Source organism: Canis lupus, chromosome 3, assembly GCF_011100685.1.
Source record: "Canis lupus familiaris isolate Mischka breed German Shepherd chromosome 3, alternate assembly UU_Cfam_GSD_1.0, whole genome shotgun sequence".
NCBI lineage: Eukaryota > Metazoa > Chordata > Mammalia > Carnivora > Canidae > Canis > Canis lupus.
In genome coordinates, this window is record NC_049224.1 from 62,451,705 (window position 1) to 62,678,952 (window position 227,248).

The 227,248-nt window shown below is 46.7% G+C and overlaps 5 protein-coding genes across 13 annotated transcripts; 3 read left to right on the top strand and 2 right to left on the bottom strand.

Moving 5' to 3' along the window:
* Positions 1 to 7,790: 7,790 nt before the first annotated feature.
* Positions 7,791 to 21,854, top strand: MXD4 (MAX dimerization protein 4). Of its 4 annotated transcripts, none has more exons than XM_038533258.1 (7): positions 7,791 to 7,951; positions 8,046 to 8,145; positions 11,504 to 11,533; positions 16,501 to 16,713; positions 16,979 to 17,093; positions 18,087 to 18,249; positions 18,556 to 21,854. In XM_038533258.1, the coding sequence occupies exons 1-7, from the start codon at positions 7,888 to 7,890 to the stop codon at positions 18,711 to 18,713; spliced, it is 843 nt and encodes a 280-aa protein (XP_038389186.1). In that variant the 5' UTR covers positions 7,791 to 7,887; the 3' UTR covers positions 18,714 to 21,854. The 4 variants fall into 4 exon arrangements, with proteins under 4 accessions (XP_038389186.1, XP_038389187.1, XP_038389189.1 ...); XM_038533259.1 differs by having other exon boundaries at positions 16,501 to 16,665; XM_038533260.1 differs by lacking the exon at positions 16,501 to 16,713 and having other exon boundaries at positions 7,792 to 7,951.
* Positions 21,855 to 26,377: 4,523 nt separating this feature from the next.
* Positions 26,378 to 41,697, top strand: HAUS3 (HAUS augmin like complex subunit 3). Its single transcript, XM_038533257.1, has 6 exons — positions 26,378 to 26,445; positions 27,335 to 27,409; positions 27,778 to 28,819; positions 29,627 to 30,066; positions 31,823 to 32,051; positions 40,241 to 41,697. The coding sequence occupies exons 3-6, from the start codon at positions 27,911 to 27,913 to the stop codon at positions 40,472 to 40,474; spliced, it is 1,812 nt and encodes a 603-aa protein (XP_038389185.1). The 5' UTR covers positions 26,378 to 26,445; positions 27,335 to 27,409; positions 27,778 to 27,910; the 3' UTR covers positions 40,475 to 41,697.
* Positions 26,382 to 182,615, top strand: POLN (DNA polymerase nu). 6 transcript variants are annotated; one of them, XM_038533251.1, is made up of 26 exons: positions 26,382 to 26,445; positions 27,335 to 27,409; positions 42,331 to 42,474; positions 52,278 to 52,357; positions 54,375 to 54,875; positions 57,277 to 57,470; positions 61,587 to 61,693; positions 67,006 to 67,163; positions 69,617 to 69,685; positions 71,597 to 71,657; positions 72,359 to 72,423; positions 84,533 to 84,616; positions 84,988 to 85,083; positions 91,757 to 91,813; positions 92,770 to 92,823; positions 93,453 to 93,518; positions 121,505 to 121,562; positions 122,734 to 122,811; positions 123,716 to 123,830; positions 161,831 to 161,913; positions 167,781 to 167,912; positions 172,514 to 172,624; positions 175,372 to 175,450; positions 179,802 to 179,869; positions 181,470 to 181,531; positions 182,227 to 182,615. In XM_038533251.1, exons 3-26 carry the CDS (start codon positions 42,336 to 42,338, stop codon positions 182,413 to 182,415), a joined length of 2,706 nt encoding a protein of 901 aa, XP_038389179.1. In that variant the 5' UTR covers positions 26,382 to 26,445; positions 27,335 to 27,409; positions 42,331 to 42,335; the 3' UTR covers positions 182,416 to 182,615. The 6 variants fall into 6 exon arrangements, with proteins under 6 accessions (XP_038389179.1, XP_038389182.1, XP_038389183.1 ...); XM_038533254.1 differs by having other exon boundaries at positions 91,772 to 91,813; XM_038533253.1 differs by lacking the exon at positions 26,382 to 26,445 and adding an exon at positions 26,846 to 26,968 and having other exon boundaries at positions 27,246 to 27,409.
* A 4,594-nt stretch (positions 182,616 to 187,209) lies between these two features.
* NAT8L (N-acetyltransferase 8 like) lies at positions 187,210 to 193,923 on the bottom strand. Its single transcript, XM_038533262.1, has 3 exons — positions 193,513 to 193,923; positions 192,000 to 192,164; positions 187,210 to 189,521 (listed from the first exon to the last, which is right to left on the bottom strand). Exons 1-3 carry the CDS (start codon positions 193,886 to 193,888, stop codon positions 189,154 to 189,156), a joined length of 909 nt encoding a protein of 302 aa, XP_038389190.1. The 5' UTR covers positions 193,889 to 193,923; the 3' UTR covers positions 187,210 to 189,153.
* Positions 193,924 to 199,728: 5,805 nt separating this feature from the next.
* On the bottom strand, positions 199,729 to 202,007 carry C3H4orf48 (chromosome 3 C4orf48 homolog). The gene is made up of 4 exons (XM_038533263.1): positions 201,908 to 202,007; positions 201,212 to 201,366; positions 200,952 to 201,040; positions 199,729 to 199,842 (listed from the first exon to the last, which is right to left on the bottom strand). Exons 1-4 carry the CDS (start codon positions 201,979 to 201,981, stop codon positions 199,777 to 199,779), a joined length of 384 nt encoding a protein of 127 aa, XP_038389191.1. The 5' UTR covers positions 201,982 to 202,007; the 3' UTR covers positions 199,729 to 199,776.
* Positions 202,008 to 227,248: the final 25,241 nt, after the last annotated feature.

Below are 227,248 nucleotides of genomic sequence, written 5' to 3' on the forward strand. Positions count from 1 at the left end.
TGTGTGTGTTGAGGGCTGTGCTCTTGGACCCCCCACCTTGGAGTACCCCCCACCCTGATCCAGGGCTGGGCCACCCACCTACCTAGGGGCTGCCTTCTGGAGTGCCCTGGGGAGAAGGCAGGCAGGCTGGCTGCACCCTGGGGTTGCCATGGCAATGGCCCCTTCCTCTGCTCTTGGAGGCTAGTCTCCTGGGAATTGGGTGCCCAGTCCCTTGGAGGTGAACACTGGGCCCCCAGAGGATAGGGAATGGCTGGGAGAAACCCCAGAAGGCACCAGGCCCACTTTCTTCCTGAGAGGTGGAAGTGTTTAGAATTTGGGGGCTCCCTAGGAGCCATCCTGAGTCTAGGAGCAGAAGAGAAGGAGTGTCTCCAGCTGTGCACCTGGACAGAGCCCCTCCCACCTCTGGGGGTGGCTGCAGCTGGTGTCTCACTAGTTGGACAGCGGTGCCTTCTGGAAGGTCATGTGGTGGGTAGAGGCAGCCCCTGCTGCCAACTGACCAGGAAGTTAGCTCCTATGGAGAGATGCTGTGGGGTCCCCCTTCCTCTCCACAACAGACACCCCCAGTTGTCAACTTCCAGACTGAAGATGTGATGAGCCATTCTCATCCTCCTGATCACGCTGGGAGGAGCGGAGACCCAGGGAAGAGGGTCTGCCTGCCCTGGCATAGACAGGCCCCCCTCCAGCAGGAGAGCTCTGGGTGTGGCCTGGAGCCAGGAGGCCCTCCACGTGGACTTGGCTGCCTATGCATCCCCACCCTGGGCTGCCCCTCGGGAAGATCTCAGGCCACGGGAGTCCTCAGCAAGGGTGATTAGCAGTACCATTTGTTCCTGACTCCAGAGACTTTCCATGCTAAGCTAGGGATGTGTGGTCACTCTGCCCTCCTGCAGGGCTCTCCACACCCCAAGGGCAGAGCCAAGACCTGGTGGGAGGGGATTAGTCCAACACAGAGTCTCTTCCTTGGGAAGGTTCTAGAAGGAATGGCCTGCTGCCCAGCACAGTAGGGGCTCAGGACCAGGAAACCTTGGGGTAGGGACCGGAAGAAAGCCCAGGGATCAGCCCTTGCAAGCTGGCCTCAGGCCTTGAGGAGACAAGCCTTCCCCGAGCCTCCAGTTCCCCTTGTCACTGCCATTATGGCCTTCTGAGTGCTGTCCCCTCCACTCCCCTTGACAGTCCCCTGAGGAGGCAGGACCTCAGTGTCATAGGTGGAGAAACAGGCTCACAGAAGCTAGTAGGTGTTGTTGGCCTTTAGGATGGTCCCAGGCAAGGCAGGAGCAGCACACACCAACCAGCCTCGCTGGCTGTGCCTAGAGAGCCACTTCTGAAGGCAACTCTGCAGACTGGAGCCCCAACAGCATCAGAGAACCTGTAGCACCCCCTGCCTGGCATCAGGTGGAAGGGGGGGCTCCCAGGAGCTGGGAACACCTGGGTTTGTCTTGCCCACCTTGCCGCTCTCCTGAGCTGTGCACAGGCCCTGGGAGAAGGCCTTCTGTGATCCCCAACACCACCACCCCAAGCTTCTGGCAGCAGCAGGGGGCCCAAGGCCTGACTGGGTCCCACAGGGGCTCAGGACCTGGATGCAGCCTGCAGGATATGGAGTTAGAGGATAGAGGGTCTGGGCAGGGAGCACCCACAGCTCTCTATATCCAGGGAGGCCCTCAGGCATCCCTGGGGCAGAGAGAGCCTCTATACTCAGCCCTCGGGTGGGTAGATGGGGTAGGGGAGGAGGGGGTGCCCATCCAGTGCCACCCTCCCCTGCAGGTTCCGGCCAGAGCCCTCCCCCCCAGCTTCTAGAGGTGCCCCTGCTACCTGCCGCCCATCATGGCTCACCCGTCCCCACTGACAGGTACGGTCACCCTGCCCTCAGCCTGGACATGCAGGCAGGCAGCCACTGGCACCAGCTGTGTGGCCCTGGGTGGGGCAGGAGCACACAAGACAAGGACTGTTTCATGTCCTGGCTGCTGATGAAGGTGATGGGATGATATCACCCCAGGAGACCACTGGGGGAGCAGGCCTGGAGGGGTGCTCCCCTTCTTCTGGGGCCCAGGACAGGCCCCTTCCAGGGTCTCCAACCCCTCCAGGGTCCCCCACCCGCTCCAGCATCCCCTCCCCTTTCAGGGTCCACCCCCCTTCTCCTTCCACGGTCCTTCGCCCCCTCCAGGGTACCCGCTACAGCCCCTGATGGCCACCAGGGGGCGCCATCCTGCAGTCTGCTCTCCAAGCGAGGCCTGGCTGCCAGGGCAATGGGGGCCCGCTGAGAAGGCCCTGGAGGCGGGCCAGAGGGCCCCCACTCAGCAAGCACTACACACCGGGCAGACCACATCTGTGATCTGTCTGAGGGTGGGGAGGAGGGGTCCTGCTTGGAGCTGGATACCTGAAACCACCAGGGCTGGGGCTGAGGGCTAATAGCACCAGGGAGGCAGGTGGTTTCTCTGCCACTTCCAGCTCCTGTGGTTCCCTGGACTCTGTAGTGGGAGCTGGGGAAAGGTGAACAGTACTCAAAGTGCCTGCCTGTGCCAACCCCATGACCCAGAGTCCTGAAGGCACTTATCTCTTCAGAGGCCTACCCAAAGCCACCTCCTCTAGGCAGCCTTCCCAGACAGCATCGACCCAACCCCCACCCTCACACACATTCTCAGAGCACAGCCTGGGGTCAGCAAAGCTCTCAGAGCCTCTCCTGCCTCTGAGACTAGTGAGGGGCAGATTCTAGCACCGAGCAGTTGCTCAAAGTTAATGTCACTCCAAAGACAAAAATGCAAGCAAGTCTCTAGATTCTGCTGGTATTGCTCACTGCAACTGAGCTGGGCAAAGATGGACACGCAGACACTGCAGACCTGCCCTGCTCTTGGGGGTCTGCAGGTCTGGGCGGAGGTGGGTGAGCTGGCTGGGTGAGCTGGGCCCTGGGGGATAAGCAGGATATCCGTGGAGAATAGGATGCCAGGGCCACAGAAGCACAGAACAGCCCTGAGAGTTTGAGCAATGGTGGCAGTCCTGGCAAGGATAGGGTACAGATAGGGATCACGGCTGGGTCACCCCAGGCACCAAATTCAGACTTTGTTCTGAGGGCACTGGGGGGTCATGAAAGAGTTCTGAGCAAGAGAAGGCATGGTCAGATCTGTGGTTTGGACACCTCACAGCGAGATGGGTGGGTGGGACAGAGCCTAGGGTCCCATCAGAGGCAGTAATGTGGCTTTAGCCATAGAAGCTGCTGGATGACCAGGTGCCCAGGTGTGGGGAGCTGGGGGTGGGTTTCAGGGCCTCCAGCTTAAGACTGGAAGGTCTCTGCCCTAAGACCACATGTAGCAGGCAGGTACAGCCTGGAAGGCCCAGAAGGCTTCCTGGAAGAGGTGGAGGAACAGGCCAGAAAAGCCTAGGCCAGAGAACCCCAGAAGGCAGTAGTGGGAAAGGAGCTTTTGGGTTGGGCCTGGAGGCCCCTATTGTCTGTGGGAGGGAGACCTGCCCACCTAGCCCTGGCTACCCTCAGAGAGGAGTGGGCCCACAGCCATCAGTGGCCTTGGAGCAGCAACAAGGCTAACCCCGGTCCCCGGTCACACCCCACATGGGCCTGGAAGCCAACTAGGTCCCTGGCCCTGAGCTGTCAGAGCTTCTGGCCCTCTGGATATCTTGGCCACGCACACACACACACACACACACACACACAAATTCATTTAATTTACAATTGTTTTAGTTGTCCCCGGGGTCATCGAGTACAGTGGGAAAACTTGTAAAGTGAGAAAAAAATCTACTCTCAAAATTGTTCACAAATATAATAAAATATTTTCTTAATTTTAAAAATAACATTGACATCATGTTAGCTAAGCAGACATTTAATTATGTCTTCATGCATCTTGATAACATTGCTGCCCCCTTACGTATTCTGGAGACCCTTTTCTCCTGAATGTTAAGCTTTGTTGAAGACCCCCAAATGCTCAGAGGCCCAGCCTGGTGCTTGTGGCTGGATGGCTGGGCCAGCGGCCACTCCAACCGAGCCAGGTTCAACGGTGACTGATGCTGACTGACTGTGACTGGGCAGACCCTGCCCCATATCTCTGTGTGTGAGGCCAACGGTTAGAAGCATTTGCTGATTTGGGGCTGATGTTAATATTACCACCACATTCTGGGCACTGCTTTGTGTCCTGCCCACTGCTGCCTGGGACTTTCCATGGATCCTTCTTTTTACCCCAAAGCCACCCCAAAAGGCAGGTACTGTCAACTGTTTTATAGCTGTGACACATGCTGAGAGAGGTTAAAGCAACCTGGCCAAGGTGTTGTGGCCAGACTAGAATCCAGGGACACTTTAGGGGGACCCAGCAACAGAAGCCCCCTGGGACTCTCCTCTGGTGCTGGCACATACCAGACATCTCAGGGCAAGGGAGCCATGGCTTCGGGAAGGCTGGCTGTCTTGCTGGGCTAGGCATGGTTCTGAAGTGCCTGATGACCCCAGGCCAGGCTCCTTGCCACCCCTGCCCCACCCCCAGTCCCAGAATTTGCCTGCTGGGAGCTAACCAAACCTGCACAGCTCTCCCATCCCCACATCCACAGTAGGCAGGGCAGCCCTTTGCTCTCAGCCTCCTGCCTGAAATGCTGGGGCTGGGGACCCAGGGGGACTAGGGAGTCCACCCCAGTGACTGAGGAGGCAAGGGAGGAGGTGGAGCCAGGGCTGGGTCATCCTAGAAGCAGGAGGAGGAGGCTTTGGAGGAAGAAGGGCCTTGCAGACCTTCACAGCCTGGATGGGGTAGGGTGCTTCCTGGTGCTGCTGAGGGCCATGGACATGTTTCCAAGTCAGGGCTGTGAATTCAGAAAGGGAGCCAGGACCCAGGAGGCTTGGGGAGCTAGGAAGCAATTTCCTAGAGGTTTCTTTCCCTCAGATCTCCTCAGAGCCCTGAATACCCTCATAGGATCCTGGAGGGGGGCCTGCCTTTCCCGAGCTCCAATGCCAGCAAGCCTTCTGTCATCCTCCAAACGCCAGAGGAGGTGAACACCGAGGCCAGGGTGGAGGTGGAGGATGAAACCAGGAAAGCCCGGGCAGAGGGCGCCTGCCAGTCAAATCAAGAAGTCCTTTCTGGATCCAGGCCCCACTCCTTCTCCTACAGCCCAGGCTGGGAGCTCTGGGGTGGGCTGGGCTCCCCCAAAGGACAGGGAGGGAGTGTGGGCTGGTGCAGGACGGGGCATGGTGCAGGGTGCCTGGGGGATGATCAGGAGTGGTGGGCAGGAGAGTTCTGTGGCCCCTCTCCGGCTCTAGATGGAGGTGAGGGAGGGGGCCTGAGAGGTCTGCATCCTTCCTCAGGGGCATGGACTCTGGAGAAGGGGTGGGAAGGGCTGGGCAGGCATGGGTGAAGGGGAAGTAAGGAGGCAGCCAGCCTAGCCCAGGCTCAGGGAAGCCTCCCTGGAAGAGGTGACACAATCATTAGACACTTGCCCTACACACCAAGGGGTGGCACAGGGCCTGCGCTTTGGAGCCTGGCCCAGCCAGCTGCACCTATGCCACACCCCACCCCCAACATACCTGGAGAGGGCACACTGAGGCTCGTGGGTGTGGACACTTGGTTGGCCCCACGTGAGACAAGCACTGCCCCAACCCTGTTCATCCTCCCTTGCAGTTTAGTATCCTCCCTGGGGGCTCTATCTGGTCCACAAGGCTCCTCCCTGGTTGCCTCCCCACGCCTGGGGCCCTGATGCCTTCACCCATGCCAATCCCTGGCTCTCCTGTCCAGCCCCTAGTTCACAGACCACTTTTCCCTTCCCTCCCACACACAGCTTGTGTTCTGGAGTCATCCACTCTCACAGGCAGCGTAGAGCCATTGGGGAGTGCTTGGGAAAGGGGTCCTGGAAACAGCCAGGCTGCAGATGGAGGCAAGCTGGGGTGCAGAGTGCACATGGTTCCCATGGTCATGCCTGGGTGCTTGCTCCCCTGGCTGTGATACAGAGCATGCCTCACACCCCACTGCAGTTAGTAGGGTGGGCATCCAGCAGGTGCACTCACCTGGACAAGGTGCCAGCTTTAAGACTGGGGCCAGCAACCCACCCTTCCCATACGCAGGGATGAAATGACTCTGCAAAATGCTGACCCTTAGGTGGTGAACCTACACCCCCAAACTCTGAATGTATCTGCCCCTCCCCAGAGTGGGGCACCTCCTTTATCCTGTGTGGCTTTAGGGCCTCTGCCCTGGTTCTGGGTTGACTGTGGGGCAGGAGCAGGAAGGGCTGGGGTTACCATCCAGGGGCTGTCTTAATGTCCATGCAGGGCTGTCTAATGGCAGTATCCAAGTTCCCCATTGGGTCTCACTGAGCTCTGTTGGGAGGGCTGGGGAGTGGGCAACACATCCCTAGCCCCATTTCTCAGGTCACACAACTGGTTCTCACGCCCTGGCAAGTAGTGTTGGGGCAAGAGGTGGCCTGTTCTCTATGCTCCTGGGTCACCAGCCCTGAGTCACCTTATGGGAGCTCTAATGTACATGCTACTGGGATTGCAAGGAGATTCTGACCAAACCCTAAGCCTCAGGATTTCCAGTTTCCTTATCTGTAAATTGGGGATTCAGATATACATGAGGGAATGTATATGAAACATTCAATAGCTCCTAGGACAGAAAGTGCTGAGGTTTTTAGTTTCTGTTCTGTTTTGTTGGTGGCAGCAGTGCCCCACTTAGAACTTTGGGCAGGGAGGGTGGGGGTCCAACCACCTTATCCCCACCCTCTCAACCTGCTGGCCCCGTCCTCAGCAGCTCCCAGGCAAGACGTCTCAACAATGGGTGAGAAGGGTGAGAAGGAAGCCGGAAGGGACCCGAGGCCAGTGTGGGGCTACCCTCCAGGCTGCTGCTCCTACGGTGCCGGCCGGCGTGGCCACGAGGACCTCTCTCCCAGCAGCCAGAGCTTGAGGAGGGCTTGATCTCCTCCCGCGGAGGGCAACTTTCTTTCCGAGAACGCGCTTCCCTGGCTCCTTGGCCAGAGGGGACCAGCACCAAGAACGTCTTGGGATGTCCCCGCTCTTCAGATATGAGCATGCCACCCTCACTGTCGGGGCCCCTCCGCTCGGGCCTGGGGTCCAGCGGGCAGCTCAAAGCGCCCTCCCTCTCTGGGTCATTGTCGCTGAGATGATCCGGCTCTTGGGCTCTGACCTCCTCCACCCCTCCTCCGGGCTCCGGCCCCCGGCCCCCGGCCCTCGCTGCGGTCACTGTGTCCGGCGGGAAAGGGTATCGTTTTGCAGCCCACCCCAGGTCCCCTGTCCCCGCGGAGCTGTCCCGGAGTGGCCGGGGCTTGCACAGTGCGCGCACCCCATGGCCCGCGTACCCTGACGCGCCCCGGGGCACCGGCCCCGGGGCGTGCAGTTCCCCGGCACTCCGCTTCCTCTCGGCAACCCGTCCGGCCGCGGCGCCCTCATTGGCCGCGCGCCCCGCAGCCGCCATTGGTCCGCGGGGCCTGTTTTACATAGAACGCCCCGGGCCAATCGGCGCGCAGAGCCTACTTAACATGCACAGCAGCCACCAGTCAGCGAGCGCGGGGGCCGGGCCACCACGTGCTGTTGCTAAGCTTGGGCTTCTAAATTGTTACTAGCGCGGCCGGCCTATAGGAACCGAGCATCGCATCTGTCAACATTCTCGGCCCGGCCCGAGGCGTTCGGACGGCTCCCATTGGCCCCGGCCCGACCCAGCACCCGCCCCCAGAGCCGCAGCGCCGGCCCCCATTGGCTACGCCGGCCGCCGCTCGCCCTTATGTGTCAATTTGAGGGCCCGAGGCGGAGGGTGGCGGCCGAGCGCACTGGGAGTCCGCGGGAGTCGGGGAAGTAGGGTCGCCGGGCGCGCGGGGCGGGCGGCGAGCGGAGCCGGCCGGAGAGGGCCGGGCAGCGGCCGCCGCCGTCCCGGAGAGCGCGGGCGGGCGCGGGCGGGTGGCACGATGAAGCTGAATTCCCTGCTGATCCTGCTGGAGGCGGCCGAGTACCTGGAGCGCAGGGACCGAGGTAGCGCCCGCGCCCCTTTGTGCGCCGGGACGCGGGGGGCGGGCGGCAGGGCCGGGGCCGGGCGGGGTCCGCTGACCGCGCCGTCTGTCCGCAGAGGCCGAGCACGGCTACGCCTCGGTGCTGCCCTTCGACGGGGACTTCGCCAGGAAGAAGACAAAGGCGGCTGGCCTGGTGCGCAAGGCCCCGAACAACAGGTACCGCCCCCCACCCCGCCCGGCCAGGCGCCGGGGGTCGTCCCCCCCCTCCCGCCCCGGAGCGCCCTCCCCCGGCCCCGACCCCCCGGCTGCAGCCCAGCAGCGGCCGCGCGCCCCGGCGGCCAGCCTGGAGGAGGAGGAGCACCCGGGCCGCGGCCGCAGCCCCGCCCGGCCGGCCCCGCCCGCGCCGTCGCCATCTTCCCGCGGGCCGCGCCTCCTCGGCCTCTCGCGTAAACAGTGCCACGCGTACAGCGCCCGCCGCCCGGGGTCTCCTCCCGCAGCCGCTCCCCGCTAGCAACTTGTTCTGGACTTTTCCGGGCAGGAAGAAAAGTTGTCGGTGGGCGCTGGCCGGGGCCCCGTGCGTCCGGGGACACTGAGGGTCGGTGCGCACTGCGTGGGACTGCCCGCCGCGGGGGGTGGCCGCGTCTGCCCCGCTGCTGCGCCGAGCGCCCCCACCCGCAGGGCCTGGACAAAGAGGGCGTAAGCAGGCCGTGCCCGGGGGCCCCCCTGCCCATCGTCCTGACATACGTGAAGCTGCGGCGACAAGTGTCGGGTCCCCTTCTTTGGACAGGAGGCCCTCCCGAAGGGTAGCCGGAAGAGGTGCTGGCCGCCTGCAGCAGCCCTCCTGGTGCCAGCACTCCCCCACCCCCTACTCTGGCCTCCTTCCCAGGCTGTAGAAGAAAGCTGGGGTGCACATCCTTGCAGGAGGGACCCTGAGCTAGGGCTCCCGTGGGGCTCCCCCTGCGAGGGCCAAGAGGGCCACAGCACACCAGGCACGGCCTTGGCCTCTCCGGCTCTGGACCCTGTTGCCAGGCAGGGAGCCTTGCAGGGGGCTTGGGGGCCCCTTGGCAGAGGGTGCGGCTCATTCCTGTGGCCTGCTCGTTCTTGGGAAACAGAATGGCTGGCACAAGGACCTATCTCCTGTGACGTTCTGGCGCCCTGGGCCTGGCAGGGGATTGCTTGAGTCTCCATCTGCCCTGGCCGGACGTGCCTCTGAGTCCCAGCTCCTGGTCCCCTGCTGAGGACGGTTTGGGAAAGGATTGTGAGAGGACACCCCCTCTCTGGTGTCCTCGAGGAGCTAGCTGGCTCTCACTGCCCCACACGCCCTGGCGCCTGTGGAAACTCTGGAACGTGACCTTAGAGTCCCATGAGGTACCCAGAGTTGATAGCCAGAGTCATAATTAAGACTCTGGGGTTCCTGGTGTGCTGAGGGCTTCTCGTACTTTTCCTCCAACCCAGGATAGATGCATCATAGGCTGAGAAAGCAGGTGTTGAGAAATTGAATTACATGCCTGGGGCCAGCCTCCCATCCTCGGAACCCCGATTCTGAGGTGGGCTCCTGGCCTTCTATGTGCTGCCACCTTGAGGGCCCTGGGGAGGGCTGAGGGGGTTTCCTGGGCTGCAGTGTGCCTCCGTGCCCCTCCTCTGGGCAGAGCCACTGGACCCCCCAGTGAGAGGGCCACGAAGGCTGTCCCTACCCAGCTGGGCCCAGTCGGCCCAGATCAGGGGTGAGGGCAGAGCAGGGCTCAGAGGGTCCTGGGCCTCTGACTTGACAAGGATGTCCCACCATGCAAGGTATCTGTGTCTCACCAAAGTGAGGGGAAAGGGTGGGCCCCGGGTGAGGGGTGAGCAGTGGGGCAGGAGAGCAATGTGTGTGCAGGAGGTCCCATTATTGCCAGGGCTCTAGGAAGGGCTTTTGGGGACAGTGGTTCAGTAAGAGGGAACTGGAGCCAGCCTGCTGGGGCTCAGGTCCTCCGAGAACATGGGTACAGGAGTTCCTACCTGGAGGGCCCAAAGTGAACGAAGTGATGCCAAGAATGTTCTTAGCAGAGCTCCAGCCCGGGGGCCCCTCTTCCCAGGTGTAGGACAGGGTGTTCCTGGGACCCACGTTACAAACCTGCCACAGGCCATTGCAGATGTCTGGGCCTGGGAGGAGCCCCAGGAGGGGCTCTGGGCCCCTCTCATCCCCAGCTAGCCAAGGAGTGACCCTCGCCCTCCAGGAGGAGTGTAACCCAGACAGTGAGGGGGTGGCCAAGCCCTCTACGTCAAAGGACACTCACTAACCCTCACATCCTTCACACGGGAGCAGACCTCTAGACCCGCACTGAGGAGCTGTGGTCCTGGCTGAGAGGAACCTGACAGCTCTGCTCCCTCCTGGTCCTGGCCAGCCCAGCAGAGGTTCTTTGGCTCCCTGCCCAGCTCCTGTGACCAGCAGGCCCTCAAGATCCCCCAGGACCCAGGTCTGGAGGCTCTCTCAAAGCTTCACAGGGAGGCCCAGGTGGCCCTGGTGAGCAGAGAGGAGGCCTTGGACCCCATTTGGCTTTGGTAGGGCCATGAACCATGGTAGGTGGCAGAGGCAAGAAGGATGGGTAGGCACTCTGGCTGGTTGGATGGGGACGAGAGACACCTAGCCCAGAGTTCCTGGGAGCAGGAGAGTGTGGGCAGGCAGGCAGAGGTCAGCAGAAGCTCCAGGAAAGATTGAGGGATAGGGGGACACAGCACTCAATCTGGGTGTCCCCTGAGGTAGTCTGGGCCCTCTGCTCACATGTGAGGCAGCCTGGCAGGCCTAGGAGCCCTGGCAGTCCATGGGCTCCCCCCCTGAACTGGGAAAAAACTCTGGAACTGGGAAATTGATCTTGAATTATTGTCCTACAAGGCAACTACCGCGGAACTGCCTACCAGGGTCCTCAGGATTCTGTACCCTTGTCTGGATGGGCCAGGTGGGTAGGGCTGGAGCAGCAGATAGGGCTACTGCTGGACCCAGAGAGGCCAGGACCATGGCCCCAGAGGGAAGCAGGAGGGCCAGCCTCAGTCTCCCTCCTGGGCCGGGTTGGCTCTGTCCCTGGGTATCCCCACTGGTGCAATGAACTGTGATCATGTAGGTGGGAGAGCCCAACCGCAGGGGAGTGGCACTCTGGGAATGTCAGGAGGACCACTCCATGTCCTCACCTGCAGTTGGCCCTCTAGGCCGACTCCTGGGGCCCCAAAGACACTGCTGGCCTCCAGGAGTGTGGAACGGGCAAGGCTGGTGGCTCAGTGCCCAGGAAGCCTTGGGAGCACAGGGTGGATCAGTCCTACTGCCTTCTGGAAGGCATCTTGCCTCCAGAGCCCCCAAATGCCTCACTGAGTAAGCCAGGTGGCCCTAGGCATCCCTAGATGCAGCTGCACCTCTGTCTCCTGTCCTGGTCACTTGGTGCAAGGTTCCCCCACCCTGCCTTTAGTCACAGCTGCTCACTGCCCCAGCCCTCCTCATCCTGCCACCATCTGCAGGTTCCTAGGCCCCTGAGTAGAGCTGTCATTCTTTTGTATTGGTGATTAGGCAGCAGAGTGAGCTCTGTCTTTCTATCTCTCTAAACAGGTCTTCACACAATGAACTAGAAAAGCACAGGTAAGTGATGCCCTGTCCCCCACCCCCCAGTCACCCATATGAGCTGCCTAATCCCCCTCCCTGTGTGTCCTGGGTATGGCTGACCATGCTACCAGGCGCACCCTTGCTTGCGGAGGGTCAGTTGTAAAGGAGGAGTCAGGCTTTGCCCTCAGGAGGCAGACACGGGACCCAGGACCTTGGAAGTTGAGGGCACGGGTGAGGGTCTTGGAGCATGCCTGCTCTCTGGAGCAGGAGATCCATCTAACATGGGGCATCTGAGCCCCTTTGGGAGCAGCTCTCGAGAGAGCTCTTGGGATGCTGGCCTCCAACCAGGAGGGTTTGGGCCTCTTGGTCTGGGGTCCACTGCACCCTGGGGCCTGCCTTCCAGGGAGCTCCCACTGATCACACGTGGGGCAGTGGGAAGAGCAGCTGGTCTTTGGCTACATGGGCTGCGGGGAAGGTCTGGCCAGGGGCAGGATCCTCTGGAACCCTTCATGCCCACCTTCTGGCTGCAGGGCCGGGTCTACTCTGGGTCCTTTGAGGACCGAGAGGGCAGGGAAGGGGAGCACTGTCGCCCGAGGTACGCCCTGGCGTGCCTCCCCAGCTGATCCCAGCTTGGGTGCTATGGGCCTGGCTCTGCCCCCAGCGGCTCCAGAAGCCTGGGCCCACTCTGAAGTAGGGACAAGATGCAGGCAGGTTCAGCCCTGCACACAGGGACCCTCATAGTGAATCTCAGTGGGGTGGTGGGAGCTATGGGTGGGCACAGAGACCCCAAAGGCAGGAGCCTTGGTGCCGGGACCAAGGGCTGCCACACAGTAGCTTCTTCCTGACCTCTGTTGCCACCTGTGAAATGGGCCAGTGTGGGAGGGGGGCTTCTGCATACAAGTTGAACTCTCCCAGCTTGCTCTGGGAAGGTTTGGACCTTAGCCAGTTCTCTGTGTCTTCCCCCCGCACCGCCCCCCCCGACGCCCACGGCAGCGCCAGCTTCCGCTCCCCTGGGATTCGGCCCTCAGCTGGGCGGGCGCTGGGCAGGGACAGGACACTGTGTTCTCTGGAGGAACCGTACTTCCTGGACTGCTCCTGTGTGTTTGAGGGGTTCCTGAGAGGCCGTGGAGGTGGGGCAGGTGCGGGGGCCTAGAAAGCCAGACAGACCCTGGGTCACTCCTAGGCTGGAGGAGATGGCTAGCCTTCAGTGGGACCCAGGGGCCTGGACAGGCATGTGGAAGTGTTCTGGAGAAGGCATCCTGGGGTAGTGCCTGGGAAACCAGCCTCTCCGTGCAGAAGGGGGATGATACTGTGGGAGATCGGGTGCCAAGAGCATGGCAGCTCTCAGAGCAGGACAGATTGCTGGCCTTCGACCCCTACAACTGCCCCTTGACTCTGGCCTTGGCCTCAGTGACCTTCTCCTGAAGCTTGCCCTTAGGCTGGGTCTTGGAGGGTCCTTTTGAAACATAGAAGCAGGGTAGATGGGTTGCTTGAGGTCTCTATCCATTCCCCCATCCCCATGCAGGGTCCTGTGCCTTCCTGGCCAACAGATAGATGCAGAGAGCCCCTGGTAGGGACCTGGGTCAAGGCTGTACCTGTGGCTACCCAGTGCTGATGCAAGATACTCCTGGCTGCTGGCCACAGGAAGGAAGAAGCACTGGCTGGGTCACCCGGCCAGCCCCAGGGAGCAGGCCCTGGAGGTCGCCCTCCCTAGAGGTGTGCCAGGTCAGCCCCACGGGGCTTTCCCCTGCCTGTTCTGTGAGGCAGCCTGGTCAGCCTGGCTGGTCCTCCTCCCAGGCCTCCCCATCCTCCCTCATAGAAAGCAGCTCCAGTGGTTCTGCTAGGGCCAGTGCTCTACTACTGACCCCGGGCCCGGGGGCCAGGCAGATTGGGTATTCCTTGGCAGGATGAGCCTCCTGCCCCAGCTCCAGACCTTTTGTGTGTGGATTAGGGGCTCCCTGTAGGCCAACCCCACCTGCCTGGTGCAGCACAGGGTCTCTGTAAACCTCACAGCTAGAGGATACAGGTGAGCAGAAGAGGCCAACAGGGGCCTCGTTCCCCGGGTAGCCACAGGGCAAGGCAGCTCCTCCTTTTCTGACCTCTTTCTTCCCTGGCGGCCGGACCTGGGGTGGCTCAGAGTGTGGCTGTACAGACGCTGGGACCTCCTTTTCAGAGCAGGGGCTTGTGGTGAGAAGCTAAGAAGGACTTGTGTCCAGAGCTGGGCTGTGGCCAGTGGCCAGAGACCAAGCTGCTATTAACACTAATGCGGTGATTCCCAGAGGCAGGTTTTGCCTCCCGAATCTACACAGGGTTCCTTCAGGAAGTGATGAATTTTCAAAGCTCCCAGGAATGTTGGGGACAGCCACGGGGCGCTGGCAGAGGGCCTGCGGCACCGTGGCCGCTCCAGCTTGGGGCGGCTCCAGCTCAGGGCTCCCCCGGGCCTCGGCACCTCCTCCGCTCCCCCCAGGGGCTGTATGTGGGACACAGGAGGGTGGGGACCTGCCTGGAGCCCCCACAGCCAGTGCCTAGCAGAGCTGGGTCTGGCCCCACTGAGACTGCAGTCCTGGCTGAGTGCTCTCTGGGACTTGGGCAGGTGTGTGGTCTGGTGCTAAGCCTTGCAGGGGGATTGTCTGGCGGGCTCTCTGTGTCCTTTGAGAAGCCTGTGATTTAGGATATCTAAAGCAGCCCGTCCACGTCCATCACAGACGCTCAGGGGTCCTCCCCTGCACCCCACCCCAGAGAGAGCCATCCTAGGCGCCTGGGAGGCCACACCTGCATCCTCTTCCACGCGGATACTAACTCACATGGATAAAAGTGGGACTGTGTTATCCACGGTTTCATAACTCGACCTTTCCCCTGACACCGCATGAGCACTGTCCTCCCGTGTCTGAGCCTTTTCCTCCCCCTGGCCCCCGTGTACACACAGACAGTGTCCTTAGCCATGGTGCTCTGCTCAGTCCCATGGTGGAGCTGGCCTTGTGGAAAGCTGCACACCTGGGGGATAGTGCAGGTGCCACTCAAGGGTTCAAGTCCTGCCGCGGCCCTTGTTTGCTCCCCGCAAGTGACGCGTGGCTGGGCGCCCGGGCCAGCCCCAGAGCCAGCTAGTCTAGGCTGTCCCGCCCAGGTGCCCGCCTCCCCTGCCGGGTGCTCATTTCCTAGCCGGCTGTGCGGCCTAGTCGCTTTTGTGTTTAGCTTAGCTGTCTGTGTTCTGCAACTTGGCTGTGTGTGTCCTCTGCCCATGTCCACATTAAGATATTCCTCTTTTTATTTTTGATGTGTATGAGCTCAAAATGTCACGAATACTAACCGTTTGTCTTTTATGTGTATTACAGATATTTTTCCACTGTTATTTGTCTTTTTAGCTGTGTTTTTTCTTTCTTGTACAAATTCTCTTTCTGATTGTAAAAGTAATGTGTGGTTTTTTTTTTTTAGCATAGAAAACCTGAAAATACAAAAACAAAAAAACAAAACAAAACCGTAAAGCCAAAGAAATAAACGTTGCCAACCGCATCACCTGGAGACGCATGCCTCCTGCTCGTCATTGTGTCCTGTTGAGTCTCTTGTGTGCGTCTGCTGTTTTTTTTAAACGATATTGGGTCCCTTGTCACATAGATGGTTCCGTACGCCTATTTTTTCACTGAACATTCATGATGTGAGAATGTGGAATACACTAAAATGATGGTGGTGGGATTTGGGGTACTTTATTTTTTATCTTGTTTTGCAGTTTGATTTTACACAAAGATCACATACTGCTTATGTAACCACGCAGTAGGTTGTCAGCATTGCCATTTGCTATAGAGCATACGGACAAGGGGACCCCACGTGTGAGCTTGGTGAGGGTGGCAGGACAGGAGGGCCCGCTGTGGGAGGGTGGCTCTCTGCCTGGCAAGCCCCTCCTGGAGCACAGAGCACAGTTTGCAGCTGGTGCCAAGTGTTCCTGGCCCCATTTGCAGCGGTGCAGCAGGGGTACTCCAGCCCCTTGGAGGTGGGGGAGCGGAGGTTCCCGGACTCCGGGTGGTCATGCTGGCATGCCCTCTTCCCCGGTCTTGTATTTGTGTGGAGGTGGGAGCTCCTCTCTGAAGGTCCTTCAGCCCCCAGGCAGAGCATGGGGCTGCTCTACACGCAGGTCCCCAGTGCCCAGGCTGTCAGGTCCTGAGGCAGAGCACAGCCGGAGTCGTGTCCTGGAGGTTCTTCCTCACTCAGGCACATGTCTAGGTCCTGGGGGTTCTGTGGGCTGGAGTCCTAGGTGGGGAGGTGCCCTGTCAGTGGGAAGGAGCCATGTGGGCCTGGGTAACAGATGTAGGGCCATGGGATCTAAGTGCCACCAGCTTCCTTCTACAGGGTGGGACTGTTACTGCCGCTCTGCAGACGGGCTCTTGCCCCACACTCAGCTGCCCCTGTTCCCAGGCCTTGGGTGCCCCCTCAGTCCAGAAGAAGTAGCCATCCCTGCCCACTTTCCTCCCAGGCTCTAAGGCTACAAGAGGCCGTGGATGTGCTGGGGCTTTTGCATGTCGGGGACAGAGGAGAAAAGCTGGGACAGCAGAGGTTGGCACTTAATGAGGGAAGGAGCATGCCCTGGCCATGGTGCTGGCAGGGCAGCTGGGCAGCAGGTTGTCAAGACCTCACAAAAACACCTGCGCCCTGTCCTCCAGGGTCTTCTCTCAGAGTACAGCCTAAGCAGAGCAGTGCAGCCAGGCCTTCCTGCCAGGATGGTCCATCACGTGGATATGGCAGGGTCTCCCGGGCCATCGTGGTGGCCAGGGTGTGCTTCAGGGTGAGCTGTGGCCACCCTGGTGGTCTCTGCCAGCTTGTCCTTCTCAGAAGAGATGAGCCAGGAAGGGCAGGGTTTCTGCATGGGCAGGATACAGGCCAAAGCCCCTCACCCAAGGCCAAGGCTGCTATGTGAACAATGCCACTGGGTCTTATGAGGACAGTTTTGTGAAAACCTGCATTCATCCGCACAGACACAGGGACAAAATCTACAATAAAGCTGTTTCCTCTAGGAGATACGAAATTGGGGTGGGAGGGGCTGGTCCTTGGCCCTCCCTGACCCCAACGGACCTGTGTTTCTGTGGTGACATGACCAGAGACCACTCTGAACGTGACAAAGTGGAATGCCAATCCTGCCTGGGGCCCCCTGGACATCTAGGAGCAGCCTGCCGCTGCAGGTTGTGCCCTGGCCTCCTGGACCTACTGTGGACGGTGGGGACAGTGGGGTGAGCACGGGCTCCGAGGCCCTGAGGGCTGTGCAGGGCTGGCTGGCTATACAGGCCCTGGCCGTGGGCTCTCCCATGTTAGGGAATCTGGAAGGCGGGTACCAGGCTGCTCTGGGGAAACTGTCAGCCAGGCTGGGAGGGGAGCCCCAGAGAGGGACCCTCAGCAGGTCCATGCAGGACTCTGACTGGCCGCCTCTTGTGCCACCGCTGTTGTCCCCACGGGCGGTGCCACCCTGGCCTGATGGTTCCGTGTCTCCTCTTTCAGACGAGCCAAACTCAGGCTCTATCTGGAGCAGCTCAAGCAGCTGGTACCCCTGGGCCCTGACAGCACCCGCCACACCACGCTGAGCCTCCTGAAGCGCGCCAAGATGCACATCAAGGTGAGTGGGATGGTGCCTGTACCACGGCCATTGGCTGACTGTCCTATACACCCAGGGGGAGTGGCCAGAGGGCCTGAGGGGAACCACCTAGCAGGTATACATTGAGAGCCTCTGGGGGGCTCTGGCGCTAGGTGGGGGTGTGCAGCCACAGGGGATGCTGAGGGCTAAGGGGGTCACAGGCACATGCAGGGTTTCGTTGAGAGGGGGTGGGGTGGTGGTGGACGGTTAGCCATGCCAGGCTTGGGGAGGGAAAGGTGGGCTGCAGATGGCCCCTGGGGCCCTGGGCCATGAAGGGGCAGCAACTAGGAGAGATGGGGCCAGGAGGGGTGGGATGGGAAATAGGCAGCCCAGGTGTATTGGGAGCTTCTGGGTGGAGGGTAGGGTTGGTCTCCTGGGGCTGGCAGAAGGGTAGATGGAGTGAGCCATTGTTGAGGGCAGGCCCCCAAGGCCTGAAGACAGACTTGCTGGTTTGGGGGGGGTTCTTAGGACACTTGGGCCAAGGGTGGGTCTCCAGGAAGGACCCTCAAAGCCTCTGAGCTGGCAAGCAGGGGCAGCCCCAGGCAGAGTGGCTGGATCTTGGAGAGAGTCACAGTCAGTGCCCTGGAGTCTCACAGAGCAGGGAAGGATGAAGAAGCAAGGGGGCAGAGTGCTGCCCTTGGGGCAAGTAGGGGGTGAGGGGACATCAGGGGTGAGGGAACACCACCAAGGCAGGATGTCTTCCTGGAGGCAGTGCCAGCCCAGGGCCCATGTGGCTTGGCTTGGCCAAGCTGGCAGTGGCTGTGGGTCTCCTGGAGGTGGTCAGCAGATGCAGGGCATGGGCCTAGGAGGGGACGGGTGATGTCACCACCCAGTAGGGTGAGGAGGGGGCTCATTGGACCTTAGGGGCCCCCTGGGGACTAGGTACCCTGCGGCCCCGGGGCCCTGGTTCTTCTGGTAGGGGGGACGGCTTCCCTACCTCCCATGGCTCACAGACCCCTACCCCTCCACCCCCAGAAACTGGAGGAGCAGGACCGCCGGGCACTGAGCATCAAGGAGCAGCTGCAACGAGAACACCGCTTCCTGAAGCGGCGCCTGGAACAGCTGTCCATGCAGAGCCTGGAACGTGTACGCACGGACAGCACGGGCTCCGCTGTCTCCACTGACGACTCAGAGCAAGGTAGGTCATGAGAGCGGCCAGGAGGAAGGGAAAGCCAGGAGGGCAGGGTGGCCGCGTGTGCCCGGCAGTGTGCAAGCACTCCCCAGTGTGGAGCAAAAGTCAATGGGATGAGGAGGGTGTGGCATGGAGGGCAGATGGCCATCGTGTTCCTCACCAGGCTGCAGACGGGGAGCCCCGTCCTGCCCCCACCCTCCAACCCCCACCCCCAGAGCCTCTGCCTCCTCCATGAAGGCCAGAGAACGGCCTTGACTTTGAAGGAACCCCTGTTGGCACCTCAGATTCTGACCCCCTCCCCGTTCTCCCCAGAAGTGGACGTAGAGGGTATGGAGTTTGGCCCTGGTGAGCTGGACAGTGTTGGCAGCAGCAGTGACGTGGACGACCACTACAGCTTGCAGAGCGGTGGCTGCAGCGACGGGGGCTATGGGCCCCCCTGCCGGCGGCCTGGCCGCCCTGGCCTCTCGTAGGCCTAGAGCCCTCAGCTCCTTGGCCCGCCTGCCTACCCGGCCAAGCGTGCCAGCCCTCCAGTCCTTGAAAGCCTCTCCGCGGGCCCGCTGCTGTGCCATTCTGGAAGCTCCAGCTGCCGCCCAGGCTGCCCGCCTCCGCCCGCCTGCCGGTCAGGGCCCGCTGTGCCGCCCACCCCTCCCAGCTGGGCAGGGACCCCTGCAGAGAGGCGGGGCCCAGCTCTCACATCCTGGAGCCCAGCGTAGCCGCCTGTTCTCAGATTCCTAATCATTCCAGAAGTATTAAATATCATTGCTGCAAATCTCGGCGGGCACCGTGTGAGGGGCTTAATGACCACTGCAGGGAGCTCACACCCCAACCCTGGATCCCAGGAGAAAGGAGTGGACCGAGGAAGGAAGGAAGGCGTGGCTCTCCGTCCATCTGTCCATCTGTCTGTCAGTCCACGTAGTCTCCTGAGGCCTGGACAGAGGGACCCATGAAGGGCGGGACTCGGGTGAGCACCCTGGGGCAAGTGGGCGGAGAGGGGCTTTTGCACCCCCACAGGTGTCAGGAGCTAGGGCTGGGCTCCTAGGGACAGGCCAAGCCACCCCATCCCAAGCTGGGCAGCTTCTGCTCTGTTAGGTCCCTCAGATGGACACACGCACACGCCTAGGCACACATGCCCCCATGCATATACATGCACACATGCAGACACACGTGGTCACTTGACCCCAAGAGGGTATGTGTCTTGGGGAGTAGGCCCTCCAGGGTCCTTTGGGCACATGCGGGCCCCTGGCCTATGCTGGCTCCTCCTCCCACCCTGGCTCACCTGCCTACCTGTGGGGAAGGGGGCTTTTCCTCCCAGCAGGGGCTTAGTTGTGCTGGGGGTGGCAGCGGGAAGCCAGAGTTCTCAGGAGGCTTTCTCATCTACCTTTAAAAACAAAAAAAAAAAAAGGCAAAAAAAAAAAAAAAAATGCTGCCCTGCCTAGTAGCCCAGAACAGGGCTCCCAGAAGAGAGGCTTTTTCCCTAAAACAAAAGAGAAACATTTTTAAAAGAGAAAAAAGCTCTAAAGACTCCCCACCAAGCAACATCAGCATGTGCTGCCTCGACTTCCTGTACGAGATTTTTGTACTCTATTTTCCTAGCCACCGTTGTGTCCTTGTTTGCTGAGGGTGGGAGCGACCCAGCGTCTCAGGGACTCGTCTTGTCTGTCACCGTTGTCCAAGTGTGCCTTGTGTCCCACATCTGGCCCTGCCCCGCCCACCACCACCAGCATCTCCCCTGTGGCTCCAGGGCACCCTGGCCCGCCCAGCAGGTGACCTCCTAGCTTCCTCCCCACACGTGCCAGCCACTGGTGGCAGTCACAGCTTTCTGGGCGTGAGAGCCTGAGAGCCAATAGGGCCAGGTCAGGGGCTGTGCGGGCAGCTCTCTGCTACCTGGCCTCCCAGTGACCCAGCACTCTTGCACCCCGTTTCACCCTCTCCAGGGGTTGGTCAGAGCCCGCTGGGCAGCCTGGCCTCCTGGTCAGGAGCCTGCTAACCAGAGAAATAGGTTCTTACCTGTACCCAGCTTGACCCTTCCCTGCTCCCTGGCCTGGGGTGAGGCCTGCAGATTTCAGACATTGGCAGCTGCTGAACACAGCCCACACCTGGGGTAGCCAGGCGTGGACATTAGGAGGCCTCTCCTGGCCTTTCCTGAAGGTTTCTGAAGTCCTTGTCCACACAGCAATATTTGGGTGGTTTGCTGTGGGGCTGGCCTGCAGTAGGGTCAGCCTCCCTTTCTGGTGCATTGTAACCAATTTCCAGATTGTGGGGGAAGGTTCATGTTTATATTTGGTCATGCCGACAGACACCCCAGGGTGGGTGGAAGAACGGGTCCCTGGAAACATCTCTGGCACAGACTCTGCCCTGCAGGGGCTCAGGATGACAAGTGGAAAGCAGGTTGGTGGGAGACAGGGCATGAATTGGGGAGACCGTGCAAACATCTTGCTATTGGTTTTAAGGAAAATGATTCTGTCAGCATCTCCTTCCAGCTTCCCGGGGTGAGGAGGGTGTCTGGAGTGCCCAGAGTGGCTTCTCCTGTCTGCCTGAGCATGTCCACAGAATGAGTGTTCCTGGTGAGCATCCAGCCCTCTCTGGGCAGCATAGGAGTACCTGAGTTGAAGACCCACTACAGGAGCCACAAGTCCAGGCCCTGGGTTGGTCTTTGCTCTGAATTCTTAAAGCACCAGCTCCCCCATTAGCTGGGGGCTCTGCTCCCTCCCTAGCCAGCAAAGTCCTCCCTGGGTGACCAGTGGTGGTCCTCAGCTGACCTTCCTGGCAGCTCAGCCCATGGTATTTCAGGCCATGGTTGCCACGGGCTGGGAAGCTGACCTCCCTGCCACCAGCAGACAGGTGAGGGGTGGTCCTCAGGGCCAGGATCTGGTGCTAGAAGTTACACATCCATTCTCCCGTCCTCTGGCTCCCTGCCTTTTGCACGGATTAGCTGTTGCTATTGGCCACAGAGACCCAGAGGGGGCCTGGCTGAGGCTATGTTGGATAACTGAGCATTGTTGAACCTGTAGAAAGCAGATGGGGGCAGAACAGGGCTGTAGGGGTACCTGTGACCTCTGTTTGTATGCCCCCCACATACACCTAGTGGGTCACTGTGGCCCTCAGTGGCCGGGATCCTGGAGCTCCAGGCTCAGGTCTGGGCCCACATCCTCCCTGGGAAGTGGCCCCCATACAGCAGGCCCAGCTGGCAAGGGAGATTGTGAGAAGGCTTCTCCTCCTCAGAGCCCTGGCCACCTCTGCGGTTTGAGTCCTGAGCCCAGTGCCCAGACCTGCTCTCCTGGCTGATGGAGCCGTGTGCCCAACTATAGCCCCGAGGGCCCCAGACAATCCCCATCTGCTGAGTGAGGCAGGCTTCCCCCACTCTCCCACCCCCTGCCTCTCTCTGGGCTGGCTAACCTGGGGCCCCCTCCCCAGAACTCTGACCCTGGGCCACATTTAGGGCAGGTTCTGTGCCAGAGTCTGGGGCTGCCCAGGGGGCCTGGTGCTGGCCAGGTCAGCGAATCACAAGGTCTTCGCCGGAGAGAATTGGGCCACCCACCTGCCTGTTCACCGGGAGGGACTGTGCTGTACCATTCTGTCTTTGTAATATAAATACAGATTTTTATACCTCACCCCTCTCGCTTCCAGTTCTTTCCATCACCACATTTGGCTCCTCTCTCCTCAGCCTCCATAGGGAGCCTGAGCCCACTGGTGACTGTGTCAGCCTTCACTGCCCTGCCCACAGCTTCTGCTTTCAGGGAACCCCACAGACTGTGGTCCTTCCCCACTGCCAGCTGGCTACCACCATCATGGCTGCCTCCCTGGACAGACACAGCTGGAGCTGAATGAAAGTGGAGGCCCACCACACCCCCACCACTTGCCAACCAGGTGCTCTTGCTGTTGGCATTCAGACTTTGCTCCTGGCCCTGGGGCTGGAGCAGGGTCTCATGAGGACAACTAGGTCCTTGGGGTGGTCAGGCTCAGAGTGGGTACTGGGTGTTCTCAGCCAGGTGCCCTGTCCACACAGCTGCTGTTGACTGTCAGGGATGCACCTTGAGAAACTTTCCTTGGACCTGTCCTTGGCATGGCCTCTGTCTGCTGCCCTCAGGACCTGCTGTGCAGGGCAGGGGTGTGAAATGGTATGGCCCTGGGTGCAAGTCATCTAGGAGACAAAATGCTCAGGTAGTGGGGAGTCGGGTAGCAGAAAAGGACTTTTCTGGGGGACCCCAGGGCATCACAGCACACTGGAGATGGCTCAGTGATTCCCTCTAGCAGGCTTTGGGCTGTTAGGGCACTCTGGGGAGGACTTGGGGTTCCTCTTCCTTCCCCCAGCAGGCAGCAGCACTTACCTCTGGAACCTGGGTGAGTCCCCCTGGGAGCATCTCTGAAAAAACGGAATTCCTAATGACAAGGCAGCTGGGGCTTGGGGTGTGAATGTAAATGAGGGACTTCTGAATTCCAAATATTGCTGTGACTTAAGACCACACAGGGGCTCCAGCTGTGCTAAGCAGAAATCAGAGCCTGCTGTCCTCATACTGGGCCTATCTCAAAGACAGAAAACAGGCTCAGACAAGGCACACACCTGCCCCAGGTCACCCACTGAGCGCGGTGGGCTTGGGATCCGACCCTGGTCCTCAGGGAAAACCCTTCCTGCCACCAGATGCCATCTCCAGATTCAGCCTGGATTACAAGCAGCGCCCCTAAGGAGGACCCTGCCTCCACATCAGCCCTCCCTTCCAAGCTCTTTTTGGCAGGCAGAAGGACCTCAGGTGGTCCTGTTCCCCCCACAGCCTTAATCTCAGAGCCTGCTTTCTCCCCATGGGCTGCTGCACCTTCAGTGCTTGCTTCCCACTCCCACTTTAGATTCCCTCTGTCCCTATGTACTCACCACTCCCAGCTCCCAGCTCAGCTCTGTGACCTGCTCCTATGCCCCTTCCCATCACACTTCTGCCAGGAATATGGCCCCCAAATTTGGGTGTTGGTCTAATCTGAGTTAATCCGGTGGCAAGACTATTTTCATGCTATTTCCTCTGTTCCCCGGCCCAAGCCAGGCCAGGACCTCAGTGCATGCTAGCTGCAGGCAGATCTTTCCAGAACATAAACGGGATTATGCCATTTGCCTGTTGAGTTTGAGGTGGCTCTCAACTGCCTCCTTGGCCTGTCTTGAGGCTCTGATGAGACCCCGAGCCCCCTATCAGGCCCCTCACTGCTGCCTTCCTCTGAGCCCTCTCACCCCCAAACTCTTCTCACCCCTAACTGAACCATCTTGGTGAGCTCCTGACCTCAACCTGCTCCTGAGGGTGAGCACTGAGTTTTTCCTTTGGTACATGAATATCAGCATGATGGAAGACAAAACCACTTTCTTCCCATCCTCTTCCTCGATAGCCTCTGTTTTCTTATGACTAGGAAGGACTAATGGGAAGAATAGAAGTGCACCTTCTTGTCAGCTGGAAACAGAGTCATCCAGTCTCTGGCCGGCCCTCTGGGTCCAGAGTTGTACCCTCAAGGCGGCTCCCTGACCCTCAGGGAACCAGCTTTGCTCCTCCTCTCCCCAAGGCACCTCCCTGTATCTGTCTCTTGCCACCTTTTGTCACATTTGTTACTGCAGAATAAAGCTTCTCCCATGTCTGAGACCTTCACTCCTCATTGCTTCAAGAATGGAGTCCCATCAGTCCCGAAGACTGCATCTAGGAACAAATGATCTTTAACATCACACTTCATTTAGCCATATCTAAAAACATATTGTCCAGAACCTAAAATAGTTTTTAGTAGCAGCAGGAGAAAAAAAGATTCCTAAAGGAAGGAGAAAAAGCTGTCGACGAACCCATGTGCGCTCACAGCTGTGCGTGGAGGCCTGCTGAGCCCACTGTGTGCCTCCTCACTGCTTCCTCAGAGAGGGCTCGTCGTGGGTTCCCTTCATCTTTAGAATCTATAAGGACCCCACTAAAACTCCAAATGATTTTGGTTGGAGGAAAGAAAACTTGTCCTGGAAATACATGTAACATACTTGCTTTCTTAAATCCAAAACACAACTTTAAGTGCAGAAATGCCCTAATAAGTCAAGTTTGCAAAGAAAGCTTCCTGGGTCTGTGTGATGAAACCTGTTGTGCGTTGTTTGTACTCTGAGAGCTAATAATGTTCTGATTTTGACTTTATATTTGTATGGCTTTCTTTCTTTTTTTTTTTTTTTTTTTACCCCACAAACATCTTTCAAACAAATCACCATGGTCAGCAATTCAAAAATCAGACAGAGAATTGCAGGCCCAGGAAACGACCCAGAGGTTACAAGGAAAAGTGGGCACTATAGGACACCTTCATGTGCCTCATCCTCTGGGCCATGGAGATCTTCCAAAAAAAGCAGCCCCTTTCTTTCTTCTCCTCTTTTCTGAGTTCCTCTTCACAGTCTATAAACATCCCCAAGTTCCTCTCAACTTAAATCCAAACCCTCCCCCCCATGCCACATTCCCACCCCCTCATCTCGTGTCATTCTGCTTCTCTCCCTCCCTCAATCTCTGCCTCCTCAGCAAAATGTCCTGGAGGCGCTGTCTGCACTTCCTCCCTCCCAGCCAGCCCAGCTCCTGTCCCTCGGGGCACTGAGTCCCATTCTGCCCCCAGGATTGGTGGCCAAGGGAGTCCTCCTGGTCCATGGGCTCTGACCTTTTCTCCCAGCTCACCAGCAGGATGGTTTCCTCCAGATAGGGGACCAATCTGAAATTTTTCCCCTGTAAAGTTTGCTTTTCAGATCATTTGAGGCTTTGTTATCTTTTAGAAGAGGAAAATAGACAAGTAAAACAAATGAAGAATTAATAAGTATCTTCCACTCAATATTGATCCATACCTGCCTTAGACCATTCTCTTTTTCTCCCCATTAAGATATTGAGAAAAATTATCCAGAAAGACTTCTGCCCTTCCGAGGTCACAGGAGACGAGGATGTCTCTAATAAGCCACCTTCGGGTCATTTGATGCTGGAGGTGGAGGGATACTGACTATGGAGTAACGACAGGACCCAACCTTTGCACATTTAGTCATTCATCCGTAGAAGCCTGGTGAGAGAGAAATGAGCTTGTCGGGTAGGGATTCCAGCAACTGCTGCTGATACCCAGGGTAACCTGAAGGTCAGCTTGCTCGGCCATGGGGCATCAGCCAGGTGTGCACAGAACCTCGCACTTTGAGCGCAGCTATCTCTGGCTCACACACTGGTGCCCCATGTCCTGGGTCTGGCACCCTCCTTGGAAACAGAGTTTCGTCTCTATGAAATGTACCACACATATCCATTTATGTTCCTGTATTTTCAACTTTTTAAAAGTTATATATTTGAGGGGCGACTGGGTGGCTCAGTCAGTGAAGCGTCTGCCTTCGACTCAGGTCATGCATGATCCTGGGGTCCTGGGGTCCTGCAGTCCTGAGGTCCAGTCCCATGTGGACCGAGGGCTCCCTGCTCAGCGGGGAGTCTGCTTCTCCCTCTCCCTCTGCTGCTCCCCCTGCTTGTGCTCTTGTGCTCTCTCTCTCAAATAAATGAATAAAATCTTTTTTAAGTTATATTTTGAAAATGGGAATGTGGAGGAAGTCTGTTTTTGCTTAGTGGTCAGGGGAGGGCTTGGGGATGGCGTGCTTTGCAAAATAAAGTTCAACGCAAAAGCTGGTAAAGCGAGGACCGACAGCAGCTGAGCCTAGAGACGCCGAGCCCCAGAGCTCGTGCGGTTCCAGGACTCGGGGAGGGGACGCGCTCTCTGAAACCGGTCCCGGCGGTGCACAGCCCACCGGTCGGGTGCCCCCAGCCGCGGCCAGGCTTTCTCTGAAAACGGCCTCGTTAGAGGGGGACCTAGGGAACCCGAGGGCAGGACCGAGGGCCGCCGGAGCCAAGGAGCCGGGCCAGGGTAGGCGCACGGCCTGAGGATACACCGCGCACAAACCCGACCCGCACCCACGCCCCCATCCGGCCCGGCGCACCCAGGCCCCGCCTCCCCAGGCATGGAGCCAATCCGCTTGCCTCCGCTGGGAAACGTCAGGCCAGAGGGCGGGACGGCGCCCTGCTCAGCTCCGCCCCAAAGTCCCTCCTCGCCAGGCCCGCCTCTTCCGACGCCACGCCTGCGCAGACGGTCACGCCACGGCCCGGCCTCTACCGTGTGCGCGCGCGCGGGGTGGCAGCGCTCCCGTGAGGCAGTGCGAGGCGTGAAGCGCGGCGGCGGGCTTCTGAGGGGGCGCGAGCCGAGTTTTCGGAGGTGAATGGCGCCGGTCTCGCCCTTCCAGGGAGTCGCGGGGCGTGGGGCTGTGGGAACGGCGCCGATCCCGCAGCTGCTGCTTCTTTCCAGGCGTCCCTGGGGACTCCTTTCAGGCGCGCGATTAGTCCGCGCGGCGCAGCCGGGGTCCTCAGGACTTGGAGCGGGGGCGAAGGCGAGGGGTGAGGGCGGGGAGCGCGAGGAGCGCGAGTAGAAGCGAGAGGTGGCCGTGGGCGGGGAGCGCGGGGCCGGTGAGAGACTGAGGGGGCGTCCGTTGGGAGGCGGGGCGGGGCCTGCCCTGGTCCTCCGCGCGGTGGAGACGCGGGTGGGGGCGGGGCCTCCCGGGCAGGGGGGCGGGGTCGCTGCTGGTCCTCGGGGCGGCTGAGACCCGGGCGGGGCCGCTGCTAGTCTTCCGGGACCGCTGAGACGCGGGCGGGGGCGGTCGCGCCCAAACTCCACCGAGCGGGGCGCGCGGGTCTGGGATCAGTGCAGTTTGTCTTTAACGCCAGTTCTTCGGCTTTCCTGGGTGTGTGTTTTATTTACGCGGGTCCATGTGGCCCGCGTGTGTGCGCGGCGGGCCGCCGCCCCTCGGGTCCCCTTGGAGCGTGGGTGGTAGTTCCGCAAGTGCCAGAAGTGCCCTTACCTTCTGCAGCTTTGGTCCTTGTGAAGTTACGGGGGCTTGGTTTGGGTTGGGTTTTTTTTTTTTTTTTTTTTTGCTTCATTTGGGTTTGGGGATACAGTCGGGGTGCAGCGTTGTGAGCTGGCGAGCTGGTTGCCACGTTGTCTTCCTGCCGGCTGTCCAGAGCACGCGACGTTTCCCTTCTCTGACGGGAGCGTGAGGTTCGGCCTGACCGTGGATCTTAAATTTGAAGCCGGCTGTCGTCTGCCCTAGGTCGGCGGTGTGGACACGGACTGCTGTGTGAACGGACTGCTGTGTGAACGGCGGATGCTGCCCCGGGTCGTGGAGGTAATACTCAATTGACTCTTCCTCAAGAACTTTCCCAACTGAGGAAGGGTGGGGAGGAGAGGCCGCCTTGCCCGGCTGGCTCAGGCTTGTCTATATACGTTTGTGTTGACTTAGGCCGAGTGATGAACTGACCTGCTGTGTCAGATAACGGTGTATTTTAGGTGCCGATCTTTGGGAAGGTTTTCATCATTTTTGCAGTGTACTGAATGGGACCCTGATGGTGTAGTTTGTCTTCATCAGACACCTCAGCCGTAACTACCTCTGCGTTAGATGGTTCCCAGATACTCTGATATTTATCTGTACTGCCTTTCACAAATACGGTTGCTATATTTGTGGTCTAATACTTGTTTTTTACTCCCGCCCCCTAGGAGAAGTCAGATTCTAAAAGTATTTTTCCCTTCTCTATGGACTTAACATAAAATTAGTCTGTGTTTGGGTCTGTTTTCTAAATACCAACACCATAAGCTCAAATCCCCTACAAAGACACTGGGTTCTTCAGCCATGATTTGTGGGAAAGACTTTGTGGAAACGTTAAAAAAAATCAATTATCCCAAAGCTGATATTCTTAATGGGGAAGATTTTGACTGGTTGTTTGAGACTGTTGAAGATGAATCATTTCTGAAGTGGTTCTGTGGAAGTGTGAATGGACAGAATGTATTGTCTGAGGAAGAATTGGAAGCTTTTAGCATTCTTCAAAAATCAGGCAAGCCCATCCTAGAAGGAGCAGCATTGGATGAAGTTCTTAAAACCTGTAAAACTTCTGATTTGAAAACATCTACCCTGGATGACAAAGAGCTAGAGAAGTTAGAGGTTGAGGTTCAAACTCTGCAGAAATTAAAGAACCTAAAAATTCAACGACGTAATAAATGCCAGGTGATGGCTTCAGAAACAAGCCACAAATCTCTGAGGTTAAATGCTAAAGAAGCAGCAGCCACTAAAAGGCTGAAGCAGAGTCAAGGAATTCTAAATGCCATGAGTACTAAAATAAGTAATGAACTTAAAGCTCTTACTGATGGAGTTGCTAAACTGATGATTTTCTTCAAACATTCTAATTTGGATCAAGGGGCAAATCCACTGGTGTTTTTATCTCAGTTTTCCTTGGAAAAATATCTAAGCCAGGAAGAGCAAAGCACAGGAGCATTAACTTTATATACCAAGAAACAATTTTTTCAGGGTATACATGAAGTAGTCGAAAGTTCAAATGAAGAAAATTTTCAACTTTTAGATATACGGGCACCATCTATTTGTGATAATCGAGAAATCCTTGAGGAGAGAAGGCTGGAGATGGCTAGGCTGCAGCTAGCCTACATTTGTGCTCAACATGAGTTAATTCACTTGAAAGCAAGTAATTTGAACATGAAGTCAAGTATACAATGGGCAGAGGAGAATCTTCATAGCCTCACTAGAAAGGTAAACATGAGACTGGATCCATACTGTAATTGTTCGTAATAGAAGATATGTTAATAGTAAAGTACTTTTAGAAAGGAGGATGAAACAAGTAAATTTCTGAATTTGAAATTTGTGTTGGTTTAGACTCAGAGGATACTGAAATTCCCTCTTTTATGACATCTAGGTAAAGAGCCATGTTGCTTTGTCATAGGTATTCCACTTTATTTGCTCCTTGTTGGGTGCTATTGAAGTCAGGGATCCAGTTTGTTGGACCGAAACCCTGATTTTTTTGTTGAGAATGTACAGATAAGTGCACATACCCATCTGCAGTCCTGGAAAGATTACTTTCTTAGTAACATAACCACTACATAACTGAGTGAAAATCCAACTGAAACTGAATACTAGCACCAAGTTAGTTCCTATAACTGACATAAACTTTGAAATAGTGTATGAAGTTTTGTCATTCTTTGCAAGCTAGGAGAATAGCTACTGGTATTATTTTAGTTTTAAGAAAACTTAAATAGTATACATTTGCATTCAGTGAGTAGTGTGCTAATGATTTTTATTAAGACAAGCATGACAAGATTTGTAGCCATTCATAGCCATTCGTATATATGTGGTAGTAATAGCATTAAAATTTAGCAGTTTACCTTTGGCTTAGTCTATGTTTTTCCTTTTTTATACTGTAATTTTGGCTTTTGTTAATAATACGAACTTAGTTTTTATTAGCACGATATCTGATGACCCCAAATGTAAAGTAAAAATGATTTTAAAAGTATTTCAACTTTATACTTACTGCTTTAACATTTAATTGCTTTTTCTGTGTAGGATCTTGACAAAGATAATTTGGATGCTAAAATTTCTACCTTGAACAGTGAGATTCTGAAACTTGAAGAACAAATCTCTCATATGAAAGATAAAAGTTTGCCTGCTGTGATAAAAGAGAATGCCCAGTTATTGAATATGCCAGTCGTAAAGGGAGATTTTGATCTACAGATTGCTAAGCAAGACTATTATACAGCAAGACAAGAGTTAGTTTTAAATCAGTTAATAAAGCAAAAAGCATCTTTTGAACTTCTACAGTTATCATATGAAATCGAATTGAGAAAGCATTGGGACATACATCGTCAACTTGAAAATTTGGTTCAAGAACTTAGTCAAAGTAATACGATGCTCCACCAGCGATTAGAAATGCTAGCAGACCCATCAGTAACTCAGCAGATAAATTCAAGGAATACCATTGATACCAAGGACTTCTCTACTAATAGGTATGCTTCTTTGTTTCTTTATTGGTTTTGTTTCTATAAAATACTGTATAGAGTGTGAACTAAGATTGTGGAAGTTTAAAACATAATTTGCATTCTATGTTTGGCTCTCTGTTCTCTTCTTTCATTTTTCTTGTATATGACTCTTTCCTTTTGAATATTTTGCTCCCAGTTTCCATTCATATGAAAGCCAGAAGTAGCTGCATCAGAGCTGAGGTGGATAGGTTGGAGGAGTGAATGTATATACAAGGTCTTATTCATCTTTAGGCACTATTATTTAGATGTCTTATTTGAGATTGGGGCATGAGTTTTAACTACAGAGAGTTTGAATACTGCACGGTGTGTACTCAGTATTGCTAGGCAGAGAACTGATTGCATTCAGAGAGGGTGTCAGCTGAAAAAGGAGAAGACTGACTTTGTTTCTTCTCAGGTGAGTCTATGAGAATGAATGCTACCTCCCAGTCTCTTTTTATCTAGAGTTTAGCAGTTGATGGTAGAGGGATACTAAATTTGGAGTACTAAAGTAGTCAAAGGACTCAAAAATCTGAAACCTACTCCTGATGTTTCTCTAGTATTAGAGGAAAATCAACTAATCCTATATATATAGAATATATTCTATATATATAAAATATTTATTTGAGAGAGAGGGAGACAGCAAGTGAGCATGAGCAGGGGAAGGGGCAAAGGGAGAAGGAGAGGGAGAAACAGATTCTCTGCTGAGCAGGGAGCCTGATGCACGCCTGGATCCCAGGACCCTGGGATCAATACCTGAGCTGAAGACAGATGCTTAACCAACTGAGCCACCCAGGCATCTCTCCTTTTTTTTTTTTTTTTTCTTATTAATGAGATGAGGGGCATGGAAAGGGTGGCATTCACATCATGACTAAGAATGGTGTCCCCCCCCCTCCCCACCACCAAATTGTGTAGTCGCATCCCTGGGGAACAAAATTGGCAACCTTGGACTTGAACCACTTTTGTGAAATCTATTGCAATTTATTAAAATAATTAAAATTAAAAAATAGATTTTTTTTTAATTCAGAGGAAAAGGAGAAACCCTTTTTGTCAGAAATGTGCAGATAATACTGCCTCACATTTTTCTATTTGTTCCAAAGGATTTTCTGCCATTAATATTTGAAGTGTTAAAGTAGCCTAATGGTTCATTAGGAATTGAATTTTACAATTAAATATGGATAAGACTGGTATAGCAAATTCACTATTTCTGTAGTCTCTGTTTACTTTTTTTTTTTTTACATTTTATATTGTTTTCATTTTTTGTCTCTTACATCTACTGCCATTCTTTAGCAATAGATATATGATGTGAACAATTTAGTCTGTGGTTGACTTGACCTAGGTATCAAAAGGCAGAACTCAGACCTACATCTTCTATTTCAGGTTCATTGCTATTTCTACTATATCATACCTGTATTCTGTGACAGAAATGTTTTCTTGAGAGCTGTCTTTGAAACATGCTTTGTTTGAAGTAAGCTAATGGCAGTTACAAGTCAAAAAGTATATTTAAAACTTGGGAGATGAGAAAGTGGAAAGCAGATACAGTAGTTACAATACGTATTTCTGTAATGAGATGGTATTTTAGATGGAATATTTTGGTTGCTTGATTTAGCAGCAGATTAATTTTTTTCCAGGTTAATATTTTTAATCTGTTATATATCTCCAGATCTGCCCAATACAGTGGATTATAATTTTGAGAATTGTATGGACTTGAGAATTTTTTCCTACATTTTTTATTTTCACCTTTTAGGCTTTATCAACTTTTAGAAGGAGAGAATAAGAAAAAAGAATTGTTCATAACCCATGGAAACCTGGAGGAAGTGGCTGAGAAATTAAAAAAGGATGTTTCTTTAGTACAAGATCAATTGGCAGTATCTACTCAAGAACACTCTTTTTTTCTGTCCAAACTGAATATTGATGTAGACATGCTTTGTGATACTTTGTATCAAGGAGGAAATCAGCTATTGCTTAGTGATCAGGTGGGTGCTTGCCATAGTAACTGAAAATGCTGTAAAAAATGTTTTATTTTTTATTTATTTTTTAAAAGATATTTATTTATTCATGAAAGACACGCAGAGGGAGAAGCAGGCTCCACGCAGGGAGCCCGACGTGGGTCTCGATCCTAGGACTCCAGGATCACACCCTGGGCCAAAGGCAGGTGCTAAACCACTGAGCCACCCAGTTATCCCCTGAAAAATATTTTAATATAGTTCTGTCTTATACAGTTAGTATTCCATTTTATGAAATTCCACAATTTAATTATCTGTTATGTTGACAGACATTTAAGTTATTTTCAGTTTTTGCTATTGTAGATCATACTGCTGCAGATGACGGTCTTACTGTGTGTCTCACAGCTGTGCGTGTGTACACATAGGGACACTCCATCACTGAAGAGTGGAATTGCATATCACAGGTTTAGTTTTCAGGTTACATCAAATTGTTTTCCAAAGTGGTTGTACCATATTACTTCAGCAGTGTCAGAGATGTTATGTATCCTACTTATCACATAATCTTATCTGATTTATATAATTTCTCTCAAACTGTGGATATAGAATAGCATCCAATACAAATTGTAGTTTGTATTTCCCTGATTATTAAACAGGTGGAGGCCCCTGTCAGCTGATTATTGAGATTGAGGCCTCTTTCAGTTGTTTACTGTGCATTCATCATTTTCTGAGAATTCCTTGTTCATCTCCTGTGCCCATTTTTTTGTTTTTTTTTTTTCTAAGATTTATCTATCTATTTGAGAGAGGGAGCCCAAGTGGTGCCGAGGGAGGGTAGGTACATGGGGAGGGGGAGAGGAGAGAGTGTCTTGAGTAGATTCTATGCTAAGTACAGAACCCTCATAACCCTGAGATCAGGACCTGATAGAAACCAGGAGTCAGTGGCCTGGTCTCAGGGTTGTGAGATTGAGCACCCCCCACCCCTCCCAGGCTCTGTGCTCACTGCAGAGTGTGCTTGAGATTTTCTCTCCTCCTGCCCCTGCCCCCACTCGCATGTACCTGTGCTTGCTCTCTCTCTAAAATAAATAAATCGTCAAAAAAATTCATTTGTAGGAGTTTATGTATTTCAAGTGCTGATCCTTTGTCAGTCATGTGTGTTATATATATTCATTCTCTATTTGTAGCTAGTCTTTTTTACTTTCTTTGTTTTTGGCTTTTTTTTAGCACTTTAATTTTTATCTTGTTTATTACTCTGTGGTTTGCCATTTTTTATATCTCATTTTTCATATTTTGTTAAGGTTTGTTCTTAACAGCATAATGGTAGTCCTTTTTACTTTATCTGAAAGTTATGCTGTTCACTTTTAGTTCTTTAGTCTACCAGGAGTTTATTTTTATGTGTGATAGGAGGTAGAGTTCTAACTTTAATTGTTTTTAATTTTTTCTCCCTATAAACAAATTGTCCCATCACCACTGATTGAGGCATACAATAAAAATAAAATCCCTCTCTTTCTGGTGAAGGGAGCCTCTTATTATGAAATAAATGATCCTTGAGTGCCTTTTTCTTTCATATCTCTTTGTTAGATACTATGGGCAGGACCAGTTCTAAACCTTAAACTGAGTTAAGTCTAAGAGTCTGTAGGACCCAAGTGATTCCTGCCTGGCCTGCAATTCTATCCAGGGGCTCTTCCACTTCAGACCATTCTGATCCTGAGATTGTTGGTATCCTGTGAGTCCTTGGCTTATTATGAAGAGGGTCTCCCATCTGGCTTCCCATTTTCTGTGGACTTTGGGCTTTGATTTTCTTCCCACTCATCTTGTGAGTCTCAAGAATCCTAGGTTCTAATTTTCCAAGATTGGTGGTTGCCCTAGAGTAAAGCTGCTCCTGGATTGCCTTACCAATCTGGGATGTTTTATAGACTTGTAGTTCCTTGATGCCTTGTTATCTCTTCATTGCTTTCAGAAAGCTTTTGTTTTGCTTGATTTTTAAAAAAACTTCATTTAGCCTTTTACATTTTTTTCTTATGGAAGGATTGATTTGGATAACTAACCTACCTTTTCTTGGAATGGGAATGCTTATGACTAGTTTTTTTAAATAATATTTTTATTGTGGTAAAATATAAAATAGTTCTAACCATTTTTAAGTGTACAATTCAGGGAAATTAAGTACAAAAGTACATTCATATATTGTGCAACCATGATCACTATATATTTTCCCAGAGCTTAATCATCCCAAAAAGAAACATTAAATAATAAATAGTAACTTTTCACTCCTTCCTCCCAGTCCCTGATAACTTCTATTCCACTTCCTGTCTCAATGAATTTGCCTGCTCTAGGCACCTAATAGAAGTGAAATCCTACATTTATATGATTTAAGTTTTATCCATGTTGTAGCATGTGTGAGAATTTTATGCCTTTTTATGGCCAAATAATACTTCGTTGTATATATGTAGTACATTTTGTTTGTCTTTTGATGGTCATTTGGGTTGTTTCCACCTTTTGGCTTCTGTGAACATTGGTGTACAGGTATCTGAGTCTCTGTTTTTGTTTCTTTGGGGTATATGCCTAGGAGTGGAATTGCTGAATCATGTGGTAGTTCTGTTTAACTTTTTGAGTAAGTGCCTAACTTGCGCAGCAACTGCACCATTTTATATTCTCACCCACTGTGCACAGGGTTCCAGTTTCTCCATATGCTTGTCTACACTTGTTATTTTCCTTTTTAAAAAAATATATACTAGCTATCCTAATAGCCTGAAGTGATTAACTGTGATTTTTTTATAATCTATTACTGATTTTGTCTTCTAAATTTATTAATTTTATAAAAACTTCCCATGATGGTAGATTTGAAAATTTATTGTTTTGACTCTTTCAATTTTTCCTTTATATTTGAGTCTATTTTATTTTTTATTTTTTTAAAAGATTTTATTTATTCATGAGAGACATCGGCAGAGGGAGAAACAGGCTCCTGTGGCGAGTCCAGTGTGGGACTTGATCCCAGGATCCTGAGATAACAAGCTAAGCCAAAGGCAGAAGGTCAACCACTGAGCCACCCAAGCGTCCCTAAGTTTATTTTATAAAATAAAGATACAGTTGGTCCTTGAAGAACATGAGGTTGAAACATGGGTCCACTTGTATGCAAATTTTCCTCAAAAAATAAATGCAGGGATCCCTGGGTGGCGCAGCGGTTTGGCGCCTGCCTTTGGCCCAGGGCATGATCCTGGAGACCCGGGATCGAATCCCACGTCGGGCTCCCGGTGCATGGAGCCTGCTTCTCCTCTGCCTGTGCCTCTGCCTCTCTCTCTCTGTGTGACTATCATAAAAAAAAAAAAAAAAAAAAAAAATTAAATGCAGTGCAGTACTATAAATGTATTTTCTTATAATTAACATTTTCTTTTTTGTAACTTACTTTATTATAAGATTATAGTATATAATACACATAACATATATATAGATATGTATTAGTTAACTGTACATCAACAGTAGGCTACCTACCAGTAGTTAAGTTTTGGGGAAGTCAGAATTTCTACACAAATTTTCAACTACACAGAGTCAATGCTCTAACATCCCCCCCCCCCCCCGCACCATATTGTTTAAGGGTCAGCTGCATATCTAATTTTAAAATTGTGGTGAATTATTATCCTGGTGGCTTGAAATACAGTGAATTGAACCATTTAGTATTACATAATGATCTTCTGTATTTTAACTGTGCTTTTTGTCTTAATATTTTTTTGTCTGATTAATAGTCCTATATACCATCTTTCTTTCGGTTAGTATTTGAAGGTATGTATTTTTCACTTTTACTTATACATCTCTCTTATTCTTTCCTTTTTACTTAGCATTATGAAATCATTTTTACTCTGAATGATTTTAATTTTTATGTTACAGTAATTTCTGTAACCAATGTACCATTGAATATTTTGCTAGTCTTTTTGTTTGCTTTTGAACAGCAACATGTATATCTTGTGTATATAGCTTTTTGTTGTTGGATACTTTCATTTGGATGAATTCTTGGAAGTAGAATTGTTGGGTTTCTTGGGTATGTACATTTTTCTTTTGGCCTTTGATGCTGTCATACTGCTTTTCTGAAGAGTCACACCTATTTTCATTCCACCAGCACTATTTAAATATCTACTGGATACCATCAATTATATGGTATGCTGTCATTTTATGAATTGCTAAAAAAGAAAAAACTTTCAATTAAACTGGCACAGTACTATCTTATTAGAATTTTTATTGAATACTTACTAGAAGGTATCTTTTAGGTTCAGACAGACATAGATTTTTATCATATTACTCTTAAATATACACATTAAAAGAAATATACACAATTAAAGTGGTTAGGGTATTTCAAAGCTTCACACTTAACATGCAGTTCTATGTTGTTTTTTGACTCAAAATTGTTGTCTTTATTTTTCTACACTATACATTGAGAGTGTTGGTGATATCAAAAAAACTAATAACCCAATTAAAAAATGGACCAAAGATTTGAATAGAGCTTTTTCCACAGAAGACATACAAATAGCCAATAGTATATATGAATAGTTGCTCAGTGTCACTCATTGTCAGGGAAATGCACATCAAAACCACAATGAGATGTCACCTTACACCTGTTAGAGTGGTTAGTAGCAAAAAAGCAAAATCAGGGGCACCTGGGTGGCTCAGTCAGTTAAGCATCTGACTCTTGGCTTTGGTTCAGGTCATGATCTCATGGGTCCTGGGATCAAGCCCTGTGTGGGGCTCTGCCCTCATTGAGGAGTCTGCTTAAGGATTCTCACCCTTTGCCCCTCCCCCCACTCATGTGCTTATGCATGTGCATGCACTTTCTCTCTCTCAAATCTTTTTTAAAAAAGCAAAAAGTATTTACAAGGATGTGGAGAAATTGGAACCCTTGTACACTGTTGGAGGGAGTGCAAAATGGTGTAGCCACTGTGGAAAATAGTATGGAGTTTTCTTAAAAAAGTAATGATCCATATGATCCAGTAATTCCACTTCTGAGTGTTTAAAACAAAAGAATTGAAATCGGGATCTTGAAGAATTATTAGCACTCCTACATCCATTATAGCACTATTTATAGTAGTCACATTATAGAAATAACTTAAATGTCTGTCAATGAAGGAATAGGTAAAGAAGATGTGATATATACACACAAAGTCTTATTTAGCCTTAATAAAAAGAAATGCTGTAATATGGGACAACATGGATGAACCTTGAGGAAATTATGCTGAGTGAAATAAACCAGTCACAAGGACAAATAATGTATGATTTCACTTACAGACATATCTAAAATAGTCAAACTCACAGAGGCAGAGGGTAGAATGGTGGTTAGCAGGGATTGGAGAGGGGCAAATGGTGGTATTTGTTTTTTAAATATTTTATTTATTTATTCATGAGAGACAGAGGGAGAGAGGGAAAAGCAGGCTCCATGCAGGGAGCCTGAAGTGGGACTCGATTCCGGGTCTTCCGGATCAGGCCTTGGGCTGAAGGCGGCACTAAACCGCTGAGCCACACGGGCTGCCCGGAAATGGGTTGTTAATCAAGAAATGTAAAGTTTCAATTATGTAGGGTACATAAGTTTTAGAGATATGCTGTACAATGTTTTGCCTGTAGTTAACAATACTGTGTTGTACTCTTAAAAATCTATTAAAGGGGAAATCTCATGTTAAGTGTTCTTAACCCAATAAAAAAAATTTTTTTAATGTTGGTAATAAAGCATTTCTTATGAGTGGCTAATAATAATTACATGATGCTCTTGATTATAAAATGGTATGGATTTCAGATATTTTAAAATGTGAAAGATTGCATCCTAGAATCATAAAGTATGATGATTTCACTATAATCTTACTGGGTGTCATTATTTAATGTTTTTCCCTAACCCAGTGAAATATAAAAATGCCATCTGTATACATTTTAATTTGCATTTTTGTTGTTAATGAAGGCTGTTTTTCAGTATCTGTAGGAATATTATCTTAGCAACTATTAAGATCTTTAGTACTGAAATTGAGGGTGAGATTGTAGTTTCTCATTCATGTTTACCAAGTTTTTCTTCAAGGGGAAACTAATGTAGATATTATTTGATTTTGTTAAAGTGTAATTGAAGAAGTACTGCTCTCTAGAACTGGCATTTATGACAGGTGTAAAGCAGTCATTCTTGAACTTGTTTATTAGAATCACCAGGGAGCCTGTTGGGAGTTTGAGTAATTTAGTACGGAGTGAGGTGCAGGAATATCTATTCATACCAAGCACCCCAGGTGATTACCATGTTCATGGACCATACTGAGGACTTGCAGAAGGCTGAGATAGAGCTACAGATTTTCTCTTTGGTGATACTAGCTGGAAATTTATAGAAGTAGAATACTTAATTAGAAAGCCGTAGAATCTTGTTAATAAACAAGTTTTATATTATGAAGTGAGGCATCTCAGTATATTTAAATGTGAAGAGTCTGGCATATCTAGGTTTGGTTTTTTTTTTTTTTTTTTTTTTTTAAATAAGATTTAATGTATTTGGGAAGCCTTGGTGGCTCAGTGGTTCAGCATCTGTGTTCAGCTCAGGGTGTGATCCTGGGGTCAGGAATCAGGTGCCGCATCCACCTCCTTGTGAAGAGCCTTCTCCATCTATGTCTCTGCCTCTCTCTCTCTCATGAATAAAGAAGTAAAATCTTAAAAAAAAAAAAAAAAGATTTTACTTGTTTAAGAAACAGTGAACAAGCACAAGCGGGAGGTGGAGAGAGAAGCAGTGACATGTCTAGGTTCTTGAGCAGAGTCTACGGCCATACCACCCTGAACATGCCCGATCTCGTCTGATCTCGGAAGCTAAGCAGGGTCGGGCCTGGTTAGTACTTGGATGGGAGGTTCTTGAGCAGAATTACATGGCAAATCAGAATTGTTGAATGTTTCATGTAATTCTATTTTCTGTAACACTGTGAAAAAAGAAAAATGAATATTTTTGTTGAAATACTACTTTTTATTGGTAATTGCTTCATTTCAAGGCTTTCTCCGTACCACTTTTATCTAGAGTAGACCGAGATTAGGCTAAAACAAGATTCAATCAATAAAGTGGAGTAATTCTCCATTAAGGAGATGATGTTCATTCTTCTATCTCTAGTCTCTAAGACTGTGCTGGTCATATGGTAGACATTTAGTAATATTTGTTAAATGTATGAATATGCATAACAGTTTACATATCAAGTACTCTTCAGGGAGTAACAGTTTGCTTTGAATCTCTTAAAATTGTCTATTGAATACTGTTATAATTGCTCTCAACATAGAATTTATATTAAACCTACTGTGGGGGGCACCTTGGTGGCTCAGCGGTTGAGCATCTGCCTTCGGCCCAGGGCGTGATCCCAGTCTGGGGATCAAGTCCTGCATCAGTTCCCTGCAAGAAGCCTGCTTTTCCCTCTGTCTATGTCTCTGCCTCTCTGTATCTCTCATGAATAAATTAATAAAGTCTTAAAAAAAATTAAAAAATAAATCGATTGTGGATTTTTAATTGAGGTTCATTTATCATTGAAATCATGGGAATAGGGAACCCTGGGTGGCGCAGCGGTTTAGCGCCTGCCTTTGGCCCGGGGCGCGATCCTGGAGACCCGGGATCGAATCCCACGTCGGGCTCCCGGTGCATGGAGCCTGCTTCTCCCTCTGCCTGTGTCTCTGCCTCTCTCTCTCTCTCTCTGTGTGACTATCATAAATAAATAAAAATCTAAAAAAATTTTAAAAATGAAATCATGGGAATAATTATTCTACCATTTGGATTTTTTTTTTTTAAAGATTTTATTTATTTATTCATGATAGTCACACAGAGAGAGACAGAGAGGCAGAGACACAGGCAGAGGGAGAAGCAGGCTCCATGCAGGGAGCCCGACATGGGATTCGATCCCGGGTCTCCAGGATTGCGCCCCGGGCCAGAGGCAGGCGCCAAACCGCTGCGCCACCCAGGGATCCCTGGATTTTTTTTTTTTTTAAGATTTTATTTATTAGAGAGAGAGAGGGAGCATGAGCCAGGGAGAGAGGAAGAGGGAGAAGCAGACTCCAAGCTGAGCAGGGAACCTGACTCAGGCATGATCCGAGGTCCCCAGTATCATGACCTGAGCTGAAGGCAGACCTGAACTGGCTAAGGCACCCAGGCACCCCTATCATTTGGATTCTTTGCATGTAAATTATATTTTAAATTTATAATTGCTATTACAAAGAGAGATTTTGTAGTAAAAGCATTTTTATTTTCCTTTTAGGAGTTAACAGAGCAATTTCATCAAGTTGAATCCCAACTGAATAAACTAAATCATCTTCTTACTGATATTCTTGCTGATGTGAAGACAAAAAGAAAAATTTTGGCATCTAATAAACTGCATCAAATGGAAAGAGAATTATATGTATATTTTTTAAAAGATGAAGATTATCTGAAAGATCTTGTGGAGAATTTAGAAAACCAATCAAAGATTAAGGCTGTTGGTTTTGAAGTGTGAAAATTATTAAAAACTGAATCTTTACTACAGAGCTATGCTATGTTTTAATGTTTTATATATTAGGAGGAAAATGTAGCTAATAAACCCTACTAAAATTTTAAATTTGATGCCAGTGGAACATTTCATTTAATTTATTTAAGTTTTACATTGGTTGTTTTTTTTTTCCTTATATAATGCGTTCAAAGTACCAGTGCTTTCTATGAGTTGAAAATTTGCTTGATGGCACTTAGTACTGGTAACTTTACTTACAAGGAAAAAGCATTGTTATATAATGCAAATATTTTTTAATAGGATTAGTTCTGTCTCTCCTTTACTGTTTTTCTTCGAAATAGAAATTTTTTATTGTTAAATATTTTAAACCTTTGTAGAACTTAGAGTTAGCATTGTTCAACCTGTGAACCTTAATATATGGAACAGCCAAGTTCCCTCATATTTAGCTATAAAGTAAAACCATACCACTCAAACTGTAATTCCCATAATTCCCTGCTGTAGACTTTGAAAATCTTTGTACCTATTTGCTCTTCAAAAAGTATCAGATGTCCTTTGACCATTGTTCATTTTAGCAACTGGGTCCTGGGAAATCAAAATTTCTGCAGGACAAATCGTACTGGTGCTTGGACTTCTGCTTTGGTGGTGCTTTGACTTACACATTACGAATGACTCTTAAATGAAATTTGAAAATACCATAGAAGTGGTTGTTTAGAGGATACATAATGCTGTTTTAATCAGTTTCTTTGGAGTGAAAATACTTAAATGTTAGATTGTATTAATTGGGATACACACAAGTGTATTATTTGGACAATTAGAAATTATTTTGAGTGGTATGAAGTCATTTGGAGTAGCTTATTAGGATATCAAATGGTTCTTGAGTGCTTGATTTATATGTGGCCTGTGGTATATAACATGTAAGCTTTATAGAGGAACAAGAAGATGGAGTTAATACTTTCAAGAAGATTTCTGCTTCAGAATATATTGTCTTTTTAAAAAGAGATGCCCATCTAAAGTGCATTTTAGGTGGTCTTTTTGAAATTCTTTAGCTATTACCATCAGAACATGGATATGCTTAGGAGACATATAAGTCCTGATAATTTTTATAATCTGTTGAACAAAAATATTTTGCCAGCTATTGTATTTGTACATTATTTAAAAATTTACATTTACTAAATAGATCTAAATATGCATGAAAATTTGTAATTTGTAATAAATTTTGTCTAAGATTTTGGTATTAGCTCCTCATGGATGGCTTTTTGTTCCTTTTTAAATTTTTTTCCTATTCCACAGTGGAATAGAGAATTCATTTAAAATTTTTCTTCTCTCTAGTAATGTGGAAAAATATGTCAGCTGGTTTCCTGGCTCTTGGAATAGCAAATTGTGTTTATATTTATGCCAGATATGATAGATGTATGACTAGCTACTCAATGTTTTAGCTACTCAAACCTTTACCCACTCAACCCAGTAGAGCTGAGCGGTATACGTGAAATGATGTTGTATGTCTATCGTAATTACCCAAGTCCATTAAAAATAATTTTTCTGTTACTAGGTTTGCATATTTGAAGGTTAATTATAACATCCATTTGTTTCAGATCTCAGGAGATCTATGAATAGATTGCTTGCTTCAAAATTGGTTAACTAGAAAATATATTCTTTGTTCCCTGTTTACCAGAATATTCCGGTTGAGCCTGTAACTGTTTTTGCTCCCTTCTTAGTGTTGTAATTATGGAGGCAACGCTACCTATTTTCCGTGATCATTAATAGGCTAGTTTGTAGGAATGCCTCTGGATGTAATGTTTTTCAAGTAACATGTTCCTTATTTTGAGGTCTCAAAATTAATATGTGGATATTTATCTTACATTTAGGATTTATGAAAATGGAAAATTATGAGGCATTTGTAGGCTTTGATCTCTGTAAAATACCGCTCTCCAGTGTTGCACAGAAGATTATGTCTGCTATGCATTCAGGTGATTTAGTGGAGTCTAAGAATTGGAGAGAGAGTGAAAAGAGTAAGTAATTTTTATAAACATCTTTCTGTCTTGTGACCTTGAATGTTAATTATTTCTTAAGTTAAGGATCGAAAATGAAACAACAGAATTATTGTCAGGAACCGTGTATTGCGTAGGGAGGTTCTTGCTACAGACATGGAGCCCAGCTCCCTTTGGCTTATTCTCATTCAGTGATGACTGAGCTTCTGCTCACTGGATTTCACATTCTCTCAGCCTTTACTGCTTTAAAATGTAACACTCTCTTCATTGTTCCAGGCATTTCTGTCAGAGATTTCCTGAGAATCTGCATCGTTTAACCTTGGAAAAGCTGGGCTCTTTCACAGTGCCTCTCAGTTTGTTCAGCCTTAGCTCTTGGGTCATTGGATGCACATGGACATAGTACTTGCTGTGTGTGACAAACGGGAGATGTGTGTTAGTGTGTGTCTTAATGCTGCCTGAGGACTGTAACCTTTTAGGTGTGTGTACTTAGGATAGGATGTCACATAGCAGCGGTGGCATGGGCACAAAGTGTGACATTTGGATCACCAGTTTGTTTTACCAGCAAAGCAGCTTGTTGTTCTTGTTTGTGTCTTAATATTTAAGTCTGGGCCAATAATGTGTTGTTTCTTTTCTACAGAGTAAGTTATATGTGAGATATAATTGATAATTGTGATTAAGTAATTGAGAGCATTGACAAATAGTGCAAAAGCTATATAAGTGCAGTTTCTTGATTAAAATATAGTAGCACTTAACATTTCAGTCTGTTCATATTCAGACATCTGTTGCTCATGAGCCTCATTGTAGTAAAAGTCACTGATAAATGAACTGCTAGGAAGTTTTGGGTATGGACCACATACCTAACAGTTGGTAATGTTTTTGGGGAATGGTGTAGGGGAGATAGTAAAGAAAATAAATACTCAGATGTCAAAGGGCTTTCTCCTTTATTCTGTATACTTTCTAAAATAAAAGAGCAGTGGGCACTTGACAGAAGTGGAAATGTACTTCCCTTTAAAAACTGAAAAGAATTTAAAAAAATACTGATAGGAACAGTGCAGTGCCTCTGGAAGTTTCAATGTGAGTCTCTGTGAAGAAAGATTTTTGGCGATCAGTCCATCTTGTGAACTCTATTGTCATACTCTTCAAATACCCTATAAAATTCTAGTTTTCATAAATTTATTGAGAGGTAATGGGAAAAGATAAGGTATTATTTTTCTGTCAAGTGTTAAAGGATTTGGAAAGAGTGGACTTTTCACAAAGATTCCGTATCGGCTGTTGCTGTACAACACTGTTACTACAAATACTTAGCGACTTAAAACAATGCACATTTGTTTTCTCCCAGTTTCTGTGGGTCAGGAGACTAGGCACAACTTAGCTTCATCCTTTGCTGGGCTACAGCGTGGATGTGTCAGAGGGTTTGGGTCTCATCTGAGGCCTGAACAGGGAAGCATTTGCTTCCAGTTCACAGGGTTGTTGGCAAATTCAGTTCCTTGTAGGCTTTTGGGCCGAAGGCCTCTGTTTCTTCCAAGTTGTTGGCTGTAAAACACCCTCAGTTCTTTTCCACATGGTTCTTCTGAGGTGCAGCTTTTTCCCTGGCAAGACTGACATCCCAGTCTTCTGCAGCATGTTTGGGAGCATCCTGTCACTGTTGCTGTACCCTGTGGGTTAAGAGTGAGTAGGGACCACCTTGGAGTTCATCTGCTTCAGAGTTTCATCAGTTTTAGTTCTTATTTCATATGGATTTGATTAAGTTGGGTTGCTGGTGGGTTTTTTTAAATATTTTTTTATTATTACTTATTTATGAGAGAGACACACAGAGAGAGAGAGAGAGAGAAGCAGAGACACAGGCAGAGGGAGAAGCAGGCTCCATGCAGGGAGCCCGATGTGGGACTCGATCCCAGGTTCCCAGGATCACGCCCTGGGCTGAAGGCGGCGCTAAACCACTGGGCCACACGGGCTTCCCCTGCTGGTGGGTTATTGATGAATGATGCTGGACCTAAGATCTAGTTGATTCCTGGACTCTTGTCACATGCTGGGGTGACTGTGTCAGATCTTCATCTCTTACAAGGAAAATACTGCAAATCAGCGTTTCATTTCTAAAGCACATTTTGTACCAAAGAAATATAAAAACCGAATCCATAAATTGTTGAGAATAACTACAAATATTTGTTACTACAAACAGGTAAAACCAAACAACATTAGTGTTCTATGTCACTTTGGGGTCTCTGTCTTATGTGCTGTCCTGAAGGTGTGAAGACACACACCCAATAAGGGTTGGACTGTGTAGGTCTTCTTGCTATGAGATTGATCTTTATTTAAAAGCCCTCCGCTGGGAAAAAAAAAAATCAAAATATGCAAAAACTTCAATTTATCTGTAACCAATGAATATAAAGAGGACATCCACATCGTCACATTGCCAGAACCTCGAAATTTCATTCTCAGTTAAAACTCTCTCCCTGCTGGAGGTAGCCATCATCCTGACTTGCAGCAGTCGCTTACACTTCCTTACCATGGGCGTTTTGCGTTGCTCCAGAGGCCTTTTTTTGGCCATCTTTCCCTTCTGACTACATGGCTGTCTCCTTGCAGTCAGGGGTGACCTGGGATCCTGTCAGCAGGATGTGCCCTCAGGTATTGTGGGCCATTTCTGGGGTAGGCCTCTTTCCTTCCCTCTAGTAGGAACCTTCCTTTCAAACTCTGCAAATGATAACACTGTCCTAGAGGATTATACAACGTGTTGGAAGGACCCCAGTCCTGGAGAGACCACATGAAACATTTACAGCCAGCTGAGAACACTCAACCTCAGAACATGAAAGAAAAATAAACTTTGTTATTTAAACCACTGTCTTGTTGGGTCTTTTGTGACTGTAGCTTAGTTTTGTACCTTAATCCATACACCTTTATAAACGAGATTGAAACGTGGGTCCATCTGACTTAAATTTTCATTGTCATTTGATGGTTCAGTAATGCTCCTAAAAGTCTTTGGTAAATACTGGGGGAGGAGGAGTTTGCAGGTCCGCTTCAGGGTTGCCAGCTGACCTGCTGCTTTGTATAGGGTTATGCGTAGGATTCAGCATATGTTTATTAAAAGAGATCTCTGTTTTGTCTGAGTGGCTGTAGAAATCAAATAATGTTTCCTAGTACACATTTGTCCAAATTGTTTTTCATTTTAACAGCTTAGATGTGAATTTGGTTTTCTAGTTTAAAAGAAATGTATACATATATATTTGCAGACATTACAAATTAATACAATTTGAAATCCCAAAGGTAAATATTTGTGAAAATCGAGTCCGTTAATATGAAGTGTGTCTTTATTCCACCATCCAGTAGAAATCTGCGATTTCAAGGACAGATAACATAAAACTAAGTGACCAAACAGATCTGTCTTGATTATGTTCATTCTAGTAAAGAGTATAATGGATAAACATACTATATTTTTATTTCTTTTTTTTTTAAAGATTGATTTATTTATTCACGAGAGGCACAGAGAGAGAGGCAGAGACCTAGGTAGAGGAAGAAGCAGGCTCCTAGTAGAGCCCGATGTGGGACTTGATCCCGGATCCCAGGATCACACCCTGAGCCGAAAGCAGACACTCAACCACTGAGCCACCCAGGCATCCCCCTATTTTTATTTCTATTAAGTAAACATAAAATCCTTGTATCGTATCCAGTTATTTGACAAGCCTGCCAGGTGTTGGATTTCAATCCCCATTGCCCTCATACATGCCTGCATTCCTCCTCACTAGGATGTTGGCAGTGGCTTCCTTAATTGTTCTTTACCTTCATTATTGCCCCTTTGTCTTGCCCTCAGGCCTTTGCTAGAACTAGCTCAGCTTTTATCCTTGACCTGTGCATAATACACTTCTGGAAACATCCCAGGTGCTTTGAGGGATCCCTGCCTGCCCTGTTCAGTCATTTGCCCCACTACTTGTCCCTCTACACCTCATGCAGATTTGACTGCGACTTCCAAACACATGGTATTTTCCGGTATCCTCCTCTACTTAGCCTTTTCTTCTTCTCCACTCAACTGAGTGAGGAAAGCATTTTACAAGGTCATGCTCAAAATACTTTTCCTTTAAGATTTACTTATTAGAGCATGAGTGGGGGGAGGGGCAGAGGAGAAGGAAGGAGATACCCCGCTGAGCAGGGAGCCCAACACTGGCCCCATCTCAGGACCCTGAGAACATGACCTGAGCCAAAACCAAGAATCAGTTGCCCAACTGATTGAGTCCCCCCAGGTGCCCTTTGCTCAAGTTTGCCTTATTGGAAGTAACCTGTCCTGGATTCATTTGCAGCTCGGTTGAGAGGACTCACCATAAGGTACCTCTGGTTGTATGATGCTCTGGCTCTTTGTGTGCTTTGAGATCCTTGAGGCAGGGCAGGGTTCTCACCTCTGAGTGCTGCCACACGTACACTCACCTGTGGCTTCCTCTCACTGACTTGAAAGAGCTTTCTATACACAATACATGTATGTGAATGAGTTCTAAATATGTTGTAAATATTTTGGGGAGATTTTTTTTTAAATACTTAGGAAATTGTTCTTAAAGCCAAAAGCATAAAGCCCATAATTCATATTTAAAAATCTTTCCTTACATCCTTATACACACAGGCATATAGTGAAAGGGTTCATCTGCACTTTTTTTTTTTTAAGATTTTATTTATTTATTCATGAGAGACTGAGAGAGGCTGAAACATAGGCAGAGGGAGAAGCAGGCTCCTTGCAGGGAGCCCGATGTGGGACTCAATCCTGGACCCAGGGATCACACCCTGAGCCAAAGGCAGAAGCTCAACCACTGAGCCACCCAGGTGTCCCTCCACATTGTTTCCTTTTCTTTTTTTTTTTTTTAAGATTTATTTATTTATTTATTTATTTATGATAGAGAGAGAGGCAGAGACACAGGAGGAGGGAGAAGCAGGATCCACGCCGGGAACCCGATGTGGGACCCGATCCTGGGACTCCAGGATTGCGCCCTGGGCCAAAGGCAGGTGCTAAACCACTGAGCCACCCAGGGATCCCCTCCACATTGTTTTAATTCAGGCTTTTGCTTTGTTGAGCCCTCTCCCCATGGAGAGGTTGCTAACCCATGCTAATAATGTACTTGCTATATCCCTTTTACACTTTTCTCCATTTCTTCCCATGATTGTAATTGTAGCTCGCATGTGTGGCTGCACTATGCCATCCAGCCCCCTCCCCCCTTCCAGTGGGATTAGCTGAGACCTTCCTTACAACTGTACCACACTGGAGCTTCCTCTTCACTCAGTCCCTTTCTCCCGCCAGAAGCTTTCTGTGGCCAAAGCTTAGTCTGATTCCCAGGAACCCAATCTGCTATAGTTGGTGCCAGGAGTGGTCCGAGAAAGCACACGTGGCATTTTGGAGTAGGCAGACTGGCACTGATGGCTTCCTCACAGGTTGTAGTGGAATAGGAATGGTAGCAGTGCAGTTTAGCCTTGGACTACAGGTGGATTGTATGGCATACCAGTGGAAGCCACTGCCCAGGCTGCTGGGATTTACTGTGTATTTGAAAAGTACAAGGCAGCGGCAGACAATGGAATTTGTGGCTGTGGCTAGTAATAATAGATCCTTTGGAAAAAGACAAGGGCTGAGGGTGATTAATAAGCAGTTACAGGCTAAATGTAACCAGAGAACTTCCTAAAAAGAGACCACTTAGGACCCTAAGACCAGTACTTAGTCCTGCGACTTGTAGGACTCTAGAGAAGGCTTGGATTCTCAGCCCAGGCAGGTGTGCTACTTCAAGGTCAGAGCCTTGATCAGGAAGAAGGATGAGACCCTGAGATTTGCCATGGACACCTGGATTGGCACATTCAAATTCTGAATCCCAGATTGCTCTGGGACCTGCACATGTGGCTACTTCTCTGTTAAAGAAGGAGCGTCCCCCGTCCTATTGTAGCTGAAGGCCATGCAGGTTGCTTCTCGATAAACACCTCCTCCCTCAGGAATTTCTGTCTCCTTCCCTCCTGGCCATTAAGCCAACAACCTAGCTAAAAGTTATTGGGCCTGTTGGGGAAGCCTGAGACGTGCGCCAGTCAGGTGAACCAAACCATATGGTAATTTGAACAGGGAAAGAAGATTTTAACTAGTAATGGGATTAGCTACCTAGGAGTAAAGAAATAAACACAGCAAAGGCAGACACGGAACAGCTCCCCAAGGTAGAAGTTGAAGGAGTAAACAATGGGAATGACTTGGCCAGCTAATATGCACTAGCCTGTCACCTGCTGTCCCAGTACAAGCACCTGGGGGCTCTTCAGTGGAATGGTCATGGGCCAGGGTGGAGGTCACACATAGACCCAACCACATGCACTCCCACTCACCAGGGCTGATCTAATAATACCTCTGCTGAATGTCCAGCCTTCCAACAACAGACCAAACACCTAGTCCCCAGTACTACCATCCTTTGAGGGAACAGTCACTTGGCGGCAAGTTGACAACACTGAATCTTTTGTGCCCCTAAAGGTGTGGAGGTGTATCTTGACCGGAATTGACATGATCCAGGCATGGCTTTCCCTTTCCTGTTTGCAGGGCCTCAGTGAGCTCTAATATCCAAGGCTCAGAGTGTTTGATTCACTGACAGTTACACAAGCATTGCATTGGACATGGGGACCCACTATACAGCAAGGGAGCTGCAGTGGGCACGTGATGTGGACCCAAGGGTTCCCCCAGCGACATACCCAGGAGCACCACCCTGTTGGAGAGAGGAATGGCCTGTAGTAGGTGTAGCTTCCAGCAGCATGGAGGAGCAACCTCCAGGGTGTGGTAAACACTGTCCATCAGTAGCCACTACTGGGTGTAGTGTCCCCAAGATGTATAATTAAGAAGGATGTGGGAGTGGTCCTGCTTACCATCATTTCCAGTGCTGTAAATTTGTCTCTCCCCCAACACCTCTGGGTTCTGCAGATTAAGTCTTGACTGCCAGAGGGGAAACTCACCTGGAACATGCGAAAAATGCCATTTAATTTGAAGCTGCAGTTGCTGCCCTATCCTTTCAATAGCTAAGAGACTGGCAGACAAGGAACATAAGCAGTTGCTTGTGTACGCTTGAGCAGTCTCAAGCAGTTGCCTGAGATGCCTCCTGATCACCCGAAGTCAGGGCTGCTGTTACATGATGGTGCAAGGAAGCATACATTTGGTACCCAGCTGATAAGACTAGTCACCTCTGTCCTCTGTCCGAATCTGACGGCAAATGCACTGACCATGGCCTGAGAAAGGCATGGTGACCAGGGGCTTATACTTCTCAGAGATGAGGGGTTTGGGTAGTTCTATCGATCAGATGAGCTATGTAGACCAGCAGAAGTGCTAAGCCAGGGTGAGGGGACTCTAGAGTGTGCATTAGAGGGACACAAATATCATTTGTAGCTTTTGAGACCAGCTTCAGTGACCAGGTGATTCAGTTCATCTCATTAACCTTCCTTTTAAAAGTATCTTCCAGGAAGAGGCCCACCAGCATCCTGAAGGAGCTACTTTCAGAATGTATCTGCAGCAAGTGGCTGGGAGCAGTGCAGTGTAGTGCCCAGTAGCAAAGGACTGTAGTGAGTCCTGTGGATGCCCAGATTCCACCATTCATCACCCCACCTGCTGGGAGTGTTGCTGAAGGATGAAGCCTTCCTTCAACATTCACAAGAGTGAAGCCACCTCTCCTGGTGGCTGCCTCAGCTGCACACTCCTTTCCCAGGGGCAACTGATCCAATGACTGGTCAGTGCTGGCATATAAAGGCCTGCTTCCGTGATCCATTGGGGGATAACTCTATAGGCCATCCAGGTCCCAAGCAGGCCTTTGTAGTGACTGCATCTTGGCCCGGTCCTCCTTCCCTCATGTTCCTGTAAACATTGATCCTGAGAGCACTCCCCACTAACCTTTCCAAATGCAAACCATCTCAGAGTCAGCCTCCTGGGGACAAGGCTTATGCCAGTGAATGTGTATAACATACTTATATACATAAGCAGGGAGATTTGGTCACTAGTTGCAAAAATGAGATCATATTTTCACAGATTTCTGTGTCTTCAAGGCAATTAATAAAACTCTAAGTCATTCTTTTCAGTGGTCATGTGCTTCATGGTGTAGATGTTATATAATTTATTCATCAACTACCCTTTTGATTGGTATCTGCTTTGTTTTTCAGTCCTTTGCCATAAAGCAACACTGCCATAGATGTTTTGGTTTAAAGCTACTTATCATTGCATATGTTTCTATGAAACAGCCAATAGTGAGTTTGGTTAGATGATTTATACATTTTATATCTCTGCTTTTATTGAGGTTACACACAGATTCTGCACACAAAACACGTGTATTCTGAGTTTATAACTCAACATTTCACAAACTGAACACTCCTGTAACTCATGCAGATTAAGAAACAGGACATCAGTAGCACCCTGGAAGCCCATCTTTGTTCCTTTAGGACAGTCCTCTTCCCAACTCAGGAGTGATGGATGTTTTAATTTCAATAGGTGTTGACAATTTCCTTTCCAAGAAGATTCTAGCTATTCACATTTTTACCAGCAATGCCTGAAACTACCTCTTCCTTCTACCTCTGGTTGCATTAAGTTTGCATTTCCCTGACCACTAGAGAGTTTGAGTATTATATTGTGTTTATTTGCTTTTGGGATCTGCTTATTTGTATACTGCTTCTTTCTATCTTGTACTCATTTTAAAAATCAAACTGTCTTTTTTTTGCCTGCGTTTAAGTGCTTGTTGTATAACACGGATATTAGCCCTTTATCCTTTTTGTTCCAAATGATTTTCCCAGTATGTTCTTTTCTTTCAGAAGCAGTACTGCTATCCCTATTTATTAACCTGTTGTATTCTACTGAATTGAGATACTATCTTTGTTCTATAGTAGAGTCTCATAAAGCCATGGGTCAGTTACTGGATTGTCTGTTCTGTTTTAGAAATCTTTTGACTCCTCCTGTCCAAATACAACATGAATTTGATTGTGGTCGCTGAATAGTATGTTCTGATAGTCAAGCAAGGCGAGCCTTATTGTTTTTTAACTTACTTTCGTGTCTGTTTTCAGATATCTGGTATTTCATATGGCCTTTGACATTTTTTTCAATTAAAAGAGCCCTTGTAGGGTCTCTAAATGGAATTGCATTAAATTTATTTTTGGAAGAATTGAACGTTTGTGCGTATCTGGATGATGTGTCCTTCCATTTGTATAATCCATTTGTATAGTTTCAATGCCATTTTATGAGATTTTAAGTTGTCATCATTGAGTATCTCATGCTTTTTGTTAAATTTATCCTAAGTTCTTTTTACTGTAAAGATTTCCCCTGTTTTCATGTCTTGTTTGTTATTATTGCTGTGGAGGGAACATAAATCACAGTGGTTATGAAAACAAACACCTGAGTCATGCTGCCTGGGGTTGAATGTGGTTCCATCACTTACTGCTCAGTCCAGGCTTATTAAAACAAAATTTAAAACAGAAGTTTGTATTAATGATGTTTTACTGAACCTCTTATTGTTCCATTGAAATATTATTCATTATAAGAATCTCCTCAAACCTTTAATACTTTCAAGATTTCTGTAAAACGTCAAACTTGGGTTTTCAGATTCCGGTATATAATGGAAATGCCAAGTAATAATTTCTAATAAACATTTTATGATTACCTGGATCTGTCTCCAGTTAATTTGAAGATATGTTACATAAATGTTTATTGTAACACTAGTATATGTTTTGGGTATGAATGTTACTATGTTGTTTTATATAATGAGTAAGTAGCATGCTTATAGAGGCCACTTTCAATGTTTAGCTAATTACATGACTTAGATTTCAATGTTTCTTTAATGCCTTGTGTTCCCTTTTTGTGTTTTTAAAAGCTTCAGAAGTGGTAAACAATTCCTGTATTAAGTATTCAGTACTTCTTGAAGATGGGAAGAATCAATCACTGGAAAAAAGGGTAAATCATTGCAAATATTATTAATTCTAAATAGATAACTTTCACTTATTCAACACATACTTAATTGTCTAGTGTATGCTGGGCACTGTGGCTACCATGCTGCAGAAAATAAGGAACGGAGTTCTTCTCTAGGAGTTCATGGCTGAACTTGCTTCATAGGGGAGGGGAAGACAGAGCAGTGCTGTGACCCTACAGGACGGTGCATTGAGTGCCATGGTAGGAGTCAGCTCACTGGAACAGAGACTACTAACCCAGCTTTTGTGCTGTCTCATTTTGTTTTTTTCTGGGTGGTGGGGAAAGTAGTCTGGGAGCCTTTTTGAAGTCTGAAAATTATGCATGAGTGGTCACCTACAGGATGATCAGGAGCCCCAACCATTAGAGAAGAGGGGGAGGACTTGGTAGAAATGTTCAGGTTAGGGAGAAAGCTGGGGCTCTGGGATGGCTGAAATACAGAGAAGTCCCAGGAGGGAGGGGGCACAACTGCTCAGCAGATGAGCCATGTGGGGTGGGCAGGAGGGGAGGGAAAGAGGAGGTCATCTCACTAAAGACAGTGGCCGAGAGAATAGACTCTGGGACAGGGGTGTTCAAAGCCCAGCCTCACTCAATGTAACTGAAACTCCCTGTAGTAAAATGGGGATGGCAGGACAGCCCTTGCCATAACAAGATGGTGGTTTGCCCTCAAGTGGAGGGAGAGGGGATTCGACAACTGGAAGGTGCCCCTTTGTGAGTGAGCCCAGATTTTCTCTCTGGGCTGTTCCAGCAGTGGTAGAGAGCCAGCTTACCCAGGTTTTGTTCATTGCTTTCAAAAGAATTTTGAAAAGCTCATGACATATTTTTAAGTTGAAATTTAAAATATTCATAACAAGTTTAAAATGTTTCATAGGACACAATTTCTGGTGTATTGACAATATTGACTTTTAAAAACAGATTTTATTTATTTGAGAGAGAGAGAGGAAGAGAGAGCATGAACAGGGTGAGGAGCAGAGGGAGAAGCAGGCAGGTGGCTTGATCCCAGGAACTCTTGGGATCATGACCTGAGCCAAAGGCAGATGCTCAACCAACTGACCCACTCAGGCACTCTGGCAATATTGACATTTTAAAAATGATTACATCATTGTTTAAAATATAGCCACTTAAAAAAATACTCTGGTAACCTAATACCCACAAGCATACTTTTAAAAAAGACATGAGCAAGATATTCTTCAGCAATCGAAATTTTTTTATTTCCCTTTTGCTCCTCAAACTTCTTTTCTTGTATCCTCTCTTGCAGAATTATTAATGTAATATAATTTTATGCCTACAAGTCTTTTGTTGAAGCCATATATTTCTCTGTAATAAAAATGTGAGCATAAACTTAAGTTTTCTGTGACCCTATGCCAAATATTGAAACATTTTCCTTCAAAAGTATTTTAAAAGTACTATTAATTTATATTTGTTCAAAACACCATAAATATATCACAAAATCTGAAAAATAAACATTAAAAATACATTTTATCCTAAATGAATCCAGTAATGAGATGAGTAGAATTCTTTTTTTACCCTCAATTTGTGAATTTATGAATGAATATTGTACAGTATAAGATCAATACAGTAAGAGGATTGCTGCAAATCTGTACTTTGAAAAATTTTTAGTAGATGGATTAACATTATTGAATAGTTGTGGTGATCTCACTTTCTCTGTAAATGACTTTTACCTGGAAGTTGTAAATCATAAATCTGCAGCATTAGGTGCATCTGTAAAATACTCTCATCCATGGCATCTTCCTTACAGACACAGGGTATGGTTGGAGACTTTTTGAACTTCTGCCTATTCCATCCCCTGATTCAGATATGTACTCCTAACTGGGTTGAAAAAAGTTACTGCTCTAGAAGATACTATATAGTTTCATTAGAAAGTCTGATCATAGATCATGAGAAGCTGTCCCCCCACTTTAGACAAGTTTTACCAGAAATTAGTTTGGTTTATAGATCTCTCTTAGGAATCCATATTCCTAAAACAGTTCATGTTTTCCTGCAGAATCTGAAATCTTTTACAAGCCAGACATCAAGAACGTCCATCAAGCTCCGTCTTCAGCCCTCCAGTATCAGACACACAGATCAGCTGTCCACTTACCAAAAGCAGAAGAACATCAGCTCATTGGCTCCTCCCAGTTGTTTCGTTCCACAGTGTAACCAGGAGGCTTCAGTCCTACAGAAAATGGAGTGTAAAAGAAAGTATTTCCTAAAGGAAAATAAAAATAATGAAAAAAAAGAAATGCCCATGATTTTTAAAAGAAAACGTAGTACACATAATTTTTCAGGGAAAACAAGTGAACATGTGGCATTGGAAGAAGATGCTGATGAGGTTGAAGCCTACCTAAATTGTGGGAACTCAAGAGCCTGCAAAAACCATTTTTGTGATGCTAGGTATTTGGATGACATGGAGAAAAGCCAGCTGATTGAAATGCTCAAACAGGCAGTAACCGTGGTGGTAACACTGATATATGAGGATGGTTCCACCCAGCTAAAAGCTGAGCAGGTTAGTGAACAGTGTTGGGTTTTGTTTGTTTCTTTTCTTTGGCACTGTAAAAGAACTGACCCCATTTTTTTTAGTGTCTGATTTTGATGGGAGAGCTAAGAATAAGATTTGAAGCCTGCCCCTCCCCGCCGTGCTGAATGACTGATAATGCATAGCTCTCTTCAGATTTTTAAGAAACTGCCCAAACGTTTTCCAGAGTGGGTATGCCTTTTTTGTATTTGTGAGGGCTCCAAATCCTTAACCTCCTTGCCAATACTTGTGGTCTGTCTGGTTTTGACCATTCTGGTGGGTGTGAAGGGGCATTTCCGTGATAACTAATTAGATAGAGCATCTTCTCATGTGCTTAGTGCCATTTGTGTATCTTCTGTGGTGAAATGTCTGTTCAGATTGTTTGTTCATTTTAAAATTGGGTTATTTGTGTTTTATTTTGGATCTGTAAGCTTTTTTCTATATTTTAATATAAGTCCCTTGTCAGATCTATGATTTGTATGTAGTTCTCCCAATCTGTGGCTTATTTTTTTTTCCAGTTTCTTACTGGTGTCTTTTAAAGCACAAAGTTTTTAAAATCTGATGAATTCCAATTTATCAAATTTTTGTATGCCCTTACTTTTGTTGTTATATTTAAGAATGCTTTCCCTATGCAGTTCTTTAAAATATTCTCTTGTGTTTTCTTCTAAGAATTATGGGTTTTGCTCTTATATTTAAATCTGTGGCTCACTTTGAGTTCATTTTTGTATATATTGTGAGATAAGGGGCACAAACCTGCCTCTTGTGTGCTGATATCCAGCTTTCCCAAGCTGTTGAAGGGACTCCTTTTTCCCCATTGAATCTTCTTGGCACTTTTCTCAAAACTCAATTGGCTGTAAATATAAGGCTTTATTTCTGGACACTTAGTTCTTTCCATTGATCTATGTGTCTGTCCTGAAGCCTGTATCACAGGGTCTTGGTTACTTTAGGTTTGTTGTGAATTTTGAAATCAGGAAGTAGGAGTCTTTTAACTTTGTCTTTTTGAAGATTTTTTGGGGGTATTCTGATTACTTTGCATTTCCATATAAATTTTAGGATCAACTTTTCAATTCCTTCAGGCACTCAGCTGGGATTCTGATACAGATTGTGTTGAGTCTGTAGATGAATTTTGGGAATTTTGCCATCTTGACAGTATTGAGTTTTCAGGCCCGTGAATTGGGGAGTATCCTTTCATTTACTTAAACCTTCAGTTTCTTTTAGCAGTGTTTTGTAGTTTTCTGTATAGTATACAAATGCTTTTTACCTATCATTTTTGAAAGACATTCTTGCTCATAAAAAAGTTATAAGCCAATAGTTTTTTCTTTCAGCAGTTGGAAGAGCTTCCTCCGCTATCTTCTAGCTTGCTTTGTTTCCCGCTAGAGATCTGCTGTCTCACTTCTCTTTATCTCTGTCTGGGTAATGCTCCTGACCCATCTCTCTGGCCCCCACCCCCTTCTTTTAAGGCTTTCTCTTTATTATTGGTTTTAAGCAATTTGATCATAATATTACTTCGTATGGTGTTCTTTGTGTTCCTTATACTTGGGGTTTATTGATCTAGGTTCTACAGATTAAGTCTTAGGAGTTTTGTGGTCCTCATGCGTGGTGTGTCTCTCTGCTAGTTTGGTCTTCTTTGACTTCTTTCATTAGTATTTGCAGTTTTCAGGGTAAAGAGCCTGTACATGTCTTGTTGATTTCTATTTAAGTATTTCATTTTTTTGGAATGGTTATTATAAATGGTAGTACATCATTTTATTTCTTTTTTTTTAGAGAGGGAAAGAGAAAGAGAGGGAGGGGGGATGACAGAGGGAGAGGGGGAGAGAAAATCCTAAGCAGGCTCCACACCCAGCATGGAGCCCCATGTGGGGCTCAATCTCATGACCCTGAGACCATTCCCTGAGCCGAAATCAAGTCAGATTCTTAACCAACTGAGCTAACCAGGCGCCCCAGGTAATATAGTTTTTTGAAAAAAGATCATTTTTATATGTTCATTGAGAGTATATAGAAGTACGGTTGATTCTGTATTTTAATCTTATATCCTACAACCTTGCTAAATTCACATATTGGTTCCAGGAGGTTTTTTGTAAATTCTTTTGGTTTTTTTTCTGCAGACATTTGTGTCATCTGTAAATAAGGACAGTATAGTTCTTTGTTTCTGATTTATATGCCTTTTATTTCTTTTGCCAGTCATACTACACTTGCTAAGACTCCTGTTGTGATGTTGAATAAAGAGGACACCAGATTTGGAGAGTAAAATCTTGGGTTTAGTTTTTGGCCTTGATTGTCATTAAAAGAGCTATTTATTTACAAATTTAATTGTAGGCCTTTTCTCTCTGTTTAATTATAAAACACACATTTCTTGAATAAATGCATTGTTTGTGTTTAATTTTGAACCCAGGCTCTGGTTCCCTCTGTTGAGGGAGTTGCAATGTTACTGCCGAGCCATGTAGACAGCCATGGTCCTCTGGATGTCTCAACCTCTGATGGTGTCCTGGAGGAAGGCTTCACGCTCCGTGATCAGTATATCTACCTCAAAACACAGCACTCTTCTACTGGGGACCACGAGCAAGAGGCATATAATCAATTTGCCAGGTCAGAAATCTCCTACTGCCTTAAATCCTGCTTACATGCCTGATTTTTCAGTCCAATTTAAAGTCTCCCAAACTCCAACTTTAAACTTTCAGTTTTATATGGGCACATGACAATAAAGTGGGTCTAAATGACGGAAAGTTCTGCACACACTAGCCCGCTTTCCCCCAAAGAGCTTCTGGAATGGAGGTTCCATTCCTTCATGGGAGCCCCTCCAGGATTTGAATCAACATCTCAGTGAGAAGTTGGTGAGAAAAGCTGTGTCCACAGGCCTGAAGATCCACTGTCATGGCCACAGTCCCAGATGATTTTCCTCATCTCTCTCACAGAGAAAATTAATTTATCACTGCATTCGAAAAGTAAATTGTCTTCAATACCACCTAATTTGATGCTAATTTCAAAATTTCATTCTGTGGAAATAATTTAGGACATGCCTCGCTTGGACCTGCCCCTTTAGAATCTTACAATTTTAGAACAAGCAAGGATGCTTGTGCTGCCCTATCTCAACCTGCTGTGGGTTTCAGCTTCTGCCCTTGTCACCAGTTCTCTGAATGTATTGTCAGCCTGACTCCAGTTTCTGCCTTGGGTGGGGACATCCACTTCTGCCCACCCAGCTCTCTAAGTCCCAGCGCCTTGACTGCCTGGCGGTAACTCCTTGAAGCTGCTGTCCTGAAGAGTTCACAGAGGCTGGGGTTAAGAAGGCCCTGGGCCTGGCCCTGGCCCTTTTGACCTCCTACAGTCTCACTGGACCATGAGGGACTTGTAGGCAATTGCTGCGTCTGTCTTGTCTCAGTGAGGAATGCCAGGGGCCAGTGTTGTGGCTGGACCAACCCAAAGAGTTCTTATGATCACAGGACCCAATTCAACAAAAACCGTCAGGGAACTTTGAGGAACAAGATTCATTACTCACAGGTCCTGGAGGGTACACAGCACACCAGGGGCTACACAGCAAAGTCGTAGCTGGAGAAAGAGGGTGCAGGCTCTGCCTTTATTAGGGTCTGAGAATGGGAGGCTGGGGGTTTCAAGGTTTTACTCTTTATTGGCTAATATAAGTCATAAAAGTGGGAATTAGAGTGCAGGAAGGGAAAAGCAGGGTCACTCACATAGGTTAGGTGTCTAGATGCCCCTGGCCTGTCTGAAAGGGGACCTTCACGGGTAGGGGTGTCCAAGTGTTTTGCTAAAGGTTGTCATACAGCTTGCAATATGGATATCTTTTGAAATGGATGGCAATCAAAGGCTTAACAGGAGGCACTTACACTGCAATAATTTTTGGTGAGAATGGGACATTTGTCAAATAGAGCAGCCTATTCACAAGAAATCCATAGCCTTATTTTTATATAATTTTCTTCTGAAAGAACAATTAGGCAGGTATGTTCTATAGAAGATCTCTGTGAGAACAGAGCCCTAATATTTGAACGGCCTTTTCTAAAATCTGGATTTATATATCCTACTCAATGCTCTTTACTTGGACATCTGGTAGTCACTTCAGTCTTAACATGTGCAAAACTGAGTTCCTGTCTTCCTGAAGCCTGCCTCTGACAGCCTTTTTGTCAAGGTTAATGTCAGCATTTGTTCTCCATGAGCCCAGGCCAACAGTCTTGGCGTTATCTTTAACTTCTCTCCTTTTCATCCGATCTCTTAGTAAATCCCATTGGCTCTGCCTTCAAAATACAGCTAGAAGCTGACCTTGTGTCTTTCCCTCTGCTCCTGCCATTTGCTGCAGGCTTTCCCCTCCCAACTGAACTGGGCTGGGTCTTCCTGAGGGCCTCCTGCCTCAACTCACCCCTCAGCCTGTTTCCTGCACACATATGAATCAGGTCACAACACTCCCTGCTCAGAGCCCCAACAGTTCCCTACAATGCCTGCAGGTCTGTACGTGGCACCTCACCAGGCCTGGGAGCTCATCCTCTTTCCCAGCCTCCTTGCTACAAGGGTCTTCCTTGTAGCACTCTTCCTCCCCTGCGGTGTGCTCCCAGGTTCCTGCTTGATTTGCTACTGCATTCCTGTAGACCAAAAAAAAAAAAAAAAAAAAAAGGCAAATTATGAAAACATGAAAGTAGAGAGTAGTGTAATGAGCCCTACACACACACACACACACCCCCCAAATAGTTACCAAAGGGTTTTCCATGCTTCCTTCATCTGTCCCTTTTCGAGGAGAGGGGTAGGGAACTGGGATTAGGGAAAATCCCAGGCATGTCATTTTAGCTTACAGGATGCAGTTTTAAAATACCTGGGCGTTTCTTCATTTAGCCAGTGCAATTCTCAAAGTTAAAAATTTTAATACACAGTCCAAATTTAAAACTACCTGATTGTTTTAAAAATGTCCTTCTTCACATGATCCCCTGGGATCAGGACCAGGTCATGTGTGACATTTCTTGTCTCTCCCACCTCTTTTAATAAGAGCATCCTCTGACCCCGACCCCAGTTTGCAGAAGGTTTTGTGATTGTGGGGTTCTTTAACTTTTACCCCTTTCCTCCATTATTTCTGTAACCTGGAGCTTAGTCCTACAAGTCCATTATTCAGCTCCAGCTTTTTTCATGAGAGCACTTCCCTGGGTGGTGCTGTCTGCTTCATACTCCATCTGTGATACAGTTGGATGGTCAGATTTAGCAAACAAAAACTCAGGATGCTAAATTTGAATTCTAGATAAACAATTTTTTAGTGTGACTATGTCCCAAGTACTGTAAGAGACATTCTTGCATTACAGACATACATCTCTAAAAAAACATTTATATTTTTTTCAGATAAAAATTAGTCACTGCTTTTCTGAATTTCAAGTTTAGCTGGGTATGCTGCACTCTGGTTACCTTTTGGGTATGCTGCAGTTATGCTGTCCTTATGTCCATGATGTTCAGATGGACCTGTGGCTCAAGTAATGCCAGCATGATCCCTCCATAGTGAACATCCCCACCAAACGTTGCCTCGGTGATTTCGTCTGTCAGGAGGGTCATTGAAATCACTTTCTAATTATGTCTGGAAGATAGTGATTTTTCTGTGTCTATCATTTCTTTCACTGTATTGAGTAAAATTTTCTGTAGAGGACTTTCCTTCTTCAAGTAGGCTTTTTGTTCACCAGGGAAGCCCAGGTGAAACCACACAAGAAAATGCAAATGCCTGTGAAACAAGCTGAGCAAAGTCTAACTCTGCTGACTTAGTGTGCAGAGCTGAGTGGACTCCGGCTTTTTCTCTCCCTCAGCCTCTTGCAAAACCCTCAGCGTATGAATAAACAGTTACTATGAAGGAAGATTTATAGTGCAGGGCCCAGACAGCAGCAAGATAGGGTCTCAGACCTTTGCTGTGCCTCTTACTAGTTGGGTAATGCTGGGAAAATTGTTTAGCCACTCTGAACCTCAGTTTTCTTATCTGTAAAGTGGATCAATGCCTGCCAAACAAGGTTGTGGTGAGATTTCATTGTAACAGTCCTTTGAAGTGTTTAACATAGTGTCATCATGGCAAGTGTTCACTAAATGATGACTCCTATGAATCGCATATCCAAGGAGTTCATGGTGAAATGGGGCGAGCCTATTTTCAAGGTAAATTACAGTACAGATGTGGTCCTGGCTACAGCCGGTACATGGACAGGAGCACAGAAGGAACATAGGGGGGCGACTCCCCACCTCAGGAGGCTGACCTTCCTGCAAACAGCACGTGGGTAGTCTGCAGAAATTGTGGGAGGAGAATTGTAAGCAAGAAGGCAGCATGTGAGGTGGCCCCTAAGTGTGAGAGCACATGGCACCATGTGGTGGTGGAGGTAAGACAGTTCAGTGTGAGCAGAGGGTAGAGTGTTTGGAGTGAGTGCTGGGGAGCCTGTAAGGAGTCCAAGGGGTGTGTGCCCCATTCAGGAATGTAAGTCTTAGCAGGTAATGTGGCTTTACCCAGGGACAGGCTCTGAGCGGCTGTGGGACCTTGGGTTCATTATTATGTAGGCTTTCTCAGCTTCATCCTCTGTGACATCTTCCTCATAGTATTCATGTTCATCTATGTAAGGCTCCTCGAAGAACACCGTCTACAATGTAGTACTATGCAAATGATACCTGTCAGAGCAATAAAAATATTTTTTCCAAAGTCAGGAGTTCTAAATTAACATCTAAATCAGTGAATTTCTTTTCATCTTTCAGGAAAGTTCTCTTTCAAACTCTGAAATGTCCTGTTATTTGTTTTAATGCTAAGGACTTTGTGCGAACAGTGCTGCAGATTTTTGGTAATGAAGGCAGCTGGAAGCATGGTAAGTTTTAGTTTCTCCAATCTCTTAAATTTAATTCTCCAGCAGTGATTCCTCCTGAGAATGGGAGGGTGGCTCAACTCTGGGGGCCTGGTCATGTGGCTCTAAAGCACCAGCTGTGTGGCCTTGGGCCCCAAGGGTGAGGGGGCACTTTCCCTCTGTGCTTTATTTATTTAACAGAGAGAGAGCACATGCAGGGGGAGCAGTAGAGGGGAAAAGGAGAATAAGACTCCCTGCTAAGCAGGGAGCCAGAATGGGGCTTAATTCCAGGGCCCCAAGATCATGACTCAAGCCAAAGGCAGATGCTTAACCAACTGAGCCACCCAGGTGCCCCTCCCTCTGTGTTTTATTTTATTTTTTAAAATATTTTATTTATTTATTCATGAGAGACACACAGAGAGAGAGAGGCAGAGACACAGGCAGAGGGAGAAGCAGGCTCCATGCAGGGAGCCTGACGTGGGACTCGATCCTGGGTCTCCAGGATCACGCCCTGGGCCAAAGGCAGGCGTTAAACCACTGAGCCACCTAGGGATCCCTGTGTTTTAGATTGTTTGATTTTTTGAAAGAATATATTACTTTTGTAATTTAAAATAAGAAGTGACTTATACAGTGTGGTCACATAGGATGTGTGTTACTGCAAATAGTTTATAAACTCCCTAAGAATTAGACTAAAGTCCAGACACATGAAAAAGATGCTCAGCATCCCTTATCATCAGGGAAATGCAAATCAAAACCACAATGAGATACCACCTCACATGAGTCAGAATGGCTAAAATCAACAACACAAGAAACAACAGGTGCTGGTGAGGACGTAGAGAAAGGAGAACCCTTGTGTAGTGTTGATGGGAATCAAACTGATAAGCCCTGTGGAAAACAGTATGGAGGTTCCTCAGAAAATTAAAAATAGAGCTACCCTATGACCCAGCAATTGCATTACTGGGTATTTATGCAAAGTAAAGCAGTTGCATTACTGGGTATTTATGCAAAGAATACAAAATACTAATTCAAAGGAATGTATGTCCCCTGAGCTTATAGTTATCATTATTTACAACAGCCAAGATATGGAAGCAGCCCCTGTACCATCCATAGGTGAATGGATAAAGAAGATGTGGTATATGTATATTACTCAGCCATGAAAAAGAATGAAATCTTGCCATTTGCAATAATGCTACAACATGGATGGATCTAGAGGGTACTATGCTAAGTGAGATAAGTCAGTCAGAGAAAGATACCATATGATCACTCACATGTGGAATTGAAGAAGCAAAACAAATGAGCAAAAGGAATAAAGAGAGACAAACCAAGAAACAGACTCTTAACTCTAGAGAACACACTGCTGGTCTCGGAGAGGGTGTTGGAGGGAAACAGGTGATGGGGATTAAGAAGTGCACTGGCTGTGATGAGCACCGGGTGATGTATGGAAGTGCTGAGTCACTATGTTGTACACCTGAAACTAATATAACTATGTTAACTATACTGAAATTTAAATAAAATAATAATAAAGTCCAGAGTAATTAGCATCAAAACAATATAGAACACATTTTTATTTTTCATTTAAAAATAAGAATTTTAAATAACTTTTCTTACTAGATGGTCAGATATGTAATGAAGCAAATATAGCAGAAATGCTCATTGTAGAATCTAGATAGTAGATATATGAATGTTGACTGGACAGTTCTTTTTAAATTGTGTACATGTTTGAAAATAAGATATTGGAAGAAATCATTTGATTGTGCAAAATTTACAACCTGTACAAGAGTACCTGTGATACAATAAGAAATATGTATTTAGTCTTTGTCCCTGCTTCCTGGCACATAGTTCCTAAGACACTTGCAATCCCCAGAGTGCTAAGAGTGTCTTTTGTGTGCTGATGAGAGGACTGGGAGCTGGGCCCCGAACCAGGGTCAGGGCAGGACAGTGGACGGAAGGACCACACCAGGCTTAGTGGGTTGGACTAGCTCTCCAGGGGAAGGAGAGCAGAAGGAGATGCAGTCCATCTCCATGGCCAGTGGTCTCATCAGTTGCACTGTGCAGTGGAATCTCCATAAAATCCCTGCACAGGGCGTTGGGGGATCTGGAGGTGGGTGAGCATGTCTGGGCGCTGGGCACAGGTGCTCCCGGAGAGGCTTGGGGACTGCACCTCCTGCCCTGTACCTTGGCCTGTGCGTCTCTTCCCTTTGGATGATCCTGAGTTGTGTCCTTCATGATAAATGGGTACTTAGTAAGATGCTTTCTAGAATTCCGTGAGCTGTTCTAGCCAAGTGTGGAACCTGAGAAGGGGGTTGTGAGAACCCCAGTTTGTAGTCGGCTGGTGGGAGATACAAGAGGCATCTGAAACAGGGGTAGTCTTATGAGGTTGAGCTCTTACCCACAGGTCTTTACTCCCTGCAGCTCATGTCAGAATGGTGCCAAACTGTCAGACCCCTGCCAGCATCTGCAGAGAGCCTGGGACCTGGGGGTGCAAGAGCCACATGTGGGGCACCAGAGGTGGTGTTGAAAAACAACATAGTACCCATCACCCAGTTTCAACAATTACCAACTTAGGTCTAGTCTTCCTTTGTAATGCCTCACCTTTCCAAATCCCTGCCTCTTGGATTATTTTGTAGCAAATTCCAAGCATCATATGATTCATCTGTAAATATTTCAATTATATGAAACTTGAGGGTTTCATTTTTAAGATGATGCCATCATCCTTGCCCCCCAAATTGTAGCAATTGTTCAGTGTTATTTGATATCCAGTCAGTATGTACGCTGCCCAGTTGTCTTTAAATATTGTTTTTGTTTTTTATGGTTCTTTTGACTTAGAATCCAAACAAGAATCAGAGTTAGGTTATCCCAAAGCTGGGATAGGTGTGATATATTTCTTAAGTTTCTTTTCTTCTCATCTATATATCCTCTCTCCCTGTTTTAAATTCCTGTAATTATTTTATCCTTATGGCTGAAACCAAAATTGTTTGTTGTGTAGGATTTCCCAGAGTCTGGATTTTCAGAATATATCTCCTTCTTGCTGTCTAACAGTTTCTTCTTGCTCTTCTATTTCTTGTAAATTGGCAATGATATCCAGAGACTTGATCAGATTTCAGGCCTGATTTTGGAAAGGCAAGACTAAGTCATGACCCCGACCCTAACCCTAGGTAATGGCGTGTCCTTCTGTCAGGAGGTACGTGATGTTTGGTTGTCTATCTTTTTTGTGATGTTTGAACTCTTATTTTGTATGTTGAATCTACTTCTCTGGTCTTTCACATTTATCACTTTATCTAGAATCTATTTCCGATCTTTTTTTTAATTCCTCTTTTCCATTATTTTTTTTTGTAGGGCATTATCTATTGCATTGATTGGCTTTTGTTTATTGCCAGTTTAGTTTTTATTTATGAAATTTTTTTTTGGTTTTATTTCCTGAACCCTTTTATTTCTTTGTTCAGTTTTTCTTTTTTTTTCTTTTTCTAAGTCACCTAATTTCTAAGTGTTTCTAATTCTGATTTATTAATTTTTCATAAGTTTTATAATTTTCTTGATTTTTCTTAGCTCATTTTAAATCTGTTTTGTTGGTATTTCTCTGTCAACTACTGCCACTTTCTCCCCAGTGTGGGGCCTTGTCTTGGGGGGGGGGGGGGTTAGTGTGTGAGATGGAGGAATTTACAGGAACCAGCCTCCAGGTTCTTCCAGCACCATCAGACCTTCCCCAAGAGTTTTCAAGAATATATGTTGGCAGAACCTTAATTTTGGAACATTAGAGCTTTGAAAAGGCAAGTAGAGTGAACGAGTCCACCTGGGTGAGTTAGCACTGCCAGACGGTGTGGGCAGTGTCATGCACAGCCGTGGGTGCAGGCCCAGAGTGCCTGCTAATATTCCCCCAGCCAAGGTTCCAAATCTGCCAACATACAGGGACTTCCCAGACATCAGACAAAAAAGCCATGGTACTGGATGCCTTGGCAAATATAAATCTCTTAGACTGGCATAATTTAAAGATGCCAAAAATTATAGTATTTAGTGTGTTGTGGTCTAAGAGCACATTTGTTTAAAAGAAAACTCCTTTATTTTTGTGTAGTGTTATTCAAAATGTTAAAGTAACTTGGGGCACCCGGGTAGCCCAGGCGGTTGAGCATCTGACTCTTGTTTCGGCTCAGGTCAGATCTCAGGGTCCTGAGATGGAGCCCTGGGTTGGGCTCTGTGCTCAGTGCAGAGTCTGCTTGGAATTGTCTCTCTCTCTCTCTCTCCCTCTCCCCCACTCATGCTCTCTCTTAAAATAAGTAAATAAATCTTTTTTAAAATGTTAAAACAGCTTGAAAAACCAATCACTTAGAATTCAGACTTATCTCTCAGTTTATCAGCCCCCCATCCTTTTATTTTTTCTTTTTTTTTAATTTTTATTTATTTATTTATGATAGTCACAGAGAGAGAGAGAGAGAGGCAGGAAAAAAAAGAGAGAGAGAGAGAGAGGCAGAGACACAGGCAGAGGGAGAAGCAGGCTCCATGCACCGGGAGCCCGACGTGGGACTCGATCCCAGGTCTCCAGGATCGCGCCCTGGGCCAAAGGCAGGCGCTAAATCGCTGCGCCACCCAGGGATCCCCCCCCCATCCTTTTATAGCTCCCCTGTCCATGTCTAAAATACCCTCGTACTAAAACTTACTTGGCAGATGTCATTTTTATTTTTCAGAAAGCAACTTCCCATATGTCTCGCACACACGTACAGTAAGCTCTTCCCTGAGTTTTCAGTTGAGAAAACTAGTTTTTATGGGCAGTGCTGCCAAGGTCCAGAGGTGGCCTTGTGCCTCATTCTTTCTACACATCCCAATGCAGCAGAGATCTGGGGGTCTCTCAGGGTTTTCCTCACATCAAGTGCCAGGTGTCTCCGCCCTCACACACACACACACCACCCACCCTCCCCAGAACTGAGTGATGAGGATGCTTATGCTTTTCCTTCTCCTCACAAGACTTGGTTCCTGGACACCTTGAAGAGGGGTGGTGGTGCCTAGGAAGGCAGCTCAGTGAGAAGCATGGCCAGAAAGCTGGGGAGCAGTGGCAGGAGGCAGGTGGGGAGGAGGGTTCTCACATTAGTTCAGTCTCCCTCTTTGGCTGTCTAGGGTCAGTCCCCCACGGAGACTGCCTCTGTGGGAACTGGGTCATGGGGGCTGCTCTCACCAAAGGCTCTGAGTTCCTCAGGAATGGTGGCATGTCCCTGTGGCACGTACCTCCATCACTGGAGGGGATGGCAGTGCTATTATTATTACTTTGAACCTTGAGAACCTTGTAGGAGTAGGGAAGAGGACAGTTTTCCAGTTTTCCTGGAGTGATTAAATGGCCTTCTCTGCAGTTGTTCATTTTGTGGGGCTGGATCCCAGAATTGCTGCATGGCTTATCGATCCTGGGGAGGCTGCAACCTCGTTTGAAGACTTAGTGGCAAAATTCCTTGAAAGCTCCATCTCCGTGAAAGTGAACAGCACATATGGAAACTCCTCAAGAAATGTCGTGGTGAGTTGTGTTGTCTTTATCAATGGTAATACAACCCGGATTTTTTCCTAGAAGTGTTTTCCATTTCATAAACAGTCCAATAGTAAAAAAAAAAAGAACATCAGTGACATTCATTATTACTTACTCTGCACAAATGCTTTTTACTCTGACATTTCTGGTAGAGGATATTGACTTAAGTAAGGTGACTTCTGTTCCTTCGTGAATTTGTTCCTGGGAAGTCCATTCACATTGTGATTATCTTCTAAACAGACCCTCTGGTGTCAGAGTCACGTGATCTGTGACCTGAGAGCTGCCTGTAGTGCTGATGCCCTGACCTCTGTGGCAGGGGTTCTGGCCACACCTTGGTCCATGTGCCCAGGCATGTCTTTCCAAGCCCTGTCCTAGAGATGCATCTAGTTGTTAGGAACCACATGTGCAGAAGCCACGATGCTCACAGCTCTGGAGCCCAGCCTGGAGCCTCACAAGCCAGAGACATCACACGGCCCCACAACAGGTCCCAAGGAGCTGTCCCCAGGGAGAGCAACGTGGGCCACAGTTGGGCCACCATGTTCAGGCTTCCTGCCTGTAAATCAACAGCAATATGCTAAAAGCACAGCCGGAAGAGCCTTACAGGGTGCTCGGGGAGCACAAGGATAGGCTGTGGTGGGGAGCCCTTGGGACAGAGTGACTGGTGATGTGTGGGCCCTGAGGCCTGGGGAGGTTTGCTTCTGCTCTTCATCCCCTGCTGTCTGGAAGGGAGGGTCTGAGACATATAGGGACTGGGGGGTAAAAATGCAGGAACTCACTCCCCCTTGATTTAGAAAGACTTGTGTCAGAGGAATATGGGAGATCTCACAGACCCAGGGAAGGCAGTACCGGGCCTTGGGAAGACGAGAGCCCTCAGACCCAGGACCAGCAGTGAGCCAGGACCTTGCATCCATATGTCACTTTTGTCAAAGACTCACATTTTCAGCACTGAGATGCTGCATTTCTCTCACTGTACCACACATGTGCCCCTTGGCAGGAGGGCAGGGCGTGGAGGTGAGTTCTACCAATCGATCATGTGATGTTGGGGAGGAACGTCCTCAAATAGAAGCTGGGACACTGCTACTGAAACAGGGATGTGCCTGCCTCAGTAGTACCTGTCAGTTTCTAGATGAGAAGACCAAGGTGCAGAAAGGTCAGTGTGCATGCACCTTGCTTAGGTCAGGTTGAGACTATGGGTTTCTGACTCTAAAGTCCAGTTTCTTTCTAGTGTATATCTGGGGATGGGAGTGGCTACCGGGAACAAAGCCCCAACTGCAGAGATGTGTTTTCTCCCCATCAACAAGCCGGTGCCTGGCACCCAGACTGGGCAGCTGTTCATCATGCTGTGGGCTCTGGCAGTCCCCCAGCGACCCGTGTGCCATCGCCTCACAGCCCACAGCAGCTTCACCCCCAGGCCCTCATCACACTCCAGGAAGAAGAGGAGCAGCCTCCATGAACTTGGGCTTGAATCCTGTTGGCTAGAAATGTGTCCACTGTGGAGGCATGCAGTGCAGGAGGGGCGGGAGGAGAAAGCCAGGGTCACATGATGCCATGCTGGAGAAGTGATGGGGATTGTCTGGGAGAACCTCAGGGAGTCTGGGCAGAAGGAGCAGCATGGGAGCAGGAGAGAACTGCGAAAATAGGAAGGAAGGTGTGGGGTGGAAAAGGAGCTGTGTCAGGGGCTCTGTCACAAAGGTGCTGGTCCCATGCTGGAGCTCAGTCTCATCCCGGGAAGCCCCAGCTGGAGAACCATTCCAAGTGGGAGCCGTATGGTCAGCTCTGTCCTGTAGAAAACTCAGTCTGCTCATGGAGCCCCCAGAACAGTCATCCAGGAGACACAAGGCTGGGGATGATCAGAGAGCAAATGCTAGGCTATGTCAGGCCACTGTTGACTCCTCATACTGAGGTTTCTCTGGCTTGGGGCCTTGAGGCCAAAAGCAGAATGTGGAGAGTCATTTAACAGAGTGAGGTGTTCAAGGAAGGAGAGTCAGATAGTGCTGGAGGCTACGGCTCATACCCTGCCCTGTTTGTTCACTCTCAGGGCCTCTGGAGGCGTCATCCAGGTGAGGATGGGTGGTGAGGGTGGCCACTTGGCTCCTTAGCTTGCTGAGCTGTGTGGAGGGTGCACATCTGTCTCTACCTCTGTGCGATCTTTGCACCTTGGACACAGCTCCTTTACAGTTCCTGTAAAGTGAGGGAAAAACTGGGTCAGGGAGAAAGTGTGAGGCTCCAGGTAGCTTGCATTTGCCCAATAAGAAGGATATTCAGTAGCCTGGGGGCTCATCTGCTTGAGGTATTTTGTAATGCCACTAGCTGTGTCATGTCTGCCATGGAAAGACTCCTGCCACCCAGCTGGTGCCCATTTGTGTGGCTTGTGTCACTTTCTACATTGTGATGAACATTGTTGCCAAGTTTGCCTAATCTTTCATTCTTTCGATCTTTTAAAGAATCAGAATGTACGTGTGAACCTGAAAATACTCTACAGACTTACAATGGGCCTTTGTTCCCAGTTGAAGGCAAGGCATTTTATTATAACTTGGGGTTAGCAAGCACTCTCGCTCACTGTTCCCCAAGAGCATCTCTCACTCCTATCCACACTCCCAGCATCTTTGAGTATGCAGGAAATGGAAGATAGAATTCTAAGGCCAAGTTAACTTGTGCATTACTCAGAACGATAGTCCATGTGATAAGACCTCAAGTTTTAAAAATGTTTTCTGTAGGTTAACAATTGTAGCATTTTTAAAAGCCACCAATTCAGTTGGAACTTTCTTTTTTTTTTTTAAGATTTATTTATTTATTTATTACAGAAAGATGGAGAGCATGAGTAGGGGTAGCAACAGAGGGAGAGAAAATCTCCAGCAGATGCCCCACTGAGTGTAGAGTCTAATATGGGGCTCAATCTCACAACCCTGAGATCAGGACCTGAGCTAAAGTCAGATGCTTAACCCACTGAGCCACCCAAGCACTCCTCAATTGAAATGTTTCTAATGCTGCAGTTAACATAAAAGCTGAGTGTATATTTTAGTTTAAAAGTGGGATGGGAAAATAAAAAAATAAAAAAAAAAAATAAAAGTGGGATGGAGGGGATCCCTGGGTGGCGCAGCGGTTTGGCGCCTGCCTTTGGCCCAGGGCGCGATCCTGGAGACCCGGGATCGAATCCCACGTCAGGCTCCCGGTGCATGGAGCCTGCTTCTCCCTCTGCCTATGTCTCTGCCTCTCTCTCTCTCTCTGTGTGACTATCATAAATAAATAAAAAATTTAAAAAAGTGGGATGGACCCAGCTCTACTCAGAGTCTCATTAGGAAGCAGAGGGCATTGAGGGAACAGTCAAGAAAAGTTGAAGGAAGGGACAATATATGGAGGTGAGGCCAGGTATGAGGGGGCCAGCAGGGGATGGAGAAGCCACCGGGGACAGGCACTGGCAGGAATCTCCTCTACCTCTGGGCTTGGAGGGTAAGCTGTCACCAGAACATGGGGAGAGCAGTGGCCCTACAGGGGCTGCCGAGGAGTCAGGAGGCCAGACACCAGGAGCTGTGGCTGTGGGCCAAGAACTGTGGACTTGCGGGGTAGGGTCCAGCCGGAGAGAGGAAACCCACTTCTCTCCCCTGCTGCCCGTCAACCCTTCCTTGAGGGCAAAGTGCAGGGCACTGGGTGTGGAGGAGCAGGTCAAGAGTGAAAGGGCACAGCACAGGGGCAGGTGAGGCCAAGGACTTTCACACAGCAGCAGGAAGGAATGCACATGACAGAAGCTCTGAGAAGAGGCATGAGACAGTGTGAATAAACGCAGAGATGTTTTGTATTATTGGAGAAGGTGACCTAATAGATTTCACCTCTCCCCACGCTAATCTACAAAGCCAATGCAAAAACCAATGAAAATCCTAGTTATACTTTTAGGAATTCAGTAAACCTATTCTGAAGTTAAAATGGAAGACTAAAAGTCTAAAAATACCTACATCACACTTTAAAATGAAAAAGATTAGGGTGCCTGGGTGGCTCAGTCAGTGAAGTGTCTACCTCCAGCTCAGGTCATGATCTCAGAGTCCCAGGATTAAGGCCCAATGAGCTCACTGCTCAGTGAGAAGTCTGCTTCTCCCTCTTCCTTTGCCCTTCCCCTCTGCTCATGCACTCCCTCTCTCAAATAAATAAAATCTTAAAAAATTTTTTGAAATGAGAAAGATTAAAGAAAATTGAGAGTGGGGCTTGGCCTACCTGATATTTCTAAATATCTGTATGAGATCTTGATAATGAAATAGGATACTTAAAGGAAATAGGAGCTTTATTAGGAAGGAGGACAGTGGAAAGCTGCTGTTGGATAGGTGCCACCACTCACTTAGGAGTTGCCCAAATTGTACAGTCAGGTAGGCTATTAGCTATGTGCAGGTAGAAATAATTTAAAAGTAACATAGGTATTCTTTTCTACAAAATAGGTTTATGGTTTATGGCAACTATTTTGTACTTTGGAGCTTCCTCTGATACCAATTTTGGCAGGTAAGGTACCATAAAGATGATGGACAGTCCTCTTTCTAGGGAATTCTCAACATTGTTTGAGAGCAACTGTTTATCTCTTATTTAGACATAGGCAGTGTGTTATGTAGGCACTGAGAGGTAGCCAGCTCTCTGTTTGCCTTCTCTGTAATAAGAGGAGTTGGACCGCATCACCTGTTGATCTAGAAGGACCAGAGTTTCTGACCTCTCAGTCACATGGGATCCCTTTGTACTGTGTGGTTCTGCTGGGTGCCTGGGCCAAGGGGCAGCCCTATGCTCCTGAGAGCCGCAGAGCAGGAGTGCAGGAGGAGCCTGTGGCGTGTTCTGCATGTCAGTTCATCCTAGTGTGTGCTGTTGTTCAGCCCTGCCCCCTCAGGACAGCCCTTAGGACAAGGGTTGAGGGCTCTCTTCTGTCTTTGCCTCTTAGCCCCCACTCTGCCCAGGTCCTGTTGGGCACTCTGCGGCTCACCTGGCCCGAGGCAAGTCCATCCCTGGCAGCTGGCCAGAGTCCATCCCCATGCCAACCACCACCACATGGAGCTTGAGCACTGACCCGAGTGGATGGTTAGTCGAGGTTGGACACAGCAGGCGCTGTCATTATTGTCCTCATCAGGGAGCAAGGCTAGCTGCTAGTCCTTGAGCCTTTGGCAGAAATGACTCATTGAGAGAGTACAAGTTTTATCTCTTTGGTGTTTGAATCACAGTGATGGAAAGCCACAGCATTCGGGTGAACAGAGAAGAAATGGAAAGGACTTCAGCACTTCTTGGGGTGCGTTCTTATTGTAGAGCTGTGGTGCCTATAAGTCTTTCCTACCCCCTGCTCCCTTCCTTGCATGCACCAAACAACGCCGATGCCTCCTGTGTCTGATGCGTGCAGGTGAGTACCAGGCGGGCAGCTGGGCGCTTGCCCCATGCCATGTGCGGGGTGTCACGGATCCTCCAGCTTCTCAAAGGTCAGGCTCTCTCACAAGGAATCCTACTATTGTTTGGTGAGGGGAATTCACTGCTTTCTTGGGTTCTTTGAAAAAGCAATAACAGAACTTTCTGTCAAAAATAAGAAATGCAGAGGGATGCATAGAGATGCATGAAAAAGGCATTAAAATGTGTCACGTAAGTTATTTTAAAGGAAACTCTAGCTTAACCATCACTAGACCAAAGCATAGAATTTCTAGAAGCCCTGTGTGCCTTTTCCCTATCTCAACCCTTCCTGCTATCGAAAGTCATCCCTGCCCTGGCTCGTGGAGTCACTACCTTGTTGCTTTCCTTTGCTGTGTTCCACCTCAGCACCTGAACAGTGTTGGGCTCTCCTTTGGGACTGTGGGTCAGTGGTCAGCTGACCACTCTCCCTCTGCCTCCAAGTCTCAGCCTCACCATGTCCTGTGTCACTTGGTGCTGGTCTGCTGTCACACCCCTCACCCTATACCCCTATGGATAGCATCTGCGTTGTGGCCAGCTGGCGGCCCTTACAAACCATGCTGTTCCCTTGAACATGTCTCCTGGGCCCACCAGCACCCGCTTCCCTGGGGCCCAGGATGGTCTCCTCAGCTTTAGTAAGGAACACTGAATTGCTTTTCCAAAGTCACACCCGCCAGAAGCACACTCAGGTCCTGCCATGCATGGGGACACCAGGTTTGCAGGAACACCTACTCTGGTGGGAATGTAATGGTATCTCCTTAAGATTTTGGTTTCTGTTTTCCTGACTACTAATGAGATGGGATAGCTTTTCGTATCATCATTGTCTACTAGGAGTTTCTCTTTGGTAAAACAGCTTTTCAGGTTTCTTACCCATTTTTACGTGGAGGGCTCTGTCTTTCCCTTATAGTACAACTTGATAAAATCCAGTTACAAACCTGTTATATATACCTTCTCCCTCTCTCTGTTTCCTTTGTACTTTCCTAATGGTGTCTTTTGACAAATAGAAGTTCTAAATTTTTAATATGGTGTAATTTACCAATCTTTGTCTTTATGATTACTGCTTTCACTATGCTGTTTAAGAAAGCTTTCTTATGTCAAGCTCATGAACTATTCTCAGGTGTTGTGTTTAAAATCTATTTTCATTAGCCTTTGCATTTAGGTTTATAATACACCTGATTTTTCCTTTTTATGTACTTTTTTAATTGAGAAAGAAATTGCATACAGTGAATAATGCAACTATTTTTAATTGTGATAAAATACATTTAACATAAAACTTACCATCTTAACCATTCCTAATTAGACAGTACAGTGATATTCAGTACACTGACATGATTGTATAGTCGTCATCACCATCCATCCCCAGAACTGCAAAGCTGAAACTCTGTGCCCCTTCAGTCCTGCCCACCCTCCCCTCACTCTAGCTCCCACCAGCCACCACTATGCTTTCTTTCTGTGACAAGACTGCTCTAAGCACTTCACGTAAGCCAGATCATACAGAACTTATCTTTTTTCCCTGGCTCATTTCACTTAGCATAATGTCTTCAACATTCATCCTTGTTATAGCATGTTGCTACATGAATTATCTTCCTCTTTGAGGTTGAATACTACTCCATTGTACATATATACCACATTTTGCTTACTATTCATCTGCCAGTGGATGTAAGCAACTTGAGCTGCTTCCATGTTTTAACCATTGTAAGTAATGCTGCTATAAAAATGGGTGTACAAATATCTCTTTAAGACTCTGCTTTCATTTCTTTTGAGTGTATATCCCAAAGTGAATTGCTAGATCTTATGGTAATTTTTCATTTTTTGAGGGACCATTATACTTTTTCCACAGTGGCTGTACCATTTTGCACTCCCACTAACATGCATAAGTGCACTTTCTACACATCCTCACCAATACCTGTCGTTTTCTGAGCTTCTTTTGTTTTGTTTTAATAATAGCCATCCCAATGAGTGTGAGGTGGTATCTCACACTGTAGTTTTGATTCCATTCCCCTAATGATTAGTAATGTTCATCATCTTTTCATGTGCTTACTGGCCATCTGTGAATCTTCTTTGGTAAAATGTCTATTCAGGTCCTTTGCCCATTTTTGAATTGGGTTGTTAATGTTTTCTTTTTGTTGAGTTTTAGATGTTCTCTATATATTCTGGATAGTAATCCTTTATCAGATATATGATTTATAAATATTTTCTCCCATTTTATGGGTTGCCTTTTTTGCTCTTTGATAGTGACTTTTGATGCACAAAAATTTAAAATTTTCATAGTCCAATTAAAAAATTTTTCTCTTGTCCCTCTGCCTTTGTTATCATATTCAAGAAATCACCTTCAAATCCAATATAGTGCAGCTTTTGTCCTGTGTCTCTTTCTAAGAGTTTTACTGTTGTAGGTCTTAAATTTAGGTCCTTGATAATTATGAGTTAATTTTTGTATATGGTGTGAGATAAGAGTCCACCTTCATTTTTCTTCATGTGAATGTACAGTTTTCCCAACACCATTTGTTGAAAAGACTGTACTTTTTCCATTGAATGTTCTTGGCACACTTGTCAAAAATCATTTGACCCTACATGCAAAAATTTATTGCTGGACTCACTATTGTATTCTTTCTCTGTCTGTCCTTATACCAGTACACACTGTTTTGGTTAGTGTAGATTTGTAGTCAGTTTTGAAATCAGAAAGTATGGATCCTCTACATTTGTTCTTTTTCAAGATTTGGCTATTTGGAATCTCTTGAGATTTCATATGAATTTTAGGATGCATTTTTCTAGTTCTGAAAAAAAGTCTTTGGGATTTTAATAGAAATTACATTGAATCTGTAGATCACTTTGAGTAGTTTTCATATTTTAATATATTAAGTTTTCCAGTCCATGAACATGAGATGTTTCCATTCATTTATTTTAAAATTTATTTCAGCAGTGTTTTATAATTTTCATTGTATGAGTCCTTCACCTCCTTTGCTAATTCCTAAGTATTTTATTCTTTTTGATGCTGCTATGAATGAAATTGTTTTTGTAATTTCCCTTTCAGATTGTTCATGTGTAGAAATGCAACTGACTTTTATGTGTTGATGTATCCTGCTACTTTGCTGAGTTCCAAAGTTCTAACAGTTTCTTGTTTTTTTGGTTTTGCTTCTTTTTTTTTGGTATGGGCTCTAGAGTTTTCTATGCATAAAATCATATCACCTGCAGAGGTAATTTTACTTTTTACTTTTTCTGTCCCAGTTTGGATGCCTTTTATTTATTTTTCTTGTCTAATTGCTCTGACCAGAACTTCCAGTACCATGTTGAATTGAATAGAAGTGGTGAAAGCAAGCAACCTTTCCGTGTTTCTCATCTTAGAAGAAATGCTTTTAGTCTTTCACCATTGAGTATGATGTTTCCTGTCAGTGTTTTTTATATGGTTTTTATTATGTAGAGATAGTTCCCTTCTGTTTTAAGTTTGTTAAGTATTTTTATCATGAAAGAGTGTTAAATATTGTCAGATGATTTTTGTGCATCAGTCGACATGATCCTGTACTCTTATAACCCCTCCATTCTGCTGATGGGGCGTTTTACATTGATCAGTTTTCATGAATTGACCCATACTTGTATTCTATGAATAATTCCCACTTAGTCCTGGTATTTTTTTTTGAGGATTTTTGCGTCAATGTTCATAAATGTTGTTAGTCTATAATTTTCTTGTATCTCTGGCTTTGGTATCAGGGTAATGCTGGCCTCATAGAATGAATTAAGAAATGGTCTTCCCTCCTCTCCATTTTTTGGGAAAAGTTTGGGAAGGATTGATATTGGTTCTTCTTTAAATGTTTGGTAGAATTCACCTGTGAAGCTAATGATCTGGGGCTCTTCTTTGTTGGGAGATGGATTATTGATTTAATCTCCTTACTAGTTATAAGGACTATTATAGGACTATTCAGATTTTCTATTTCTTGGTGATTTAGTCTTGATAGGTTTTGTGGTTTTAGAAATTTATCCATTTCATCTAGGTTATCCAATTTGTTGGTGTACAGTCATTCTTAGTACTCTTATAATTCTTTTTATTTTTGTAGAATAATGTCCCCAATTTCATTTCTGATTTTAATAATTTGAGTTTTCTCTTTTTAATTAGTCTATCTACTGAAAATTTGTCAATTTTTAAAATCCTTTTGAAGAACTAACTTTTGGTCTCATTGATTTTCTCCATTGTTAACCTATTTATTTCATTTATCTCTGCTCTGATGTTTCTTATCTTCTTCCTTTTGCTACCTTTGAGTTTAATCTGTTCTTTTTTTTAGTTCCTTAAGTTGTAAAGTTAAGTTATTGATTTCAGATTTCTTGTTTCTTAATATCTATAATATTTATAGCATTTATAGCTATAAATTTCCCCTTTGTTACTGATTTACTGCATTCCATAAGTTTTAGTATATTGTATTTTCATTTTCATTAATCTCTAAGTAATTTCTAAACTCTATTTGATCTTTTGGTTGTTTAAAAATAATTTTAGTTTCCAGTTTTGTGAATTTTCCAGTTTTCCTTTTGTTATTGATTTCTAACTTCATCCTGTTGTAGTCAAAGAAGATGCTTTGTAGTCAGGGAAGATGCTTTCAAAAAATAACTATTTTTTGAAGTCTCTTGAGTCTTAATTTGTGGCCTAACATATGGTCCTGGAAAATGTCTCATGTGCACATGAGGAATCTGTGTGTGGTAGTTGCTGAGTGGTGCTCTGTGTGTCTGTTGGATCTGGTTGGTTTACTGTACTGCTTAAGTCCTCTGTTTCCTTATTTTCTGTATGGTGGTTTTCTACCTGTTATTGTGAGTGGAGTAATCAAGTCTCCTAACGACTATTGTAGAATTGTCTATTTCTCTCTTTAATTCTGACAGTTGTTTCTTGATATATTTTGATGGTCTGTCATTGGGTGTGTAAATGTTTATAATTGTTTTATCTTCTTGCTGTATTGAATACATGTCATCCTTTGTCTCTTGTAACCATTTTTTATTTGTGTTACTATTTGTGTGTCTCTTTCTATCCTTGTACATTCAACGTGTCTGTATCTTTGAATTTAAAGTTTGTCTCTTATGGACAGCATGTAGTTGGATCATGTGTTTTTATCTATTCTTCCAGTCTCTGTCTTTTGATTGGAGAGTTTAACCCATTTACATGTAAGTAATTACTGATTAGAAGGGAATTACTTCTGTCATTAAACTGTTTTATATATGTATTATAGATTTTTTTGTCTGTCATTTCCTACATTACTGTCTTCTTTGTGTTTAGTTGATTTTTCGTAGCGAATCATTTAAATTCCTTTCTCATTTTCTTTTGTGTATATTCTCTAGCTATTTTCTTTGTGGTTACCATGGGAATGACATTTAACATCCTAACATTATAGCACTCTAATTTGAGTTTATAACAGCTTAACTTGAATAACACACAAAAACACTGTTCCTTTACAGCTCTGTCCCCACCCTTTTCAGTTGTTGTTGCCACAAAATTATATCTTTATACATGTGTGCCCCAAACATAAGCTGAAAAAATTTTAAAGTGCATTAGTCTCTTAAATTATATAGGAAACAAGATTTGGAGTTACAAACTGAAGTTACAGTAATATTAGCTTTTATACTCATAATTTTTGAAGGATGGAGAAAACAAAAAGTACAGTGGCAAATTGTTACTATATTGCTAACTTATATAACTGTCTATATATTCACCTTTCTTGAGCTCCTTATTTCTCCATATCGCTTTGAGTTACTACCTAGTGTCCTTTCATTTCACTCTGGAGAAACTTGAGCATTTCTTCCAGGGCAGGTTAGTGATCACATCTCCCTCAGTTTTTCTTTACCTGAGAATGTCTCAATCTCTCCCTTGCCCTTGAAGGACAGTTTTGCCAGATGCAGGATGCTTGGTTGACAGTTTTTTCCTTTTAGCACTTTGAAAATATTGGCCCACATTTTTCTGGCCTCTGAAGTTTCTAATGAGATATCTGCTTACTGACCCTACTGAGGATCCCTTATATATGATGACACTTCTCTCTTGCTAATTTCAAGATTATCTGTTCATCTTTGTCTTTTGAAACTTTGATTATAATGTGCCTTTGGTGTTGATCTCTTTTACTTTCTCTTACTTTTTTTTTTTTTTTAATTTTTTTATTTATTCATGATAGGCACACAGTGAGAGAGAGAGAGGCAGAGACACAGGCAGAGGGAGAAGCAGGCTCCATGCACCGGGAGCCTGACGTGGGATTTGATCCCGGATCTCCAGGATCGCGCCCTGGGCCAAAGGCAGGCGCCAAACCGCTGCGCCACCCAGGGATCCCTACTTCCTCTTACTTGAAGTTCATGGAGCTTCTTGGATGTTTATATTCATGTATTTCATCAAATTTGAGAAGTTTTCAGCCATTATTTCTTCAAATATTTTTGCTGCCCCTTGCTCTCTCTCCCTATGGGACACCCACAATACATATGCTCGTCTGTTTGGTGGTGTCCCACAGGTCCTTTAGGCTCTATTCACTTTAATTTGTTTTCCATCTGTTCCTCAGCCTCTGTAAGGCCCATTGTCCTATCTTCAGATTCACTGATTCTTTCTTCTGCCTGCTCAAATCTGCAATTAAATCCCCCTCATTTGCTCACACATTGTTTTCTTGACTTTTATCACATCCTCCTTCAGTTCTTGGAGCATCTTTAAAATAGTTGTTTTAACATCTTTGTCTAAATATCAGAAAGGGAAACAGAACATAAAGACTCCTAACTCTGGGAAACAAACTAGGGGTGGTGGAAGGGGAGGAGGGCGGGGGGTGGGGGTGAATGGGTGACGGGCACTGAGGGGGGCACTTGACGGCATGAGCACTGGGTGTTATTCTGTATGTTGGTAAATTGAACACCAATAAAAAATAAATTTATTATAAAAAAAAATCTTTGTCTGGTAGATCTGCCATTAGGTCTTTTCCAGGAACAATTTCTGTTGATGGGTTTTTTTCCCCCTCTGAATGGGATGCTTTTCTTCATATGCCTTGAAATTTTTCATTGAACACTGAACATTTGAATCTGATAATGTGGTAGCTCTGGAAATCATATTCTCCCCCTATCACAGGGTTTGCTGTTTTGTGAGTTGTTTTGTTTTGCTTTTTGGTTGCTATAGGCTATCTGCTATGTGGTGCCAAAGATTAGCCTGAGGGGTAAGCTTCAGATCTTCTCATGTTTTTTTCCAAGATTTTTTTTGGACATACACAGTCTGTTTCTAATATTTCCTACATAAGCAATAGTTGTCTAACAACCTTGTCTTTAATTTCTGGCTCCCCAAAAGAGGAAAAGTGAAAAATGAAGGGGGATATATAAGGGTGCTGGCCCTTTAAATCCCTGGAAGTTGTTCAGCTGGCAGGAGAGGGTCTTACAACAATGTGGGGAGGGGCGACAACAATGGCTGCCTGCCTATTTGTCTGCACCTATGTTATTAGAATCAATAATCAGAGCCCAGATCCCTCCTATTTGGAGGACAGAGTCTTTTTGCCCACCCTGGCTCCTGCATACTATTCTAGAAACAAGTGGATGATTGCCTGCCGTGTGGCTGGGAGTGGAAGATGGGGATGGGTGGCTGCTATTGTGCTAAGAGCTGAAACTGTTCAAAAATAGTTTGCAATTTACCTTACAAGCCTGAAAGGCCCAAACCTTCAATAGACTCCTAAGTCCAAAATTATTGTTGCATCAGTGTCTGCCCCTGCAAATCAGTGTCTGCCCCTGCAACTGTCATCCAGGTCAAGAGGCAGTTTCTCATTTACAGGTGCTTCCTACTCTGCATCTTCCCAGAATCTCCTTGGTGTAAATTGCCAGCGTACAGCTTGATGTATTTTTACACATGTACACAAACACATGACTCCACCCAGAACAGATCTAGATATTTCCAGAACCCAGAAGGCTCCTCCTTCCTGCCTCTCCTATTCTATTACGCCCAGGGAGAGCCATTAATCTGACTCTGTTCAGTGATTCCGAACTTCATGTAAATGGAACCATGCAGTGTGGGTTCTTTGGTTCTGTTTGTTTTTTTTTTTTTTTTTTTTTTTTTTTTGCTATGGGATTCACTTTTTTGTTAATTTAGCAGATGTGGGTTCCAATAAAACTTGTAGTATCACACCCATTTAAGAACATGTCTTAGCTTTTTTATATCCTTTCCCATTGGTAGGCACTATGATCACAGTGGCTGTGAATATTCATATGTATTAACTGTGCTCCTGTCTCTTGGTTTTACATCTAGAAGTGGAATTGCTGGATAACCGGGTATGTGTAGGTGGTAGAAGGTACTTCCAAAGACCTCTTGAAATTGGTCATGACCTTTGCTACATCCTCACCAGCACATACTGCCTGCCAGTATTTCTCACTTTAGCTATTCTCCTGGGTCTGTCATTGTATATCTTTGTGGATTTAGTTTGCATTTCCCTGAGGATTAGTCATATTAAGGACCTTTCCATATGCTTGATGGTATTTTGGATGTACTCTTTTGTGATCCAATTTTGCAAAGACCACCCATTTTAAAATTTATGTTAACTGACTTTTTCATATTGATTTGTTCTTTATATATTCTGTATGTGAGTCCTTTGTAATAAATTCCTTATCTGAATCTTTTGTAATATATTGAAAATTCTTTCTCCCAGTCCATAGTTTGGCAAATAATATAGTCTATGGGCCAAATCCATCCTATGGCCTATTTTATAAGTCCTACAAGTTAAGAGCAGTTGTTATAATTTTCAAAAGACAAACACATAAACAAAGATAAAGAAGAATATGTGACAGAGGCCATATGTGGCTCATAGAACCTAAAATACATTCTAGCCAAGTCTGTGTCTACGGCTTGTCTTTACAATATCTTAATATTGTGATATTTTGGGTAACAGAATTTCTTTATTTTAATGAAGTCCAGTGAACCATTTTTTTAAATGTTTAAGGATTTTTTTAAATGTTCCCTTTCCTCAGCTCTTTTTTTTTATTAAAGATTTTTATTTATTTATTCATGATAGTCACAGAGAGAGAGAGAGAGAGGCAGAGACACAGGCAGAGGGAGAAGCAGGCTCCATGCACCGGGAGCCCGATGTGGGATTCGATCCCGGGTCTCCAGGATCGCGCCCTGGGCCAAAGGCAGGTGCCAAACCGCTGCGCCACCCAGGGATCCCATGTTTAAGGATTTTTATGTGCTAATACCTTTTGTCTGCCTTCTGGTCAAGATATTCTTCTATGTTTTCTTCTATAAGCTGTATTATTTTAAGTCTACCTTCCATTTCATGTTAATTTTTCCATATGGTATTAGGTATGGTTAAGATTTTTTCCCAGGTTGATTGCTATTTATTTCAGTATCATTTATTAAAAGTACCATCGTTTCCCTGCTGAATTACAGTAACATATGCGTAGCAAGTCAGACTGCTGCTGTCAGAAGTTCAGAGAAAAACAAGTAAAACCAGTGGAGCACTGAAGTAGTAATTAGCAAAAGTTTATTGTGCACACACCAAAATGACAGTTTACAAACCAGGATACTCAAATCAAGACATGGAACAAAGCTCGAAGGTATATTGTCATAATGCAGCTTGTGTGGTGTGGAGGCAGGATCTGGTTATTCTTCACAGCAATGGACTACAACATTAGAATGGGGGGGCACAATTTGAGATTCACTTATGATTTTCAGAGGTACAAGCAAGAAGTGACCCAGGTCAAGTTAGCCTTGCTTATCTTGCCAAATAGACTAGATGAAGCTTTGCTTGTAGGACTACATTGGTTTCATCTGCTCTGGGAATTTTCAAGGCTGGTCTCCATGTGTGTTTGATTTTAACACCATGCAATGTGGATCTTTTTCTGGACTCTGTTCTGTTTCATGTTTTGTTTTGTTTTGTTTTTGTCTATCCTGTGCTTATCCCCTGCCTTAGTTATGATAGCTTTTTAATACGTCTTGATGCCCTGTGGTATGTCTTCCATCTTTGTGTTGTTTCTTCTATATGGTATTGTCTGTTCTTAGGCTCTTTGCACTGCCATAAAAATTCTTTGATCTACTTTTTTTAAAACCCTGCTGGTATTTTGATTGTGTTTTTACGTATATGACAAAGGACTCATATGCAGACTATAACAGAGAAATCCTATCAATAAGAAAACACCAGTTAACATATTTTTTTAAAAATGTTATTTATTTATTCATGAGAATACACAGAGAGGAGAGAGAGAGAGGGGCAGAGACACAGGCAGAGGGAGAAGCAGATTCCATGCAGGGAGCCCGACACAGGACTCGATCCCAGGTCTCCAGGATCACGCCCTGGGCTGTAGGCGGCGCTAAACTGCTGAGCCACCGGGGCTGCCCTGGTTAACATAATTTTTAAATGGGCTACAATTTGAAATGAATCTAATGAAAGATGTACACACCCCTACTCATGGGGCCACACCCCTAGCACCAGCACCTAGCTGAGTCCTACCCAAGTTGCTGATCCACAGAAGTGGGGACAAAGCAGCATTTGCTTTGGACTGGTTTGTTGCATGACAGCAGGTAACTGATATACACTGGCCCAGCTTCCTCTCAGTCCCTGCTTTGTGGCATGATGTCGTGGTATGATGGGGCATCCAGCCTGGCTGCAGGGCCCAGAGCCCAGCTGGGCTTAGGCCTCAGTTCTGCCTGCTGCTTTGTAGTTTGTATCTTTTCCTCCTCTGAAGAGCTGTTTCTGTCTTATTGTGTTTCTTTTAAGAAATTGTCTTTTTTGGGGGGACGCCTGGGTGGCTCAGTGGTTCAGCATCTGCCTTTGGCTCAGGGCGTGATCCTGGAGTCCCAGGATTGAGTCCTACATTAGGCTCCCTGCATGGAACCTGCCTCTCCTTCTGCCTGTGTTTCTGCTTCTCTCTCTGTGTCTCTCATGAATAAATAAAATCTTTAGAAAAAAAAGAAATTGTCTTTTTGTTTTGCTCTTTTTGTATTTATCCATTTCTTCTTATGCCTAAACACAGGGAGTACATTAATGTGCAAGTTTACTGTACCGTTTCAACTGGAAGCTCCAAAAGTTTGTCACCAGAGTTTCTGTTCCTGAGGTATGGCTTACGCCTGAAGGGGTCCATTGTCTGTCCTTTGATGCTCTGTTCCTTGGCTTTCTTTTTCTCATTTATTTCTTTGACTGTGGAGTTTGGGCATACTTTAACTGATACTTTGCCTAGATACTCTTTACTTGTATCATACTTGTCCTGCTCCTAACTTCTCTGGACCCTCTTTGTTACGTCTTTCAGAATTTCAGCCTCAAGGCCATTCTTGTCTGATGAAGAATAGAATGCAGGTGATTTTTCAGCAGGGTTGCTTGGTTTGTCTCTGCTCTCTGTTTTCTTTTATAATTACTTTTTAAAAGTCCTGGCTGCCTTCTCCTTTTCTTCTGACGGAAGTGGCAAAGGGGTGAGGGATTGGTAAATTCGGCATGGTTTTCTCCTCTTTTCTGCTCCATTCTGTGTCAGACATTTCATGGGACATGGTTAGATTCTTTTTACTTGGACCACCCAGACCTTTCACCCTTGAAGCCAGGCTGTATCCCATGAGGTTGGGTGTGGTTGTTCAGAGCATTGTCCCTGGTGTCCCCTGTGGCTGCTCTCTCTGCTGGGTGGGAGGGAACTATGGGGTCATCACTATGGTTACCATGAAGTTTGGTCCTGCCTCTTTTACCTTGGGATACTTTGGATGTTTTGAAGTTTATGATATGATTCTAGGTCCCTTTTCTAGTAGTAATATTCCTGGAGAATTCATTCTTTCCTTTATTTCGGTGTGTTATTTCCTATTTTGCTTCTTTCACTTTGCTTCCTGAGGTTTGGGAGAGAATGATTCTATGAGCCTGAGTTTTCCATTGAGTCAAAATATGTACTTTTAATTTCCATTTTGATAAATTGTAGGCTGTTAATCCTTATAAGAGCTTTTCTTGGGAATTGTTTGATGAGCAAATTAAATAATCTTACATTGTGAAATCCTTTAGTGAGATTTCGTGTCACACTCACAGTCTCGTCTCAAGGAATTGGAGCAAGAAGCTCATTTTGTTGCAGGAGAGCAGTTTCTTATAACAAGTAATAATCAGCTTCAAGAGGTAAGGCTAAATTTTGTTTTGTTTTGTTTTATAAAATATACTTCTTAGGAATTAAAGAGAGATCTATTCTGAATTTATAAATAGTATTTTATGTTGATTTTCTGGAAAGTATGTAAGTTGTCTGTTTCTCACAATGAGATCTATCCCTTCAAAGCCTGAGCACTGGGTGTTATTCTGTATGTTGGTAAATTGAACACCAATAAAAAAATAAATTTATTTAAAAAAAAGAATAATCCAAGAAAAATATGAGATCAGAATCTGAGTGCTTGTAGCATTTAATTGGGTGGGCTGCTATGGCTGGGGTAGTGGTGTGGTGTTCAAGGTTTCTCTCAAATCTGAGATCCGCCCAAGTGACACTGCTTTTGTTGAAGATCCTCTTCGGCAAGCTAAAGCTGCACCTGATGAGTCCCATGGAGACTCTTCCCAGAACGGGGCTGCAGAGACTCCCGTCCACATCAGAAGCTGTGGTAAGTTCAAAAATTGTCCCTTTCTTTTTGAGACAGTAGCATGTCTACACCACATGTGAGTCACCTGCAGACCTGCCTGTGCCCCCTGCAGTGGGCTGTGTGGCAGTGACTCCTACAAGGTGCTCCTGGCAAGGCTACTCTCCTGGTATGAACCACAGAGAAAGATGCAGGCAGTAGTTTTCCAGAAGCAATCCATTGACTTCATTTTCTGCCAAGGACAATGAGGTGGAATTTTGTTCTGAAAACAAATTGTTGGCAATCCAGTCACAGCCTCTTTATTTCACAACTCTGTTAGAAACTAGAAATGGGGAAGGTCATCAGTCTTCTCCTTTCCTAGATTTATTTTAGAAAGTTTAAGCTACCTTTCCCCTAAGAGGAGCTTGTGTTTTAAAGGACAGGGAGGAGTGAGAGTCTGCTCTATCAGAATGGCAGAGTATAGGGACGCCTGGGTGGCTCAGTGGGTTGAATGTCTGCCTCTTGATTTTGGCCCCAGGGTTGTAGCCTCAGGGTCATGGGATTGAGTTCTGAGTCACACTCTGTGCTCGAGGCAGGGGAAGTCTACTTGGGATTCTTTGCCTCTCCCTCTTCTGTTTGCTGTCTAAAATAAACGAATAAATCTTTAAAACATACATATTTAAAAACAGAATGACAGAGTATAAATAGATGTTCAGAATCCATAAGATTCATGAAAGCATGCAGAGTGGGGATCAGTAAGTAAGTGGATTTGGGGGCCCCAGCATGGGTTCTCGGGGTTGTGTCCAGCACTGGACTTAGCAGCAGCTTCCCTCCCTCCCTGCACACGTGGCCAACAGCACCACATGCTCTGCTCATCTTGGCCTTGCCAGAGTCCCCTGCCTTCTGACTACCCTCATGTGCAGCCCTCAGTGGGCTCAGGTGGTAGTTCTTGAGTGAATCAGGGACACATATAGAGTGATGTGTCAGGAAACGGGTTTGAATCCACCCCTTCTCCACCTCAGTGGACGTCCGTCATCCTCCTGAGTCCTTGGGAACCCACAGTGAGTGGAGTTAGGGCAGTGGAGTCAGCTAGCACAACTCCCTGCACAGCTTGAGCATGTACTTGACTATTCTGTGCCTGAGTTTCCTGATCTATAAAAGAAGGATAATAACAGTCCTTTCCCTATAGCAATCTTGTAAGTATTTAACAAGTGTATATGTGTGCCTGTGTGTAAAACACTGTTTGGGACCATGCCTGACATATGAGCTCTCAAAAACCAACAAGTACTTGCTATGATTATTAGCTAGCTACTTCCTCCAGAAACCTACAAGCTGTGTTGGATTTTCTTCCAGCCTTACCCTGCAGCCAGCCTTACAGTCTCTACCTGCAAATATAGGTCTTGAGTGTGCCTGTTCCCTCCCTCCTCACTGTCACCAGCTCAGTCACCTCCCACTCACAGTCCTGCAAAGCCCCCTAAGCAGTGTCCCAGCTGCTCTTACTTTGCTGGTTATGCATCACATCCAGGCAGAGTGATCTTTTACACCATTAGAAACATCATGTCATTCACCTGACATACGTTCCAGGGGCTTCCTGTGACACTTAGATTAGTGTGTCCCCAGGTCCCAGGTCTGGCCCTGTCCCTTCTCCAGCTCCCCTCACACCCAGTGTCCCATGAGCACACTTGCTCTTCACAGGTTCTGCACGAGCTCTTTCCTGGTCTGGACACTCTTCTGGAGTTTGCGCAGTGGCTTCTGATTGTTGGCTTAAGTATTGCTTTCAGACAGACCTCCCCTGGCCACAGAGACAACAGTAATGCCTCCAGGCATTTGTTTCCTGCACCTAAAGTTACCTTAGTTACTGGCTTGCTTATTGCTCTAGGATGTAAACTGTGCAGATCAAAGCTTTCGTTTGACTTGTTCAGTACAACTTCAGAGCCAAACAGCCAGAACCAGCACCTAGTGGGGCTGAGCCAGATGTCTCTCTGATCACTGAGATCTGGGGCAGCAGGGAGCAGGAGCCATCCTCCCAGAGAAACCGGCATGGATTTGACACCTGCATGGAAGAGAGGGCCACCATGCCCGATAGCCGGAGCAGCAGTGGAACCTGGCAAAGCCACATATTCCCCTCAGGTGGCCCTGAGCAGAGGGTCTCTGGCCAACTTATTCTCTGTCCTGGCACCAGCTGGCAGTGTTGCCCTTCCCTCTGCTGCTCCTTAGCTCTTCCAGACAACCAGCAACTACAAAAGGAAACCTAACTCTTTTGGTGTCAATGTGCTTTCGTATAGACAGAATTATCACAACAGCCTTCATTATTTTTCACAGAGATATGATTGATGTAAATCATATTAACCTCTCCTTTTAACTGATCAAATTATACTATTTTGTGCATTTAAAAAAGATGAACTTTTACTAGGGAACACATGTACATGGATCTAAATTCAAAATTAAGACTGCTGTCTTTCCTTAACCCTTCCTGTTCCATGGGGGAGGGATGTGGACTTCAGTAAAATGGAAAGCCAGGGACAGTTCAAGTGAGGGCGCAACTATGATCTTAGATATGGTTTTATCAGGCTTTTATTTTGATTAGATTTTAAATTTTATTTCACAACAATATTGAGTGGAAAGTACAAAGAAGTATCATATCCTGCCTTCCTCCCACCTATGACACCCTCTCTCACGCTGTCTCCCTTACTATCAGGATCCCCACCAGTGGGACCAGTGGGACCATTGGTTACACTTGATGAACCTCCACTGACATGTCATCATCACCCAAAGTCCATAGTTCACCTCAGGAGTCAATGCTTCTATTGCATTCTCTAGGTTTAGATAAATATGTAAGGACAGGTGCCCACCCTATGGTATCACACAGAGTAGTTCACAGCCATAAACACTCTCATGCTCCACCCACACGCCGTCTCCACCCTCCCCTGCCCCGATATTTTCACTGTCCCCATAGCTTCACCTTTTCCAGAATGTCCTGTAGGTGGAATCCTACAAGCATGCAGCCTTTTCAGATTGGCTTCTTTCCCCTTCGTAACGTGCATTTAAATTTCCTCCATGTCTTTTTCTGACTTGATAGCTTGTTTCTTTTTTTTTTTTTTAAGATTTTATTTATTTATTCATGAGAGACACAGAGAGAGGCAGAGACATAGGCAGAGGGAAAAGCATGCTTCCTGTGGGCAGCCCAATGCAAGACTCGATCCCAAGACCCCAGGATCACGACCTGAGCCAGAGGCAGACGCTGAACCACTGAGCCACTCAGATGCCCCATATATATTGTTTCTTTTTAATGATGAATAATAGTCCATTGTCTGAATGGACCACAGTTTATTACTCATTCACCTTCTGAAGGACATCTTGGTTGCTTCTAAGTTTTGGCAGTGAGGAAGAAAGCTGCTATAAACATCTGTGTGTAGGTTTTGTGTGGACATAAGTTTTCAGCTCCTCTGCTTGAATACCACGGAGCATGATTGCTGGATCGTATGGTGAGAGTATATTGAGTTTTGCAAGGAATTGACAAACTATCCCCAAAGTGGCTGTACCATTCTGCATTCCTGCCATCCGTGAGCAGGAGCTCCTGTGGCTCTGCATCCTTGCCATTGCATGGTGTGGTCAGTGGATCCTGCCCATCCTAACAGATATTTACTATGTCCTAAAAAGTCCACTCATATAGCTGGTTGAAGAAAGGAGGAATCTCATTAATAGGCTATCACTGTGGGGTGGGGACTGAAGGTTCAGCAGTCCAAGTGACAGTTGTGACAGTGAAGCAACAGACAACAGACAAATTTTCAGAGCAGAAAGAAACTCTGTGCATGTGAGTTCATGTGAGTCCACAGAGGACTGTGGGGGTAGCTCTTGGTTTTCTCAGTTGTGCAACTGAGCAGATAGAAAAGGCCACCAGTCAGGAAAAACAGAGAGGAGCAGTTTGCAGGGAGAGTGAATGAATGAATGTGTGACACATTCATTCTCAGACATATTACGACAGAGATGTCACAGGAGCTGTCTGGACAGTGAGAGGTCTTGTGCTGGAGATGCATACTTGAAAGTAGTCAGATTTTAGTAAAGTTGCCCTGGGATGGTGGTCCCTTATCCTGACCGGAGCTTTGGAAAAACACCCATGCCCAGGGTGGCAACTGATCTACAGAATCGTGTCTGTGGGCTAGACTGCCCAGGCCCAGGCATGTCTTTGAAGCTCCCGGCTGTTTCTCATAAGCCAGTTAGCATTGATAACCACAGAACGGAACGCTGAGAAACTGACACTTAGAGGTCAGGAAAGAGGAGGTGCCAACAAGAGGCTACGGAGTGGCCACGGAGAGAAGGGAGCTGAGAAGAATGCATGGTCAGGAGCCAGCATGGAGTGTGTGATAAAGCTTGCAGGGCGGTAGGCGGTTGCGGCACTGCCTCTGATCATGAACCAATGCTGGTAAGGCTTTGTCCAAAATTTCATGAGATCAAATACTTAAATCTTTTCAAGTGTTCTTGGATGGCTCAAGTAGAGAGATACAAGGAGCCTGTGGTTAGAAAGTTACTTTGTGAGTAAGGTATCAGGATAAGGAGAGTTAACCGATCTTAAGCAGTTTTCTTGGCTAAGTGTTTTCATGTACTCTCAACCCTCTGGGGATAGCTTTTCTAAGGAAACGGCAATTCTGGGTTGCACTGAGGTAGGATGCCTCCCCCTTAGCAGTGCCTACTCCCACGACACCGTGTCGGCTCTCTGGTTTATGATTCTGTGGCTAGCCACAACCCTAGGGTCCTCAGTCTTTATTCAAACAGACAGAGACACAATTCCATGCCTTACAGTGTTACGTAAGAGTTATAGCATCAGTTACTCAAAGTGATTTATATAGATTCAAAACAATCTTAATTAAAACCCTAGCAGCAGTTTTTTGTAGAAGCTGACAAGCTGATTACCAAATTGACACAGAAGTGTAAAAATTTAAGAGCCAGTGTGATCTTGGGAAACACTACTGGAGGACTTAGTCTGTTGGACATCAAGACTAATCCTAAATCAATAGGGATTGCTAGGAACTAAGTGGACAGTGTAGTGTCAATTCAAGTGTAAACAAATAGACCAGTGGACACAGGATGAGGAGTCCACATGCGAGTATGAAAGGCATGATCTCTGAGACGGCGGCTCTATAAAGCAGTGAGTAAAGAGGGCTTCCTCCATAAATGACCCCTTATTTCATGCCATACGCAAAAATAGACTCCAGGCAAATTTTACATCTAAATGTAAAAAGCAAAACAACGAAGATTATAGAAAATACCATAAGGATAAATCCTCAAGATCCTGAGGTGGGTAAATGTTCCTGAACAGGACACAAAATACATCACACTTATAGGAAAAGATTGATAAATTGGATGATAGTAGAATTAAGAATCTCTGTTTTTGAAGAGATGCCATTAAACAAGTAAATAAGCGAGTCACAGAGGGCAAAGAGATTTCCAGTAAATATAACCAACTGAAAAAAAACCCTGTCAAGAATTACAAATTCCTATAAATCAAGGGGGAATAAAAGACACACAAACCAATTTTTTAGATGAGCAAAAGACATTAACAGGGGTTTAATGAGGGAAGATATCTATTGAGTCAATGAGTATGTGAACATTGTCCAACTGCATTAGTTGTTGGGGAAATACATATGAAACTATGATGCAATATCACCTCACATTTACCAGGATGGCTCTCATTAAGGCCTGGGACAATGTGTGTTAGCAAAGATGTGGAGCAACTGGAATGTTCACGTGGTGCTGATGGGGCACAAACTGGTGCCTTTACATGGGAGAACTGCCTGCTGTTGCCTCTGCTGCAGTTGGCCTTGTAATCCCACTCCTCTCTGTGTTTCTGCTCAACACAGCTGCAGACAGAAGTTAACCAAAATCCAGACTCCCAGTGTTCACAGCAGCACTATTCATCATAGCCCATAAACCACCCACTAGTATCCAGCAAGGATAAAATATAGTTGTCCTGCATTCACACAGTTGAAAACAGGACATGCTGCTTCATACAACACAGATGAGCCCTGAAACCATCATGTTAGGCAAAAGCCACACACAGAGTACCTGTGATAGGATAGGAAGTTTGATAGGAAGGAAGGTAGCTAGGGAAGGTGGCCTTAACAGTGGAGGTCAGGGTGGTGGTTACCTGCAGGGGAGGGCAGGGACCCACAGGGGACCTGTAATGCGCCGTGTGCATGGCTGTACTAAGCGTATTCACTGTGTTGGCAATCGAGCAAACCATGTTCTTATGATCTTATGTTGTCCCGTTATGTAATGTTTTGACCTTTTAAAATGAGTTTTAAAATCTATCATCCTATTCTGGTGTCACCCCCCAGACTTCATACTAGGATAACTGTGATTGAAATGTTGGGTGTTCCTAAAGTCTTGAGTTACACATTTGTAGCCATTTTCTTAGTTCATTCTCCTACGTGGTATTTTACATGCCCTGGATTTAGATTTCATGAATTTAAATCTCAGGAGGAATCTTGTTTCCAAGCTTGTGTGAAGTGTCTTTAGCTCCCATATGGACAGGAATGATTTTGCAAGGGATTTAGATTAAGACACTTGATAAGCTGAGTTTATTATGAATCTTCACTTTGGAAAATACGGTCAATACAGACCATTTATTATTAGGATTTTCTCCAACTGAAAGTAAGTCTTCAAAATGTCAAAATTAAATGAAGGAATTATATTGGTGACATTTATTCTCATTTTTCAGTTAAATGCTTTGCAGGACCTTCATCCATTACCCAAGATAATTCTGGAATATAGGCGGGTAAGTTCCCTTGTGTGTGAGTGAGTGAGTGGGTGAGGGAGGGGAGCCATATGGCACCGCCTCTGATAAGACCAATCCGTCATCACAAAAGTAGCCCTGGCAGTGTTCTGAAGGGAACAGCACCTGTTCAAGACAGCCTGGTACCAGTGCTGCTCTGGTGCAGCCCGCTCAGCTCCATTCCAGCCACAGTCAGCCCACTCAGCAGTGGGTCATAGGGTCCCACATGGATGAAGACAAGTGAAGACAGGAAGGGGATGTGTGTACTGTCATGGGGCAGCTTTGCTGTGGGCTCAATTCTACCACCATGGAGTTCAGAAGCCTCTTTCTCGGGCCTTGTCCTACTCCCCCGCCCTGGGCCTGGTGAGGTTACCCGCAGCCTCCTGAGCATGTTCGCTGACACACTCCCTTTTGTCACTAACATGGCCCCCTCATGTCGCTGTCAGGCCCCCTTCTTCCTCAGCTGCCCACGCTTCCTCTGTTCACGTGCCTGCCATGTATCCCCTGATGTTCGTGAACCACATCCATAACTTTGGCCACCACTTGTACCATCAGTCTGTCATTCCCTAACCTGTGTCCTGCTGCTCTCCTGAGGTGTGGCAGCTGACAGGACTTGGTCATGGCACCATTCCTTCTCCTTGAACGGATGAAATGATTGGAAGAGAACTAAAGGCACCCTAGGGCACAGGGGAGGATGGAGATTCAGGACCTTCCATTTATCTCTGCAATGTTTCTGTGAAAAGAATTATCCCACAAAAGGAGGTAGGGTGCTGTCTTTCTCTGTGGGCCATTGTTATTTAATTCTGGGTGCCACACCAGGCTGTTTCAGGGCCCCCTGGAGTAATTGGAGCTGACCCATGAGCTGCACATGCCCAACACTCTGTGAAACACTGCTTTGATGTGAGTTCCTGTTCCAATGCTTAAACAAGAAAATGATTACTTCTGTCCATGTGACCTAGGTTCACAAGACCAAGTCAGCCTTTGTGGATGGATTACTAGCTTTTGTGAGAAAGGTAACTGCACTTAAACGAGGTACTGTGCTTGGGGATGTGGTTTCCATGTGGCTTCAGATACACATACAATTTACTAGAGTTTTAGTTAATGATGAAATCAAATATTCTTGAGCCGTGAGACACAATTTTGTTATTTCTCAGGTCTCTGTATAGCTTGAGTTGCCATCATGCCTTCACACCTGGAGCTGCATTTTAGGAAGCTTGTGGGGCAGCCCAGGCACTCTTAAATCTGTCCCTCCCCTCTTCTTTTGCTCACTTCAGGGAGATGCTGTTCTAGTTCACACGTGAAGAGCCTGCAGTCAGGTGTGCTGTGACTGGCCCTGTCTGGGTAGCACAGCCCCCGTGGCATGTGATCCTCCTCTCCCTACACACAGTGGTTTGAAGGAACACAAAGACCTACATGTCCTGTTGCCATTTCTGCACGGTTAGGGGGAACCTCCTTGTTCGTCAGCAGGTTGCTGACACCCAGGGGCCTTTCAGGTTTCAGGGCGTAGGGCCAGCAGCTGGTGGACTTAAGCAGGAAAGCAGTGAGTGTTGAGTGCTATGTGCAGGGAGACTGAAGGGTCAGGATGTTCTTGACTTCATGTGGCATTGCCAGAGCTGAAACTGATTCTTTTTAACTGATAAAGGGCTCCATTTCCTCTATGTGGAATCAGACTGGAACTGTGACCGGAAGACTTTCAGCCAGGCATCCGGTAAGTCAGCTCTCCCTGTTAGACACCAAGTCTCTGAGTTGGTGTTTCCGTGCCTCTGAGTTGAATTTTTGCCTGTACGTGTGTTTGCCTGCACACTTTTCCATTTCTAAGAGGGGCCCCATTGCTGATAGATGTGTTTCACTCTGCTTCTCTGCTTGACTGATACTTACTTAGCACCTGCCATGTTCTGGGAATAAGACACATGCCCTCTACTGTCACAAAGCATGAGTTAGTGAGGGGTCCTTTCCATCCAGAGAGTCAAAAGTGCTGGGGATGAGGGCAAAAGCAACACCCTGTTCCCACTCCCCCTTCCTTGTCTGTAGATTTGTGCTGGACAGGAGGCTTCTGATGTCCAGAAATGTGTTGGACTGTCTGATGCTCCAATGACCTCCTCTTTTCCCTTGTTGTTGCTTCAGACTGTCTCTGATGAAAAAAACTATAAATACTCTTGAATTTATGATGCAGCTTTAATAACACTCAAAGCAATTAGCTTTTTAAATGGCGTTATAGGGCACTTAGGTGGCTCAGTCATTTAGGCATCTGCCTTTGGCTCAGGTCGTGATCCCAGGGTCCTGGGATCAAGTCCTGAGTCAAGTTCCCTGCTCCATGGGGAGTCTACTTCTCCCTCTCCCTCTGCTCCTCCCGCAACTTGTGCTCTCTTACTCTCTCTTTCAAATAAGTAAATCAAATATTTTTAAAAAATAAAAACTAAGTGGCTTCATATTTTTGAATTAAAGATGATTCACTACTAATTTTTCATTGCAGAACAGTACGTTAATACAGAAATGTAAAAAAGCAAAAACAAAAGAACCTAATAAAAATCACCTGTTATTCCACCATGCAGAATTAACTGTAGCTAACATTTTGGTGTCTATCTGTATTGACTTTTTGCTAAGTACACGTATTTATAAAATACTGTTTTTCTACCAAAATAAAACCACACTTTTATTTTATATTTTTCAATTTTATTTATGATGTCTTGATATCATACATTAATATTGACCTGAATCTATATTTAGATTTAAACATTTGAATTATTTTAAATATGCAAATTAAATATATTAATTGTTTAAATATGCACTATAAAATATAATTATACATATGAGTATACATTCATGATAAAGAAATTCAAATAGCATGGACATGTGTAAAAACAATTTGGTGTCCTTTTCCCTTAGTGACACGTCTGTCTACCCCATGGGTCCTGTCACCAGTGTGGACTGCATCCCACCAGCCTTTTTCTGGCCTTTACGTGTATGGGTACCCTGTGCATGTGGCAGGTGGTGGTATGGGGCTGGGCAGACTCATGCCCTGCAGGAGCTGCGGACTTGCTCAGGGCCCTACACATTCTAGACTTTGCACCCACCTTAGGGAGGTCTTTCTTTGGATGCCCTACTTTAGAGAGCTCTTCTGTGGTCTTTACGTGGCTCACCATGAGCAGTACTAACACTAGTTCCTCCTCTGAAAGGTGTCTGATGCACCTGTTCTCTTAGCTGCTGCTTCTCATCAAAGAGTGATTTAGAAGTTCTACTGGGAGAATGAACTTTTTATGAGGTCCTTGCTTTTGCCAATAGATGGTTGTAAGTTCAAATTTTCTGTTATATTTCCAGATTGATCTCTTGCTATGCTTTATTCTCTTCCAGGAATCTCCAGTGTTTCTGGTTTGTGGGTAGCACTCCTCCCAGATTTTTAGTGGCACTCTAGTTTTATTTATTTATTTTTTGTTATTTTAATTGAATTTTTGGAAAGAGAAGGTATAAACATAATGTGTGCATTTGGCCACCACATTCCATTGGAAGTCCACATCATCATTTTAACAGCCACTTTATACTCCATTTAATGGCTGTCCCTGGTGATAGTCATTAGATTGTCTTCAGTTGTGTTTATTTTATCCAGAGATGCCATAAACATACTTGTACATATATTTTTGGGTGCATTTTTCTAATGATTTCCATAGCATTCCTAGATACAGAATTCCTCAGTTAAGTATATGTGTATTTTCGGGCTTTACATTGGTAAATCATCCTCCAGAAAAAAAGTTCTCATCCATCAAACAACAGGTGAGACATTTGGTCTCCTACATCCTTGCCAATACAGGGAGTTTTCATTTTGGTTAAGGTTTCCTGACTTGAGTTTTTAGTTCCTAGTCCTTTGAAATATAAGTGATATTGATATGTTAGATCAAGTATTGATGTCTTATTCTTCCCTGAATTGTTTATCCACACCATTTGCCTGTGTCCCGTGTCCCTGGAGGATGTATATTTTCCTAGTGGTGTGGGAAATTTATAGAATAAAGATTTTCCCTTTGAAAAATGTTGAATTATTTTTTTCTATTTTCTTTTGCCCTTTAATTTTTAAAATATACGTTCTGTTTGCCACATTTAAAATGACTTTTTAGTGTACAAACAATGAATGGTAATTCTAAAGAATTCGAACAGATGAAAATATAAATAATAAAGTAAACGACACCTAAGTCTCTACAACCCCGCCAGCCACTGTTAACGTTTGGCAACTGTCTGCTTAGCTATCTCCTTGTGTACACAGACACACACATGTACATGGATGGGATTCCATCCTGTGTTGTGTTTGTCATAGACACTCCCTCACCACAGCCGGTCCCAGTACACTCTGTGCCTGTGGCAGGCTGTGTTAGCAACCTAACTTTTGCTCATCCATATTTCTCTCTAGACTTCTAATGGAATCTTGTACAGACTCATGTGTAGCTATACACGTACACACAGAAGCATGCAGTGACTTTGTCATTATTTATTTTGTAGAATAGAGTTTCATTTTTCTGCCTCTTGACTTTCTCCCAGCAATAGCTGGTAGAATCCCTGCAGGTCATCTGACAAAGTCCTGCTTCACTTTGGTTAGCACGCATTCTGCCATTGTGTTAGCCATTGCTCTGCTGGTGGACTTGCCCTCGAAGGATACAGCTGCAGCAAGCATCACACACATATGCCCTGGTTTATTGGTACTTATAGTTTTGTGGAATAGATTATCAGGTGTGAAATTACTAGGTCAGCTGATAGTATATTTTTACTCTTAATAGCTGTTACTAGATTGCCTTTAAGAATCTGTCAGCTCCTGACATTGTTATGAACAATGGTAGCAGTACTTTCTTCATTATCCATGGTGACTCTTCTCTGTGTCATCTGAGAAAGACATTGCTCAGCTCCAAGATTATTTAAAGATTTAGCACCTCTGTTTTCTTTTTTAAAAGATTTTTTTATTCATGAGAGACACACAGAGAGAGGCAGAGACATAGACAGAGGGAGGAGAAGCAGGCTCCATGCAGGGAGCCCGATGCGAGACTCAATCCCAGGACCCCGGGATCATGACCTGACCCGAAGGCAGACACTCAACTGCTGAGCCACCCAGGCGTCCCTAACACCTGTTCCCTTATGGAACTTTTATGCTTTTTTTCACATGTAAAATGGAATCCAGCTGTACATTATTTAACCAGATACTATGTAAGTTACATGCTGGTGGCACAAAAATGACTAGAGTCTGAATTATATTCTTTAGTTTAAAGTGCACAAAGTACACCAGTATTTTCCAAAAATCAGATTTGGGGCACCTGGCTGGCTTAGTCAGTGGAGCATGTGACTCTTGATCTTGGGGTCATGAGTTCGAGCCCCACATCGGGTATAAAAATTACTTAAAAATCAAATCTTGGGGCACGTGGATGGCTCAGTGGTTGAGCATTTGCCTTTCGCTCAGGTCATGATCTCCGGGTCCTGGGATCACATCTTGCATTAGGCCCCCCTTGGGGAGCCTGTTTCTCCCTCTACCTATGTCTCTGCCTCTCTCTGTATGTCTCTCATGAATAAATAAATAAAAATCTTTAAAAAATAAAATCATAGCTAATTTCGACATTTCCAGAAAGCTAATTTCTCACACACAAACCCTCCTACAAGTAAGTCATTGTTAGCAACTGACTGCTGAAGCACGTTACCACCCACTTTTGTGTTCTTTTTCATATTATTTCTGATAATAGCAAAATGTAAAATATTTTTGTCTTCGGTTGATCCCATGTTTTGACATTTTAATTAACTGTTAACAGGTTATGGTTTATTCAAGAACTGTTTGAGAATAGTTGATTTAATTGATTCAACTCTAGTCTCAGTAATATATATGATAAATATATTAGAGCATTTTAATAATAGTAGTTTTAAAGTCTTTGTCAGATAATCCCAACATCTGCATCATCTCGTCATTGATGTGTTTTCGTTGTCTTCCCACATGATTTGAGATTTTCCTGCTTCTTCATGTCCAGTAATTTGGGGTTGTATCCCAGATATTTTGAATATTGTATTATGAATCTCAGTCTTGTTTAAAAATCTCATTAAAATGTTGTGATTTTTTATTTAGTGGGTGTTTAACCTGGTTAGGTTCAGGTTGCAAGTTGTGACCTGTTCTCCATGAGCTGTGATTTCAGTGTATGTTCAGTTTTAAAGACCTTTGCAGTGCTATTCAGATATTCCCCAAAATGGCCACACAGTGATCAGTCGGGATTGAGCCATGGTTTATCTATTGATGCAGTTCTCAGAGTCTTTGGTATACTGTTTAAGATGATATCTGCACGTGTGCAGCTTGAGGCTGACCCCAGTGGTTTATAAATAATGCTGTGGTATCCTTTTCCCAACCTCCTCCTTTGCCATGGTCTTCCTAGTTGATTTCTAGTTCTATGGCACTGTCTTCTTTTTGGGTTCCTAGCCAGAAATTGGAAGCTTTTGTAATCTTATTCTGCCGTGCACCTCATGCTACTGGCCTCATGTCTAGGACCAAGAGTAGGAAATGCTGAATTCACTGCCTGTTGGGTAGGATCAATTGCTGGTCTGCTTCCCCAGTCTGCCTGCTGCTATTAGTTTACCACATTTTCAAATTGCTGCCGTATGCATCCTGTCCAAGCTTTACATCTGTGTTCAGTAGCATGTACTTCCAGTATCTTACCAGGAATAGAACTTCACAAAAAAAAAAAAAAAAAAAAAAAAAGGAATAGAACTTCATCCTTTAACAGCTTTGCTTAGGTATAATTGGCATACAACAAACTTCACATATTATGAACAATTTGATAAGTTTTGAATATGTATATGACCATGAAACCATCATCACAATCAAGACAATGAACATATCCGTGACTCCCAACAGTATCCTTGCGTGTCCTTTTATGATTTCTCCTCTCCCCCACACCACAACCTTCACCCATGTCCTCAGGCAACTACTGGCTTGCTTGTCTCTACAGATTACTTTGCATTTTCTGGAAATTTACATAAATGGAATAACCTGGTCTATATTCTTTTTTTTTTTTTTTTTTTTTTGGTCTGGTGGTTTCTTTCACTCAGCATTATTTTGAAATCCAGCCATGTTGTTCTGTATTTCAATAGGTCATTCCTTTTTATTGCTGAGTAGTATTTCATTGAATCTGTGTACCACAGTTTGTTTATAAATTCACCTATTGATCAATATTTGAGCTGTTTCCACTTTTAAGAGCTTATCTAGCTTGGGATATTACTATGCACAGTCATGTACAGCCTTGTATGGACATACAGTTTATTTTCTCTTGGAGAAGCGAAATGCCTAAGTCATATGGTAGATGTATGTTTCACTTTTTACGAAACTGCCAGGCAGTTTTCTAAAGTAGTTGCACCATTTGCCATTCCCACCAGCCATATAAGAGTTCTGTTTTCTTCACTTTACATCCTTCCTAGCACTCACTATGGTCAGTCTGTTTAATTCTAATAGACGTAGTAGTATGTCATTGTGTTTTTAATTGTCTTGCCCTAAAGACTCATAATGTTAATCATTTTCCCATGTGCTTATCTGGCATTAATTTTTTTTAGGTAAGCTTCACACCCAACGTGAAGCCCAATGTGAAGCTTGAACTCATGGCCCTAAGATCAAGTCCTGACCAAAATCAGGAGTTGGATGCTTAACCAACTGAGCCACCCAGGTGCCCCATGGCATTCGTTTCTCTTGTTCAAGAAGCATCAAATCAAATCTTCTGCATGTTTTTTAGGGATTGTTCATTTTCTTATGATTAAGTTTAAGGGTTCTTTATATATTCTAGATACAAGTCCATTCTCAGATATATGCGCTTTTTTTTCATCCTGTGGTTTGTCTTTTCATTCTTTGAACTGTCTTTGAAGAGCAGAAGTTTTAAATTTTAACAAACCCTGATTTTTCAATGTATTCTTATCTGGATCATGTCTTTGGTGTTGCATCTCAGAAATCTTTGCCTAAAGACCAAGATCACAAAGACTTTTATCCTGTTTTCTTCTAGAAGTTTTCATTTCTGGTTTTATATTTAGGTCTATGACTCATTTTGAATTGGCTTTGCATTTCTTATAGTGTAGGTCAACTGTTGATGAATTCTTTCAACTTTTGTAGGTCTGAACATGTCTTTATTTCAGTATTATTTTTGAAAGTTTTTGTATGTGTGTAAATTCTCAGTTGTTTCTTCTTCCAGTGCTTTGAAGATGTTCCTTTATTTTCTTCTCACATTGTTTCTGATGATAAATGTACTGTCCTCATTGTTGCTCTACACAAAATGTATCGTCTTGGGGCATCTGGGTGGCTCAGTGGTTGAGCATCTGCCTTCAGCCCAGGGCGTGATCCTGGAATCCCAGGATCAGGCTCCCTGCATGGAAGCTGCTTCTCTCTCTGTGTCTCTCTCATGAATAAATAAAATCTTTAAAATCAATCAATCTATCTATCTATCTTGTGGTTTTTACACTTTTTATCTTAATCACTAGTTTTGAGAATTTTTAAAAAGATTATTTATTTATTTATTGGAAAGAGAGAAAAAGAGCATGAGTGGGGAGTGAAGGGGGGCAAAGGGAGAGGGGAAGTGGGAGAGGGAGAGGGAAGCAGACTCTGCTTTGAGTAGGGATCCCAACTCAGGACTCAATCCTAGGATCATAAGATGATGACCTGAGCCAAAGCAGACACTTAACCAGTTGAGCCACCCAGGTGCCCCTAGTTTTGAGAAATTTGATTGTGGTGTACCTTGGTATAATTGTTTCATGTTTCTCTGGGGTTCATCAAGTTTCTTGAATCTGTGGATTTATATGTTTTTTAATCAAATTGGAATACTATTAGATTATTATAAAGTACTCATATACTTTTTATGTTCCTCCTTCTCTTCTTTTTTGGGAATTCCACTTGCAATTACCTTAGGTCACTTGAATTTGCCCCACAGCTCACTGAAACTCATTTTTCTTCTTCTCCTTGAATTTTTTTTCCTTTTAAATTTGAATAGTTTCTATTACTATGTCGTGTAATTCACTAATCTTTTCTTTTGTCATGTCAAATGTATTGTTAATCCTAATGAGTATTTTTTTTCTAATGAGTATATTTTTATATTAAATATTATAGCTTTCATTTCCAGAAATACAGTTTGGATATTTTTTATATGCCATCCATGTCTCTACTTAACTTTTTCAACATATTGGATATACATATAATAATTTTTTAATGTCTTTGTCTGTAATTTCAATATCTGTATCCATTAAAGGTTAGTTTCAGTAGATGAGTATTCTCATTATGAGTTCATTTTTTCTACTTTTTTGTATGCCTGGTAATCTTTGCTTCAATGCCAGACAGTGTAGATTTTACCTTGTCAGGTGATAGGCCTTTTTGCATTCTTATAAATATTCCTGAGCTTTATTGTGGACAAGTTACTTGGAAACAGTTGATCCTTTCTGGTCTTCCTTTATGTTTTATTAGACAGGTTTAGTAGCTAATTATTCCCCACTCCTGAGAAAGGACATTCCTGAGTATCCTACCTATTTTCCCATAAATTATGAATTTTCTCAAAATGGCTTCTGGGGGCAGGACCTATTCCTGAATGTTGTGTACTGTGTTCTGCTCCCTCTGGATGACTTTTTCCAGACTTTAATAGTTTCCTCACATACACGCAGGGATCAGTACTCTGCTGAATATTCAGCTCTCTGCTAGGCTCAAGGAAGGGATGATTTTATGAATTGTGTTTCTTACCTTCCTTGTTAGGCGGGAGCACTTTCTTTTCAACTGTGTATATCCTGAGTGGAAGTAGAAGCCCCCATCTGATAATTTTCATCCACCTCAAATCCTCATTCTTTTGTTCTCTTAGCATTGAGCAATTCATTGACCAGTATTTGCTTTTTATTTTTTTAAGATTTTATTTATTTATTCATGAGACACACAGAGAAAGAAGCAGACACATAGGCAGAGGGAGAAGAAGGCTCCCTGGAGGGAACCTGATGTGGGACTCGATCCCAGGACCTAGGGATCATGACCTGAGCCAAAGGCAGACACTCAACCGCTGAGCCAACCCAGGCATCCCAGTATTTGCTTTTCAAAACCTCAGTCTAGTGTTCTAAACATTCCCTGTACTTGTCATGATGGTCACTACATGGTGTTTTAACTGCCTGTTGACTTCTCTTTACCCTACTAGATTGTATGTTCCATGAGAACAAGGACTTTTTCTGCCTCTTTTGTTGGCTTACCCCCCGGGGCCTGGCTCTGCACCTGGAACCTACCTGCTAAGTACCAAGTACTTACTGAATGATCCACATTTGAGTTGCCTTCCACTGTCTCAGAGTCACATGGTTTGGGATCATCATCAGGATTGCAGTGTATTAACAGTGTAGGCCCAGTCTCTTCCCTGTGCTGGATGGTTGTGTTCTCCACCCTAGCTGGGAGTTAGTCAGGAGGCACTTTATCTGTCTTCATTTTCTTCCCATAACTCAGACACTTCAGAGTTCATGCTGGTCAACCCTTGTTTTGTGCGTCTCTCTTGGACCTGTCACATTTTGATGAAGGCCTGCTCCTGGGCAGGTGCTGAGGACCTCTATTCTCGTTGCACTTGCCAGGAGCCACATTCCTACCATTTCTTCGTCTTCTAATACCTCCTGGCCAGTCATGGCTCCAGATGCCCCTCCTAATGTTTCTGCATGGACAAGCTAGTTTTTGTTTTTTCTCTAAGATTCTATTTATTTATTTGAGAGAGAAAGAACAAGGGGTGGGGAAGGACAGAAGGAGAGAGAGAGAGAGAGAGAGAGAGAGAGAGAAACAGACTCCCGGCTGAGCAGGGAGCTGATGATTTGGAGCTCAATCTTAGGATCCTGTGATAATGACCTGAGCTGAAGGCAGACATTTATCCCACTGAGCCACCTAGGCACCTCATAGCTTACTGTTTTCATTCAATATTACATTTGTGAGATTTATCCACATTGGATAAAGTAGCACTAGTCCATTTATCTTGGCTACTATATAGTATTTCATTATATTAAATGTACTAGAAATATCTAGTTTTTCACTATTAGAAACAATACTATAAGAAAAACAATAATGCTGCAATGTATATTCTTGAATTCATTCCCTCAGGTCACCCTGGTTGCCTGGCCACAGGGTGTTCTGGGTACCACTCTCCTGTTCTGGGTATCACCAAGCACTCTTCAGGGGGTGGATGAGCACATACCTTGTCTGCAGCATGGGAGAGAGCTTGGTGCTCTACAGGGTCCTCTGCTCTTGGTATTTCTACACGTTTTATTCTTTGCTACTTGGATGCCTGTGAATTAATATTTATTGTGGCTTAAGATTTGGCTTTCTTTTCTGTTTCTTTAGTGACTTGCCTGTTTATCTCTTTTGCCCATTTTCAATTTAGTGGTTTGTCTTTTCTTATTAATTTATAGTATTTCTTTATATATTATGGATACTGGTCTTTCATTGACTTACATAAATGTCTTCTCTCAGTCTGTGTTTGATATTTTTATATTGTATTTGATGAAGTTGACTCACAGGTGTTTTCTGTGTTAGTATCAACTTTGTACACTTTATGGCTTGTATGCTTTGTGTCTTGTTTAATGAAACTTTTTCTTTTAACTTGGAGATCTTCTTGATAGTCTAATTCTCTTTCAATAGTTTTAGAGTTTTCCTTTTTACATTCAGTCTGCAGTCCCCCTGGAATTTGCATTTACACTGGTGTAAGGAAGATATCTGATTACTTTTCCATCTGAATAACTGCTTGTTATAACTATTGTTATGGTAAGCTGTTGGGATGACTTACAGTAATTTGTAAGCCTCTGTCCTACATGAATTTTGATAGATGCTGGGTCTGTTTCTAGGCTCTCAGTTCTGTGCCCTTGGTCCATTTGTCTAGTCTCATATGATCTTAATTTAAGATAGTTTCATTAGAAATGTCCATTCCCAGACTATCCTCAACTTAACCTATAATATCACTTATTCCCTTGCTGTAGTGTTTACCTTCCTTCTACTATATGCTCTTTGAGTTGCCTCAGCATTTTATCCCAGAAGTGAGCTAGCTCGGTGTCTACCATATGATGGGTGGTCACTTAAATGTTTTTGAAATAATGAATAAAATTGAGCACTTAAATCTTAGTTATTGAGTCCTAAATACAGCTAATGTATTATTGGGGGGAAAACATTTTAGATAAAATATATAGCATTAGGTAAATAAATTTCCTCCAATAGTTGATATATTATGTATTCATTATATTAATATTGATTTTATTTGATAAACTAGTAATTTTCATAATACTGTAGAATCTCGATGAATATAATAAATGAATTTTTCTAGTCAAGAGAGTCTTAATATTTTTAACAGTGAGGCTATATCTTATAGATCTTCTTTTATAATTTTGAGAAAAATTATTTTTTTCCAAAAGAATATATTTAAAATATCTGATATTTTGAAAAAAGATATTAAGTTCCCTGTGGGCAACTTATCACCATCTGAAGCTCTTAGGTATGAGTGGCAATTCAATTTTTTTTTCTTATAGATCGTATCTATTTACTTATTTTAGAGAGAGAGAGCTGGAGCACATGTGCCTGCAAGGTGTGTGGGGGGTCAGGCAGAAGGGGAGGGAGAGGGATAGGCAGAATCCATGCTAAGTGCTGACGTGGCAGGAGAGGCTGACGTGGGGCTGAGGGCAGGCCCAACCCCAGGATCCCTAGACCATGACCCCGAGATTAGGACCTAAGTGGAAACCAAGAGTCAGACACCCAACCAGCTGAGCCACCTGGGTGCCCCACAGTGGCAATTCAATTTTGAAGGACATCTGGATTGTTTCCAGTTTTGGGCTATTATAAGTAAAGCTGCTATAAACAATGTACAGATTTTTGTGTCTCTGGGATAAGTGCTAAGAATGCAATCGCTGGATCATATTTTTGTACATATGTACCAAATTCTATGTGTTAATATATTTTTTATTGAGATGAAACTGGTGTATAACATTATATTAATTTCAGATGCATAGAATAATAATTCAGTTTTTGTATGCACTACAAATTGATCACCACAGTAAGTCTAATTACCTTCTGTCACCAGGTGGTTGAACCCCTTAACCCATTTCATCCACTCCCCAATCCCCTCCATCTCTGATAATCATCAACCTGTTCTCTGTATCTATGAGTTTTATTTTGTTTTGTTTGTTTTGTTTTAGATTTGTTTAAATTACATATATAAGTGAAATCATACAGTGTTTGTCTGACTTATTTCATTTAACATAATATGCTCAAGGTCCATCCATGTTGTCACAAATGATAAGATCTCCTTATTTTTATGGCTGAGAAACATTCCATTATATATACATCACATTTTCTAAATCCATTCATCCATCAGTGGACACTTGGGTTGCTTCCATATCTTAGCTATTGTGAATAATGCTGCTATAAACATAGGGATGAATGTGTCTTTTCAAATCCATCTTTTTGTTTTGTTCAGGCAAATACCCAGTAGTAGAATTACTGGATTATGTGGTGGTTCTACTTACATTTTTTGAGGAGTCTCCATCCTGTTTCTACAGTGACTGTACCAATTTATATTCCCACCAACAGGGCACAGGGCTCCCTTTTCTTTGCATTCTTGCCAAACACTTGTTGTTTCTTGTCTTTTTGATAATAAAGCCATCCTAACAGGTATTAGATAATATTTCTTCGTGTTTTTGATTTGCATTTCCCTGATAATGTTGAGCATCGAGCATCTTTTCATGTGCCTGTTGAACATCTGTGTGTCTTCTTTGGAAAAATGTCTATTCTGGTACTCTGCTCATTTTTTATTTATTTATTTATTTTTCTTTGCTCATTTTTTAACCAGATTGTTTGTTTTTTTGCTATTGAGTTGTTTGAATTCTTTTATATTTTGATAACAACTCCCTATAGGACATATGGCTTACAGTTTTTTTCCCCATCCAGTAGGTTGCCTTTTTTTTTTTTTTTTTTTAACCTGTGCAGAAGCATTTTTCGTTTGATATACTCCCACTTGTTTATTTTTACTTTTGGAGTCAGATCAATGCTAAGACTGATGTCAAGAAGCTTACCACCTATGTTTTCTTTGAGGAGTTTTATGGTTTTGAGTCTTATATTCAAGTCTAATCCATTTTGTGTTCATTTTTCTTTTTTGCATGGTGTACAGTAGTGGTCTAGATTCATTCTTTTGCCTGTATCTGTCCAGTTTCCTCAGCACCATTTATCAAAGAGATAGTATTCTCCTCATTGGATATTCTTGCCTCCTTTGTTACAAATTAATTGACCATAAAATCATGAGTTTTATTTCTGGGCTGTTTGGTTCTCTTAGTCTATGTGACTATTTTAATGCCAATATGTACTAATATTTTTAAGGGATTTTTATGTATATACTAATGAGAAGTATAGATCTGTTTTTATCTGGTTTGGATATGAGAATAATACTAGTTTCATGAAATAGGAAATGTTCCTTTCTCTTGCATTCTCTGGAAGATATTGTGTGGAATTTGTGTTTATTCTTCTTTAAAGAGGGGTGCTTGGCTGGCTCAGTCCATAGAGCATATGTCTCTTGATCTCAGGGTTGTAAGTTTGAGCCCCATGTTGGGTGTAGAGATTACTTAAAAATAAAACATTTTTTAAAATTCTTCTTTAAATATTTGATAGAATTTGCTAATAAAATTTTCTGGGCCTAGAGGTTTCTTTTTGGAGAGTTTAAAAATTATGTGTCCAATTTTTCCAATATTTGTAAGGTTATTCATATTATCTTATTTCTTATTGGGTAAATTTTGATTGGTTGTATTTTTTTAAAAATTGGTCCATTTCGTCTGATTTGTGAAATTGATATGTGTTTAGTTGTTTGTAGAATTCCCTTATCCTTTTGATGTCTGCAGGATCTGTAGTGATGTCACCTATTTCATTCCTGATATTATTAATTTGTGTCTTTTTTTTGTCTCTTTTTTTGTCAGTCTAAATAGAGTTTTATCAATGTTACTGATCTTTCTCATGAACCAACTATTTGTTTCAGTTTTCAATGTTATTGATCTCTGTTCTTTATTCTTTCCTTTCTTCTGCTTGATTTGGGTATTTTAAAAATATTTTATTTATTCATGAGAGACACACAGAGAGAGAGAGAGAGAGGCAGAGATATCTAGAGAGAGGAGCAAGCTCCCTGTGGGGAGCCTGATTTGGAACTTGATCCCAGGGACCTCAGGATCATGACCTGAGCCAAAGGCAAATGCTCAACCACTGAACTACCCAGATGTCCCTTGATTTGGGTTTATTTTGCTTTACTTTTGCTAGATTCTCAAGGTGCAATTTTAGATTATTGCTTTAAGACTTTTCCTTTTTCTCCATGTATGCATTTTTCATGCTACCGAATTTCCCTCTCCCCCACTGTTCTAACTGTATCCTACAAATTTTGATATGCTATATATTTTGTCAAAGAAAAATTACACCAAAGTTGAGCAGGCAAGGAAGAGCTTATTCAAGATTATTGTGGGATCCCTGTGTGGCGCAGCGGTTCGGCGCCTGCCTTTGGCCCAGGGCGCGATCCTGGAGACCCAGGATCGAATCCCACGTCGGGCTCCCGGTGCATGGAGTCTGCTTCTCCCTCTGCCTATGTCTCTGCCTCTCTCTCTCTCTCTCTCTCTCTCTCTCTCTCTCTCTCTGTGACTATCATAAATAAAAAATAAATAAATAAATAAAAATAAAATAAAATAAAAGATTATTGCAATAGGGGAAAGAGATTGAACTCAACTCCAAATATGGCAAGGGCACCTGGGGATTTACAGCCAATGGGGAGGCAGACATAATCGGTGAGTAGAAAATTACTAAGAGGAACTTGGCCAGGTATGAAAAGTGGGAGGATTCATGCTAAATTACTTACTAAACTCAGTGGTGTTTTTCTGCAGTATTTGACTGGAGTAGTATGGATACTGTCCAAAGGTTTTCTCTCTTGCTGGGCTGTCCCCTTCTTGTCCTTTGGCTAGAGAGAACAGTCTCCTTCCCTCCCATCCCACCTTGAGAAGGAGGAGCATAAATGGAGGGTCAGCACTGGCTGAGTGATTTTCCGAAAGTTTCTACACCAGGTGATTAAGTTACTACTTTCCAAGTATTCATTTAAATATGTCCAGTGGCAAACAACAGAAAATCAAACCCAAACTGATCTATCAGGGTATTTCTCAGCTTACCTGACTTAGAAGTCCAAGGAAGGGCTAGCTTCAGGCAAGGTTTGATCTGGCAGCCTAAGTTATACAAGCAGGTCCAGCTTCTGTCCCCCATTTCCCAACTTCTTTTCCTCAGCATCCCAGCAGGTCTTGGCAATACCTGCTTAGTTTCTCCCTTGTGGGGATGAACACATCTCTCTATGTAGCTTCCATGAAAGGAGGAGGAAGCATCTTTCACAGATGCCCACAGCAAGCATCTCCTTGCATCTCTCTGGGATAGCCCAAGCCATCTTTAAACTAGTCACTCTGGCCACAAGATGGCCTCTGCTGGTTGGCTTAAAGGTGAGGGCCCTTAATGAAAATCTGAGTGTCATTTTCTTTCTTTCTTTCTTTCTTTCTTTCTTTCTTTCTTTCTTTCTTTCTTTCTTTCTTTCTTTCTTTCTTTCCTTCCTTCCTTCTTTCTTTCTTTCTTTTTTTTTTAAGGTTATTTATTTATTTATTTATTTATTTGAGAAAGAGTGAGAGCAAGAGAGAGACCAGCAGGGAGAGGGAGAAGCAGACTCCCCACAGAACAGGGACCGCTGATGCAGGGCTCAATCCCAAGACCCTGAGATCAGGACCTGAACTGAAGGCAGATGCTTAACTGACCGAGCCACCCAGGCGTCCCTAAGTGTCATTTTCTGAGGAAGAAGGATAAGAATACTCGGGGCCCAAATAGCCAGTATCTCCGCACATGACAGGATTGTTTTTTTTTTTTCTAGCTATCTGCAGAAATAAGAATTACAAATTTTAAACCCACTGAATGAGATAAGTTTATTTTAACCAATATTCTTCTGAATACACTAAAAAAACAAGTAAGGGCTATTTATTACTTATCTTTTTCTTCTAACAGGAAATAGTCTGTTCTGTTCTAGTGTGCCATCCATTCTTAGGTAGTTACTTGGTAAAGATTCTTAGGAACTTTGCCTTTGGGTTCAGGTGGCACTGCCCAGTGAAGAGTCTTATTTTCCAGATACAATTAAGCCCTATTTCATCATTACCTATATAAATATTAAAGTAGCTAATTTGAAATAATTCTACTCAGTTACATTGTTGGCATGTGATTTTTCTGCTTACCTGCTGAATATCTCCCACATGATATCATTTAACTATCAAACTATTTATTATCAAGATTTTCATAAGTTGTGTAATTATTGCTAACTCTGCACCACTATTTGAAACCCAAATGAGATTTTTTATCTTTATACTTTGTTATTTTAGGAATTAAATATTTTCTAATTTCTATTTAGAATAAAAGGAACAGTCCCTCATTCTCCGTGGATCACTTCACAGTGGGAAGGGAGTATTCTGGTACTTTCCATTCACCTCCTTTTTTTGGAACATCTGTGATTAGTTTACTAAGAGTGGGCACCACTGTGTGCAATGAACACCAGTATTTTTTATCCTATTCAGTTTTGTCCTTTAAAGCACTTGGAGACCTCCTAAGGAATCATGACCCACAGCTAAATGGGCCATGAGGGTCAGACAGTGGGCAGAGAGAGGCACCTGCTCTCTGGAGTCACGCTGCCCTGGGATAGGCCCTCAGCCCTGATCTCTGGCACCCTGTTTGCTCTGCTAGGCATCTCCACTCTGTCCATGCTGCTTGATTTACTTTGCCCTTCCTCTGGCTCCATGTGGTCCTCCCATGTCTAACTCCCTCTCCTCTCTCTTGGGTCGGGCACCCTGAGGGCTTATTCCCCTTCCTTTCTCCCTGTGGCCTGGATGCTTTTCCTCCCTCCTCTGAGCCCATTGTACACGGTTCTCCTTCCCCAGCAGCTGCAGCCTCTGCTCCCACTTATGTGCTCATAACACTCAAATTTCTCTCTCCATTCAGCTTTCCTTCAGGCCTCTCAAAAAAGGGGGGGTGGGTGGGAGGGTGCCAGGTTGGCTCAGTTGGTTGAGTGTTCAACTCTTGGTTTCAGCTCAGGTTATGATCTTAGGTGGTGAGATTAAGTCTCTCATCAGGCTCTGTGCTCAGCAGGGAGTCTGCTTGAGTTTCTCTCACCTTCTCCCTCTGCCCACCCCCTCTGCTCTCTCTCTCTCTCTCTCTCTCTCTCTCTCTAAAGTAAATAAATAAATCTTTAAAAAAAATCCACAGTGATTTCATCCTTTTATGCCAAATCTGCCTCCATTCCCCTGGTCACTCAGGTGGGAGCCCTGCTTTTCTAGCCCATCATCAGGTCCTGTTGAGTGTGCCTCCTGAGCATTGCCCTTCACTATACTTCTCATCCCACCCACTTCAGCTATCCTTCCCTGCTCTTCCACTCTTCTGCCCAGCAGCAGAGAGCCTCACAGGCTGGTCACATTTTCCACTCCTTACCTCATGTCCAGGGCTCCTAGTGTTCTGACCCCTGACTCCCTCTCCAGCCCATTTCTTCCTGCTGCCCACTCATTTATTCATTTATTCATTCAACAGATGTTTATTGAGCATCTAAGTGCCAGGCTATTCATGATGCTTATGCTAAAAGCATCACAACTTCTATCCTTGTGGAGTCTGGGGGCTGGCGGGCATGAGCAGACAGTAGACATACTAAGTCCTGATATGAAAGATGATAAAATGCTGTGTAAATATGGGGTTGCAGGGGCAAGGATCAGAAGCACAGGGGAAGATGAGGCTCATGAGGGGAGGCAGAGAGGCACTGACAGAAGATGTGATGACCAAACAAACACTCTAAGGTGAAGGAATGGGCCACCTGGGCCATGTGGTTGTAGGGGAGGTGCATCTCAGTGCACGCCAAGGCCATCTGAGCCCCTCACCCAGCCCCCAGCTCCACACAGGGCTGGGGCCCATGCTGGTCTTGGGGCTACAGATCAGGTAAATTGCAGGAGTGCTAGCCCAGTGCTAAGTACTCTCTTGGGTATGGCTATGTGGCCCTTACCCTGTTCTTTGCTAATTGCCCTTTCTATGTTTTTGCTGCCCTGGTTTTTATTTGTTGTGTTTTCCCTCATATTCTTAAGAAAAATAATTTCAGGAAACATCTGACACTGTTTGACAGAACACCAGAGGCTGCTGAGCACTGTTTTGGGGCAGACCTTCAAATCCCAGCTCAATTGCTAACAGTATGACTCTAGCTGGAAACCTCAATTTTCCTCCATGAAATAGTAAAAGTAATGCCGCCTTTGCCAGGTTATTGTGAAGATTATTTCTTTTTCATTTTATTCCTTCAACTAATATTTGTTGATTGCCACTGGGTGCTAGGAAGGGTCATAGGTGCTGAGGACAGAGGAGACAACACAAGCATCACCTTGTCCTCAGGAGGCTGTGTCCTGCTGGAGCGCAGTTTGTTCGTTTGCTCCTGACAGCCCATCAGAGGCACCTCATGTGCTGCTTGGAAGCTGCTGCTGCTGCTGCCACGTGGAGATCAGGACAAAGGAAAACTAGCTGCAACCCTCATTGTGATTATCACTGCCATTTGGCCTCATTCCAGAGGTTCTACATACACTAGAGACAGGTCTGCTATCATTGTTGCTCTATTTCTGCTGCCTCCTTGGTATTGTATCTGCAGTTTAGATACTTTGGCCACACTGTAGAGGACTGATGGTGACCATCTCTAGGCCCACAGTAGAAGTAGGAGGGCCATAGGACAATGGACCTCCTGGGTGCACTGCCTTCCCATGTAGTTAAAACTGTTGCTCACTTGGCATTTTCACTTACAACTACTGACATTTTAACAAATGCCAAATTAGAGACTTAAAATGTCACCTCTGCACCTAGCCTTTTACTGACTGTGAAATAAAAGCTGTTAACGTTGAATTTTTCTAGATCAGTTGTCTTGTTTTTTTTAAGCACACCGAAGTTCATCATGAAAACAAATGCTACGAGTGTGCCCAGTTTTTATTACTAGTACTTTTTCTCTGCAGCCATCATGGGGCCCAAAGCAGTCTATGGAAGCTGAGAAAAGAGAATCAAGAACAAAGCACAGGGCATTTCCTGTAGTGGGTCTCAGTGTCCCAGAGAATCTGGCTGTGTTTATTTATACAAGGGACTTAGAAGTGGTTCTCATACTCCTTGTGATGTGTACATTAAAGCAGAAAAATTTATAACCTACAGGAGAATGGAGTCCCACTTTACTTTTACTTTCCATAGATTGGGAAACTTAATGTAGTCCTTCTGTTGTATGGTCATGTTGCTATGTGCTCACTCTGCATTCTGCTCTAGAGTTCTCAAAAGGCTGATGGGCCTAGTCCAGACTACTACATATTAGGGAGACCAAGGAGATTGAAATTTTCACTGCATTTTTATTCAACATAGTACTGGAAGTCCTAGCTGCAACAATCAGACAAGAAAAGAAATAAAAGGGGCACCTGTGTGGCTCAGTCAGTTAGGCATCTGCCTTTAGCTCAGGTCATGATCTCAGGGTCCTGGGATCAAGCCCTGCATAGGGCTCCCTGCTCAGCAGAGATCCTGCTTCTCCCTCACCTTCTGCCCCTCCCCTCCACTTGTGTTCTCTCTCCCTCTCTCTCTTTCTCTCAAATAAATAAATAAAATTTTTTTAAAAAATAAAAAGAAATGAAAGGGATCCAAATTGGTAAGGAATAAGTAAAACGTTCATTATTGCAAATGACATGATACTTTATATAGAAAACCCTAAAGACTCCAACAAAAACCTATTTGAACTGATAACTAAATTCAGTGAAGTTGCAGGATACAAATTTAAATATAGAAATCTATTGCATTTCTATATACTAAAAAACCAAGTAGCAGAAAGAGAAATTTAAAAAAACAATCTCATTTGCAATTGCACTCCCCACCCCCCAAAAAAGAAACACCTAGGAATAAACAATCAGGGAAATGAAAGACCTATCCTCTGAAAACAATATAACATTGATGAAAGAAGTTAGAGAAGATACAAATAAATGGAAAGATATACTATGTTCATGGATTGATGAATTAATATTGTTAAAATGCCCATACTACACAAAGCATTCTATAGATTCAGTGCAATTGCTATCAAAATATCAACATTTTCCACAGAACTAGAACAAATAATACCAAAATTGTATGGAACCACTAAAGACCCCAAACAGCCAAAGCAATCTTGGAAAGAGGAACAAAGCTGGAGGTATCTCAATTGCAGATCTCAAGATATATTACAAAGCTATAGTGATCAGGACAGTATGGTACTGGCACAGAAATAGACACATGGATCAGTGTAATAGGATAGAGAGCCCAAAAATAAACCCATGCTTATATGGTTGGTTAATCTATGACAAAGGAGGCAAGAATATCCAATGGGGAAGAGAGTATCTTCAATAAATGGTGCTGGGAAAACTGGACAAATACATGCAAAAGAATGAAACTGGATCACAAAATAAATACGTAAAAATGGATTAAAGACTTAAACATGAGACCTGAAAATATAAAAATCCTAAAAGAAAACTTAGGCAGTAATCTCTTTGATATCCACTGTTGCAACATTTTTCTAGATATGTCTCCTCCGACAAGGGAAGCAGAGGCAAAAATAAACTATTGAGACCCAGCCAAAATAAAAAGCTTTTGCACAACAAAGAAACCCTCAACAAAATAAAAAAAATCTAGTGAATGGGAAGTGGAAGTAATATATCCAATAAAGGGATAATATCTAAAATATAAGGAACTTACACAATTCAACACCAAAAAAAAAAAAAAAATCCAATTAAAAATGGAGACCTGAATAGAAATTTTTCCAAAGACACACGGATGACCAACAGATACGTAAAAAGATGCTCAGCATCCCTCATCATCAAGGAAATGCAAATCAAAACTACAATGAGATACCACCTCACACCTGTTAAAATAGCTAAAATCAAAAAGCCAAGAATCAGGTGTTGAAGAGGATACTGAAAAAGAGGAACCCTCGTGCACTATTGGTGGGAATGTAAATTGATGCTGTGGAATATAGCATGGAGGTTCCTCAAAAAATTAGGAATACCATATGATCCGATAATTTTACTGCTGGATATTTACCCAAAGAAAAACGCTAATTTGGAAAGACACATGCACCTCTTTGTTGATTTTAGCATGATTTATAATACCATGATATGGAAGCAACCCTGGTATCCATCACCTGATGAATGGATAGAGAAGATATGGTGTGTGTGTATATATATATATATATATATATATATATATATATATATATATATATATATATATATATATATATATATATATATATATAGTGGAGTATTACTCATCCATAAAAAAGAATGAGATCTTACCATTTGCAACAACGTGGGTGGACCTTGAGGATATTAAGCTAAATTAAGTAAGTCAGACAAAGGCAAATACCATGTGATTTCACTTATAGGTGGAATCTAAAAAACAAAACAAAGAAACAAACCTGCCAAAAAAGAAAAAGCAGACTCTTAAAGAGAGGGAACAAACTGGTGGCTGCCAGAGGGAAGGTGAGTGGCAGGATGCACGAAATCAATCAAAGGGATTGAGAGTACAAACTTCCAGTTATAAAAAAGTGATGTAGATGAAAAGTATAGCACAGGGAATATAGTCATTAATATCATAATAACATCTAATACATGGGGACTACACTGGGTAATAAAAGGAATTGTTGAATCACTATGTTGCACACATGAAACCAATATATTGTATGTTAATTATACTTCAAAAAATCTTATTTCACTGAGTGGTCAATATGAGGGAACTAGCTGATGTCAGATAATAATGATTGATCCTAACAAGCCAAGTATGCTGATGATATTGCTTTCACACCACAGACACTCAGATTTATTATTTCTTGTCATTGTGGGTGCCAGCCCCTCTCATGAAGAGATTGATGGGGAGTCTAACCCCACCTGACAACATGGTATCTGCAAGTGGTTTGCCATTTTTTTCTTCTTCAGAAAGGCACACTCCTCCTTGTATTAAAATCTAGTTTTGGTCTTTGACAGCATCCATTTGCTAGTCATGTCTGACTTGGATGCCACCATGGGCATGTCACAACCATGCTTCCACCTACATCCCTGGTGTGTTGAGTGCTTCCACTAGGCTTCACCACATTCAGATGGTTACCAAATGGGATCTGACTCCTTCCCAGATGTTTCAGGCTCTTGTTAGCTGTCACACACCCCCATAGTCACTTTATTTCACCCTTGGTCTTTGATAACTCACATGCATATACATTCATGGCTCACCCTGACAGACAAATGTGTGAGCATTCATTTGTGCATGAGGCTTTAGGGACAGGACTGTCCAATTGCTGTTTTCATCACAGAGGCCAGTACAGAAGCTCTGAAGCATTTCCTATATACATTTGTGAATGTGAACCCATGTTTATGAGCAGACACAGACCTGGCTGGTACACAGTGCAACAGAGCAATGGGAAAGGCATTATCCATTATCCTTGTTGGCATGGGCCAACATCCTTCTCAGGATTGCGTTCTGTGGACGAACATATTTAATAAAGCATGCCATTCATAAGTTAGGTATTTAGTGAAGTTTATTATCCTGTTATTTTTTATATTGTAAAACAAAAAAATTGACATTTAATTATTAAAAGGCTTCTTTCAGGGATGCCTGGGTGGCTCAGTGGTTGAGCATCTGCCTTTGGCTCAGGTCATGATCTCGGTGCCCTGGGATCGAGTCCCACATTGGACTCCCCATGGGGAGCCTGCTTCTCCCACTGTGTATGTCTCTGCCTCTCTGTCTCATGAACAAATATATAAAAAATTTTTTAAAAATAAAGGCTTCTTTCATATCTGTTTAAACTTAACATTATTGACTTCTCAGGACAAATAGGAAACTTGTTTCTTTCTCTCTAGGTAAAGTGACTTTCATTAAAGCTGATGTTTTATGAGACCTGAGAGAAACGATATTAGGAATTGTACATGTTTTTTCTGGGTGGCCCTGACAACCAGGAGCACTTAGCTGGGTGCATTAATTACAGTCTGACCTGGTTCTGATTTGGCATTCCATTGGGTAAAGAACACATCCTATTTTATACAGCTATGACAGTGAAATTACTCAAAGTGAGTAAATTTTATGAATGCTCTTTGTTAGGTTGAGAAAATTCTTTTTTTTCCTAGTTGATATATGTTCATATAAATGAGTGTTGGATTTTAGCAAATGCTCTTAATGTTTTATCATAATGATGATGTGTTTTTTTGTCCTTTATTCTACTAATCTGATGTATTACATTAATTATTTTTGGATTTTAAACAAATCTTACATTCCTAAGATAAATCCTACTTGGTCATGATATATAATCCTTTTTGGATGTTCTTAGATCAGTTTGCTAATATTTGGTTGAGGGCTTTGTATCTTTATTTATGAAGAGTGTAGTATATGATATCTGGCTCCAGTATCAGGGTAATACTTATCTCGTAGAATGAGTTGGCAGGCTCCTCACTCTGCCATTCTGGAAGTACCTCTCATTGCGGAGTTGTTGTTTTTTTAAGATTTTATTTATTTATTTATTTATTCATGAGAGACACAGAGAGAAAGAGAGGTAGACCTAGGCAGAGAAAGAAGGAGGCTCCATGCAGGAAGCCCGACGTGGGACTCGATCCCAGGACTCCGGGATCACGCCCCAATCCAAAGGCAGACGCTCAACTGCTGAGCCACCCAGGCGTCCCTCATTGCTGAGTTTTGTTAAGAGTTCTTTATATATTTTGAATTCAGTGTGATACGAAAAAAAATTATTCTAGTATAAGGCTTGCTTTTCATTCCCTTAACGGCATCCTTCTCAAACCAAGGTTTTTAAAAGTTTCATGGAGCCAAATTCTTCAAGTGTTTTCTTTTATAGATCATGCTTTTGGTGCATATCTAAGAACTCTCTGTGTAATCCAAGATTACAAGGATTTTTTCTTAATTATTTTAAATATTTTATTTATTTGGCAGAGAGAGTACAGCAGGGAGACAGGGAGCCCAGAGTGGGGCTCTATCCTAGAACCCTGAGACCATGACCTGAGCCGAAGGCAGACATTTTAACTGACTGAGGCATCTAGGTGCCCCTCAAGTTTTCTTCTAAAAGCTTTAGAGTTTTACGTTTTACCTTTAGACCTATGATCCATAATTATAGAATTAGCTTGTTGATAGCTATGAAATATCCTGCTGGGATTTCGATTGGGATTGTGCTGAATTCATTAATCAATTCGGAGGTCATCAGCATTTGAGTATTCTAATCCAAGAACATAGTGTATCTTTCTATTTATTTAGGGCTTTGAATCCTTTTATCAGAATTTTGTAATTTTCTGCACACAGATTTATACTTTGGTATTTTGAGGCTGCTGTTATAAATGGCATTGTTTAATTTCAATGCCCAGTTGTTCACTGGGAATATATAGATACACAATTGATTTTTGTAGGTTGACTTTATATTCTAGTACCTTGGTCAGCTCATTTATTAGTCCCAGAAAGCTTTTTTGTTTCCATGGGTTATTCTACATAGATAATCATGTCTTCCATGAATAATGGCCATTTTATTTCTTTTTTTGTACTGTGTGCTTTTTATTTCTTTTTCTTGCCTTATCATTCTGGCTCAGACTTCCTTTATTGTGTTGAATAGAGTGCTAGGAGGAAACATCCTTGTCCTACTCCTGCTCTCCAAAGGAAAACATTGAGTCTTTCACCATCAAGGGCAGTGTTCATTTTAGGTTTTGTCACAGATTCTCTTTGTCATGTTAGAGAATTCCTTTCTATTCCTAATTTCTAAGAGTACTTTTTATCATGGATGGATATTTAATTTTGTCAAATGCTTTTTCTGCATCTATTAAGATCATATGATTTTTTTTATTTTTTTCTTCAATGCATTTCTATAGGGAATGACATTAATAGATTTTTAAATGTTGAATCAGCCAAGGCTGGGATTTGTGGTATTAACCCCCAAAAATCTTGGTCATGACGGATTGTCTTGTTGCTGGATTGATTTGCTCACATTTTGTTTAGGATTATTTCTGCCTATATCCATGAGAGATACTGGTCTATAGTTTTTTCTTGAAAAGTCTTTGTCTGGTTTTGCTATTAGGATATTGCCTCATAAAATAAGTTAAAAAGTATTCCCTTCTGTTTTATTTTCTAGTAGAGATCATGTAGAATCAATATTATTTATTCCTTAATTATGTGGTAGAATTCACCATTGAAACTATCTGGATCTATAATTTTATTTGCAGAAAAGTTTTTAACTAGAGTCAGTTTTTGTAATAGGTGTGGGTTATCTGGATTTTGGTTTTTCTTGAGTGAATTTTGGTAGTTTGTATCTCTTAAGGAACTGGCCTCCTTCATCTTGTTGAATTTATGGACACATTTTGCTCATAGAATTTCTTTAGTGTCCTTCATGTGATCTGTGATAATATCTGCCTTTCATTCCTAAAATTGATTATTTTTGGCTTTTTTAAAAACAGTTTAGCTAGCGGTTTATCAATTTTATTGGTCTTTTACAAGGCTTGGGCTTCACTGATTTATCTATATAGTTGACCCTTGAACAACGTAAGGATTGGAGCACTGGGGCAGCCCCGGTGGCGCAGCGGTTTAGCACCGTCTGCAGCCTAGGGCATGATCCTGGAGACCCTGGATAGAGTCCCATGTCGGGCTCTCTGCATGGTGCCTGCTTCTCCCTCTGCCTGTCTCTGCTTCTCTCTCTCTCTCTCTCTGTCTCTATGAATAAATAAATAAATAATCTTTAAAAAAAAAAGGATTGGAGCACTGATTTGCACAGTAGAAAACTCACATATGACTTTGACTCCTTAAAAACTTAACTACTGGTAGCCTACTGTGGACTAGAAGCCTTACTAATAACATAAACAATTGATTAACAGGTATTTTGCATGTCAATGTATTATATGCTGTATTTTTAAAATAATTCTAGTTTACAGTCAAAAGCTAGAGAAAAGGAAATGTTATTAAGAAAATCATAAGGAGGGATCCCTGGGTGGCGCAGCGGTTTGGCGCCTGCCTTTGGCCCAGGGCGTGATCCTGGAGACCCGGGATCGAATCCCACATCGGGCTCCCGGTGCATGGAGCCTGCTTCTCCCTCTGCCTGTGTCTCTGCCTCTCTCTCTCTCTCTCTCTGTATCTGTCATAAATAAATAAAATATTTAAAAAAAAAAAAAAAAAGAAAATCATAAGGAAAGAAAATACATCTGCAGTACAGTTAAGTATTTTTCAAAACAATCCCTGTATAAGTAGACTTGTGTAGTTCAAACCCATATTGTCTAAGGGTCAGCTGTATTGCTTTTCTGTTTTAAATTTCATTAATTTCAGATCTTCATTATTTTTCTATTACTTGCATTGGAGTTAATTTGCTCTTTTTTTTTTCTATTTCCTCAGTATAGAAGCTTAAATTTTTTATTTGAGACCTTTCTTTTTCTCCAATATAAACATTTAATGCTATAAATTTCCCTATAAGTACTGCTTTAGCTTTATGCCATAGATTTTGATACTGTGTATTTCCTTTTGCATTCTGTTCAACATATTTTCTAAGTTCCCTTAAGACATCTACTTTGACTCTTGGCTAATTGAGAATTATGTTGGCTAATGTCCTAAAATTTGTGAATTTTCTTGATATCTTTCTGTTACTGATTCTTAGTTTACCTTCATTGTGTCAGAGAACATACTTTTAACTATCTGCTCCTCTAGTCCTATCCCTACACAGACCCCTACTCCAACACTCACACTATGCCTAGGCGCACTATACTTGTACACGGACCCCTAAAGCTAAATCTACTCCTACCTTTGCCACTACCTGTACAACTAGCCCTAAGCTTAACTCTGCCCCTGCCCCTACACCTACACCTACAGCTACACATAACCTTAAACCTACTCCTAACCCTACCTCTATACCACAATGAACCCTCCCCCAACACCTACTACTACCCTGACCATACCCCTAAACATACTTATACACTGACACCTACCATAAAGCTAATCTGACCCCTACCCCTACCATTACACTTACTTCTACAGAGTTCCTTACTCCTACCATTACCTCGACTCCTACCTCTAAAACAACTGCTAGCCCTACCCCTAATCCAAATCCTACCCACCCTGCACCTAACCTTACCCTTTTTCAGTTTGCTATCATTCCTGGAGGACACGATCTTCTGACGAGCAGGCTCTGAGTTGACAGAGCCCTCGTTCAGCACCACTGTGGTCTGAGCACATGGCTCCTGACTACAAGTCCATGGCCAGCCACGTGGCTGCTCCTGTACATGTCCTGTGTCATTTCACTCACACTACTTTCAAGATTGTTCTCAGTCTTTGGTTTTCAGCAGTTTGTGATGTTTCTGGGCCTGATTTTCTTTTAATTCATCTCATTTAAGCTGAAAAATGTCTTTCACTAAATCTGGGAAATTTTTAGCCATTATTTCTTTAAGTATTCTTTTCTACACTAGTCTCTTTTTTCTCTCAGGGACTGAAATAACAATCATATTGTGCTTCTGATATTATCCCACAGGTCCCTGAGCCTCTGTTTATGTTGCCCCCAAATTTTTCTTCTCTCCTCTACACAGGATAATTTCTGCTGTCTCTAAGTTCACTGGCTCTCGTGTTCTGTCCTCTCTGTCCTGTTACTGAGCTTATCGCATGAATATTTGGTATTGTTTTAAGCTATCACATGATTATATTGTAGAGAAAATGTAAGGGCCACAAGCTTCATACCTCGGATCTCGATGTCCTCACCTTAAAACATGAGGTGACAGTGTCTGCCTTACATGGGGTTGCTGGGCCCAAATCACAGGGTCTGGACATCCAGCAGCCTCACTGGATCCAGTCAGGGGGTTGAGACCAACGAGTGCCCAAAGACTCCCATTACCAGGTAAAGCAGGATGTCTTTGTGGAAGGTACTGCCAAGTACAAAGGATGTTGCTGCGGAAGTTCTCCTAATTTGAATGGCAGTAACAGGAGGGAAGCCAACGGCTGTTCAGTCCAAGTTGTAAGGGTGTAAAGGTGCTTAGTGAGCTGTCATAGGCTTTCCAGGGGAAGTGGACACACTGGCCACCAGCCAGAGGGTGGCTGCACGTGCCAAGCGCACCAGGGGAGGCGATGGTCAGGGTGGAGAGACCAGAATTTTCATCTTAAAATATGTTTAAGGGGTAGCTACAATATACAAATTTTACAGAAATCTACATTTAGCATGTTATACAGAAATTTTTAAGTTAATAAGTTTGTATTGGGCTGCTGCTAGCAACATTACTGTATATAATTACAAGGGCCACACAGGCTGGAGTCAAGAAGAATTGTTCTCATATTTGCTGACTGTACTTAGTGGTGTACTTGCCAAAATTATGTTTCAGTATTAGATACTTATATTGTGTAGTAACATGCTTGTATATAATATATTGGCATTAGCTGTTTTGTTAAGGTTTAATTAACGTGACACATTTTAAATGCCCTTAAATGGTAAAGATCTGGGGGTATCTGGCTGGCTCAGTTGATAGAGCATGCAGTTCTTGATCTCGGGGCCATGAGTTCAAGACCCAGGTTGGGTGTAGAGTTTACTTTAAAAAATAATTTTTAAAAATAATAATATTAAATGATACAGATTAATTTACGAGTAGATACTCCAGCTAAAGCTATTCTCCTCTTATTATTAACAGAATATCCAAGGTATCTCTAAGCACCCAATTAAGATTACTAAACCGCAAAATTTTAAAGGTAATCCATTTTTCTCTATTTTGCTGAAGTCTTGGGTAACATTTTCTTCAAACTTACAAGTGTTTATAATTGCTTTTCTGTATAACTAACTTCTTTGCCTTCCTGAAGTTCTCTGTATTTGCATGACCAGGATTTAAATACACGTTGAATAATAAAACACAGCTAAACTGATATGGCACCTCCCTTTTAGCATTTCAAAAGTTAAAATAGATGATAATTATATGAGGAAAGTAGCTCCCCTCCCACCATCTCTCCCCCACCAACTTCCCAATAGAGAAAAAAAAACAAACATACAATAGAATTGGCTTCTATTAAAGTCTGAAAGCTACTGGAAATGTTTATAAAAGCATATTAACACTGTTCTTTCTTCTGAGCTATTCCACTGTATGTGGACAGTTACACTTCTAAAAAACAAAAAGGTCATATCTGAGCAAAGTAAGTTCTATGGCCCATCCCTGTAACTCCTGCACCCCTGGTGAAGTGCTCCGGCCCCTCTGCTTTGGGAACCACTGCTTCTGCTGGGTCACCACAAGACAGTGAAGCATGACCAGGGGTCCTTTCAAATAAATACATAGTCACCCTTAGGCAGGACCCCACATGGAGGTGACCACAACAAGCACCTTGTCTTCTACTGCCCTTCTAAACATACCCTGTGCATCATAGAAACTGCGCTTCCCCAAAGCCTGTCTTCTAGGCAGTGAGGCTCAGGGAGCTTCCAGAACATTCTTACCGGTGTATGTTCAAGGGTCAGTATTTGAGATTTTCCTCACCAGGAATTCTAGACAGAATGTAAAATTTTAACAACAGAAAATCTACTTTACTCTCAGCAGTACCGTGTTGCTTTTAAATTGTATTAAAAATGGGCAGCCTGGGTGGCTCGGCGGTTTAGTGCCACCTTCGGCCCAGGGCCTGATCCTGGAGACCCAGGATCAAATCCCATGTCAGGCTCCCTGCATGTGTCTGTCTGTCTGTCTGTCTCTCTTTCTCTCTCATGAATAAATAAATAAAATCTTTAAAAAAATAAAAATAAATAAACTGTATTAAAAATATTCAGAAAAGTCAGAAATCTAGACTCTTGACTTTGGAATAATATTAAAATAAACTGTGTGAGGAATGGCTGTGAATCAGTGCATGACCATATTCACCAAGTATTTTTGAAATAACAATTCAGGTACAGAAGGCACGATGCTCACCATTTCCCCAAGGAGCATGTTTGTTGCACCCGAGAGCCACACCTTCCTGGCAGCAGGTATGGGCACACTATGCCAGAGACACACATCTCTGTGTCACTGGGGCTCACTTCACATGTCTCATATGGTTCAAATACTTGGAAGTTGAAGAATTCAAAGGTACTTACAGAATTCATTCTCTAACATCCTAAGGCAAATATTTACACAAAGGAAAGATTTCTTGTGCACAGTACATAAAAGCAGATTTGCTTGGAGGGTCCCTCGCCTTCTCTAGATCTCAGATGCCCCCACATGGTCCCACCTACTCTACCCTCCTATCTCCTCTCTGTCCTCATCACACTCATGCTTGGTGCTTTGCCCTGCTCTTTCCCTGCAGACATGCTGGCCTCCAGCGGGGCCAGTCCCACCCCACGCCTGCGTGAAACCTCTTTGCTAGATATTATCTCATTCCCTCCCTCACCTTCTCTGTGTATGGTGTACACGTGGGTGTATGCTGACCACCTACTCCCTCCTGAACCTCCTTTCTTGATCTGTCTTTTCCACTTCACTTCTCATCTCCTGACATACCAGATAACTCATGCACATTGTTTTCTGCTCCTAGAACATGGGCTCCATGAAGAGAGGCTGGTCTGTTTTGTTCACTGTCAAATCCCAAGCACACAGCCTGGCACACAGTACACAGTAGGCTTCTCTAAACTTGTGATGTACAGAATGAACAGATGAGTGCAGGTAGCCCACCCCAGAGGCATTGCTGGTCTCATAGAAGGCAGGACGAGTCTCTGAGACTTACAGACACAGGGATGGCCAGTGGCCCTGAGGCTAAAGGACCCTGGCAGATGGGTGGGGGATGTTGCTCTTGATGCTGCAGTGGGGGTGGGAGGTTGAGGGTGGACTGCAGCGTGGATGGCAATGACCAGGAACACTGTTGGTAGATTCACAATTAATGTGGACTCCATCTTACAGACTTTTCACAGATTGAATTGCGCATTCTTGCACATTTGTCTGGGGATCCGGAACTTTTGAAGTTATTCCGAGAATCTGGAAGAGATGATGTATTTTCTACATTGACTTCACAGTGGTAAGATACATGAGCTCATGATATTATCAGATCTGCAAGAATGCTGACATGATTTTAAAAGCCTGAAGTTATTCTAAGGCTGTTTTCATAAGAAGGAACCTATGTTTTTCTCTAATAGTTAACCTTTTGAAAAGAGGAGTGAGTAATTAGAATGCCAAGATTTCCCTAATTGTGAAAGAAACTATGGCTCTTCACCACCCAAAACGAAACCCATTGCTAGAGAATGTAATGGAGATATTGGAAGAATCCAAGATGGGAGTCCATGCTGCCTCCATGCGAGTGTGTGCAGCAGTGCTGGGCACAGGCGCTTCCTCTCCACACCCCACCCTGTCGGGCCAGAAGCACTTGAGGCTGCAAGGGACAGTCCCTGACGTGACTGCACTCAGAGAGGACTCGGAAGGCAGACAGCCTCAGGTTTTGTTAGCCAGTGTGGCAGTGTTCTCAAACACCTGTCCCTGTGCATTAGTGTTCTTAGGCTGTCAGCTTTTCTTTATCCTGGCTACGGGTCACCTGCTGCCTCTTGCGCAAAGTAGGCTAGAGAGGGGAGGAGTGGACTCTCCCTTCACACTGCCCTGACTAGTCAGAGGGCAGGAGTCCCGCCCAGGGCCCTGCTGCTGACAGCTCTTACACTGCCTTTCCAGGGCAAGGTTGTGCAGCTACAAGAAAGGCTGGCAACGGCCACTCTCTGGAACAAATAGACACAGTCACAACATCCACCAGGGCCAGGTGCACCACTGCCTGGAACTAAATCAGGATTCTGCCAAGAGGAAGAAGAGGCACCTGGTGGGTGACCTGCCAGGAAGGCCACTGCACCTGCTGTGTCCCCTCCTTCACAACTATAAATACCATCTTCCCTCCCAGCTCCTGCCTTTCCCCAGGCTGCACCTCCTTTGGGCCTCCTCACCCATCCCAACTTATTTTGACATCCAGTCACCCTCCGGAGTCAGCCTGGAGGCACCGCTCTATGAAGGCTGGCCCTCTGTGTTCTCCAGCTGCTACACTTCCCTCTGAGGAAGGAGCCCTGCGAGGGCAGGGCCATGTCCCCTCATCTGGCCCTGGTGCTGCAGGCCCCTCTCCACATTGGCCCCACAGGGCCACCAGGTGCTCTGGGTACACACCTCACTCAGGCCTTTCCTTCCTGGAGCGTCCCTGTGATTTACTCATTGTGTGACGCCTCAGCTTCCCTCGAGGACTTGCCCTCCCCATCACCAGCACGTATCTCTCCATTGTCTCTATCCTGCCTGCCCTGCTGGAATGTCAGCTTGTGGAGGGCAGAGCCAACTGGGTCTGTCCCCTGTGGTGCCCCATGAGAGATGGAGTCTCAGCGCGCATCTGTCGAAGAAATGAGGGAATGGCATGGGAGCCAAACAGTTCTGTTGGCCAGAAAGCATCTCCTCTCCAGAAATCAGACCCTGACCACAAGATTTACTTGAATCAAAAAAAAAAAAAAAATCAGGAAGAAGTATTCTTGTCAAGGTGACAAAGGAGGAAGGAAATTGATGTACACTGAGCTGGATTTTGAAGGGTGGTTGTGGGAATGAGGGTTATGATGGCATCCACAGGGGAAATAACAAAATCCGCAGACAAGCAGAGCATTTGGCCAGCGGGGCAGCATGTAGAGCACAGGGCAGGGCCATCGCCAGCTCCCAGGAGCTTGCTGTCCAGCCTTGGGCTGGAGGCCTCCTCGTGCCCCCTCCTTGTCCTAGGTGCTGACCTAGGGACCCAGCCCTCCTCCCAACACTGGCCACCCTGCTGGGAAGGACCCATCTCATGCTGAGACCTTGCAGAGCCATGGCCTAGGTTCCTTTCCTGCCAGCCGCTCCCTCCCAACTGCAATCTCAAGGCCCCCTCCCGCCTCCAGCCAGCCTCACCCTCCCCTGTGTGTGTAGCCTTCCTGTGAGTTCCACCTGGGATGCAGCCCAAACTCCCCTTCCACACCTCCTGCATGCCTTGGTGAGCAGTCATGGCCTGCTGGATGACCACGAGGTAAATGGAGGTATAACAGACCCCCGCCTCCCCAACGATCTCCATCAGCTGCCCGGAGTAGGCCTTACTGCTCCTGTCACTTCTCCCCTTCCTGGTTGCATGTTTCTAACTCTGGGTGATCCCACTCTCTGCTTGCCTATTGCCCACCCCAAGGTGCTGCAGGAAGCCATAAAATGGTGCATGAGTGAGTCTACCATAAATTTGAGTTATCTGACCTGAGAGGAACCCTGACAACCTCTACTCATCAGCTACCCTGAATGTTTTTAGACTTTCCACAAATGTCTACTCTTCTCTCTTAATCTTGAATGAGAACTTCACCTTTAACTTGAATGACAAAGAAGAGGGCCTCAAACATGAGCCCCTGAACTCCCTCTCTGCCTCAATGTCATTGTATGTCCTCCTCCCAGTTTTCAAAGGTTCGTGTCTCAAAAGAGGAGGAGGCATCCTCCATTGCTGAGATCAGGACTATATTGCACAACTCTAGGCAGTGCCATACATTAACACATCGGTGTGAATGGCACCTCCTAGCGTTGTGCAGTGCACAACCAGTACAACTTTACATGACAGTCCTCATGTGAATTTCTTTTATTTTCCATTTTTATTCTAGCATCGTTAAATTCTCCTTGTTGACTTCACCTTTTCCTCTACTGAAAACAACAACTGTCTAGGGTTGCCTTCAGGGAAATCATATTTTCAACCCCAATGGAGCCCTTAGTTACCATTTAGGTACAAAAGAAGTCTATACTTCTTGTTCTTTCTCGCTGCTGGATCATTATTGCTTTTTTTAATTAACTTTCACTTTACCTCCTTAGGCTTTTCTTCTTCTGATCTGAAGCTGGAAACTCCTGCCATCTAAGACACTGGCTACCTTTCTTCAGGGTGCCATTGGCTCTCAGGTCCATAGCCAGCACGAGCCTGCTCAGGCACTGCCCACCCACAGTCCTCTTCTCAGAGGCTCTGACGGGTCTGCAACTGACCTTGGGGGCCTCCATGTCCCGTGCTCTCTCCCAGCCCGCTGCTCCAGGGAGATGCCCTTCTCCTTAGTTCTCTCCATTGGCTCTTTTTTAAATTGACATATCACTTATGTACCATAAAATTCACCCCTTTAAGTGTACAATTCAGCAGTTTTTAGTACATTCACTAGATTTTGCAACCATCACCACCGCCTAATTCAAAAACGTTTCCATGTCTCCAGAGAGAAACTCCATCCCATCCTGTCACACACCCACCCCATGGAAATCACTAGTCTACTTTCTGACTTTCTATATTCTTCTGTTCTAGATTTTTCACATTAATGGAATCAAACAATATGTGGCCTCTTTCACCAGCTTTTTCACTGAACATAATATTTTTAAGATTCATTCTTGCGGTAGCAAATATCAATACTTCATTCCTTTTTTATGGCTGAATAATATTCCACTGTATGGGATCATGTATTTTATATATTTTGGTTTAAATAAGCAAATAATCTTCCATTTATTTACCCATTCACAGTTGATGGGCATTTGGGTAGTTTCCACCTGGCTATGAAGAATAATCCTGCTGTGAATATTCGCATACAAGGTTTTGTGTGGATATGTGTTTTCATTTCTAATGGATACCTAACAGAATTTCTGAGACATAGAATAATTCTGTATTTAACTTCTTTTTCATGTGGTAAGATACAATAACATAAAATTTGCCATCTTAACCATTTTTAAATGTACAATTCAGTAGCAACTATATTTAATTTTTTGAGGAATAAAATAGCAATGCCATTTTACAAACATGGCATGGCTTTCCAATTTATCCACATTCTCCCAAGTCCTTTTTATTATCTGTCCGTTTGGTTCCAGCCATCCTGGTGGGTGTGAGCTAGTGTCTCCCTGGGGTTCTGACTTACATTTTCTGATGACTGATGATTCTCAGCACCAATTTGTGTGCTTGCCATTCGTGCTTTATTCTTGCCTCTTTTCCCTCCTCTGTGCCTGGAACATGAATGCTCTCACCCAGCTTCTTCCCAGATGTCCTTTCTCATGTTTCACTCTCCTTCTGGTGAAGATATAACATAGAGTTTCTTAAGCAGGTCATAGATTGTTACACCCCTGCCCTCCTTCCACAGGTATGGAAAGCAAGGACAAGGAAGGAAATAATAAAGATAAGAACAGAAATAAATAAAATTGAAACTAGGGAAACAAAAGAGATGAATGAAACAAAAGCTGATTCTTTAAAAAACAATAAAATTGATAAACTGACAAAAATAAAAATAAGATACCAATCATCAATATCAGGAATGGAATAGAGGATATTAATACAGATCCCACAGGCATCAAAAGGACTTTAATAATAATAAACATAACTTTGTGCTCAAAAATCCAACAATTTAGGAGAAATGGACCAGTTTCTTGAAAACCATAAACTATCAAACCACAGCTAAGATGAACTAAGCAATCTGAATAGTCCTGTAATCATTAAAGAAATTGAATTTGTAATTTCTAACTTTCTGAAACATCAATCCCCAGACCCAGATAGTTTCCCTGGAGTATTTTACCAGACATTTAAAGAATTCACACCCAGTTGTATATTTTCTTCCAGAAAATAGAAAAGAAGGGAACACTTCCCAGTTCATTCTGTGAAGCCATTATTACCTGATGCTTAAACCAAAGAGAGTAAAAACTAAATAAGCAAACGAACAAAATATAGACCCACTATAGACCAATATCAATCACAAACTTAGGTGCCAAAATCCTCAACAAAATATCAGCAAGCAAAAAAAAAAAAAAATCAGCAAGCTGAATCCAACCAACAATGTCTAAAAATAATTATTCACCACATCCAAGTGGGATTTATTCCAGGCATGCAAGACTGGTTAAATATTTGAAAATCAATTAATGTAATCCACATGTGACTAAGCTAAATAATAAAAATAATGTGACTATATCTGTTGACCCAAACAAAGCATTTGACAAAATCCAACATCTATTCATGATAAAACTTCTCAGGAAATTAGAAAGAAAGAGGGATTCCCTCAACTTGATAAAGAGCATCTTCAAAAACAACCCTGCAGCTAATAGCACATTTATGGTGAAAGGCTGATGGCTTTCCCTCTAGATCAGGAACAGCTTGTTAGTACTGAATGTTGAAGCCCTCGCCACTAAATAAGGCAAGAAAAAGACGTAAATGGGATGCAGATTGGAGAGGAAGAAGTAAAACTGTCTCTGTTTGCAGATAACATGATTGTCTATATAGAAGTCCCAAACAACATACTAGAAAAGAATATTCTTAAACTTCTAGAACTAGTAAGTTCAGCAAGGTCACAAGACACAATATCAACATACAAAATCCAATTTCATTTCTATAAATGGACAACATGCAGAAAATCAAAATTAAAAACACAAGACCATTTAAAATCACTCCAAAGGGACTCCTGAGTGGCTCAGCAGTTGAGTGTCTGCCTTCGACTCAGAGCGTGATCCTGGAGTTCCAGGATTGAGTCCCACATCCGGCTCCTGCAGGGAGCCTGCTTCTCCCTGTGTCTCTGCCTCTCTCCCTATGTCTCTCATGAATATATAAATACATCAATACATCTTTCAAAAAATAAAATCACTCCAAAGATAATGGAGCCATATGCAGAGTATCCAAAGATAATGAAATGACTTAAGTACTCAGTTAACAAAGTATGTACAGGATCGGCATGTGTAAGATTACACAGTGCCAGTGAAAGTGGTCCAAGAGGCCCTAGTGCAGACACACTATGGGTATGGAATGGAAGACCCAACATAGTAAATGTGTCCAGTCTCCTTAGATTTATCCACAGACTTAATCCAAGTCCTATAAAAACCCAAAAAAGTGTTTTTGGAGACATCAATAAGCTTAATTTCAATTTTTGTGAAAAGGCACAGGCCCTGGAATGGCTAAAACAAATCTTGACAAAGAAGAAAGTGGGAGGAATCACTACCTGATACTAAGATACAATATGTAGTAATCAAGAGAGGGGGTGTTGGCAGACAGGAATGGAACAGAGAAGAGAAGCCAGAAATAGACCCACGCAAATATGCTCAACTGATTTTTGAAAAAGGTATGAAGTATCAGAGTAGTTCTCTTCAGATTCATGGTAAGCTGATAACCCATAAAGCTAACTTGAGAAATTCATGCCTACATTGGACACTGTGTATGTCTCCTCTGCATCTTATTAGCTTGTATTAGTTTTTGAGAGAACTTCAAAGATAAGAAGCTTTTAATATTTGCATGATGGTTGCCTCTAATTCCCCACACTTGTGACTTAGACTATAATTAGTTGCTGTGGAAATGATTTTTATGTTCCAAACAGAGGACTAAAATAACACATGGTAAAAAAGCCACAAGATCAAGTATACTCTTAAAAATGTTTGTTTCATGCAAATATCTTAGTGTTTGAAACCCAAAAAGCAAATGGGCAAGTTGATATTATATTCTGGAATCCTTAGTAATGTTTTCAAAGACCAACAATTTCCTTCAAAAGCCTTTAAGGATACATAGATTACATATAAAAAATGGAGACTTGGAATGAGTCTTAGAAATCCTCTGTAAAGCTGTGACTTGATCAATGAAAGCTTGAGACCCTGGGAACTGGGACCAGCCCATGGAGTCACATCAGAGGTAGGACAGATCTTAGAGCCGCTGCTGCCAGCTTAAGCATTTTCAAGTGCACATGGAAGACACCCATTCTGCACTGTGAGTCCAAGACAGGCTACCAGGCATCTCTCTATAACGTAATTGTTACCTATTTGCCCAGTTAGATGGTTTCCTAACAGTCTTACAAAATGCAGGTAAAAACCTTTCCTTATTGGCTGTGCATTCAATTCAACATTTTCAGAGTGAAACCTAATAATTTTTCACTGCAGAATATATTAATTTTTCTCCTGTTTAAGACTTTCTGGGGGTGCTTTTCTGAGATATTCTCTCATAAGGCAAGCGTGGTAGAGTTGTGGGCTGCTTCCCCTCTCTAGGGGACAATGGTGCTTCTCTACCCAGCAGATGTCAGACTTGGGCCTATGACTTGCTCTGGCCAACAAAATATAAGCAAAAGTAACATGTGTCACTTCTAAGCCGAAGTTTTAAGAAATTGCACATTGCAATTGATAGGCAATTGCAACATTGATAGGCCTCTCCATTGTCCTGCATTATAGTTGTAGCAAAATGTAGTGAAGATGAAAGATTAACTATTCTTGGTGTAGGCAGTAAGATTTTGGAGCAATTTATTATGGCAGCATCACTTGGCCTATCATAGTATCTCTAGGACTTGGTGCCAGAAGTGAGAGGTTGTATAACGAATCCTAAAACATGTAGCACTGGCTTCACGGAGGGGTGGTAGTAATGAGGAGACATCTGTTGAAGGCTGGAGGATGGCATTTGGTAAATGGTATAACATTTGGTGAAATTGTCTTTTGTGATAATTTGTGAGGCAAATAATACCCTAAAGAGCTGTGGCTTTAGGCAGAGTGGATCAGCAGAACACTAGAAAATGCTCTGGTTGGTCTTATCTGTATGTGACAAAGTACTGTAAGAAACCAACTCAGGAAAGAATTGGCCAGTGTACAAGTAGGCATGAAAGAGAATAGAAATTCCAGAAAATTGGAGTCTTATGCATTTGAATATAGAAATGATTTTCATCTCCAACCAGTAAAGATTAATCTGAAAAAGTTTTGAGCAACAAAGGCCAATTGAAACACCACCTTTAACAAATTAAAGGTGTGGTCTTAATGTCCACTGTTAATGTCTCTGAAAGATTCAAGATGGCACCCATAAATTTTTAGTTAGACCACATAGCTCCAGAAAAAAAGACTAGAGGTGACTTTTCTACAAACTCCTGAGAAACTCAGGGGACCTGCAGTAAAGTCTAGAGAAAGGATACACCTCCAAGAGAATTATGGATAGGTCTGTTGGCACATGGAGCTGAATGAAGTCAAATGGAACTGATTAGGTTTCTGAGAGTTTACTTCCCAATGGATCACCAGTCTGGACTAAAAGAGGTGATGATTGTTTGAGACTTAACCCCTTGGACTCCACATCTTTTACAGGAAGAAGCAGTCTGGAATAGATGCCCCAGGAAAGGAACATTTTATAGTGCCCTCTTACATGTAGCCAAGAAATATAATGGAAAAGGAAATCCCAGGAAATAATGAATAAAAGGCCATGGAGAGCAATAGACTAGGAATATACTCCTGAGGAACAGATTCAGGGCCTAATCAAGGACCCTCTCTCACTGCCAGAGGAGGGCTCCCTCAGCATCTACCCAACGAGAATGCTGTGGACCACTGACTGTCATGTGTCTCACATTCTTCCCCCTTTCCAGAAGGGTGTGTTTGTGTGGTCATCCTGTCCTGCCCAACAGCTGTACCTCACCAGTGTGCCAGGAAAGAGCCTTGACTTTTTACTCCAATTGGCCTGTGGACCAAGAGGAGCCACACAGAGACCTGGTATAAAGATGATCACAAAATCCTAATGCCCTGCCCAGATGGGACTCTGAATTGCCACTGTTGGCAAGGGGGAGAAAAGCAAATATGTGTGACCAGAAGGGTGGACTGTGATATGATGTATGATTATTCAAAAATATTTGGAAGAGTACACTTCCTCACCCATTGACTCAGGCTTGGATATGTGACTTGCTTCAGCCAGTGGCATGTGAATGGAAGTGTTTGTCACCACTGGGTCACATGTGGTTCTCCAGACTCTCTTCTTCCTCTAGCATGACAACCATCACTGTTCCAGATACAGGCTGGGCTATACTCCTGAATCACATGATGTGGATCGCATGGGACAGAAGCCCAGCTGACCTGTGATGGACATGCTGTATGAACAACAACCAGCCCTTGTCCATGGAAAAGGAACATAGCCTCACTTGTCCTTGCCACACAGCAAAGGTGCAACCATTTGTTTTTCTACAATTCAGGTATGTCTCCATTAAATATGAAATCAAATCCCACATTCTACCTGCTTTATTAATGAGTTTAGGCATCAGTAATCTCTGAGTAAGCAGACTAGTGTTGCAGAGAATTATATGTGTGTTCTGGGCACTCCAGGCTGACTTTCTGTGACCACCTGAGATGTTCTATGCCTAGAAGGCCAAGAACAACTCAGTGGGTTACCACTAACAGTGCTGAAGAACCTCCTTGTAGCCTTGTGGTTTAGGTTCCTGGATCACACTGCCATATGATGGAGGAGACAAGTTTATAGGCCACTACCCTGGAAAGTTAGCATGACCTCTTCTTCGCCTTTCTTCTGATGTACACCCCATCTTGTACTGGATTAGATGTCCTAATACATGGCTGTCTTAGTGGGTCTGTTTTTTAAATTATAATTTATGAGAACATTAAAGGATGAATTTCTAGTTAAGATGTTAAAAAAAGAATCACAAGAGACTGTTACTCTAACCCTAACAAAAAAATCAAATAAATTACAAAATTAGGAAAAAAATTACAAAATTAGTTTTTCTAAATTTACCAGATAACTGAGGATACAACTAAGTAAACAGAACTCCAGACAGTGATGAGCCCTTCACAGAAAAGAAGAAACTCATGGCTTCTCTCATCACCAATGGAGAGCCAGCAGAGGAGGATTCTGTCTTATAGAGGGGAGGAAGAGACCAGCTAAGCTTAATTACATGTGAACTGGTGTCACAGAATTCTAAAGAGCCCCAGCTACAGATACCATCATTTATCAACTCTTTCCCATGAGTATCTCCAGGGGCAGATACCAAAGCTAAGGACAGGGCAGGGCAGCTGAAAGTAGTCAACCCATGCATCCCTGGCCTTTAGCTGCCAAGGGCTGGGTTTACAACAGAAGCCTGAGAGAACCCACAGCCCCATGGCCAGCACTCTGGAACAGGAATGCTCTCCCACAGTGCAGAAAGCTGGGTGAGACTGAAGGACAAAGTGAACTTCCTAGCAACCCAAAAAGCTGGCAGCTGGTTGGTAACACAAAGGGAGATCTCCTATGATCTGAAACACTGACAGTGTAACTGTAAGATACCAAGGAATCTTGACAATTGTGCAGGTTCTCAGACTGCAGACCCCATAGAAGGGAAATTTCTGATCCCACTTTCAAAACATTAGAAGCCAGTAGTGAACTGAATCAAACCAAAGTTGCAATAAAGTCCAAACCCAGCCCAACAACAGATTAAATTGACTTTGCTCCCAGCTCTAGTGACCTGACATAAAAAATGGTGTGTCCTTTTTAGGAAGTAAATATTTACTTCAGTCTCTACTCTCCTTTTATGCAAATAACTTTTAAAAATTTAAGACCAAGGAAGTAAGAAAATGTGACTTATGACCAAGAAAGTGAGCCCTAATCTAAGTTAACCAAAGAGATGGCCCAGATGTTGGAAGTATCAGAAGAGATTTTTTTTTATTTTATTTATTTATTCATGAGAGATACAGAGGGAGAGAGGGAGAGAGGCAGAGACACAGGCAGTGGAGATAACCAGGCTCCATGCAGGGAGCCCAACGTGGGACTTGATCCTGGGTCTCCAGGATCAGGCCCTGGGCTGAAGATGGTGCTAAACAGCTGAGCCACCTGGGCTGCTCAGAAGAGATTTTTTTTTTTTAATTATAAAAATGCCAAAGCATCTAAATGAACAAGTAGACAGTATGTGTTAAGAGATGGTTAATTTTAATAGAGATGTGAAAATAGAAAGGACTCAAACAGAATTGTAAAAGATGAAAAATATGTCAAGACCAATCCACCAGATACCTTCACAGCAGACTGGACCAATTGTAGGAAAGAGCCATCAACTTGAAGACAGGCCAGTAGGAGGTGTACCAAATGAAATACAAAGAGGAAAAAAGTTAAAAACCATCCAATCAACCAGAGTGTCCAAGATATGTGAGACAAAATAGTGGTTTAACCTATGTACATTTGGCATCTTGTGAGGAGAACAGAGAGAATGGAATTTTTTAAATGTTTGAATGTAAAGTAGCTGACAACTTTCCCAAATTGATTAAAGATATCAATCTGCATATCCAGAAAACTCAAGTCCCTACTAAGTTAAACACCAAGAAGACCACATATTAGACATGTTAAAGTCAAACTCACAAACACCAAAGATCAAGAGAAAACCCTGAAAGCCTCAGAGGGAAAAAGAATGGTATGTATCACAGATGACTTTTCCCAGAAATAGCAGAGACCGGAGAACAAAGGAATAACATCTTTGCCATGCTTAAAGAACCCATCTAGATTCCTGAATCCAGAAAATTATCTTCCAAAAGTGAAGACAAAATAAAGATAACTTTAGATTTACGAAATCCAAACGAACATGTCTTAGTAGACCTGCACTACTTGGAATGCCAAAAGCAGCTCTTCAGGCTGGAGAGAAACAAGGCCACTGGACCTGGAGCTCCAGGCAGGAATAAAGAACACCAGTGATGGTGAGGAGAGGTAGAATAATGTGCTTGGCTTCATTTTACATAGTTTACTTTATATATATTTTTAGTTCTATAGCCAACTTCTATATGGTTTTGAATCCTTGAAAAGACTTTAAACAGTTTTTTTTAAGTTTATAGCATAGAAATAAAATATAAGACATAGTAAGTACAATGGGCAGGAAGGGGAGAACATGGAATTACATTATTGCAAGGTTCTCACACTGTCCCTGACACACTGTAGTAGTATCTAAAGGCAGACTATGATGACTTGAAAATGCATGTTATAATTTCTAGGACAACCCGCAAAACAATACCTACACAAGTCAGTGCAGGAGATAAAATGGGATATTAAAAATATGATTAGGGATGCCTGGCGGCTCAGTCAGTGAAGCTTCTACCTTCGGCTCAGGTCATGATTTCAGGGTCCTGGGATCAAGCCTCACGTTAAGGTCCCTATTCAGCAGCTAAGCTTGTTTCTCTCTATCCTCCTTGCTACTTGAACTCACTCTCTCTCTCTCTCTTTCTCAAATGAATAAATAAAATATTTAAAAATAAAACTATGTGATTCACCCAAAAGAATTCAAGAAAGGAGGGACTGAGAACAAGATGTAAATAAAACTAAAATACCAAGATGGGAAGTTTAAGCTGCCAAACAAAGAGCATTACTAGAAATAAAGAGAAACGTTTAATGAGGATAAAAGATAGATTCATCAAGAAGGTATAGCCATCCTGCACCTGAATGCACCTAATAAGAGAACTTTAAAAAGCTTGAAGCAAGAATCGACAGAACTAGAGAAAGAAACTGAATGTATGTTTTACTTATTCAATCACTGAAACAGCCCTTGCTTTTCCCAAAGTGAAATGTATTTTTAAGTGAAGTCCAATAAATGTGTAATTAAGATGTCATATTATTACTCTTTTAGGATACATTTTATGGCACTGATTTCAAGATATATGCATCATTAAACATCTGATTACCACACATTATTATTTTTTCCTGGACTCAGTGTAGTGCTTCCGTAAGAACGTTCTGCTGTGATGAAGGATTACAGAAAAGGCTCCTCTCATGATTACTTCTGCTTCAGAGGGTTTGTTCTTTTCTTTCTTCCTATCAACTCATTTTCTCCTAAATGATATTGTTTGATCTTCCAGACTCATCTATTAAGAGGTTGATTGGTTCTCTGGCATATTTAATTCCTTCCAATATTCCTACAAGCATTGGCATTTTTTTAAAGATTTTATTATTTATTTGGCAGAGAGAAAGAGAGCATAAGCTAGGGGAGGGCAGTGCAAGAAGCAGACTCCCTGCCAAGCAGGGAGCTGGATGCAGGACTCCATCCCAGAACCCTGAGATCATGACCTGAGTCAAAGGCAGATGCTTCATTGAATGAGCCACCCCGGTGCCCCTAAGCATTGGCAATTTTTAAGTAATTCAATGTTTTATTGGTGCTCAGAGCTTCCTAGTGTTACATGTTCTCCAAAACATCACAGGAGTGACACATGCAGGTTAATAAACCCAGCAAGATAGCCAAGTCCTGTTGATGAGCAGAATCATCTCCAGTGGGAGTAGGTTAACTGCTTCTTGTCAAAGAAGAAAATGGTTTTACATGCCTGATGACCATGGTCATTTTGCTGCTTTCCCACTGAGGCACTGAAGACTAGTGCTGCATACAGAGGGGGCACCAGCCAAAGGAAGGAGTAAATGTCAGACACAAACTGCACCAGGGGCATCCCTGTCAGCCGCAGCCCACCTCCAGAGTTTGGGCAATACAGAGTCACAATGCATGCCTTGCAGGGAGAAAACTAGGAGGGAAGAATTGGGATACTATTACCTTAAGAGTATTCTTAAATTTTAATGGATTTCAGTACATATAATGCAATGAGTAATTTATTCTGGAGCCCTAATAGAGATTTAAAGAAAAAGTTGGCCGAACTTGCTTTTGTTTTGACTGCCTGTGCGTGTCCTCTCTTCTGTGCCCAGATTTCTGGTGCTCTTTCTTCTCTGCTTTCTATTCCTTTAACAATCAAATATCTTTCCCCGAGTCTTACTCTACACTATATGCCATGCATTGATTTAAAGACATCTCATTTAATACCAATGAATACCTGTGATAGTATTATTCCCCCATCTTTTGGAGAAACTGAGGCTGGAGTTATTTTAGTAATTTGGACAAAGTCACACAGTCGCTGCCTAAGCCCCGTGATCCATATTCAGTGGCTCTTAACTCTTGGGGCTTTAGGGAATAAATGCCCCACTCCTCTTCTTTAGCCTCCTGACAGGGCCTCCATTGGGATTTTCAGTTGAAGAGGAGACCATTTCCAGAGATGTAGCAGGGGCAGGCCCTGTGCATCAGCCCCAGTGGGCTTGCTTGGAAGAGCAAGTCCCAGGATCTAGGCAGTCTTCCTGGAGATGGAGATGGAATCTAGAAGGTCACAGATGCAGCCAGGGCCAAAGCTCCCCCAAGAGGAGCAGGAACACTCAATTTCTCACTCTGGGATCTGCCAGGGCAAAGGTAGAGGGCACCAGGGTCCAATCCCTCAGGACACGGGCCGGCATGGGGATTCAGGGAGGTAGAAGTGGGAGATGCCATGCAGAAACTCACAGAGAATGACGTCAGGGGAATGGACTCCAAACACCACCAGCTTCATTATGATGAAGCTGGAGTGGAAAGCATGGTTTGCAATGTGGTCAGATGGACCACTCCTACCTGCCCCTAAATTGGACCTAGCCCCATTCTGCAGACGTTGCCCAGCGAGGGCAGGGCTCGCCACATGGAAAGACAGACGGTGCATCTGAGCTAGAGCTGAGCAGGGTCATTCCTCCAGAATTCAGCAGTCAGCCAGGGAATGACAAGAGAGCAAGTGCGCCAGGGACCCTGCACTTTCTGCCTCCCACTGAAAGTATTCTTGACACTTTATCTGGGGTCCTCTTCCCATCATCCACATGTTCCCAGGATGCCCTCCTCCCTTTCCCGGTTCCATTTGGGCTCTAGGTCCAGCTGTGCCATTGGCTACTAGTGATCTGGTATTTCTTCATTTATAAAATGGGAATAAGGACACCTACCTCCCAAGATGATCCCATTCATCTACTCAACAAATAAGTGAACATCAGTCCTATGTTGAAACAGCCATGAAGACAGGTCGTTGGTGGGGAAGATGGACCTTATGCAATACAACTGAATATTTCATCACATTTTATAAAAGGTCATAAAAGAGAAGTACAGGTGCAAGGAGGGCATTGAACAGTGTCCTGTCCTAGCCTGTGGTCAGAAAGGCTTACATGAAAGGAGTATACTGAGCACTCAAGCAAGAAGATGGAATACAGAGGGATACAGTAGAGAAGGGAGGGTGGCTTACAAGGCAGAGGCAGCAAAGTCACCAGCCCTTTGGTGTGGAAGGCGAAGCCCAGGTGCCCACAGTGTGGGAGCCTCCGGACATGGCAGCCATATCAGAGTGCCTCTTGGGGTTGAGCCCAGGCCAGCAGCTCTAGTTCTTGATGGCAATCCATGCCTGCGCACCCCTACCCCCCAGACTGTCCCACAGACATTTAAAACCCAGCATGGCTGGAAGAGTTCTGCACCGGGTTCCAGTCCCAGCAGTAGGTGTGGGCTTCCTCCCTCCCCAAACCCTGGTTCCATGCTGGTGATTCCTGGTACCCTGAGTTCTGTAACCTCAGTTCGAGCCTTTCTTACTGCCCACACCTACTGCTGTAGGAACTGCCCATCACCTCCACCCCACTGCCTCCACCTTATCTCACTAGGATGTGGTCAGACCGTGTGACCCCTCTGGACCTTCTCTGGCTGATAGTGTTCACCCTCTGCAAGCCAGCAAACCACGGCAGGCTCCCCTGTGAGAGTCAAGAGCAAGATAAGCTGCTGTTGCAGCTACCATTCACTACTGATCTGGTTGATGTCATACAGAGAGAAGCGTAACAACTGGAAGGAAGGAGGAAAAAGATCGTTCTGTGAAGACAGTGGCGTGATTGCCTGTCTAGGAAGCCAACAGAATCAACCAAAAGAAAACCCTGCATACCAGGACCTGGAGAAGACTGGGTGCAAATGAGTACACAGAAAATGCCTCCCAGTAAACAATCACTTACAAGACACAATGGAGGAAAAGATGCACAGAGAAAGATACAACTATGATAAGCTTAACAAAACTGTGCAAGATCTAGATAAAAAATAATTAAAATTTCAGAAGATAGGAAATTGCAATTTTGTAAAGATGTCTTCTCTGTACATCAATGCATAAAATGTAGACATGTCCAAGTAAATATGCCAAAAAAGCCAATAGGATTTTTTTAGTATAACTAGACAAACCTGTATTTTGTGATGCAAAAATACTGCATAATAACCATGAAAATAATGTTAAAGATGAACAGTAAGGAGGACTAGGTCCTACCAGATATTAAAACATAAAGCCATAGTTACTAAAACATATGGTGACAAAATGGAATAGATCAATAGAAGAAAATGGGGTCCAAAAATAGACGCACATACAGATATAAATTAAAAGAGGTACTAATTTAAGTGAATGATTTGTTCAATAATCCTGTGACAGAGCTGTGGGTTTTATCGAGCTGGTGCCACATGTCCTGGAAGAGGAAGACCACAGTAACATTCTTATTCAGCAGTGGAGCCTTGTGTTTACTCGGACCATGTTCATGTCATTGCTGGGCAACACAAAGGTCAAATAGGATGACAACCTATCAGAATTACAGGGGCCTGTTGTGATGACCCCCTGCCCAGAAAATGGCATAGATTCTGAAGCCTGGGAGCTCTGCAAGCGTTCCTGGGAGGTCTGAAAGGAGGGCTCAGGGAAGGATATCCACCCAGTTTTCACATTTGTGGGAAGCCAAGAAGGGTGTTCATGTGGACTTCTCTTTGTGAGATTTTTTCAAATTAGGTCTTGAAGATGTTTCTTCCTCCAAAGCTGCAAGGCAGAGGGAACATCTCCTTCATTTATTTCTTAGAATTTCTTTTTAACTATGAAGACTTGCATATTTAAGGCCAACCTCTGTAATTTCTTTAGGTAGCATTATAAACCAAAAGCAGATGCACAGAGATGACCTTGGCTGAGGAAATGAAGATCCCAAGAAGGAATTGAGAAAGCAAGAATGAAGTGCACAGCAGTGCTGTGCTTTCTTCCAGGGTGTCCCTGCGAGCTAGGACCGAGTGGGCCACCGGGTTCAGCAGTAGGAGGGCCAGCATCAGAGCTGGCTTTGGAGCACTAGGGGGCACAGAACTCGGGTGTCCTAGGGCTCTGCTGACCCGCAGTTGTCTGTCCACAGTTCAGAGTGGGGCCGTGCCAGTTTGCTTAGGGCCCCGCCCTGCCCCCTGCTCAGTGAGCAGAGATGTCAGCCTGCAGATCTCCCCTAACAACAAAACATTGAGGACACGTCCAGAGTGGTAGAGGTAAAGGTAGAGGTAGAGCTCGAGGCCATCCATTTTGTTGAGAATCCTCTGGTTGGTTTTCCCCCTCCTCTTCATCTGTCTGGAAGAGTACATGCCTGTCCAGACTCACACTGAATGTACTTGGGGGTGGGTGCTGGCTGGGAAGTCAGAGAGGGCACTCCGCCATTCTGTGCATAATGCTGAATTCACACCCCTGTGTTCAAGCCCCGTTTCTCCCCTACTTTGGGCTGCACCTGTACTCCCAGCCCCCGAGCCTCCCCTGGCTGCTCCATGCTGTGGCTCCCTCACAGATGTCACCCCCAGCTTTCCCCCTACCTCCACCATCTTTTATGAACATGCAGAAATGAAATCCGTTGCTACTGGTAGCTCCTCTCCTGTTCTTTCTTATAGATTATTTTAATTCCTTTGCTTTCTTTTAGTGGAACCTCAGGAGGGAGCAGATATAGATGTATATCACTAACCTGCCATGTTTAACTAGAAGCCTATGGATTGGTGGGTCGGCTTTCAACAAGGAAGCATAGGCATTTCACTGTGCCTGCTGAGCAGAGAAGAGGCTGTAGAGCAGAGAGGCCATATGAGGGATAACGGGCTTGAATCAGGGAGAAGTAAGTAGAGGTGGAAGAGCCAGCAGGAAAGGAGTTAGTAATATTTAGGATGTGGGGAGCAGAAGAAGTTGGGGTGAGTTAGACCTGAGCGGGTGGTGACAGGTGGTGAGAAGGGGATGCAGTGGGAGGAAGCAAGAGTCTAGTCCTGACCCTGTGGAATATGAGAGTCTCCACCACATCCACGGGGAGTACCCAATGGTAAGTTCATGACTGAGCTCAGAAGGAAGGTCTGGAGGACACAGTAGATACTCAGGAAATGATAGCTATCATCAGCACTCTTGGGAGGGGCATAACTGTGTGTGTGCGCGCGCGCATGCGTGCACACTGTTTGTGAACGTTTCTGAGGTTCAGGCTGATTCACTGTCTCCTTCGAAGCCCCAGCATGGCACCCACCTCCCCTGAATGGGTGTGAGCACAGTGGAGGAGCGCAGGTGGCAGGGGGAAGGGAGCATGGGGTATGGCAGCAACCATTGGCCACTAGCCCAGGAGCTGAGTGAGTGGACAGCCCTGATCCATGAGCTGAGGACTTAATCTGCCATCAGGGCCCTGCTTCCTCCTGAGGCCACAGATGCAGCTAAACCAGCGCATGTGGTCTGACCAGGCTGCAATAGCCCCACTACTGGGCTGGGGCCAGTCTGGGCTTCTGTCTCTTGGTCAAATCCCACCCAGAGAGTTGTAATTATTCATGAAGGATCCCACGAGTGGTTTTCTAGGGGAAATTTGAATAAAGAGCTCAAAATCTCCTGCTTTCCTCTGAGAAAAGTAATTAACTTTCATTCATTGCTGGTGAGTAAAATGTGCAACCACTATGGAAAACAGTCTGGCAGTTCCTCAGAAAAGTTAAATGAAGTTACTGTATGACCCAGCAATTCCCCTCCTAGGTGTCTACCCACGAGAAATGAAACCATCTGTCCAAAAGAAAGCTTGCACATGAGTGTTCACAGCAGCATTGTGCATAAAGGCCAGAGGGGCAGATCACCCAAATGCCCTCAGTGGAACAGGCAAACAAACTGTGGACCATATGGAGGAACATTTTTCAGCCATAACAGGAATAAGTACTGACACCTATTACTCATGGATGAACCTTGCAAACACTGGACTAAGATGCCAACCGCAAAAGGCCACAAGTTATATAACTACATTGATGCACGCGAAATGCTCAGAATAGGCAAATGTAGGGAAACAGTATATTAGTGGTGGCCAGGAGTTGAGACATGAAGGGAATAGGGAGTGACAGAACAGGTAAGAGATTTCTCTTTGGAGTGCTAAGAATGTTCTGAAATTAGACAGGAGTGATGGTTGACAGAGCATGTATGAATGTACTAAAACCCCTTGACGTTTGTACCTTACATGGTTGAATTTTATGGTATGTAAATACATCTCAGTAGTAAAACAACACGAAAGGGGTAAAAGGAATTAGTGACTCCACCTAAGAATTTTTATAATTAAAACATGAATGGAAATACAGGTATGGGGTTTGTTTGGGATGATGAAAGAGTTCTAGGAATAAGTGGTGGTGGTGGTTATACAACATTGTGAATGTGTGCAATGCCCCTGAATTCTACACTTGGGCATGGTTAAAATAAGTTTTAAGTTATGTGTAGTTTACAAAAGAAAAAAAAAACACTAAGGGAATAATAGCTTAAATGAATGCTTTCATCCGTTGTTGTGAAGACCTAAGAAATACAGAGGTTTGTTCTGCAGATTCACTGGCTCTATACATCTGAGCCTGATGGGCCCACACCCCTGCTGGAGACTGGCTGCCCACATGGGCCTCCCTCCTCTCTGCACCTCGTTTTCTCTGAAGCCAAATTGCTTCTCTGCCTGCCTGGAAAGTGTGTCTCCAGGCTAGGCACAGAGACCCCCCAGGAAGTCGGCTTTGGCCAAGGCTGTGTCTCTGCTTCCAGGAGCTCCATGGCAGGTTAGGATCTGCACTTCTCCCCCTGCTCCCCTGAGACAGCTTCCTTGGTGTGTGCTGCAACTGTTTTCCCTGCATCCATATCATGCTTGAGCATGGTCAGGCTTCATCTTTGCCAATTTACTCTGTGGAAAGTGAAGTGTTCTTTATTTGCATTTAACAGTACTAATAAGGTTTTGTGAATTAGTTATTCCAATTTCCACTTCTAGAAATTATCTGTTTATATCCTCTGCCCAGTTTTCTATTTTTTCTAAATGACTTAATGAATATATAAATGTTCTTTATATATTCTGGGTATTACCCTATTTCTCCTTTATATGCCCAACGTATAGTTTTTCATTGTCTCTTGAATGTCTCATTGTCTCTTATGATGCTTTTTATCATACAGAACTTTTAAATTATGATGTAGACTACTTTATCATTCATTCCTTATTATGTTTTGAATTGTGTGTGTCTGTTCATTAATACTCTTCTATTTGTGGAAACCTGTGTTCTCTTTTGATTAGCTGTATTTAAGATATGCTTTTTTTTTAAGGTTTTATTTATTTATTCATCAGAGACACAGAGAGAGATGGGGGGGGGGAGGGTGGGCAGAGGGAGAAGCAGGCTCCATGCAGGGAGCCGGAAGTGAGACTCGATCCCGGGTCTCCAGGATCAGGCCCTGGGCCAAAGGCAGCGCTAAACCGCTGAGCCACCCGCTGAGCCACCCGGGCTGCCCAAGATTTGCTTTTTTGTTGTTTTCCTTTAATCCACCTGGGCTCTGACCTTGTTATTTTGTGATACATAAAAACCAAGGTCTACTTTGATATTTTCCAACATGGCAAGCCCATGATCTCAGTGCAGTATCTAGGAATGTCAGTACTGTGCCACGACTCTCCCTCTGTCTTACACCAGGGCCCAAGAGGCACAGGGCTGCCACTAGGATTTCCATCCTGTTCCATGCAAATGTTTATCCCTCCATAATATCTTGTTTTATGTTAATTTGTCTCTATTTTTGTGTATGATATGAAGTAGGCATTTAACTTTATAATTTCCAAAGCAATCAATTCCAATTCCACATAGGTTTAAAATGCCAGGTCATCCACTGTGTTTTTATATGTACTATGGCCTGTTTGGGGCTTTCTGTTTTCTTCTGCTGACTTCTCTGTTTGTACTCAGTAAGTACCAATATTGACCTTTTGCGCCCAGAGCAACCTGTCTATCCTCACTGTTCACCCTCTTTAACATCTTCCTGACTATTTTCATTTGGGTTGCTCTTCAGGTGAACTTTAGTATCACTTTATACAGTTTTCACCCCCACACCCCACTGGTACTTGGTGAAAATGGCATTAACACTGGGGGCGTTGACACCTGCCTGCTTCATCTCCTGTCTGGGAGTGTGGCTCGTGTTCTGTGCATCCTCATGTCCCCTCTTTCATGAAGATCTGGCACATTTCTTCTCAGAATAATCGTCAGGTATTTGGGGATTTTTACTGCTATGTGAGTACAGCCCTTTTACTATATATTCTATCACATTGGTAAGAAAGGATCTGGTTCTTCTATATTTACTGGGGTTTTTTAAGACATAATTTTTCTTCAGAATTTTCATTGGTTAGAAAAAAGCTTAAATATCAAATATCAAAAATAACAGGAGCCAAATAACCACAAGCCCACTAGACTTCTTCTTGATTCTTTCCCACCTATTTAACTATAGTTTTATGATTCAAAATTCTGTCATACTGTGATGCCTGGGTGGCTCAGTAGTTGAGCATCTGCCTTTGGTTCATATTGTGATCCTGAGGTCCTAGGATCGAGTCCTGCATCAGGCTCCCCACAGGGAGCCTGCTTCTCCCTCTGCCTGTATCTCTGCCTGTGTGTCTCTCATGAATAAATAAGTAAAATATTTTTTAAGTCACTGTTAGTTGTGTTTTTGCTTCTTTGAAAATAATCTATTATTTTTTTCTATTTTTAAAATTTTATCTTTGGTTTTCAGTCATTTTATGTTTATATGTGATTTTCTTTGTATTTTTCCTGCTTGTAGTTTGTAGTACTCCTTTTATCAACTGTTTGATGTCGTTTACCAACTTTGGAAAATTCTCAGTATTATCTCTTTCAATATTGCTTCTGCTCCTTGCCTTCTCCTCCCCCTCTGGGACTATGGTTATGATACCTGTTTTAGAACTTTTCACCATGGTCTGTGCATCTCTTATGTTCTGTTCAGTATTTTCTGTCTTTTTCTCTACATGCCTCAGGCTGGATGTTTTGTATAATCTTCGATTCTTGTCTCTATCCTTTCAATTCTTTACTCAAATTTTCTATTTCTCATCTAATATCATAATCATTTATCACAATTACTCTAATTCCGTAACTGAAAACCACAATGTCTATATCTCCGGTGGATCCATTCTTTTGTTTCTTCTTGGTTTTTGGTCACTTTATCTTGTTTCCTGGAATGCCAAGCAATTTTCTGTTGAATAGCGTGAATGAAAATGCGAGGTTACTTATAGCTATAAATATTGTTATCTTCCCCAAAAGATGATTTGCTTTTGCTTTTGGCAGACAATTAGACAGGGGCAAATTACCTTTATCCAACCAAGGATTAGTCCACTGGGAAGATGGGCTTCAGTTTTTGTGGAAGCTGGTAAATTTCTGGATCATCTCTTCCCCTAGACTACCAAGGACCCTCTTTCTTGATAAGCCCTGAACTTCAACTTTTTCTCTAGTCTCATAGACTTTTGAAAGCTGTCCTCAGCTTTTCAACCATCACTTAAAAATCAGCAAATTCCTCAAGGGAAAATGTGGCATCAGACATCAGACTTACATTCTGTGCTTCCCTTCCTCTGAAGTCATGCCTTCAACTTCTTATTGCCTAGGGTTTTTCCTTACTGCCTCTCTTATGCCTTCAATTAGATGCTTTTTATTTACTTTTTAAAATATTTATTCATTTGAGAAAGAGAGAGTGTGAGCTGGGGGAAGGGCAGAGGGAGAGGGAGAGAGAATCCTCCAGCAGACACCCTGTTAAGTGCAGAGCCTGATGCAGGGCTCAAACCCAGGACCCTGAGATCATGACCTAAGCCAAAATCAAGAGTCAATCGCTTAACAAGCTGAGCCACCCAGGTACCCCAATTAGATGCTTTTTAATGTTTTCTCCAATGTTTATAGTTGTTCTACATGGGAAGGTTGATGTACAACATGCCATTCTGCCACTACCCAATGTGTAGAACTCTCCAGGCTGTTTAAAAGTTTTATAAAATTTGTTCTTATGCTTTTTGCACTTAACTTAGAAATACTACCTATTCTTCATTCATTCACAAATATTTATTGAATATTTACTGTGTTCCAGTCATTGTTTTAAAGGTGCTCATGTTCTTTTGTTCTTCTTTTGATTACTTATAATGATCAATGTTTAGATCTTCCTTCTGATAGAGCCACGTAATCTAGTGTGTCCTTACATTCTGTGATCTCTGCTTTCACTATACTGCTCTTTAATATTGTCTAGAGTTTTTGTCCTATGCAGTTAACAGATATTTTCTCTTTTATTTGATCTAAGCTTTTTGAAAAAATAGCCAACAGTGAATTTTGCCAAAATATTATATTCCCCTTACTTCCCATATCTCTTACAGCAACTCCTGAAGTTGTTTCTTTTATTACTGGAACACTTCTTTCAAGAGTTTTGTCTGAGGATCTGTGTATGGCAGATGTTCTATCGAGTTCAGTTTCCTGAAGAAGCCCTTTTTGGTTTCCACCTGCTCCAGTCTGGACTGATTACCCTCTATGCCTGGTGCACATCTGAGAGCCTGGGGCTTCTCCTCACCATCACTGGGATCCCCTTGACCCCTGTCCTGTGCTGGATCTCCCACTTCCTATTTCCCTTGTTTGGGTTACTCCATTGCCTTGGTGGAGCATATTCTCATTTGGCTCCCTCAGAAATGGTACACAGAAGGGTAATTTTAAGAGGCCTTACATATCTGAAAATGTCTCACATTTGATTGGTAATTTGGCCAGAGATAAAATTCTATGTTGATATGGTTGTCCTTCAGATTTTTGAAGGCAATGTTCCCTTGTAACATTTTGTGAGTTTTTTCTTCATTTGCTGGAAGTTTTTCTTAATCAGTCTTTTCCAAAGACCATCTTTTGCAATAAGAGATCACCATGGTCAACTCTCTGCTAATTAAGTTATAAGTTTAATAATATGAATGGCTTTCTATGAATATATAAATTACCTTAAAAGGATCTAAGAAAACACTGAAGCCCAAAAGACCAATAACCTTCTAGAGGAAGGAAGGAGATGAAGGCACTGCACTTCCCCAAACACCAGAAAAGCAGCCAGGCCAAACAGTGCTGTCAAACTTCCAGGGAAGAGGTGATTCCTGTGGTTGAAGCTGGTCCCGAGTCTCAGAACATGGCAAAGCACCCATGAGCAAGGGAGCATTGTTCCAGGAAGCCAGGCTGGCTTGCTATTAGGAAATGGGCTGATCTGCTGCAAATGGAGCAGAAACAAAGCCCCGTTTTGTCTGCTCCACTGCCACCCATCCCATAACCACAGTCCTGGGAGAAGTCCAACTCTGAAAAGTAGGGCACCTCTGGTTTCCTGGCAGCTCTTTCTGCACCCTCCAGTCTTGGTCAGCGAGACGAGAACTGTGTTGTCCTCTCGTGCACATTCTCACAGACCTGGGACAAAAGTCTCAGCAGCTGCCACCCCTTACAAGTACCTCTCCTGTCTTAGGTTCTACTTCTCTCTTTCCAGCGTGTGCTGGGCCCTTTTCCAGCTTTGAGATAATCCACTTTCCCCAATGAAGCAAAAAGCAATCAGGAGCCTGAGCCTGGGCTCTCTGTGTCTGTGTTGCAGCAGATCATGAACCCTGCTAGAGCAGCATTTACATGCCTTGACCCAGAGAGTCTGGAGTTGGGGGTGCAGAAAGCTGATTAAGATGCTCAGTGATTCTGAATCTCTCAGGTTCTTTGTTTCAGGCCATCCCCTGCACTTTGGAGGGCTTCAGCTTGAGGGCCACCTATATTTGCCATCTGCCCATAGATACCTGTCACTAGAAACAGGCCACATCTCTGGGCCACAACTCAATAGAAGCACACCAGCTGTGACCTTAGAAGGGGCCTCAATGGATCTCAAAATGCTGGAGCTCATTGCCTTCCAGGGCCAGTCTGTTCTCCCTCTGTTCCTGAGCCACTTGCTGGGTACTGCCCACCCTTCCTGGCCATACTGTGGGGTCTAGGCTGGAGGCCTGTCCTAGCACCCCTGTTTGAGGCAGTGAGGCTCTTCAGCCTCCTTTTCCTTGTGAGATTCTGATTTGTCTGCCCTGCTTCCTGAGGTGGTCTCTTACCAGGCCTTTCTTGTTGTAAGTTTCCTGTGCTCCTAAGCACAAAGCCTCTCTTTTTGGCCCTCTGCTCAGTCTTTGCCAGGGCATTTCTAGACCTGATTACAATCACACTCCTACTTCTCAGCTGCCTAGATGGCATAGATGGCAAACTCAGGCATTGATTTGTTCAACAAAGGATTTAGGTAGAATTTCACTTACATCATTTGTATATAAATCCCCTTCCATTTCCCCGTTTCTCACCAGCCAAAAGGAATCTAGTTTTGGCTTCATTACCTTGGAGAACCTCTGACTTTTTGCATACCCTGGCCTCTGGGTAGCCACTGTGACTGTGACCTTCTATTGCTAGTTGGCCAACAGTATGTCTGAGGGGCATTTTGTTCCTCATCCAACATCAAGCTCTGTTTCCACTTAGCTTTGTCTTCCTCTGGCTAGCCAGACCTCCACTCTCAATCATTCTTTTGGTCTCTTGTGCACACAGTTTTGATTCCTATTACTTTGTCTTCTTGTGTTTTGTTTTCAAATCTGGGTCTCATTATGTACACATCTTAAATATTTTATGGTTCATATGTTGTGGTAGTCTGAATAATGGCCCACCAAATCCCTAGAACTTGTGAATATTACCTTACATGGAAAAAAAGGATCTTGCAGTGTGATTAAGTTAATGATTTTGAGATGAGATTATCCTGAATTATCAGAATGGGCTCTAACTGCCACCACAATGCCTCCTAATAAGGGGGGAGGTGGAGGGAGGAAACACAGAGAGAAGGAGGCTGTGTGACCACAGGGCAGAAATGGGAGTGATGTGGCCACAAGCCAAGAAATGCTAGCAGCAACCAAAAACTGGAAGAAGCAAGGAGTACATTCTTCCCTTAGAGCATCAGCAGAAGGGCCTGCTACCACCCTTGATTTTGGCCCAGTGGTTCAGATTTCAGACTTCTTTTTTTTTAGGATTTTATTTATTTGTTAGAGAGCAGGAGATGAGGGAAGGGCAGAGGGAGAGGGAGAAACAGACTTCCCACTAAGCAGAGGCCTGACACAGGGCTCGATCCCAGGACCCCCGGGATCATGACCTGAGCTGAAGGCAGACACTTAACCAGCTGAGCCACCCAGGCACCTAGATTTCAGACTTCTGATCTCCAAAACTATAAGGGAATAAATATCCCTTGTTTTAAGCCACCAAATACGTGATAATTTGTTATAGCAGCCAAAGAAAACTAATACATAAGCCAACATCTCAAAAATTCTTTCAGGCTCTAGATATTTTAGCTTATGGATCATCTGCTCTGTATCTACTTATTAGCGATCACTTCAACAGATAAACACAATTAATGAAAATCTTTTTTTTTCCTGGTATGCAAAGTGACATAATGCAAGTGACATTATTTCCTGAGCACAATCATGCAAAGGCAGAAAAACTTGCTCTTCACGAAGGCCGTATACTCTCCCCAAACCTGGAATTGGTGATAGGAGATGAAGTGTGCTGTCCAATGGGGAGAACCTACATTAAACACCAGGAGAGTGGGCAGCCTGGATGGCTCAGTGGTTTAGCGCCGCCTTCAGCCCAGGCTGTGATCCTGGAGACCCGGGATTGAGTCCCACGTCGGGCTCCCTGCATGAAGCCTGCTTCTCCCTCTGCCTGTGTCTCTGCCTCTCTCCCTTTCTATGTGTCTCTCATGAATAAATAAATAAAATCTTAAAAAAAAAAAAAAAGGAGGGATCCCTGGGTGGCGCAGCGGTTTGGCGCCTGCCTTTGGCCCAGGGCGCGATCCTGGAGACCCGGGATCGAATCCCATATCAGGCTCCCGATGCATGGAGCCTGCTTCTCCCTCTGCCTGTGTCTCTGCCTCTCTCTCTCTCTCTCTCTCTCTCTCTCTCTCTCTGTGACTATCATAAGTAAATTTAAAAAAAAAAAAATTAAAAAAAAAAAAAAAAAAGGAGACCAAGACTGATCAGATTAAAATCGGCATGGCTATATCAATATCAGATACATTAGACTTCAGTACAAGAAATATTCCCAGGCCAGGGATGTTTCGTAAAGAAAAACCAGTCCTAAGAAGAGGGCTTCAAAGCATTGAAGCAAGCCTGCCAGGACTAAAGGGAAAGACAGACCCAGCAGAGCTGGAGATTTGAGCATTGCTTTCTCAACAATTGACGAGAACAAGTACAGGGAGAGAGGTAGGAGGTGGGTAATGTTATTCAGCAGCGACCACAGAATATGGTTCTAAGTACACCAGAAAGCACTCATCAAGATATGAGTCTCAATAGAGTTAGAAGAACTGAAATCATAGTGAATCTGTAGAATTAAGAACAAAAAGTATATGTGGGAAATTTCCAAATATTTGGAAAATGAAGGATGTATTTCTAAACACATGGGTCAAAGAAAAAAGTCACAAGAGATATTAGAAAATATTTAAGCTGAGGGTGCCTGGCTCAGTTGGTGGATCACATGACCCTCAGTCTTGGGGTTGTGAGTCCAAGCCCCACATTAGGTGTGGAGATCACTAAAAAAGTTTTTTTTAAGTTTTTTAACTTAAAAAAAGAAAATATTTTGAGGCCGATAACCATATCTTCTCATCTATGACCACAGTGTATGTCTCTCCATTATGTAGGTCTTCCTTAATTCCTCTCAGCAATGCATGTAGTTTGCAGTGTGCAAGTCACACACATGTCTGAAATTATAGGATGCAACTGAAGAAGTACTCAGAGATTTGTGGCATTAGATGCTTATGTTAGGAAACAAGAAAAGTCTACAATAAATTATCAAAGCTTTAAGCTTCATCCTAAGAGGCTAGAAAAATAAAAGCAACTTCAATCCTTAGTAGAAGGAAGATAGGAGGTGTAGAAATCAATGTACTAGAAAACAGAAAAATAGAGAAAATCAATGAAACCCACGCAGGATTTTTGAAAAGATGAATAAAACTGATAAATCGCTATCAGGGAGACTGGAGGGGGCAGGGGTGCAGCAATATCAGGAATGAAAAGGTGCACACTAGCAAGAACTCTACAGATACTAAAAGAATAATAGGGAAACGTAATTAACAACCTTATGTCCATAAGTTTGATAACTCAAATTTCTTGAAAGACACGAATTACCAAAACTGATAAAATATGGAACAACTTGAAAGCTTTTTATCTATTAAAAAAGTTGAATTTGTAATAAAAACCTTCCCAGTGCTATATGACTTCACTAGAAACTCTATCAAACATTTAAGAAAGTAATTCCATCCTTTATAAATACTTTCAGAAAAGATAAGAAGAGTGAATATTTTCCAGTCTTTTTGAGGCCAGAATTATCTTGATACTAAACAAAGAGATTGCACAAAGAGAAAATTGCAGACCAATAGACCTCATGATCATAGATGCAAAAATCCTTCACAATATTAGCAAATCAAACCTAACAATGTAGAAAAAGGACAATATTCCATGACCAGTTGGAGTTTATCCAAGGAATGCACTGTTGGTTTAACACCAGTTACTTTAGATTAACAACATTAGTTTAACAAAAAATAATCAATGTAATTAATGATATTAAGAAAATAGAGAAAAACCATGTAATTATCTCAATAGATGCAGAAAGGGATTTGACAAAATTTGAGAGATACTTATTATAAAAATATAAAAAGTTTTAGTGAGCCAGAAGATTTCCTCAACATGATAAAATGGCATAGATGAAAAACCTATAGCTAACATCTTAGTTAATTGTGAAAAACTCAGTTATTTTTCCAAGGAAACAAAGCAAGAATGTCCAGTCCAACAACTTCTATTCAACATTGTGCTGGAGGTTCTAGCCAGTGCAATAAAACATAAAAAGACAATAATAAAGGGGATGAGGTTTGGAAAAAAGCTTTCTTTGCAGACAGCATCATAGTATACACAGAATATCCTAAGAGACTTACAAAAGATGCTACTAGAACCAACAAGAATATTTAGCAAAGACATAGGAAACAAAGTTAATATATATGAATCTATGGTATTTATATATAGTAACAATAAACAACTGAAAATTTTTAAGGTAAAACAATACAATTACAATATCATCCAAAAAGCAGTTTATTTTGAAAAGGAAGAACAAATTTTGAGTTTTACCTGATTTCAGAACTTGCTATAAAGCTACAGTAATCAAAACAGTGCATTATTAGTATAAGGGTAGATACATACATCATTAAAAGTCCAGAAACAGGGATCCCTGGGTGGCGCAGCGGTTTAGCGCCTGCCTTTGGCTCAGGGCGCGATCCTGGAGACCCGGGATCGAGTCCTACGTCGGGCTCCCGGTGCATGGAGCCTGCTTCTCCCTCTGCCTATGTCTCTGCCCCCACCTCTCTCTCTCTCTCTCTCTCTCTCTCTCTCTCTCTCTCTCTGTGTGTGTGTGTGACTATCGTAAATAAAAAAAAAAAAAAGTCCAGAAACAGACCCTCACATATATGATTAACTCACCTTCAATAGAGATGCTAACATAATTTGGTGGGGTAAAGAATAATCTTTCCAATGATGCTGGAGCAGCTGGATATCCACTTAGAAAAAATAAGGTTTGATTCTTACCTCACACCATATACACAGATTAACTCAAAATGGATCATAGACCTAAAGATAAAATTTCAAACTATAAACGTTCTAGAAGAATATATAAGAGAAAAAAATCCTTTCATCTATGGGGCAAAGATTTTTTTTTTATTGGTGTTCAATTTGCCAATATAGAATAACACCCAGTGCTCATTCCATCAAGTGCCCCCCTCAGTGCCCGTCACCCAGTCACCCCCACCCCCCGCCCACCTCCCTTTCTACCACCCCTTGTTCGTTTCCCAGAGTTATGAGTCTCTCACGTTCTGTCTCCCTTTCTGATATTTCTCACTCATTTTTTCTCCTTTCCCCTTTATTCCCTTTCACTATTTTTTATATTCCCTAAATGGATGAGACCATATAATGTTTGTGCTTCTCCAATTGACGTATTTTACTCAGCACAATACCCTCCAGTTCCAGAAGTATCAGCCACTTCATTGGAAAATTGATAAATTGAGCTACATTGAAATTTAACATACTTGCTCTAGAACAATACCAGTAGACAATGAAAAAGCAAGCAACAGACTGGAAGAAAATATTCACAATACACATCTCTGACAACAGATGACTGTCCAAATGCATACAAAACTCTTACAACTCAGTGATAGGAAGACAAGTAACCCTCAAAAGATTTAGCAGATACTTCATAAATGCCAATAAGCACATGAAAATATGTTCAGTATCACTAGTTATGGAAATGCAAATTACAACCACAATTAGATACCTCTCCATACTCACAAGAATGGCTAAAACTAAAAAGATTAATAATCACTGTTGACAATGGTTTGGAGAAACTACAACTCTCATATATTGCAGTTGGGAGTGTAAAACTGTAAGTCATTTGGGGAAAAAAATAATCCTTTTCTTATAAGGTAAACACACATTTAGCATACAAGCCAGCAATTCCACTCTTAGGTATTTACCCAAGAGACATACACATACACATGTAAACAAAGACTTGTGTCAAAATTCCTACTAGCTGTAATCACAGTAGTCATAACAGAAAAATTCATGTCTATCAACAAAGGATCAATTTGCAAATTGTGTCAATGGAAAACGATCAGCAAGGAAAAGAAATGAACAAAGGACATACATAGCAATGTAAGTCTCAAAGATATTGTGCTAACTGGCACAAAAATAGACACATCGATCAGTGGAACAGGATAAAGAGCCCAGAAATAAATGCTCATTTATATGGTTGATTAACCTATGACAAAGCAAACAAGAATATGCAATGGGAAAAAGACAGTCTCTTCAACAAATGATGTTGGGAAAACTGGACAGCCACATGCAGAAGAATGAAACTGGACCACTTTACTACACCATACACAAACATAAATTCAAAATGGATTGAAGACCTAAATGTGAGACCTAACACCACAAAACCCCTAAAAGAAAACACAGGCAGTAATCTCTTGGACATTAGCCTAAGCAACACATTTATGGAGATGTTTCCTGAGGCATCTCAGGGAAATAAAAGCAAAAATAAACTATTGGGACTACATCAAAATAAAAAGCCTTTGCACAGGAAAGGAAACCATCAACAAAATAAAAGGGCAACCTACTGAATGGGAGAAAATATTTGCAAATGATATATCTGATAAGGGGTTAGGTTACCATGCACATCATAAAAGGAACTTACACAACTCAATACCAAAAAATAACAATCCAATTTTTTAAGTAGGCAGAGGATCTTGAATAGACATTTTTCCAAAGAAGACATACAGATGGCCAAGAGACACACACATAGATGCTTGACATCACTCGTCATCAGGGAAATACGAGTCAAAACCACAATGAAATATCACCTCACACCTGTCAGAATGGCTAGAATCAAAAAGATAAGTAACAACAGGTGTTGGTGAGGATGTGGAGAAAAAAGAACCCTTGAACACTGTTGGTGGAAATGTAAGTTGGTGCAGCCACTGTGGAAAACAGTATTGAGGTTCCTCAAAAAATAAAAAAATAGGAATATCATATGGTCATCCTACTACTGGGTATTTACCAAAACAAGAGGAAAAGACTAATTTGAAGACAATGCACCCCTGTGTTCAGTGCAGCATTATTTACAATAGCAAAGATATGGAAGCACCAGAAGTGTCCATTGATGGATGAATGAATACGATGTGGTGTAGAAGATATATATATATATATATATTTATAATGGAGTATTACTCAACCATAAAAAAAGAATGAGATTTTGTTATTTGTGACAACACAGATGGACCCAGAAGGTATTAAGTAAAATAAGTCAAAAAAAAAAAAAGACAAAGACAAATACCACCTGATTTCACTTATATGTAGAATCTAAAAAAAAAAAATGAGCAAAGAAAAAACTAGAAACAGACTCATAAGTACAGAAAATAAAGTGGTGGTAGCCTGATGGGATGTGAATGGGGGAATGGCTGAAATAGGTGAATGGGATTGAGAGGCACCAGCCTCAAGTTATAAAATAAATTAGTCACTGGATGAAAAGTACAGCACAGGGAATATAATCAATGATACTGTAATAACATTGGTGACAGATGGGGACTGCACTTATGGTGGTGGACACTGTGTAATGTATAGGATTTTTGAATTGCTATGTTGCACACCTAAAACTACCATAACATTGTATGTCAACTATACTTGAATAATAAAAAATTTTTAACTATATTAAGCTAAGTGAAAGTAGCCAGACACAAGAGTATGTACCATATGCTTCCATTTATATAAGATATAAGGCAAATCTAACCTACAGTGGCAGTAAGGATCTGCACCTCCCTGGGGCTGCAGAATTTGGGGTGGTTTGACTTCAGAGGGGCATGAAGGAACATTTGGAATAAGAGGAATGTTCTGTATCCTGATTGTGTTTGTGGTTATACAGGTGTATCCATTTTTGAAATTTCATTGGACTGTGCACTTAAAATGGGTGCAATTTATCACGTGTTAATTATACGTGAATAAAATTAATTTTTAGAAGCCAATAAAAGAAAACAGGAGACCTGGCCCTCTCTGCCAGCCACAGCATCCTCCACTCACAGGTAAACCCTTAACCTATGTCCCGAACCAGTCATCGTACTTTGTGTTAAGCCACTTCAGACACTTCTGCATCCGGAAGGGTCAGCGGACCTGGGCTTCTGGGGTGGGGTGGGAGTGAACTAACTACCCAACAAGCAGATGCAAAAGCAGAATCCCTCTAAGGTATCAGGAACCAGAGGCCCTGCCCCACTGTGGCCAGTGGAAATCACACACTGAGCTTGCCTTGTGCCTCTCAGCCATTTTCATCTTTCTTTTGTAGGAATATTTTGTCTTCGTTAGGGTGTTAGCCCTTCATCTCTGATACATGTTATGAATATTTTCTCCTTGTTTGTTTGTCTTTTGACTTTGCTTATGGTATCTTACGCCACACTAAAGACGTGGGGTTTTGGGTGGTAGTGGTGGTAGGGGAGGTGATCCATCAACCCTTCCCCTCACTGCATCTAGATTTGGTTACAGAGGAGCTTGTCAGGTTTTCTGGTCCCCTTCTCCAAACGGCTCTCCAGATGTCCCAGAACCATCTACCAGGAAGCCCATCTTTATTCCACGGGATTTCTGCATGTCATTGAATCTGCCCCTGAGGTGTCTGTTCTACTCAGGTGCTCTGGCTCTTCTCTTGCTTGCACCACACCACTGCACTGTTCAGGGCTTGCTGCCTGTTTTAATGTCTGGGTGGCCCAGCCCCTCCCCCCGCCCAGAGTTCTTCTGTTTCCAAGCCTTTATACACCATGTGAACACCAGCATCTAGTCCCATGGAAACACTTCTTGGTATTTTTATTGAGATCACATTAAATACATAAATTACTGTAAGGAGAGCTGATATCTTGATGATATTGAAATATCTCAGTCAAGAACAAGGGATGCCTTTGCATTCAGTCAAGTCCACTTTTGTGTCTTTCAGGAGGTTTTAAAGATTTTTCATATAGGTTTGACACATTTCTTGTTTATTCCTAAGTATTTTGTCATTTTCACTGAAGTTGTAAATGAAGTCCTTTCTTCCATTGTATGTTCATTCATGTTATTGCCATACATGGTCTATTGCCTTGCTATGCTAATTTTATTTCTTGCTACTTTATGAATTATTTTATCATTGTTTTTCTAGGGATTTCCAGAATACTACCTTGTCATCTGCAACTAGAGATAGTTTTCTTCATATTTTTCAATTCTTATGACTCTGATGATATAGCTAATAGTTCCAGAACAAGGTTAAATAGTATTGGAGGTAGTGAGCACCCTTGCCTTGCTTCTGACCTTAGTAAGAGTGCTTCTGGTGTTTCTCCATATAGTAGGATGCCAACTTTAGGATTGGGGTGTGTATTTTATAATTTTAAGGAAGTATCCAGCTACTCCTATTTTCCCAAGAGTTTTTATTAGGAGTAGGTATTGAATTTTGTCATAGGATTTTTTCAACAACTATATAGACAATCACATAATTTGCTCCTTAGTTCCATTAATGTGATGCATTATATTAATAGCTATCCTAACATTGAACCAACCTTGCTTTCCTAGTATAAACTCTGCTTGGCCATGGGTACTATTTTCTTATTATAGGGTTGGACTCCATTTGCCAATATTCTATTTTAGATTATTACATCAATCAATATTCATAGGAGGTAGGGTCTGTGATTTTCCTTCATTAAACTCCCTATTGGGGTGCCTGGGTGGCTCAGTTGGTTAAGTGTCTGCCTTCAGCTCAGGTCATGATCCCAGGGTCCTGGGATCAAGCTCCGCATCAGGCTCCCTGCTCAGCGGGAAGCCTGCTTCTCTCTCCCACTCACTCCCCCTGCTTATGCTCTCTCTGTCAAATAAATAAATAAAAATCTTTCTAAAAAATAAAATAAACTCTATCATGTTTTGGTATAACTGTTATACATACTTAATAAAATACATTTTTCTTCATTTTCTGTTTGATAAAATTCCCCTTTGAAACCATCTGGGTCTGGAGGACTTTGTGGGGTAGTTCCTTAATAATTTTCTCTGTTTCTTCTTTGGACATTCCTCTGTGGCCTAACTTTGATCTCTACTAGAGCAAATTTTTATAACTGTATTTTCTTAAGAAACGTCCATGTCACCTAAGTTTTTTAATTTATTTGCATAGAGTTCTGCAAAATAACTTAAGATTTTTTAAATTTCTTGCATATCTGTAGTTACCTTCCCTTATTGTTTCTTATTTTGTATATCTGTGCTTGTTCCCTTTTGATTATACCAGCTAATGGTTTATCTATTTTATTTTTTACAGTAACCAGGATTTTTATTTATTAATTTGGTCTAGTGTTTTGCTGTTCTCTACTTCATCAATTTCTGTTCCTATCTTTATTCTAACTTTATTATTTCTCTCCTGTGTGTTCTTTGATTTGTTGTTCTTTTTATTGTTTTTTAAGTTGAAAACTTAGTTCATATACAGTTGGCTCTTGAACAACATAGGTATGAACTGCATGGGTTCATTTAAATGAGGACTTTGGGGCACCTGGCTTGCTCAGTTGGTTGGATGTGTGTCTTCAGTTCAGGTCATGATCTCAGGGTCCTGGTATCAAACACTGCATCGGGCTCCTTGCTCTACGGGGAGCCTGCTTTGCCCTCTCCCTCTGCCTGTAGCTCCCCCTGCTTGTGCTCTCTTTCTCTGTAAAGTAAATTAATAAAAAAAATTTTTAAGATTTTATTTATTTGTAAATAAATATATTTACCTTTTTTAAGATTTTATTTATTCATAAGAGACATGAGAGAGAAGCAGAGATATAGGCAGAGGAAGAAGCAGGCTCCCTGCAGGAAGCCCTATGCAGGACTCAATCCCAGGACCCCGGGATCACACCCTGAACCAAAGGCAGATGCTCAACCACTGAGCCACCCGAGTGCCCCATAAATAAAATATTTTTAAGAAATTAAATAAATAAGGACTTTTTTTGCTTCAGGACAGTACTGTAGATGTATTTTCTCTTCTTTACGATTTTCTTAACATTTTCTTTTCCATGACTTACTCTATTGTAAAAATGCAGTATATGATACATGTAACACACAGAACATGTGTTAACTGACTGTTTATGTCATCAGTGAGGTCTCCAGTCAACGGGGGGCTATTAGTAGTTAAGTTTTGGGGAAGTCAAAAGTTATACATGGATTTTCGACTGTGCAGGGAATCAGCACCCCAACCCCTGTGTCGTTCAAAGGCCAACTGTACGTTTATTCTTTCATTTAATTTATTGTATTTATTGGTATTTATTGGTATTTATTCAATACCAAGTGTTCAGGGCTATGAAATTTCCTCACTGTTTTAAATGTAATCTACTGCATCTGACATACAATGTATTCATTAGAAGTTATATAATTTTTTTAAAAGATTGTATTTGTTGAGAGAGAGAGTGCAAATGGACAGAGAGAACAGAAGCAGAGGGAAGTAGACTCCCCCCTGAGCAGGGAGCCTCACACGGGACTCCATCCCAGGACCCTGAGATCACAACCTGAGCCGAAGGCAGATGCTTCACCGACGGAGCCACCCAGGTGCCCCAGAAAGCTATATAATTTGTATTTTTCTTCACCCCAAATCTGAAAGAAGTGTTTTTTGTTTTATTCTAGGTAGATGGGATTGGGTTTGGTTTGGGAGAAAAGAGGGCTTTGGTTTTAATTTTTTTAGTTTTCTTGCACTGTGATCAAAATGTTATTTTAATATTTTTGCTCAGTGCAATCTTTTGATATTTTCTGGTGCCCTAATGTATGATGGGTTATTATGAATATGCTGTATGTGTTCAGGAAGAAAATATATTCTCTACTATGAGAGCGTGGTTTTGATATACATCTATAATATCTATGTATTGATTATACTGTTTGGATCTTGTCACACTTTGGGAAGAAGCAGGTTCTGGGAGAATTTAATGTTTCATCATACAACTCCTGGCCTGACAGCACTAAGGAGAGGTCACCTACGTGCTTGGTTGCAGGGCCTGGCTCTAAAGTGCTTGGTCCTTCCCTCCCTACAGCTGCCACTGGAGGGTCTGAGTCCTTGTCACGGATGGCTGGGCAAGAAGCAGGGAAAGCCAGTCCTAGCAAGTTTTCCAGCAGTGTCTTTCCTGAGCAGGCTGGGAGCACCTGTAGGCTTTCCCAAATAAAGGGAGGGAGGGTGGACAGTGACCTAGGAGTGGACACATATTTGTTCTGAGCATGAATGCATGTTGGCTTTTTGCTTCTCATCTAAATAGAGCTGTTAATGATACCAAGTTCAAGAGTGAGATAAACAAGTGGGCAAAATATCTTGGTACAGTGGGAAAAGCACAAGAATGCATTGGTACTTAGATCACGTGGTAAAAATTTGTGCACTCCAGAAGGCCAGTGAACATGGGAAAGTTGGCGTCTCTGAGGGTCTGTCCCCCCAACAGAAACACCAAAAAATCAAGCAAAAACTGTCAGAACCAGCTTTGTCAGAACTCTGGAAAACAGTCAACAGTTTATAGCAACTAAGGAAATGCTGAATCAAGAAAAAGCAACTACAGATGGTGGGAGTGCTTTGTGGCATTTGCACACCTCCACCTCCCTTTGGGGCCCAGGTGCCTGGTTCCACAGAGAGTGAGCAGACCTTGTTCAGAGATCCACATTTAGTCTAAGCTGTCTGGGGGCTGCCCCAGGGCCTGACAACATGCATTGTTTCTTCTACCTCAGAACTCACTTGGGGCAGACAAGTGGGGGCATTGTTAGAAAACATGTAACTTAAACAGCCACAGGGCAAGATAATAGGGAGGTTTGGGAGGAGCAATTGGGAAAAACTGCTGGGGTGGGGGGCACCTAGGCAGGGCAGTGGGTGAAATGTCCCACTTGGTTTCAGCTCAAGTGTGATCTCAGAGTCGTGGGCTGGAGCCCCACGTGAAGCTCCACGCTCAGCGGAGAGTCTGCTGGAGACTTTGCCTCTACCTCTGCCCTTCCCACTTGTCCTGTCCCCCTCCCCTCCCTCTAGAATAAATAAACATATCTCAAAAGGAAAAAAAAAAAGAAGAAGAAGAAGAACTTCCTGGGCACTCAAAGCTGCCTGTGCACACCAGGAAATTTAGAGAGCCACATGCATGCCCGAGGAAGCTCACACACTCAGAAAAGACTGGAGAAGACCCCAGGCTCTTCTGCGGGGCTGGTGTCTAGGCCCAGTGCCAGCTGGAAGGGAAGGATAAGGCAGCGCTGCCAACGGCCCAGAGCAGAGCTGACCCACAAAGATGGGGACAGATTCCCTTTTCTATTTCCGTCCTCATGCATCTGAAATGCCTACTCTGTCAGAGACACCTGGTCCACCTGAGGCACATAGCTGTGCAGGGAGGTGGGCACCTGGAGCTACTCAAACAGCTCAGCTTTACCCTCTGCAGACTGTGGCAGTTCACATGCTGGTCAGGTGTTGAGTTGATCTTTATTTTGTCTGAGTGCTGTAGGCTTAAGACTGGCTCACCCACCAGCCCAACCATATCTGCAAGGAAGGCCGAGGCTGCCCAACTATCCTACACAGCCCAGTGTGGAGTCCACTGGGCTCCTAGGCCCAGGTGCCCTGCACTGGGAGCAGGCTCTCCTCAAGTTCTGTTTGGTACCCCTTTGGTGAAAATCCTTTTTGTGTTTGATGCTCAGGAATATGCCCAGCTTGCACCTGCTCAGCCACAGCATTAGCATCCATGTGGAGAGCCCATGCTGAGCCAGATCTGCAGGTGCTGAATGTCCCCCCCCTCCCTATGGACAGGTTTGAAATGGTTAAGAGCCGTGGTGGGTGGCATGCTGCTTGAACTCACATGGCCTCCTCTGCAGGCACGATGCTGATATGCCTGACCACATGCCATCTCTCCACACAGGAAGGACATTCCCCCAGAATGTGTGACATATGCAGACAGAGAGCAGACCAAGAAGGTGGTGTACTCCGTGGTCTACGGAGCAGGTAGGCTGCGGACCAGTCTTGGGTGTCACCTGTAGGCCACCTGGAAGTGGCCCTTGTCGTCTGCCCTAAAGAGATCATTCTTGCCCCTTGGAGCTCACTCTGTGAGTTCCCAAGTGTCATTTACAAAACACCAATGACATCTGTGATGCACCAGATACCAGCCAGACCCCTCAAGGCTATTAACTCCCTCAGCATCTGGCCAGCTGAGATAATAAGCACAGGAGTGAACGTAGACCAAGATTGCCCAGCTGGGGGGCATGCAGGGCTCACACCTGGCCCCAACCTCACATGGCTGTGTTGGGGACCATTTCTGTCCTTGAGATGCTCAAGGGGACTTCATCCTAACCCAGGACACAAGGCAGAGTGTCCTTGTCACCCTCCCCCCCCCCCTTTTCCTGACGTGGCTCATTAAATTCTATGGAAACTCTTTTCTCCCTCTACATCATGCTGAGCCAGCGAGGCCTCGTGTCCCCTCAGGATAGCAAGGGAGAGTGTCAGAAGGGGCCGTGGGCCAGCCAGCACCTCTGGAAGGAAGGGCACATCTGGCTGTCCACTGGCCTGCATGGACTGCCTTTCCTTTGGGTCAGTCCTGTTTGAGCAGCACAGCACGTGCAAGAACACTGAGAGGAGAATTTGTTTCCCTGCCACTCAAGGAAAGGCAGCAAAAGGGGATGAGCTTTCAGGGCAGGAAAGTCCAGGCAGATGTATAGTCGATTATATGCAAGAGCCACCTTGTACTTCTGCAGTGTGACCATGTGCTGGGACGTGAGAGACTTGCATATGATGGGTCTGGAACGTGCCTCCTGCTGGCCAGCCTGGCTCCCAGCCTAGGCCCTGTAGTCACTCTCTCTGCTGCACACCCCCACATCCACAGAGCTCCCTCTCTTAGCCGTCCCTGACCACTGTATCAGAGATCCATTTCCAGATCACACATTCGTGGTCATTCTGTTTGTGGGTCTCTGTGGTCTCACCTGCAGCTCCACTGGGGGGCACATCAGCAGCCCTCAGGTCTTGCCACATGGGTCCCGCAACATAGGCAGAGCTTACCACACAGTGGCTTCATTCTTGGGAGCCAGCGAGATGGTGCTACACACTTATATACACCATCCCAGGTCAATACCTCCATGACCCACACTCCAGGGGAGGGGGTTCCGTGAGGAGCATGAAGACCAGGAGGCAGGACCTTGGAAGCCGCTTAAGAGTCCATCAGTCACACACCGCTGTCCAGGCTTGGGGCCCCCAGCCCTGTGCAGCACGCAGCACACCTTCCATGGCTCGCTTCCTCCAGAGTGCCACCCATGCTCCCAGCCCCAGGAGCCCCATGAAGCAGGAGCTCTGCCAGCTATGCCCATGGCCAGGCACACAGCAGGCTCATAATAAATACCGAACCAATTAGCAAACTGGGTAGTTATCTGACTCTACTTGTGAAAACATTTTGTGTACACAGAAACAGGCTAAAAAACTTTGAAAAAATTGAACTCAGTGGTGATAGCAGGATGATTCAGATTTGCTTGGTCTGTCTCCTCCTCTTGGCCTCTCTCTGTGTGCTTCTGAAACTTCCCGGGCTACTGTCGGGGGTGGGGGCCAAGAGAGACGCAGCATTCCACCAAGTTATATTAGATTTTGGTGCTTTGCCTCCTTGAGCCATATGTCATAGACATACTGTTAGCTTTGGCTCTGCGGGAAGAGTGTTACCCCGCTTCCCTGGCAGGTAGCCTGGCTAGAGTCCTAACTCTTCCCCCCTCCTGGACCTGTGACCTTCCACAGAGCCCTCCACCCCCTTTGCCCCAGTCACATATTTGTCAGTGAGAAGGTAGGCTTGTTGGGGTGGTGGCTGGCACCCTGGGTGCCCCTTGGTTCAGTGCACACCAGTACATAGTGCTACGGGACCAGCATTGTGTGCAGTAGTGGGGCCACCACCTTGGATCCAGCTGGGAGAGAGGGATGGGTGGGAGTGTGCAGAGCCATCAGTGCAGCCTTGCACAGACGGCAGGACGCACCCAAAAGCAGTCTTCACTTCTGCTGGTTTGGCACCTTCTGGAGGATGCACTTTATAAAGAGCTCCACTTTGTAAATAAGCAGTGAGTCATTAGCCATGATGTTAGTGAAAAGAGTAATTTGGCTGCTTTTAGCCCTGACGGTGACAGGGTTCCCACCCCAAGCCTCCATTTCTGCTGTTCCTGTTGTCACCGGCCTGCTTGACAGCAGATTCCTGAGCATCTGCTGGCATCAGCACACGGCTGTGCCATCCTCCCCACGTGTGAGGCCAGAGTCTTGCCAGGCGAGCCTGTTGGGTCTCTTGGGCTGCTGGGAACCCTCTGGAAATGCAGCACATATGCTTCCTACCAGCTGGCTTTCAAGGGCTGCATGAAAGGTACCACTGAGGGTCTGGAAGCTGCTGCTTTGAATGCTAGGGACACATGGCAGCGGCATTGCCTAGGTTGGCGCCATCAGCATGAGGCTGTCATCAGTGAGAGACAGGCAAGGAGAATTAGAACAGTGATATGAGCAGAGAAGGTGCTCAAGAGAGACTTCACATCTGTGCGGGCCTCCAGTGGTCTGAGGGTGGAACAGCCTGATCCCCACACCTCCCCCAGACTCTGCCAGGGGTGGGGTGGTCCCTGCCAGAATCGTGGTGACCACAGAGCAGCTGTTCCCCGGGAGCCTCACCCAAAGGGATGACCCATGAGCTCACTACCCCTCCTTCAGCCACTTGCCAACTAACTGCACCCTAGCCCAGTCCTGCCAATGGTCCCTCTGAGCCCATCAGGACTCACTGCCTCCAGGAAGCCTCTCCTGATGGTCTTGCTCTGAGCTCTCCCTGCTCCTAAAGTCCATTCAACCTCTGATTCTCCTCAAGTCGTCCAGCGTTTAAGTTTGCCTCTATATCCAGTCACATTTGATCAGCAGACATCCCCAAGTGTGTGCCCAAGTGTGGGCACAGGGGGCCTTGGGGATGGTGCTGTGCTTGCTCCCACGGGCTGACATCCATCACAGGAATTGCATGGGCCAGGAGGACAACATAGAGTATCTCATGCACATGCCACAGAGTTACTAGTGCCAAGTGGGGCTGAGATAGGCTGGGCAGGCTGTCCAAGCAGTTCTGAAAGACACATAGAGGTAGTCACGTCTGCTCCAGTTAGACCAGCCAGCACCGCTGGAGGCCCACTATGTGCCAAGCACTCACAAGGCCTAGGGCTACAGACCAGAGGAGAGACTATTAGCAAATATGCTGAGAGAGCGCTTGGAGAAAAGGGAGTGAAGATTGTCTTCCTAAAGATGTAGCGCATGCTCACACACGATGTAATTAGCCATCTGTGGGAAAACACATTGTGTGTTCTCGTAGGATTTCAGAGATGAGGAGTGACTTGTGCTTCCACCAAGGGGGCTCTCACTGTCAGGGGTACTCTCAGGGGGACAAGCCTGTGGGCAATTACGACTCACATGGGAGAAACGTGATCACGTGAACCAAAGCACGGAGGAGAGTTGTGTGGAAGGGGCTAGTGGAACCCAAGGCCATCCTGCTTGGGGGGCCTCTGAGTGTGACAGGCCCACTGGAAGGGCACCGGAGCAGGAATCCAGAGAACTGACTGGACTCTCTATCTCTTTCCCAGTCTCTGTCATTTTCCTTGTGGTTGCTGCATTTTTTCAGCCTCTGGTAAACAGGCTTCTTCACAGGACCTCAACCTCTCTGCTCTTCAGATATCCTAGCATCTCTACCTAATAAAGGAATGATTTCTCAGCCATACATACTGAGAAGGAGAAGTGTGACTTCTGTAATGGCCAAGCAGGTCCCAGCACATGTATCAACTATAAATTAGGGAAAAAGTACTACCTAAAGGTACTAAAAAGTGACCTTAGGGAGGAATGGTTCAGGGTGAGTTCCCCTTTTTTATAGCTCTTCACCCAGAGACAGTCCTCAGCCTGTGTTATGAGCAGCCAAAACACCAACAGAAGTCCATAGTCTTACTTGCTTGAAGAAACAGAGGACATACTTTGAAGCAACCAGAGAATCTGGAAAGTGAGGGAGAAATCTCAGAAAAAAAGAGAGCCAAAGAAGCTCAAGAATCCCAAATTCTGGGTATGAACTCGGCGCAAACCTCTGGCTGACCCCTAACGATGCCGAAGTAGGGCAGACTTCAAATAGCCCAGCCAAAGTGAAATGGACTGATCTGAGATTTCAGCTGCTTCCCACTGCAAAGCAACAAAGTTCAAAGTTTGATGTTGGCCACATTAGCTGCCTCCTTTAAAAAAAGGTTAATAATCCAGAACAAAACATAATAGAATTCAAAGTGTCTACCACATTTCATTCACAACATCCAGTATTTAATCCAAAATGACTGAACATATGAAGAAACAGGATAATTTGATCTATACTCAAAAGAAAAGGCCATCACAGAAGCAAATCCTGAGATGACCCAGATGTTGAAATTAGCAGACAAGGATTTTAAAGCCACTGTTATAACTGAGCTGAAGGATGTAAAGGAAGGCATGCTCATAAAGAATGAAAAGAAAATAGGAAATCTCAGAAAATAAAAAGAACCAAATGGAAATCCTAAAACTGAAAATTACAATGTCAGAAATAAAAAATTCACTGACGAGGATTAATAGTAGATTAGATGTGAGAAAGGATTTAGCTGAGGAGACTCAGGTTCCCGCGAGCCAGACCTGCTGGAGGTGTCCAGCCATCATCCAATTCCTTTCTGAAAGCTGATGGAGTTTTGCACCAGAGTGATGTAGCAGAGGGGCACTGATCAGAAAGTCACAGAAAGAAGGAATTAGAGATGGATTATTTCAGTGTAATATATTCATGAAGCTATCACATGGTCTTAATTAAGCCCTAATAGGGAAAATTGAGTTTTTTTGTTTGTTTGTTTCTGTCCAAATGACATGGGACAGTCAGGCAAGCTTGGCAAGAGCAAGGACAGATGCTCCACAAGCTCTCTCTGCTGTGAGAGATTTTGGGGAGCACAGGGCACCACTGCAGCCTTTCCCATTCTCCCTAGCCGAGCGGTGGAAGCAGACATCTGCCCCTTTGCTTCCCCAAGATGTGCGACCACTGAAAGCATCAGCTGCCCAGGGCTAGAGTGGCCTGGCCACAGAGAAGATTGGATCTGTGAGCCCCATCCATCCTGCTCCTTCAGACATGTCCCCTTAACAGCTCCTGGGATAAGGACTAGTGTTTGTGAGTTGTAGGTGAAGAAATGGGGCTGACGGCAGGCCACAAAACTGCCCCAAGGCCACACAGAATTTCCAGTGGGTGACCCAGGTCAGCATGGCCTCAACACCTGCTCCCAGCAGTCTGTGCTGGAGCTGAGGTTCTGTCCTGACCAGATCTTGCTGTAAACAGTCTCACAAGAATACCTGCATCCTCTGGGAAAGAAATAGTGGCCTGGACCAGAAGTGTTTGTCTCAAAATAAAAATTTCAAGGATGGGAGCTCCTAAGTACATTTTCTCATGATTTAGTGATGGAATATTTCCTTCCCTTTTCCTCTGTGCCTCTCCCTGATGTCCTCCACTCAGGTCAGGTCTCCCTCTGGACGGGGCAGTAGAGCTACTCACTCACGACTTTATAAGCAGTACTTGCCGGGCACTCAGCCAACATCACTGAGTAAATACATGTTTATCAGGCACCAGTCTAGGCCGAGCAGCACTGAGCACTCAGCTGGAAAGCCTAAACCAACACCATCCTGACCAATCAGAAGAGACGGGTGGTGCCCCGGGACCTGGACTCATAGGGTCTCCCAAGGGCCCTTCCGAGGGTCCACTGCTGTGTGTGGTGGCCACTGCCTGGCAGCTTGCTCTCCTGGTCCCCACAGGTGTGACCAGGGCTTGCCTCTGATCTTGAGCGTTTCTGTCCACACAGGGAAGGAGAGGCTTGCAGCGTGCCTTGGGGTTACTGTACAGGAAGCTGCCCAGTTTTTGGAGAGTTTTTTGCAGAAGTACAAGAAAATCAAGGACTTTGTCCAAACAACCATTGCCCAGTGTCACCAGACAGGTGAGCCAGATGCAGCCAAAACCTTTGCAGTCCCCTCTTCCCCTCCCTGCTGACTACATACCTGGTCTCCTGGCCCCTGCTTCTTTGGGGGTGGCCTGCATGTGGGAGGGGACTGGCGGGCATGTGGGAGGGGACTGGGTGAGCGTGAAATGGGACCAAAGGCTCCAGTGTGAGAAGGGTCCAGAGTAGGATCAGCTTGAGGCAATCTCAGAGTCAGAAAATGCTCGATGGGGGATGCCTGGGTGGCTCAGCGGTTGAGCATCTACCTTCAGCTCAGGGCAGGATCCTGGGCAGCTTCAGCCCAGGATCGAGTCCCACATCAGGCTCCCTGCATGGAGACTGCTTCTCCCTCTGCCTGTGTCTCTGCCTCTCTCTGTGTCTCTCATGAATAATAAATAAATAAATAAATAAATAAATAAATAAATAAATAAATAAAATCTTTAAAAATACATAAATAAATTTGGCTTGTTTCTAGTTAACCAAATTTATACCATCTTTCAAGAAAGAAAGAAAGAAAGAAAGAAAGAAAGAAAGAAAGAAAGAAAGAAAGAAAGAAATTGCTCAATAAGCAGAGAGAGAAACTCTTTCACCTAAAAGTGGAGAACACATGCTCATATGAAAAGCACATGGTATGTTTACAAAATTTCAACACAATTTGGTCACAGATTTCAAAGACTATCAAATAGAACATGTCATGTGACCACAGTGGGATGCAAAGGTAGCTCATACCTCAGTGTGTGGCCATCCGTCTGTCCACCTGCTTGAAAATGTATCACACTCCTTAATGACTTAGAATTAGAAGTCACAAGAACATTACAAACATCTTAGAAATAAATGACAGGGAGAGGATCTCCATACTGACACTTCATGTAGAAGAAATGGAATACTTTAAAAGTAGATTTTAAAAGGAAAGAAAGAAATTTGTGAATATAAATTGGTTGTATTCAACCCAAGACATTTGGAAGAGAGCATCACAGAGAAATGAAGAAGTGGGAAGGAAAGAAATGAGCTGGAGCAGAAATTCAGGAAGCAGACCTTGGGAAAGGAGCCAGCCACAGGTACAGAGGGGCACTCGGGCTTTATGGAAGGGACAGCTGTGGGCCAGCCCTCCTGATGGCTGTGGTGTGCTCCCTTGGGGTCCCTCAGGAGCCAGGCTTGCTGAGGACTGGCAGTCCTGGGCAGCCCTCCCACAGGCTCCTCCTGGGCCTGACCATGTGTCCAGGCAGTAGCCCCACATGGGGCCCCTGTGGGCACTGAACACACTTAGTGCCCAGCTCCCTTGCAAAAGAAAGCCAGCAAACCGCTTCCATCCCCAGCAAGCATCTAACAGGCTCCCTGGACCTGGGGGCTGAGCCCCCACCTGCTGCAACCCGCACCTTCAACAAAGGGAAAATAAAATACTGCCCACTTTGAAATGTCAGAAGAGCAACAGAACCCAGTGTTGACGAGAGTATATGGAGTCAGGATTGCCATAGGCAGAGGACTGTGAAGGTGCAGGCACGATTTCAGTGGCTTTCCATAAAGTAACTCATGTAATCCTCACTGCAGTTCTACAACTGGGTAGTACCCTTTACCCATCTTACAGATGAGGAAAATGAGTCACCAAGAAGTTAAGTAGCTTCTCACATTCACACAGCTAACAGGCAGTACCAGGCCAGGATCCTGCCCCAGGCAGCTTAGGCCCAAAGCCAGCACCCTCCCTGCCACCTCATACTCAACTCTCAAAGGGCCACACACGAGGTATGCATGCCCTGCAACCTGGCTATTACATTTCTGGGCAAACACTGAAGAAATCGTCAAATGATCATTAAAATCTTCCACAGACATTTGTTGAGGCTCAGGCACTGTGTTGATGCCAGTGATTCCATCCAAGAGCAGACAGAAAGACCGGGTAAGCAAGTACATTCAGACAGGATCAGAATGATGGGATTCTCAGTGTGAAAAAAGCCAACAAGATGCCAGTACAGAGAGTGGCAGAGGGAGGTCCCTGGAGAGCAGTATGAGCCCCAGCCTCACTGGGGGTGACCTCTAGGCCACCATGTGAAAGGCCGGGAGAGCCTGGAGCAGCACTGGGGTGGGCAGGTGGCTGGGGGAAGCACAGGGCCAGAGACAAGGCCAGCAGGCCTGCACCCTGTGTGGCACACCACGCCACAGGAAGAGCCTGGGGTTTTTTTGCACAAATCGGTCCTCGAGCATGGGAAATAGATTAGCAGGAGAAGCTAAAGTCAGAGCCGGTACCCCGGGAGCAGTCTGAAGTGTCAGGGTCTCAGCCCAGCATCTGAGGTGGGATGGATGGAGAACACAGCAAGGAGGCAGCATCAGCTGCTGGCTAGAGCAGGGCTCAGGTCCCAGGTGTGGGTGGCAGCTCTCCGCATGGGCATACCTGACCTTACTGGGGCTGGAGCAGGCACACGAGGTAGATCTATCAGGGTGCTGATGATAGGTAGGTCCGGAGTCCTTTCCAAGGCCCTGGGGGGAGGCCCTGCAAGCTGCGCATATCGTCTGGTCCTTTATAAAATTGGCAAAAGCAAGGCATTTTGACTGCAATCGACTGAGAGGCTGCCTCCTCCACCCCAGCCCCTCCTTTCTATGCCAGGGGGCATCAGAGTGACCACAGCCAGTTTGGGATCCAGCTAAGGGGAAGTCGAGTCAGTGACTCATTTAATTTGGATTTCAGTGCAGATATTTTTGTGGTTTATCACTCTTTCCCTGAATGATTGAGGGATGCTGGCCATGCTGGCATAGGAATGACTTCTAGAAGCATTCCTTCCATCCCCTGGCCCCCTTCCTGAGCATAGTGACTTGAAAGGGAGGGATGGGAGACATCTCGCAGAGTTATCAGGAACTCTGACCTCAGCCCTGCAAACACTGGGTAGAGCAGAAGCAAGATTTGAAATGTGTGGAGCCAGGGGCTTCCACTTTGGGCCTGAGCTCAGACCCTCCTCCCACAATAAACAACTAGAAAACTGGGCATGGATGAAGCAGCTGTTTTCAGACACTGGGTTCATCCCTGAGAGCCTCCAAGCACCCCGGAGCACATGCAGGAGGGGAGACCAAGCCAATGATGGTGGTCTCACTAAGCTAAGGAGACAGGCCTCATGACTGGGGAGGCAGAGTATCAGAGTGGAGGGCGCTTTGCACACATCTTAAGAGGATTCCCTCTGTGTCTGAGCACCAGGACACACACACTGAGGCGGAGCTCCACCGAATGGAGCAGTAGGCGGGACAATCCCAGAGTCCGTACAGGGCTAGACATGTGCACATTCTGACTCCCAGAGTGGACAGTCCTCATTGGACATCTGTGACAGTCAGGAGAGACCCCAGAAGGACCACACCCTAGTAGTAGGTCTGAACTAGCCCTAATTAAAGGCTACTCTAAACCTGCCCTAACAAAAGCATCAGATCTGCCAATTACTTGGGTCCAACAAACACTCTTGAAATAAAGACTCTAAACCAATGCTCAGCAACATAAAACACACAATACCCAGCATCCAGCCCAAAATCACTAGACACACCAAGAGGCAGAGACTGAAGTATATTCAGGCAGAAGCATGGACTCTCCCTGTCCTCACTGCCAGTCACTATTAGGCTTTCTCTTACCGCCTGGTATACAACGGGTGCTCAAAACATTGTCATTTTGATAATTATAACATTTGTGGGAAATTCTTCCAATCCTCAAACATGTGAAATCCTGAGTGGAGAATTTAATTTCACCAACACCTAATAAAGCCCAGGTCCTCACTGTCAGAAATATACTCAACGAACACAGCATGTTTCTGCTTGTTTTCTTCTGGAAGACCTTGCAGCAGTCTGTTGAGCATCCAACTCTTGGTTTTGGCTAATATCATGATCTCAGGGTCATGAGATCGAGCCCCCTGTCAGGTTCATGCTAGGCATGGAGCCTACTTTTTTTTTCTTTAAGATTTTATTTATTTATTTGACAGAGAGAGAGAGAGAGAGAAGAGAGGGGAGAGAGAGCACAAGAAGGTCAGAGGGGCAGAGGGAGAAAGAGACACTCCTCTGAGCAGGAAGCCTGATGCAGGACTGATTCCAGGACCCTGAGATCATGATCTGAGCTGAAGGCAGATGCTTCACCATTTGAGCCACCCAGGTGCCCCAACATGGAGCCTACTTTAAAAAAAGAGAAAGAGAACTTTAAAATTATGAAGCTTCAGGCCCCACAAAACTTGGATCTGCCCCCATGTGTGAGAATATGGCTCCTAGCATAGACCATCAATGCCTCCTCAAGTAGAATATGGATTAATGCCTTTCTCCCCATCCCAAATGCCTCATGGTCCAGAATTACTTCTGTACCCAAGTTCCACAGGTGGCTTTTAAGAACCTTTATAAAGTACCTTCCCCGTCCTCTGTCAGAAGTCAGAAAGGAGAGCCACCAGGCAAGCTTTCCCACCACAGAATCCACTCGCCCCAGAGACAGACCAAGGTGCCTCTGGGCAAAGCTCAGCGCTGCAGTGAGGAGGGGGTCCTGCTGGGGCCCCTGGGCCCAACCAGAGGGAAGCTGTGTCCACAGAGGATGGAAACATCAGGGCACCCCACTGCCTGTTATTCCTGCCTCATATCCTCTTCTATGTGGGACCCAGGCTACGTGGCATCCATCATGGGCAGGAGGAGACCACTGCCAAGGGTCCATGACCAAGACCAGCAGCTCCGGGCACAAGCAGAGCGGCAGGCGGTGAACTTCGTGGTGCAAGGTACACAGAGTCCTTTACCCTGCCTGCTGTGTCCATTTGCTTCTTGGGTTCTTAGCAGCTGCAGGGCTGAGTGACACCCAGCAGATTATCCTGATGATATTCCTGGGCTCGCTGGCAGTTAGGCCTGAAGCACCAGTGAAATAGCTCTTGGCGCTCAGCACGTGGTGGTCTTTATGATGTTTCCCTCAAGCACCACTATCCTGGCTCTACGAATAGGAAGCTGAGGCTTTAGGAGTTGATGTAGCCAGGACTAGGGCAGGGCTTAGTCCCTGGCCTCTTGGCCTCGGGCTCTCTGCTGTGCCCCACATGTCTGGCAGAGTAAGACCTGGCAGTAAGGCTGCCAGACCCAGCAGGCCCTTCTAGGTCATGCAGCCATCAGCAGCAGGCAGTGGAAGGAGTAATGGCACGTTGTCCACCCCTCATTGTGAAGACTTCTCCATAATCTCTAGCCACAGCACAGAGGTGAAGAGGGAGAGTATAATCACAGGCTCCACATTCCATGTACCACGAGCTGTTCCAGGAAGGCCCCAGGCAGCCCAGTGGTCAGGTGTCATCCTGTCAGTGACCCCATAGGTCATAGATTGGAAACTGAGGACCCAGGGCCCAGACATGAGGCCTGAAGGCAAGATTCCACCACATGCCCCCAGAGGGGTGTTCTGTGGCAGGAAGGCAGCCAGGGACCCTGGGAGATGTGGAGCAGGTGGCCTGCATCAGGGCAGGATGGAGATCATGTCCCCATAAATCCTGCAGAGAGTGGGACACAGCAGCACTACCTAGTTTGGACTCAGCCTCTGGGCATTGCTGGGACAACAGGAGGCTCAGCAGCAGCTGGCAGGACAATTGCTAGGATCTGGGTTCAGTATAGAGTCTTCCTGAGTCCAGTCTCCCGCTGTGACCACCTAGACAAGAGGACAGTGCCAGCCCTCCAAATCCTGAGATGGTGGGTTTTCACAGATGAGGCAGTTGTCAGGCCGTGGCCACGTATCTGTTCATGAGACATGTGCAAGGCATGCTCAAAGTGATGTTGAAGCTGTGGTAGAGCCCTTCCAGAGGGAACTGCACACAAGATACCTTCATGTGAGAAGCTGACTAGGAGTCTTGGCCATGAAATCCAGCTACCATGGATACGGCCTCCTGCACACATGTATCTCTGAGCAAGTGACTTGCCATCCATCAACTTAAAAACTTGTGTGAGCTGAACTAGGTGCCAGGGACAAGCAGTGGCCAGTGCCCGAAAGAAAGTTCTGCCTCTGACACATCAGCCAACATGATGTACCATGACACGCCCACCTCCCTGGGCCTCCCCGGCATGCACTCCCTCTCTCCCCCACACCCCCCTCCTTGTTTCTCCAGCCCTTTGCACTTTTCCCAACCTCCCACCCCAGCGCACATTCCCATCCCTATTGAGACTCTCCTCACCGCCAGCAGGTCTGCCTCAGAGGCCAGAATTCCGCATCCAGCATCACTGCTACACTCTTAGGAAAAGGATATCTTATCGTGGATACTTAGCCTCACAGTGGAGGAAGGCCAGTCCACAGACTAACAGCTTTCATTTCTTCGTTAACCTTGGGAACCACAGATAACTAAAGCAATTTCAAACCACCAATGAGACCTAACTTCAGTCCGTTCCCATGATCAAAGCCCTTTTTTTTTAAGATTTTTTATTTATTCATTCATGAGAGACACAGAGAGAGAGGCAGAGACAAGCAGAGGGAGAAGCAGGCTCCCTGCAGGGAGCCCGATGTGGGACTTGATCCCAGACCCCAGGATCACACCCTGAGCCAAAGGCAGATGCTCAACTGCTGAGCCACCCAGGCATCCCCCGAAACCCTTTATTAAGACACCTGCTGAGTGCCCGGTACTGGACTGGGCATGTCCCTACACTCTCCAGCACCTTGCAGAGCTGGATGATTAGATGTCTGACAGGTGTGATTTATCCTTCCAGAATCTAGGAGGATGTATTATGGCCCCAAGCTATCCACTGGGGAGCTGAGCAAAATGAAGTCAAAAGTCCACTGAGCTGGAAGGCTGAGTGCACATCCATGCCTGGTCACTCTTAGCTGGTGCGGTGGGTGGGATTCTAGATTCTGCACCCTGTGTGCATGCCCCAAGTGTTGGCAGAACCTGTGGATATGATATCATTACCATAGTTAGGTCAAGCCATGTGGCAAAAGGGGATTTGTAGTTAAAAGGGAGACTACCCAGGGCGGATGTGACCTAATCAGGCGGGCCCTTGAAAGAAGGTTTGGAGGTCAGAGATCCAGCGCAGCAGGTGCCCTTCAGCTGGCCATGAAGAAGCAAACTGCATGTGGGGCAGAGGGCCCATGGCAAGGACCTGAGGACAGCCTCCAGAAGCTGAGCGCAGCCTACAGCTAGCGTCAGCCGCAACACAGGAACCTCAGTCATGTCAGTGCGAGGAAATGAATCTTGCTAACAACCTGGGGTCACTTGGAAGTGAGTCTTCCCTAGTTGGGCTTCCAATTGAGGATAGTTGGGTCACCCACAGATCTCAGGCTATGAGGCCCCGAGCAGAAGACCCAGCCACACGGGTTGGGTTCTTGCTCTGCAGAAACTATGAGATGGTAGATGGGTTGTTTTAACCTGTAGGGCATGGGGTCCTGTGTTCTACAACATAGAAAAGACAGCCTGCCTTGACTGACCATACCTGGCCATCCTACTAGCCAAATCCCTGCTGCAGGCCCCTGGACTTCACATCATTCATGAAAATCAAACTTCTGTACCCACAGGCTCCGCCGCAGACCTCTGTAAGATGGCTATGATCCGCATCTTCAGGGCAGTGGCCACTTCCCCTACCCTGACAGCCAGGTCAGTGAGTGAGTGGCCAGCCTGCCCAGGCCTGACCCAGCATCTGGTCCTGCCGTTCTCGGGGCTTGGGTGGGAGTTGACACCATGGCAGGCCCATGTGCACACACCTCCCAGGAACAAAGAGACCCGCCACTTCCCATGTATGGATCTTGATTCTGACGAGCTCAGAACCCCAAGCGGTGGGGACCCCTGAGCCTGAGCTCCTCTCAGCACTCCCAGCAGAGCCCCTGCCTCCCAACTTGGGCTGGGCAAAGTGCCCAAGGGCCAACTCACCACAGCTGCAATAGCAACAGGCCATTCACCTAGAGGCCTCAGCTGGTGCAGAAATGCATCTCCTCAGCTGGTGCAGAAATGCATCTCCCCAGGTGTATGTGGGGAGGCCAGACCTCCCATGCAGCTGCCCACTCCGAGGTGGGCAGACCCCATAGACCCTCAGTCAGGACATAGAGACACCGTTCCTGCCCCCAGAGCCAGCGTACTGGTGCATCTCAAAGATGGGGCTCAGCCACGGCTGCCTCTGGGTCACAGTTCTCTCCAATTTCTGTCTCTGCCTCAGTTTCGGGGTATACCCCCTGGGGCATACACCCTGAGCATCCAGGTAGCTGGTGACATCCTGCCCAGCTCTGCAGCAATGCAAGGCCCTGGCACTGGTACAGGTGGCAGGGGGTGCATTCTCCTCCAGAAGTCCAGGACCCCTTGCTGGCAGCTAATCTGAAGTATCCCAGAGGAGTTAGTGTTTCAAAGCCCAGAAGGCCTGGCTTCCTCCCTGTTCCACACACGATCAGCCCATATTGGGGTGGTCTCCAGCAGGCCACAGTGGGCCTATCCCTGCAGGCGAGCCCTCCTCAGGTGACAGCATCGGGCAGCTGATTCTCCAGCTTGTAACCCTGGGGGCGGGGAGAGGTCATGCACCTACGTCACCTGGGGAGGTGACTTGCCCTTCTGGACCCTTCTCCATCTGAGGTTACAGTTTCGTCTTGGCTTCGATACTGTTCTACCTTCTCAAGGCACGATGTCCTCGTTTATCTGAGGTCCTTCATCTTTCCTGGCACCTTCTCCATGGATTTCTTTTTGAAAGAAGTTCATTTTGACTTTTGAGCCTGTGTTCTTTTGGCAATTCCAGCAGTTTTGTACAGAAAACCGCACTGGACAAAGGGCCTGCTGGAGACTGGGTGTCATCCTAGTAAAGGGGTAGGGAGAGGACTATCCCCAGGCACCGCCTATGCCTACTGCCTACCAGGGAGAAACAGCCCAGGGAGAGTCCTTGGGGGGCAGGCATCTGAGCATGCTTTCTGTAGGGTATATTTAGGAGGGGGCATGAGCAGCCTGTGCTACCTCATCACCTTGGCCAGAACCGAAAGCTGCATGGTTGTTCCATATCTGTGATATCATATGTCTAGAGAAGTCTGATCCATTTTGGGGTTTTGTGGGATTGATAAAGGAAGTTGGTACATGAGGACTTGGGATCTTCTTAGATGACAGAGTCCAGAGCTGAACACAAACAGTTCCTGCCCCGGGGGCTTTGGCAACCCAGCTGCCCCTCTTTCAGGCTTCACTGTCTTTGGGAAATGCTTTCCATAGCAAATAGGTTGTACTGTTTTAGAACTAAAGCAGTTTGGTGTGGAATACTGGGGCCTTTCCTACTCTGTGTTTAGTATACTTGCTCTGTTCTTCCCGGGGTAATAGGAGAAGTTTAGGATCAAGTTTAGAATCGGCCACCATGAGCCAAGTGTGAGGATCTATCTGCCTGAAGGAGCACAAAATGCATCACCAGAGGTTCATGGTTGTCCAAAGGGAACAAGTGCCCAGACAGCCTCATCCAGTGGCCCCAAGTACCCTCATGGGCTGGTGCCACAGGGCAGGCTCCCTCACTGCCCCTAGGCCTAGAGCAAAAAGGCAGGGAGCTTCCAGCAAGTCTTTGGCTGAACGGTCAGCACTCAGGGGCCATTGCTGCCAGGCGAGGCAGGCTCCCCTCTCAGTCTCTCAGAACGTGGGGCCTCTGTGAAAAGGCCTTTCTAGGTTCCAGAACATGTCAGAGTTAGAAAGAAGCTTCAGAGATGGTTGGCTCTAACCCATGAGTGTAGACAAGGGGAACCTGAGGCTCAGAGCCTTACATGTGTCCAAATCCATGCAGAGGTGGACTGGTGCTGGGCCTCCACCCGAGCTGCAGAGCTGCAGCTTCTGCTCATGCTGTGCCTCTGTCACCGAGAGAACCAGGAGAGCCTCCCAGTTTCCCTGCTCTGGACAGTGGCTGCCTCCTAAAGACCCTTACCTGCTCCTTTGCCCTTGGATACAGGGACAGCAGGGGAGATGTGGGGTGGTCTGTGGAAAATGACATCATCTGCTCACCACTAGGGCAGCCGTCTGACCTCTAACCACCTTGCAGTACAGCCAGGTCATGCTCATGACTGTGGAGCACTCAATCTCCCACCTCAGAAAAGAGCAGAGAAGGTGCTGGGGGCCCAGGGAAGGTAAGAGGCCCCACTCAGCCAAACAGTGAGGAACGGCCTGGATGAGCCTGGACACTGTGAGTGGGCAGGGCAGCCCCAGGCCTGCTCCTGAAGCCAGGAGGGAGTGGAATAGGAAGGATGCAGAGCCAGGCCAGGGGCGAGGTGCCGAGGCCTCTGCTGGAGCACCCCTCACAGGAGCATCAACGGAGGACAGCGCACTTGCCCAAAACAGCAGGTCTGATATTCGCACAGGGCGTCTCTGCTCCTCTTCTGTCTGTGCCCCAGTTCGAGGTCAGGGAATGTCGCAGTCAGCAGTGAGCACTCTGTGTGCTGTGTAAGTGACTAACAACTCAGGCCTATTCTTAGGTTGCTGCCACACTGGCGGCTCAGAATTCACAGCGTCATTTCAAGTGTGAAGACGGATTCTGCTAAATCTGAAAGAAGTTACAAGGGCCTCTTCTGAGTTTCTGCCCATTTGAAAACGAAGACCCCACCAGAGGCTGTGGAGTCAGTTGAAGACAGCGGGTGCCCGTGCCACCAGCCTGGTCTGGCTTCCAGAGCGCAGTACGGAGCAACTTCCAGGGCAACCAGGGCGTTCTGCAAATCCACTCTTAGCAGGGACAGGAGGAATGGGTTGGCGGGACCTCTGTGAAGCTCTGCAGCCAGGCCATGTGTCCCCTGAAAGTGGCAGCAGAGCTCATCTCTGCTCTGCAGTTGGAAGAGCCACTCCCTCTCTGTAGCCTGGGCTTGCTGCCCAGGTGGCTGTTGCACAGGGAGCCTTACCACACCTCTCCTGGGCAGCCCTGAGCCCACAGCTCTGCCACACAGGGAAGTCTGCCTGCCACCTCTTCCCTTATGCACTGTGCCTACAAAATGACAAGGATCAGACCTGGTCTCTGACCTCGAAGGCCCAGTCCCAGAGACAAGTCACACAGAGGGCAGAGCACACAGGTCCCTCCCTGATGTCTAGCATCCTTCCTGTGGGTCACCTGCACCATACCTCACCTCCCTGAGTGTACAGAGCAAGCCACCTTCCTCTGCCCTGAGAGAGGGGCTGGCACCAGGTCCATGGCCACAGTCCATGGCAGCCGTCATCTGCCCATAACCACAAAAATCAACCCAGATCCCACCTTGGACAGAACACATGAAGTCTGGTGTGGGCCGGCCAATCCAACTACAGCCATGTTCTGTGCAGCCAACATGGAGCTACTGGGGTGTCCCCCCATGCACCATTCCCTCCTTGTGCACACATTTGCACCTGCTAGCCCCTGTTACTGGAGCCTAAGCCCTCCAGAGACCCCTGACCCTTGGCACCTTGTCCTCACACCTCTTCCCACAACTGGCCTCATCTACCACAGCCATCCTCCAGGGTTACCTGAAGAGTCTTAGATGAAGGGTCACCCATTGGAGGGCCTATGATGGAATCCATGGGGCTCAGCCCCTAGGCCCAAAGCTGGAGAGGGGAAAGGAAGGTCTCAGGGGCAGCATTGCTTAGGTAGGGGCTGCAGGAAGGTACCCAGATAGTAGGTGGCCTCCCTGCCAGGACCCACGAGCAGCCACTTTCTAAGATCGGTGGCCTCAACTCTGGGAAGAAGTTTATGTCCAGACCTGGCTGGGGGTTCAGGTGCCCCCTATGATGGGAGCCAAAGGCAGGGGCAAGGGGAGCTGGGGTCACTTCTAACCTGTGCTTCCCTCTTCTCATGAGACTATCCTGGTGACAGTCAGGTGACCCCAGGCACCAGGGATCCTCTTGGATCTTCTCACTCCCCACCAAGGCACACCCTCTAGAGCACCCTATGCCACAACCTTCTATGGCACCCCATGTGTCCCCATTGTTGTGCAAAGCATGGAACCCAGATACCACATCTCAGGGTGACTACCTCCGCCACTGTGTCTTCCAGGCTGGTCGCCCAAATTCATGATGAGCTGCTATTTGAGGTGGAAGATTCACAGATTCCAGAGTTTGCAGGTGAGCCTGGGTGGCACAAAACGGCTTTTATTTCACGGAGGGCTAATGCGGCTCCCCTGTGTCTGGCTGGTGCCTGCCTCTTGCAGGAATTCAAGGCCACTTCCCTGCCCCATAGTGAGTGGACATGCCCTATCCTGGCCAGCAGCCCTCAGGGACATCAAATGCTCCATTGTGGGGTCTGCCTCAGTATCAGGGCTCCTAGATGATGGGGACTCCCATTCTGGACTTGCTGGCCTTATGGCCCTCGGTCCTAGAGTGAGGACTCCATCCTACAGAGGGGATTCCAACCTATATGGGGTTGCCATCCTACAAAGAAGACCCCATTCTAGAGAGAGGACCCCACTCTACAGAGGGGACTCCGTCCTACAGAGAGGACCCCATCCTACAGAAGGGACGCCATACTACAATAGGGACTCTAACCTATAGAGAGACTCCATCCTAAATGAGGATTTCATCCTTAGTGGGATTGCCATCCTATAGAGAGGACTCTATCCTACAGAGGCAATTCCATCCTTGGGTGGAGTGGTTCCCTTCACAGCAGGTATTTGTCCAGTAGAGTGAGGGGCAGCGAGGTCCTGCCTTCTGCCCTTTAGAAGCACCTGGACACCCCTGAAGCTCCCCAGCATGACCATGGCCCCTCTGCAGGGCTCCTGGTCCACACATCAGGCCAGAGGGGCTGGGGGCCATGCAGCCCTTCCAGTGACCCTACAACCCTACACCACAGCCTCTGCACCAGATTTCTGGCCTTCTGCTGCTGCTCTCTGCACAGCACAGAGAAGGAAACGAGACCGTGTTGCTCAGGTGTATGGCCCTAGGGTAGCTGTGTCCCACTCTAGGCACCTGGAGACCCATTCCCCAGGGCATTGGCTAGCTCACTCTGAAACCAGAGAGGGGAGAACAAGGCAGCACCCACCCGTTCATGGCATCTGTCACAATCTTTGTATTGAGCATTGCAGATAACTTAATAGGATAGAATAAAATATTTATTGATCAAAGGGCAAAAGAGTTCAGAGCAAAGTCTGAGAAACATGGAACCAGCTGACCCCTCCCCTACCCAGGCTGCCCTTTTCTTAGGGCTCAAGAACAACTGTCCCATGGTGACTGAGGCCACATAGCAGGATCAACCCACTGGTACCACAGAGCTCCCCTTCCGGGCTTTACCCTGACATGCGAGTCCCCAAATATATGAGGACTGTGGTGGGGAGCGTGGGTCCTCCTGCCCCAGCTGCTCCAGCCAGGGTGGCCCTGTGCTCCCTCCTTTTCCCAGCCCCAGAACCTCTGGACAGAGCTGGAAGCCCTAGCATGGCGCCCACCCCCAGCCCCACCTGACCAAGGCCCCGCTGGCAGCAGAGAAACTTGCTCCCCGGGAACCATGGTTGGTGCAGTTAAGGTGCCTTCAGGCCTGTGCTAAGGATGTGGCCAGTGGGAGATGGAACCAGCTCCAGAGTAATGTGGGGGCTGCACACCCAGCAATGCAGCTGATCCTGTGGACTCGAAAGATAACTCGGGAGCAGGGAGACCAGGGCAGGGCATTCCTGTGGCCCCACCTCTGCCCAGGTGGCTCAGGCCTATGCCTCTCCCTCCTTTATCTTTGTTCCAGCTCTTGTCAGGGGCACCATGGAGTCCCTGCAATACGTGCGGGCCTTGGGGCTACAGCTGCAGGTGAGAGAGGAAGGGGCTTCTCCAAGTTGGCCACTCCCAGCTAGAGCCACCCAGAAGGGGGAGGAGAGTCCATCTCCCAAGGGGCAGGAAAGTGGGGATGCAGGGCATGGCTCCAGACTGCCTACAGCCCTGGAGCCCCCAGACTGCTGCCCTCCCCTACCTGCCCTAGGGACCCTGCAGGCCCCGCAGGCCCTGCAGTCCCCACCCCACCTGTAGTCCCGCAGGTGGCAGGCAGCGTCCATCCTCCCTGTCAAGAGAGAGCTGTTGAGCCTGGGCCAGGGGCCTTGGCAAGGTCCTGCTCAGGGCTAGGGTCCCTGGGAGGGCTCTCCAGGTCCCCTTCTGACCCCTTTTTGGATCAGAACCTGCTGACCCCCTAGGGAGCAGGGCCCTGAGGTGGCAAGCACAGGTCAGGCACTCTGCCTGTCCCAGCCCCGGCAGGCCTGCTCCCTGGCGCAGAGGCCCTGGCAGGTCAGGTGTGGTGCTCAGCCAAGGTTGAGGTATTATGACTCGGGGCAGATGTGGGGTGAGCCCGTCTGCCTGTCACTGCCAGAGCATGTGTGCATCCATCCATGGCAGTGTGCTGTGGGCAAGGTGGCTGTCTGGGCATTGTGGGCACAAGTCCGCCTGCAGGTGGGCCGGGGAGGGCCAGGAAGGGCTAGCTAGGGCCTGGGACTCACCTGGGCTGCTGCCCACAGGTGCCCCTGAAGGTGAGCCTGAGTGCCGGCCCCTCGTGGGGACACCTGGTGCCGCTGCAGAAGGTCCTAGGCCCTTGGCCCAGTCCACCTCTCACTGAGTCTCCAAGCAACCACCCAGCCACCGCCAGCCCCCTTGTCAGCACCTACCCCCGGTGGTGCTCGCATTTTTCGCCTTCATTTTGTCTGTAGCCCCAGGCAACAGTGGGAGGAAGAGAACTGGTTTCCACCAGCCCATTGTGTGGCCTTCCCCAAGGTCAGCACTGGGAGCTTTGTACTTACTGGCTCCCCACCTCCCCACCTCCCCACCTCCCCACCACACCCCCGCCAAAGCAGGACGTAGAGAGGGCCACATCCACCCCCTGGCTTGTCCCTTGCAGTAAAAGCCTTATTCAAAGCCAGCCGAGTTTCTGTCCAAATGAATTCTTCCCGCGGTAGGAGATGCCACATCCATGGCTCTCTGATCCACTCAACCAGAGCCAGGACGGAGCGCCTGAAACAGGAGTGGCCCGACCTGGCCCAGAGCAGGCGCTCCCAGCCCTGCCACCCTGGAGACTGCGGTGGGTTCCTCCAGTGGGTGAGTTCCTTCGTGGGTGCCCAAGGAGCTGCCAGCAGCCTGGAGGCCCTCCCCACTGGCTCCCTGAGCTTCTGAGGTCCTGCCCCTTCGTCCCAGCCTCCCCACCCCCATGGCAGCGGTGAGCTTCAGAGAGCACACAGCAGGGCAGGCATTGGGTCTGTGCTCACAGCCGAAGCCTCCCAAGGCCAGGGGTGCCTGTGTGCCGGTGTTTGCATCTTCATTGGGGCCCCCCTGCCTGTGCACTAGCCTCCTGGCCAGCCAGCGACCAGTCCCTGGAAGCCAGCCAGCCCCCCTGACTCTCCTCTCAAAGTGGTTCTCTCAGAACCCCAGTGCCAAGAGCCCAGACCATGCACCTCGACAACGTCACAGCCCACTGTGAGGGCCACCATGGTCCCCACTTGCACCGTGGGGAAACAGAGGCACAGAAAGCTCACAGCACTGTACAAGCCCACTTGGGTAGTAAGTGCACCAGGTGGGACTGCACCTCCGTTCTGCTGCCTCCCTGTTCCCACCCCTGCCAAGAGGGTCCTGTCCAGGCCATCCTGGCACCCCCAGGGTCTCCCCTCCCTCTTGCTTCCCTGTCTGGGTGCTAGGTGCACCCTCCAAGTGGGATACCAACAGGTGCCCAGATGCAGCCCTGGGTCCACACATGCCAGAGGCGCCCACCCATGTCCACAGTGATGGTTCTACTCATCACCGCCTTTGCTGAGCCTGCTTTTCTGGGTGATGTTGGCAGTCAGTTTACCGTGCTCAGGCCAACTTTTCTCATGGCTTTAAGATATTGTCATTGTTTTCATGAGGTGTACAAGGATCTGACCTTATACTGGCCAGGCCTGACCACGGTATAATAGAACATTCCAGAATCTGGAGCGCTGGTGGAGAACTGCTGCTGGGCCAGCTGCAGGTGTGTGTTGTGTCCTGTCCCTATGTGCATAGCCTGTCTTCATGCTGTCACCTCAGGCTGGGCTTCACACAGTGTCTCACTCGAAAGAAATGATTGGCCTCAGGCTGATGTCTGAATACACCTTGTGCCCCCCAGGCCAGGGAGGGTCAGAGCGTGCTGCCCCCCCTCCCCAAAAGCTGGTTCCTCAGGCTTCCAGACCGCAGACACTGGTTTCAACTTAGCGAATTCTGGAGCCTGCCCAAAGCCCTCCCTGCGGCAGGGGGGCCAATCCTGGAAAGGGACAGGAGGAGCCGAGGCCATTCCTCCCATGAAAGGAAGGCCCTCTGCAGTGAGCTGTCCAGGGCTGGACGTAGGCACCTCACTGTCCCCAAGCTGCCCCTTCACCCGACTCCTCAGACTGGACCCATGTCCTCCTCCCCCCTTACAGACACCAGGAAGGAGGTAGGACTGATGCCATTGTGGGGCCCCACACTTCACCCTACCCCTCAGAGGTGCCAAGTGGACAGGTGGGGCCCCAGCCTGCGGTGGGGCCCCAGCCAGAGCAGCCAGCATGAGGACAGCAGCCTCAGCGACACAGGTCACCCCAGCACCTGCCCCAGCCCCCAAAGAATCCAGCATCTCCAGGAAAGCTGCTCTTCCTGGCCAAGTTCCAGGAGGGGGGCGCTTCAAGAAAGTACAGGAGCCCAGTTCTGTCAACTCTGGTTTTATTGAAAAACAGCAGCACTGGGGGCCGTGCAGGTAGAAGGGCCACAGCACCCCCACCCTCCCGCTGCTCACACCCCACAGGATGCCTGGGACCCCACCCAACCCCTGGCCCTGCAGCCCATCTCCCTCGCCCCTGCGGGGCCCTTTCCAGGGCTGTTTCGGCACATCCTAGGGTCTCAGGACCATTGCCATGGTTGTGGGTTCATAAACAGTGAGCCACAGAAGTGACACCGGCCACCAATCTGGGCTCTGCTCGCCCGGAGACAGCATCCACAGCAGCCGTGGTCAAACAGCCTAACCAAGGAGACTCTGCCTCTGAGCATCCACCCCTGCCGTCCTCCTACACACCCAGAGACCCAGGCGGAGGCTCCCTGGGTCTCACAGCCCCGTCCCCCAGACAGAGGAGGTGGCCTTATGTTCGAGGTCTTCTGGGGCCGGGGGCAGGCCTGGGATGAGGCCGCCCACAAGGACCCTGCATCTTGGCATGGGGCTTAGGGCCCGCCTCTCCGGGCTGGAGCAGGAGGTCTTCGGCCACCAGGTTCCCCCCTGTCACCACGCACTTACATGTGTGTGCACACAGGCACAGGTGTGTGTGTGCACGTGCATGTGTGTGTGTACACATGTGCATGGGCAGCGTACACACATAGACACACATACATACACGTGTGTGCACACACATAGGCAGGCACACACACAAACACACCCCTTCCTCAAAATGGCTAATTATTGCTGTTAAAAGAAAAATGCATCCAACAATGGCAGGTTGGGGCTCCTCCTCCTCCTCCCCAGGCCCTGGGCTGCCCCACTCACACCACCGTTGGACACACATCATCGGCACCAGAGAGCAAGCATTCCAGGACCTGCCCCGCAGCCAGCCCAGAACACAAGCCCCAAAAGCCTCAGCTGCAGGACCACCAGCACGGGAGTGCAGGCCGAGGCCAAGACAGACTCACAGAAGCAGCTTCACACACAGACCAGTGCCACCCACCTGGCTGGGGAGGGGCGGTGGGCCTCCCCTCAGGCTCAGAGGCCACCGTCCAGCCAGTCCCTGGACACTGACAGGAGGGTAGCTGCCTGGATGCTGCTCGGCCCTGGCCCCGGCTCAGCAAGGGCCAAGGCTCAAGGCCACATATGCCAGCCACCGCCAGGGCAGGCAGGGGCAGGCAGGGGCCAGCATTCACCTACCAGCATGACTCCTTGGGGCCCAAAGAGCCTCCCAAGCACTTAAGACTCCCAAGGAAGCCCTCTGAGGGGCATCCCCCAGCCTGGACCCTCTTAGGGCCTTCTCAGAGGAAGGATGCTCAGGGCAGGATGAGAGCTGCCCAGGGACCTCGTGGCCTCAGCCCACTTGTAGGGACTCCTAACTCAAGCCTTCTCCCAGGGCCAACCCTCCACTTTCTGGAGGCAGGCTGGCCCCATCTCTCTGCCCCATCCATCCAAGGGCAGCAACAGGAGGCCAGGCTAGACATGGGTCCAGGTGAAAGGTGAGCAGTCACCATGGGCCTCCATATGGCTCTGTACACGCAGACAACTCGCTCTGACCACCACCCTCAGGGACCAGCTCTCTGCAGACCCCATACCTGGGCATTGGGAGCTGTCTCAGGGACAACCCACCAGCCACATGCTAGGACTCTGGTGGCACTGGACCATCCGGAGGTGCTAGAACCCTCAGCTGCCCTGTGTCCCACTGCCAGGAGCTGCCCATTGGGTTTGCGTTCCAGGCTCATCTAATGAAGACGCTCCGGAACACTCCATCTCCTGATTTCCAGGCCAAAACTAGAGGCTTCCAAAAGTCCTGGGAGCCCTATCTCCTGAGCATGCCTGGGGACTGGCTTTCCCTGGGCCTTGGCCGCAGCCACCAGGGGCAGCCCAGGAGGCCAGCAGAGAGGGGTCGGGTCCCAGGGCCTGACAATGCAGGGAGCTGCCCAGACACATCACTGAGCAGAACCCCAGGGGTGCTTCACAGAGGTAGAAGTAGTAACGTCAGAATTTCTACAAATGTATAAAATTCACATGTCAGTGCACGTTTGTGGAGGAGTTAGCTCCCAGGCTAGAGGGACATGCCCAGCCAGGGATGGGCATCTCCCACTGGTGTGCCAGCCTCTGGCCCAGGGGAAGGATGGGAGATCTGCTCCCCTGTGATCCTCAGGGGCCCGTATAGCTGCACACCAGCCAGGCAAGGGCCCTGTCCCACGTACAGGGTACACCCGGCTGGTGAGCACACAAGAGTCCCTGGCCACTTCAGTGGTGGGGCAGCAGGGCTCCAGACACATGGCCACCCTGTCACACCCCTCCTGGCCTCTCTCCTAAGTCTTGGCAGCAACAAAAGGGCAGTAAAGAAAGGTGCAGAATCCAGCCAGTGTCACTACCCTCTGTCACTAGTCCAGCCATCCAACTGGGGGAGACGCTGCAGCCCACCCAGCCCATACCCTACATGGACCCCAGGAGGACAGGAGAGGGCCATACATCCCGGGGAGCAGCCCTGGTGACATGCTTTGGTCCATGTCCAGCAGACACTGGCCGCTCCGGAGCCCCAGGCTCTGCCACACCCCCAGTGGGCTCAAACGGCCCCCACCCATGTGTCCCCACACCAGGGACCAGGGGCTCCAAAGGCACAGGATCAACAGAAGCCGGTGGTGTCCCCAAGCTACCACTGACAAGACACAGCCCACTGTGCTGACCCCGCGCAGCCCCTACCTGCCCCTCCTGCCCAGCCAGGCCTCAGACCAGCCACAGCCCCCGCAGTCCCCACACCGACTAAGGCCGCCCCGAGCCGAAACCAAACCAAACAAAAAGAGGAAAAAGGCACAACTGTTTGTTTTCCATTTTGCTAAAACACTTTACGTCTGTCTGTATAATCCAGATTAACAAAATCTGAGAGCTGCAAGAAAATAGGGTGCCGATTTCTGTACAGTCTACAAAACTCCTGTCCCCAAGCAGGGACGGGACGCCACCAGGGAGAAATGTACAGGGGAGAGTGGGGGCTATACAATGTTCTGCAAATATCCCGACTGCTGACAGCACAAAAGGCCCCTCGGCAAACTGGGCTTATTTCACTCATCTGCTCGTTTCCCAAGTGCCTTTTCAAGAACATCCCCTCCGCATCCCGTATGTGGGACCCAGACCCATGGTCCACCATCCTCCTCCCTCCCAGCTCCCAAAACAGAGGGGCCTCCGTGGGCATTTACGGCCTTCCTACCACTGTAGCTGGGCCCAGGACTCCAAGCTGGACCTGTGGGCACTGCCAACCCTCTTGTCCCCCCACTGTCCAGGCCACCCTACACCTGCCAGCTGCCTCCCACCTCAGGAAGGAGAGGCTGGGGGCACAGCCAGGCCACCCCTACCCCCAAGCCAAAGTAGACAGCACTCATCCCTCCCAAAGGCAGCAGGGAATCTGCTGCCACCCCTGGCCTCAGTCGCACAAGTCAAGGCTGGACAAGGGCTCCCCAGAGCCTCCTCACAACCCAGGAATGCTCTTTTGGGGGAAAGAATGCTAAATCAGGGTCTCCCTCCAGATCTCAAAATCTGAAACCTTCCACCCACCCAGCCACCCGCCCCCACCAAACTGGGCCAGAAATAGTGCATATTCTAGACCACACAGGTATGTGTGTATGTGTGTGTATGTTAAGGTATAAACTACCATTTTGTCCCAAGAATTAAAGTCATGCAGAGTGCTATTCTGTCTAAATAACTTATTAAAAAATAGGTCGGTTTCAGGCTGGGAGAAGCTGTGGGCTCAGTGGTGTTGGCAGCGGCCTGGCTTAGTACGATTCACAGGACAGAGCCCATCAGCCGCTAGGCAGAGTGGTCCTCGGGGAGGTCTGGGAGAGGCCACCATCATCTAGCTGGCACTGGGGACAGGCGACTGCATGACTGTCTCCCCTCTGCTCTCCTGTAGGACCCTGACCAGGCTGTGCAACAGGTTGCTACGGGAACCACACCTGGGTGATGATGCCAATCAGCAAAGCCGGGGCAGAGGAGGGACAGAGACCAAAAGGAAAGAAACATGACTCAATGTCAAAGCAAAGCTGGGCCGGGCAGAGCAAGGGATGGTGAGAGACAGGCAAGCCCTCCAGAGAGCAGGTGGGCTGCCAGGGCTAGCTCTAGCTCAGGCTAGCTCCAAGGCCGGGCAGGGGGTGCTCACCAGTCTAGGCCCAGTCTGAGCAGGGCAGCAGGGCAGGAGGCTGTGGGCATGCGGCATGCTGCAGCCAGGCCATGTCCTCAGCATGCACGGAGCAAAGCGGGGCCCATGGCCAGCTCGGTGCCCCATGGGGCAGTAGCTGGCCAGCCCAGCAGGCCACACCTCCTGGGGACTGACAGCTGAGCCATTGCCTGGCTGGCGGCCAGGGGTCTGCTGGGCAGGGGCCGTGGTGCAGAGGTTCTGTGCTTGGTGGGCCAGGCTAGGCCTGCCCCGACGGCGTTGGGCTGGAAGAGGCCCCTCGAGCAGGCTGAGCAGCTGAGTGGGCACGTGGTGGTCCATGCTGTCACTCTTCAGGACGCAGCCCCAGCAGGCTGGGGAGGGCGAGGGGCCGTGGCTGCAAACAATCTAGCCCCCAAAGTGTCACAGATGAGCAACAGCCCCACACCCCCTGGAGAACCAGCCAGAGAACCGCGTGATGTTGAAAAGAAAAAACCCAACACAAACGCCAAGGTGAGCGTCTGAAAGCGGGTCTGGGCGGTGGGCAGGCGGGCACAGGCGGATGGGGCGGCCAGGGCGGCAGGTGGGCGGGCGGGTGGGCAGTGGTCACTCCTCGCGCAGCTGCAGGCGGTAGCGGTGGTAGCGGACCTGGAAGAAGAGGCGCTCAGCCAACGACAGGGTCATGCCAGGCAGCACGTAGTGGTCACTTGAGCCCATGTGTCTGAAGCCCAGCGACTCGTAGAGCTTGTGTGCGGCCACCTTGACGGCCGTCGTGCCCAACACCACCGCAGAGTAGTTGTGCACCAGAGCGAACTCCAGCACCTTGCGGCCCAGTGCCTTGGCGATGCCCTTGCCACGGAAACGCGAGTCCACGGACATGCGCAGCAGCTCCACTGTGTTGTCTGCCTCGTGGGCCCGCGCCGCCACGATGCCCACCACGTTGCCATCCAGCACGGCCACCCAGAAGCAGGAGCCTGCAGGGACAAGGCAGTCAGAGCTGCGGCATGACACAGCTGCCCCACCAGAGCCCTCCAAGCAGAAGGCACCAGGCCCAACCTGCCCACTGCCCATGGCAGCCCCAGAGCGGCCCCTGCCCTGGGCCTCAGCTTGAGCAGAGAGGAGCTCTGGGGCCAGAGTCCCTCCCCCAGGGACTAAGAGCTGGGCAGGCCTCAGCCAAACAGACCCCTCCTCTGCCCAGTTACCACCAGAACTAATGCTTGAATGGCCATGGACTAGCCACAGGTGCAGCCTACCTGGCCTGGCTCCCGGCCACTTGGGGCCCACCACAGTGGTCCCCGTGTATCCACAACAGGATGCTGGAGAGAGGTAGGTGCCATGAGGTTACCTCCAGAAGGACCCCTACAATGGGAACTCGAAGATGGGCCAGGGCAGCAGGACCTGCCTGGGAGCCATGTCCCCAGGGGCCTCAGATCTCAGAAGCCTCTGGCTCGGTCAACCATGCTAGGAACTGCTGAGCCTGGGAGCCCCATGGCCTGCCTGGATCAGGACCACCACATACCTCCCACTGACCTTGGCCTCTCCTGGGCTGGAGCCCAGTGGCCAGGCCAGCCATCCCATCCCATCCCCACCCACGACCTGGACCAATCACAGCCCCATGAGAGGCAGAAAGAGGAAAAGCAGGGCAAAGGGGGATGAGAGAAGAGAGAGAGAAAACATATGAAGGGAGGTCTGCAGGCATGAGCCACAAGGAGAGCCGGCTCTCCACTGTTGACTGCCAACCCAGAGGCCCAAGGAGGCAGGGGCTGGCCAACAGGAGTAACCACTCTGAGGACCCCCATCTGCACTCGCCCTGCCTGTGGCCACGCCAGCCCCCATGGCCATATCTGCCACCAACAACCCCCACCTTCTCTCCTTGAGTGGCAGGTCTCCCCCGTAAAGATTCTGCGCCTGACCTTGCCCAGTGACATCACACTACCCCACCCCAAGGGTAGGCCCCCATCAGCCCATCTGTGTGCCAAGGGAGCCTCCCATCTCCTTCACTGCCATACCCTGAGAAGTGACATGTCGCCAGGGCTCAGGAACGTCTGAGGACCTGCTGCCCTGACAGACCCTCAGGTGATGGACCCTCCACCAGCTGACCTGCCCACCATCCAGGGCTTCTGGATCCCCCCAACACCCTGGCCAGACTATCCCCTGAGCATCATGGCACCATCGGTGCAGTTCATCCTCCCTGTCCCCGGGGCACTTTCCTGCAACCTGCCAGACATCCCTGGAGGACAAGCAGCGCCCCCACACTCACAGCCAGGGAGACGGTGAGACGGTGGCCCCAAAAAAACAGAACCAACAGCACAGCACACTCCCCACCTGAGCCCTCTTCTGCTCCTGCAGCCTGAACCTGGCTGCCAGCTAGGTGGCTCTTACCCCTGTGCTCCCCCTGTCCTGGGCAGAGCTGGGCTGACACCACGATCCCATGGAGGACAATAAGCTGAATTCAAGCTTAGAAAAGTGTCAAGGAGAGCCCAAGGTGCCAAAGGCTGGCCAGGCAGCTGCTGAGGTAGGGATGGGGGTGGAGTCAGGGGCAGGGCAGGGCAGGGCCAGCCTGGATGGAGCCAGTGGGCATGGGAACTGGCTGTGCCAAAGCAGGGCACCCTTACTCTGGGATGCCTTGCCTCTCTCGTCCCAGCTGCCCACTGCTGGCACTCACCAGGCTCCTCCTACACCCTCATCAACCGTGGAGCCCACAACCGCTCCCTCTCCTCAGCCTGGGAGCCCTCTAGCACCAGCACCAGACCCTCACACCCCAGAGGGCGGAGACAGAGGCTCCCTTCTCTGACTCAGGACCCAAAGCAAACCATGTGGTCCTGTGACCCAGAATCCAGCCTGCCCCAGGTCAGCGTGGAGAAGAGCCCCCAGGGAGCTGCAGACCCCTCCAGACCAGACCCAGTCCCTCCTCCTCGGGAAGGCTGGGGTGGGGGGTGCTGGGTGAGACCCTCCGCCTCACTAAGTGGCCCAGAGGCAGAAGTGAAGGCCTTGCTCAACAGCCTTGCTCTTCTAGCCATCAGTAACCCCCACCGAAAGCCTGTTCCCACCTGAGATCCTCTGCACCTACCACATGGGTCCCTGGCACTGCAGCCCAACCCACAATCCAGCATAGCAGGCCCAACAAGAGATGAGAAAAACTCAGAGCAAGGGCCTTCTGCCGGCAGCACAGAGCACTGAGACAGCAAGCCGGAGGTCTAGGGTCTGGGTGGATGCTCGGGGGCCTTGCCCCAGCACCCCAGTCCCTGCCCCCTGCTGTACCCCCAACCCATGTCCAAGCCCTCAGTGACCTCAGGAGGTTCAGGTCACCAGGGGCACTAGCCAAGCCCCACCCTGGGCCTGTCTGTCCTGAGCTGCTTGGTGCTAGGGGGTTCTCCTGGAGCGGGGGCCATGAGAGGGCAGGAGGAGCAAAGGGTGGGGACAGAAAAAGGCTGGGGACATGTGGGACTCACCCGGCGGCTTCATGTAGTACTGCTCGATGTCAGCCATGTCCGTGTGCAGAGCGCAGTCCAGGTAGGCCAGGACCACCTTCCGGCTGTAGTAATAGCGCAGGCCCAGCAGCCCTGCTGGCACCAGGCACGTCAGCAGCAGCGAGCGGGTCAGGGCAAAACAGAGCACTGCAGGGAGAGGTGGGAGAGGTGGCCTCAGTGAGCAGGTGGTGAAGCCCCTGGGGTCAGGGACCAGGGACACCCCCCCCCCGCAGTCGCTCCAGGCTAAAGGAGCCAGTCGGACCTGGGTGCAGAGGAAAGGCCACACCAACTATGCCCCAGCTGTCTTCCCAGTGGGAGCCATGGGTCAGCCTACCAGCTCCTTCCTCTTCTCCCCAGTGCCAAACTTCCTACAGTAGGGAGTGCTATTGGGTGACCCAACGTCCCTAAGTTCTGAGCACAGCAGTGCCCCTGGAGGGCAGCAGCAACAGGCCCAGGCAGGCTCCTTGAAGGGGTGGCCCCTGCCCACCACCCATGGGGTCCCCCAGCTGTGGAAGGAGCTTTGCATACACCCGGTGGCTCCAGGGAGGTGGGGAGCCAAGGAGCTGCTCACACAGGCCCTCCAGGCTGTCTGAGCCTTGTAAACGCTGGGAGTGGGAGGGGGCCCCTTCTTCCCAAGGCCAGGCCCTCAGGGTTATGGATGGGGCAGGGGGAGTGACGGAGGCAAGCGGGAGATTGCTACCAGATCCATCCAGGCAGCCAGGAGGCAGAGGCGCCTGCGGTGAAAGTCACTTTCGCCGCATGACCTTGGGAGCTTGACAACCCCCAGCCTCAAGCTCCTCATCTGTGGAATGGGAACAGCCACCTTCCTGGGGCCCTGGCAAAGGTCTCCAAGTTCCTGCGGGGGCTGCCCGCCCCCCGCGGCCCCCTTGCTTTGCCTTGTCGGTGCTTACCCTCCCCCGGCACCCCGGGGAGCTGGCTGTCTTCCCCTCATAAATTAGCACTTGGAGCCTCCGAGGCAGCCTCCCCCGCCCCGTGGATTATATATAGTTACACGCGCCAGGCGCGGAGCCTCAGCAGCGGGCGCTACCTGCCGCCACCCCGCCCCCACCCGCGATGACCTGGGAAGGGGCCGCAGAGGCGGGGCCCGCGCAGAAGGGGACGCAGAGGGAACGCAGGTGGGGACACCGGCCCTCCCCCCGCCCGCAGACCCCCGCCCGCAGCCCCCCACCCTCCGCCCCGCTCGTTCCCACGCCCCCGCCCGGCGCGCTTTGGCCGGGAGCCCGGATGCCACCGCCGGTGCCACCTCGCCCCAGGCCGCCGCAGAAAGCCGGTGGCGTGCGGGTGCGCGTCGGTGCGCGAGCAAGGGGGTCGGGAGGTGGCGGGGGAGGGGGGGCAGGAGGGGCCCCGCTCCCCTCCCGGGCTGAGTCCTGGGCAAGCAGGGCAGCGCGGCCGGGGCGAGCGAGCTGCGGGCGTCCGGTGCGTCGGTGCCCGGCGGGGCGGGCGGGCGCGGACTGCGGCAGGCGGGGGCACTGACCGGCCAGCAGGGCGTAGAGCAGCTGCGTGCGCGGGTGCTGCCGCAGGCCTCGGAAGGCCGTGTTGGGGATGCGCTCCATGATGCCGTCGTAGAAGATGCGGCGCGCCGCCTCCTGCTCGGCCGCGCGGAACTCGCGGATGTACACGCCGCGCCCCCCCGGCGGGCCCGCGCCCCCCGCGCTGCCGCGGGGCTGGGGACCCGGCGCGGGCGGGGGCGCGGGGGGCGCGGCGGCCGGCCCGGGCGCGGCTGGCAGCGGGGGCCACATGGCGCCGGCGGCGGCGAGCAGCGCGTCCTTCTTGGCCCCCGGCAGCGCCTCATGGTCCTCGGCGGCCACGATCTTCGTCTCGCAGACCATGTCGGGAGGCCCACAATGCATGCACCCGGCCGGGCGGCGCAGCGCGGGGACGCGGGCCGGGCTGCGGGCGGGCACAGCCCGGGCCCAGGGCAAGGGCGCGGCGCCCTCGGACCCGCGGCGGCGGCGGCAGCGGCGGCGGCGGCGGCGGCGGCGGCGGCGGCGGCGGCGGCGGCTCAGGGGCGCGGGGCGGAGGCGGCGGGCGGCCGGGGCGCGCGCAGGGAGCTGCGCCGCATTTTGGAGAAGTATTTATAATGCAGCGGCGCCGGTGCAGTCGCGGCGCCCGGGGTCCCGCAGGGTCCTAGCGTCCACTGCATTGGCTGCCGAGGGTCACCATGTGATCTCGGGGGTGGGAGCAAACACCGCCTCCGCGCCCGCCCGATGGCACACTTGGGCGCTGCGCGGCGGCGGGTGCGGGCGGCCAGCGGGCGTGCGCCTGGGCGGGGGCTGGCGCGGGCGGCCCGGGGCACGACGGAGCGGCAGAGCCCCGCGAGGCGACCGAGGTTCCCGGCCCGGAGGGGATGCCTCCTGCCCGGCCCCTGCACCCCCGCGCCGCCACCCCTCCGCGCGGGCCTGGGAGCTCCCGGTCCCGAGGCCGGGCCGCTGGGGCCCGCGGCGCCGTGTCCTCCTCTTCTTCGGCCTCCGGGCGCAGTCACCGAACCATCTCCATCTCCGTCTCCCGCCCCTTTGTCTGAATGCGACGCCCGGCCTGGCGCCCCTGGGAATCTGCGCCCGGGGCCACCCGGGCTGGACGCGCGGGTATGCGGTCTGGGCGGGCTCTGATGCCCAGGTCGCCCGCAGCCCCCCGCGGCCGCGCGCAGCACGGCAACCTTCCGCTCAGACACCGAATTCCCACAGCGGGCACCGGGGGCGCTGGGCTGGTAGGACCCCTCCCGGCCCGCCCCCCCCTCCCGCCACCCTCCTTGGCCCGCGCATGCGCTCCACGATCTCGGTGCAGGTGCGGGTGAGGGGGGGGATGTTCTTGCTGAGTCTTCCAGGTCCCTGCGAGCCCTGCCGACGCTGCGGGCCAGGGACGGAGGGTGAGGGTGGGGGACAGGGAATCCCAGATCCCTCCCCTAACACTTTATGAACCCAGCCCCCTGCAGCTTGCAGTGCACCCCTTCCCCGTGATGACCCCGCGGGGCAGCCTGGACCTGAGTTCACCACATCCGCATGGTTAGAGTCGAGACCTAGAGGACCCTCAGCCCCCAGCGAGGCAGCTGCGATTATCTAGAGGGGACAACCCCTCGCCAGCGTCACGCCAAGGGATCTGGGCAGAGTGAGAACTCCAGACCCAGGAGCTGAACGGTCCGCAGCCAGACCGCCAGTGCAAGGACCGTGGTGGGAGGGGGCAGCCAAAATGGGAAGTCACCCGGCACCGTCTTTCCCAGATGCCAGGATTTGTCTGGGACCTGGCTCTTATCTTCCCGGAGAGGAATGTGAAATCATGGTGAATCTCAAAGGAGCCCACAGATCCATTCAGAAGTCCCTCCATGTGCTCCCTGAGTGCTGCCCGGAGCCCTAACCAGCCACAGTGGACCAGGCTCCAGGGCGTCCTCAGGTTGACCAGGTGGACGGCAGAAGTGTCCTGGCTAAGCCAGGCAAGTCCAGGCAGGAAGAACAGGAATGGAGAGAGGTGGCTGAAGTATCTGCAAGTGTCCAGGGGCTTCAGAGGAAGGGGAGGCATGGCTCTAGATTTGGGGAACACTCTCTGTGACAGGGGCCAGGAGAATGGAGAACCAGGTGGAGGATCCAGGAGCTCCTGGGCAGTGTCCTGATCTCTGACCTCTGACCCCAGACTTAGTGTGAAGAGGTCCCACTGTGCAGAGTGGCCCAGCCCCTAGAGAGCCACCGCTTCTGCTGGCTATTACCCAACCCACCTCCCCCCCAAGACTCTGAGCTCAAAGCTACCCCTCCTCTGGCCCCAACAGTCAAGCCCATGGTGAGGGGGGAGGACTTGTGCTTCCACCAGCCTGACTTTGGTTGGCCCTGTATCTGCAGAGGTCCCTTCTTCCAGGTGACCTGACCTCACCTCCATCCCCAAGTCCTTGATGCCCTACCCTGTTCCCCCTTACCGCCCCCCCCCCCAACCACTGCCTGCCCATGATGGCTTGACTTGTCCTGGTCTAGAGGGCCCTGGAGAGTGCCAGGAGATGGGAAGGAGACAGCCAGACTCAGCTTGGAAGGGACAAACCTGGACCCCTGGGACAAGATGTTGGAGACCTCAGGACCTGGGCTTTAGCACTTGGAGTGGGGGTACCTTTAAAGGGAAGGGAAGTCTGCACAGGAAGCAGGGTCCCAGGCCTGCTGCTGAGCCTGTTCCCTCCCCAGTGACCTGAAGGTGCCCCCCACACTTCCCATGCTCTCTGCCCACATCAGGAATCCATTTCACAGACAAGGAAATCGAGGCTTGTGAATTTGGGGAGATCCCTTCTCCCAGTCCATTCTCCTGTACACCCTTCCAGCTTCTGCTGCTCCGAGTCTCTTCTGCACCTGCACCCGAGATACCTGGGTGGCCCCGACCACCTGCAATTCCAGCCTCTCTCCCACCAGTCCCCACCATCAGAGCTAGGTCTGGGCCCACGCAAGAGGGGCGGGACCCTGCCTAGACTCCAAAGGTCAAGTAGGGTGGGTGTCCTGGGCCTCCCCTGCTCAGTGCTGGGAGGGGGCACCAAACACAGGATGGTGCATTAGCAGAAAAGCCCTCACTCCAAGCTGAGGAAGGGACTGTGAGTCCATTCAGGGACAGACCCATGGTGTCTCCTCCAAGAAGTGGAGAGGGCCAGTTTGTCCCTGCTGGGGGAGAACTGGGGACCGAGACCCAAACTTCACCAGTGGTCAGAGGTACAGGAGTCCTGGGAAGCAACAGAGGTGGGTGGGAGCACTGGAAGAAAGCTAAGGGGTCTCCAGGGAAATGAACCAAAAGACCAGGAGATGGGAAGAAAAAAAAAAGACCAGATGGGAAGTCCAGTGTGCAACTGAAGGAGCTGCCCAAAGAGGAAAGAGGAGGGAACAACTATGACATAATAATGATTATTATTATTTCCCCAAGCTAAGGAACTGAGACTCCTGATTAAAGTCTGTCCAGCACTTTTTGTGGACCTTCAATCCCAAGAATGTCCTGGGGGTGGGAGGAAAAGAAGCTCCTGACAGGCACTGGCTGCCAGCAGCTGGTGGACTCAGACTGCCTAACCTCCTCACCTGGCATCCCTGAAGTACCCATCCTTCCCTTCCACCCTCTATCCACCTCTGAAAAGAAGAAAGCCCTGTCCTCCTGTGGCTTTCCAATCCTGCAGGGGAGGGGCAGGAAATAAACTAATAAAATAAATCAAAGATCTAACATCCCTTAGGGACAAACAAAAAGCAAGGTAGGATAGATAAAGAACTAAAGAATGAGGCAGGTCATGGAGGAGGCCAAGTAGGCAAATCCATGGAGAGGTGACAGCCTGTGCAAAGGCCCCAAGGTAGGAGGGGCTGTGAATTGAACATGCCAGCAAAAGATATTTTCAGAGAGGCCAACTCAGAAAGTTTAATTACCACACTGTTTTCTAGGAAGATACTTGAAGTCATGCCGCATGGAGAGGATGACAAGAGGTCTAGGAAACAGTGACTCCATACCAGAAGAGTGAAAGATGGGCAGTGGACAGTAGGAGTACCCAGCTAGTAGGGAGCAGGAGGACCAGGGTCTGGCAGGGAGCATAGAGATGACTTGAAGGTAAGGATGTGATAAAGACAGAAAGTGTGGGAACATAAAGGCAAACATCAAGTCCAGGAAAAACTAAAGCTGTCCAAAAGTTAATGCATTCCCAATTCACTGCTTAGCCAAGAATCATATTTACACATATAGTCATGAGACACTCTTGACTAAACCTCCCTACAGATGAGCAGGAAGGTGATATCACAGCTCTAGGACAGAACCTACATGCTATCAGCCTCCTGGATCCTCCACCTGCCACTCCAGGCCTTGTCTTGGGAGCTTGTGCTCTGACTTCCTTCCAAAGAATACTCCTATGAAAGGGTTTCTAAGACAAGCCCTCAGCCAACCCTATCTTTAAAACAAAACAAAACAAAAACCTAAGTCATTTTATTTTTTAAAAGATTTTATTTATTTATTCTTGAAAGACAGAGAAAGAGGTAGAGACATAGGCAGAGGGAGAAGCAGGCTCCCTGCAGGGAGCCTGACGTGGGACTCAATCCTAGGATCCTAGGATCATGCCCTGAGCCGAAGGCACATGCTCAACCTCTGAGCCACCCAGGCATCCCTCTGCTGTCCCTATCTTGCATAGTAATAGAAACCCCAACTTGTGCCTGAGCTCGTGGCTGCCCACAAAATATAGGGTGCCCAGTTAAATCTAAATTTTGGATAAATGAATAATTTTTAGTATAAATATGTCCTTAATACTGCATAGAACATACTTATACTAACGAGTACTTACACTAGAAGTATTTGTGCTTTTTATACTTTTCATATGGGTCCTAGATCTGTATTTGCTAAATCTGACAACCCAAGCCCAGACTGTGGTACATCCCCACCTCCCCCACAGCCAAGGATGGCAATGTGACTGAAGCCAACCAATGGAACTCAGCACCGTCTGGGCAGGGCCCTGACAGGAGACACCTGCGGGTCAGCACTTAACTTTTTTCTGCAGTCCCAAGACAGGAGAATTCTGATCCCTGCCACTGAGTACCCCATTCATTTCCAGAATTGAGGGCTGACCTAAGCTTTACATGGCTTCAGCCCCTCCGTCTCTCTCTGACCTGCTTTAGAGTTCACAGGCTAATCACTGCCAGACATCTAGCTCAACCTCCCACCACCACCAAGGTAGGACTCTGGTTTGCTCACTGTTTCCAGACATACCGACTGGCAGGTATGTGCCAGGCACTTCTAGGCAGAAAAACACTGAGGAAAAAACAGGTTCCGGGTTAGAAGGCCAGTGGGGGTGGGAGCCAGGGCAGGGCAGATCCTGTGGAGCTCAGAGGCCTGGAGGAAGGGTCTCAGTAAAGATAAAGCTGGGCTATCCGCCCCCTCTGGCAGCAGACCAGAAATGTCCACCTCTACCCACCAGAGGCCAGGCAGCAGCACAGGAGCACCATGTTGCACCAGGCAGCCACAAGTAGGGAACTGCAACCCCAGAAAAGCCAAGTGTCCCAGAGCTGTCACTTCCAGTCACGGCCCTACCATGCTCCTGGATGTTCCAAAGCATTGCTCTGGTAATACAAAACATCTACGGAATGAATGGAGGGAGGGAGGAGGGTCACCTGTTTCTCCTGGAGAGCTTCTGCCTGGTGCTGTGCCACAAACATGTGATGAGAGTGGGCCTGTTAGCCGAAGGCACAACACTTGTACGCAGGCCCAGAGTCCTACTCCATGGTGCCCAAGGGCTGGGTGGAGGCTGTGGGGACTGTGCTAGCCCTCTGTTCCCAGAGGAGCCTTCCCCCCTGGCTCTCCTGGCAGCCACCTCAGGCTAGGCTATGTGGAGATCCACTGGCTGGGCCTCTAAGGAACTCACATAACAGTCATCTCCAACGCAGTGCAGAAGAGCCTGGGGGGAGGGGGGCTCAGCACTGGGACAGCTGTTCCAGGGGATGAGGCCAGCTTCTACACTCCCCTGGCCTCAAAGCAAGAGCAAGTGTCCGAAGGCAGACTTGCAGCAACCACATAGTGCCTGTGGGTAAAGGTCTACATGTTTGGCTAGACCTGTCAACCTGCTCAGCACTGGTACCAGTGTGGAGCGGGTATCAAGAGGGCCTCGGCCCACATGGAACAGCTGGGAAGCCAAAGCCCACAGAAAGGTCCAAGCAAGGACTCCTAGGGGCGACGCAGGTGGGCCCTGGTGGCCAGAACAGGGAGACAAGACACAGTGTGCTGGGCCAGGTATTTATTGATGAAGAACAGTGGTGTCTGAGGGTCCTCAGCGCCCGGAAGGCCAGCAGGCACACAGGGCCCGGCGCTCGGCCTGCAGCAGGAGAGTCTCCGTCTGCAAAGCAACAGGGGGCAGTGAGGGCAGGAGGGTAGCACCACTGCTCCCACCCACCAGCTCCTACCAGCCAGCTCCCACCTACCAGCTCCTACCCACCAGCTCCCAGCCACTGCTCTCACCCACCAGCTCCCAAAGACACTCCATCTCCTGGCTTCCCCCACAGGCAGTACCCTCTCCACCTGCTCCTGAGACCTTAGAGCTCCCCAAACACACTGATGGTAGGACACTCTGCTACCCTGTGGACCTCTTCCTCATCCCACGCTTCTCTTCCACTAGCCTCTCTGCAGTTTCTTCCAGCACAGCTGTCCTGTCTGGGACCCTGCATGCACTGATGCTAGGCCTGGACAACTTTTCAGTGACCTTCCCTTAACACATATGCCCCCTCTCTGGGCCCCCACCAATGCCATCCCCAAGATGGGTGGGGAGCTGATCCTCCCAGGAGCCCAGCTCCAGACTCAATGAGATTCAGACCCTGGAGACCTCCCCAGGGCTCTGGGGAGCTGGCCAGAAAATGGGGCCAGGCAATTCTCCCCCTTTCCCAAAAGGAGTACATATCTCTGTCCTAAGTGAAGACTACTTTGGCTGAGGCACAGGGGGACGTGGGAGAGTGTGGGAGGGGGCCCAGTGTTCCTCCCAGATTTGGGGGTGACCTCTGCAACCAGGCACCCTGTGTGCCCACCCACTCCTCCCAGGGTGAGGGGGGGTGCAGAGCCTCCCAGACTGCCCTGCCCGAGCTGCCAGTTCTTGCCCATGCCTCCCCCCATACCCCTTTCTGACCCAGAGAAAATGACCCCCTCTTTTCCTGCCATGGGGCCTCACTGCCCCATGTGGAGGGATGCTGAATTGAAACTGGAGGTTCTTCCTCAGTTCTGGGCAAGACTCACAGGGGAAAAAAGCCCAACGAGGTCTTGGGGAAGAGGGGCCTCCTCCCTCATGGGGCTGGAAGCTGGGTATTTCAGGCGGACTGCTCAGGGGTGAGACCTGCGCCCAGAACAGCCCTCAGAGGCCAGCATCTGGAGCCAGAGGCGGGCAGAAGGGTTTGTGGCGCAGGTCCTTGCCCCCCTTCCACCCTGCGCAGCCCCTCCCGGCCGGGTGGGGGGGCTCACCCTGGAGTCCAGGCTGTAGGCTGTCTTCCGTAGGTCCTGCAGGGCGCGCTGCATGAACTCGAACGCGTGGCAGTCCACGCACGGGCGGCCTACGGAGGCGAGCGTCAGGGTGCAGGGCAGGCGGCCCCGGCGCAATCCCACCCGAGCTCCTCCCACCCAAGGGGCGGCCCGGCCGGTGGGTGCCGGGAACAATGGGCAGGCGCGGAGCTCTCGCACCCGGGCGCTGTCGGGCCCGCGCGGACCCTCCGCGACGCACGTACTCTGCGCGGGGACGGCGCTCCCGGCGGCGGGCTCGGCACGGGCCTGGACACCCAGCAAGGCCACGCTCAGCAGCAGCAGCAGCCACGGCGGCAGCGACCTCGGGAGCCTGCAGGGAGGCGGGGGGGCCATGGCCGAGCGCAGGAGCCGGGGCGCCCTGCACGAGCCGCGGGGATCAGCGGCTTCACAGACCCCCCACCCCGCCCCCAACTCCCCCCCCGCCCACGAACCCGTCCCGCCGCGGCCGGAAACCCCTCGCAGCCCGCCCTCACCGCGCCCCCGGGGCCGTGAACCCGTCCCATCCTGCGCTCACTCCCGGGACCAGAGAAACCCCGTCCTCATCCCGGTTCACGGACCCCCACGCCCCATCCTCGCTCCACCCGCCCGGCCCGCGAACCCCTCCCACCCCGTTCTCGTCGCGGTTCACGGACCCCCCGCCCCGCCCTCACCCCGGTTCATGGCCCCCCTCACCCCCCTCGCCGCCCTGGGCCCACGAATCCCCCGCCCCGCCTTCACCCCGGTTCATGGGCCCCGGTACCCCACCCCATCCCGGGCCCGCGAACCCCTCCCGCCCCGCCCTCACCGGGGTTCACAGACTCCTTACCCCGCCCTCACCCCAGTCCAGGGACCCTCGCGCCCCTGCACCCCGAGCCCTCCACCCGCCCTCCAGGCCCGCGAACGCCCCACCCCGCCCTCACCGCGGTTCAGGGACCCCGCGACAGCAGCGCCCGCGACTCCGGAGGACGTGCTGCGTCGGGCGCGCACCGCGCATGCGCTCCGGCCGGACCGCGCCCGGGTCCCCCCTCCGCCGTCGTTGTCATGGGAACCCCGGGACTGCTCGAACCACCAGTTTAAAGGGACCAAGGAAGCTCCGAGACTCCCAAGTGCTCGGCCCTTGGGGAAGGTTTTGCCTGCAGCCACCCTGCAGCCAGGTTCACTGGCGTTGGAGTCCGGAGGGCTGCCAGGAGGAGGCAGCGTCTGGGCGGAACCTCCAGAGCCACTGTGGGCCGGAGCGGAGCTGAAAAAGCGGGAAATCTGCTGCTGGAGTCCGGCGGTGCGGAGTCTGGGGGTTTCCCTGGGGCCCATCTTGAGGGAGGGGCTCTGTGCACGCCAGGGCCTGGGGAGGCTCCTCGCCGGCCGGTAGGATCCCGTCGGGTCGGATTGCCCCGGGGAGGTCAGCCCTAGGAGCGAACCAGGCGTGGGGAGGAGGGAGTCCAGCCTCTCTGGTCCTCACTCCCCGGCGCCTTCGCCTCTGACCCGTCCACCTCTCGGTGCGTGGACACCGGGCGCCTTTCCGGCCCCGCCTCTCCCAGCCCTGGGGCCCTCCCGCCTTGCGATGCTGTGTGACCGCGGAGGGGCCGCTGGGCCTCTCTGTGCCCTCCCTGGTGAATCTGCGGATTGTTGGAAGAGCCCCGCTTGGTCCCCCAGGCACCCGAGGCGCGCGGGCCTCAGTTCCCGCGGGGCCCACGTGTGCGGGGTGGGCCCGGCCCCTCTGGAAATGATAGGCCCCCCTTGGCGGCTCCTGGGTCCCTACAAGGCCCTAGGAGGAGGCGCCCCAGGCCCACGTCCCCCCGCGTGAGAGCCGGAGACCCCAGAGGCCACTGTGTGCGGGGCAGCGCCTAGGCGTCCTCCGCCCGCTCCGCCCAGCCCCGGCCAGACGCCGGCCCCCAGGCTCCGGGAAGGGGGCGGTGCGCCCGACCTCGGGCTCCGGGGGTCTGCGGCGCCGGGCCTACGGGCCGCGATCCCGGACGTGCGCATTTCCGCGCCTTTCCACGCCCTGAGCCCAGAAGGCAGCGACCCACGCGCCCAAGACGCCTCTCGGTCTCCCGCTCCCGCACAGGCACACGGTCGCGTCCACGTGCGGAGGGGGACCTAGCCCTGCCCAGAAGCAGGGCGCCGGCTAGACCTCAGGCAGGGGTGCTGGGGATCCGCGCCCTTCCCGTGGCGCTGCCGGCACGTCCAGCGCCTGCTGCTCGGTGGGCAAGGCCTGGGGTGCGCGGCGTCCCCGGTCCGGACCGCGCCCGGCTCCAGCCCCTCCAGCACCGCGGAGCCGGCATCGCCCACTTGCTCCCGCTTCCCCGGCCCCCGAAGATCTTCTTCTTCGGGGTCATTTCAGCCCACGGCCCAGCCTGACCATCCAGCCGACGCACCGTCGACCTCCAGCCCCCACCGCGCGCCTCTGCGGGGGGCGGGGGGGAGGTGCCTCCGCCCCGGGCCGCGGGATGTCGGGGCGGGACCTGGGGAGGACCTCTGAGCGGCGGGTGGTCTTGAGTGCTGGCGCCGCGGGAGCTTGCTGTCTCTCCACCCCCAGCGCTGATGTCCCCCCACCCCGCCCCAGGGCACCGGCTCTTCTTTCCAGACCCGAGAACTGGCTGTGATTTCTTTTTCTTTCCCTGAACGCTGGACCCTGAGATCAGACCTGAGCTGGGATCAGGGGTCAGAGGCTGCAGGACCGAAGCCGCCCAGGCGCCCCGTGATTTTTGTTTGGTGTCCTGAGTCGCTAGCCCTCCACCGGCCCCGCTTCATCTCTCCTTTCTCTCTTAGCCCATTCGTGTCCCGCTGGCGACCTCGGCTGCTCTGACAATCTAGGGACAGTCCTCGGTACCCCCCACCTTTGCCTGCACCCCTCGGGTGCTGCCGGGCAGTCCTTTGCGCCCTACTTATTCGTGTCCCCTGCCGAGGGACCCGTCCCTGTTTGGGTGTCCAGGGCTGGCGGCGCTTCGGGGGCACGTCCAGCCACTTGGAGAGTTGGCTTCTTGGTGTCTCAGCAAATCCAAGGCTGATCTGGTCTCTCCTCCTCCGGCAGCCGGCGCCTGCGCCCTCCACAGCCCTGCCCGTGTCGGGTAAGGGCCTCTGTCCCCGCCGATGCTCAGAGCAGATCGGCAGCGGTCCCTCCAGAAACCCCGTCTGCTCCGCCCTCGGAGCCGCCAGACGCCGCGTCCCGATCCTGCCGCGGCCCCTGCCTGGACTCCTGACCAGGCTCGCAGCCTGCGCCGCCCGCCCCCTTGCGGCCGGCCTCCTAAGACAGCCAGGACGACTTGCTCCCACCTTCTTTTTAAAATTGCCGTCACACACACACAACGTGAAGGATACCATTTTGACCATTTAAAGTGCCCAGTTCAGTGGCAGTATGTTCACAGTGTTGTGGACAGCCCCACCCTCCACCCCCAGAACTCTCTCATCTTCCCAAACTGCCCCCAAGAAACATGAGCTCCCCACCCCCACATGGCCCCACCTGCGACACCCACTGCCACTGTCCCTCTCTGTGGTCTGACCTGTCCGTCGGCCTCAGAGAAGTGGGATCACACGATGTCGTCAATGGGTGGCTGGCTCACTTCACCGCACAGTGTGGGTGGGTTCATCCAGGTGGTGGCAGGTAGCAGAGTCCCCTTCCCATTTAAGGCTGAGTAACACTCCACTGGATGGATGGGCCATGATTTCCTCATCCATTTATCTGTAGGTGGGCACTGCAGTCACTCTTGTAAATAATGCTGCTGCTGCGACCAAAGGAGCTTTTAAATCATCATCAGACACTGCCTACTGTCTGCTCAAAGCCCTCCCAAGTATCACCTTCCCCAGGGACAGTCCAAGCCCAAGCGCCTCTGTGGCTGAGAAGTTGTGAACCTGGAGTGCAGACATCTTTTCACATAGGTGCTTTTATTTTCCTCAGATAAATGCCCAGTAGTGCAATGGCTGCATCGTGCGGTAATTCCATTTTTAAGTTTTGGGGGAATCCTCTGTGCTGTTTCCACAGCGGCTGTACCAATTTGCATTCCCACCAGCAGTGCACGAGAGTCTCCTTTTCTGCATGTCCTTGCCAACCCCTGTTGTTCCTTGATGAGGGCCATCCTAACGGGGTGAGGACACTCCTCACTGTGGTGCCGACTCTTATAAGGACACTAATCTTATCAGATTAGGGCCCCTCTTCTATGACTTTGTCTAACCTGAGTTTTTTCCATAGAGGGCCCCCTGTTCCAAATGCAGCCACACTGGGGGGTTAGCGCTCCTAATATAGATTTGGGAGACAAAAACATTCAGTCCATAACACCCCCATCCTCCTCCGACGGCTTTGCCCTGTCCCACATTCTTTATTCTCCTTACAATTCTCACCTTCTGACTCCCTATATACCTTATTAGATATGGTGATTGTTCATTGTATCCAGAGCTCTTGCTGGGGGGAACTTTGCTCAGGGAGATTTGGCAATATCTGGAGACATTTTGGGTTGCCATGGTGCAGGGTGGAGGTCATGGGCACTGCTAGACAGTCTGCGATGCTCTGGGGAGCCCTCATAAACAATGACTCGGCCTGTGTTGCTGAAGGTGCTGCAGTGAGTAGGCCTGGTCTGTATCTTCTCACTGCGATGCCAGGTCCTGGAGGGCAGGAGGCTGTGTCTCTTTTGCTCCGTGGTGTGTCTGTAGCATCCAGAAGCACAGGGACGCCTTCAGAAGATGCACAGGATGCATAAGGACATGAGGGCCAGGGGCCCAGGGATGGGGCAGGAAGAGAGAAGTGCCAGCCATATGCCCAAGCCCAAGGAGGAGCTGCTTTCATCAGGGCCTGGACAAAGGGGCAGGTGGTGAGGAGACCACTGCAGTCAGTGGGAGATTGGGGGCAGATGGTGGAAGACACAGTGCCTGCTGGCCATGTAGAGCTGCCTCGAGAGGTGAAGGAGGGAAGGGGTGCAGGGAGAACCTTTGGGGGGAGATTCGTGTCAGAAATCATGCGTTAAAGACATTGGCTCTCCAGGCCTGGCTTCAGAGCCTCTGTTGGGCCGGAGATTGAATGTGGGAGTTGTCAACATAAGTATGACCTTGACAATGATACAGGAAGCTCTGGAAATTAATCTTTTTTTTTTAAGTAATCTCTTATGTCCAGTGTAGAACTTGAACTCATGACCCTGACATCAGGAGTCACATGCTCTACCGATTGAGCCAGCCAGGCACCCCTGAGAATTAATCCTTTGAATGTCCTCCACCCTGACACCCAGAGCCCTCAACCCCTCCATACCCTCTCAGGCCACCATCATGTTGTGACCAGGGGTGGGTCTGGGCACATCTAGACACTGTTCTTAGGAACCTCCAGGAGGCTGGAGCAGCTGCTTTGTGCTTGCCTTGGGCTCTGCCTGGGATCATGTCCCAGGGACCTTCTCCTTCCAGAGCAGATGCACCCTCAGGCCCACCATCCCCAGTTGTCAGTAGTCAGCATGCCCTCACCGCCCCCCCTCCCCCACCCATGCATTCACCTTCCCAGAAGGGAGGACCAAATGAGGGAGGTAGAGCCATGGGAGTCATGGATGCACACAGGATATGAAAGAACAGTAAGAGACAAAAGTGGCATCAAGTTTGGCCTGGGAGAGACTGGGAGGTGTGAGCCCCAAGTGCAGAGGATCAGAGTTTGGTGTTGGTTGAGTCAGATTAACTCAGCTGAGGCTTTAGTACGTGGGCAGGGCTGGGAGGATAGAAGTGGGAGCCAGGGGGATCCCTGGGTGGCTCAGCGGTTTAGCGCCAGCCTTAGACCCAGGACATGATCCTGGAGTCCCAGGATCGAGTCCCGCGTCAGGCCCCCTGCATGGAGCCTGCTTCTCCCTCTGCCTGTGCCTATGCCTGTGTCTCTGCCTCTCCCTCTCTGTGTTTCTCATGAATAAATAAATAAAATCTTCAAAAAAAAAAAAAAAGTGGGAGCCAGGGCTTTGTGCTTGACCCTCCCCTCCCAGGCCAGAGAGTGAGCTGTCCTCATATGGAGGGGGAAAGGAAGAGAAGACCCACCCCTTAGAGACTGCGACACAAGTGCTTGCTCCAGGGTGGAATTGCAGCCAACGTTTATACCAATTAATGTGCTAAGAAAATGCAAGCAATAGCAATGAAATTATTTTTTTCTTTCCAGATTTTATTTAAACTCAAGTTCATTAACATATAGTGTAGTATTAGTTTCAACAGTAGAGTTCAGTGAGTCAGCATATGCATACAACACCCAGTGTTCATCACATTACATGTCCTACTTAATGCCTGTCTCCCAGTTACCCCATCCCCCATCCCCCTCCCCTCCAGTGACCCAAAGTTTGTTCCCTAGAGTTAAGAGACTCTTACGGTTTGCAGCAGTGAAATTATTTTAAAATGGTTTTGAAATTATTTTAAAATACTTCTGCTCATCATGGCAACTGGTAGAAGTAGATTCGAATAATCCCTGTGGAAGACATCTTCATCGTAGGCCTTGGAAAACCTAACCAATAATTTTTCAAGGGCAGTGAGTAGTACCCAGCTAAAGCAAGTGCACAAGGGAGCAAAGCACCATGTGTGGAAAAAAGAAATTGACCACAAATGATCAGACACAGTTTTTAAAGTAGCTATAACTTAATTTAAAAAAAGAAAAAACTTTGACTCTATTAGGAAATAGGGAACAGAATTTGAAAAAGGTGACAGAATTTGGAAAAGAACCAAATGGGAATCCTAGAGTATAAAAGTGCAATCCCAAAAACCCAGTTAGCAGGCTTTGCTGCTTATTGAACATAGCTGAAAAGAGTATTAATGGATTGAAAGATAGATTAATAAAATGCCCAGAATTAAGAATGTAACAGATTGGATGATTCTGGGAAGATGGCACAGGAGGAAATGCCAGAACTCTATCTCCCCACCTGGACAACAGTTGCAGGGGCAGACTCTGTGTAACATACGGTAAATTATGGTTAATTTAGATCAATCTCAACTCTTAGCACAGTAGCAGCTACTCAACCCCCAGCCCCAGCCTCACAGCACACAGCTGTGCAGTTTCTGGAGCAGCTGGCACATAGTGTGCAGGGGCCAGGGTGGGCAAAAAGGACCCTGTCCGCCAAATATCAGGGATCTGTGCTTTAATGACTGCTTTTGATCACACAGGTGCAGACACAGGTGGGCAGCCATAGTTGCTGCCCCTCCCATCTAACTGAAGTGCCATGCAGGGGATTCAATGGCTGGAGCCCTGTTTTGCCCCACTCACTTTTTCCTCCTTTTGGGAGTCGGATATTAAAGATAAGAACTATAAGAGATCCCTGGATGGCTCAGTAGTTTAGTGCCTGCCTCTGGCCCAGGGTGTGGTCCTAGAGTCCCAGGATCAAGTCCTACATTAGGCTCCCTGCATGAAGCCTGTCTCTCTCTCTCTCTCTGCCTCTCTCTCTCTCTCTGTGTGTGTCTCTCATGAATAAATAAATAAAATCTTTTAAAAAAATAAATAAAGGTAAGAACTATAAAAAAACAACTGCATATAAGGGGAAAATTAGTAAGTGACCATGAATGTCCAGGGAAGGGCTCAGAAAAGACCTGAGAAGATCCTAAGTTATACCTCCGGCTGATCCTCAGCCCAGAGAGAGCCTACAGCAATTTAAAAAACAACAACAACAACAAAAAAACTAATAAAAACAATAACACAAAATTGCAAATGCTCAGGAAGGGAGAATATCTGGTTTTCAGAGCTACCACATTATTAGATTCAAATGTCTAGTGTTCAACAAAAAATCACAAAGCACACAAAGAAAGCATCCTATTCAAAGGGATAAACATACACACACACACAACCCTAAAAAACTTCAACAGAAACTATCCCTGAAAAAGACCTAATGGCAGACTTACCAGACAGAAATATTAAAACAAATATCTTAAAGATGCTCAAAGAGGGGCATCTGGCTCAGTCGGAAGAGCATGTGACTCCTGAGCTGGAGGTGGTGGATTCAAACCCCACTTTGGGTACAGATATTATTTAATAAAATCTTTAAAGAAAGACAAAGAACTGAATGAGGATGTAGAGAAAGTCAAGAAAGCTATATGTGAACAAAATGAAATATCAATAAAGAGAAAATCCATAAAAGGAACTAAAGAGAAATTCTGGAGTTGAGTACAGTGAAATGAAAAACTGGAGATTCAACAGCAGATCTGAGCAGGCAGAAGAAAGAATCCATGAACTTGAAGAGAGAACAAAAGAATTTTTGAATCTGAGGAACAGACAGAAAGAGAATTGCAAAGTGAACAGAGCTCAGGGGACCCGTGGGACACCATCAAGCAGACTAGCAGACACATTGTAGAGTCCAGAGGGGGAGAGAGAGAGAGAAAGGAACAGAGAGAATATTTGGAGAAATAATGGCTGAAAACTTCTCAAATTTGATGAAACATATAAATACAAATATCCAAGAAGTTCAGTGAACTCCAAGTAATCTGAATTCAAAGAGATCAACACCAATACATAATTTAATCAAAATTTTTTGACATTTGTTCTCAGTATTTTATTTATTTTTAAATTTTTATTTAAATTTAATTAACAGGGATCCCTGGGTGGCTCAGTGGTTTAGTGCCTGCCTTTGGCCCAGGGCGTGATCCTGGAGTCCCAGGATCGTGTCCCACATCGGGCTCCCGGCATGGAGCCTGCTTCTCCCTCCTCCTGTGTCTCTGCCTCTCTCTCTCTCTCTCTCTGTCTCTCTCTGTCTCTCTCTGTGTGTGTGTCTATCATAAATAAATGAATAAATCTTTTTTAAAAATAAATTTAATTAACATATAATGTATTATTAGTTTAGAGGTAGAGGTCAGTGATTCATCAGTTGCATAAACCAGTGCTCATATGCCCTCCTTCATGCCCATCACCCAGTTACCCCATCCCCCTACACCCCTTCCCTCCAGGGACCCTCAGTTTGTTTGCTGTGATTAAGAGTCTCATGGTTTGTCTCCCTCTCTGATTTCATCTTGTCTGATTTTTTTTCCTCTCTTCCCTTGTAATCCTCTGTTTTGTTTCTTAAATTCCACAAATGAGTGAGATCATATAATTGTCTTTTTCTGACTGACTTATTTCACTAAGCATAATAATATCCTTTAGTTCTTTCCACATTGTTTCAAATGGCAAGATTTCTATTTTTTGATGGCTGAGTAGTATTCCATTGTCTATATATACCACATATTCTTTAGCCATTCACCTGTTGATGGACATCGGCTCTTTCCATAGTTTGGCCATTGTAGATGTTGCTGCTGTAATCTTGGGGTACAGGTGCCCTTTTGGATCACTACATTTTTATCTTTGGGATAAATACATAATAATTTGAGCACCTGGGTGGCTCAGTGGTTGAACATCTGCCTTTGGCTCAGGTCGTGATCCTGCAGTTCCAGGATGGAGTCCCACAACAGGCTCCCCTTGGGGAGCCCGCTTCTCCCTCTGCCTGTTTCTGCATTCTTCTGTGTGTCTCTCAGGAATAAATAAATAAAATATTTTTTTAACAGACCTATACTTGGTAAGGAAACTGAATCAGTATCCAACATCTCCCCATAGAGGAGAACCCAGGACCAGATGGCTTCACAGGTGATTCTCCCAAACATTTAAGGAAGAATTAACACCAATCCTTCCCAAATTTTTCCAATAACTTGAAGGGGAGACAAACTTCCCAACTCATTCTGTGAGGACAGTGTCACCCTGATACCAAAGCCAGACGGAGATACTATCAGAAAAGAAAACTATAAACCAACATCTGTGATGAGCACGGATGCAGAAATCCTCAACAAAATACCAGGAAACAGGATTCAGCAGCATGTTACAAGGATTACCCTGGGTAGGGGATTGGGTGATTCCAGGGTGTGGGCAATACTCTAGTCCTTGATTCAGATGTTGGAGATACAGTGTATTTATTTTGTGCAAGTTCATCTGTGAATTTATGATTTGTGCATATTTATGTATGTATTCACTAAAAAGAGTTTACTTACATATTTTTTTAAATGAGGCAAAATAAAGACATATTCAGACAGAAGGTCTTCAGGAAGGAAATTCCAAAGGATGTGGTTCAGGCTGAGATAAAGAGATCCCAGATGGAAGGTCTGAGGGTAAGCAGGGAGCAAAGCAAGAGGAACATCTGGTAGGAAACATAAAGAAAATATGACTTTGTTAAACCACCACAAAAAGATAGAAATAAGATGGGGTACCTGGGTGGCTCAGTTGGTTAAGCATCTTCCTTTGGCTCAGGTCATGATCTTGGGGTCCTGGAATCAAGCCCTGATTGGGCTCCTGTTCAGCAGAGCATCTGCTTCTCCCCCTCCCTCTGCCCTTCTCCTTGCTTGCGCTTTCTCTCTCTGTGTCAAATAAATAAATAAAATATATTTTTTAAAAAAGATAGAAATAAGATACATGACAACATATACATCAGGAAAGGGTAAATGGAGTTAAACTGTTCTGGATAAAATACCCAAAAGACCTATATTTACAGAGGGCTGAAGGTATTAAATTTATTTTGTCACTTTTTTACAGGTTCATTCAGGCATGATTGACATACAATTTGATTAGTTCTGACATATGTAGACACCTATGATGTCATCACCACTATCAAGATCATGAGCATACTCATCACCCTCAGTGTTTCCTCACCTGGTGCCTCTCCACAAGAAAACCATCAACCGATCTGTTTTCTGCTGCTATAGATTAGTTTGCGTTAACTACAGTGTTATATAAGTGGAATCATATATTCTATTTTTTGCCTGTCTTGAGTTAATATAATTATATTGAGTTTTATCTACATTGTTGGGTGTATTGTATTCCTTTTTATTAGTGAGTAATGTTCCATTATATGGAAAAACGACAATTTTTAGGGATGCCTGGGTGGCTCAGTGGTTGAGCATCTGCCTTTGGCTCAGGGCGTGATCCCAGGGTCCTGGGATTGAGTCCCATGTTGGGCTTCCTGCATGGAGCCTGCTTCTCCCTCTGCCTGTGTCTCTGCCTCTCTCTCTCTCTCTCTCTCTCTGTGTGTGTGTGTGTGTGTGTGTGTCTGTCATGATTAAATTTTAAAAAAAAAAGATATTTTGTTTCTGCATTCACATGTTCATGGGCATTTCAGTAATTTCCAGTATTTGGCTATTACAAATAAAGCTCCTTGGAAAACTTACCTATAAGTCTTTATATAGACATGTGCTTTCATTTTGGTTCTTTTGAATCTCTACTTAACTTTTTTTTTTTAATTCCAGTATAGTTAACATGTAGTGTTATATTAGTTTCTGGTGTACCATATAGTGATTCAACAATTTTGCACATCTACTTAACATTTTTAACATTTCTTGTAGCTTTCTGAACATTCAGAATACAGTTATAACTTTTAATGTCTTTGTATACTGACTCTATTATTTGTGTCATTTCTGACTCAGTTCTGATTTTTTTTCCTGTCATTATAAGTTGTATTTACCTGCTTCTTTGAATTTATGACCAGATATTGTAAATTGTACGATGTTGGGTCATGGAGACTTTCTCTTCCTATATATACATTTGAGCTTGTTCTGGAAGGCAGTTCAGTTACTTGGATACCATTTGATAATGTAGGGTCTTCCTTTTAAGTTTTGTTAGGTGGTCTCAGAACAATCTTTAGGCCAATTTGACCTGCTTCTGAGGCAATAGTTTTCTAAAGATTCTCCTCAACACCCATGGCTGGTGGCAACATCCACTACTTCTGGCCCTATGTGAGCTCTGAGGATTGCTCATCCTTATCCATCACAATTGTTCTTTCCCTAGCTGTGGGTGGTGGCTGGGCATGCTTGTTCTGAGCAGCACTCAGCTGGGGACTTGCAGGAAGCAACCGCATAACCTCAGAGCTCTCCTCTCACTCAGCAGCCCTCTCTTCTCCGGTACTCTGCCCTAAAACTGCTGGTCACCTTGAGTACCCCAGATTCTAAACTCTGTCCCTTCAAATTAAAGTTGCTGCTTAGCTTTATGTGGGCGGCTCATCCCTTTCCCGAAGCCTAAGAAATTCCTCTAGTAGCAGCCTGGGCTCACTGTAGAGCTTTCCTTGTTGTTTCTCTCTTTCAAGGACCACTGTTTTGCACTACCTGTTTCCTAGTGCCTGCAAAGCTGTGTTAAACATTCTGTCCAGTTCTTTAGATGTTTGAAGTGGGAGACCATATAGCCATAAGTGGAAGTTAGGATCATTCGTTTTAGACTCTAAAAATCTAAGCAGACCCATTGTGTGTCTCCTAAAAAAAGCAGAGTGAATAACTTTAAAGCTAATGTGTGTGTTGATAAAATGAATGATAAGGAATAATCAGCCCAAAACAAGACTCAAAAGGGAAGGCCTGGGTGGTTCAGCGGTTGAGCGTCTGCCTTTGGCTCAGGGTGTGATCCCAGAGTCCCGGGATTGAGTCCCACATCAGGCTTCCTGCATGGAGCCTCCTTCTTCCCTCTGCCTATGTCTCTGCCTCTCTCTGTCTCTCAAGAATACATACATTTTAAAAATCTTTTTTTAAAAATTTAAGAAAAACCCAAGACTCAAAAGGAGAGAACAAACATATCAATGGGTTTTATTCAATGATAAAAGGACAAAATATTCCAGTTAACAAAGAATGCCACCCTGAATAAAAAAACAAACCCAACACAACTACATCATAAGGACACATAAAAACGCTGAAAATAAAAGGCTAGACAAAAGGCATATTGTGCGAATGTTGATTAAAAATAAGACTGGTATCACTATGTTGATATCAGATAAAATAGATCTCAAGGTAAGAACAATAGAGAACCAATGAATCTACTATGGTGGTAGGAGATTTCAACACCCCTGCTTGGAGGTGTGCAGATCCAGTAGGCAATGAATCAGGAAGGACATGGTTTAGACCATCATCAACCAGCTATCATGGACTATAGACCACTTCAGCCAACAACCACAGAACACATATCCTTCGCAAACTCACCTGGAACACTCACCAAGACAGACCACATTCAGGACCATAATGTTCTCCTTAACAAATTTTAAAGGATAGGAACCATACAACATCTGTTCTCAGACCACAGTGGAATTCAGTTAGAAATCATAGAAAGAAAACTGGAAAATCCCCAAATAGTTGGAGATTAAACAGTGCTCTTCTAAATAACACAAGTCAAGGAAGAAATGGCAAGAGAAATTTAAACATATTTTGAACTAAATGAAAATGAAACACAACTTATCAAATTAATAGGATGCAGTGAAAGCAGTGCTTAGGGGGAAATTTATGGCATTTAATGCATATATTAGAAAATATGAGGGGTACCTGGGTGTCTCAGTTGGTTAAATGTCTGCCTTCAGAGGCCGGGGAGGCTTTGGAGGGCGAGGAGGCTTCTGAGGAGGCAGAGGAGGAGGAGGATACCACAAGCCACAAGGAAAGAAGACGAAGTTTGAATAGTTTCTCCCATTCCTCTGTCTTTCCCTCTTCTGTTTGAAAGAAAAGGACTCTGGGGTTTTTACTCTGTTACCTGATCAATGACAGAGCCTTCTGAGGACATTCCAAGACAGTAAGCAGTCCTGTGGTCTACTTGGAAATTCATATAGATTCCCTTTCACTATTATTTATAAGGGAAGGGAGAAGAAATGTGTGGGAAATATCAGAAAGGGAGACAGAACATAAAGACTCCTAACTCTGGGAAACGAACTAGGGGTGGTGGAAGGGGAGGAGGGCGGGGGGTGGGGGTGAGTGGATGACGGACACTGAGACGGGATGAGCACTGGGTGTTATTCTGTATGTTGGTAAATTGAACACCAATAAAAAATTAATTTATTTAAAAAAAAGGAAATTCATATAGATAACATTTCAAGGGAGATACCCTGTTGGTTTTGACTGGATATTCATATAAACTTTTTAAAGAGATAAGTGATAGAGCTAATCCTTATCTGTAAGTTTTGAATTTATATTGTTTCTTCCCATGTACAAAACCATTTTTTTCCTACAAATAGTTTTTGGTTTTTTTGTGTTGTGGGGTGTAAAGGAAAGCAGAATGTTTTATTATGATTTTTGCTTCAGCAACTTTGGGACAAATTAAAAGTCTTAAACTCGGGATCCCTGGGTGGCGCAGCGGTTTAGCGCCTGCCTTCGGCCCAGGGCGCGATCCTGGAGACCCGGGATCGAATCCCACGTCGGGCTCCCGGTGCATGGAGCCTGCTTCTCCCTCTGCCTGTGTCTCTGCCTCTCTCTCTCACTGTGTGCCTATCATAAATAAATAATAAAAAAAAATTAAAAAAAAATAAAAAATAAAAGTCTTAAACTCTGCTTAAAAAAAAAAGTCTGCCTTCAGCTCAGGTCATGATCAGGGGGTTCTGGGCTTGAGCCCCAAGTGGGGCTCCCTGTCAGTAGAGTGTCTGCTTCTTCCTCTACCCTTCTCCCCTGCAAGCACTCACTCTCTCTCAAATAAATAAAAATCTAAAAAAAGAGAAAATAAGAAATATCTATAACCAATAATCCAAGGTTCCACCTTAGGAAACTAGAGAATGAAGAGCAAATTAAATCTAAAGTAAGTAAAAGAAAAGAAATAATAAAAAGAGCAGAAATGAGTGAAATTGAAAGGAGGAAATCAATAGAAAGAATCAAAGAAACCAAAAGCTGATTCTTTGAAAAGATCAATAGAATTGGTAAGTCTCTAGCCAGGTTAACTAAGAAAAATAGAATGACATATTGGACACTTGAACTAATATATGTCGATTATATCTCAATTTTTAAAAAAAGATAAAGAGGACACAAATTACTAATAACAGAAATAAGAGATGGGTTATCATTGCAGACCCCACAGACATTAAAAAAGTTAATACTGAAACAGTGTGAACAACCTTGCACCCACATTTTGTTTTCTAGAAGTTGACTAATGATTCCAAAATACATATGGAAATACAAAGGAATGTAAAACAGCCATAATAATTTTGGGAAAGAACAAAGTCGGAGAACAATAACTATCTGATTTCAAGACTAATCACAAAGCAGTAATCAGGATGGTGTGGTGTAGATGAATAAAGATAGATGAATTAATCAGGATGGTGTGGTTCATTTGAGAAATAGTCTTTTCAGCAAATGGTTTTGGGACAATTGGATAGGCACATTCAAAAACACAAACTTTCTTGGGCATTTGGCTTGTTCGGTCTGCAGAGTGTAGGACTCTTGATCTCAGGGTCCCAATTTCGAGCCCCATGTTGAGGATAGAGATTACTTAAAAACAACAACAAAACTTTGACCTTCTAATTCTGCAATCTAATGAGTGTAATGAGGCAGCTTGTTATGTTAATTTGGTCTTTTCAGGTTATTGATCAGTTTAAGCATCTCTTAGAGTGCTTCTCAAGTGTTTGGGTTTCTCGTCTATAAACTGCTGGTTCTTCTCCTTTCCCATTCATCTATGGGCTTTCCTGTCTTTTTCTCCTCATTTTATAGGCATTTTTTTTTTATCCTAAATGTTAATCCACTGGTGCTTTTTGATGTTGCAAATACCACCTCCTAGCGGTCTGTCTTCTTTGTTGAGCTGGTGGTTAAGTAGAATTTTTCCTGATGACCCAGAATTGGTTTCAAGAACATAAAATACACTGTACCACATATTCTGTAGAAAGCTACAAACAGGGTCAGATTTATTTGGACTATTTTAAGTTTTTGGCTTTTATGAATAAGGTTGCTATGAATATTTGCATACGGTGAACAAAGATTTTCATTTTGGTTGACCAGTAATTACAATTCAGTCATTACTTGACAAGTGAAGTTGCTTCCCAATCTGCGCTTTTCCCAATACATTTGTTGTCATTAAATTTGATAAGTAATCAACTATGAAACTATCTTTACCCTCAAATGATCATCATTAAACTGTAACTTTTTTCAGCTCCAGCACATTTGTTTAGAACTTCATCTGAGTCGGTGACATGAGGGCCTTCTTTACTAAATTAGTAATTTTTGAATACTGGAAGAAATATTGCAGTTGTGTGCGTGTGCACTATTTACAGTGAGTGTAATGACTACAGACATAATGTACTTTTAAGTTTAATCTTCCTTGTTAACACTTTTTCTATAGCTTTCTTAAGTCTAGACAATCAACAAAACTATCAAGCCCCGATTTGTAGAATTTGCAATATCCATGGTGCAAATAATCCCATCCTTGCTGTGTTCAGGGCACCAATATTAGGTCAATAAAATGAGATTGGGATGAGCCAGACAGTAGTAGGTTACATAGCATTTCCACCATTCTGTTACAGTAGATGTGAATAATGTCTAGAGCGTGGGTAATGCTAAATGAAAAAAGGCACCTGGGAGGGTTATTTTTAACGTTTTTTTTTTTTCAAGGAGTTTATTGATTTGAGAGAAAGAGAAAGCAAGCAAACAAAAGAGAGAGCATGATGGGGGGAGGGGCAAGCAGATTCCCCACTGAGCAGGGAGCCTGAAGAGGCAGGACTTGATCCCAAGACCCTAAGACCATGACTTGAGTCAAAGGCAGACTCCTAACCCACTAAGCCACCCAGGCATCCCTAAGAATTTTTTTTATAATAATCTCTACGCCCAATGTGGGGCTGGAACTCACAACCTGGAGATTAAGAGTCATATGCTCTGATGTGGGAAACAAAGGCAGAAAAGAAATTAAGTTTCCTTACTCCCTACAGCCCACTGACAAGTCCTTGAAACAGGCCCAGTGACATTCCTCCAGGAGCTCAGCTGCCTCAATGTTAATACTCTGCTGAGGGCAGAAGGTAATCCTAGCCCGCCCTCCAAGGATCCTGAGTCTCCTTTAACATACAAAAATTCCTTTAGAAATTTCCTTTATCTCTACCCCCCAAGATATGTGTTGACAATCATCCCCCAAGCATATGACTCACCAATGTACATCTGATGGGTCTCGACTCAGGTTTTATTAGACGGTAATAAGTGACTTTTTCACAATAATAGCTAGCCAACCTCAAGGTCCTGGAAACCTTGCTCCCAAAATTCCTTAGAGCCTTGCACTCTCCCCAACGCCCTCCCAATTTGAAAGTCTATCATGGGCCAGCCCTCATGATCCCAGGGAAGCTCTTCCTGCCCACAGGTCCTGGCCATGGAAACTACTTTAATGAAACCACTGCTTTGCACCAAAGACATCTCAAGAATATTTTCTTGGCCTTGGGCTTCAAACCCTAACGTTCTTTCCTACATCATATGACGCCCAATACGGGTGAGCCTTTGAGTCCAGTCTCCTCTGGACTTTGAGCTGTGGTACAAGCTTGGTTCTTCCTCTCCTCTCCTTTCACTGTCATTCCAGGGGCCCTTCAAGGAGTAGTCTTATTGAAACACTTTCATGCTGATTGCTCAGTCTGCAATCCTCTAGCCTGTGGCTACTCTACGGGAAGGAGAAAGCTTGCCTTTTGGCTGGAAGTTAGTACCCTGGCTGGAGTGGTAATAAGACCCAGAAACTTGATACCCTCTCTGTATCCTGTCCTTCTACAAGGTTGTCTACCTTGGGCACGGGACAGCCACCTAAATCACCAGGATGGCTGTCAATGTTGACTCCCATGTGAGGTTCCCTCCTGACTGATCTAATGTGATCCCCTCCACATCCTGGTCTAGCCCCTTCTGAGGCCTCCACTGGGAGCCAGCAGAAATCAGCACCCAATGGAATTAAAGCCCAACTGGGGACTGTTTCCCACGGAAGTTGGCTATAGGGACTACATGTGTTGAAATGTCACTTAGACCATGATAGATTTCTATCTTTACTGTTTTCTGTCAATGTTCTGACTTACTATTTAAATACAAAATTGGGTAATTTCCCCTTGTAAAACTTTCATAGTGTTCTCCGTGGGTTAGAAATGGCAAGGCAATAATGCGGCCTTCCGGGCATGGGACGGCACAGCATGGTCTCAGTCCATTCCCCAGGCACCCATTGGTAGCCTAGGATGTGATGGGGAAGGGGGGGATACGGGGCCTTTTACTGTGGGATGCCTTCATGGTAAGGCAGGATGGTGATCAATAGTGTTTCTTTGGGAGACGCCTCCAGTCACTTTTGACACATGGAAACTCTGACACATCCTGCATGGCACACCACCCAGGAATTGGGGGATTTTGGTGATAGACCTTCTCTACTTTTCTGGGAGCTTGGCCTCAGTAGGCTTCTTCTTCAGTTCCCAAGGACTCTTCCTTGGGGTGCTTTTTAACCCATTGGAAACAATTTCAATCACAGAATTTAGGAAAGGACTGATGATCTGTAACACTACATGGCTTCAGTAGGATGTTAGATCTCTCTGCAGGCAACAGGGCAGAATGTGTTTGCCCAAATGTATCTGGCTAGTAAACTCCCTCCTGACATACTGGATAATTATCTAAATAGGCCTCCTCCAAATAAACTCTGGTTGCTGGAGGAAACAGGCCATCCCAGAAGGGGACTTTCATACAGTTTCCTCCTCCTTTTTTTTTTTTTTTTTTTTTTAAGATTTTATTTATTTACTCATGAGAGACAGAGAGAGAGGCGGAGACACAGGCAGAGGGAGAAGCAGGCTCCCTGTGGGGAGCCCGACATGGGACTCGATCCTGGGTCCCCAGGATCATGCCCTGGACCAAAGGCAGGCACTAAACTGCTGAGCCACCTGGGCTGCCCAACCACCCAGGCTACCCTGTTTCTCCTCCTAATAGATGTGAGGGCTTCTCCCTCATTCATGTCCCAGGTTCAGGGATATAATTGGAGCCAACTGTGCTTATTCTCCCTCAGGATGAGACTGTAAGGAATATTCCCAAGCAGCTGCCCAAACCCCATCTTCTCTGGCCTGACATGGACTGCATACTCCCCTTTATTGGCAGTAAAATATGGCGTCTGCTCCTCTGTTGGAGATGAGGAGCTCTAGAACCAGGAACCCTTTCTCTGCCTTCTGGCAGCACTATACCTCTTCTGCTCCCCGCCTTCCCCTCCTCCTGTTTCTGCAGCACGCTGGGTGTGACCTGCATAGCTTGCTTCTAGACTATCCTCCAGGCACAGCGGCTCCTTCTCCTCTCACTGTCCAGGAGCAAGAGCAACCCCTGAACTTAACCCAGCCCACTCCAGAATTCCCCACCAGTGTCTCAGGTAAAAATTGACAATGGAAGGATCCAGGTGGAACATAATTTGGTATCTAAGTTAAGTTTGTTGGTTTAATTAAGATAGACAGGTCTTTAAAGTTATCAGCACTAAATGTGAAACTTTTATTGTCGAGGTTTGCTGAAGGTCAAATAAGGTTGGGTAATCTCTGTTGCAATTTGTTAGTTAAAAGATGACTAAAATGATGGTTAATGGTTTCCAAATTTTCACGGGAAATTATTAAGATAGCTTTCAAATTCTTTGGTAACCTGAAACCTTAATGTTTTGCTTGGATGATAAATGGGATTAAATTCATTGGACATCTAGGTCTTGTCCAAATGGATAAAGTGCTGAAGCGTTGATTACTAGATGTCAGTTTGTGCTTTTGACTTCTAATTGGAAAGGAACTAAGGATATTTGAATCTGTTGGTAAACATGCTTTGTGCTTACCTGATTCATAAATTCACCACCTAAAGAGTTCTGGTGTGACAGTTCACAATTGGTTACTCCTTAGTTTTCACAGGAGACTAAGGTTTCTAAGAGTGCAAAATTCTCCTAACTGTAATTAAGATTGATGGGAACAGGGGAAGCAACTCTGTGTAGAAAAGTAGATGTGTAACAAAGATATAAGGAATGGGAATGCATTTTTGTTAAAGGTAAAAGAAGGTAATTTTGTCCTAAAGGAAGCTGGTTGATTGCAAAGAAATGACTTGGGACAAATTCTGAATGCAAAGGAAAGTCTTAGAAGGCTTGTGAAGGAAAATCCATGGAAAGGAATTTTAGGTGTGGTCAGGACAGACTAAGATTGAACTGAATGAATTTTAAAGTACACCGGTAAAAGATTGAAGTCTGCTTTCTCCCTGTTCAGAAAGATAAGTTTTCTTGAATTGTTGGTCTGCTCTTGATAAGAACATCTAGAGTTGTTTTCTCTTTGCCTGCCCAGAAAAACCAGTTTCTATGTTTTTGCCTTTATCGGGTCTTTAATATCCCTAATCCTATTTAGCTGTGTGCTTTAAAACTTTCCAAGGTTTTAACAAACTTCACTGAGATTTAAATTATGAACAAAGTCTCATTGACTAATTAGGCTTGTTTGGTATGTTACCTTCTGGTTTAAGGTCATCATCATTCAATATTCTGGCTATCAGAGTGTTCTGTGTCACAGAAACAACTGAGTCTCCTTGTCGATTGCATCATCATGAACTCATATCAGATCATTAACAAGGTCCATTTCTGAGTTTTTGTCATTTCTAATCTTACTCTCTTGCAAAATGAGTTTCATCTTCAAGGAGGTTCACATAAGGGATTTTTAGGGCAAATACAGGTATTCAATATCTTTAAGATCATAAAACTGAAATGGGGAAGAATTCCCAGAACTAGATAAAGCTACATTCAAACTGAACAAGAGGGTAACCCGAGTGGCTCAGCGGTTTGGCACTTCCTTTGGCCCAGGGATCCACTTCCTGGAGACCCGGGATCGAGTTCCACATCAGGCTCCCTGCACCAGACAGCCTGCTTCTGTCTCTGCCTCTCTCTCTCTCTCTCTTTCATGAATAAATAAATACAATCTTAAAAAAAAAAAAACTAATAAAAATAGTAACATGGGACTAGATGAACTAAAAAGACAATTATAGTTTTGTGACTCTTGTTTGAAACACTGCTGGTTCTCTGATATTTGCTATCCTGGGTTAAGGACACTTTCTCTTAAGATATCTATGACTTATAGAAATGTGGCAAAGTATGCATTTATGAACAAATTAAAGCATTTAATTTTTCTACTTACCTGGACCCTCTAAAATTGAGGGTCTCAGACCTGACCAACAGGTCTCAGTGAGCATTCCGTCTTCCATGACAACCATGGTCATTTACATAAGTTCACCAAGAACCTGTTCTCCTTGTAACATGACACCCTTGGAAACACTGGTTATTTTAGCAAAGCTTTGACTGGAATGTCCTATCTGAGAGACACATGCATAGACCTAGGTAGGACCAAACGGCCTTCAGGAACTGAGTGGACTTAATGAAACCTGGAGCCATAAAGCCACCTGGAACTGTTGGCCTGATGCCTGGCTAGAGAGTTCCCAGAGGCCTCACCAGGTGAGTAAAGAATGTCACTTCCTGGGATCCCTGGGTGGCGCAGCGGTTTGGCGCCTGCTTTTGGCCCAGGGCGATCCTGGAGACCCCGGATCGAGTCCCACGTCGAGTCCCACGTCGAGTCCCACGTCGAGTCCCACGTCGAGTCCCACGTCGAGTCCCACGTCGGGCTCCCGGAGCATGGAGCCTGCTTCTCCCTCTGCCTATGTCTCTGCCTCTCTCTCTAGAGACTCTCTGTATGACTATCATAAATACATGAAAAAAAAGAATGTCACTTCCTGACAGGTGCAGGAACCTCCATATACCTTGGGGATCTTGTTTTTTTGTTTGTTTATTTATGATAGTCACAGAGAGAGAGAGAGAGAGAGAGAGAGAGAGAGAGAGGGGGGCAGAGACACAGGCAGAGGGAGACGCAGGCTCCATGCACCGGGAGCCCGACGTGGGATTTGATCCCGGGTTTCCAGGATCGCACCGTGGGCCAAAGGCAGGCGCCAAACCGCTGCGCCACCCAGGGATCCCTCCTTGGGGATCTTGTGAAGAGGAATCTAGCCACATCTACAGGTATTGCAGGGTCTGATGGCAAGTACTGGGCTTGGCTTCTGGCCTGGAGAGGCTACTAAAAGTTCAACCTACAGATTTCTTATAAAAGTTCCAGCAAAGCCGATTCTAAAAGATCTATATGCTCAATCATTATTCTTGCTGAGCTTATGTAAATAATTAGCTCAAGTTTGTTAAAACTGGACTTGTCTTTCAAATAAATTAGTCCTGTTTGGCTATCTCTGATGAAAAATGAGGATTATTTTAGAGAGAAAAATTATGTTCCAATAGCCCACTATTGTGGATGTCAAATCCTAGTTCTGGTTGTCTTTGATGTTTGCCTGAACTAGACAACTGGAGGTAAACTTCAGAGAAACTGCTACAATAGCTCCTACGCTCTCCTTGTTTGTTATTCTGTGGGGATACTGATAGGACCCGAGGGCATATGATTATTTGAACAGCTGAAAAGTGGGATTGACTCCCCAATAGTGCAATCCAACTACCACCCTGATTCCGTGTGGTTAGAATGACATAGGCAGAGGGAGAAGCAGGCTCCCTGTGGGGAGCCTGATGCAGGAACTGATCCCAGGACCGCCGGATTGTGACTTGAGCCAAAGGCAGATGCTCAACCACTGAGCCACCCAGGTGCCCCAACCCCACGTCATTGGACTAGATGACGCACTTGGACAAGTGTCCTTATCTCCTGAGACAAGTCATCTCCCACTTGCCAGTGATTCCTTATAATTAGGACATTGTTCCAGCTAGACCCCAAAGAGGGCCTCTTGATGGTTTCATCACTCATAGTCATATTTATCCTTCTAGAAGCCACCTCTATTATTAAAGATTTTATTTATTCATGAGAGACACACAGAAGAGAGGCAGAGACATAGGCAGAGGGAGAAGCAGGCTCCTTGCAGGGAACTGGATGCAACACTCAATCCTGGGACCCCGGGATCATGCCCTGAGCCAAAGGCATCACTCAACCACTGAGCCACCCAGGCCTCCCGAAGCCACCTCTGTTAATGTACAATTGCAAGTAAAGGATTTAGCTAAGCACACAATAGCCCTTCTGGTAAAACGAGCCTCAAAGCTCACTCTGGGACAATCCCTGAATACCAGGCTATGCTTATAGATATGGCTGAAATATACCTAAAACCTGTCAAACTTTAAACCCAGCTACCTTTTTGCCTAGACTTGAACATCATACTTCTATAGAGCACAACTGTTCAGAGGTTATTGATCTTGTGTATTCTAGTCAACCAGATATAAAAGCTTCCCCTATCAAAAATCCAGATGACAGTTGGTTTACTGATGGCAACAGTGTTATGGGCAAGGGAGTGAAAAAACCTGGGGATGCTCTAGTGCTTTGCAATTGCCAAAGCCTTAAAAATTAATGTTTGTACTGACTCCAAATATGCTTTCCTAGTCCTACATGCCCACAGAGCAATTTGGAAGAAAAGGGAATTATCAAGCCATAACTCTCCAATCAAATATGGACCTGAAATTATTACTCTTTAGGCTGTACACCACCTACCTAAGGAGGTAGCTATAATTCAAAGGACATCAGAGAATAAAACCTTAGAATCTAAAGGAAACAATTCAGTAGACCATGCAGCCAAGCAGGTAGCACAAAATAAACAAATATTAAGTATTTTACCAGCCTTAACTCCAATGAAGTCCATAAGTCCAGTTATTCAGACGAAGAAATGCACAGGACTGGCTTGTTAATAATGAGGAAAAAAAATCCTTATGCCCAAAAATAACCAACAGAAGGTAATATAGGGTTTACACCAGGAGGTTAAAAAGGCCATGGAGGTGACAAAAAACTTTGCTAAGAGAAATTGTCCCTAGATTTGGACTCCTTTGGTCCCTACAAAGTGACAATAGACTGTCTTATTACATAAATTCAAAAGAAATTCTCCAAAACCATTACCATGACTGCAGTTCAGGGAGGCCCAGAACTAGACCAGTGTCCAAGGGGACACCAGGGACTGTGCGGCTCTAACATGTGTCCAATGGCCTGGCCTCCCCCAGGCTGGATAGGATGCTGGACTCTGGGTGTTGCTTGGACACACAGACACCGTATTAAAACCATTACCAGGGATCCCTGGGTGGCGCAGCGGTTTGGCGCCTGCCTTTGGCCCAGGGCGCGATCCTGGAGACCCGGGATCGAATCCCACATCGGGCTCCTGGTGCGTGGAGCCTGCTTCTCCCTCTGCCTGTGTCTCTGCCTCTCTCTCTTTCTCTCTGTGTGACTATCATAAATAAATAAAAATTAAAAAAAAAATAAAAATAAAACCATTACCAACCCAGCCAAACTTCCACATTTATTTATTTTTTTTTTTGTTAAAGATTTTATTTATTTATTCATGACAGAGACTGGCAGAGACACAGGCAGAGGGAGAAGCAGGCTCCACACAGGGTACCTGATGTGGGACTCATCCCAGGTCCCCAGGGTCACACTCCAGGATGAAGGTGGTGCTAAACCGCTGAGCCACCTGGGGCTGCCTTCAAAGGACTCTTATTTGTTATTCCAATCGGGTTTTGTTTTCTCTCAGGTCTCTCCACTTGGGGTCAAGACTCCTTTGCTGCCCTAACTTTAAGCCAACGGGTAATATCCACACATGCAGTCTCCCCTGGACTCAGCTTCTTCTGCTGTCATCACTCCTAATCTATATAAACCTCAACTGATCCGTGGTGACCCAAAGGCAGGGACATCTCTATGTCCCTACTCAGTAGAAGGAAGTTACAGAAGACACCTTCCACCTTCAGCAACCTTAAAGATTAAGGGTCAAAATTGTTCAGGGGGGAATGAGTGGGAAACAAAGGCAGACAAGAAATTATTAAATTTCCTTACTCCCTACAGCCCATTGACATGTCCTTAAAACAGGCCCAGTGACGTTCCTCCACCTCAGCAGCCTCAATGTTAATTCTCTGCTGAGGGTAACAGGCAATCCTAGCACCTCCCACCCCCAGGATTCTGTGAGTCTACTTTTATACAAATTTCTTTGCAAAGTTCCTTTATCTCCATCCCCCAGTATGTATTGGCGATCATCCCCCAATACCCACTGATGTACATCTGAAGGGTCTCATGACTCAGGTTTTATTAGATGGTAATAAATGATTTTTCCCAGCAATAACTAGCCTCTCAGGGTCCTGGAAACCTTGCCCCCCAAATTCTTTAGAGACTTACACTCTCCTCAACCCCCTCCCAAGTTGAGTCTATTATGGGCCACCCCTCATGATCCCAGGGCAGCTCTTCCTGCCCACGAGTCCTGGCCCCTGGCCCCGTGCATTAATGAAACCACCTTTTTACACCAAAGACGTTTCAAGAATTTCTTATTAGCTGTCAGCTTCAGACCCTAACATTCTTTCCTACATCAGCTCCACGGACTGAACCAGCCAAGCACCCTGAAGTAAGATATCTTAGCCTAGGTCAGCGGGCTCCAGCAAATGAGGGCTGTGGCAGGGTAGCTAGTGCAGGTCCTCCCCATGTGCCCCCCCACCCACCCCAGAACCTTTTATAACATTACCTAGATGGCCCTTGGTCACCTGCACTCTGGGGCAGGCAACTTCCAGACCCTTACAGTGCTAGAGGGACGCTGGCAGGGCCCTCTTGGTGGGTTCTGTGGGGGGGGGGGGGGGGGCAACCGGAAGCCACGTGAGGGAGGAATCCTGGGGATGGGAAGCTGAAATGTGGTGGATACGAGATCTGGCACGATCTTATCTCTGTCTGTTGAGGACACAGGTACACTTGAGGTCTGTTAATGATACATAGCTCAGTAGGAATCCCAAATACACTAGAATGGGGGGGAGGGGTCCCTGGGTGGAGGTGAGTGTCAGTTTGATCTGAGGGATCTGGATCACAGGAGGAAGGGTGATGCATCCCCACAGTGGTCTTGACCAACTGGCAAGATGGAGCCTGTGGGTGTGGAGGGCAGAGGAACAGGCTGGAAAGGGAAATTGTCCTTGAGGAGATGGAGGAGGGGCAGAAGATGGGGGGGTGAGGAGCCCAGAAAGGGAGACGTTCCTCAGCAGGTCACCCTTGCCCCTGCTCACTGCCAGCAGTCTCTCAACCTCCGCTGCAGTGTCCCCTCCCCAGGGCCCCAGCCACACCATGGTCAGCAGGTCTTCCCCCTCCCCTCAGTTTGTGACCACACTCAGAGCACCCCCTGGCCCACAGGGGGCCCAGCTCACCTCTGTCTCCCAGGGCTGTGTTCAGCAGAGCCTCCAGGGGCAGGCGAGGAGGCTGGCCTAGTGGGAGGGACAGGGCTCCCTCCAGGCAGGGGGGCACTCACTCCCTTTGTGCTTCCCTGGATTATTCCTCAGGCAGGCTGAAGCCGGGGAAGGCTAAGAACAGCCCCCCACCCCGGCCACGGTGGGCAGGGCTGACAGGGCTGACCTCCTTTCAAACAGGGATGGACTACTGATTCTCCCTCTCCAGGCATCTGCGAAGGGCAGGCTCTAGTCCAGCACCAACGGGCGTCAGGACGGCCCCGGAAGATTGCCGGCCGCCGGCCTGCAGGACGTGGAGCAGCGGAGCGCATAGCCGCTCAGTCCTTTCTTGGGAGGGCCGCCCTCCCGCCCTCCCGCCCCCCTGCCCCCCCCCCACCCCGCTCTGTGTGCACTCGGCCAGTACGCGGCTGGG

Coding starts and splice junctions, on each gene's coding strand:
- MXD4 (XM_038533258.1), top strand. CDS start 7,888: ATGAAGCTGAATTCCCTGCTGATCCTGCTGGAGGCGGCCGAGTACCTG. Junction 8,146..11,503: donor CGCAAGGCCCCGAACAACAG/GTACCGCCCCCC, acceptor CTCTCTAAACAG/GTCTTCACACAATGAACTAG. Junction 18,250..18,555: donor CACTGACGACTCAGAGCAAG/GTAGGTCATGAG, acceptor CGTTCTCCCCAG/AAGTGGACGTAGAGGGTATG.
- HAUS3 (XM_038533257.1), top strand. CDS start 27,911: ATGATTTGTGGGAAAGACTTTGTGGAAACGTTAAAAAAAATCAATTAT. Junction 28,820..29,626: donor TTCATAGCCTCACTAGAAAG/GTAAACATGAGA, acceptor TTTTCTGTGTAG/GATCTTGACAAAGATAATTT. Junction 32,052..40,240: donor AGCTATTGCTTAGTGATCAG/GTGGGTGCTTGC, acceptor TTTTCCTTTTAG/GAGTTAACAGAGCAATTTCA.
- POLN (XM_038533251.1), top strand. CDS start 42,336: ATGAAAATGGAAAATTATGAGGCATTTGTAGGCTTTGATCTCTGTAAA. Junction 71,658..72,358: donor TCTGATACCAATTTTGGCAG/GTAAGGTACCAT, acceptor TTTGAATCACAG/TGATGGAAAGCCACAGCATT. Junction 84,617..84,987: donor GTAATAATCAGCTTCAAGAG/GTAAGGCTAAAT, acceptor CTTTTGTTGAAG/ATCCTCTTCGGCAAGCTAAA.
- NAT8L (XM_038533262.1), bottom strand. CDS start 193,888: ATGCATTGTGGGCCTCCCGACATGGTCTGCGAGACGAAGATCGTGGCC. Junction 192,165..193,512: donor GCTCTACGCCCTGCTGGCCG/GTCAGTGCCCCC, acceptor CTCTCCCTGCAG/TGCTCTGTTTTGCCCTGACC. Junction 189,522..191,999: donor GTACTACATGAAGCCGCCGG/GTGAGTCCCACA, acceptor TTGTCCCTGCAG/GCTCCTGCTTCTGGGTGGCC.
- C3H4orf48 (XM_038533263.1), bottom strand. CDS start 201,981: ATGCGCGGTGCGCGCCCGACGCAGCACGTCCTCCGGAGTCGCGGGCGC. Junction 201,367..201,907: donor CGCGGGGTCCCTGAACCGCG/GTGAGGGCGGGG, acceptor CGGCTCGTGCAG/GGCGCCCCGGCTCCTGCGCT. Junction 199,843..200,951: donor CCTACAGCCTGGACTCCAGG/GTGAGCCCCCCC, acceptor GTTGCTTTGCAG/ACGGAGACTCTCCTGCTGCA.